General features: G+C 56.2%; 20 protein-coding genes and 17 non-coding genes across 111 annotated transcripts in view; 29 read left to right on the top strand and 8 right to left on the bottom strand.

Annotated features, from left to right (window-relative positions):
* Positions 5,123-15,573, top strand: FLYWCH2 (FLYWCH family member 2). 5 transcript variants are annotated; one of them, XM_021085762.1, is made up of 4 exons: positions 5,124-5,297; positions 5,579-5,981; positions 13,699-14,129; positions 15,252-15,569. In XM_021085762.1, exons 3-4 carry the CDS (start codon positions 13,799-13,801, stop codon positions 15,368-15,370), a joined length of 450 nt encoding a protein of 149 aa, XP_020941421.1. In that variant the 5' UTR covers positions 5,124-5,297; positions 5,579-5,981; positions 13,699-13,798; the 3' UTR covers positions 15,371-15,569. The 5 variants fall into 5 exon arrangements, with proteins under 5 accessions (XP_020941422.1, XP_020941421.1, NP_001230327.1 ...); XM_021085764.1 differs by lacking the exons at positions 5,124-5,297; positions 5,579-5,981 and adding exons at positions 9,111-9,234; positions 10,558-10,662 and having other exon boundaries at positions 15,252-15,565; XM_021085763.1 differs by lacking the exon at positions 5,579-5,981 and having other exon boundaries at positions 5,123-5,498; positions 15,252-15,565.
* FLYWCH1 (FLYWCH-type zinc finger 1) lies at positions 22,317-43,175 on the top strand. Of its 6 annotated transcripts, none has more exons than XM_021086738.1 (11): positions 22,318-22,569; positions 24,385-24,497; positions 26,770-26,959; positions 28,889-29,295; positions 29,533-29,973; positions 31,445-31,903; positions 32,042-32,305; positions 34,370-34,633; positions 35,663-35,935; positions 37,930-38,002; positions 40,661-43,175. In XM_021086738.1, exons 4-11 carry the CDS (start codon positions 28,989-28,991, stop codon positions 40,698-40,700), a joined length of 2,121 nt encoding a protein of 706 aa, XP_020942397.1. In that variant the 5' UTR covers positions 22,318-22,569; positions 24,385-24,497; positions 26,770-26,959; positions 28,889-28,988; the 3' UTR covers positions 40,701-43,175. The 6 variants fall into 6 exon arrangements, with proteins under 6 accessions (XP_020942399.1, XP_020942397.1, XP_020942396.1 ...); XM_021086737.1 differs by lacking the exon at positions 26,770-26,959 and adding an exon at positions 25,220-25,330; XM_021086736.1 differs by having other exon boundaries at positions 25,220-26,959.
* KREMEN2 (kringle containing transmembrane protein 2) lies at positions 48,255-52,809 on the top strand. Of its 3 annotated transcripts, XM_021086733.1 has the most exons (9): positions 48,255-48,755; positions 49,004-49,178; positions 50,216-50,307; positions 50,433-50,557; positions 50,756-50,909; positions 51,318-51,650; positions 51,717-51,839; positions 51,923-52,001; positions 52,252-52,809. In XM_021086733.1, exons 1-9 carry the CDS (start codon positions 48,662-48,664, stop codon positions 52,460-52,462), a joined length of 1,386 nt encoding a protein of 461 aa, XP_020942392.1. In that variant the 5' UTR covers positions 48,255-48,661; the 3' UTR covers positions 52,463-52,809. The 3 variants fall into 3 exon arrangements, with proteins under 3 accessions (XP_020942392.1, XP_020942391.1, XP_020942393.1); XM_021086732.1 differs by having other exon boundaries at positions 51,318-51,839; XM_021086734.1 differs by lacking the exon at positions 51,923-52,001 and having other exon boundaries at positions 52,252-52,394.
* Positions 53,736-60,983, top strand: PAQR4 (progestin and adipoQ receptor family member 4). The gene is made up of 3 exons (XM_003354640.4): positions 53,736-54,276; positions 55,915-56,136; positions 56,568-60,983. Exons 1-3 carry the CDS (start codon positions 54,111-54,113, stop codon positions 56,999-57,001), a joined length of 822 nt encoding a protein of 273 aa, XP_003354688.1. The 5' UTR covers positions 53,736-54,110; the 3' UTR covers positions 57,002-60,983.
* Positions 57,799-65,241, bottom strand: PKMYT1 (protein kinase, membrane associated tyrosine/threonine 1). 8 transcript variants are annotated; one of them, XM_021085613.1, is made up of 9 exons: positions 65,026-65,223; positions 64,366-64,609; positions 61,275-61,642; positions 60,079-60,572; positions 59,515-59,621; positions 59,257-59,429; positions 59,012-59,169; positions 58,150-58,236; positions 57,799-58,047 (listed from the first exon to the last, which is right to left on the bottom strand). In XM_021085613.1, the coding sequence occupies exons 2-9, from the start codon at positions 64,382-64,384 to the stop codon at positions 57,936-57,938; spliced, it is 1,518 nt and encodes a 505-aa protein (XP_020941272.1). In that variant the 5' UTR covers positions 64,385-64,609; positions 65,026-65,223; the 3' UTR covers positions 57,799-57,935.
* On the top strand, positions 64,684-66,367 carry LOC110260113. The gene is made up of 3 exons (XM_021088381.1): positions 64,684-64,703; positions 65,013-65,555; positions 65,823-66,367. The coding sequence occupies exons 1-3, from the start codon at positions 64,684-64,686 to the stop codon at positions 66,091-66,093; spliced, it is 834 nt and encodes a 277-aa protein (XP_020944040.1). The 3' UTR covers positions 66,094-66,367.
* On the top strand, positions 66,764-82,668 carry LOC100737121 (elastin-like). Of its 19 annotated transcripts, XM_021086718.1 has the most exons (32): positions 66,764-67,502; positions 70,945-70,977; positions 71,680-71,709; positions 71,836-71,865; positions 72,551-72,583; positions 72,677-72,736; positions 73,121-73,186; positions 73,412-73,486; positions 74,014-74,046; positions 74,135-74,194; positions 74,452-74,487; positions 75,301-75,333; positions 75,437-75,466; positions 75,573-75,602; positions 76,102-76,131; positions 76,212-76,244; positions 76,329-76,364; positions 76,569-76,598; positions 76,813-76,842; positions 77,100-77,129; positions 77,210-77,242; positions 77,324-77,359; positions 79,476-79,508; positions 79,869-80,000; positions 80,259-80,303; positions 80,480-80,626; positions 80,764-80,796; positions 81,239-81,301; positions 81,386-81,415; positions 81,502-81,564; positions 81,687-81,830; positions 82,504-82,668. In XM_021086718.1, the coding sequence occupies exons 1-32, from the start codon at positions 67,307-67,309 to the stop codon at positions 82,527-82,529; spliced, it is 1,719 nt and encodes a 572-aa protein (XP_020942377.1). In that variant the 5' UTR covers positions 66,764-67,306; the 3' UTR covers positions 82,530-82,668. The 19 variants fall into 19 exon arrangements, with proteins under 19 accessions (XP_020942377.1, XP_020942380.1, XP_020942373.1 ...); XM_021086721.1 differs by lacking the exon at positions 70,945-70,977; XM_021086714.1 differs by having other exon boundaries at positions 67,363-70,977; positions 73,430-73,486.
* On the top strand, positions 85,233-94,329 carry CLDN9 (claudin 9). 5 transcript variants are annotated; one of them, XR_002342136.1, is made up of 5 exons: positions 85,233-86,450; positions 86,809-87,051; positions 89,147-89,764; positions 91,359-93,861; positions 93,996-94,329. XR_002342136.1 is itself a non-coding variant. In XM_021085620.1 (4 exons), the coding sequence occupies exon 4, from the start codon at positions 93,106-93,108 to the stop codon at positions 93,757-93,759; it is 654 nt and encodes a 217-aa protein (XP_020941279.1). In that variant the 5' UTR covers positions 85,233-86,450; positions 86,809-87,051; positions 89,147-89,764; positions 91,359-93,105; the 3' UTR covers positions 93,760-94,202.
* Positions 94,429-98,554, bottom strand: CLDN6 (claudin 6). Of its 2 annotated transcripts, XM_005662194.3 has the most exons (2): positions 98,026-98,554; positions 94,429-95,678 (listed from the first exon to the last, which is right to left on the bottom strand). In XM_005662194.3, the coding sequence occupies exon 2, from the start codon at positions 95,650-95,652 to the stop codon at positions 94,987-94,989; it is 666 nt and encodes a 221-aa protein (XP_005662251.1). In that variant the 5' UTR covers positions 95,653-95,678; positions 98,026-98,554; the 3' UTR covers positions 94,429-94,986. The 2 variants fall into 2 exon arrangements, with proteins under 2 accessions (XP_005662251.1, NP_001155117.1); NM_001161645.1 differs by lacking the exon at positions 98,026-98,554 and having other exon boundaries at positions 94,925-95,670.
* Positions 98,766-100,772, top strand: TNFRSF12A (TNF receptor superfamily member 12A). The gene is made up of 4 exons (NM_001142839.2): positions 98,766-98,880; positions 99,599-99,703; positions 99,943-100,077; positions 100,157-100,772. The coding sequence occupies exons 1-4, from the start codon at positions 98,787-98,789 to the stop codon at positions 100,210-100,212; spliced, it is 390 nt and encodes a 129-aa protein (NP_001136311.1). The 5' UTR covers positions 98,766-98,786; the 3' UTR covers positions 100,213-100,772.
* On the bottom strand, positions 101,009-102,685 carry HCFC1R1 (host cell factor C1 regulator 1). Of its 2 annotated transcripts, XM_003481068.4 has the most exons (4): positions 102,224-102,685; positions 101,856-101,912; positions 101,614-101,742; positions 101,013-101,372 (listed from the first exon to the last, which is right to left on the bottom strand). In XM_003481068.4, exons 1-4 carry the CDS (start codon positions 102,316-102,318, stop codon positions 101,237-101,239), a joined length of 417 nt encoding a protein of 138 aa, XP_003481116.1. In that variant the 5' UTR covers positions 102,319-102,685; the 3' UTR covers positions 101,013-101,236. The 2 variants fall into 2 exon arrangements, with proteins under 2 accessions (XP_003481115.1, XP_003481116.1); XM_003481067.3 differs by lacking the exon at positions 101,856-101,912 and having other exon boundaries at positions 101,009-101,372; positions 102,224-102,555.
* Positions 102,429-105,618, top strand: THOC6 (THO complex 6). 2 transcript variants are annotated; one of them, NM_001243684.1, is given in 13 exon segments: positions 102,429-102,762; positions 103,527-103,642; positions 103,735-103,799; positions 103,890-103,993; positions 104,073-104,110; positions 104,194-104,242; positions 104,378-104,449; positions 104,548-104,650; positions 104,734-104,783; positions 104,872-104,934; positions 105,035-105,145; positions 105,231-105,365; positions 105,446-105,618. In NM_001243684.1, coding segments are annotated over 13 exon segments (1,026 nt in total). In that variant the 5' UTR covers positions 102,429-102,723; the 3' UTR covers positions 105,527-105,618.
* BICDL2 (BICD family like cargo adaptor 2) lies at positions 105,645-113,539 on the bottom strand. 2 transcript variants are annotated; one of them, XM_013995741.2, is made up of 10 exons: positions 113,459-113,539; positions 111,747-112,042; positions 108,902-109,117; positions 108,649-108,765; positions 108,396-108,542; positions 107,350-107,577; positions 107,117-107,266; positions 106,541-106,671; positions 106,229-106,349; positions 105,645-106,140 (listed from the first exon to the last, which is right to left on the bottom strand). In XM_013995741.2, exons 2-10 carry the CDS (start codon positions 112,026-112,028, stop codon positions 105,979-105,981), a joined length of 1,554 nt encoding a protein of 517 aa, XP_013851195.1. In that variant the 5' UTR covers positions 112,029-112,042; positions 113,459-113,539; the 3' UTR covers positions 105,645-105,978. The 2 variants fall into 2 exon arrangements, with proteins under 2 accessions (XP_013851195.1, XP_020943790.1); XM_021088131.1 differs by lacking the exons at positions 111,747-112,042; positions 113,459-113,539 and adding an exon at positions 109,346-110,056.
* On the top strand, positions 123,439-137,608 carry MMP25 (matrix metallopeptidase 25). Its single transcript, XM_005662216.3, has 10 exons — positions 123,439-125,194; positions 125,604-125,736; positions 127,447-127,582; positions 127,657-127,949; positions 133,048-133,224; positions 133,304-133,388; positions 133,551-133,633; positions 133,941-134,093; positions 134,168-134,425; positions 134,556-137,608. The coding sequence occupies exons 1-10, from the start codon at positions 125,084-125,086 to the stop codon at positions 134,825-134,827; spliced, it is 1,701 nt and encodes a 566-aa protein (XP_005662273.1). The 5' UTR covers positions 123,439-125,083; the 3' UTR covers positions 134,828-137,608.
* Positions 138,944-156,433, top strand: LOC106509717. Of its 12 annotated transcripts, XM_021088129.1 has the most exons (8): positions 139,991-140,078; positions 140,197-140,251; positions 141,648-141,686; positions 141,806-141,901; positions 142,376-142,438; positions 143,615-143,641; positions 143,808-143,867; positions 144,267-145,259. In XM_021088129.1, exons 3-8 carry the CDS (start codon positions 141,684-141,686, stop codon positions 144,354-144,356), a joined length of 339 nt encoding a protein of 112 aa, XP_020943788.1. In that variant the 5' UTR covers positions 139,991-140,078; positions 140,197-140,251; positions 141,648-141,683; the 3' UTR covers positions 144,357-145,259. The 12 variants fall into 12 exon arrangements, with proteins under 12 accessions (XP_020943780.1, XP_020943779.1, XP_020943786.1 ...); XM_021088121.1 differs by lacking the exons at positions 140,197-140,251; positions 144,267-145,259 and adding an exon at positions 156,162-156,433 and having other exon boundaries at positions 138,944-140,078; XM_021088120.1 differs by lacking the exons at positions 140,197-140,251; positions 144,267-145,259 and adding an exon at positions 156,162-156,433 and having other exon boundaries at positions 138,944-140,078; positions 143,612-143,641.
* On the bottom strand, positions 148,027-153,753 carry ZSCAN10 (zinc finger and SCAN domain containing 10). Of its 2 annotated transcripts, XM_003354646.3 has the most exons (5): positions 153,263-153,753; positions 152,394-152,661; positions 152,127-152,191; positions 151,896-151,953; positions 148,027-149,848 (listed from the first exon to the last, which is right to left on the bottom strand). In XM_003354646.3, the coding sequence occupies exons 1-5, from the start codon at positions 153,656-153,658 to the stop codon at positions 148,281-148,283; spliced, it is 2,355 nt and encodes a 784-aa protein (XP_003354694.2). In that variant the 5' UTR covers positions 153,659-153,753; the 3' UTR covers positions 148,027-148,280. The 2 variants fall into 2 exon arrangements, with proteins under 2 accessions (XP_003354694.2, XP_005662274.1); XM_005662217.2 differs by lacking the exon at positions 152,394-152,661 and having other exon boundaries at positions 153,263-153,545.
* On the top strand, positions 161,427-175,621 carry ZNF205 (zinc finger protein 205). 18 transcript variants are annotated; one of them, XM_021085735.1, is made up of 9 exons: positions 161,427-163,006; positions 163,455-163,643; positions 164,361-164,471; positions 167,820-167,958; positions 171,162-171,375; positions 171,569-171,660; positions 171,996-172,116; positions 173,999-174,097; positions 174,293-175,621. In XM_021085735.1, exons 4-9 carry the CDS (start codon positions 167,902-167,904, stop codon positions 175,420-175,422), a joined length of 1,713 nt encoding a protein of 570 aa, XP_020941394.1. In that variant the 5' UTR covers positions 161,427-163,006; positions 163,455-163,643; positions 164,361-164,471; positions 167,820-167,901; the 3' UTR covers positions 175,423-175,621. The 18 variants fall into 18 exon arrangements, with proteins under 18 accessions (XP_020941394.1, XP_020941405.1, XP_020941398.1 ...); XM_021085746.1 differs by having other exon boundaries at positions 162,494-163,006; positions 174,002-174,097; positions 174,350-175,621; XM_021085739.1 differs by having other exon boundaries at positions 162,677-163,006; positions 167,888-167,958.
* ZNF213 (zinc finger protein 213) lies at positions 178,271-193,387 on the top strand. 2 transcript variants are annotated; one of them, XM_013995737.2, is made up of 6 exons: positions 178,271-179,209; positions 189,042-189,529; positions 190,263-190,386; positions 190,621-190,685; positions 190,814-190,937; positions 191,949-193,387. In XM_013995737.2, exons 2-6 carry the CDS (start codon positions 189,131-189,133, stop codon positions 192,605-192,607), a joined length of 1,371 nt encoding a protein of 456 aa, XP_013851191.2. In that variant the 5' UTR covers positions 178,271-179,209; positions 189,042-189,130; the 3' UTR covers positions 192,608-193,387. The 2 variants fall into 2 exon arrangements, with proteins under 2 accessions (XP_013851191.2, XP_013851190.2); XM_013995736.2 differs by lacking the exon at positions 178,271-179,209 and adding an exon at positions 187,042-187,804.
* Positions 193,461-200,129, top strand: LOC100627836. Its single transcript, XM_013995735.2, has 11 exons — positions 193,461-194,593; positions 194,677-194,817; positions 194,898-195,093; positions 195,207-195,295; positions 196,072-196,182; positions 196,323-196,490; positions 197,004-197,226; positions 197,565-197,681; positions 198,337-198,411; positions 198,927-199,030; positions 199,613-200,129. The coding sequence occupies exons 1-11, from the start codon at positions 194,519-194,521 to the stop codon at positions 199,724-199,726; spliced, it is 1,413 nt and encodes a 470-aa protein (XP_013851189.1). The 5' UTR covers positions 193,461-194,518; the 3' UTR covers positions 199,727-200,129.
* Positions 200,468-200,540, top strand: TRNAR-CCG. Its single transcript has one exon. It is a non-coding gene; the product is annotated as a tRNA-Arg (tRNA).
* On the top strand, positions 202,531-202,603 carry TRNAR-CCU. Its single transcript has one exon. It is a non-coding gene; the product is annotated as a tRNA-Arg (tRNA).
* On the bottom strand, positions 208,896-208,968 carry TRNAK-CUU. Its single transcript has one exon. It is a non-coding gene; the product is annotated as a tRNA-Lys (tRNA).
* TRNAP-UGG lies at positions 209,993-210,064 on the top strand. Its single transcript has one exon. It is a non-coding gene; the product is annotated as a tRNA-Pro (tRNA).
* On the bottom strand, positions 212,930-213,002 carry TRNAK-CUU. Its single transcript has one exon. It is a non-coding gene; the product is annotated as a tRNA-Lys (tRNA).
* Positions 218,405-218,477, top strand: TRNAK-CUU. Its single transcript has one exon. It is a non-coding gene; the product is annotated as a tRNA-Lys (tRNA).
* TRNAK-CUU lies at positions 220,393-220,465 on the top strand. Its single transcript has one exon. It is a non-coding gene; the product is annotated as a tRNA-Lys (tRNA).
* Positions 224,411-224,482, top strand: TRNAP-CGG. The gene has a single exon. It is a non-coding gene; the product is annotated as a tRNA-Pro (tRNA).
* Positions 226,531-226,603, bottom strand: TRNAR-CCU. The gene has a single exon. It is a non-coding gene; the product is annotated as a tRNA-Arg (tRNA).
* TRNAK-CUU lies at positions 227,679-227,751 on the top strand. The gene has a single exon. It is a non-coding gene; the product is annotated as a tRNA-Lys (tRNA).
* Positions 229,182-229,254, top strand: TRNAK-CUU. Its single transcript has one exon. It is a non-coding gene; the product is annotated as a tRNA-Lys (tRNA).
* Positions 229,974-230,045, top strand: TRNAP-UGG. Its single transcript has one exon. It is a non-coding gene; the product is annotated as a tRNA-Pro (tRNA).
* TRNAP-AGG lies at positions 231,264-231,335 on the top strand. The gene has a single exon. It is a non-coding gene; the product is annotated as a tRNA-Pro (tRNA).
* Positions 235,074-235,146, top strand: TRNAK-CUU. The gene has a single exon. It is a non-coding gene; the product is annotated as a tRNA-Lys (tRNA).
* Positions 235,697-235,768, top strand: TRNAP-AGG. Its single transcript has one exon. It is a non-coding gene; the product is annotated as a tRNA-Pro (tRNA).
* Positions 238,773-238,845, top strand: TRNAR-CCU. Its single transcript has one exon. It is a non-coding gene; the product is annotated as a tRNA-Arg (tRNA).
* On the top strand, positions 240,135-240,207 carry TRNAK-CUU. The gene has a single exon. It is a non-coding gene; the product is annotated as a tRNA-Lys (tRNA).
* LOC100516963 (olfactory receptor 1361) overlaps positions 259,904-266,691 on the top strand; it is a 7,257-nt gene continuing 469 nt past the window's right edge. Inside the window, exons 1-2 of the mRNA XM_003124659.4 lie at positions 259,904-260,003; positions 265,068-266,691. The exon at positions 265,068-266,691 is cut by the window's right edge and continues 469 nt beyond it. Of these exons, the coding sequence (XP_003124707.3) occupies positions 265,072-266,016 (945 nt within the window). The 5' untranslated portion in view covers positions 259,904-260,003; positions 265,068-265,071 and the 3' untranslated portion in view covers positions 266,017-266,691. The remainder of the gene's footprint in view (positions 260,004-265,067) is intronic.

Raw genomic sequence — 266,691 nt, 5'->3', positions numbered from 1 at the left:
CCCCTAGCCTGGGAAACTCCATATGCCACGGGAGTAGCTCCAGAAAAGGCAAAAAGACAACAATAAAATAAAAAATAAAAGAGAGACTTTTGGAAGGAGTTCCCATCCTGATGCAGAGGAAACGAATCTGACTAGGAACCATGAGGTTTTGGGTTCCATCCCTGGCCTCGCTCCATGGGTTAAGGTTCCGGCATTGCCATGAGCTGTGGTGCAGGTTGCAGACGTGGCTCGGATCTGTCCTGGCTGTGGCTATGGTGTAGGCCGGCAGCTATAGCTCACATTGGACCTCTAGCCTGGGAACCTCCATATGCTGCGAGTGTGGCCCTAAAAAAGAGAGAGAGAGAGAGACTCTTGGAATTCCCTGGTGGCTCAGTGGCTTATGGATTGGGCATTGTCACTGCTGTGGTTGGGGTTCAATCCCTGGCCCCGGAACTACCGCATGTCGGGGTACAGCAGAAAAAAAGAAAAGTAGGACTCTTTATTCCTGGTTCTCAAGGCGCACGTGTCAGGCGGACCTCAACCTCTGCAAAGGAAGGTAGGTATTTGCCGAGATGGGGGTGGAGTGGCAGATGGGAAGATGAGTGGCATTTCGTATGTGCCTCCCCCTGCAGGAGGCCTCAGGCTCCCCCCCCCCCCCCCCCCCCCCGCTAGCCATCCCCAGGATACTCCCTGGTCAATGCTCTCCCAGGCCCCAGAGTCACCTCCTTCTGGAAGTCTCCCAGGACTGAAGGCTCCCAGTTGTGAGCTCCCGGGAGCATCCCACCAAAAGTGTTGGCCCCAGGGATTCTAATGAGTGTGCGCTGGGGCTGCAGGCTGAGTGGGAAGATTGGGCATAGGGGCTGGACTGGAAGTTGTGTTTACACAGGCGCTCAGCGGCCTCTCCAAAAGGCCCAGCATTGTGGAGTCTGGCCCCATTCCCCACAGCCAGTGGCCCTGCCTCTCTGGGTTCCCCACCAGCCGCTGGCTCCTTCGCTCTCTCCCTCAGCTCAGCCGCACACGGGAGTCCTCAGTTGGCTCGAAAGTGGGTACCTTTTTTTTTTTTGGTTTTTAGGGCCATTCTGTGGCATATGGAAGTTCCTGGGCTAGGGGTCCAATCAGAACTACAGCTGTCAGCCTACACCACAGCCACAACAACACCAGATCCAAGCCACATCTGTGATCTACACCACCGCTCATGGCAACGCCGGATCCTTAACCCACTGAGCAAGACCGGGGATCAAACCTTTATCCTCATGGATGCTAGTTGCATTCATTAACCACTGAGCCACGAAGGGAACTCCCACAACCAGGTACGTTTTTTTTTCATTTGTTTGTTTTTTGGTCTTTTTAGCTATTTCTTAGGCCACTCCCGCGGCATATGGAAGTTCCCAGGCTAGGGGTCAAATCAGAGCTGTAGCCACTGGCCTATGCCAGAGCCACAGCAACTCGGGATCCGAGCAGCGTCTGCCACCTACACCACAGCTCATGGCAACGCCGGATCGTTAACCCACTGAGCAAGGGCAGGGACCGAAACCGCAACCTCATGGTTCCTAGTCGGATTTGTTAACCCCTGTGCCACGACAGGAACTCCCCACAACCAGGTATGTTTTGATGCTTTCATTTCAGAGCAGGTGAAAAAGAAATAACGTGGAATTACTCCTGATGAGGTCAGAAAAATATCACGTGGTTTCAGTGAAGCAGCTGCATTTCCAGGAAGCCAGCCAGGGCACACAGGAGGGAGGAGCAAGGCAGTAGCACCCCTAAGCTATTTCCTGGTCTGGCCCAGCCCGAGTCTCAGAGCCAGAGAGGAGTGAGCTGGACTCCCTTCAAAGGTGAGGGCACCATGATGGACCCGGGGCCTGGGAGAAAGCCGCTCCACCAAGATGCTGGGGTACAACATGGGCGTCTGTGACTAGGGATGGGCCAGCAGGCTTAGCCTTGGAGAACAAGTGGGGTCTCTGTGGGGATGGAGGGTGGGGGAGTGGGAACAGTGGCGAGCAGGCAACAGGGCTTCACTTTATTTATTTATTTATTTTGTCTTTTTGCTATTTCTTGGGCCACTCCCTCGGCATATGGAGGTTCCCAGGCTAGGGGTCTAATCGGAGCCGTAGCCACCGGCCTACGCCAGAGCCACAGCAACGTGGGATCTGAGCCGCGTCTGCAACCTACACCACAGCTCATGGCAACGCCGGATCGTTAACCCACTGAGCAAGGGCAGGGACCGAACCCGCAACCTCATGGTTCCTAGTCGGATTCGTTAACCACTGTGCCACGACGGGAACTCCCCAGGGCTTCACTTTAGAAGAAGCAACAGCAGGAGTTCCTGTTGTGGTACAGTGGTTAACAAATCCCACTAGGAACCATGAGGTTGTGGGTTCGATCCCTGCCCTTGCTCAGTGGGTTAAGGATCCGGCATTGCGGTGAGCTGTGGTGTAGGTCACAGACATGGCTCGGATCCCGAGTTGCTGTGGCTCTTTTGTAGGCTGGCAGCTACAGTTCCGATTCAACCCCTAGCCTGGGAACCTCCATATGCCGTGGGTATGGCCCTAGAAAAGGAAAAAGACAAAAAAAAAAAAAAAAAGAAAAAAAAAGGGAAGGAGAAACAGCGGACAAGAGTAACAGCCAGGGTCTGCCTTGGGAGGTGGGCCTTTGAACGGGCTGATGTTGGGGGAGGTGTTGGGCAGGGAGTGGAGAGGGAGGGGGAATCTGAGCTGCTCCTTTCTCTGCATCCAGCAATCCTGTGCCAGGATCTCCTACCAGAGGATCGTCGGCCTCAGGTCAGCTCCAGGCTTGTCTCGGTGCAGGTTCCCGGAATGAGAGGGTCCTGCTGGGAGCAGTGAGACAGGGGAGGGGGTGTCCACATCTCAGATGAACCTGCTTGGTGGACCAGAAAGGGGGCTGGTCAGGGGGCTGCTGGTAGGTGTTCCCAGGTGACCCGGAGTGCAGAGGAGGGGGCCCAGTAGCCAAGCTCAGGGCCAGAAGGGGGAGAGGGCAGCTGGGGGAGGCTGAGGAGGATGGGCAGGCGGAGGGGGCGGAGGGGGCGGAGGGGGCAGAGGGGAGGGGCTGGGCTGGGGCAGAGAGTTTCCTGAGGTGGGTCAGGGGACTGGAAACCATGAGGCCTGAGCCCCGGGGGAGTGGTCACCAGGCAAAGGCCCGACAGGCCCTGGAAAGAGGCGAGGACAGGAGCAGGACGGCCACCGGCCAAGTGGGGCGAGGCACAACAGGCCGTCCTTCCTCCTCTGAGCTCCGGCTTCCCACACTGTGAGAGGCCCAAGGCCCCTCGTGGAGCAAAGCTATGGGGGGTGAAGGTGGGAGCTGCCGTGATGGTCCTTGTGCGGCAGGGAAGTTGACTGGGGGGGTGGGAACCCCCGAAGGCAATGGGCCCTGCCTAGAGTCCTGAGATGTGAGCGTCCCCAGGCCTGCAGACCAGGTTCTGGGACCTCCGCAGACGGCACAGAGGCTGGGACCTGACCTTGGCCTCTATGGAGGGGGTCCCGGGGGTCGTGGGTGGAATCAGAGTGTGTGGGAAGGAAGGTGACTGCGCTGTCCCCCCAACCGCCCTGCAGGGGTGAGCTCTGAGACCTTCCTTGAGAAGATGGTGGCAGGAGAGGTGCCCTCAATTGCCATCAGCCTGGTGAGAGACTAGTCCCCCCCCTCGCAATCAGCCAGGGCCAACCAGGCCCAGCCACCAGCTAACAGGATGGCAGCAGGACCCTGCGTGTTTCCATGACAAATAAGGGCTCCATGGGCCTAAGTGGTTGGGGCGGGGGGGGGGGGGGGGGGGCACTGGTTCCCCTTGACTGAGATTCTGGGACACTGGGGATGGGGCACCCCCAGCTACAGGCCAGGAGCTTCGGGGGACCCTGTGGGACCTCTCACCTCCATCCCTGCTGGGGCTCCAGGCCTGGCTAGAGCTGTGCTTGAGGAGCCAGAGGGACTCCGGCGCCCAGACCCTGGAGCCCACACGTGGCTCACCTGGAAGTGTTGCCAGCAGCCATCCTGCTGTGGGTGCCATCACCTGTCCACTTACTGCCTCCTCAAGGCGCCATCGCCATGACCAGTGGGGAGGCAGGGCTCAGAGCAGCCAAGTCACTGCCACCAGACTGTCACTGCAGATGGTGGAGCAAAGCCACACCTGTCCTGGGGCCCATTCTTTCTACTGAGCTTGGGAGACGGGGCCATCTCGAGTGTCCCTGTCTTTTCTCTGGTGCCTTCCCCCTGGTCAGCCTGGGACCCTGAACCCCACAATCCTCTCACTCTCTCCATCCTGTGGGGCCACTCTGGTCACCCTGCCCCATTTTCCCCCGTATAGAAGGTGGCTTATCCATGTCTAAAAATAGTGGCTACGGGCTCTGCAGTGTGGCCTGCTGCGATAATAGCAGTTGTCGGGATCGCTGGGGTCGCCGGGGTCATCTTATATCAAAAAAAGGTCAGAGCAGAGGTGTGATGGCACCTGAGCTGGTCCCGGGTTGGCGGGGGGTGGGGTGGGGGTGCCTGAGTAAGAGGGAGGCCTGAGCATGGTTTGGAGGGCACAGGTAAGGTTGGGAGAAGGTGGCAGGAGCCCACCCTCAGCCTGGAGGCCTGATGGCCCCAACTAGTGGGCCGCCCTTGTTCCCCCCCATGGTCAGTGCTGGGCCTGCCTGACTCTACCCAATTCTCTTGCAGATGAAAACGCACAATAAAATGGAATAGAAAATCCATTGACAAGAATCATCTCCAAGCCCTGGACAGACAGGAGAGCCAGATGTGGGGACAGATGTGCTGTGAGGACATGTGTGACAATTTGGGTATGACCAAAGTAAAAAAAGTCCTGGAATACACATGTATCGAGTGCTTATTCTGAGCCTGAGTCTTTTCCAGAACTGGGCTCTGAGTCTCGGGTTTCCAGATCCTTCGAGGCCCAGCTGCGACCCTACCAGCCCCCACCTGGCCCGTCCGTGAGACTTGGACCAGCACCTGCGGGAGTCCAGGGGTACTTGCGGCAGCAGCTTTAGAGCAAGAGGAGGGAGGCCAAGGAGAGGGCTGTCAGGGGAGTGGCCATCACGAGAGGACGTTGTCTGCAAACAGGCGGACGAGCAGCCAGAAAATAGGGGCGGCCGGAGGGAGGGGTCCGCGCGGCGGGGGAGGGTCGCGGGGGGCGAGGGCCGGGGGCGCCCTGCGGGAGGGGCGTCAGCTCCGAGGATGCTGGGTCCCTCCGACCGCCACCGGCCAAAGGTCCAGGAACGCAGCCCAGGCCCCGCAGCTCCCCGCTCCGGAGCCACCCCGGTCCCCAGCGCCCAGGGTGGTGGGAGAAGGACAAGTGGCCGTGGCCGTGCTCTGTGAGTGGGGGCTGGACCCACGGGCAAGGGCTGGACAGATGGACTGGGGCAGGACCTGTGGGCGTGGGCGGGACCAAGAGCGGAGGAGGGACCAATGGCGAGGGCTGGACCGAGGGGCGGGGGCGGGGGGCGGTGCCGGGGACCAACGGCGAGGATGCTGCGTGCTCGGGAATGCAGCGCGGAGCGGGGTCAGTGGCTCCGGTGAGCGTAAAGGCAGTTGTTCCCTCGGCTCCCTCGGGAGATCGACGGGGACGAAGCAGGCCTTTGAACAACTCTTCCAGCTTCCTCTGCGGGGAGCCGAGGTCAAGCCCGGGGGAGGTCAGGCGGTATCCGTTGAACCCACCTTGTCCCGGGAGAGCCCCGATCAAAACGCAAAGCTGGGCCAGCGGACAGCGGACCCTCGGCCCCCACCACGCCAAAGCCGAATCCCGGCAAGGTCCCGCCCCCTCGCGGGCCGATTGGTCGGGCCTCCGCTTCGGCTCCACGCCGGGAAGACCCGGAGAAACGGAGTTGGTCCAAGGAATGCCCCCCCAGCCCTGTTGCGCATGCTCGCGCCGTGACCCCAGCTTGAGGTGACGGCCCGAACAGAGGCGGGGGCCCCTGGCACAGAGGCTGAGGGACCTGTCGCCGCTCGGTCTCCGGAAACGGAGGGCCCCGCTGCTGTCGCCGCCCGGCCGGTTCCCGGTGAGGACGCGCCCTGGCGGGTCAGGGAGGGTCTCGGGTCCCTGCCGGCCTCTCCTGGGGGTCCCCAAGGGCTGCTGATGCGGGAGGGGTGTCCCCCGGCTCCGCATCCCAGCGGTCAGGCCGCCTCCTTGTCCTTCACCCGCAGTTCAGCTCCTTTCTCCTCGCTCCTTCTCCCCCCAACTCACCCAGCCCTGGGACTGAGCCCTGACACCCCAAATCAGGGAACCCCGCCTTGGTTTGTCTTGCCTTGACCGTGTCCTCCCCACCCCAGGACCGCCCCCGCCCTGCACCCATCCCAGCCTCGTCCCGTCCCTGTGGCTCTTGAGATCCTGGCACGGATGGCAGTCGGAGGTCTGAGATACTGGGACAGGGAGACTTGGGCGGGAGGTAGATGGTGGGAGAGCAGAGAAGCCGGGAGAAGGGGCCATTGGGGCGCAGCATAGACACGTCTAATGACAAGTTACAATGGGTAAGTAGAAGTAACTGATTCCAAGCCAGGTGATTCGGGGAAAGGAGATGCCATTACATGAAACTCCCTCTCTGGGGATGCTCTTCTCTGCACACGATAGGGCAGCAGTTCATCTGGGTCTTAGTGCTGCTTTGAAAAATCTCCCTGTAGGGATGTGTACCCGCAGACCTATCCGGGCCCAGCAGCCCCCCGCAAGGACCACATGGGACAGTGATAATGGAAGAGGCAGCTGTCGGTATCCCTGGTAACTTTTGAAAATAAGGACTTCACCGTTGCCCGCTTGCTATTGAGAACACCTGCTCCATTCGCTGTCACAACCGTTATCCAGGCGAACCAGTCCAGAGAGGGTTTAGGGTAGCTGGTAGTCGAGGATGCAGGTGTGGGTGGCCATTGATGGTATTTTTCTCCCATGTGTAGGACGGTAAGTCCACTGCCAGGCAGTGATCAAGGGATTGGACCTCATGTCAGCTACCTATGGCTGTCTTAAAGTACCACAAATTCAGTGGATTAAGACAACATGGCTTGGTAGTAATCGGACAGTTCTGAAGGTCAGAGGTCTGATCTGGGCCTCCCTGGGTTGAAATGCAGATGTGGGCAGCGCTGTATTTCTGGGGACTCCAGGGCCCCCTGGCTCGCAGCTCCTCCCTCTTTTTTTGGGCCAGCCATATGGGGTCTCTCCTCTCTCCAACTCTGCTCCCATCATCACACCGCTTTTTCTGACCCTCCTGCCTGCCTCTTCTTCTTTTTAGAACCATTGTGATTCGACCCACCTGGATAATCCAAACTACCCTCCTAGTTTAGTAGCCTTCATGCCATCTGCCACCTGAACGCCCCCTTTACCATGTAAGGTACATATTCACAGGTTCCAGGGATCAGGACCCAGACATCTTGGGGCGGGGGGGGATCAGTTGGCCTCCCAAGGTGTTCAGAAGCTCCTGGGAATTTTTTTTTTTTTAGGGCCACACCCATGGCATCTGGAGGTTTCCAGGCTAGGGGTCCATTTGGAGCTATAGCTTCTGGTCTACACCACAGCCACAGCCTTGTGGGATCTGAGCTGTGTCTGCGACCTACACCACAGCTCCCGGCGATGCTGGATCCTTAACCCACGGAGTGAGGCCAGGGATCAAACTGGCAACCTCCTGGTTCCTAGTTGGATTCGTTTCCCCTAAGCCACAAGGGGAACTCCTGGCAATTCTTGACATTGTGTGGCTTGGGGTTTGCCCTGAGCCATCTGACACTCCTGGGTCTCCTTTGTGTAGACCAATAAATATCATGGCAGCTGGTTAGGATAAATAGGTGACTGCGACCCACGGCAACACCAAACCACCAGATGGAGGATTTAGGTGGAGGATGAAAAGCGAGAAAAAGAATGTAAACTTTTAAGCGTTTTGGTCTTTTTCATTCATTCCTGCTTCACTTCTAAAAATTCTCTTAATTCACTGCACTTTTATTGAGTAAAAATTTAATTTCCCAAATATATGTTGTCGACTCAAAATAGCTGCCTCTCAATTGTACCAGTCACATGTCAAAAATCAACTGCTAAGGAGTTCCCATGGTGACTCAGGGGTCAATGAACCCGAGTAGTATCCATGAGGATGTGGGTTCCACCTCATGGTTAAGGATCCAGCATTGCCGTGAGCTGTGGTGTAGGTCACAGACGGGGCTCAGATCCCGAGTTGCTGTGGCTGTGGTGTAGGCCAGCGACTACAGCTCAAATTCAACCTCTGGCCTGGGAACCTCCATATGCCATGGGCGCGGCCCTAGAAAGACAAAAACAAACAAAATGCTTATAGTTCCTTCTCTGGTGCAACGGGATTGACGGAGTCTTGGGAGCGCTGGGACGCAGGTTCGATCCCCCACCTGGGCCAGTGTGTTAAGGATCTGGCTTTGCTGCAGCTGTGGCATAGGTCACAACTACAGCTCAGATCTGACCCCTGCCTGGGAACCTTGTCTCGTGGCCGCCAAGAAAGAAAATAAATAAATAAATAAATCGCTGGAAGGTCAGGGGTGAATCCAGAAAAGAGACCGATCCAGCCCGAAGGACTCTCCACCCCTGTTTGTGGAGTGGCTGAAGAACAGTTCACCTATGAAGTAGAAATTAGAAACTTCTTGGGAGTTCCCGTCGTGGCGCACTGGTTAACGAATCCGACTAGGAACCATGAGGTTGCCGGTTCAATCCCTGGCCTCGCTCAGTGGGTTAAGGATCCAGCATTGCCATGATCGATGATGTAGGTCACAGACGCGGCTCAGGTCTGGCATTGCTGTGACTGTGGTGTAGACCAGCGGCTACAGCTCCGATTGGACCCCTAGCCTGGGAACCTCCATATGCCACGGGTGTGGCTCTAAAAGGACAAAAAGACAAAAAAATAAAATAAAAATAAAAAACTAGAAACTTCTCAAGCAGAGAGACCCTGGCATCATCACAACGTATTAGAAGCAAATAGTGTTCTGGTGAAAAAAATGTAGATTCTCGGGTGCCTCTCCAAACCCCCCGAGTAAGAAGTCTGGGGGTGGAGCAGTCCCCGAGTGTGCTTTTTTTTTTTTTTTTTTATAACAGCCGCACCCACAGCACATGGAAGTTCCCAGGCCAGGAACTGAATCCGAGCTGCAGCTGCAGCTGCCGGCCTCCACCACAGCTGCAGCAACGCTGGATCCTTGAATGCATTGTGCTGGCCAGGTATTGAACCCAAGCCTCGGAAGCCACCTGAGCTGCTGCAGTCGGATTCTTAACCCATGGTGCCACAGCAGGACCTCCCAGGACTGTGTTTTTTGCAAGAATTTCAGGTGATTCTTAGGGACCATGAAGCTGGGAAACCACTGGTTATAGACTTAGTTGCCCTTTTCTTTTTCCTTTTTTTAAATTACTCAGTGACTTTTATTACATGTATCGATGTACAAGAGTCGCCCCAACCCAATTTTATAGCATTTCCATCCCAAACCCCCAGCGCAGCTCCCCACCCCCCAAAGCTGTCTCCTTTGGAAATCGTAAGTTTTTTGAAGTCTGTGCATCCATATCTGTTCTGCAAAGAAGTTCATTGTGTCCTGTTTTCAGAGTCCACCTGTCAGTGATAGCGTATGACATTGGTGTCTCACTGTCTGACTGACTTCACTTAGCGTGATAATTTCTGGGTCCATCCGCATTACTGCAAATGCCGTTCTTTCTTTCCTGTTAATGGCTGAGTAATATTCCACTGTGTATATGTACCGCCTCGTCTTGATCCACTCCTCTGTCGATGGGCATGTAGGTTGTTTCCATGTCCCTTTTCTCAACACATCAGTTCTACTGAGATAATTTATGTACCACTCAAGTCACCCTTCACAGCATACAATTCAATGGCATCTAGTAAGTTTGCAAAGCTGTGCAGCCATCACCACGGTCGGTTTTAGAACATTTTTATCCCCCAGAAACCCCACACGAACGAGTCACTCCCCACTCTTCTGGTCCCCAGCCCTCCCACCTCCAGCCCTAGACAACCACGGATCTACATATTTTTCTACTCAATAGATTTTCTATAGATTCCAGCTCATTTTATTTTATGTATCTTTTTTTGCTTTTTAGGCCCGCATGTGTGGCATGTGGAAGTTCCCAGGCTAGGGATCGCATCTGCCAGCCTACACCACAACTATAGCAATGTGGGATCCGAGCCACATCTGGGACTCACACCACAGCTCGAGGCAATGCCAGATCCCTAAGCCACCGAGGAGGCCAGGGATCGAACCTGCATCCTCATGGATGCTAGTCAGGTTGGTTACCACTGAACCACAATGGGAGCTCCTCCAGGTCATTTTGGTGCAAATGGAACTGTAATATGTGGTCTTTCCTGACTGGCTTCTTTCACTTAGTTAATCTTTGCAAGATTCATCCATGCCATAGTATGAATTTTTTAAACTCTCAAATAATCTCATATGAATATACCACATTTTATTTATTCATTTATCTGTGGATGGATATTTGGGCTGTTTTCCATTTTTTCGCATCTATGAATAATACTGCAAAGAATATTCATGTGCAAGCTTTTATGTGACATCAATTTCCATTCCTCTTGGGGACACAGCTAGGAGTGGAATTGCTGGGTCATGTAGTAATTCTGTATTTCACCTTTTAAGGAATCACCAGATTGTTTTCCAAAGTGGCTGCATTATTTACATCCCTCCCAGCAGCGTATGAGGGTTCCAGCTTCTCCTCATCCTCACCAGCATTGTTATTGCCAGGTTTGGGGTTTTTTTAGGGTGTTTTTTGGGTTTTGGTCGTTTGTTTTAGTATGTCCCTCCTAGGCGTGTGAATTACTATGTCACAGTTCTGCATTTCCCTCATGGCTAGTGATGTGATTACTGGCCATTTGCATCTTTTCTTTGAAAAGAGACCTATTCAGATCTTTTGCCCATTTTAAAATTGAGTCGTTTGTCTTCATACTACTGAGTTGTAAGAGTTCTTTGTAAATTCCAGACACAAGTCCCTTATCAGATATGTGATCTGCAAAAATGTTCTCCATTTGATAGGTTGCCTTTCACCTCTCTTTTTTATTTATTTTTATTGTATTTAAAAAAAATTTTTTTGTCTTTTTAGGGCCATACCAGTGGCATATGAAGGTTCCTGGGCCAGGGGTCGAATTGGAGCTGTAGTTGCTGGGCTACACCACAGCTCACGGCAACACCGGATCTTACTCTTAACCCACTGAGTAAGGCCAAGACTCGAACCTGTGTCCTTATGGATATTAGTCAGATTCGTTTCCTCTGAGCCACAACTTGAACTCCACCTTTCAACTCTCTTTTTTTTTTTTTTTTTTTGTCTTTTTTTTTGTTGTTGTTGTTGTTGTTGCTATTTCTTGGGCCGCTCTCTCGGCATATGGAGGTTCCCAGGCTAGGGGTTGAATCGGAGCTGTAGCCACCGGCCTACACCAGAGCCACAGCAACGCAGGATCCGAGCCGCATCTGCAACCTACACCACAGCTCACGGCAACGCCGGATCGTTAACCCACTGAGCAAGGGCAGGGACTGAACCCGCAACCTCATGGTTCCTAGTCGGATTCGTTAACCACTGCGCTACGACGGGAACTCCTCAACTCTCTTGATGGTGTCCTTTGACTCCGAAAAGTCTGACATTTTGATGAATCCAGTTTATGTGTTTCCTCTTTGGTTGCTTGTAGTTTTATTGCATTAAAGAAAGCTTTACCTAATCAAGGGTCAGGAAAATATGCCCTTTTTTTTTTTAAGAGTTTTATCACCAGCTCTAACAACTGAGTCTACAGTCCATTTTTATATTTTTGTATGTGGTGTGAGGAAAGGGCCCAACCACCTGGAGTTTTGTTTTTTGTTTTTTGTTTTTTCTTTATTTTTTTCTTTTTTTGCTTTTTAGGGCCACACCTGAGGCATATGGATGTTCCTAGGCTAGAGGTCCAACTGGAGATACAGCTGCCAGCCTCGCCACAACCACGGCAAGGCCAGATCCCAGCCGCATCTGGGACCTACACCGCAGCTCACAGCAACACCAGATCCTTAACCCACGGAGCGAGGCCAGGGATCGAACCCGCAACCTCATGGTTCCTAGTTGAATTGGCTTCTGCTGAGCCAGGACGGGAACTCCATCACCTGGAGTTTTTCCCCAGACCAGGGACCTGTGGGCTGGGGACCAGGGATGTGCATCAGGGCCAATCAGAGTGTGGGGGGAGGGGCCTGTGGGTGGGGCTTCCCATCATAACCCTTTCCTGCCCAGAGTGGCTCTGCCAGGGGAGGCCCTAGGCATGTCTTTTCTGTGGGACCCCGGGTCCCCCCCAGGTCCCCAGGACCAGAGGTCACCCCTGTGAGGCAGGGCCAGAAAGGACCACATGGGAGGCACAGAGGTTGGCTTGTCCAGGGGCTGGACCAAGCCTGGGAGAGATAAGAAAGCATCAGTTCCAGGGGCGCCTGTGGCCAGGGGACTGGTTGCTAGGAGGCATTTACCTGAGGCCACACCCTCTGGAGGAGGAGGTCATTCTGTCGCAGTTGAGGGGGCTCTGCTTTTATGTCTCGTGGTCAGGGGAGTGAGAAGGGGCGCTTGCAGGGGAAAAGACACCCCAGCCACCCGCTGGGATTGCACCGCAGGCGCCTCTCCCGGATGACAGGGTCTTGAAAATCCACGGGGTGCTGGGCGTGGACACCTCAAGTCACAGGCACTGGAGGGCCTCAAAGAAACCGACCTGAAAGGCAGCTGGGGAAACGCGTCCAGGGGGCAGAGTCTATGGGCGTTGCTGCTGCCCGGGTCCTAGACACATCGGGTGAGGTATCTGCCGAGGCCTCCGTCTCCTTTCTCGGCTAAACTGTAAACGGAAAAAGATCCCGCCACCTGCCCCCCACCCCCAAGAGACAAAACAGCCACCCCACACGGACACCCCCAGGCCGGGGACCAGGCCAGACCTGCCCCTGTCACCCACCCTTTCCGCTTCTGCAGACCTGCAGCCAGGAAGCCCTCAGGGACCACAGCTTCTCTGGACACCCCCACGGCCCTGGCCGCACTGAGCTCAGACACGAGGTCGCTGTCCTCCTGGGGCCCCCTCATCCCTGCACTGGGTGGCCCGTGGCCTCTGGCCTGGGATGGGGGCTGGGTCTAGCTGTGAACCCAGAGGCCTGCCCGAAAACCCCTCAGCCAGGCTCCCCCTCGGGGGTCTGCAGCGTGACAGAGAGTGCCCAGCCCATGCTGCCTGTGACAGTGTCCGGTTGAAGGGCACCAGGCATTCTGGGAGGGTCAGTGACCTGAGCTCACGTCCCCAAAGGGCGTTTCCCCCACTCTCGGTGCTCAGGGAGACTGGTTCCTGCTATCCTGGACAAGGCACACGAGGGGCTGAGCGGGGCCGGCTCTGGATCCCCCCCGCCCCTGCGGCCTCTGTGTTCGCATCTTTAAACTGGGTTGGTCAGAATGAGCTATGTCCCCAACGTGCGGCTGAAGGTTACGTGGGAAACCCTGAGAACAGACCAGCCATGCTCAGCACCTTTGGGCCTGGATTCCTAGTAACGCACAGCCTCCGGCCCCTGGGTCACTGCAACCTCCCCCCAGAGCATTTTATGACAGGGGAAGCAGGTTTGGCTGGACCGAAGGATGCCAGGAGAGTAGAAGCCCTGGCCAGGGCTCTGTGGCTCCATTCAGGTCCCTCCCTGGTGTGTGTGTGTTGCGGGGGGAGCAGCCCCTTGTGCCCCGACCCCCACCCCAGACTCCTCTTCCTGAGGCCAGGCCCGAGGGCACCACCACTGATGGGCCTCTGTCTCTTCCCCTAGGACGGAGCCCTGGACGGCCAGCTTCCTGCCGCGGAGGGGGCACAGAAATCCTTCTGCCCGGGCCTGAGCCTGGCCTGGGCGACAGGCCCTCCATCCCGGAATGCCCCTGCCCGAGCCCAGCGAGCAGGAGGGCGAGAGCGTGAAGGCCGGCCAGGAACCCTGCCCCAAGTCCCCTGAGCCGGGCACAGATGTGGTCCCCGCAGCACCCATGAAGCCCAGGAAGTTCTCCAAACTGGTCCTGCTGACGGCCTCCAAAGACAGTGCCAAAGTGGCTGGGGCCAAGCGCAAAGGCGTGCACTGCATCATGTCCCTGGGGGTGCCCGGCCCTGCCACCCTGGCCAAAGCCCTGCTCAAGACCCACCCCGAGGCTCAGCGGGCCATCGAGGCCACCCCCCAGGAGCCTGAGCAGAAACGCAGCAAGGTGGACACAGGTGAGGCCCGGGTCCTAGCGAGCAGGGCGTGAACAAGACCTTCTCGGGGCCAGAGGTCCCCTGACGCAGGGGCAGCCAGGGCACAGACAGGCTCGGCTGGCTCCGGAGAGTGTGTGCTGTGGACGTTTTGCGTGTGTGCGGGCCTCCGTGCACGTGTGTGCTTGTCTGAGGTTCCGTCTGTCTACGTGTGTGTTTGCCTCGGAGGGTAAGTTCGTGTGGGTTCTCGTGTGCCTGTGTCCTGGCTCTGGTTCTCTCCGTGCTGCTTTTATGTGTTGAGGTGTTATGTTTTCTCATGAGATGGTGTCCTAGAGTGCTCTGGGGCGCCCCAAGGCACCCCTCAGGCTCTGTCACCTGCTGGATGGAGCTGTGCTCAGGGAATCAGGGACCCGGAGCCTGGAGGCCCCTCTGCAGCGAGCCTGGCCCCCCTTGAGCACTTGCTGTCCTGCTCCCGGCACCTCCTACTGTCCACCTGCCTCTGCCCAGGCGCAGAGCATCCTGTCCTCATGCCCTTGAAGAGGCAGGGCTCAGGGGAACCAGGTCACCGCCCTGAGGCTACCAGCTAGGTCACTACAAAGGGGGGGGGCACCCAGGCCAGAGCCCATCACCCACTGAGCTGGGTGGGACAGGCCATCTCTCGGGTCCCTTCCACCCCGAAAGAGACCTCTGCTCGCTTCTCAGGTCTGCCTGGGCTCTGGAATGTGTGGGCCCCACCCCCTCTGGCACCTTTGGGAGAATGAGGACAAAGCCACCCTTCCTCACATGGAAAGATGGGGAGCAGAACAAGGGCCGTGTCCCTGCCCCACGGGCTCCCCTGGGTGGGTGCTCTCATGCTGCCAACGTCCCCTCCACCTGCCACGCCGTCTTAACTTCTGGACCCTGTCCCCGGCCTCCCCGCCCCCTGTCCCATCTGGGCGGGGCAGCGGCAGCAGCAGGAGCAGCGGGGGACAGTGGCTTCCTGATGCTCAGATTTGGCCCAAAGTTTCCTGGAAGGAGCCTCTGCGCCCCTGGGAGTGTGTCTCTGGGGTCTGCAGTTAGTCTTCCAAGCCAGCCAGCAGCTCCCCAGCCTTGGCAGTTGGACCGTGTTCCTTCGATGACAGCCTAACCCACGCCCTTCTCTTCCAGATGGAAAAGAAGACGGAAGCATGGCAGGGGAGCCTGTCCCCAGCTCTTCCTCGGGGGGCCGGGAGGAGTCTGCTGTGGGCCCCTTGATTGTGCCTGCCATGCCGGGGGAGGCCCCGTAGCGCTGACAGCAGAGGGTGTGTCCTTGCCGGGTCACTGGACGGGGCTGCCAATTCCACACGTTCCACTGGGTTTCTGCCTGGGGCCCAACCACTGACTGGTTTTTATGTTCAACACTGTAATTTTTTTCAGATCAAGCATAATTTACTTTTATAAGCAGGACAAAAATTAAAAAGAGAATAAAAGAAGCTGTATACTAGAGCCTATCCTGGATAGGTTTTTTTGGGGGTTTTTTTTTTTCTGTTTTATTTTAATGGCCACTCATGCATCCTATGGAACTTCCCAGGCTAAGGGTCAAATCAGAGCTGCAGCCACCAGCTTACACCACAGCCACAGCCACGCCAGATCCAAGGCACATCTGTGACCTACGCTGCAGCTTGTGACAATGCCAGATCCTTAACCCACTGAGGTTCAGCCAGAGATTAAACCTGCATCCTCATGGACTAGTCGGGTTCTTAAGCCACTGAGCCACAACGGGAACTCCAGGGACAGGTTTTTTTTAAAAATCCATGATTCTGGGTCCTTTGAGGCCCCAGCTCCAGCCTCAGTACCCCTCGGGCTTCCCCCCCCCCATCAGCCCTGATCTGGCCCTTGCCGGGGTGTCCTGGCCCCGGCCATCTCTCAGACCTGGGAGGGCTCTCCAGGGCCTCCATCTCCCAGGACTTCACATGCCTGGAAAACCAGCTTCTGATTCAGAGGTTAAGCCGGGTCTCTGAGGTCTCCAGGGTCTACTGCCTCTGGTTTCCAGTTGTGAGCCGCTGGGAAGCTGGTTCCCCCCTGCCCCCCACCCTGGCTTTCCCTTCAGGCCTGTTCCTGAGAGGCCTTAGCCTCTTCCTCCCTGCTGGCCCCTCAGAAAGCTCGCCTCGGAGTTCCCATCTTGGCTCAGTGGTTAACAAACCCAGTTAATATCCATGAGGACACGGGTTCGATCCCTGGCCTTGCTCAATGGGTTAAGGACCTGGCATTGCCGTGAGCTGTGGTGTAGGCTGGCAGCTGTAGCTCCGATTCAACCCCTAGCCTGAGAATCTCCATATTCTGAGAGTGTGGCCCTAAAAAGACAAAAAAGAAAAAAAAAAAGAAAAAAGAAAAAAAGAAAGAAATTCTCGTGTTCCCCCTGCCCCCAGAAAAGGCATGGGCCTCAAGTTCTTCAGCCCATGTGATCGTCATTCTTGGAACATTGCCATTGGGCAAAAGGAAGTGGATTATTTTTTATTTATTTGGTTTGTTCATTTGTTTGTTTGGCCATGCCCAGGGCCTGCAGAAATTCCTAGGCCAGGGATTGAACTGGCATCACAGCAGTGACAGTGACAGATCCTTAACCCACGGAGCCATCCGGGAACTCTGGAAGGGTATGAATTTTTAAATGCAACATTTAGAGGACTTATGTTTTTAAACATTTTCCAGGAGTTCCCACTGTGGCACAGTGGGATCAGCGGTGTCTCTGGAGCACGGGTTCAGATACCCAGCCCAGCACAGTGGGTTAAGGATCTGGCATGGATGCAGCTGCAGCTCAGATCTGATGCCTGGCCCTGGAACGCCACATGGCATGGGGCAGCCAAAAAAGAAAAACAAAACAAAACACGTTTTCCAAAGGTAATCAGTGTCCATCAACTCCCTCTTAGGTGATGTGACTAATTTCCTGGTGCAGCTCTCCATGTTTCTGGTTTGTTGTTGTTGCTTTTTGGGGGCTGCACGTGCAACATATGGAGGTTCCCAGGCTAGGGGTTGAATCAGACCTGCAGCTGCCGGCCTACACCACAGCCACAGCAACCCTGAATCCTTAACCCACGGAGCGAGGCCAGGGATGGAACCTGTGACCTCATGGTTCCTAGTTGGATTTCTTTCTGCTGCCCCAGGACGGGAACTCCTGAATTCTACCTTTAAATTAGACCCCGATCTCTGCCATTTTTTTCCTTTCCTGAGGTTCTGAGCCACTTTGTGTGCTAGTTCTGTCAATTGGCACGAATGCCCGAGGGCTCGCTCGGGGTTGACTGTGTGCTGGTGCGGTGCCACCCCGGGAAGCAGGCGTGGAGAAGATGAGGTGAGGAGAGGGTGGACCCCCTCTGGCCTGGGTGGGTCAGAGAGGGTGGACCCCTGCCCACCCGCACACTGGGCAGGGTCACCAGTGAGAGTCCACTCCCCTGCACGTCGGTGTGTCGCCTGTTGGGGGGTCCCCATCGAGGGAGCCTGGTTGGCTTTGTGGCCCATGGAGGCCGCATGGGGGCTCACCTCCCTCTGAGGCCCTGAGGGGCCAGTGCTGCTGGTCATCTGCCTGAAGAGTGGCCAGTCCTGCAGAGCCAGGAGCCTGGGAGCTCGCACACTGGATGGAGAGGGTTTTATGGTTTTCTTACTTTTTAAATGTTGAAACATTTCTTTTAATTTTTCCATCATAGCTGGTTTACAGTGTTGTGACCCAGTTACACGTACATATATACCTTCTTTTTCTCACATGATCAGGCTCCATCATAAGTGACTAGATCTCATCCCCAGTGTATACAGCCGGCTCTCATTGCTCATCCATTCCAAAGGCAATCCTTTGCGTCTATTAACCCCAGATTCCCAGTCCATCCCGCTCCCTCCCCCTCCCCCTAAATTTTGAAACTTTTCAAACTCACCTGGATTCACCCTCCCTCTCCCTCCCCTCTTCCTCCTGCCACTTCCCCCGCCTTCACTGCTTCCTGAGGCCCTTACTGTCCCCCCAGCAGGGTCCTCAGGCTCTTGTGGTCAACAGGGCACAGCCCCGGCTTCCCAGAGCTGGACAGGAGACCTGGAACTTCCTGAGAAAACTGGGGCCAAGTGCTGTCCAGGAGAGGGCCAGGTGCATGTGACAGGGACTGGAGGAAGCCCCGAGGAGGGAGCTGGAGGGTGAGGAGGGGCCCAGAGGGAGAAGCACAGAAAGGCCAAGAGGCAGGAATGGTGGGCACAGACCAGTGGCCCAGAGCCAAGAGGCCTGGAGGCCAGGGATGGTTCCAGGTTGGTCAGGGGTAGTGGGAGGTGGGGAAAGATTTAAACAGAGAAGGAACACAGTCAGCAGCACTTTTCAAAACTCGCCTAGGAGTTCCGACTAGGAACCATTAGGTTGCAGGTTTGATCCCTGGCCTCACTCAGTGGGTTAAGGATCCGGCGTTGCCCTGAGCTGTGGTGGAGGTTGCAGATGCAGCTCGGATCTGGCGTGGCTGTGGCTCTGGTGTAGGCTGGCAGCTACAGTTCCGATTCAACCCCTAGCCTGGGAACCTCCATATGCAGGTTCGGCCCTAAAAAGACAAAAAACAAAAAACTCGCCTGGCACCCACTGGGAGAACAACTGGGGGTCCAAAGTGGGAGCTGAGCAGCACCCACAGCCTCAGGGAGAGGAAAGGGCGGGGAGGGGGAGATGCCAGAGGGAGGCTGAGAAAGGCTCAGCCAAGGGTTGTCTCTTTCTGGGGACAGGCTTTGAGGAGAGATGCCTGGCCTGCCCTGCAGGGGGTGACAGTGCCACCCGCCAGGACAGGAGAAGGGAACCTGGATACTTAACCACCTGAGACCTGTACAACCTCTCATAGATCACGTGGCTCGTTGCTCATTCGCTCAATCGCGTCTCCCCCACCCCCACCCAATATCGTGAGCTCCAAGACACCTGACACCAGGGCAGGCGTCTTTGTCGATTTGGGCCCCTGAGGTGCCCAGGGTGGAGAACTGGAAGGGGAGCGGCGCGGGGGTGCGGAGGGGCACGGGACACGGAGGCCAGGTAAACGCAGAGATGCGGGGACACCCAGCGCCGAGCGGGAGACGGGGCGGAGCGTAGGTGCGAGAGGAAGATGCCGCCGACCTTACGATGGTGGGACTGAAAACCAGGACGGAAAAGGGTGCGGGAGACCGCGGGGAGGAGGCGGAGAAAATGCAGATGCGGGGCAGGCGGGAGGCCCAGGAGCCCAGCGTGGGGCCGAGGGTGGACCTTCCAGCAGCAGCTTTGGAGCGAGAGAGGGAGGCGGAGGGGGGCGGCGTCGGAGGAGTGGCCTTTTCACTCTGCAATTGTGAGGATCCGCAGCCAGAAAATTGGGGCTCCCGCCTGGCGGAGGCGAGAGGACGGAGGGAGGGGCCCGCGGAGCGGGCGAGGGTCGCGGTGAGCGGCGAGGGTGGGGTGGGGGCTGCGGGAGGGGAGGCGGGGCGTCTCCGCGCCGGGGGCGGTGAGAGGCAAGGCGGGCGCCAGCTCGGAGGATGCTGGGGTCTCTCCGGCCGCCAATGGCCAAGGGTCCAGGAAAGCAGCCCAGGCCCCGCAGCTCCCCGCTCCGGAGCCATCCCGGTCCCCAGCGCCCAGGGTGGTGGGAGAAGGACAAGCGTGCTGCAGCGGTGCCCTGCAAGTGGGGGTTGGACCCACGGGCGAGGGCAGGATAGATGCGAAAAGGCTAAACCAGTGTGGAAAAAGATGCTTTCCGCTCACCGAATCCCAAAAAGGCGGATTTTTGTCTGTTTGATGGTATAACATAATTTCACATCTACAGAAAAGTTACAAGAAGTGTACACAGCATATTCCCATTTACTTTTCACCCCGCTTCCCCCCAAATTAGGAATGAAACCAGCCACAGCAGCAATAGTGACACTTAGTAACACGTGCCTAATAGAAAAAATATGTAGTCAATTATATATAAAATAATATGGGGGGGGGCTACGATACAGAGCCACGTGGAAAAAATAATTGCTAGGGAGTGTTTCTCTTAACGGGGGCAGGAAAGTGCAAAGACAACGCACAGAATCGGGGAAGGTTTTGTAAATCGTATATCTGATAACAGACATATATATCCAGAATATATAAAGAATTTTTGTGCTTAAAAATAAAGTGACAACTCAGTTTTTAAGTGGGCAAAGGATCTGAATAGCTATGTTTCTAACAAATATATGCAAATGGCCAATAAGAACTTGAGAAGAAGCTCAACATCTTTAGCCTTTAGGGAAACGCAAATCAAAACAATGAAGTGACACTTCCTATCCACTGGCATGGCTATCTATCATCAGAAAGACAGAGAGTAGCAAGTGTTGGCAAAGATGTGGAGAAATTGGAACCCTTACACACTGCTGGTGGGAATGGAAAATGAGTAGCTCTGGGGAAAACAATCTAGCAATTCCTCAAATGGTTAAACACTGAGCCAGCAAATCCACTCCTAGGTGTATACCCAAAGGACCTGAAAACATCTGTCCATACACATCTGCACATGAAGGTACATAGCAGCATTATTCACAGTAACCAAAAAGTGGAAACAAGCCACATGTCAGTCAATAGATGAATGAGTAATCAAATTGGAGGATAGCCACACAATGCAGTATTGTTGGGTCAGTACTGCTGGCATGCCACAACATACAGTACTGGAGTTCCTGTCGTGGCTCAGCGGTTAATGAATCCGACTAGGAACCCTGAAGTTGCCAGTTCGATCCCTGGCCTTGCTCAGTGGGTTAAGGATCTGGCATTGCCGTGAGCTCAGTGCAGGTCACAGATGTGGCTTGGATCTGGCTTTGCTGTGGCTCTGGCGTAGGCCAGCGGCTACAGCTCCGATTTGACCCCTAGCCTGGGAATCTCCATATGCTGCAGGAGCGGCCCTAGAAAAGGTAAAAAGATAAAAAACAAAAAACATGCAGTACTGCTGGCATGCTACTATATGGATAGGCTTTGAAAACACTATGCTAAGTGAAAGAAAGCAGATGCAAAAGACCACATGGTGTATGATTCCGTTTAAACGAAATGTCCAGGAGCTCCCTCGAACCTGCAAATCTATAGAGACAGAAAGTAGATTAACAGTTGCTTAGGGTGGGACGCTGGGGGACTTGGGGGTGATGAGTAAAGGTTTCTTTTTGGAGTGATGAAATTATTCTAACACTGATTGTGGTGATGTTGGCATCGCTGTGAATATACTAAAAACCATTCAGTTGTACAATTTAAGTGGGTGAATTGTATGGTATGTGAATTATACCCAATAAATCGGTTACCGAAAGATACAGTCATAAACGTTTTATGTGTTAACATATTTTTATGAAAATTGCTATATTTTCCAAAACAAAGACATTTAATGAGACTAGCATTGTTTTACATTTTTGCAAATATCCTTAATGTAGGCTTAAGAGAAGATTACAGGTTCTCATATGTGCTTCAGCATTCACCTTGATACACATCATCAATGGAATATTCCATGGGGACTTCCAGGAATCCCAGACTACACTTTGAGAAGTTTCTGTACTGTAAAATTCATATTTCCCTCTTTGTAATGAATAAATATCTTGTCGGGCGATCTGTACTCTTGAACTATGTAAATACTAGTTCCTTACCAAACTTTCACCCTTCGGTTTTAGCGTCCATTGTTGATGTTTGCCTATTAACGACGGTCGCCAAACGGTGAGTTTCTGCATCATTCCGTCTGCATTTTTTAGTTGACATTCTACCCTAAGAAAGAGCTTTCTCTTCTCCCCATTTACTTCTTTGCATCACTATCGATCCCGGATTCTTATTTTATTCTAAGTTACAATCTGCTGTTACCATTCTTTATTTTGAATCTCCAATTGGCCCAGCTTCGGGGTGGGTCATTGGAGGATTTCGAGGAGGTGCGTAAGAAATTTCCTTCGGCTGGCTAAGGAAAGTAACGGGCATTGAATGCATTTAAATAAGGGCTTTCGCTCACTGAGCTGAGTCAAATCCTGGGACAGGTCTGGGGGCTCAATTAAGCCCCCCAGCTCTCTTCTCCAAGCACCGCCCACGACCCCCGGCCAAGCCAAAGGTCCGAGCAACGCTCGGTTCCCTGCCGCCTCTGCCGCCCAATCCTGGGCTTGCCCCGCCTCTTTCGCCAGCCCCGGCCCCGCCTCCCGCGGCCGATTGGCCGGGACTCCAGCAGGCGCCGCTCAGGGAAGACCCGGAGAAGCGGACGTTACCGGAGGAAGGGGTCCCCCACGGCTTTGCTGCGCATGCTCACTAGGAACCCGCTTTTGCGCTCCGAGAGGCAGGCGCCCCCGCCGGGCGGCGCGCGCTCCCTACTGCCAGCCGGGTGGCGCGCGCGGCACGGGGCTCGCTCCCGAGGGGCAGGTGGGGGCGGGGCGTGGGCACCCGGGTTGCGGTGGCCGGAGGGGTCTGGGCCGTGAGATCGACTCCGGTGGCTGCAGCGGCCCGAGGCCAAAGGACCCGGCACAGCTCGGTCTCCGGAGAGGGAGGGCCCCGCTGCCGTCGCCGCCTGGCCAGTGCCCGGTGAGGACGGGCCCCAGCGGGTCGGGGAGGGTCTCGGGTCCCTCCGTCTGGTCGGCCCCGGGCCAGGCTTTCCCGGGGGGCCCCCAGGACCACTGATACTCGGGAGGGGCGGGTGTCCCCGTACTCTGCGTCGCGGCGCTCAGGCCGCTCCTTGTCCTTCACCTGCGATTCGCTGCCTCCTTTCTCCTCGATCTTCCGACCCCACGACCCACCCGACCCCGGGACTGAGCCCAGACATCCCAAATCAGGGAGCCCCACATTCGCCTGCCTTTCCTGGAACATGTCTGTCCCAACCAGTACTGCCCTCCGGCCTGGCATCCATCCCAGCCCCATCCCATCTTTGCGGCTCTGGAGGTCCCCGTGACCTTGCACTTTTTGCTGTCGTTACACCTTCCACGCCGAATATGTAGATTGCCTGTTGGCGCTTTCAAACTTTTTTGACCCAACCTACTCTAAGAAATATGTTTTACATGCCTGTAGATGCGGATTACTGAAAGAGAAGTTTAAAGGGAGACAGTTACCCGGACCTCACGTGATGCAGCCAGATCTACTCTGCCTGGCTTCTGATTCTATCCTCTTCTATTCCTTTCTATTCTATTCTGGTCTGTTCTTTCCATTCCAAAAGACTATTATCACCACATTGAACCGATTTCAGGACCAAGTGAGTCTGACCCAGTGTAAAGCGCTTGCTTTAAGTGGCAGTCTTGCACCCCCCCACGCCTTGCCTCCAGAGGATGCTGAGCTCCAGTGACATAATCACGCGTAAACATCACCGATTCCAAAGAAAGGGCATATTTTTATTATTTTGACATTAATGCTTTCAGGGCCAAAATCATTTCCAGGACTTGGTTTGATTCGGTCTGGTTTATTATTTTGTTCCTCTCCCAAAAGCTCCTGGTCAGACTTGGGGCAGAGAGAGTATGTGGAGGCTAGACTGTGGAGCATTTATAACAGAGACTGAGACAGGCTTTTTTTTTTTGGCCATACCCACAGCGGGTGGATGTTTCTGGGCCAGGGATCAAACCCATACCACAGCAGTAAGTAAGTCTCAGCAGTGACAATGCCAGATCCTTAACCACTAGGCCACCAGGGAACTCCTGGAGACAACTTTCACCGGAGAGGGAAGCTGTTAGAGTTGAGGTTTGGGAAGTCAGAACTGCATAGGGAGCATGGGGGCCAGCCGATGCTGGGCAGGAAGACCGTTAGGGAGGTGGTGTGATCAGGTCTGGAGTGATCAGGGCACGCGTTAGGCCTGATACAGGAGGGGTGGAAACAGCTAAGATTGTGATCTGGGGGAGTTGGGGGGTTGGGGGCTGGAAGTACCATTAGCTGGAAACGCCTCGTGCCCTCTGCTCTAAGATGCTTTGGCGCAGTGGTTCTCAGGGACGTCCAGTAGTTGGGTTGTCAGCAGTTGATGGGCGCTCCTGGCCTCTGTCAGGGTTGCTGCTAAAGCTTCACTCACAGGACAACCCCCCATGCCAAAGAATTAGCTGGTGCAGAATGCCAGCGGTGCAGAGTCCCGCGTTGGAATGGAATTCTTCGTCTGTGGGGGGATCACTGCCACCTTCAGCCTCTCCCGGGAATAACACCTGTCTGCGGCTGGGAGGCTGCACCCAGGGTCCTGAGCCAGTCAGCGCCCACTGCTGACCTTCAGAGCTCCTTGGGGGGGGGGCTGCGTTTGGAACCATCAGGACCTTTGCTCCTTCCCTTTCCCTCCCGGCCTTGGGCAAATGCTCCTTGTTTTTATGAGACGATTCACAGCGGAGAGAAGGATTTCGCATACATCTCTCACTTGCCACGTTCCCCGTTTCACAGGTGAAATCAGCCCGGAGAAGTGACAGGATTGGCCCCCCGGCCTCCACCCTGCAAGCCAGCCCTAAGGATGGGTGCTGGAGGATGGTGATGGTGGTTCTCACCCTTGTGTAAAGGTAATTCTGTTCATCTGCCATCCGCTGCTGAGCGAGGCTCTGCCCTTCCGAACCTCAGGGCTTGGACCCACTGGTATCCGAGAGGCATCTAACAGTTCACAGTAGTGTGTGTATCTTGGGTGTTGGGTTTATCAGAGCGGGCAGTCTGAGTATTGCACTTACATTTCTCTGTACCTTTGATTTGGGGGGTGTGGGGAGAGCCCAAGACAGTGAGGAACTTTCCAGGGGCACCTCCCTGCTGTGAAAAGACTCTAGACACTCGATAAAACTTCACTGAGCAAAAGCTGAATATGATAAAACAAATACGCAAGGGCCCAAGTACCCACCCCAAAACAATGATCATCCAAAAATTAAAAATAGGAGTTCATGCCGTGGCGCAGTGGAAACGAATCCCGCTAGGAGCCATGAGGTTGCTGGTTTGATCCCTGGCCTCGCTCAGTGGGTTGCGGACCGGCGTTGCCATTGAGCTGTGGTGTGGGTCGTAGACGTGGCTCGGATCCTGTGTTGCTGTGGCTCTGGTGTAGACTGGCAGCTGCAGCTCCGATTGGACCCCTAGCCTGGGAACCTCCATATGCTGCAGGTGCCGCCCTAAAAAAGACTAAAATAAAATAAAATAAAAATACATTCATACACCCCTAGAATAAATATACAAATGCATAGCAAATAGAAGTTCCATAAAATAGTGCCTTTTTTTTTTTTTTCCTTTGCCTTGGCTGTGGCAGGTGGAAGTTTCTGAGCCAGGGATCGAACCTGCACTGCATCAGCGACCTGAGCCAAGGCAGCAACCATACCAGGTCCTTAACCAGATGAGCCACAGGAGAACTCCCCAGAAGGTTCGTTTTTATTACATGCAATGCAGACGGGTTATTTCCTATGTAACTTTACAAATCGCTGACTGGAATCCCAGGATGATAAAACCAATGACCAGAGAGATGTGAAAATCCGAGGCTTAGACCAAAACAAAGGAAATAAAACTCTTTCATATAGATGGAAATTGAACACATGTGAAAGCTTTTCCTTAATCGTCAATCAAGGCACCAGTAAGATCTTACAACTAGTTTGCAAGAGAATCCAAAGAAGATTCTAGATGCCTGTCGGTCTGGAATATTGACATTCCTGTCTATGCTGATTGATGTGGCGAGAAAGAGAAACTGTGTGTACAGACTTGAATTCTTTTTGCCTTGTCCTGTCATCTGCACAGAGTTGTAAAAATAGCTCAAAGACAAAAACACGCTTGAATCATATAATGGGAAAGGCTCCGTTCAAGACAAAGCACAGTTTTTCACTAAGACAAATTTTCCCCGTGGTCTCATAACTGCAATGAAATTTATTGTGTCATCATGAAATAAGGCTTGCCCCATGAGATTTGGCCTGATTATTTGAACAGGTGTGGCAAACATGTCAATTCACCTCATAGCTCTTCCTGAGTTTGCTTTGCTGGAAGTCTCTGTGAGGGATCTCAGATGGGACTTTTAAAAGTCTGGGATTTGTTACCCCGAGGTACTAAAGCCATGCCCAACGAGCTCCCTCCCTCGGATCTCACCTGTACCGCTTTAAAATTTGCAATAGGGTATGATTTTTAAAGGAGTTCCCTGGTGGCTCAGCAGGTTAAGGACCCAGCATTCTCACAGCTGTGGCTCAGGTTACTGCTGTGGGGTATGTTCGATTACTAGCCCAAGAACCTCCACTGGCCAAAAAAATAAGCATTAAAAACAAATACTTGGGAGTTGCCATTGTCTCAGCGGGATAAGAACCCAGCTAGTATCCATGAGGCTTCGCTCAGTGGGTTAGGGACGCGGTGTTGGCTCCGGCTGCAGTGTAGCTCACAGGTGTGGCCCTCAAAAGCAAAAAAACAACCTCTAGCTTGGGAACCTAGGCTACAGGTGCAGCTATAAAGAGGGAAAAAAGGTGTTTCGTATTTTCCCATGGTAAAGAGTTCCTGCACGTTGTAAACAATTTTAAGAAAACACAAGAAATTTCAGGGGAAAAAATAAATCTTTTCTTACTACTTTTAACACTTTGGGATGTCTCCTCCGAGTTGTTTAAGGTTTTTTTAAGTTACAAGTACATTAAAACAGTTGATATATAATAAATGTGACCGGAGTTGAGATGAGACAGGTGAAGTGAACTGAGATCTAGTATGAGTGTCCAAGTTCTGTTTTGATCTTTAAAAAAAAAAAGACCCTTAGCTTAGACGACGTGATGTGCTGGATTTGTTAACTGGATTTTGTTTTCTACCAAATATATGTTGTAAATACAAACACTTGGGAAGAACTCCCAAATTCTCCTTTTGAAAACCTCGGGTTCGGCAAGGACGCGGTTGTGTGCATTTCAAGGAGCAACATCGCCATCCTGTGGCCCTGTCGAGTATTGCTGCTGACCGAGCTGTAGGCTCGGGGTCCTGATGGGGCCTGCATCCCACAAAGCCTTGGTCCTTCCCAGAGGCTCCATCCTGTCTGCAGGTGAGGGCGTCCCCCCAGCTTAAGGACGAATTAAAGAGCAAACAAGTTGAACTCATGGGTGGGCCACAGCAACTTAAGTCCTTGTTAAAGGCACTGATACAAGATTGGGAATAGCTGTGCGTTTGAGGGCAGGATGGTGGCTGATGTATGCGTGTTCCATCCTCAGCAGTTCAAATCTATTTTCTGTATGGTTTGAACGATATGATATTTGCAACTGACAAAATATCTCAGTATATAGTCCACGCCTCCCCTCTCCTTTGGCGAGGAAGCCAAGCCCAGGAGTGTAGATGCCTGTTGTTGATGGTGTAGAAAACTGTTTTTTAGGGAGTTCCTGTTGTGGCTCGGTGGGTTAACCCAGCTAGTATCCGTGAGGATGAGGATTCAATCCCTGGCCTGGCTCAGTGGGTTATATGACCTGGCGCTGCCACAAGCTGTGGCGTGGGTCATGGATGTGGTTCGGATCTGGCGTTGCTGTTCGGATCAGCCCCTAACCTGAGAACTTGTATGTGCTGCCGGTGGGGCCCTAAGAAGAAGAAAAAGACCCTGCTTTTTATTCAACTGACCCTGGGGACGTGAGTCACACCTATAGGATTTTTTTTTTTTTTTGAACTTCAATGAGATATGATTCCACATACCATGCAATTCCCCCACCTAAAATCTCTGTGTTTTTAGTGTATTCACAGAGGTGTTTTTGTGTGTCTTTTTAGGGTCACACCCATGGCATATGGAGGTTCCTTCCCCAGGCTAGGGGTCTGATCAGAGCTGCAGCCGCTGGTCTACACCACAGCCACAGCAACACGGGATCCAAGCCCCGTCTGCAACCTACACCACAGTTCACGGCAACGCTGGATCCTTACCCCACTGAGTGAGGCCAGGGATCGAACCTGCATCCTCATGGATGCCAGTCAGATTCGTTAGCCACGGAGCCACCATGGGAACTCCGTTGTTTGTTTTTTTGTTTGTTTTGTGTTTTATTCACAGAGTTGTGTAACTATGACCACAACTAATTTTGTAACATTGTCATGACCCCCAAAGCATAGTCCACCCATTAGCATAATCCCCTCCTCCCTCCCCTCCAGCCCCTCCCAACTACTGAGCCTGCTGTCTTCAAGATTCTGTCCACATGGTAAAACATATCAGAACTTCATTCTTGGGAGTTCCCTGGTGGCTCAGCAGGTTAAGGACCCAGCACTGTCACTGTTGCGGTACAGGTTGGATCTCTGGCCTTGGAACTTCTATAGATACCACGGGCATAGCCAAAAAAAGAAAAAGAGAAAAAGAATGTCATTCCTTTTAATAGCTGAATGGATAATTTCCATTGCACTGGTAGATCACACACAGGCCAGAGCAGGTGTTTTGTAGGGAAACAGATTCTAGATGCACCCAGCCCGTGCTGATCCTGCATGGCGGCCAAGGAGGAGAGTGATGTCTGCACAGTTGTGAGGCCGCTGCCAGAAGGCCTGGCGGAGAAGGAAGGGGTGTGGACTCTTCTTCTCGAAATGTCTAACTGTTGCGGGAAGGAGGGGTTTCCGGGAGGTTTTGTTTTAGGAAGAACTAAGAGGCTCCTGTCCTGAAAACTCTAAATGCGAAGAACCAGAGGAGGAAGCAAGATTGAGAGACGAGAGAAAGCAGGATATAAATGTTGGAGAAAGGGCCGCCCAAGGCGGGGATGCAGCGAGGGAACAGGTTAGAGACACTAAGTTTCCAAATTAGGGAAAAAGTTGTACGTTGTCTTCATCTACTAGAACCCAGGATGCCAGGAGAGCAGAAGCCCTGGCCAGGGCTCTGTGGCTCCATTCAGGTCCCTCCCTGGTGTGTGTGTGTTGCGGGGGGAGCAGCCCCTTGTGCCCCGACCCCCACCCCAGACTCCTCTTCCTGAGGCCAGGCCTGAGGGCACCTTCCCTGATGGGTCTCTGTCTCCTCCCCTAGGACGGAGCCCTGGATGGCCAGCTTCCTGCCGCGGAGGGGGCACAGAAATCCTTCTGCCGGGGCATGAGCCTGGCCTGGGCGACAGGCCCTCCATCCCGGAATGCCCCTGCCCGAGCCCAGCGAGCAGGAGGGCGAGAGTGTAAAGGCCGGCCAGGAGCCCTGCCCCGAGTCCCCTGAGCCGGGCACAGATGTGGTCCCCGAAGCGCCCACCAAGCCCAAGTTCTCCAAACTCATCCTGCTGGTGGCCTCTGACAGCGGGGATGGAGAGGACTGCGTCATGTCGCTGGAGATGTCTGACCCCGACGCCCTGGCCGGGACCCCCCAGATCCTGCCGGCAGAGAAACAAGGCGAGGCAGTCCAGCCAAGCCCCCAGGCCCCCGAGCAGAACCACAGCAAGCCAGACCCAGGTCAGTTCCGGGCCTGCTGCCCCTGCCCAGCCCCCGCTGTGGCCCTGTGTGCTCAGACTTGGGCCCTGGGCACCCCCTTCCCTGCAGGGTGACCTTGCCCCCCTTCCCTGCTCTGGGGGAGCCTCCTTGACCCTGGCCCAGGCTGGCATGAGGATGCAGGACGTCATCCCTCTGTTCCCACCTCGGCCTTGGCCTTGGCCTTTTGCCCTGCTGACCCCGCCTTTCCCTTGCCTGCAGCAGCCCCCAAGCCCCTGGAGTTCCTGAGGACCCCTTTCGGGGGCCGCCTGCTGGTGCTGGAGTCCTTTCTGTACAAGCAGGAGAAAGCCGTGGGGGACAAGGTGTACTGGAAATGCCGCGAGCACTCGGAGCTGGGCTGCCGGGGCCGGGCCATCACCCGCGGCCCGAGGGCCACCGTCATGCGGGGCCACTGCCACCCGCCCGACGAGGAGGGCCTGGAGGCCCGGCGCCAGAGACAGAAGAAGCTGCCCAGCCCGGCCCTGCAGGAAGACCCCCAGGTGGAGGAGCCGAGGGAGGGGGTGGGCCCAGGGCTGGACGCCAAGGAGCCGGAGCCCACCCCGGGGCCGCCACTCAGCAAGCCGGCCCCCGAGGAGGATAAGGGGCTCCGGGCCCTGTCCCTGCTGCGCCTGCCTCCCAAGAAACGCCCGACGCTGGGCGCCGGTGAGTGGCAGGTGGGCCCCACGGCCCTTTCCTCTGCCCAAAGAAAAATGTGGCCTCGTGTGGCTTTTTTTTTTTTTTTTCAGTCTTTTTTTAGGGCTGTACCTGCAGCATATAGAGGTTCCCAGGCTAGGGGTTGAATCGGAGCTGCAGCTGCTGGTCTACACCACATCTCACAGCAACGCTGGATCCTTAACCCACTGAGCGAGGCTGGGGATCGAACCCCCCTCCTCATGGTTCCTAGTCGGATTCGCTTCCACTGAGCCATGCCAGGAACTCCCCCCACGTGGCTTTTTAATGTGCTCAAAGTCAAAGCTACTTTAAAAACTATAAATGTGTCCCCGTAACCATTAAGCCCATGGGTTAGAACAAGGGCTCTGGAACTTTCTGAGGCAGAAACCTGAGTTTTACGGGCCCATGTGATTCTGGTAACCCTCGAACTTTGGGAAGGTCTGCCTAGAGGGAGAAGAGCTTTGTACCCCAGGTTCAAGCTCCAGCCCCACCTGGCATAACTGCACAGCCTCAGAACATTCACTGAGGTTCTGCCGTTCTGGGAGGTTGCCATCGGGGAGACCTGACACAGACCTGAAGGAACTGCAGCCCTGGTCCAGCGTGTGTTGTCACCAAATAAATGGTAGACAGAGTGTTTGCAGCAGGGTTTTGTTTTGTTTTGTTTTTTGGGGTTTTTTTTTTTTTTTTTTTTTTTTTTTTGGTTTTTAGGGCCACACCTGCAGCATATGGGAGTTCCCAAGCTAGGGGTCGAATCAGAGCCACAGCAGCTGACCTATTCCACAGCCACACCAGATCCAAGCCAGAAACATGTCTGTGACCTATGCAGCAGTTCATGGCAACGCTGGATCCTTAACCCTCTGAGCAAGGCCAGGGATCGAACTCGCATCCTCATGGATCCTAGTCAGATTCTTAACCTGCTGAGCCACAAGGGGAACCCCTGCAGTGGTTTTTATTCTGTTTTATTTGTATGTTTGTGCTTGCCTTTTTGCTTTTGCAGAGGTTTTGATTGCCCCTAACTGGGAGATGGGCTTGGTCCCAAAGGCTGGCTGCTTCTGACCTGGAGAGGATTCAAGGGCTTTGGGTGTAAGGGAGCTGGGGCGGCGGCAGGAAGCGAGAGACTTGCCTTTCACTATGTGTCTTTTGGCTCCACTTCATTTTCTGGCGCGTGCATGTGTTATTCAAAAATTAGATAACATTTTCAAACCAACCCTACGAAAAAGTATGGCCAGGAGTGACCGAGCACACAGGCTGTGGGGTCAGAGCCAGCTTGGCCCTTCCCGGTGGGTGACCTTGGACGTGGTGCTTCACCAGTGAGAGAGCTGTGGCCACCAGGAGAGGGACCGCACCTTCTCCCTGGGTCACGGGGTGGGCGGGCCGCGGGGATGCACCAGCCTTGCACGCGCCTGGCTTGGGAGGGAGCCTCGGCTGCACCTCCCCAGCCCCCTCCCCGTTCCTCCTCCAGGAGGGCCCCCGCCGCTGGAATTCCTGCGGACCTGCTACGGTGGCAGCTTCCTGGTGCACCAGTCCTTCCTCTACAAGCGCGAGAAGGCCGTGGGGGACAAGGTGTACTGGACGTGCCGGGACCACGCGCTGCACGGCTGCCGCAGCCGGGCCATCACCCAGGGCCAGCGGGTGACCGTGATGCGCGGCCACTGCCACCCGCCCGACGTGGAGGGCCTGGAGGCCCGGCGGCAGCAGGAGAAGGCCATAGAGTCGCTGCAGGCCAGGCCAGGCGGCCCCGGGGGCTCAGGGGACAAGCTGCTGCAGGGCGTGGACAGCCTGTTCTACCGCAGGGGGGCCGGCACCCTGACCCTCACTAGGCCCCGGCCCAGAAAACGCTTGAAGGTCAAAGACGAGGGCCTCCCGGACCAGCCCCAAGCCCTGCAAGGATCCCCTGCCGAGGACCAGGACGAGGATCCGGGTAAGTGCGCCACAGCCTCTGGCCCAGCGCAGGCGCCCTCCGGACTTGCTCCCCGAGGTCCCAGGAGGCAGGAGGGGCGACGCCAGGCCTGGGCAGGCCCCAGGCCCTGCTCCCACTCAGGCCCGCGTTTCTCCCCAGGAGGCCCCGAGTTCCTGAGGACGCCCCTGGGGGGCAGCTTCCTGGTGTACGAGTCCTTCCTCTACCGGCGGGAGAAGGCGGCTGGGGACAAGGTGTACTGGACGTGCCGGGACCAGGCACGCATGGGCTGCCGCAGCCGGGCCATCACCCAGGGCCGCCGGGTGACTGTGATGCGTGGCCACTGCCACCCGCCCGACCTGGGGGGCCTGGAGGCCCTGAGGCAGCGGGAGAAATGCCCCGGCTCGGCCCATCGGGAGAGCTCAGGTAGGTGGGATGGGGGAGCGGCCTGGGGGGGGGGGCATCCTCCCCGTCCTTACTGGAAACCCTCTGGAAGGGGTTAGAGCCCCCTCTTCTCCCCCCCAACCCCCTCCTGGCTGGGGTAGCTGCTTTATTTGCTGACCTGGTTTTCTGTGAGCTCCCGGCTTCCCTTCCTCACCCACAAGCAGCCTCCTGGCCCTGCCCCCACCCCCTGGGGGTCCACTGGGCTGACCCCCACCTCTGGGCCTCTTTCTCTCATCTGGTTTGCACCCTTGGCTTTGAAAGTCCACCCTCCGGAGGTCATGCCATGGAGACGGTGGCTCCGAAGCCTGGGTGGAGGTATGGCTGTTTGTGGCTCCAGGTTACCCGTTCTCTCACGTGGTTGTCTGGTCTCTGCTTGAGTGACTGCTTTCCGGGGACTGACCCCGCGCGTGCAGGGGTGTCTTTGCTCGAAGGTGCAGGGTTGTGCCCCGAGGGGACACACCTGGGGTACGTGGCTCTGCTGGGAACGCTTGGGGCCTTTTCAGGCCGGAAACTCGTGTTCTTCGCTCCTGGAAATTTTCTCTTGTTCTTTGATGATTTTCCAGGCCCCGTTTTTTTGTTTTCTCCCATGGGTCAGAGGTCCCTCGTCCCAGGAGGCCTGTCTGACGTGTCCTCCGTTTTGCCTGCCAGCCCTTCACCTTAATTTTAACTTCTGCTCTGATGTTTGCACTCCTCTGCCTTCCATCCTCCCGGGAGCACAGCCCCCACACCCCACCTCTGGCAGAGGCCCTGCTTTCTCTGTGGGCTTCTTTGGTCTCCGCCTTTCAGGGTGAAGCTTCGATCTTTGGTGTTTTTGGTAAACAGGGGCAATTTTCCAGCCAGGCACATGCCACTCGGTTTTCTGCGGGTGACACAGTTGTATGACAGAGCAGGGGAAGGGGGGAGGGTTGCGGTGTGCGTTTTGAATTGCTGCGCGTGGTCTCCCCCGAGATCGCAGGTGTAAGAATCTTGGCTTTTTGACCATGTAAGAGGGGGAGCATCTTTGATCTTTGTCTGGTGATCCTTGGCCGCCTGCCAGCTGTAAGGCAAGACGGACACGCTCTGTATGTGATGCTGACCCAGCTTGCCCCACGAACCTGTCGTCGCAGGGGGAGCTCCTTAGCTTGGCTGCCGGCCTCCAGAGACTTGGGTGTGGAAACAGAGCGGGAAGGGTCATGTTCCAGATGCTGACGTCCCCCCCACACACCGCCCCAAACTCTTCCTCCGCCAGGCGGCCACTTGTGTCCTGGCTCTGTTTGGGGCCTTCGCTGGACCCTCTGGAGGGACCTCGGGCCTCCCTGGCCTTGCCCGCTGTACGCTGCTCGCTCCCAGGAGCTCCCCTTCCAGGCTGGGCGAGCTCTTGTTGTACCCGGCCTGTGACCATGCGCCCCCGTCTTCCTAGCCTCTAGCCTCGGTCAGAATCTCTGCCCTCTCCTCTCTGAATCCCCAGCTTCGTGCCCTGTGCCTCCGTGAACTCTTTCGTCGGGTGGGAGGGAAGCAGAAACATGCCCCACTGACACGTACCGCCACGCGACAAGCTCCTTCTCCACGACGTTCTCACCCCCCACGGCTCTCGCGCTGCCAGACCCCCCACACCCCCAGTCTGCCTCCATCCACCCTGCCTGGTCCCTGCGTCCGGGCGGAAAGGCACCGCTACCTCCCGGGTCCCCGCTCTCAACACTTCAGGGCCGCAGCCCAGGCCCCGCCCCTTGGCCACCCTCGGGTCAAAGCCCCGCCCAGCCCCGCTCTCGGGGGGCGGAGACCCGCCCCCAGCCCCAGCGCCTGCGCACAGGGGTGGCACGCAACCCCCGCTCTCCCTCCAGGTGGCCGGTCGGTTCCCTCCTCCGACTTAGCAGGGACACGGCGCTCTGGAAAGGGGCCCCCGGGAGCTCAGCGTAGGCGGGGTTTGGTGGGGGCGCTGTGTCCCGGCTGCGAGGAGGTGGGTGTAGCGTGGGTGGGGTCTTGGCTGCTCTTGGCTCTGAGAACAGCCCCCCGTGCCCCCCCCGCCCCGTCCCTCCTCGCTGGCTCCCCTCCCCCATTTGTCCCCAGGAGGCACCGAGTTCCTGAAGACGCCCCTGGGGGGCAGCTTCCTGGTGTACGAGTCCTTCCTCTACCGGCGGGAGAAGGCGGCCGGGGACAAGGTGTACTGGACGTGTCGGGACCAGGCGCGCATGGGCTGCCGCAGCCGGGCCATCACCCAGGGCCAGCGGGTCATGGTGATGCGCAGACACTGCCACCCGCCCGACCTGGCGGGTCTGGAGGCTCTGAGGCAGCGGGAGCAGCTCCCCTGCCTGGCTCAGAGGGACGGCTCAGGTGCGTGGAGTTTGGGGAGGACAGGCGCCGGGGGGGTCTCCCTGCTGATCCAGCAGCCCTTGGGGACGGCTCCAGAACAGACTGGAGGCTGCCTGCTGGGACAGCCTGTCTGCAGCCCATGTCCAGTGGGGCCCAGCCATGAATATGGGTCTGTTCCCCCTGGGCTGTGAGCTCCCTGAGGGCAGAAGCCACCTCTGGCCTCCCCGCTCACGGTGCTGGTTCTAGTCTGGGAAGGGCTGTTGATGGGAGAGACCCAACCAGACGCCTAGAGCAGAGGGGGCTGGGGGCTGCAGTGGCACGGTTGGTAGCGCCGGTAGTGCCTGGCACCTGTTCATGGGGCAGTGCACCTGCACCTGGGGAGTCCTCTGTCACCTCTCTCTCCCCACCCTGCCCCTCTCTCTCCACGCCGCCCCAACTTCAACCCTGACATTTCATGATGCGTCAGTTCAGATTCTTAAACGTTTCAAAAGGGAGAATTTGGAGTTCTTTCATGGCTCAGTGGTTAACAAAACTGACTAGGATCCATGAGGATGAGGGTTCGATCCCTGGCCTCGCTCAGTGGGTTAAGTATCCAGCATTGCCGTGAGCTGTGGTGTAGGTTGCAGATGCGGCTCAGATCTGATGTAGGCTGGCAGCTGTAGTTCTGAGTTGACCTCCAGCCTGGGAACCTCCAGATGCCACGGGTGCGGCCCTAAAAAGAAAAAAAAAAAAAAAAGAAGAAGATTGGTTGCCATCTGGCTGAGGAGCAGGGAACAGGGGCTGCAGAGCCCTCAGAAAGACTGCCAGCCTGCACTCCAGGGTGTCAGGGCCTTGGTGGCTGAGCTTCATTCCCCAGGGTCCTGTGGCTCAGGCTGGGGTGGAGGGCAGTGACCAGAGTGGGACATGGGGTGGGGTAGGGGGGTCAGTCTGCAGTTTCCTGGCTGGGGCTGGCTGGTGGGGCAAAGGGAACAGTTCCCATCCCTGGCACCCACTCTGTCCCCTGCTCAGGCCTGGCCCAGGCCCCCGACTCACGTGTCCTGTTCCTTCCAGAACCCCTGCAGCCCCTGGAGTTCCTGCGCACTTCCCTCGGGGGCAGGTTCCTGGTGTACGAGTCCTTCCTTTATAGGAAGGAGAAGGCGGCCGGGGACAAGATCTACTGGATGTGCCGGGACCAGGCGCGCATGGGCTGCCGCAGCCGGGCCATCACCCAGGGCCAGCAGGTGACCGTGATGCGTGGCCACTGCCATTCGCCCGACCTGGCGGGCCTGGAGGCCCTGAGGCAGCGGGAGAGGCTCCCCAGCCCACCCCAGCAGGAGGACCCAGGTACAGACAGGGGAAGGGGTGGAGGGGGGGACATGAGAGCTGTGGGTGTCCTGGTGTCTACTGGCCCAAGATTCAGACACCACAGGGGAGCTTTGTTCCCTGGCTCTTCTGCCTTTTTCTCTCTCCTAGCTCCTCCTATCTCTCTGAGTCTTCTGTCTCTTCTCTCTACTAGCTTCATCTCCTGAACCCAAAACACGCCTAAATCTGTCCCACCCTTAAAAATATCTCTCATTCTAACTGCCACCTTCTCTCCTCTCTTTTATACTAAGAGGTCTTAACTCTTAGGTAGTATTTTGTTAGGATGCATCTTTTTTTTTTTTTTTTTTTTTTTTTTTGTCTTTTTGCCGTTTCTTGGGCCACTCTCACAGCATATGGAGGTTCCCGGGCTAGGAGTCTAATCGGAGCTGCAGCTGCTGGCCTATGCCAGAGCCACAGCAACTTGAGATCCAAGCCACATCTGTGACCTACACCACAGCTTACGGCACCACCGGATCCCCAACCCACTGAGCGAGGCCAGGGATTGAGCCCGCGCAACCTCATGGTTCCTAGTTGGATTTGTTAACCACTGCGCCATGATGGGAACTCCTAGGATGTATCTTTTAGTTAGCATCCTTAGTTAGGATGGTAATATCTTTTGAAATATCCCATGAAAAAAATATATGGAATTCCTATTGGGGCTCAGTGGATTAAGAACCCGACATAGTGGAGTTCCCCTCATGGCTCAATGGTTAATGAACCTGACTAATATCCATGAGGACTCGGGTTTGATCCCTGGCGTCGCTCAGTAGGTTAAGCATCCAGTATTGCCATGAGCTGTGGTGCAGGTGGCAGACGCGGCTCAGATCCCAGGTTGCTGTGGCTGTGGTGCAGCCCAGCAGCTACAGCTCTGGTTTGCCCCTATCCTGTGGCCTGGGAACCTCCAAATGCTGTCGTGCAGGTGCGGCCCTAAAAAGACAAAAAAAAAACACCAAAAACCCAACCTAGTGTTCATGAGGATTCAGGTTCAATCCCTGGCCTCAGTCACTGGGTTGGGTTAAGGGTTTGGCATTGCTGTGGCTATGGCATAGGCCAGCAGCTACAGCTCCAATTTGACCCCGAACCTGGGAACTTCCATATGCCGCGGGTGCGGCTGTAAACAGAAAAAAGATATGTGTAGAGAGAGAAAGAGAAACCCCTAGAAGAATGTGGTAGCGTGTGTGTGCATGCACGCGTATACACACACATAAAGTTTTGCAAATAACTGTTGAATTGAAAAGGGGTTCCCTTCAGATAAACTGAATGTAAAACCCATCTTTAGAAGGTGTTATGTGCCTCACGTTAGTTCCTGTAAATAAGGACCATGTCTTATAAAACACAGAAATGCATCCAACTTGCATAAAACGAGTCAAAGAAACTTGATTGCTTTTTTTTTTTCTTTTTCTTTTTTTTGGCCCTGCCTATGGCGTGTGGAACTTCCCGGGCCAGGGATCAAACCCGCCGCAGTGACGATGCCAAATCCTTAACCCATTGTGCCACAGAAATTTCTGCTTTTAAAAGTTAGGTGGGGGCGGTGGGTGTTCCCCTAGTGGCCTAGCAGTGATGGACTCAGCGTTGTTCCTGCTATGGCCCGGGAACTTCTGCATGCAGCAGGCATGCCCCCCCCAAATGTTTTTTTCAGGAGGAAGCCACTGTTGGGCTTAACCCGGGAGGATATGCCGTGGCTTGCCTTTGGCAGGGTGAAGGGCATGTCATCTTTGGGATCTAGTTGCCTCCCAGTCTTTTTGGTGACAAGGCGGAGGCTGGCTCTGGATCTCCAGGAGTGTACTCACCAGGCGCAGGTAGCGCTGGGCATCCCCAAACCAGAATTCCCAGGGATGCCCCAGGCAGAGTCCTCGTGCCAGGTCTCCGTCATCCCCAAGGCCTTGAAGTTGTCGCCACAAGGAGGGTGCCTTTGCCTTTGCAGCCTCCACAAGAAAGGAGTGATTAACCCATGTTCGTAATTTTTTTGTTCTCAGAAAAGATACAACTTCTGCCTGAAGCTCAGCTGTGCTTTGAGACTTGTTCTCCTGAAAACCAAGAGAGTTACGGGTAAGTGTCTTTGTCGCCTAACACAGCAGCACACATGACGCCAAAACGTAGTGACTGTGGATTTCCTATCGTGGCTCAGTGGCTAACGAACCCGACTAGTATCCACAAGGATGAGGATTCGATTCCAGGCCTCGCTCAGTGGGTTAAGGATCTGGTGTGGCTGTGGCTGTGGCTGCGGCTGACACAGGCCAGCAGCTGCCGCTCCCATTCCACCCTTACCCTGGGAGCCTCCATATGCCGTGGGTGTGGCTCTAAAAAAAACAAAAACAAAAGCAAAACACGTAGTGACTGAAAGCAGGAAATATTCACTGTCTCTCACTTTTGTCTGTGGGTCAAGATTTCGCGAGTGGCTGGGCCGTGTGCTCCTGGCTCAGGGTTGGTCCTGAGGCTGCGGGAAAGATGGGGGTCCAGCCCTCTGACACGGGAGCGGGACTGGAGGAGGCGCTTCCAAGATGGTCCATTCGCTCCCACGGCTGTGGTCTGGACGCCTCCGTCCTCCCCGTGTAGACCCTCCCTCGGGGCTGTGGGGTGTCCTCAAACACCAGAGCTATTGTTCCCCAAAATGAGTGTTCCGAGGGAGTGCAGAGCAAGGGGGCCCCCACCCCCGGCAGAGATCATACTCTACTCAGGCACGCGTGGGACATGCCCCAGGACCCCATCTGGGCCATAAAAGAAGACCCCACGACCTTGAAAGGGCTGAAATCACGCACAGCGCCTTGTCTGACCACAGCGGAACGAGATGAGACGTCAGTAACGGGAAGACATTTGAGACACTCACAAATGCATGGATGTTAGACGGCACGCTTCCAGATAGTCCCCACGTCTCAGAGAAGTCGTGAGGGTAATTAGAGAACGCCTTGAGGAGTTCCCGTCGTGGCACAGTGGTTCACGAATCCGACTAGGAACCACGAGGTTGCGGGTTCCAGCCCTGGCCTCGCTCAGCGGGTTAAGGATCCGGCGTTGCTGTGAGCTGTGGTGCAGGTTGGAGACACGGCTGGGATCTGGCGTGGCTGTGGCTGTGGCATAGGCCAGGGGCTACATCTCCGATTCGATCCCTAGCCTGGGACCCTCCATGTGCCGCAAGAGCAGCCCAAGAAATGGCAAAAAAAAAAAAAAAAAAAAAAAAAAAAAAGACACAAGAAGAAAATACTTCGAAATGAACGTAGCGGAGATACAGCCTACCAGCACTGGTGGGACGCAGCAGAGCCGGGCTTAGAGGGAAACTTACAGCTGTGAAGACTTACCTTTAAAAAGAAGAAAGCGGGAGATCCCATCATGGTGCAGCAGAAACGAATCCAACTAGGAACCATGAGGTTGTGGGTTCGATCCCTGGCCTCACTCAGTGGGTTAAGGATCCAGTGTTGCCATGAGCTGTGGTGTAGGTCAGCTCGGATCCTGCATTGCTGTGGCTCTGACATAGGCTGGCAGCTGTAACTCTGATTAGACCCCTCGCAGAGTTCCTTGTGGTGCAGTGGGTTAAGCATCTAACTGCACGGAGTTCCCATTGTGGCTCAGTGGGTTAAGAACCTGATTAGTAACCATGAAATGATGGTTCAATCCCTGGCCTTGCTCAGTGGGTCAAGGGCCCAGCGTTGTGACAAGCTGTTGTGGCTATGACTGTGGTGTAGGCTGGCAGCTGCAGCACCAATTCGACCCCTAGCCTGGGAACTTCCATATGTCGTGGTTGCATCCTTAAAAAAGATAAAAAAGAAAAAAAAAGTGACCTTTTTTTTTTGACCTGCCACACACTCAGCATGTGGAAGTACCTGGTCCAGGGATCGAATCCAGGTCACAGCAGCAATGAAAACATCAGATCCTTAACCTACTTCACCACAAGGGAGCTCCAAGAAAGCCACAGTGACCTTTAGGGCCAGTGTCATCCCTGTCACTCATTCTTTTACTTTATCTAGTAGAAGCCAGTCAACCACATCCAGCCCACTTGCAGTGAGGAGTATTAAAAAATTTGCTAACTTTTTTTTTTTTTGGTCTTTTTAGGGCTGCCACTGAGACATATGGAGGTTCCCAGGCTAGGGGTCAAATCAGAACTGCATCAGCCCGCCTACACCACAGCTCACGGCAATGCTGGATCCTTAAGCCACTAAGTGCGGCCAGGGATTGAACCTGCGTCCTCATGGATGCTGGTCAGATTTGTTTCCACTGAGCCATGAGGGGAACTCCAGAATTTGCTAACATTTTGCTAACCTATCAGAGAAGAACTTTGTGTGTTTCTTTCTTTTTTTTTTTTTTGACCCTGCCGGTACCATGTGGAAGTTCCTGGGCCAGGGATCAAACCCAAGCCACAGCAGTGACAACACTGACTCCTTAACCACTAGGCCACCAGGGAACTCCAGCTTTGTGTTTTTTGACAAAGGTCAGTGTGTATCCCGGCGACTTCAGGGCTGGAGGTGGGGCTGCTCAGGTGTCTTGGGTGTTTCCTCCCAAGATGGGCCGGCGCAGAGAGCCAGGGGTTGCCAAGTGATATGTTACGGAGCAGTCTTACATTGTAATGGAACCGATGTGACGTGTATGTGTGTGTGTGTGTGTGTCTCCTGGTTGATGGTGATTTTTGGGGAGAAGGATCACAGGAATCCTTAACTTTATTATCTGCTTCGGCCTGGTGTGGATTTGCCTAACGACTGTCTGTTTCTTGGTGATCAGGAAGGTGGAAGACACCCGACTGGACAGCCAGGCCCAGTGAGGCCAGTCCCCTCACCGACGCAGCAGAGGGGAAGCTCTTGTGTCGCCAGTGTCAAGAATGCGCCAGGTCCACGCAGGACCCCGGCACGTCCCACCCGGTTAGATTTTGCTTGACCACAGCTCTCACTCTTCCAAAGCATCCATGGCACTTCCGCAGAGGTCTCCCAGGAGGGACACTTTGATGGTGTCTCTGCGCCGCTGGCAAAGAAGAGCCCCGGGAGCTGGTGGCCCCCAGCTGTGCGTGGTGCGGGGGCACCACAGCCAAGGCCACGACCTTGGGAAGGTCTGAGGAGGCTCAGAGGCACCTCCCCGCCTCTGTCACTCTAGCTACAAGCACCCATCTGCTTTCAGCGCCTGCCTGCAGCTTGGCCAAGGATTTTCCTGTTGGGTGTGGTCCTGCTTCCGCTCTTCGGAGCTGCTGGTCTTGGCAGAGGCCACCTGAAGACAGAGGCGGGCAGGTTTGGGGAAGTTCCTGCCTCTTCAGGCCCAGCTGCCCTTCGCGGTGCTGGGCAGGGGCCAAGCGAGCCTTCAGGTCCTCGGCCACCTGCCGCTGGGGCGTGGCCGTCCCACAGAGCCCAAACCAGAGTCCCGGCCACACCCTCTGTCGGGGTTTCCTTTGCTGCTTTCCAGAGTAAATGAGACCCAGTGTCCACGATGCCCACCGCCAGTGTGGTTCCTGGCTGAGCCTGGGTCGCCCACGATTGCCTGAGGCAGGAGGAGAGGCAGATGCAGGCGGCCATGGAGGCTCATCCCCTTCTGTCTGCTGGGACGGTGGGGAGCAGCGGGCTGGCGTCCTCGCACCCCAGAGGCTGCTGCTTACTAATGAGGGTTCCGTGCCCCCACCCCATAATGGCAAAGGGGGCACAGGGCGCAGGCTCTGTCCCCTGCCGTGCTGGCCACACAGTCTGCCCTCTGGCAATGGGACAGTGACAGCTCAGTGCCCCCTCCACAGTCGCTCTGCCTATGCATTTCCCGCAATAAACCCTATTTCCTATCTCAGCGTGTAGAGCTGTGTGTCCACCACGAAGCAGGCGGCCACCACGAAGCCACACGCTCCACGCATCTCAGAGACATGTGGGTGGACGTGATGGAGTTTGGTTGGGCAAGGGGAGATCTCCACACCCGGGGCAGTGCCTGGTCACCGGGCCCAGGTGTCAGCTGGACTGAGGGCGGATGGGAGTCCACCAGGGACAGTGCAGCTTCTGCTGGCCATTCCCCAGCCCTCTCGTAGCTGAAAGAGAGGCCTTGCTTCTCTGCTGACTCATCCCAAGTCCTCCCTGACTTGCTTCCGGAAGCTGCGGTGCGCGTAATGTGGAGCCGGCACCGTCAGGCCAAGGGCGGCCTTGACCCCCAAGACCCTGGCCACCTTCCCAGGCAGGTAACGGGCCTATCTCTTGACCCGACCACCAGCTCCACGGGGCCCTTGCCCAGCAGCCTGGCCAGCAGTCAGGAAGATGGTCCAGCACTGTGACGTCCCACCTCTCTGGTAGCAGGTGGGCTTATCGGCCAGGAGACCCTGTCCTGCTGGGGACATTCGACCCAGGGGCTACTTTCTGGGCAGCCCTCATGGCCATGACGCATGCTGCCTGAGACAGTGAACTGCCCCCGGCCAAGGGCAAAGACATAGCCCTGTGGGAATAGATCCTCCTCCATCCCAGACCCACAGGGGTGTATGGCCACGAGAGGCGGCCACACCTGGGGGAAGGCACCCAGGCTCAAAAGGACTCAAAGTTGAGTCTGGGCCACCAACAGCTGGGTCTCTGCTTAGTCCCACATGAACCAGACTCACAGAGGCCTGAGGTGCCAGGCGAGACGCTCAGAGTCCCAGGAGCCCCTGTCGCCCACCAGCAGGGACACTGGTTATGCAGTCTCCGTGGGGTGCAGAGCAGGTGCCTCCCGGTCCAGAGTCCCACGCCAGTCACCTTGGCTGGGCACCAGCCACCCAGAAGTCGGGGTGCGGCATGAGGAGGGTCAGAGGAGGAATGCAGGCTTGTCCCCCCAGCCCCCGACACTCGGGTCCACCAGGGCCTATACCCTCGTCCTCTCCTCTGCACCTGCTTTGACCTTAGAGGCCAAGAGGATGGTCCATGCTGCTTGGAGTAAGGACTCCCCTATGGACATGAATTTTTTGATGCTGCTACTGCTTCGGGGGGCCAGATGCCTGCTCACCATGAGCTGCAGACACTCCCCCTTACAGGCCACCTCCTTCATGGTTCCAGAGCCAGAGAGATGCCCTTGCCTCGTCCCTGTCGCAGAGCAAAGCACACAGGAGCAGGTTCCTGGTGGATGGTGACAGCTTGGGGGGGGGTGCCAGCCTCCTTCCCCATTTCCACTCCACTGCTAGTCACCCCCTATAAACCCCATTCATCATGCCTGCGCCACGTGGAGCTGGTTGTCTATCTCTGTGTCCCTCTGAGTAACTGTGCCACATCTCACTCGTGAAATGTGAAATAAAAAGTTCACAAGGAGCAGCAAACCTACCTACAAGGACCTTGTTCTTTTTTGGCCAAGCCTGCCACATACAGAATTTCCAGGGCCAGGGATTGAACCAGCAGCACAGTCACTACCCATGCCACTGCAGAAACAATGCCAGGTCCTTAACCCCCTGAGCCACAGGGGAACTCAACATTTTAAAATGGGGAGTCCCAGTCCCCAGCGCTGTCCCCAGGGTTGTGAAGGAACACTGAACCACTTCTGACCCAGCTCCCACTGCCAGCCCAGCCAGCCTCCTGTCGCCACATCCTCCTTTGAGAGCCCCTCCTTGACTCCTGTGGGGTGGCGCCGAAGACCTCCTAACATCAGAGCTCACCCTCGGCCCCGACACCCCTCCTTGATCCCTGCAGACCCAAAACTGGCTCCTGCCTTCTCCAGCTGTCTCCCTCGAGGGCTCCTCGGTGGCCACCCAACCTGTAAGCACAGTGGTTGGTGTTCTGGGTTCCGGACCCCTGTCCTTTTCTTCAAAATCCCTTTCAGGGTCTGTCGGTCTACACCGCAGCTCCCTCCTGCAATCCTGTGTGTCCAGCAGCCTCCAGGACCTTGGCCCTGGGTCTCCCGTGGTCACTGGCTGTGCAGGTGGCAAAGGGGGGTGTCCTCCTCACCCCCCTCCCATCGAACGGCTCCACTGCACAAGTAGAAACCCAGAGCCATCTTCAGTGCCACCCTCCCTGTTCCTATGTCCCATCAGCTGTCAGGGCCACCAGTGCCACACTGCCTAGTTGGTTCTTTTTTCAGGAACAGCTTTATTGAGACATAGTCCACATCCCATACAATCCAGCCACTCAAAGTATATGATTCAATGGCTCTTAGTGGATTCACATAGTAGGGCATCCATCTCCACTAATTCCAGAACATTCCTTTACCCTGAAAAGACACCCTAGACCCATTAGCAGGCACTGCCTCTGCCCGTTTCTATCCATATGTGTCAAGGCTGATGGGGTTTCTTCCTCTGGAGCTGGGAGAATTGGGGGGACTCCAGGGCTCTTGGTTGGCTTGTGCTGCCCTGATATACCATGGATGGGGGAAGGGAGGCTTGAACAACAGGTATTTATTTCTTGGGTCTAGAGGCTGCAAGTCTGAGATCAGGGTGTGGCCATGGTTGAGTTCTGGTGAGGATCTCTTCCCAGCTAACTTTCTGGCTGCTGCTGCTGCTTCTCCTCTTCCTCCCCCTTCTTCTTTTTAAATTTTTTTGGCTGTCTTATAGCATATGGAGTTCCCAGGGCCAGCGATTTTTTTTTTTTTTTTTTTTTTTTTTTTTTTTGCTTTTTAGGGCCACAGGTGCGGCATATGGAAGTTCCCAGGCTAGGGGTTGAATCAGAGCTACAGCTGCCGGCCACAGCCACAGCCCCTTGGGATCTGAGCCGGGTCTGTGACCTACACCACAGGTCCCGGCAATGCCAGATCCTTAACCCACTGTGCTGGGCCTGGGATGGAACCTGCGTCCTAGCGCTCCCGAGATGCCAACAATCCCATTGCACCTCAGCGGGAACTCCTGGCCTCTTTTCATAAGGCACTATCCATCATGAGGGCTCCAGCCTAACCAAATTCCCTCCCAAAGGCCCCCACTCTTTTTGGGCCACGCCCACAGCATGTGGAAATTCCTGGGCCAGGTATTGAAGCTGGGCCACCGCTGTGACTCAGGCTGCTGCAGTGACAACACTGGATCCTTAACTCACTGAGCCACCAGGGGACTCCTCACCACTTCTCAATACCATCATATTGGAATTAGGATTTCAACATGTGACTCTGGGGGACTCAAACATTTTGGTGGTGGCATGGACTAGGAAGGTGACAGCAAGGATAGAAAAGGGACTAGAAATAAGTAAGAGATGTTATGAATTGAATTGTGTCCCCCTTCAAATTCATGTGTGGAAGTCCTAACCCCTAGTGACCCTATTTGGACAGAGGTCTTCGCGTGATTGTTTAGATGGGGTCACGCTGGAGTAGGTGGCCCTCATCCAACATGACTGGTGTCCATAGAAAGAGGGGCACGTCGGACACAGACCCACAGGGAGGACACCACGTGAAGATGAAGGCAGAGATGGGGTGACTGGTGGCTTCTACAAGCCCAGGAATGCCACTGATGGACACGAGGTGTCGGAAGCTAAATGAGAGGCATGGAGCATGCTCCCTCCCAGCTCTCAGAAGGAACCAGCCCTGGAGACAAGAACTGAATGAGGGTGGGAAGACGATCCAGGTAAGATGTGCCCGCCACTGTTGGCAAGCAGACCCCTCCCCCCATCTCAGTGGCTTGACACATAGACGTTCACCTCCGCTCGTGCAGAGTCCAGCGTGGATGCTTCTGGTGGGTGGGCACCTTCTACTGGGTCCCTGGGGAATCTGGCTCCTTCCACCCTCCCCTGGGTCCTAGGCATCCATCCTCTCCATCCAGGAAACAGAAACTGAGGCTGGGGACTTCCTGTCGTGGCTCAGTGGTTAACGAATCTGACTAGGAACCATGAGGTTGCGGGTTCAATCCCTGCCCTTGCTCAGTAGGTTAAGGATCTGGCGGTGCCATGGGCTGTGGTGTAAGTCGCAGACATGGCTTGGATCCGGCGTTGCTGGGCCTGTAGTGTAGGCTGGCAGCTGTAGCTCTGATTTTGACCCCTAGCCTGGGAACCTCCACATGCCACAGGTGCAGCTCTAAAAAAGAAAAAAAAAAAAAAAAAAAAAAAAAAAGCAGTTTGTGATGAAGCCCTCTGGGGGTGGGGCATGAGAATCTGCTTTTAACAAGCTGCCCCGTGGTGCTAATGCTGTTGATCACTGCCCTTGCTTAGATTACTGAGGAGTGAGAGCCATGACTCCCGCCTGTGCCCCTTTGGGCCCTGTGGCTACGCCAAAGCCCAGGGCAGCAGGGAAATGAAGTCCAGCTGTTTATGCAGGCGCTGGAGGAACCAGTCAGCAAAGAGGCAGGAGTAGACAGGGGCCAGGCAGTAGAAAGGCAGCCCTTGGAGTTCTCGTTGTGGCTCAGCGGAAGCGCACCCCACCAGTATCCATGAGGATGCAGGTTCAATCGCTGGCCCCACTCAGTGGGTCGAGGACCCGGCATTGCTGTGAGCTGTGGTATAGGTCACTGTCGGTGCTCAGATCTGGGGGTGCTGTGGCTGTGGTGTAGGCTGGCAGCTGCAGCTCTGATTCAAACCCCTAGCCTGGGAACTTCCATATGCCACACCTGCGGCCCTAAAACGCAAGACAAAAAGAAACCAGCCTTCCCACAACAGCAGTACCATCGCAGTGAGACCAGACTGGGACTGTGGGCCGCCGAGCAGGCAGCCTTTCTGCCTCCCCGGAAGTGGTGGGGGCCAGAGCCCAGGCCTTCTGTAGCCTGAGGCTCCCTGAGCCACTGAGGACTGGACGTTGCCCCTCATCTTGGTGCCTGCGTCCTGAAACTGAGCACCCCGTCCCTCTCACCCCCTTTTGCAGGAGGCCAGGCTGGCCATGGGCACCCACATGCATGGGACCAGACGGGCAGTCCTTTTTGGTCCACCCTCCTGCCAGGGAAGGAGTTGGTTCTTCCTCCACTCCCTGCTGCTGACAGCAGTTCTGCATGAGGGGTCCTGGTTGTCCTTGTCCCCCACCTTGCCCTCTCCTCAGGTGATCCCTGGAAGGGAGGCTCCCCATCACCCCCGTCTCCCCCGCCATGGCCCACACCTACCGCTTCAGGATGCTCTCCCTGGGCCCAAGCCCAGGACGAGGCCATGGAGCCAGGCAGCCCCTGAGCTCCCTCACAGTGGAAGGGGAAGGGGGCCTGGTGATGGGTTGAACTGTCCCTCCTGAGGCGGTCCCTGGCTGGGCTAGCCTGTACAGGTGAGCGAGACCCCCATCTGGTGCTCAGCAGGGCCAGGGAGCTGCCAGCCCAATCCCGCCCAGCCTGGCAGCTGAGAGGGCTCCCCCAGGAGGTGACCCTGCACTGACCCTTAGAATGCTGCCCCTGCCAGACACACGGGCCCTCCCCGGGCTTGTGTCTGAGGCACCAACTTGGATTCGAAGTCTTCGCGGGTTCCATCACCACCAATGACACCTTGGCCTTTCTAGAATCTTCTCTGTGCCACCCATTTGGGGCGGGGGTGGGCAGGCGGCGGAGTGCGGGTAGTGTCAGCGGGTGAGCAGATCCAGGCTGGACGGCCTGGTGGGGGGCCTGGCAAGGGATGGGGAGGCTGGACTGAGGGGCAGGACATCTGGGAGAGGCGGGGCCGCTCTGCCCCCCCGCCCCCGTCATCACCCAGCTCCTTCCCGGTCCCCGCCCTCCCACGCACCTGCGCTGGCCTCCCCCCAAGCCCTGGGGGCAGCCGGCGGCGGGCGCTGCTGGGAGATCAGAGGACTCGGAGGAGTCGGGCCCCGGGGAGGGGGCGGGGAATTTCCCCCCACGCCTGCCCGGGCCTGCTCCCCCACCCCGTCGGGTTTGAGGGGGGGCCGCTGGGGGAATTCCACCGCGCTTGGATGGCTCTGGCGAGCCTGGGCTGGGGGTCCCAGGGAGAGAGGGAGAGGAGGGGACAGGCCGGGACCAGGGGCGCAGCTGCCTTCCTCCCCAGACACCAGCTGCCCCTGCCTGTCCGAGACGGAGCGTCCACCTTCCCAGCCTGTCGGGCGGGGCGGGGGCAGGGAGGGGCACGTCCTCAGGCCGGAGGCTTCGGGACCTGGGGAGGGAGGGGCGTGAAGCTCCGAAAGAGGGTGTGCGTGAGAGCGTCTCGCCATGAACGGGTGACTGAGTGGCAATGCGTGCATGCGTGCCCTTCATCCAAGGGTGTCTGTGACCTGGAGGTCCCGGGCTGTCCCAGGCGTGTGGCCGCGGGAGAGGGTCCTGCATCTCTCGGCTTGGGGTCCTTGTGTCCATCAGCCTGGCCCGTCCTCCTCCACCGGCTTCCACTAGAAGCGTCACCGACCCTGAGAGGGGGAGGGGCGGGGAGGCGCGCGCGGGGACTTGGAGGGTCCCGGAGATGGGGGGCGGGCGTGGGAGGCGTCTGGACCTGCTGCCTACGCTCCAGTCTCGGGCGGGGCTTCCCGGCCTCGGGGGGTGGAGTGGGGAGGGAGGGAGGGAGGGACACAAGGGGGAGGGACGCGCGGAAGGACGCGAGGGGGGCAGGAGCCAGCGCGTTAGAGACCTGGGCGAGGGAGACTCAGAGAGCGAGGCGCAGCGGGAGGGGGCGGGCGAGGAAGCCGAGGCAAGACCCGCAGCCCTGAGAGGCAGAGAAGTCGACCGCCCCTGGCCAGAGACCGCCCCCCGCGACGCCCCAGGGAGACCCCCTGCAGGGGCCGGGGCAGAGAGACGTCTTCAGGCCAGACACCTTGGAGACCAATACCCCGGGGAGCTCTCTCCACCCCGACGGAGAGCGCCTCCCAGGGCGGGACGAGGACAGACCGTCAGAAGACAACGCCCCCCAGGCCGCCTGGGAGAGCCCAGAGCGACCCCGGGGGCAACAGAGGCCGTTTGCGGGCCTGGGCGACCTCTCTCGCTGTTTGGGGGTGATGGGGACACAGGCTCCTCAGGGCCTCCTCCTCCTTTTTTTGTTTCCACTGCTGCCGCCAGGCGGAGCCTCAGCGGGAAGCCTGCACAGCCCAGGTGAGTCCCCGCCAGCCGTCTGGGCCGAGGTCACCACTCCCTTCTCGGCCACCGCGCACAGAACCTGAGTCCTTCGGCTGGCGGGGGGTGGGGCGCAGAGCAGGTGGTGGGAACAGCTGAGCAGCCCGAGGGCCCCGTGGGCGCCGGGGGCACTGGCTGGGAATCCCGGCGGGAGTTACCGTGGGAGGGTGAGGTGAGGATGCCGGGCAAGGGTCCAAACCTCCCCAGACCCCGCCGTCGCCATGCAGGCCTGTCCGAGTGCTTCCAGGTGAATGGTGCCGACTACCGCGGCCACCAGAACCGCACCGGCCCCCGTGGGGCCGGCCGCCCGTGCCTCTACTGGGACCAGACGCAGCAGCACAGCTACAGCAGCGCCAGCGACCCCCAAGGCCGCTGGGGGCTGGGCGCGCACAACTTCTGTCGGTGAGGGGCGGGGCGAGGGGCGGGGCCTTCACTGGGACGGGGCGGGGTGCGCTGTGGCCGGTTTGGGCCTGGGGCAGGGACTCGGCATGGGCGGAGCCGAGGTCCCCGCTGGGCGGGCCCAGGGGCCACCTCGAGGGCCTGGGGACCGTGCCTCAGTGAGGCGATGCAGGAGGCTTCTCAGAGCTTTTTTTGACTTGAGTGGGGCCTTAGGCGCTTAACTTCTGCAGAGCCTCAGGGCAGGCCTGGTCACTCCAGGCGTCCGTGAGAGCCAGGAGCCTAGTCAGAGGGCACCCCCTGGAGTCAGGGGCCTGGCCGTGAACATACAGCTTCTCTGAGAGGCATCTACTAGCGGGGACCGAGGGATTGGGATTTCAGGGCCCCAGTTGCGTTTGAAGCGTCAGGGTCCAAGCTGAGCAGGAGGACACTTCCTTGATGAACAGCAAAGCTTAGGGCTCATCACTTCTTTAAAGCAGTGTTCTGTAGTTCCCGTCATGGCTCAGTGGTTAACGAATCTGACTAGGAACCATGAGGTTGCAGGTTCGATCCCTGGCTTCGCTCAGTGGGTTAAGAATCCAGCGTTGCTGTGAGCTCTGCCTGGTCACAGACGCTGCTCGGATCCAGTGTTGCTGTGGCTGTGGCGTAGGCTGCTGGCTACAGCTCTGATTAGACCCCTAGCCTGGGAACCTCCATATGCCACAGGAGCGGCCCTAGAAAAGGCAAAAAAAAAAAAAAAAAAGGCAGTGTTCTAAGGCAAGGGGCATGGTCAAGGCCCATGCTGGGTAGGCACAAATACTACAAATGGCCTCAAAGTCCTTCGTATATGAGATCACCTCCTACCAACAGCTGAAGACCTAAAATCAGCCCCCAGGGCCCCTTTTATGACTTCCCACCATCCACTGGACAATCCATCTGGTGGGACAAACCAGAATTTGCTCTAACACATGCAGCGGCCATTTTGCAAATAAACTGTGGATCAGGGCCTGGAATTTGCTGGTTTGGGGAGGGGAGGATCCCAGCCACGTCTCCCTTACCCGCAGTAACCCAGACGGTGACGTGCAGCCATGGTGTTATGTGGCAGAGACGGAGGAGGGCATCTACTGGCGCTACTGTGATATCCCCACGTGTCATAGTGAGTGGGCCGGGCTGGACACGGGTGAGAGCTGGACACCTTGGACAAGGGAGGGGCCAGGCTGCCTGGGCAGAGTTTGCATTTTGGAGGCACCACCTGGAGCCTGACTGTGCTGCCCCCCTCAGTGCCTGGGTACCTGGGCTGCTTCATGGACTCAGGGGCACCCCCGGCCCTCAGCGGCCCCAGCGGCACCTCAACAAAGCTCACGGTCCAGGTGTGCCTTCGCTTCTGCCGCATGAAGGGCTACCAGGTACTGCCTGCCTGCCCAGATCAGCGACCCCTGACCTTGACCTCAGAACCCAAATCAACGTCCAACTCTCACGCCAAACCTTGAAACTGATTTCTGAACCTCCAGTCCAGTTCCCACATCCAACCCCGACCCCTGGCTCCCACCACCCCAGCCCCACCCCAGCCCCTGTCTCGGGGGTCACCCAGTCTGTGCTCCCAGTTGGCGGGCGTGGAGGCTGGCTATGCCTGTTTCTGTGGCTCCGAAAGTGACCTGGCCCGGGGACGCCCAGCTCCGGCCACCGACTGTGACCAGATCTGCTTCGGCCACCCAGGCCAGCTGTGTGGTGGCGATGGGCGTCTGGGCATCTATGAAGGTGAAGAATGGGCGGGGATGAAGGGCCTGGGCGAGACTCATGCAATGCCATGGTAGAGGGCAGAATCTGGGAAGGGATGGCAGTAGGTTGATTAATTGATTGGGTTGAGAATGGGGCCTGAAGAGAGGACTGGGCTGAACCTGGGGCATCAGGGGCCCTGGGACCTGAGGAAGGAATTAACTGAGGATGAGACCTGACAGGGGGGGATTAATGGTTTAACAGTGGGGCCTATGGAAGGCGTTGGACCAGGCCGCAGTGGAGGACTAGATGGCACCTGGGGTGGAGGGCGGGGCCCGAAGATGGGGCAGGGGCGGGCCTAGCTCGGAAGGGGAGGGGCTTCTACACAGAGCCCCGCCCCGTGGAGGAGCCCGCGGATCTGCTGGTTCTGACCACGCGTATCACCCGCAGTGTCGGTGGGCTCCTGCCAGGGGAACTGGACGGCACCTCAGGGCGTCGTCTATTCCCCGGACTTCCCGGACGAGTACGGACCAGACCGGAACTGCAGCTGGGCGCTGGGCCCGCCGGGCGCCGCGCTGGAGCTCACCTTCCGCCTCTTCGAGCTGGCCGACCCGCGAGACCGGCTGGAGCTGCGCGACGCCGCCTCCGGGAACTTGCTCCGCGCTTTCGACGGCGCCCGCCCACCGCCGCCCGGGCCGTTGCGCCTGCGCGCCGCCGCGCTGCTGCTCACCTTCCACAGCGATGCGCGCGGCCACGCGCAGGGCTTCGCGCTCACCTACCGCGGTGAGGCCCGCCCCGTTCCCCCTCGGCCCACTCCCCCGCCTACCTGCCTCACACCCCTCTCCGCAGGGCTGCAGGATGCTGCGGACGACCCGGAGCCCCCCAAGGGCTCGGCCCAGACCCCCGCAGTGCCCCTCGAGGCCAACGTGAGCTGCAGCCCCCGGCCTAGGGCTCCAGAGGCCGCGATGGGGGGTGAGACGGGCGTGGGAGGTAGGAGGGACTGTGGGAAGCAGCTCCTTTCAAGCCCTGTCTTCACCGCACTCGTGTGCCCGCAGCCCGGGTCTTCTCGTCGGTGACGGCTGTCTCAGTGCTGCTGCTGCTGCTGCTGTGGCTGTTGCGCCTGCTGCGCGGCCGGTGCGCGCTCTAGGGCAGGGCTTGAGGGCGGACCCGGCCGGGTGCCTGACGCTCCGCTCTAGTGCCTCCGGGCGCGGGGCCCCTGGTGGGAAGCTGGGGCCCACGAGGGGAACGGGGCTGGAAGGCAGTCCTGGGTTCTTGAGGGACTAGTACTTGGGTCCACACAGGGAACCGTGCGTGATCACTGGTGAAGCAAGGTTCTAGAGGTGAGATTGGTTCAGGGTTCAGCTGATGTCTGCTCCCTCTCTAGGACCTGCCTGCTGGCTCCCGGTAAAGAGCCCCCAGCGTTGGGGCCCTCCGGGGGCCCCGCCAGAAGCTGGGCCGTTTGGTACCGCCGGCCTCAAGGGGTGGCCCTGCCCTCTCCTCCTGGGGACCCCCAGGTTGAGAGTCTGACGGCGAGTTACCGGCCCCTGAGTGCCTCCAGCCAGAGTTCCCTGCGCTCTCTCATCTCTGCTCTCTGACTCAGGACTCTCAGGGTCCCCTGGACCCTCCTCCAGCGGGATGGACTCCTGCCACACTCTGTCTACCTTGGCCTTTTGCTCCATTGAGGGCAGCTCGGCCTCTAGTCCTTTCTGAGAGACCGGGATGTCGGACAGGAAGCATTTGGTGCTGTTACTGGGAATTGGGCCTGACTCTCGGGGGGTCCAGATGGTCAAGGCCAAAGGGCAAGAGGAGTATGGCTGTTTTCCTCATAAACCTCAAAGACCCCCTCTTGGGGAGGTCTGGACTGCTGCCCCAAGTGAACTCTGAAAGGTCAACAAAAGTGGTCAAAAGCCATTGACTTTGAATAAAGAACCTATTTGGGTACAGAGCTCTGCAAGTTCTTGTGTGTGGGAGGAGGTATGTCAGTGAGGGTGCTGTGCCAATGTTGGTTGTGTGCATGCAAATTAAGGGCGTTCCACGCATGGAGCCGCCTGGAATGCGAAGGACCGAAGATGCTTGGAGACTGAAGGGTGAGCAGGAGGGGTCCTGGAGCCCTGGAGGAAGTGGGCACCGGTTATTAGCAGGGTCGAGCAGAAGGTGTGTTTTCCTGACCTGATTTAGGGTGAACCCTGGTGGGGAACGACCTTTCTCTCCTGGCCTCCTGCCATCGCTCTTCCCCGTTTCCTGCCTATCCTAAGGCGGGGCGGAAGGTGCGCCTTGGCTTTAACAGGAGGAAGTGAGTGTGGCCTAGCCCACGATCGAAGAAGCCCGGCTGGAAGAACAGGGCTTCTCTGGAGGGCTCCGAGCTCGTCAGGCACACCCGTGGCGGCCCGGTCATCTCGGCGGGCCTTGCTGCGCTCCGGGGAAGTCAGACGGGTGGAGAGATCACTCGCGGAGTGGAGACGAGCCGGCTCTAGACCTGACCGGTCCGAACATCCCGGGCCGGCAGCACCTTGGACAGAGCCCGGGCTATGGGATGGGGCTGGGTGACGGGGCCGTACCCGGGAGGGTGAATGCCCAAGGGTGAGTCGACCTGGGGATCCGGCAGAAAGCCCAGGCCCGCACTGAGAGGGGACGCGAGGCGCCAGGGTCACTGCGGCGGAGCCACCGGGACCCAGAACGTCGAGTCCCAGTACAACAGGGAGCCCATGCAAATGAGACTGGGATCGCATATATTATGCCAAGAAGGTGAAGGAAGGCCTGGGAGGCCGAGAAGAAGGAACTCCCCGCCGGCCGCGCCCATTGGCCCTCGCAGCCGCGACGTCAGGAGCCCAGAGCGCGAAACGCTGGCGGGACGGCGGGGGCGAGCAGCTGGGGCGGAGCCTGCCGTCCCCTCCCGCGTCCCGCCGCGCCCTTCCTCCGGGCAGCGGAGGGACGATTGGCCGCTGCCGCCGCCGCGAGCTGTCCTTGCAGAGCTCTTGTCCCGGCCGAGCGGGCCGCACTGCGCTCGGACGCCCGGCGCGTCCCGGGCCCCCAGCTGGCGTGGGACTGCCGGGCTCGCGCTTGCGCAACGCACGAGGGGCGCGGGCCGGGACCACCCCTCCCCGCGCTGGCGCTTGCGCGGACCGAGCCCTGAGCGGTGGGCGGGCGCCGTGATGAGCCTCCCGCTGCTGCTGCTGCTTCTGCCCTACTGAGGAGGAGACCCGGCGGCCAGAGGAGCGCAGACCGACTGCGCCGGGCCGGGCCATGGCGTTCCTGGCCGGGCCGCGCCTGCTGGACTGGGCCAGCTCGCCGCCGCACCTGCAGTTCAACAAGTTCGTGCTCACCGGCTACCGGCCGGCCAGCAGCGGCTCGGGATGCCTGCGTAGCCTCTTCTACATGCACAACGAGCTGGGCAACATCTACACGCACGGTGAGCCTCGCCCCACATCCCCAATCCGCGGCAGCTCCGCCCGGGGGCCTGAAGGCCGAGGAGAGGCCCAGTGCCCAGGTCCTGGGCTGCCTGGGCCCTGGCACGGCCAGGAGCCGCGATGATAAAGCTGCCATTGTCCCAAATGGCACTGCCCGCCTCTGCTCCCCTAGTGGGGCCCCCAGGGCAGGCGAGGGAAGCAGAGTGGGGGACCTAGTCCGCTTAATCCCTCTGAACCCTGGGCAGAAGGATCTTGGAGACCCGCCCCTCCGTAATCCCTGCGCCCTGGGCACCCTCCCCCGGCAGCACCTGTCCAGGAGATGGGTGTTGACTTTGGCGAGCAGGGGCCCAGGAGAAGCTAGGCCCCAGCCGCCTTACCGCCCCCACCTGCCCGCAGCAGCAGCCCAGCGGCGGGGCTCCGCCTGGTGGTGGCTCCTTCCTCCCCCAGCAGGCGCCAGGCCCCTCCTCCACTGCCCCGCTGGGCTGTGCTGACACAGCCCTGCCCGTCCTTGGCCTGCCCCCGCGCAGAGAGGGGCCCCGAGTGCCCCGGGCTCAGCCTTGGTACCTGCCCCCTGGGGCACTGTGGCCTGGCTAGACCCTGCCAAGAATGGGCAGCCAGGGCCCCCGGCCTGCCTTGCTGACCTTTGACCCCTGGGACAGCAACGCCAAAGTGCCTGTTGGAAGCAGTAGGGATGGTCCTGGAGGCCTGGGTTGGGACGAGTGGAGCTCTCCCTGTAGGTGCTTTGATAGGAGACGGAACAGGGTTTGCCCTGCCCCCTCCCTCGCCTGGCCTCACCCCTTTCTAGAAGACAAAAAGGCCCACAGCCTCCGTTTGTCTGGTCACTTGTGGAGAGGAGAGGACACAGGGGTTGGGAGGAGCAAGCCAAGCAGCCCTGGGATCTGTTATCAATGCCCACATGTCCTTCTCAGAACTTAGCCTGAGGTCGTGCTTCCTTCTGGCTTCTGCTGATACCCCGAGGCAGGTTGGGGGGAGCGGTTGGGGTCCCCCTGCTTTGTGAAGGTGGTGTGGCTTCAGGGGTGGGAGCAGCTTGAGCGCTCTGGGCTCTGTCCTGCTTCTCTTGCTTACTTGCTCAAGTCACCTGGGGCAGGTTACTCCACTTCTTCACCTGTCAAGTGGGGATACTGGTCTTCCCTTCCCAGCACTATTGTGAACTCTGCTAAATAAAGTTACTCAGGAGTGCCTGCCGTGGTGCAGCGGAAACGAATCCGATTAGGAACCCTGAGGTTGCGGGTTCAAGCCCTGGCCTCGATCAGCGGGTTAAGGATCTGGCGTTGTTGGGAGCTGTGGTGTAGGTCGCAGACACAGCTCGGATCTAGTGTGGCTGTGGCTGTGGTGTAGGCCGGCAGCTGTAGCTCCAACTGGACCCCTAGCCTGGGAACCTCCATATGCTGCGGGTGCAGCCCTGAAAAGCAAAAAATAAAAATAGAAATAAATAAAGTTGCTGAAAGCCCAGGGCCTGCCCAGCACTGGCCCCCAGACCTGTCGGGACCTGCCTGCACTCATCCCCCTCGGGACCTGCCTGCCCTCATCCCCCTCGTATCACCTCTAGGCTGTGGGCTGAGGACGTGCCTTGTCCTCAGCGCTGAAGGTGTCTCACGGAAACCTGTCTCCCTCCCCAGGGCTGGCCCTGCTGGGCTTCCTGGTGCTGCTGCCCATGACCCTGCCCTGGGGTCATCTGGGCAAGGATGGCTGGCTGTGGGGCACACACTGTGTGGCCTGCCTGGCACCCCCTGCAGGCTCTGTGCTCTATCACCTCTTCATGTGCCACAAAGGGGGCAGCCCTGTGTACACCCGGCTCCTTGCCCTGGATATGTGTGGGGTCTGCCTCGTCAACACTCTCGGTGAGCCAAGGGATGGGGGGGAGGGAGGGGGGCTCGAAGGATGGGAGCTGGGGGTCGGGTCCACTCACAGGAGCCCTAGATAAAAACGGCAAGAAGCAATAAGACTGAAAGATGAGTTCCCGTTGTGGCTCGGCGGAAACAAATCCGACTAGGAACTGTGAGGTTGTGGGTTCGATCCCTGGCCTCACTCAGTGGGTTAAGGATCCAGCGTTGCCATGAGCTGTCGTGTAGGTTGCAGACGAGGCTCCAATCTGGCGTGGCTGTGGCTGTGGCGTAGGCCGGCAGCTGTAGCTCCGATTCGACCCCGAGCCTGGGAACCTCCATATGCCATGGCAAGGCCCTAAAAAGCAAAAAAAAGACTGAAAGATACAAAAGAGCAGGTGGACCCCCCCAGACTGACGTGCCCTCTCCCACCTCTCTCCTCTGTGCAGGGGCCCTGCCCATCATCCATTGCACCCTGGCCTGCAGGCCCTGGCTGCGCCCAGCTGCCCTGGTGGGCTACACCGTGTTGTCGGGTGTGGCTGGCTGGCGGGCCCTCACCGCCCCCTCCACCAGTGCCCGGCTCCGCGCCTTTGGTTGGCAGGCTGGTGCCCGCCTCCTGGTGTTTGGGGCCCGGGGAGTGGGGCTGGGCTCTGGGGCTCCAGGCTCCCTCCCTTGCTACCTGCGCATGGATGCGCTGGCCCTGCTTGGGGGACTCGTAAACGTGGCCCGCCTGCCAGAGCGCTGGGGACCAGGCCGCTTCGACTACTGGGGTAACTCACACCAGATCATGCACCTGCTCAGCGTGGGCTCCATCCTCCAGCTGCACGCTGGTGTCGTGCCCGACCTGCTCTGGGCCGCCCACCACACCTGCCCCCCGGACTGAGCCATCTCCCACCTGCCATGCTGGTCTGCCCGGTCTTCTAGGGCCAGCGGCTCCATGCTTCCCTCCTCTGCTGGTTTGCAAGGGGCTGGGATGCTTCCAGCAAACAGAACTTCCTAGTGGGAGCCCTCGTCCGTTCATCCATTCTTCCCCATGGATTGACCTCTTCTGCCCACACCTTGGAGCTCCAGCTCCCCCCTCCTGCCTTCTCCCAGGGTCCCGTCTTACTGTGTGGGTTGAAAGGAAACCTCTCCTTCTCTGAGCCTCAGTTGTGACCTGTGAGGCCTGGGCCAAAGGGGCTCTGGGGTCATGCCTTGCTCTGACGTTTGGGATCCTTGCTTAAGGCCCCTCCTGGATATGGCCCGGCCTCCAGCCCATCCTTCCTGACCTGTCTTTCCGTCCGGCACGCCAGCCCTCCCAGCAGCCAGAGGCTCGCCTGTCCAGCCTCTCTTCTGTCTGGACTATGGAGCAAGGGGTCCGGGTGGCCGGACTAGCCTCTTATCCCAGGACTGAGGGACAGGAGGGCGGCTGCTCTTTCTAGGCCACGGGCACAGAGACATAAACAGTGGGATGGCCCTGGCCCCGGGGACCCCTGGGCTGAGGGCCCACGCTCCTCCTTGAGTGCTCTGACAGCTTGACCTGCCTGCCAGGGACGTGCCCACTCAGGAAATCTCTGCTCCACACACCGTGTGGTTCCCGGCTCTAGCCTGGGGCAGAGCTCAGCTTCCGCCCGGCCCGGGCGCCTTGGACCCTAGGCGACATCAGGCAGCGCCGTGTTGCCATGCAAGCGGGCTTGGGTGCTCCCGAGATTCAGATACATTTTATTAGATGTGGCCAGATAGAAGGGACCCCTGGAGTTCCCAGAGGGACCCCAGGCTCCAGGAGGATGGAGGGGAGGGGCTAAAAGGTTAAAAGTGCCCAGCCTGGGCCTCTGGGCTCAGCTGGGGCCCAGTGAGTCCTCAAACAGGCTGAGGAGGTTCCGAGGCTCAAAGGCGGGGAAGGTGCCCCGAGGTGGCTCTGAGTCAATGTCACTTAGGTCCAGAGCATCCCTGGGTGGGGGGGGGGGGAAGAAAAGAGCGAAGTGACTCTTGGGATCCGAGAGCGCCCCCGCCCTCTCCCCAGGACCCCGCCCTGCTCACCTCAGCACGTACCTGCTCCGGGGGGCAGGAGAGCCACCGTGGGGGGTGGACGTGCTTCCAGTGGCCCGGGCCAGGATGGCCTCCGGCGAGAGCGAGGGCCTGCATGGGGCGGGCAAGACAGGCAGGGTGTCGGGTGGGGAGGGCCTGGGAGGTGGGAGCAGCTGGCAGGGGCCTCGGAGCCCGACAGGGAAAGGGTGGTGCCCACTGAAAGAAGCACTTAATCTAGCTGACCGCACTCGAAGGCCACCTCTGCCCCTTTTCAGTGCACGTGGGCTCTGACGGGGCTGGCTGTGAAGTGACCTGATGGTAAATGCAGCTCATCTGTCCATTTGAGTCCTCTATAATGTGTCCCCAGGGCCATGGGGTGACTTTTGTCAGGAAGGGGTTAATGACCTGATTCCCCCTGCGAGCTGTCTGCGGGCCGGGCCGGGCCGGGCCGCGTGCTTTTCCTCTGCAGGAGGTTCTTAATTACAGCCTCTCACTTGGCCACCGGGCACCAGGACTAAGGGATTCCTCCCAGAGGAAGGATGATGCCTGTCCTTGGGGACAGGCAGCCTCTGCGGGGGTGGGGGCTGCACCATCTTGCCTTTCCCAGCAGGCACCGCGGCCCGGGCACTGCTCCCTGGCATGGCAGCACCCTGAGCAAGAGGTGGCCAGTCCCACTCTGCTCTGTGCAGCCTAGCTGCAGGCACCCAGCTTAGAAGAAACAGCTGCATTCAGACCGAGCCAGGCCTCACCCCCACCAGCCCTGATTCCCTGTTTGCGGGGGTGGGGGCCAGGTTGGCGGGAGGGGTCCCAGCTCACCACTGATGCCCATGGGCTGGGGCCTGGGCCTCGGGTGTGGGGTTGGCTGCCTGCCCGAGCCATCACCCACCCTATGCTGTCGTCATCCCAGTTGCTGGAGAGGCTGCTGTCCAGGAGGAGGCTGCAGGGCGGCGAGCCAGGCGGGGTGGCCGGCGGACCTAGAGGCTGCAGCCAGCTGGCGGGGTGAGCCAGCCCGTGCCAGAGCCAGCAGAGCAGGGCGAGCAGGGCCTGTGGGGAACAGGGGGCCGAGGGAGGCTGGGCAGGCCCTGGGGCCAGGGAACAGAGCAGGACAGGCTGCCACCTCTGCCAGCTTACCTGCCACAGGGCCCACCCTCGGCTGAGGGCTTCAGCGGCCATGTACCACAGGACGCTCCAAGGCCGTGGCTGCCGGAGCATGGGCAGGGCCAGCAGGGCCTCGGCTGTGGCCCGCAGCTTGGGGTCAGGTTCCAGCATCATGACGAGGACAGACCGCAGCTCAGAAGACAGGCCTGTCCCGGGGCAGGGCCACATCTCGAGGGACTGGGCCTTGAGCCCCTGGGTCCCTCCCACCCAAGAGCCTCGCCCGCGACTCACCAGCAGTGAATTCGGGGGGCAGGTAGCCCTGGCGCAGCTGCTGCCAGCCCTCCCCACCATGGGGCAGCTCCATGTTGCACGCCACTTCCAAGATGGTGAGGCCCAGACTGGGACAGGGACAGAGGAGGGGCTGGGCTGACCTCAGGACACAGAAGGCAGAGCCCCAGACTGCCCCCAAGAAGGTGGGAAAGGAACCGGGACTGGCCCTCTGTTGACGCGGCTGGAACTGCTCTCAGAGGCAGAGACGTGGTTACCAGCGGGGACCGTGGGACCCAGTGCCGGGCCCAGTCCTAGCTTCACTGCTGCTGCCCTTGGACTTGGGGACAGTCCCTTAATCGGCTGGGCTCCTTCCCATCCCTCCCATGGAGGTGCGCTGAGATGGGTGAAGCTCACGAGGGTGCGCTGCTTTGGTGGCCTAACTCTCCAGACTCCCCTCCACTAAAGGGTAAGACCTCCATTTGTCGGGGGCAGTGTCTCCCGGCCCAAAGCCAAGTCTGCCTGACCTTGGACCAAGACGGCATCCCTCTGCTGACTCTCCCCACCCCCCCAGTCCCCAGCCCTCACCTGAATACGTCGGCCGCTGTCCCGTAAGAGCCTTGCAGCAGCTCGGGGGCCATGTAGCGCGGGTCTCCCTCCTGGGCCTCGCTGGCTCCAGATGCACCCAGCTCCACCAGCAACCCAAAGTCACCCAGCTTGCAGCGGCCCCGGGGCCCCAGGAAGATGTTGGCAGGCTTGACGTCAAGGTGGACCAGGCCTTGGCCATGCAGGTGGGCCAGGGCCAGCAGGGCATCCCTCAGGTAGCCCCAGACCTGGGCCTCGGGCAGGCTGGCACCCCAGGCCTCGCAGTGCTGCTGCAGGCTGGGCCCACACAGCTCCGTCTGCAGGTACAGGATGCCGCCCTCCTCCCAGGCCTGTTCCAGCCGCACGCAGCGCGGGTGCTGCCCCACCTTCTCGTGGCCGCAGACCTCGGCCAGCTTGCGGGCCCGGTCCTTGGGGCCCCGGAATGGGGACATGGAGCGCTTCACCGCGTAGAGCCGGCCATCTTCCTTGGAGCGCACCTGCGAGGGAGGGGCCCAGAGCACTCAGATTCTGTCACGATGTCACACGTGCGGCCTGGCACCCGCCTCGGAGAGCCCTGCACGTGTAAGAGCAGACCTGGACAATGCTCCCCGGCAAGGGAAGAGGCAGGGCAGGGCTCTAGGTACCGACCCAGCGGGATGCCCTGGATGCACTAAGTGAGAAAAGCGGGCTACAGGCCACTGCAGGCGGTGTGAGCTGCTGTGCCGCGTGTAGATGGGGTCGTCTCTGTACCTGAGAAGCAACCCGGTTTCCTCCAGGAAGGAGAGCTGACCTAGGCGCCTATGTTTGTACTTTTTAACAAAACTGTCTTCAGGTGGTACTTGTGTAAGGAAAACTACCATTTTAAAGGAAATATATGTGATGGGAAAATATATTTTAAGAAACAAAAAGGGGGCATGTGTGCGTGGCCTGCGTGCTTGCTGGGGGCCTCCAGGGGGCCGGGCAGAGCTGCCAAGCCCCCCAGCATGGCTGGCACCGGCTGGGAGGAGAGGGTAGCCGGGAGGCACCGGGAGGTGTGCCAGGCTCTGGACAAGGGGGAGTGCGGACTGAGGGGGCCCCGGAGGGGCCTATGTGAAGGCAGCCAAATGCAGCACTGAGGGGAGGCTGGCAGGGGAGACAAGGGCAACAGGCTCCCCAAGACACTGTCCTGTCGCGGCCAGGGGAGGGACCCCCCAACTCACCTTGAAGACTTCTCCATAGGAGCCGTGGCCTAGGCGGCCAAGCCTGTGGAAACTCTGCTGGAAGAAGGACTCCGGCCGATTCGGGTCGTACCCAGGGCTCTGCAGGAGCTCAGAGGCTTTGCCTCGGAACGACACTCGCCGGGGCTGAGGCTGGTGCCAGCCCGGGGTCCGAAGAGGGAAGAGGCGGCTGATGGGGATGCTGCCCTTGGCAGGGGGCCGGGGTGGGAGGCTCCGACTGAGCCCCCCGGGCTTCTTGAGGGAGAAGCCAGGTTCTGCGTGCCGGAAGTAGGCTGGGACCGGGACCGGGGTGCCACTCAGGGGCGGCGGGGTGCCCTCTGCAGGCACAGGCATGTCCAGCACAGGAGCCTCTGAGGGCAGAGGATAGAAAGCACGTCATTCAAAAGTGCCTGGTCCTGTGGCCCCAAAGAGGCTGCAGAAGAGAGCTGCGTCTGCCCCCTCCACCCCCACGTGCTCTGCTTTAGACCTGGTGGCCGCGGGCACAAGAAGCTCCCGCCGGGAAAAGGTGTTCATGTCTACACCTCTGCACAGCCGTCTGCACCTTGGGAGTTAGATACAAAACCTGAAAACTATGGGGACAGGTCTTGGAGGCTCCCATGGTCCAGACAGGTGAAACCAAGCAAGTTCTGGAGCCAGAGCACCGGCGTGCACACCCCTGCCTTGTTTGGCCCTAAAATAATCCAACCTCCTCCAGGAGCAGACGGTAGGAATTCCTAGGACAAGCCTATTATCCCTTCTCTCTGATGCCAGAGTAAAAAAGAACGTCTGAATTCCAAGGTTCTTTCTCGCTTCCTTTGTCAGAGCTGAGGTGCTGAGGCTCGTTTAGTGGAGATTCACTTCCAGCTCCATGTGGCAGAGGCTGAGCTCCCCCCCCCGCCCCCCGCCCCGTTCACAGCCCATGTTCAGAAGCTCTAACGCAGCTCCAGTGGGCTGGCAATCCTGAAGCCCCACGGCTCAAGTCTCAGCTCATTCCTAGGGAGAAGGTTCCACCCTGGGCGAGGCAAGCCAGGCAGGCCAGGGGCTACTGCCTCCACTCCGAGGCACCACTGTCCCTGCCCCCCGCTCCAGAACTCTGGCTTGGGGATCCTGCCCAGGGAAGAGGTCATAAAACAGAGAGCTCCAAAGTTCTCCCTGCAAAACACTGACTTGATGAGAAGCAGAGTGTGAAAAGTTCAAGCCTGAAGGCACTCTCAGGAGTTCCCATCGTGGCGCAATGGTTGACAAATCTGACTGGGAGCCATGAGGTTGCAAGTTCGATCCCTGGCCTTGTTCAGTGGGTTAAGGATCCGGCATTGCTGGGAGCTGTGGTGTAGGTCACAGATGTGGGTGGCTCGGATCCCACATGTCTGTGGCTGTGGTGTAGGCCGGCGGCTGTATCTCCGACTTGACCCCTAGTCTGGGAACTTCCATAAGCTGCGGGTGCTGCCCTAAAAAAAAGATTAGGAGTTCCCGTCGTGGTGCAGTGGTTAACGAATCCGACTAGGAACCATGAGGTTGCTGGTTCGATCCCTGCCCTTGCTCAGTGGGTTAACGATCCGGCGTTGCTGTGAGCTGTGGTGTAGGTTGCAGACTTGGCTTGGATCCCACGTTGCTGTGGCTCTGGCGTAGGCCGGTGGCTACAGCTCCGATTCAACCCCTAGCCTGGGAACCTCCATATGCCGCGGGAGCGGCCCAAGAAATAGCAACAACAACAACAACAACAACAACAAAAAAAAGACAAAAGACAAAAAAGACAAAAAAAAAAAAAAAAAGATTAAAAAAAAGGTAAAAAAAGAGAACAGATATCCGCAGATAAACAAAAACAGAAAAAATTCATTGCTAGCAGACCTGTTTTATAAGGAACACTAAAGGAAGCCCTTCAGACTGAAAGCCTGTGATCCCAAAGAGTAAGTCAAATCTACGTGAAAAAGAAAGAGCACCAGTAAAGTTAATCATGTAATATAGAAGACAGTATAGGAGTTCCCGACGTGGCGCAGAGGAAACGAACCCGCCTAGGAATGATGAAGTTGCATGTTCGATCCCTGGCCTTGCTCAGTGGGTTAAGAATCTGGCGTTGCTGTGAGCTGTGGTGTAGGTTGCAGACACGGCTCGGATTTGGCAGTGCTGTGGCGTGGTGTAGGCCTGGGGCTACCTCTCCGATTCGACCCCTAGCCTGGAAACATCTATATGCCGCGGGTGCAGCCCTAAAAAGACATAAAATATAAAATAAAATCAGAGACACTTTGAATTCCAAAACACACCTGGCCTCAGGGATTTGTGGACTTATAATGCCGACTTCATGGAAGGCTTAGTGTAGCGCCTGGCATGCAGACCCCTCAATAACTGTTACATAAAGCTCTGAGCAGTAATTGAAAGAACACACAAAATACAGTGGTCCATGGGTATAAGCAACTCTGTGTTGGGGCAGAGCGGGCTACTGTGTTTCTATAATGTCATAATTGAAAGAAAAACAAGAGGGGGAAAAAATGCGAGAGGAGTCCAATTTTGAGAGGAAGCCACAGTGTATCAAAAGATTCCATACCCTGGAGTTCCAGCCCTGACTCAGTGGTTAATGAATCTGACTAGGAACCATGAGGTTGCAGGTTCGATCCCTGCCCTTGCTCAGTGGGTTAAGAATCCGGTGTTGCTGTGAGCTGTGGTGTAGGTTGCAGACACGGCTCGGATCCTGCGTTGCTGTGGCTCTGGCGTAGGCCGGCGGCTATGGCTCCAATTCCACCCCTAGCCTGGGAACCTCCATATGCCGCGGGAGCAGCCCAAGAAATGGCAATAAAGACAAAAAAAAAAAAAAAAAAAAGATTCCATAACCAGCAGGGGGGTAAGTGCTGGGGAGAGTGAGAGGGGGAGGCAGGGGACCCCCCCCCCATAGAGGTCTGCATTTAAGACTCACCCTACAGCCTGTGGGGACCCTTGCTCTGCCATCCCAGAGTTTCTCAAAGTGAAGGATCAGGGTGTCAGGATCTCCTAGGGTGCTGGTTAGGCGTAGACTCCAGGCCCAGACGTAGGACATTTGGGGACCTTGGGCACCCGCATCTTAAACCAATTCTCAAAACATCGCAATGTCACTGTCACTTACGTTCTAGCACCCCTGGCATGGCCAAACAGCTTTGGGGGTGGGACAGGGGAGGTAGAAGGAGCAGGGGCTCCGGGTGAATCCAGGGTGGTCCTGAGCGGAGGCCAGGCCGCGACGACCTCTGCAGCTTTCAGGGGCCTCACCCTCTCACTGGGCTGGACACATCTGCTGAGCACGGTCCACTGCACTAGACTGTGAGTTCCTCCTGGGCAGGGCCACAGCTGAGTCACCTCCGTGGGCGCAAACCCTGGCCAACAGAGTGGAGCAGACCAGCTGTCAGGGGACAGGTCTGTGGGGGTTTTCCTGGAGAGGGACGACTCAATGGGGAGCAGTCGCTGGGGGCAAGGGGTCCCAAAAGAAAGGGGTCAGGGAAGCTGCAGAAGGAGTAGGACAAGAGCAGTCTGGGGGCAGGAGCCTCGAGAGAGGAAGTGGGTGGAGCCGCCCGGGGCAGGGTTGGGCCAGGGAGAGGTTAGCAGAGGGGCAGGGCAAGAAAGGGGAGGGGTGGGGCTGTCGGAGGGGGATGTGCAAGGGGGCGAGAGGGGGTTGAGACTGAGGCAGATCCGGGGAAGGGCTGTCAGGGGACAAGGGGATGCTGGCGAGGGAAGCAGAAGAGTGGGGAGAGCTGTTCCGCCCTGGAAATGTCAGGGCAGGGTATGGGCTCACCTGGGGCGGGTGGGCGGGGCGCAGCTCAGCGAGGTCCCGGATTCCGGTCTGCTGAGGGTGCGGGGATCCCCTGAGCGATCAGGCTGGCCGGGGTCTTCGGTGGACCGCTCCCCACACTGGCGGGGAGGACTCTCTGGACGGGGAACGGCCCGTGAACGCGCGCGGAGCCAGCTCGCGCCAAAAATTCCAAACCGGCCTCGAGGCCCCGCCCAGGAACGCCTCTTACCCCGCCGCCTCTCCGAGACAGCCTATCAGAGGAGCCCAATCTGCCGGGGCTCCGCCCCCAACGTCCGGGCGTGCGCGTCGCCGATCCCGCCCCGCCTGCTTCGCGGGGCTCTTGCGCAAGCGCGGAGCCACCTGGGCGCTGACTCCGAGCGGGGTTGGCTGCGCCGTGTGCCTGAGGGGCTGAGGCACCACGCGGAATCGGAACCTGCTCCTGGGGCCCTCCCGCCTGGTTCCCAGGACACCGAGGGACCTTCGGACACCGACAGAGCTCCACACCCCAGTCCCGGCACCCACGGCCCTCGCTGGTCTGCCTTAGTTTTCGCCTCTATAAAAGGAAGGGTCACTGCCTTTCGCCCGGGAGGGAGGTGTAGCCCCAAGAGGCGGTCACTAGGGGCCTGACAGGAAGTCCCCGCGGCCTCCGGGGCTCTTGCAGGTGGAGTCCCCTGGGCTCGCCGCTCCCTCCTCACGCCTGCAGTGCATGGCTCTGGGGATGCGGTGAGGGGTTGTCCCCCTGACATCCCCCCACCCGCGGAACGCTCAGCTTGGTGAACTAGAAAATTCTGCCTCTGCAGGAAGCCTCCCGGTTTCCAGGTCTCGGCCACCTCTGAGGGGGCCTTTTCGCATTCTTTGGATTTGAGACGTAAGCTCAGCGCAAACTCCCCTCAGCTCCTTCCTGGCCGAACGACCTTGGGGATGCACCGGGCCTTTCCGAGCTTCGGATTAACCTCCTCTCCGGTAAAAATGGAGCTGATGACGCTTACCTCAGGGAGCTGGAGGTTCAAGTGGGATGATCCGCTTAAAGTTCTTAGCAAGGGGCCTGCCAGAGCAAACGCTAATTCCTAACAGCTTCTTCCTTCACCAGAGAGAACCTTTTTATCCACATAACAGGATCAAGGGGGGGTCAGGCCACCCTCCCTAGAAAGCTCCCCATTTCATCACATTGCCTTTCCTGCTTTACTCTCACATTGCATTTATCTCTCTCTGGAATTCTATCCTCTTATCAGCTTTTGTTTTGTTTTGCTTTGTTTTTTAGGGCCGCGCCTGCAGCACATGGAAGTTCCCAGGCTAGGGATCAGCTAGGAGGGGCAGCTGCTGGCCTCCACCACAGCCAGGCAGGATCTGAGCCGTGGCTGCCACGTACACCACAGTTCACGGCAGTGCGCCGGATCCCCGACCCACTGAGCAAGGCCAGGGATCGAACCCAAATCCATGGATACTAGTTGGATTCGTTTCCGCTGCTCCATGATGGAAACTCCATTTATCCGTTTATTTGTTGATCACCTCTCCCCCGAGTCTCTGAAAGGTCCTGGGATGGCTGGGCTCCCAGCTCACTGTGGTGCTTTAAACCTCTGGTGAGGAGTTCCCATCGTGGCGCAGCAGAAACGAATCTGACTAGGAACTATGAGGTTGCGGGTTTGATCCCTGGCCTCGATCAGTGGGTTGAGGATCTGGCGTTGCCATGAGCTGTGGTGTAGGTCACAGACGCGGCTCAGATCTGGCGTAGGCTGGCAGCAACAGCTCTGATTAGACCCCTCGCTTGGGAACCTCCATATGCTGCAGGTGCGGCCCTCAAAAAGACAAAAAACAAAAACAAAAAACCTTTGGTAAACATTCTCCACTGCATGGACCCAGCAGTGGAGGGCCTGGCAGCCTGGGTTAGGTCCAAGACCCAGAGCTTCCCTGGGGGCCACAGGCCCCTCCATGTGCCCTTCCTTTGCATTAGCATATCTGGCAGCCACAGCCCCTCTCTCTCAGGCTGAATCCTTGTTAAGGACCCCAGGATTGTCCCCAGGAGGCTCAGGGAGTAGCCGGCAGGCCCCTCTCCAGCTGCCGAAGTCCTCTGCCAGCCCCACCTCTGGGAGTCCTGGACTCAGGTCCTCTTCCAACAGCCCATTCTTGAAAGCCCGATTCACAAAGACTTTAAAAATATATTTTTTTTTAAATTCAAGAACGTGCCTTCAATGGACACTTCACTTTGTCGAAGGGCTAGAATAAAAAGAGCACACAGTAGGAATTATTCATTATTTAATGATAATAACACTCCCTTGCGTGTATAATGTTTTCCAGTTTCCAGAGCAGCTGCCTGGGGCAAAAAGAGGCCCCCGGGGGGAGCCTTGGAGCCGGGACCCCTGCTCCCACCTGGAGGTCACAAGGTCTGAGGCCGAAGCCGTTGGCTGGGGGTCTGTCTGGGAGGAAGCCCCCCCAACCCTGTATAAGCACGGGAGTCCCCAGGGTCCAGCTCACACGTCCAGGTGAGAGCCAGCTGGGGCCACGAGCCCCCTTGTGACCTGTCGCGGAAACAGCACCATGGGCCCGCGGAAACTCACCAAAGGACTGTTACCACTCACTGGGGAGTTCCTCCAGGGATGGGGCCACCAGGTTGGAATGTCATGACTTCTGACAGGCAGGGGAAAGACAGCCATGGCTACCTAATAGGCAGGAGGAGATGGCAATGGACCTTTGAGGAGCCGATCACGTTCTGTTTCTTGACCTCTGTGCCAACAATAGGAGATGCCTTATAGGTGTTTGCTATATTGCACGTTTCTGTCTTAGGCCTGCTATAGTTCATAAAGATTCTGGCATAAGTTTCTTTTTAAAAAAAAAATCTGATAGGTAGGGAGAGGGAGTTAATGGAAGTCGGCTTTGCACAGTGCAAATGCCTGGGGGTGACCGAGGTGTCCAATGCAGGAATCAGGGCTGCAGAACTGCTGGATGGAGAGCTGTGGGGGCGACTTGAGGGGCCTTTAGCCCAGCTGTGTGTGCATAAGCTGTCTGGCCTGCAGGCGCCCGGCCTCCCCTTCAACTGGCCTCCCCGCACACCCACCCCGGCAGGTGATGCCGCTGTGAGCAACTGGTGGGGAGCCTGTTGACACAGGCTGTGCCATTTTAGGACATGCTCTTCTCAGGCCTGCCTTCATCTTGCACTTCCGAGACCCCAGCTGTCGCCTTGCGCTGGACTCCCATCTCTGGGAGTTGCTCCTCTATTCAGAGGCTGGGCTGTGTTCCCTCACACCTGGGAGCAAAGTCTCTCTGGACCCCTAAGCGGTCCTTGTGCTCTCAGGCTGCCCTGCCAGGGCAGGGCTGCAGGTGAGCTGAGGGGCCGGCCAAGCCCTGGTCCTGAGTGGCGTCAGCTGGCCCAAGGCCCCAGGCTGGTTGGCATTTTCCACAGGCCCCTGCCAGCACCCAGGCAGCCTGGCAGTGGCGGTGGGCACTGGCTTTCCCTCTGGCACTGGCCGAGCAGGCGCCAGGCCCGTACCTCCTGCGTGGCCCCTCCTGGCCTCCCCGCCTGCCATTTCCTGCAGGGTGAGCCGTGTGTGTGTGTGTGTGTGTGTGTGTGTGTGTGAGAGAGAGAGAGAGAGAAAGAGAGAAACTGTGAGTCTGGGTCTGTACAGGGGGTCCTCAGCTCTGCCAGGGCTGATGTAGACACGTTGGGCCCAGACTGGTGTGGGGCAGAGGGCAATGTGTCTGGGCATCTGGGGTCTGATGCTGCCTGGAGCGTGTGGATGAGTGGAGAGTGAGGGCTGTGGGCTCAGGTCCGAGGACCACTTGGCTTCAAATCCAGCCCCGTTGCTTAGTTGTCCAATCTAGGCCAAGTCCCTTCTCTCTGCCTCAGTTGCCCCATCTGTAAATGGGGTGAGAAGCAGTTCCCCCATTTTAGAGGAGAGCGAACATGCTCAGGGAAGTGGGACTCCTTCCTGCTCCCCAGCCGGAGAGCTGGTATTTGAACCCAGTCTGAATCCAGAGCCCAGGCCACTCAGCTGCCTCCATGAGGAGGCAAAGGAGCCAGTGCCTGTCACCTTGGGGTGGAGCAGGTGGCCTGGCTGGACCATCCCTGCTGACCCTGGGCTCTCATGAGTGGCAGCGGTCAGGCGCCACCTCTGAGCCCCGCCCAGCAGCCAGGAAAAGTCCAGCCTCCAGCCATGGGCAGGAGGTGGGCTCGTGGGGTGCTGTCCCAGAGCCCCGGGCTGAGGGGACCCAGCACCAACAGAGGGGCTTTGTGCAAAGGTGGGTGTGGGGGGAGGCAGGTGCCAGGGGCGTCATCGTATCGCGTGTGGGTGTGGGCTCTGGGTGCAGGCCCTTGTGTGTGGGGGGAGAGCAGAAGGGTGCAGTGTGTGGGTGGGAGGGGAGCAGGGCAGTGGGTGAGTGCAGGGGACACGCCGAGTGAGGGGGACCCAGTAAAACCCCTGCAGCCCACTGGTGGCCCACTAGGCCCTTCTAGGTGTGGGGGCTCAGAGGCCTCTCCTGGAAAGCCCCCCTCCCTGCTGTTGCGCTCTCCCCACTCTCGCCCCTCTGCACCCCGCCATGCTGCCTGTGCAGCAGGCCCAACTCCTCAGCCAGAGGTACTGGGAGGGGCTGGCCGGGTATGGGGCCTTCTGGACTAGGTTCCAGGCGTCCTGAGTCACTGCTGTCCCCAGCCAGCCCAGTGTGGTCCACAGACTCACAGGAGGAGCTGAGGGCTGGGGCCCGGACCCGCCCCCATCCCGGGGTTTCCCAGGCCTACCTCTCCTGGCCCCCAGTACTCGGCCTCTCACCAAGCCCCCTGCGCCGGGCCCAGTCCCGAGCTCATCTGCCCACGCTGAGGAGTGGAGAGGCCACCAAGCCCCGGGCACCCTCTTGCAATCTTTCCCCCTCTACACCCTGACCAGTGCCCCCCCAATTCTGTCCCCTAAGGGTAGAGTCAGTGCAGCTGGGGCAGAGCAGGAGATGGAGATGCAGCTGGGAGGCCCTTGGGCAGCAGGAGGGCCCCGGCTGAGCCTTCAGGAAACGGCGTGGACTCTCGGACAGGCTGAGCAGCGGTGACCCATCCCTGTGTGTCACCATCCCTCACGGAGGGAGGCTCAGGCCTGCACCTGCGAGCCCTGCAAAGGGCCTATGGTGTGGTCCCTGTGCTCTCTGGGGTCAGCGTCATTGTCACCTGTCTCATGTCTCCTCTGGGGGCCCCACCCCCGTGGGACACAGTGATACTGTCCGCTACACTGTTCCCTTGCCACTTGCCTCTGTAACATTCTGCCTCCTTCCAGTAACACAGTAACTCATAGTCGCCCCTGCCAGCTACGCCCACATTTCTGGGCCTGGCTCCCCCTACCCAGCTGTGTTTAGGCTAGGCCTGGGGTGCCCCCTGCCCCTCACCAGCTGCCGGGGGGAGCAGCTGAGCCCTCCAGGCCTGGCGCCAGGGCCTCGGTCCCTGACAGGGGTGGAGGAGCCTTGGGGGGCTAGGTGGGGGCCTGTCCCAGCTGTCAGCACCCATGATGGATGAGGGGTGGGACAGGGAAGAGGCCAGGGGCTGGACTCCTCCCGAGGAGGGAGGTAGGGGCTGGCCCCCTGGGGTCTGCAGCCGAGCCTCTGCGACTCACAGCAGGGGGCAGGGGGCTGGATGAGGGCCCCCACCCACCAGGAGTGTTTAAAAGCCCAAAGGGTGCATACCCTCCCACCCTGCCAGCATCATGGGCACCAGGTCCTTCCCCGTGGCCCTTTTTCTGCTCTGCCTGACTTCTGAAAGCCTGCAAGGGGGTGAGAGCCGGCGGCAGGGCTGCTGGCGGGTCTGGGCAGCTGAGGTTGGGCCAGGTGCTGGGGCTCCGGAGACAGGGAGGGGAGGGTCTGTGAGGTCTGGGCCGGGCAGGGTTTGGGGGAGGCTGGGGTTTAGATGCCTGGGTCCGGCCTCTGCCCTGAGTCAGCACCCCCTACCATCCCTAGGGCTGCCTCCACCATCTGCCGGCCTAGGGAAGGGTGAGTAGAATCTCCCGGCTCAGTAGTCAAGGAGGGCCTGGTCTCTCCTTCACAGGGGTCTGGGAGACCTCTGGGGGTGGGCCCCCCCATGTTCCCTGCTCTGCGATCCACATGAGGGGCCCAGGAGAACGCAGGTCTTCCTGGCAGGCCCGCTTGTTCACGGTCAGCTCAAGTGTGAGGCGTGCAGACACCCTGCGCCCTGGAACAGAGCTGGGGCAGAATCACAACTCTGGATGTAGGAAGGGGCCTGGAGCCTGGCCTCGAATGGGGGGCAGGTTGTGACAGGAAAGGCGAAGGACATCACTGGCAGTGAGATGGGCAAGACCTGGGGTGGGACAGCAACGCGAGGAGGCCCGCTGGGACTGGGTGTCCCAGAGGGTCTTCCCTGGGGGAAGCGGAGACCTGACACCTAAGCTGCCCCAGCACTTTCCAGGAAGGGAGAGCTTCAAAGACCCTGCAAAGCGGAAGTAAGAATGGAGGCGAGGGGTGCATCCGCCCCCGGAATGGGGTGCAGGGGGAGCCACCCCCAGGGGAACAGCCCAGACACCACCCTCCACACCAGGGTTGCTTCGGCTTCTGCAGCCCCTGCCACCAGCCTGCTCGCCCGGCCCTGCCCTGCCCAAGAAAAGCTGAGGCCCAGGGAGGGGAGCATCCAGACTGGTGCTGCCGCTGGATAAGTGCCCCCCCTTCCTGACCCCACAGGTTTAGGAGGCTCCATTGGCTACCGATCAGGTAAAGTGGGCTGAGGGGTGCGCAGGCGGGGCAGCTGTGTCCTCAGAATGGGAGCCGGGCACCCCAGCTCCTGGCCCCTCCTGCCCCCCATGTTCAACTTTGTTCAACTTCCCATTTCCCCCACAGGCTACGGCCCCCCCAGTGGTCTAGGAGCAGGTAAGGGGCCCTTCCTGCAGGCCTCGTCCCTTCCCTTCTGCACACCCCTGTCCCCAGGAGCCCAGCCCACCCATGTGTCCCGCCTGGGGATACAGCCCTTTGCCATCCCTGCTTATTCCCCACCCTGCCCACCAAGCTCAGCTCACTTCCAGCAGAGCACCTGGGGGCAGAAGGGGGGAAGGCGGGGGCGGGGGTGCCCAGGACCCAAGTGGAGTTCGCAGAGGGCCCCTCGGCTCAGAAGGGCTGTGGGGTGGAGGTGTCCTGTGTCTCTCACCTGATCACTGGGTCCCCCCAGGCTTCCAGGAGGAGGTTAAACCTCAGCAGGTGGACCCTAGCTCTCTGTCTCCCCATCTTTTCTCATGCACCCTCACCTCAGGGTTCAGGAATGGGTGCTGGCTGGGCTCCCAGCCCGGTGAGGGGGGGGTCTGGGCATTGCTCCTCCCCCTCCCCCCCAGGCCTCCAAAGTAGGGGCAGGGTTGGTGAATGAATCTGGGGACGGAGACAGAGAGGGAGCCTTCACGTTTGCCATTTCTGGTGGAGTCCTGCACCCCCACCCCAAACCTACTCTCCCCCCAGGCCCTCCAGCCCAAAATGGCTACAGCACAGGTAGAGGTGGGGCCGGGATTCTGGGGGCCCCTGGAAGGGGTCTCCTGAGACCTGCACCTGACCCCCTTCTCCTTCGCAGGCCTTGGAGGGAGTGTGAAGCCCCAGAGGCCAGGTGAGCTCTCCCCACCTGCCTCCCCAGCTCTGTGCCCCTCCCCTCCCCCATCTCTCCATCACCCCGCCCTGAGCCTCTGCCCTGTCTCCCCAGGGTTTAGGCCTGGCATTGGGCTGGGAGTCAGGGCCTTTCCAGGAGCTGCAGCCCAGCCAGGTGAGGCGGGAGGAAAGGGAAGGCTGTGCCCATGGGGGAGGGTCTTCTCCCAGGCTCCCCCAGGGCAGACCTGGTCACTCGTTGGGTAAGGGCTCCTGTTGTCTGGTTTGGGGAGCAGAGAACAAGGGTGCCCCTGCCTCACCCCCAGCCCAGCTAGGAGCCCCAGTACCTCCCACCCAAGCCTTTAGCTCAGCGCAGCTCTGGTGCCCCAGGAAGAGGCATGGCCCCTGTCTCGTGCATGGCTCTCCCCAGGTTTGGGAGGGGGGCTGAAACCCCAGGGGCCAAGTGAGACCGGCTTTGCGACCACCCCTCTGTCCACCGGCCATCTACCTGTCCTTGGAGCCCCACCCCACCCCCAGCTTCCTCCTGGCTCTCTCTCCCCAGGATACGGAAATGGGCTGGGAGCTGCCACCTTCCCGCAGCTGGGAGCCCAGCCGGGAGCCCAGCCAGGTGAGGGCATTGGCTCCTCCCTGTGGTCCAGGAAGGGGAGGGAGTGAGCGGGCTGGAACCCGGAACCCGTGGCAATGGTGGTGGGGAAGGTGTGTTCTGGGGGGAGGGCAGGGTCTCAGGCTCTCAGTGTCAACCCAGGCCTGGGAGGGGGCATGAACCCTCCAAAGCCAGGTGAGCCCGGCACTGGCTGCATCTTGGCACTGTCCCCTCCCATTTCTATCCCAGCCCCACCTGTGTCCCCAGGGTTTGGGAGCAGAAATGGTTTCGGTGTTGCCTTTCCTGGGGCAGGAGCACTGCCAGGTGAGGGGGGCAGGGGCAGGGGCTGCAGGGAGGGGCGGGCAGCGAGGACTCAGGGTCACATTCTTAGAGGAGAGGCTGGTGGGGTCACTGACCTACCTCTAGGGCTGGGAGGGGCGTGGAACCCTGGAAGCCACGTGCAGGGAGTGAGGCCCTCTCTCCATGTCCCCAGCCCTGCCACTGTGCTGCCTTCTCAGGGACCACTCCCTTCATTCAGCTGCGCTGCCTTGCCTCTGGCTTGAGCTGTGGTCTCTGGTCTCGGGGAGGGTCTTGCACATTCCAGGCCTTTCCCAGGGCGTGCTCCCTGAGAACTGCTGGGGGGAACCAAAGGTTGTGGGGTGAGGACACCACAGGGGGTGTGAGCTCAGCCAGCACAGCCCAGACCCCACGCTGGCCCGGCCACTGGCCACACTGCTCAGAATGGCCTGGGGCCAAGGAGGGGTGGGGCAGTGAGCGCTGGGGCTGCGAGCTTGGGTCTGGGGCTCAAAGGAGCTCCAGGCGCCTTCACCTGGTCCCTGTCTCTTGCTCAGGAATTGCCGGGAGTGTGAAACCTCCAAAGCCGGGTGAGCCCTTTCTCGTCCCAGGTCCCTGTCCTCCTCCTCCATCGCCCCCCCTCCCCTGTCCCCTGACTGCCCCCTGCTCTGTGCCCAGGATTCAGCAACAGGAATGGGATGGGAGCTGGGGCCCTCCCAGGAGCTGGAGCCCAGCAAGGTGAGGGCCGCCAGGCCAGGCTGGCTTCCAGGAAGGAGGGAGTGGGAAGAGGGCAGGAAATCGGTCTCTTGGGGAAGGATGGGGGCTGGGAGGGGTCTGCCTGCCTGTGGCTTGGTTCTCAGCCTCTCCCAGGCTTGGGAGGGGCCATGACACCTGAAACCCTGTCTGTCTGTCCCATCTGTCTTGACTGTCCCTGCCCATCCCTGTCGTTGTCGCTACCCCAAGTCCACTGCTCACAGACGGCCTTTCCTCCCCAGGACCCAGCATTGGCGATGGCCTGGGGGCCCAGCCAGGTGAGGGTGGCTGCACGCGCGCAGGCTGGGGGGAGGGGTGGTCCAGCCAGCCACGCTCTGGGGGGGCCTCTGAGGGCCTCTTTCATTCCATCCACTTTCCCCGGTGCCTACCCCAAGCCAGAACTTGGCTGGGCACTGCAGAGCCTGTGCTGGTCATCCCCAACCAGGCCCAGTCCACCAGCCAGGAACCACGGGTGCCACTGCAGGCTGTGGGCAGGACTGGCAGGGGTCCACCAGAGGTGGAAGGCCAGAGGGCATAGCCTGAGGCTCAAGGCCTGGGGAGGGCTTTAACCTGGTAGTGGGACACACTTTGGGATTTTAAGCAGAGAGCGACAGGCCTTGTTGGCAGGAGAGAAACCCTTGGCTCCCAGAGCAGGTGGGGGTTGGAGAACCTGGGGAGAAGCTGGATGGCACTCCCAGGACTGGCAGCCAGGGTGGGGGCAGGAGAAGCGCAGCTGTTAAGACCCCAGGGAGTCTTCTGGGTGGGCCCAAAGGACCGAAGCCAGAGGAAGGCTGGATCTGAGGGTGCAGTCTCTCAGCTGCCTGGGTCTCCCCAGCCCTTCCCCCGTCACAGGCCCCCACAGGGACCACCGCCCCTTTGGCGAGTCGGGCCAGGCTGCATGGAGGGATGCGAGAGGGCCAGGAGAGGCCGGGGCACATCCCGTTTCAGTGCCATCCCCCTTCCCTGTTACCCTCCAAACAGATGTCACAGCTCAGAATAGCCTTGGACCAGGTAGAGGGCGTGGGGCCAAGTTTGCGGGGGAGGCCCAGAGATGGGGGCTCCTGGGTCCCTTACCTGCTGTCTCTCTGCAGGCTTTGGAGCCGGAGGAAGACTCCAGGCGCCAGGTGCGCACGCTCTGCTCTGTCTGTCTGTCCATCCGTCATCCCTGTGTCTGTGCCCTTCTCGGGTCCCAGCTCTCTCCTCAGGCCTCTCACTCTGTCTCCCCAGGGTTCGGGACCGAGAACGGAGCCCAGCCAGGTGAGGCCCGGCTCTGGGGCGGCGCACGGAGGGGTGCTGATGCGGGGCCGAACCCAGCTCTGAGGGTCCAGGTGCCCTGGCTGGACCGTCCCCTTCTCTTCCGCAGGCCTTGGAGGACCCAAAGCTGGGAAGCCAGGTGAGACCCGCTCTCCCACCTGATCGCACAACAAACAGTCGTTCAACAAACATGCCCAGGCCAGCCAGGTGCTGGAGGCAGGCCCTTCCAGAGCCTGGCCAGCAGGGGGAGGCAGATAGGAGAGGAGTGTGAACGCAACAGGGCACATTTTGGGGAGGAGACAGGGGCGAGGGACCACTGGGCATGGCCCACTGAAAAATCCTGAGCCAGGGCATCGAGAGGCCCAGAAAGAGTGCAGCTCTGGGAACGACAGCCCGGGCCAAGGTGGCAGGAGCCCATGAGGAGGCTGCCTTCCCGGTGAGCTAGCATGGGGAGTGGTGGCGACAAGACCCAGGCGCTGGGTGTGGCATTCAGGCCTCAGGGAGGCTGGGCCCCAGGAGGAGGTCTAGGCCCTAGGCCCCGGCTCGGTGTGGTGTGGGGTGTGGTGGGCGTGGAGCTAAAGGGCCACACTTTGGGGCCTCAGAGAGGCCCCAGCCAGAGCCCCCTCTCCTTCCCTCAGGTTCTGCAACTGAAAATGGCTACGGACCAGGTAGGGGCAGGCCTGCCCGGAGATTCTGGGGGGGCCCAGAGACAGGGCCTGGGGCCCTCACCTGCTTGCTGTCTCTCCAGACTTTGGAGCAGACGTGAAACCCCAGACACCAGGTGAGCCTGTCCCCGCCCCTGCTGGCCTTTCTCCACCGCCCTGATGCTAAGCCTCCCCCCCAACTCACACATCCTGCCCCCCAGGATTTGGGAATGGCAACGGGCAGGGAGCCCAGCCAGGTGAGATGTGGGCTCTGGGCAGGGGCTCACCCCCCACCCCTGGGCGTCCTCTCCCTTCGCCCTCCAGGCCTTTGAGGTGCAGGCCTGGCGAGGGATTAAGGGGGCTGCAAGAGCTCAAGGACCCCTGGGTTGGACCCGCTCTGTAGGCCCCGAGGCTAGCCCCTCCCCCACCTTAACGCCAGCTCACCCCTCCCTCCCCCACAGGCCCCCCAGCTCAGAACAGCTATGGAGCAGGTACCCAGGGCTCGGGAGACACTGGAGTCAGGATGCTGGGGTTCTGGGGAGGCTCCGAGATGGGGGTTCTGGGTCCCCCACCTGTGGCTCATTCTGTCCAGGCTCTGGAGGAGGTGTCGAAACCCCGGGTGTGCATCTCACTCCTGCCCAAGTCTCTGTCCCCCCCAGTCTGCAGTCCCTTCCTCTGTCACCTCCATCTCCATCTCTCCCCCAGGATTTGGGAACGGGCTGGGAGCCCAGTCAGGTGAGAAGGGTGAGGTCTGGAGGGCCCTCTGCTTCCCCGGACCTAGAAAGGGCCAGAAACCCCAACGGCCAGATGAGAAGAGGCCTGTCTGTGTCCTCGCCCCCAACACCTGACTCTGAGAGGCACCGCCTGCTTCATGAGAGAGGAGTGTCTGGGGGGCCCGAGGGGCCCTAGGGAGAGGCATAGAGGGGAACAACCGACCCGGTGGTGGCCTCCTCCCGCCCCACAGCCAGCCTTCTCCCCGCTTCTCCCCTCAGGCTCTGCAGCTGAAAATGGCTACGGACCAGGTAGGGGCAGGCCTGCCTGGAGATTCTGGGGGTGCCCAGAGATGGGGCCCAGGCCCTCACTGCTCTCTGTCCTTCACCAGGCTTTGCAGCAGGCCTGAAACCCCAGAAGCCAGGTGAGCCCTGCCCTAGCTGCCTCCCCCAAACCCTGAGCTGCCCCTCCCCCCTTCATGCCCCACCTCCATCTGTCCCCCCAGGATTCGGGACCAGCAACGGACTGGGAGCCCAGCCAGGTGAGGCGTGGGCTCTGGGCAGGGGTCCGCCCCTGGGCGTCCTCTACCTTCGCCCTCCAGGCCTTCGAGGGGCAGGCAGGGTGAAGGATTAAGAGGGGCTGGGGGCGGCTCCAGGAGCCGTGGGTTCTGACTTGGCTGTGTGGGGGGACTGCAAATCCTTCCCCCACCTAAGCCAGGGCCCCCCTCCCTCCTCACAGGCCCCCCAGCTCAGAGGGGCTCGGAAGCTGGTACCCAGGGGAGCTGGTACGCAGGGCGGGAGAGCTAGAGGCTGGGAGGGGAGAGGGGAGGGGGCGACCCGCCGGGAGCCTCTCTCTCCCACCCCCGCAGGCCCTGAGGTTCCCACTGGCTCCGGACCAGGGGGGGGCCGTGTGGGGGGCGGGCGGAGGCCGGAGGAGACGCCCAGGGGTGGGGCATGGGTCCCTCACCCGCTCTCACCGCCTCTCCAGGCTTTGGTGAGGCCGCGAAGCCTCAGAGGCCAGGTAAACCCCTTCTCCCCACCCGGCCCGTGGGAGTTGTAAGAAAGGCACGTTTCACCCGCCTCAGCGTCCCGGCACAGCGCTCCGGAAAGCCTTGGAATTTCCAAAGCGTGTCTTTTGTTATGTTGATGAGGCGGCTCCTGGGGAACCCGCTGGCCGGCGGGGGCCGGTTGCCGGGGGAAACGGCCACGTGATCAGAGGGCTGGGGCTTCCAGGGAGCGGAGAGGGGCTGGAGGTCCCGCGCCCGAGGCCGAGGGTTTAGTCAATTTTGCCCGCGTAGTGAAGCCAACCAGTGGGGTTTGGGGAGCCGCCGGGCTGGTGCGGGACGGTGGCGCCGTCGGTGCGGGAAGCTCCCTGTGCCTTCCCACGTGCGCTGCCCCTTGCATCTCTGCCCTCCGGCTGCTCCCCAGGTCCCCCCTTTTATAATTAACCTATAATCTAGTAAGTAAAATGCCTCCCGATTTCCATGAGCCGCTCTAGCAAATTAACGGACCCCAAAGAGGGGGTTGTGGGAATCTCTGATATGTAGCCCGTTGGGCGGAAGCACAGGTGACAACGTAGACTGGAAATTGGTGCCTGAAGTGGGGGCGGGGGAGGGGAGCAGCCTTGTGGGGCTAAGCCCCTAACCTGCGGGATCGGATGCTGTCTCCAGGCAGAGAGTCAGGCTTGAGTTAAATGAGACACCCAGACGGGTCTGCCAATAGGGGTGGCAGAAGGAAACCACCCCCTACATCGCAATGAGAGCTTCCTGGTGGCCTAGTGGTTAAAGATCTGGCATTGTTGCTGCTGTGGCTCAGGTCGCTGCTGTGGTGTAGGTTTCAGTCCCTGGCCCGGGAATTTTTATTTATTTATTTAATTTAAAATTTGTTTGTTTGTTTGTTTTAAGGCCCCACCCACGGCATACAGAAGTTCCCAGGCTAGGGGTCGAGTCAGAGCTGTAGCCCCCAGCCTAGGCCACAGCCACAGCAACTCGGGAACCGAGCTGCATCTGAGACCTACGCCACAGTTCACGGCAATACTGGATCCTTAACCCACTGAGCAAGGCCAGGGATCAAACCCACATCTTCATGGATACTAGTCGTGTTCGTTAAACACAGAGCCACGACGGGAGCTCTGCGGCCCCAGAATTTTTATATGTACGGGTGCAGCCCAAAAAACCCCAAAGAGTTGGAGCCCCCACTTCTCTCTACCCTTAGAAACTCCCCCAACCTGTTCCTCCTCCTAACCCCCACCCACTGGCTCCCCAGTTTAAGGAATGGGCTGGGAACCGGAACCGGAATCTGGTAAGGGAGGCGGGGTCAGGCCCTGGAGTACCGGGAGGCCTGGCGGGGGAGAGGGCCCGGGGCTCAATTGTCCTGGGAAGAGAAGCGGCAGGGTGGGGTCCACTGGTCAGCCTCTGTCACCCCTCAGGCCTGGCAGGGATCTTGAGCCCTCAGAAGTCAGGGGAGTCCATCCCTGCCCCTCTCTGCCCACCCCCAAGCCTCCCTCACACCCCAGTCCCTGCCCTCATGCCTGCATACCCTTCCTCCCAGGCAGGGAGTGGGCTGCAGGGGGCAGCAGGTGGATTGAGGAGGGAGAGCGGACTCAGTCCAGGGAAGGGGCTGCTCGGGTCTGAAGCGGTCTCTCTGCCTCCCCTGCAGGTCTGGGAGGGGGTTTGAAGCCGCAGAAGCCAGGTGAGCCAGGCGCACAGCCCTGCTTTGCCCTCCAGGATAAGGCAGTGGACATGGGCGGCGGGGGTGGGTGGGGCGGCCCGGCGAGGGGCGGGAGGACAGAGGGAAAGGTGAGGGGTGTTGCTGGAAGGTTGGGGGACCAGGTGGGCCACAGCAGGTGGCAGGGTCACCTCGTCCCGGAGCAGACTGTGGCCTGTGGGAGCTGGGCTTTCTGGGGCCCTGCCAGCATCCTTCCTTGGAAGCTGTATCTGCCCTAGAAGCTTCCATGGCTGGTGCCAGGGCTTGGCCAGGTGGAGGCCGGGAGGGCAGCCTGGGGTGGGCACTGGCCTGGGCTCACTGCCCCCTGCCTTCCTCCCCATATAGGTCCCTGCAGTGGTAGGGTCCCTCCACTGCTTCTTGCCAGGCCTCCCACTCCGGGGGTCCCTTCTGAGAAAGAGGGTGGCTGGGGCCTGAAATCCCAGCCCCCTCCCCCAGTGCAGGACGGCAATTTCCCAGGTCAGTGCGCACTGGGGGGCCTGAGGGGCCCAGGAGGGGCTGGGCCGGGCCGGGCTTCTCAGAAGTCCCCATGCCTGCTCTCCAGCTGAAGTGGAGGCTTGTCACACAGCAAGTCAGCCGAGGAATAGCCTGAACTCTGGCCCTGAGACCCCATGTGGCCCCCCAGTATGACAACTCCCTCAGCCCCTTCCCCGGTGGCCGTCTGCAGTGCTCCCAGCCCCCACCCTGGACTCACTCCTGTCCTGGCTTTCCTTCTAGTACCTTCTCCAGCCATCCAGTGGGGACCGAAGCCTCCGAAAGCGGGTATGAGTTAGTCTGCCTGACCCCCCACCACATCAGGGTCACTCCTCCATCTCCCTTGTCCCCCAGGCTGTCTCAGGTGTTCAGGCACCTTAAGACCAGGAAGTCCCTCTCGGAGTCTACCCTTGTTCTCTCTTGCTTCTTTCTTGCCTCCTTTATTCTGGTTCCATTCCCTGCAGACAGGGAGAGTTCCTTCCTCCTTAGAGAACCTAAGGTCCAGACTGGGCCTGCAAGGAGCTGGGGAGAGTCTGGGTCCTCCCCAGGGATCTGCATTTTCCTCACAGGGTACCAGCCTGCGCTCGGCTACAGACCAGGAGTGGAACTGGGTGAGGAGGCCCTCTGCCTGCGTCCTCCCTTTCCCCTCCTCCCCTCCCCTCTTCCTCCCCTCCCCTCCCTGTCCTCCCCCAGCCCAGGAAGCACAGAGGCAAACCGAGCTCTCCGACCCCTGTGTCTTCTCCCCCAGGCTTCAGCGGTGGCTTTAAGCCCCAGAAAGTCGGTGAGCCCCCCGGACCCCCACCTTGGGCACGAGCTGCAGCTCCCTCAGGACGAGCCCTCTGTGTGTGTCTGTCTGTCCTCTGTGTGTGTGTGTGTGTGTGTGTGTGTGTGTGTGTGTCTGTCTGTCTGTCCGTATTCCCCCAGCACTTATGTACTGTGCCCTCGGCCACCGTGGTGGCCAGAGTCGGTGGGATCCTGCCCCAGGCGAGGGTAGTGACAGACTGAGGCAGGTGGAAAGGGACATGCCCAGCGGGAGTCCAGGACGGCTTCCGGAAGGTGGGGCACCGGGTGAGCTGGCCGATGGTAGGGAATGAGGGGCTCCTCTCCAGGTTGCCTCTGAGTCTGTCTGTCTGGTCCTCCCCGTTTCGTGCCCTGTCTGTGAGCAGGTTACCCTGGCCCCACCCTCAGTGCTGCCCCCACCCCGACCAGCCCCTCTCCCGCAGGTTTTGGTTACAGGAATGGTGCTCTGGGAGCTGGGCTCTTCCTGGAAGCCCGCCCACAGCCAGGTGCCTGGGGTGCTGGGTGGGCCGGGCTGGGGGCCCTGGGCTCATGGGCTGCTCTTGCCTCTGACTTTCTCTTTCCTCCTCCAGGGTTCCCTGGGGCTGATGGCTTTAGGAATGGTGAGTTGGACCCAGGGGACAGGGTGCAGGGGGCGAGGGGAAGGGATATGCAGGGGCTGGGCAGGCGTCACCTGGGTCTCTTACAGGGTTCAGGGGGGAGGAAGCACTGGTGCACCCCGAAGTGGCAGCTCCAGCCCCTGAAGGAAATGGTAAGAAACGTTTAGGGAGCAGAGTGGACCTGAGCCAGGGTGGTGGGGCCAGGCCCTGTGGGTGAGGGGCTCTGAGACCCCAGAAAGATGGGGCTTCCTGAACCTCCTGCTGCTGTCAGCAGGGGTTTCCCAAGCCAGCTCTGCTCCTTCAGGTCAGGCCAGGGCCCTGAGGGGCTCTCCCTGGCCCTCCCTGCACTCCTGGGGGGCTGCCCTGAAGGCCAGATATGGAGCTGGAAATGCACTTCCAGAGGTCCAGAGCCAGCCAGGTAATGGGGTGTGTGGGAGAGTGTTGTTGGGCGTTGGGTGGCCGTGGGAAATGGGTCCTGGGCCCTGGGTGCAGCCGAACCGCCCCCCTTCCAGCCCTGCAGAGCTGGAGAGAGTAGGATGGGTCCGGGGCATAGGCGGGAAGGACAGGGCTGGCAAACAGGCGGCAGAGCAGGGGCCCCTGAGTGAGAGCCCAAGTGCTGGACGAGCCGGGGATGCCCCGGAAGGAGGGCTGCGGGGACACAGTGCTCTCACCTGTCCTCCCACCAGGGCCCTATGGGCAGCCAAGGCCACAGGTGGGCCCTGGGCCCTTCGGTGAGTGGGGGTCTCCCAGGGCCTAGAGTAAAGCTGGGGTGGGCAGGACTCCAAAGTCCTGGGGTGCCCTGGGTGCCCTGGCTTGTCTGGGTGCCTTAGGGGGCCCTGGGGTGAAGAGAGGCAGCTGTGGCCCACTGGGAGGTGGCTGTGGAGGTGAGAGGGAACACGGGGCTCCTGTCCCCCACTCACCCTGGGCCACCTTGTCACCCCAGCTCCTGGGAGGGGTATCAGGCCCTCAGGCCCCCTGTAGGTGTCTGCTGGGCGACTGGCCTCAGAGACCAGAGGCGGGAGAGGGTTCACGGCCCTCAGGAAGTGAGGAGGGGCCGGAGCTCACCAGGGCTCTGCTCTGCCTCTTCCCAGGACGCTGCCCTCTCGGGAAGTGCTGAGCTCCGCTGAGATCCACGGCCTGTCCTGAAGGCCTGTGTTGGAGCCTGGTCAGCTAGGCAAGACTGGCCGTACCCTGGGGCTCAGTCTCTGGCCTGGGGGCTCCCGTGGCTGGAAGTGTCAATAAAGGCAGTGAGCTTCCCTGTCTGTCCCTGTGTGCTGCGTGGGGGGACCCCTTGGCGGAGCCCCCTGTTCATTCATTCAATAAACATCAGTACAGCCCTGTGCCCGGCAGGTGGGAGACATGTGAGAACAGAACGAACTCAGGCCTGCCCTTCGGGGAGGGGGTGTCATGTCACAGTCGAGTGATGGGTTCGTGTCCAAGTTGGTGGATTTGTGCACTCTTCACATTTTAGTTCCTAATTAACTTACGAAAGGTGTCCAACTAATATCTTTTTTTTTTTTTTTTTTCAATTTTTGGCCACCCTCCAGCATATGGAGGTCCTGGGCTGGGGATCAGATCCAAGCCACAGTCGTGACCTGTGCCACAACTGTGGCAAAACACTAGGATCCTTAACCCACTGTGCCAGGCTGGGGATGGAACCTGTGACCCAATGCTCCCAAGAAGCTGCTGATCCTGATCCCAGTGGTGACACAGCAGGAACTCCTAAAATCGCGTTTTCCTTAAGCCTTTATGCTTGTTTCTGGACATCACTGTATTGATACATCTTATAATTTGGATGTAAAACTCACTTTCACATTCTTTGATTAATACTCAATTAGATTATAAATTTGACAGATCAGCTTCTCCCTAAATATTTAGCATGCTTTACAAGTGTGATTAACTCAATTCCCTTAGACATTTCAAATAATTACACACATAATCTACTTGATCTCTTAACAGGTAGGGGTGTGCGGGGGTGCAAATCCTACCAGCAACTTCTTAAGCACTTAAGGGATTCTTGGAAACGAATAAATCAGACATTTAATGTCTCAGATTACTGAATACTTTCAAACATCTTAGAAAGCCAGATAGTACCCCCAGTATCAGTAATCAGTGCTACTGGATTGCTTCGTTTTGTCATCCTATGATTACAAATTTACTCATCCAAGAGTTCCTGTCGTGGCATAGCAGAAACAAATCCGACTAGGAACCATGAGGTTGCGGGTTCAATCCCTGGCCTCTCTCAGTGGGTTAAGGATCTGGCATTGCCGTGAGCTGTGGTGTAGGTGGCAGATGGGGCTGGGATCTCGCGTTGCTGTAGCTCTGGCGTAGGCTGATGGCCACAGCTCCGGTTAGACCCCTAGCCTGGGAACCTCCATATGCCACAGGTGCGGCCCTTTAAAAAAAAAAACAAAAAAACCCCAAAACAAATTTATTCATCCAAAAATATTGAAGCAAACTATTCTCCTAGCCTGGGTCCAGAATGGAGGTTGCATAATTAGGGATTGACCTGCTATTCTGAACTTTGACCCAGGACATGGCTAGTCCAAGTCTTTGAACCTCTGTTCTGAGCCTTGCCTTCCCAGGCCCACACCTCTTGCCGTCTGATGAAGTTTTGACTTGACTGGAGAATTTGAGCAGAATAGGGTTGACAAGATTTGGCACCCTACAAGGAACTCAGCTTGTCTTTCTGTGGTCTGATTTAAGATAACTTATGTGTAGACCAAACCTTACTGCAGTACCCCCCACAAGGTTTTGGGTTGATCAACTTCTAGGAGATTGTATAAACATTATTGGAATTTCAGCCTGATTTAGCCTACCTCATTACATTTGCTCAATTTGAGAATCTTGATAGACTTGCTGTGCTGATTCTTTTAAAATATCCAATTTTTTTTTTTTTTTGTCTTTTTAGGGCCACACTTTTGGCATATGGACGTTCCCAGGCTGGGGGTCAAATCCGAGCTACAGCTGCCGGTCTACACCATAGCCACAGCAACGCCAGATCCGTGCCACATCTGTGATCTTACACTACAGTTCATGGCAAGAGGTGTGGAATAAACCACGTCTCTTACCTGGGCACAGGCGCCATCGAGCAGACTGTCTCAGGACAGTTGGAGTGATATCCTTTCTAAGCTACCTAGAAATGTTCTCATATTGTTGGTTTGTTTTTTTGTTTGTTCATTTTTTTTTTTTTTTTTTTTTTTTTTTTTTTTTGGTCTTTTTAGGGCCGCATCCGCTGCATGTGAAGGTTCCCAGGCTAGGGGTCGAATTGGATCTAGAGCTGCTAGCCTATGCCACAGGCACAGCAATGTGGGATCTGAGCTGTGTCTGCCACCTACACCACAGCTCAAGACAAGGCAGGATTCTTAACCCACTGAGGGAGGCCAGGGATGGAACCTGAATCCTCATGGTTCCTAGTCGGGTTTGTTAACCACTGAGCCACGAAGGGAGCTCCCTCATATTGTTTTAATAAAGGTTTCCATATTCTGATTTTAAATAAACTGACTCGGGAGTTCCCGTCGTGGCGCAGTGGTTAATGAATCTGACTAGGAACCATGAGGTTGCGGGTTCAATCCCTGGCCTTGCCCAGTGGGTTAATGATCCAGCGTTGCAGTGAGCTGTGGTGTAGGTTGCAGACGCGGTTCGGATCCCACGTTGCTGTGGCTCTGGCGTAGGCTGGCGGCTACAGCTGCGATTAGACCCCTAGCCTGGGAACCTCCATATGCCGCGGGAGCGGCCCAAGAATGGCAAAAAGGCAAAAAATAAATAAATAAATAAATAAATAAACTGACTCTTCTTTTTTTCTGATGGTCACCCATCTGTCATTACAATTGTTCTTCACGTTAATGCAAGTGCTACATGCCACACTTTACTTTGGAATTGATATCGTTTCATCTTTTCCATAAGATCACTGAATGGAAATTTGCAAAGCTCTTGACCCACACCAGGAGCATCATTCCGGAATCTCTAAGGGCAAACTCGAAAAATGAACTCTCTCCTCATTGGCTGTCCAGCGGAGCGGGGCGAGGCGGGGCGGTCTGGAGGCTGGTAGCCCCTCAGTGGACCCTCAGGCCAGTTGGGGGCGCCCCCACACAGCGCCTGGCCTCAGAAGTGGTGGGGGTGGAGTCTGTGGCACCTCGGGGCACTGTGATTGGCTGGGGCCGGGTGAGGGCGGGAAGACCTTGACAGCGCTGATGCCTCCGATTGGCGGCCAGCCGCTAGGCCGCTGGCGCACTGGCCTTTGATTGGCTGGAGTGCGGGGCGCTCGGCTCCGATTGGCTGTCTCCTCTGCCCCCCGCAGCGCGGCGCGTGGCAGCCTGCTGTAGGGATCTGGCATCAGCTGGTTGCGAGCGTTCGGTCCTGGCGCAGCGGCAGCGGCCAAACTGGCGGCCCGACTACCCCGCTCTCACTCGCACCCGCGCCTGGCCCGCTCCGGCGTCCACCCGCGGTTGGGCCGGGCCCGCGCGTCGCTGTTGCGGACGCCACCGCCCGCTCCGTCCCTGCCGCACCCGCCGCTGCCCGGACTGCCGCCCGGCCTGAGCACCGCGCCGCCGCCGCCTTCGGCGCTCGCCCTGGCCGAGCTGCCACCGCTGCCCCCGCTCCCGCGGCGGCCAGATCCGCTGGCGCCCTGGGGCCCCGGCGCCCACTTGGCGCTTCCTGAGCTGCCGCCCGAAGCCTGCGCACCCGCGCCGCCTGCTGCCGCTCTTGCCCTTCAGGATCTGCCGCGCCTCCCCGCGCCCGCGCCGCCGCCCGCGCACCTGCCCCTGCCGCCGCTACCCGAAGCCGCGGTCGCCGCCACGCCGGGGCCCGTGAGCGCGCGCGGCCGCCCGCCCCTCATAGCCGAGCCCCCCCTGCAGCCGCTGCCGCCGCTGCCCGCGCGACCCTCACCCTTCAACCTGCTGGCGCCGCCCGCGCCCCGCGACGCCTGGCCGCGGCCTGTCTTCCCGCCGCCGCCGCCGCCGCCGCAGTTCTTCCTGTCGCCTCCGTGCTGATCGCCGGGTCCTGCCCTAGGTCGCCGCCCGGGAGGATCTGCGGGCGGGTGAGTAGGCAGCCCTGCCTGCACACGGGGTTGTGACCTTCGCCGCCTTCCGTGCGGGCAGATACAGAAGGCAGGTCTGGGCCCGGCGAGTCGGGAGCAGCCCAGGTTTGAGGGAGGAAGGGGCAAGTCTGAAAATAAGCTCATTTGCAGGTTGGGGCCATTTCTTTTTCCCTACTGCTCTACAGCAAGCCTCCTACCTGCTCCTTTGAGAGTGTAACTAATTCCTCGTACTGATAAATTTACTGGTGATCCTCGCGTGTGGGGCCGGGGAGCCCACAGCCCGGGGCTTGGGGAAATGAAAACAAGGTTTAAAATGCTTTAGAGCGCTAACGTCTCATTTTCCCTTATACAACCAAAGGTTTGGTGATGCCATCGCCAAGGCCCTCCTCTGCTTAAGTTTGTGTGGTTTCCTGGAAACTCAGAAGCTGCCTTCCAAGTCACGAAGTCAAGCTTTCAGGTGAAATCGATCTTGGGGTCCCCTGGGCCTGGGTGCACCCGGAAAGCAGTGGTGTTGATGGACAATCGATACTGGGCCCCTGACCAGGAGTGTCACATGCAAGGGCTGGGAAGTCCTCCCCCAGCGGACAGGAAAGCTCCCAGGGTGAGTCATGAGAGGAAGCCCCTGTTCCGTCCCCATGTTTACCCCACCCCCATTTCTCCCCAGCATGTTTAACAAAGAATAAAGTTCTCTTTGTTACTCAGGTGGTTTGGGCTCAGGTAACCAGGCAGGCGTCCTGTCTCAATGGGCTCTTCTACAGCAGCTCAGGAGGCATCAGGAAGCCAGCCTGACCTTGGGGGACCCCTGAGAGCCTGAGACCTACCAGCAAGCAAAGCAGTTATGCATTTTCTGAGACTGTGGTAGTGAATCATTGCAAACTGGGTGGCTTAAAATAATAGACGGCTATTCTCTTTCGGTTTTGGAAGCCAGAAGTTCCAAATCAAGGTGTCCCAGGGCCACACCTCCCCCCAGGTCTCTAGGGGAGGAGTCTTCCTTGCCTCTTGCAGCTCCTGGTGGCTCCAGGCCTTCCTTGGTTTGTGGCTCCAGCACCGAAGTCTTAACATGATTTTCTCCCTTGTATTTGTGTCTCAGAGCTCCCTCTTGTTTTTTGCTTAGGACACTTGTCACTGAATGTAAGGCCCCCTCTAAATCCAAAAGGATATCATATTGAGATCCTTAACTATATCTGCAAAGACCCCTTTTTTTTTTTTCCTCTTGTGTTTTTAGGGCCTCACCCCCAGCATATGGAAGTTCCCAGGCTAGGGTCGAATCAGAGTGGCAGCTGCCAGCGTACGCCACAGCCACAGCAACGCCAGATCTGAGCCACATTTATGACATACACCGCAGCTCAAGGCAATGCCAGATCCTGAGTGAGGCCAGGAATCAACCCTGAATCCTTGTGGCTACTGGTGAGATTCTTTTTTTTTTTTTTTTTTTTTTTGTCTTTTTGCCATTTCTTGGGCCGCTCTCGCGGCATATGGAGATTCCCAGGGTAGGGGTCTAATCGGAACTGCAGCTGCCAGCCTACCCCAGAGCCACAGCAACGCGGGATCCAAGCTGCGTCTGCAACCTACACCACAGCTCACGGCAACGCCGGATCATTAAGCCACTGAGCAAGGGCAGGGACCGAACCCGCAACCTCATGGTTCCTAGTCAGATTCGTTAACTACTGCGCCACGATGGGAACTCCCTGGTGAGATTCTTAACCTGATGAACCACAGCAGGAACTCTGACCCTTTTTTCCGAATAAGGCTGTGCTCCCAGTTTCCAGGGCTTAGTGTCGACGGCCACCATCCAGTCCATGGAAGCAGTGTCCCCTCCCCGTGGGGCTCTTCCTCTTCCCAAGCTGTCTTTCCTCTTCCCTTGCTGAACCTGAGCCTCGAGTGCCCTCGGAGCCCTGGGGCAGAATCCAAAGGCACTAGCGCCTGGGTAAAGCTCTCACTGGCACAGGAAAAAAAAGAGACTTTCACCGAATTGTGGCCAGTTCCCACTCCTGCTGGCTTGCTGCTTCCCCTGCCCTCTTTGTCCTATTGTCAGTGTCCTTGCCCACAGGCAACAAGGATTTGGAGGTGCTGCAGGTGGGGGAGTGTTGTCCTGCTGGGAAGGGCTGCAGTTGCGCTGGGATAGACCCAGGGCTGGTGCGGGGATCGGGGATCCAGAGAGGCCATTTCTCCAGGCAGGAGCAGAAGCAGTTGGTTCAGGACAGGAGCAGTTCGATTTGAAAGGAATTCTCCCAGACTGATAATGCCTCATCAGGTCAAAGGGCACAGCTCTTTAGGGCGCTCGAAATGGCTGTTCCTGGTCGGTCTCCCCAGTGACAAACCGCCTCTGCCAGTCCCCATCTTGATCCGAAGTCAGGAGTCAAGTCTGTGGCAGGGAACAGCATGTTTACCCCCTTAGGGGGCAGGCCGTCCTGGGGTAGGGACTGCCCCTGGCTGCAACTGAGTCTTTTCTTATGTTCTCATATCTTGGAACAGTTTGGGGACCCCGATTTTCCTGCCCCAGGCCCCCCTGTGCCAAGTGTAAGGGCTGAGGGTTGTTTGGTGTCTGTCCGGGTGAGTCTCGATCCTCTGATTGGTTCTGGGCCAGGACACCTTCTTTGCACGCGACTAGGCTGTCCCGGTGTCCAGCGTGCCTCTCTGGTGTCTGTCCTCACTGTTGGATCCTGATCGCCGGCCTCCTGTTTTTTGTTAAGCAGCCTGTTTGGAATCACCCAGGTCTGAGTCCCTCTCCTGTCCTACCTAACGCTCTGGCTGCTTCCCCTCTGAGCTAAGAATCAGTAAACGAGCCCAACGTGCCGGGCTGGACGGGCTGGACGGAACGTGTTCCTGGGAAGACGGCCCCCTCGGAAGGTGGGATGGATGGCTAACTGCCGCTGGTTGAAGGCTGATAGTTGCCACTGATAATAAAGTTAATTGTTACCCTGTCCCTGGAGTCTCCCGGGCTTACAGATGGAACTGCCATTATGTTCTTGACAAGATCGGCTTGTCCCAAATCAGTACCCACGATAAGCCCCAGGGCGGGCAGGGCACATGTGGCCTGGCAGATGCCTTCGGCCACCCTGGAGATAGGCAGGTCGGAGGTGGGCAGTTGTGACCGGCCCAGCCAGGCCCTGGGGTGACATTGACACCAGGTCTGACCAGAGCCCAGGGATCTGCAAGCAGACATGGTGCCGGGACACAGGCGGCGTCCGCCACGGTGAAAGGGAGGCCCTGGTGGGCCAGGCTTCCCGTGTAATCAGATCCAGATGCCCTTCTCCGCCTAGACGAGCCTTCCCGGAGGAGGAGGGCCTCTGGAGGAAGGGGGCGCGATGCAGGTGGGAAGGCTGGGGGAGGCTCAGCCTGGGGGACCTGGGCCTCGGGCTGTGCTGCTTTCAGGGGAAGAGGGAGCAGGAGGCGCAGCCCACCCTCCGGAACTCAGCCAGCAGTGCTGGGCAGGGAGCTGCCGGGGCTTTGAAGTCGGTCTGGGGCTGCATCCGGCCTGTCCAGCTTCCTGCCCGTTTTCTTGGCCAGGGTCCCTCTGAGCTTGCTTCCTGGTCTGTGAAACGGGGCTGCGAGCCCGGAAGAGTGATTCGCGGACGGCACGGTTCTCGGCTCCTTTTGGGTTCCTTTTGGTTCTGGAGCCAGAAGTTTTCAACCTGCAGCCTCCTCCCCAGGGAACCCAGTGATGCAGCCTTGAGGGGTGGTGATCTGTAGCCCCATAGCCACCTCCAGACCCTCTAGGCCCCGTACTGGCTGCAGTCAGTTCCCCACTTTTGTCCTTGGGGACAGCTCACCTCTAAGGGAAGCAAGACAGACAATAGGATTGGAGTAACCCCCCCCCACCTCACCTCCACCTCCACCTAAGCTGAGCTCCGGCTTCCGCCCACCTGAGCCTCCCGCCCCTCTGCGCTCCCAGAGAACAAAGGTTAGAAGAGGGGAGGCCCCGCCCCCGCCCCTTCGGGAGGCTGCAGCGGCGGCTGGGGTGGGGATTCTCGAACTCCGGAGGGTGTCATTGAGATGCTAAGCACACCGTGGGGGTCCCGGCCGCTCCCGTCCCTGCCTAGCCCCCAACTTTAACCCTTCGGTTCCCAGATCCTGCTGCATCCAGGTTGACCTGTGGGCCCAAGAGCGGGTCTGGGGCCTCCTAGCTGTGGGCCGAGAGGGCCGAGGGAGGGCAGTACACTCCTGCCCGGGTGCCCTGGGCATCTGCCCTCTGCCGCACACCCTCCCCAGCGGGTCTCCTAGTTCTAAGAAACTTAGGATCCCCTCAGGACTGTGTCTGGGCAACGGTGACCTGGTGGGTGTTGTGCCCCCACCAGGTCCTGTCATAATGTTAGGGGTTAGAGCTGCCCGTGGAACAGGTGCCCTTAGAGCAAGGCCTGACTGCAGGCGCACCGGCTGCCCGCGTTATCTGTGCTGTCCCTGGAGCAGCACTCAGCACTCAAACTAGGAATGTCCTGGGCAGATCAGGTGAGTTGGTCACCCAAGGCCAGAGGCGGACTGTCTCTGGGCCTGGAGAGAACAGGCCCCGGGCTGGGGCTGCCCAGGATGGGAGGCCTTTTGTGAGAGAGTCTGTGGGCCATGCAGAGATCTGGGCTGCCTGCCTGACACCTGCCCAAACCTGTGTGTCTGGATTCCTGGGGCCCCAGAGGGAGCCCACTGAGGCTTGCCTCTGCCCTTCTCCCCAGCATCCCCTACCCCCATGGAACCTGAGGCCTCAGGGGCTGTATGAGCTGCCCCCCCCGCAGGCTTCCCCCTGCCCATCACCACCAGTGGGGAGCGCTTTCCAGCTACCTTCACCCTCCCGTCCTCAACCTCAGGCATCCCAGTGCTGACCGGGATGGCCACTGGCCTCTCTGTGGAGAGGCACTGGCCGTGCAGGAAGCCCCTGACCTACTGATTGACCCTGGCCTCTGCTCTCTATTTTAGGGTCTCTTCTGGGGCACGCCCCCTTTTACAAATCTGATGAAAAGATAAACCTGTCTTCCAAAAAAGATGCTGAACCCCATTCCCGGAAACAGCGCACCCACTTGCAGCTAGAATCCTTTATAAATCAAGCCCCCTGGACAGGTGAGGAGGCACCTGGCACCCCCACCCCTGGGCTGGAGAGACTGCAGGGACCAGGTGTGCACCCCCCTACACTGGCCGGGTGAGCTCGGGCTTCCTCGGAGGGCCAGGCCAGGTGGAGGTGAGGGGCTCTCCCCATGAGGCCTCCCACACACCCTGGAGGGTGGAGCCCCCACTCCTATTCACACGGTAATGCTCAGTTCTTAGCACCTAGGAAGGGGCTTGAAGGAGCTTGTGACCCTCCCCCTCCCCAAAATGAGGGGCTTCCTTGGTTGGGCCCCATGATGTTTCTCAAAGGAATCTTTGACCCAAGGAGGCCAAGGAGCTTGACCTTCCATGATCTGGCCCTGGGGAAAGGGCAGAAGTTGAGCCAGGGTCTGTGACTCCCAGGCTGCGCCCCCACGAGGGGAGTCTTCACGCGGGCCTCATCCCCTGTCCCCTGTGGTGTCTCACTCCTCGAGGGGTCCTGGGGCTGTGCGCCCACCTAGGGCTGGTGCCTCTGTTACTCTCCCCTTGCACCCCCGCACCCCCCAGGCTCCTGTGCTCTGCTCCCCTCCCCCACCTCCGCAGCATCCCTGGGCCCCCAGACGCCTGCAGCAGCTCCGCTCAGCCCCCGGTTTCAGCAGTGGGGCTGGGGAAGGCACACCTGAGCTGAAGTAGAAGGGGGGGGTGGCTTTCTAGGCCGTTGCCTGGGCGATGCCACCTGAGCTGGGCGCCAGGCACCTGTCGCCAGGGAACAGTGCGGTTGGGGCCCCTCCCTCGGGAGCCACCAGGGCCACTGAACTGAGACGGGAGACAGATCGGATTCCGGGGAGAGTCCTGGGCTGGAGGGCCGGGGGATGGGGTGGGGTGTGCAGTACTGGGGGCAATGGGTGCATTTGCATCATGAAACAAAATGGGGTGGGGAGAGTAAAGTGGGGGTGGCTGGAGTTTGGGGGCAGGGGCAGGCGCCCTCCTGCTTCTCCATCCTGCGCCGTCACTTTATCACCCCTCCATTCCTCACCCCCAGCCCGTCCTCGGTCCCTGCGTCCCCACAGGCGTGGATGTCCTCTTCTGGCCACTATCCCCCCTTCCCCCTCACATTGACCCTGTGCCCCCCCACCCCCGTCCCACCCCCGGGCCCGCCTCCTCCCGTAACTGGCTTCCCCATCGTGGCCTCGCAGCTCCTCCCCCGCCTCGGCCTTAAAACCCCGCCTGCAGCCCCGAGCCGGCAGCGTCCCCAGGGGGCACCCACCCGGCGAGCCGCTCCGCCGTTGCTGCGCCAGCTGTGTCTCCTCAGCCTGAAAGTGGGTCGGGAGGGTCTGGGCCCGCGTGGTCAGATCGGCAGTGGCAGCGGCGGCTGGGACCTGACTGAGGCAGCAGCGGTGGCCACGGGGATCTGGCCTCGAGGGGACACCAGCCATTCAGCGGAGCAGGACTCGAGATTGATTTTCTTGCCGAGGGTCGAGACACATCTGCGAGGGGTGCGGAGCGAGGCGTGAGGACTCTTGGTCAGAGGACGCTGGCTCCCGCTCCTGCTGGGCACCGAGACCCCCGCCCAGCACATCTGACCCGCTTCTCAGGATCCACCAGGCCTCCCAGAGCTGGGAGGATCTAGCCGAGGCGGCCCATGGCTTCAGCTGGCCTTGAGCTCCTGGGCATGAGCCTGGCTGTGCTGGGCTGGCTGGGGACCCTGGTGTGCTGCGCCCTGCCCCTGTGGAAGGTGACCGCCTTCATCGGCAACAGCATCGTGGTGGCCCAGGTGGTCTGGGAGGGGCTGTGGATGTCCTGCGTGGTGCAGAGCACAGGCCAGATGCAGTGCAAGGTGTACGACTCGCTGCTGGCACTGCCCCAGGACCTGCAGGCGGCCCGCGCCCTCTGCGTCGTCGCCCTCCTGCTGGCCCTGCTCGGCCTGCTGGTGGCCATCACGGGCGCCCAGTGCACCACCTGCGTGGAGGACGAAGGCGCCAAGGCCCGCATTGTGCTCACGGCGGGGGTGGTCCTCCTCCTGTCGGGCATCTTGGTGCTGATCCCCGTGTGCTGGACGGCGCACGCCATCATCCAGGACTTCTACAACCCCCTGGTGGCCGAGGCCCTCAAGCGGGAGCTGGGAGCCTCCCTCTACCTCGGCTGGGCGGCGTCTGCCCTGCTCATGCTGGGCGGGGGCCTCCTCTGCTGCACATGCCCCCCGCCCCAGATCGACCGGCCCCGGGGACCGAGGCTGGGCTACTCTATCCCCTCCCGCTCGGGCGCGTCTGGGCTGGACAAGAGGGACTATGTGTGAGGTGCGTGTCCCCGGAAGCCTGCTGCTCAGAACCTCGACCTTGTGCCCGATGCCCTCCTCTCACCCGTGCCTTCTCCGGTCAGCCCCCTGCCCCCATCCCAGGTGAGACCCACTTTCCAGATGCTTGAGCCGGGCCTGGTTGCATCGAAACCCTCCTCAGCGGGGTCCCCACCTCCCCCCAGGCAGGGTACCCGGGCCTGCCCAGCTCCCCCAGGTTGCTTTTTTCTAATGTCCAGGATTCAGGATGGCTTCATCCAGACGGCAGTGGCTTCTCATGCCCTCCCCAACCTGGAGTTCTGTATTCGTCCCCTCTGGCATGGCCACTGCCAGCATCCAGAGGCCCAGGACAGGTCCTCTGGGAGCTGCCCATTCCCTTCAGGCCGGGAGGCGCAGGCGCACCTCACCCCCACCCCACCTTCCAGGAGGGAATAAATAGAGCATTTGTAACTCCTTTGTAGCTCCTTTGATCTGTCATTGGGCAGGGAAGACCTGATGGCCTCCCCAGGGGCCATCAGGACAAGGCCTACTCCAGGTCCTGTCTGTCCAGTGGGTAACCTCACTTAGGCCATGCCAGGCTTGAGGGTAACGCGGAGGGAGGGAGCCACTTGTGCCCACCTCCTCCTGCCAGGCTGGCACCGAGCAGCCTCCCAGCAGCACCAAAGGCAAGTATCAAAATGAAACGTGCTTTATTTAGAAAAAACTGGTGAGTGTGGACAGGACCTGGCAGACGTGCACAGGGGTTGGAGCTGAGGGGGGTCAAGCGCCGAGGGGGCAGGACTCATGAGGGAGGAGCCGGAGGTCTGAAGATTGGGTGGTTCTTTGGTAACTTAGCGCCTACTGTCCTAGTGGCTTCATGAGGCTCAAGAGCCCCTGGGAGTTCCAGAAGCCTGACCATCAAGGGAAGGCTTGTCCCTGCAAGCCTGGGGAACCCTTGCCCCCAGCGACTGCAGGAACTCCTGAGGACAGGGTGAAGGCACCTGGCCAGCAAAGAGCTTCACACAGGACCCTCAGCTCCAGGTGGGTCTCTAAGACGGGGGTGTCCAGGGTGGAGAAAGATGCACAAACTCAGAAGCATCGCTTCTCTGGCTCCGTCTTACAGGGGTGAGGATCAACCAGGGGCCCCCATCTGAAGCAAAAGCAAACCCGAAGCTGTCACGGATCACCGTCTCCGTGGTTCCAGCTCAGGGTTAGGCGCCAGTGTCATGGGAGCCCCCACCCCCACCCGAATTAGACATAATTCTTAGTGGGGTACTCAGAGGGACCCCGAGAGGCAGTGTGTGGGGCTGATGCCGAGTATCGGGCCATATAATGGCTGGAGCCCTGGGATCTCCCCGAGGGACAGGTGCAGCACAGGAGCCCACCACCCAGCAACAAAAGGCCAGAGGCCGCCCAGCCCAAGTAGAGGGAGGCTCCCAGCTCCCGCTTCTGGGCCTCAGCCACTAGGGGGTTGTAGAAGTCCTGGATGATGGCGTGTGCCGTCCAGCACACGGGGATCAGGGTCAGCACCCCTGAGAGGACGAAGATGATCCCAGAGGTGAGCACCAGACGGGCCTTGGTGTCCTTGTCCTCCACGCAGGTGGTGCACTTGGCTCCCGAGAGGTAGACCAGCAGGCCGAGCAGGACCACGAGGAGAGTGATGACACAGAGGGCACGGGCTGCCTGCAGGTCCTGGGGCAGTGCCAGCAGCGAGTCATACACCTTGCACTGCATCTGGCCTGTGCTCTGCACCACGCAGGACATCCACAGCCCCTCCCAGACCACCTGGGCCACCACGATGCTGTTGCCGATGAAGGCGGTCACCTTCCACAGGGGCAGGGCGCAGCACACCAGGGCATTCACCCAGCCAAACAGCGTCAGGACGATCCCCAGGATTTGCAGGCCAGCGGAGGCCATGGTGAGGCTGAGGTGGAGGAGCTGCCCTGGGGGGCAAAGCAGAGTAACGTTAAGACCCAGCCCCCTCATTCCTAGTAAGTGCTAACCCCCATGCCACATGGCGCAGCCGCCACACAGGTCACCAAGAGAATGAATTCTGGGCATTGGGTACCATATCCTTTAATGTGGGCAAGGCATGGTCCCCTGAGCTTCATTTTCTCAGGGGCAAAAGAAGCCTTTAATACTGGTATTTTTTCCCCACTAGTTATGTGACAGGCACCAGCTTCTAAGAGGAAAAAAGCAAGCAACCCAGTCCTGGCTGTTTTAAGTGCAAATGAAATAGGCTAGTCCAGGGCTTCAGCCACTTTGGGTACCTTTTCTCAAACAGCAAAGGGGCTAAGGGGATCAATCACCAGCGTGCAATTTTTAGGTGCTTTCCACAGGGCAAATGGATGGTGGGTTGGCTTGAGCCATGTGTTCAGGCTTTAAACTTAGTTTTAGTAGTTAGTTCCCTGGTGGCTCAGCCGGTTAAAGATTCAGCATTATCACTACTGAGGCTTGGGTCACAGCTGTGGTGCAGGCTGATCCCTGACTCTGAAACTTCTGCACGCCATGGAACCAGTTTCAAAAAAATAATTTTTTGGGAGTTCCCGTCGTGGCGCAGTGGTTAACAAATCCGACTAGGAACCATGAGGTTGAGGGTTCGGTCCCTGCCCTTGCCCAGTGGGTTAGCGATCCGGCGTTGCTGTGAGCTGTGGTGTAGGTTGCAGACGCGGCTCAGATCCCGCGTTGCTGTGGCTGTGGTGTAGGCCAGCAGCTACAGCTCCGATTTGACCCCTAGCCTGGGAACCTCCATATGCCGCGGGAGCGGCCCTAGAAATGGCAAAAAGACAAAATAATAATAATAATAATATTTTTTTTGTAGTTCCCGCTGTGGCACAATGGGTTCAGAATCCGATGGCAGTGGGTGGACTCCCTGGCCAGATGCAGTGGGTTAAAGGATCCAGCGTGGCTGCAGGTGCGGCTCAGATTCAGTTCCTGGCCCTGAGACTTCCATAGGCTGTGGGTGTGGCCATTTAAAAAAGAAAAAGGTTTTAAATTATTTATTTATTTATTTATTTATTTACTTATTTATTGCCACACCTGTGGCATGAGAAAGTTCTGGGGCCAGGAATCAAACCCGTGCCAGCTGTGCCCCAAGCCTCAGCAGTGACAACACTGGATCCTTAACTTGCTGCACCGTAAGAGAACTCAAAAAAGCAGAAACAAAACTTAGTTTTAACATCAAGAGTAGAGACCCAAGTTTCCACCCACCACCCAACATAAACGTCCAAACCCTCACCCCAACTTGGTTCAATACCCCCAACAGGCGGTTACCAGTTTGGTCTTAAGATCTTGGGTCCCCCACGGTTGGCCCTGGCTTGCCTGCTCCTGCCTGGTCCAAACCAGCCCCACACAGCCACACCCTGGATGGGGCAGGAGAGATGGAGGGGGGGAAAGCGTACCCCGCCAAGGTGTGTATTCTTGCCTCAAATGCTATCCTGTCAGGATAGAATTTCCCCGAGAGAAGCGAAAACCTTTGGAGTCTGTCCGGGGAACCAGCTGCTCTGGGCAGCCCTGGCCCCTCACTTCTCACTCGGTGTTGGAGGCCGCCGCACAGGATCGGTTCGGGTCAGGGTCCTGCTGTGGCGCTTCCGCTGCCTAAAGTTATGCCCGCGGCTCGGGCCTCAGTGTAGCACCAGTCCTAGCAGGGTGCCCAGAGGGCAGGCTTTCCACCCCTGTGCACCCCGTCCACAGCCAGGCTGAACTCATGACCTCGGGGAAAATTGGGCCAGGCGGGCCATGCAGCGCTAATCCCAAACCTCCCGCCCGGGCCCTGCCAGCCATGGCACCAGGCACCACTCCCTTGCAAGCGCGTCCCGGCCCTCGACCCTTCCCTTCACTAGCGGCTCCCACACTCAATCCGTATTTCCTTTCCGAGTTTGGCCCGACAGAGGGTGTCCTCAGACCTCCGGCCAGGAAGCCGCGAGCCGGGGAGGGGTCTAAAGACTGGCCCGCGGCGGGGTCCGCTCCCGCAGGGGAGGGGGAGGGGCGCCCCGCCCCAGAGAGCCGCGCCGGCGGGGGAGGGGCGCCCGAGTTTCGGTGCCTTTGTCCCCGGGAGGGGGGGAGGGGCGTTTAACCCTTCCGCCGAAGGACCCTGTCGGGGCCGCGGCTTTGGAGCAGCCCCCAGCCCAGGGGCTCGCCGCCCTAGGTGGCCGCTGCCGCCGGGAGATCAGTCCAGGATCCTCCCATGCACCCCAAGTCAACGCCGCCACGCCCCCTGCACCCCTCTCTTGGAGGCATCTGCCCCTCCCCGCCACCCCCCGCTCCCATGCACCCTTTTCCCAGCCTCACCTGCAAAGGGGCCCTCAGGGACTCGGAGTAGCCGGCGGAGTGTGCGGATGGGGCGGAGGCGGGGGTCTTAAAGGGGCAGTGACGTCACCGCACCACCGCCCCGAGGAGGGGCAGAGACCCCAGTCCAGACCGCAGGGCAGGCGCGAATCCCAACCTGGTCAGTGGGGGGCGCTCGAGCCCGGAGCCTCTGTTTCCACATCTGAGCCGGGTGCCCGCCCTCAACTGGCCCTCCGTCGGGGTGGCCGTGGGGCACCGCTCAGGGTGCCGAGCCGAACACAGATTGGATCTCAATTCTTACACTCACCTAACCTTCTCGAGCCTTGGTTTACCCTGCAAAGTGGAGACAACAAGCCCACATTTTACCATCTAACTACCTTAGGACAGTAGCAATTGAAGGACGCAGTATTATTATTTTTGTTCGGTTTTTATTATCACACCCTCGGGGCCCATAAGAAAGCAGCAGTATCGTTGTTTCGTGCTAGATTACCCCCCTGGCCCAACACACACGTCCCGGCCTTTAGCACCGAGAAGGCATGGCCAGAACTGCGTCTTTCCGGCGTTCTGGACGCTCCCGTCCGGAGACAGTGTCAGTTGAGCGACTGACTGAACTTAAGGAGCTGGGCGGGACCGGGTGTCCAGGGTTGGATCGTGGGGCGGGTAGAGGCGAGGGATCCGCCCCGGAAGGCGGGGGCGGGGCCGGGGCCGTCTCTCCCGGTCCCCCCGCGGCGGGCGCAAACGGCGGCGGTCGCGGGACAGGCACCATGATTCTCACCCCGCTGCGCCCGCTGCTGCGGCTCCTCGTGCTGGGGCTCGGGCTGGTGCTGCTGCGCGCCACGGCCGGAGAGCGAGTGCCAGGTATGCCCGGCCGGGACTGGGCGGGAGCGCCGTGGGGGCCGGGGGAATCCGGGGTACGGGATTGGAGAGCCGGCACTGGGGGCCCAGAGGAGGGGACCGAACAGGAGGGACGAGGCGGACAACACGCTCCCGGTCCGGACAGGGCCCATCTCGTTCATCCGTAGTCCGAGCCTTTTTCCCGCCTGTCCAACCAACTCAGTGGGGTGGTGGGGAGGGCTTCTGTCCTCCGAGTCCGGCCTCGGAAGTGGAGAAAAAAAGTTGGAGGGAGAGATGTTTCGTCCGGTCAGGCGGCACACCCCCAGCCTGATCAATACCGGGTCTGCCCAGGCCCAGCGACCGAAGGGGGGGAGGGTGTTGAGAGGCACGGAGGTCTGTGCCCCCTATACCATGTGGGGTGCCCCCTTCCATCCGGTGACTTCAGTGCCCAGCTATGCGGGGGGGAGGGACCGGGGTCGGGCCGGGTGCCCAGGAATGAGTCACCCGCCAGCGGCGAGGGGGGGCGTTATGGGGATCTGACCTCCCCCCCCCGACTGCGTTTCGTGCTGCGCCCCTCTCTCCCCCGCGCTGCCGTGACCCGGTCGGGCCGTGCGGTCACCTGTGAGGAATGAGGGGGGGAGGGCGCCGGTGACTCACGTTATTCGAGCTGGCGGACCCTGACCTCAGCCCCCAAAATAGCCGCGCCCCGCCCCCAGCCTCTGACCCGCGGCCCCCTCCCCAGGCACCACCCCCTGCTCTCGCGGCAGCTCCTGGAGCGCGGACCTAGACAAGTGCATGGACTGTGCGTCGTGCCCCGCGCGACCGCACAGCGACTTCTGCCTGGGCTGTGAGTGGGGGCGGGGCCGGAGGCGCGCGAACCGCAGGCGGGGGGAGAGGGGTGCTGCGGTCAGGAGGGGAGCTGGGGGGCTTCGGATCTGGGGAGTTAACAGAGGCGGGGACTGCAGTGAGGAAGGGGCTCTGACCCGGGTAGGGGCCACGGTGGGACAAAGGCTTGAGCCACGCGTCTGGGGGGCGGGGCTCGGTGGGAGAGGGCCGAGGTCTCTGACTTTGGATCCCCCTCCCCAGGCGCCGCGGCCCCTCCGGCCTCTTTCAGGCTGCTGTGGCCCATTCTGGGGGGCGCCCTGAGCCTGGTCCTCGTGCTGGGGCTGCTTTCTGGCTTCCTGGTCTGGAGACGGTGCCGCAGGAGAGAGAAGTTTACCAGTAAGTGGGATCGGGCCGCGCGCCCCCCGTAATTCCTAAATATCACTCCCGCTTTTGACACCTCCTTCTTGTCTTGCAGCTCCCATCGAGGAGACCGGCGGGGAGGGCTGCCCTGGCGTGGCGCTGATCCAGTGACAGTGAGCGGCCCCTTGCCAGCAGGATGCTGCGTCCGCCCACTCATCATTCATTCATTCATTCATTCTGGAGCCAGCCCTAGCCTCCCAGACACAGCCAGAGCCCCAGGCTGCTCCAGCCACAGGGGTGTGGAGGGAAGGGGGACGAGTGAATCACCTCCTGATGCCTAGGCCCAGGCTTCGGAAGAGGCTTCCAAGGTGTCTGCCCAGTCTCTGGCTCCAGAAAAGGAGACCCTGGCTCACTCACACCAGACGGCTGACACTAAGGAATGGCAGTATTTGCACAAGGTTCCCCCACCCCCACCACGGCCTGGGAGCCAGGCTGACCTGAGGGACAGACACCACACCAGGCCCCACCCACTCAGATATACTGAATTTCCTCCACAGGGGATCTCAGCCCTGGGGGTTTAGGGACCTGTTCCTAACACTAGGGGGCTGGCCCTCTAGTGGGGCTGGCCCTAACACACTGCCCCTCCAACCTCCAAAGGGGGGGGATATTTATTTGGGGGAGAAAGTTTTTTTGGGGGGGAGTTTATTAAAAAAAATCTTTTAACTTTAAAAGGTTCGGAGTGGCATGATCCCCAGCCCAACTTTCCAGAGCTGGAGGGAGGAGTGAGTCAGCCGCGGGGGTGGGGGTGAGGCTGTGACTCACACATTCTCAATGCCTGAGCCCAGCCTGCCAGGACCTGGCCGGGCCTTGACCGTTTTCCAGGGAAGATCTTGAGGAGAAACTCCAGCATCCAGGACCCCAGCCCTGCCCCTCCTTTTCCAAAGGCCCTGGGTTCCAGCCTGAAGCCTTCATTTGCTCATCAATCTTTATTCGGTTCTTGGGGGGGGGTCTCCCTTCCCATGCTCCTGCCCCTCCCACCCCAGGACTCTGGGGGGCTCAATGTCCTGTTGAGAGAAGGTCCTGGTGCCCAGAGGCCTGGTCTGGAGGAAAAGCAGGGTAGCTGGTCCCTCTGTGGGCATGCTGGTCTTCCCTGTTGTGAGGAAGGAAGGAGGGCAGGGGCACTGTCCGCCAGCACTCAGAGCTCCATTATGTCCACGGCTGAGGTTGCAGGGGAGTGGGGGGTGGGGGTGTCCCCCCGCCTCAGCAGCCGGAGTGCCTCGGGGATCAGGTTCCCAGGGTAGCGCCAGAGAAGCAGCTCGGGGCAAGAGGTTCTGGAAGAGGAAATGACAATCAGAAGAGAGCTGAGGCTGGCCTGGCAGAGCCACACCCCACCTGGTCCAGGTTCCCAGGGGCTCCTAGGCTGCTGGCACCTTCTTAGGAGCCAAGATGGGAAACAGCAGAGGTTGGCTAGAAGCTAAAAATAGCAGGATGAGGCAGAGCCTGGAGACTGGCTCTGAGGATTGGGTATGATCCTCCAGAAGGCCCCGCTGGTGGACTGTGGATAGTGCCTACCTGAGTGGGGGCAGAGCTGGGGAGAGAGCCATGGGGGGGCTGCAGTACGGGTGGTCATTGTGCAAGCTCAGCTGAGAAAAATGGGTGGCCATGTTCTCCTCAGACAGGAACTGCTTGCGCAGGGGCTCCCTGGGGAGAGACGGGGAGGCAGGCAAGCTGGGATATTCAGAGGAGAAGTAGTATGATGGGGACCTGAGGTGACAGAGGTCTTGCTGGGAGTTCCTCCCTGCCCCCAAACTCACTGCTCCGCCTCCAGGCGCCGCTTGGTGCTCATGGGCACAGCTCCTCGGAGAGGGGAGCTGGGAAGAAAAGAGAGCCAGGAGCATCCCACCCTCTTGGCCCCATCCCAAGGATCTGCCCGCCTAAGCCAGCGCGTCAGCCAGGAGCGCCCAGCCCATCTCCGTCTCAGCTGACGCCCAAGTCACCCCCTCTCTCAAACCATCCAGAAGCCTGCCTGGGAGGTCTCAGTCCCCAGTCTCCGACCGTGGCTCAGCTCACGCCCAAGCCCTGCGGACAATCCCCACCGTGTGTCAGCCTGCAGACCAGCCTGAGGCCACAGCCAAAGCTCCTGGGCCCCCGAGCCAGGCCCGCCTAGGGCTCCCATACACACCTCGCGTCCAGGCCTCGGGGCACTCCCGAGGTGGCCCGCGGGTCGCGCTGGGCCCGACCCTGGGGGCCTCGCTCCAGGGGCTGCTGCAGGATCATTGGGGTTCGAGGTCCTGCGGTCTGAAGGGGTGGGATCCAGGCGCCGGGGAGGAGTCTCCGAGGGCGTGGCCCAACGCGTAGGGCGTGGCTTTAGGCGTACGCAGCGGCCAGAGTCTGCGCAGGCGCGGAAGGCTGACGGCACGCGGCTGGAAGGCGGGTCTGCTCTGCGGGGTGGGGGCGGGGGCCCGCCGTAGCGGGGTTGCGGTGGGTACCACTTAGTCTTGGGATCTTCTTGGCGGTCACCTGCGCTGCTGGGACTCGGGTTACGCAGAGGCCGTCTTCACGCCGGGCTGGCCAGCGGTGTTGGGGAGGTAGGGCGCCGCGAAGGGGAGCTGCTCCGGAGGCACTTCCGGACTCGTGAGGCTACGTGGAGCGCGGAGCTCTCTGGGACTTTTAGTTCTCGAGATGGACCGAGCGGTGCCGCCGGCGGTGCCTCTGGGTCAGGTGAGGCGTGCGTGGTGCGCGGTGCCTTCTGGGGTTTGTAGTCCACGCCCGGCTTCGAAGCGGCTGGCAAGCAGTCGTGCCCTGATCTCTGTTTCGCGTGGGCTCTTGGTGGGACTCGGATTCTGACCCGTGGGCGGGAGAATAACCCAGAAATACCTCAGGGGCCTTACATGAAAGTCAAAAGGTAGGGATTAAAAGGGCGGGAGTTCCCGCTGTGGCGCAGCAGGATCGGCGGCGTCTTGGGATTGCTGGGATCCCCTGCACAGTGGGTTAAGGACCCGGCGTTGCCGCATCTGTGGCTTAAGTCTCGACTCCGTCTGGGATCTGATCTCTGGCCCGGGAACTCCATATGCTGCCGCAGGACGGTCAAAAAAAAAAAAAAAGTACATTTTTCTGTTTGGGAGTAAGGCCACTTTTTAAAGCGGTTTCTCCTTGTGCGAAGTTCTTTGTTTACAGTAGCTTATCCATTCGGGACAAAAATCTCCCAGGAGCTCCATTCCGTAGTTGAGGAAACCTGCAGGAGAGTCTGGATGCTTGCTAAAAGTTCCACTAAGCATCAAGCCGCACCGCTCTCCTTTCTCGCCTCCTTCTCAGAGCCGTTCCTGGGACTGTATGGGCAGGTGCCCCCTGGTGGGCTGTTTCACAGGAGGACTGAGAGGTCTCGGGGGTGCGAGGCTGGGCTGGCAGCAGGGAAAGCGGGCAGGAGTCTGTGGATCCGAGGTCTTGGAAGCCCCAGACAGCCTTCATCCAGTCTCTCTCCACAGATGGAAGTATTTCAGGCCCTGCAGCGGCTGCACATGACCATCTTCTCCCAGAGTGTCTCACCTTGTGGGAAGTTCCTGGCGGCTGGCAACAATTATGGGCAGATAGCCATCTTTAGGTACACTTGCCCCCGCTCCCCACCACCCGTTAGCTCCTGGGGCTGACGCCTCCTGCTTCTGACTCTCAGGCCCCTCTTCCCTCTCCCTTCAGCTTGTCTGCTGCTCTGAGCTCCGAGGCCAAAGAGGAAAGTAAGAAGCCCATTGTGACTTTCCAAGGTGGGTGCCGCCATCGAGTCTGTCTTGGGGAACCCCAGGGTGGATGAGAGGAGCAGGATGGGGTCACTCAGGTTCTGCCCTTGCATTTAGCCCATGATGGGCCTGTCTACAGCATGGTGTCCACTGATCGACATCTGCTCAGTGCCGGGGATGGGGAGGTGAAGGCCTGGCTTTGGGCGGAGATCCTTAAGAAGGTGAGTGTGGAGCTGGGGGAAGGGTGAGCTGCCCAGACCCAGAGAGAGTCTTTGTCACCCAATGTTTCCTTCCCCGAAGGGCTGTAAGGAGCTGTGGCGTCGTCAGCCCCCATACAGGTGAGCCAGGGCCATGTGGGCAGAGGGCACATGGAGGTGAAGGTATGGCCTCATCAGAGCTGACGTGGTTTTTCCTCCCCCAGGACCAGCCTAGAAGTACCTGAGATCAATGCTTTACTTCTCGTCCCCAAGGTTCGAGCCCTTTATAATCAGGGCCCTCCCCTGCCCTGTTCTTGGGCCAGATTTGATCCTTACCCTCCCCTGCCCTGACGTGACACTGACCTCTGACCCCACTCGCCCATGCCCTGCCCGCGCCTTCTTCTGCAGGAGAATTCCCTCATCCTGGCGGGTGGAGACTGTCAGCTGCACACGATGGACCTTGAGACGGGGGCCTTCACCGTGAGCTGTGGAGCTGGAGTGGCTGGGGGGGAGGCAGCAGGCGGGGAGGGGGGTGGCCTCTTCCTGGATCTTGTCCTGACACTGCCCTCTCCCTGCAGCGGGCCCTCCGCGGCCACACAGACTACATCCACTGCCTGGCGCTGAGGGAGAGGAGCCCCGAGGTGCTCTCTGGTGGCGAGGATGGGGCCGTACGGCTCTGGGGTAAGAGTGTCTGGAGGGAGAGGTGGTGGTGAGGGAGGCTGGGGCAAGTGGGGTGCCTGCCTCTCACGGCTCTTCCCACACAGACCTCCGCACGGCCAGGGAGGTCCAGACGATCGAAGTCTACAAGCATGAGGTGAGGGCACACCCCACGCCCCGTCCTCCCTTCCTCCTTTCTGGGCATCCCACGTCTCCACCTCCGCCTCGCCTCTCCTCCCTCCCAGGAGTGCTCGAGGCCCCACAATGGGCGCTGGATCGGATGTTTGGCAACTGACTCAGACTGGATGGTGAGCCGGGCCAAGTGCAGGATGGGGTGGCAGCGCTGGGCTCTGTCCAGCTGAGGCTCTGTGGCTCACAGAGGCTGGGGGCCCCCACCTTTCTGCCCAGGTCTGTGGAGGTGGCCCGGCACTCACCCTCTGGCACCTTCGATCTTCCACACCCACCACCATCTTCCCCATGCGGGCACCGCAGAAGCACGTTACCTTCTACCAGGACCTGGTGAGGCCTTCTATCTCCCTTCTGCTAAAGCCCTGCCTGCTCCCCTCCAGCTCTGAACCCCGAGCCCCATCCCTGTCTCCCACAGATTCTGTCAGCTGGCCAGGGTCGCTGCGTCAACCAGTGGCAGCTGAGTGGGGAGCTCAAGGCTCAGGTGCCTGGCTCCTCCCCTGGGCTGCTGAGCCTCAGCCTCAACCAGCAACCAGCAGCCCCTGAGTGCAAGGTGGGTCCTGGGAAGGCCGGTGGGAATCATGGGAGGCCAGGGTGTGGAGGGCAGGTCAGCCACTCCCCTCTTGCCTCTAGGTTCTGACAGCTGCAGGCAACAGCTGCAGGGTGGACGTTTTCACCAATCTGGGCTACCGAGCTTTCTCCCTGTCCTTCTGAGCTGCAGCAGCGCCTCCACATCCATCTCCGGAGTCTGGAGTGTTTCTTCTTTTTTTTATACAAATAAAGTTTTAGGCTTTTTTTTTCATGCACTTTCCTCCCAAGAATGGAGGCCAGGTTGGTGTAATGATTTATATATTACTCTGATCTTGATACATAAATACCCACCCCCACCCCTGCCCTGGAGCGTGCCAGGGTCGGGGGCCTAGTGCCTAGAAAGGACAGACCTATACAGATTCCAAAAATAGCTCTGCCACACCTGCCCCTGCCACCCACCATGAGGTCCCTGGCTCCCAAAGCTGACCCCTGCTCCCATTGAGCCCCTGCCCAGCGAGACTGGGCAGGGAGGCCACCAGCCCCCACTGGCAGACCATCTGGGCTCGTTGCTCCTTTGGCCAGACGAGGAAAGTGAGCCAGGGAGGGCAAAGGCGGCCCCCGCAGCAGCGCGGTGCTCAGGTCCTTCTGAAGAGGTTGCTGAGAAAGCTGCCGGCGGGCCCAGGGCCCAGGCGCAGTGAGAAGCGCGGCCGCGAGGGGCGCGGGACGGACCCGGCCGCCGTCAGCTCTTTCTGGCGTTGCGAGCGCAGCTGATGTCCGATAACCACCTGCATGTCGTCCTGCGGGCGGGGCAGCCGGAGCGGAGGGGGCGGGTGAGCGCTGGCCCCGCCCCTTCCGCCCTCCGCGCGTGCCGGCCCCGCCCCTCACCTGCCAGGCCTCCAGCTCTTGCGTCAGCGCCACCTTCTGGCGGATGGTGCGAAGCAGCTCCCGGGAGAGGGAGTCCCGCTCCAGAGAAACGCGGCTGAGTTCCAGGGACAGTTCCAGGGCCCTGTGGCAAGAGGGGCAGAGAGCCGGTGACCTGGGTGAGAGTGCGACCGCTTATAGACGAGGGAGACCAGAAGGCCCCTGGGTCGGAGTGGGGGTAATTCTAGCCCATTTCCCGCAGGTGGGAATCAGGCCCAGAGTGTCCTGGGGGCCTGTGGTTCCCTCGGGGCCACGTGAATGGTGGCCGGTACTTACTTGTTCACAGCCTCCTCCCGGTCCGAGAGAGCGCCGCTTAAGGCCTCCTGGGGGTCCTCTTGCGCCCACAGTTCCTTCTGCCTTTGCAGCTCATCCCGCAGGGACTGTAGCTCTGTCCGCTGCAGCTCAATCTGCTGGCAGGGGAGAGAGGATGCAGAAAGGCAGGGAGGCCCCTGGGTGAACAGGGCAGGTAGTCCTTGCTCCTCCAGGCAGCCCAGGCTCCAGCTTGATCCTCCCCCCATCTCTCCCTGCTCCACAAACTACTCTGACAGCTAAGGTCCTGTGCTGGGGATGAACCTTCTGATCCCCTAGACTGGGGTGGGGTGGGGTAGGGAAGGTATGAGGCTGTAGGAAGGATATATGGAAGCATTGGGAGGTGGGGCTAAGGGGGGAAAGTAGTCCAGGAAGTCTCCCTGGAGGAGGTAACATACAGGCTGCCTCTTGAGAGACGATTGCGAGTTTGTTGGGATGAAGGGCTGTCTAGGTAGAGGGGGATTAATAGCGAAGACTCGGAGGTATAGATGGAAAAGAGAAATCGATAGGGGCTCTGCATGCAGTATTATGGTCCCCCCCCACCTCATCCTGCAACCGGACTACTTCCGCCTCCTTCTCTTCCAGCATCTCCCCTCGGCTCAGGGATGCTTGCTTCCTGGGAGGCTCTAAATTCTCTTTCTGGGGCGAAGGCTGGTGGCTGGATGCTTCTTGGGTCTCCAGGGACAGGGTGGTCTGTTCACCAAAGGAATCACTCAGTAAAGTGACCTCCCGCGAAAAGGAGGAGGGGAGGGGTCTGCAGCTCTCCTGCACGGTACCTGTTGTGAGCTGGTGGACAGAGAGCTCGCTAGAGTATCTCTGCATCTGTCCGTGTTCTGGTCTTGGTCGTGGTCGCTGTCAAGGCTGTGGGCAAGCTCCAGCTGCAGCGAGGCTCCCGAGATGTCTGCATCCTGGAGGCGCGACTCCTCCTCCAGTTCTGAGACGCGCCGCTGCAGCCTCCGCAGCGCGCTCAGTGCCTCCCCGGCCTCGGAGCGCGCGCGTTCCAGCTGCGAAACAGGGGCGGTCAGCCGGCTTCTCCCGCGGCCGGCCCACAGGGGGCGCTAGCACGCCGCGGAGAGTCAGCACCCCGCGTCCGGGAACTCTGAAGTCGCCTCCCGCTCCCGGATGGCCCGGCAGCCTTGGGTCGCGCAGTTCCCCTCGGCAGGTACCAATTTCCTTACCTATAAAGCAGGGCGCCAGTGGGAACCCCGGCTTTAAAGTTGCCCATCGTCCTCCCTCCAGTCCCACCCCATCAGGTCACCTCGAAAAGCCCCGCCCCTTCCCCTTCCCCCTTCCCCCTTCCCCCCAACCTGCCCGGGTCCACCTCTTTCATCCAGCGTTTATTGACCTTTCTAAGCTGGTGATGTGCTGAGTGTCTCAGCCCCTCACCACAGCCATGTACTATTACCCTCCCATCTCACAGACAGGGACACTGAGGCTGGTGTCCCGCAGTAAAAAGGGACGTGGGGCTAAGAACTCAGGTAATTTGACCCCCAAGTGCAAACTTCTGACATCTCAAGCATCAAGCCGTGCTGCCCACTATCATTCCCCTTTCCCCGTTTTCAAGCCCAGACCTGGCCCAGGTCCCCATCATCCCTGACCTGAGCTCTGGCCTCAGCCCCATCCCAGCCTCTCCAGCTGCCAGACTCTGATGGGTTCCGAGAGTGAACCAGCCCCACTCAGTATCCTCCCATGGCTCTCACTTGGCCTTAGGCTGATGCCCACATGCTTGTGGGCTCCCAGCGACCCAGCTCTGGTCTCTTCTCCCAGGAAGCCGTGAGGCAGTGGCCAAGGCCCCGGGGAGAGCCTCCCCATCCCAACCCACCTCCAGACTGTGCTCCCGCCTCTCGCGCCGTAACAGCAGCAGCTCCTCGTGGGTTGCCTGTAGTCTGCCCTGGCCCTTCTCCACCTCCTCACGCAGGCCTCGAATCTGGCTCTCCAGGTCCTGTCGGCGGCCCTGCAGCATCTGATTCTGGGGAGAGGCCTCCGAGCTGGAGTGGAAATGCTAGGCCAGCTCCTCATAGCCCCCATTGCAGCCTTGCTGGTTCAATAGACCCCCAGCCCCAGCTGGCACTCACCTCCCCCTGCAGACTCTCCAGCCGCGTCCTCAGCTCTGCCCCAGCCAGGGCCTGAGCCTGGCACTGCCCCCGAAGGCCATCCAGTTCCCTCTGAAGCTCCTGCTCGGTCTGGGAGGCCTGGGGATGGGGGGGTGGGGCGGTGGAGCCCTCAACTGGCCTGAGCCTCAACGCCAGGCCCAGTGCACCCACCTCCACCGGGACCCAGGCACCTGCCCCCTCCTTGCCCAGGGCCCTGGGGTCAGGGCTGTCCCACCTGGGCCAGCTGCTGGCTGAGCCGGAGGTTCTGTTCGCTGAGTTCAGTGAGAGCCCGCACCCGCTCACGGCCGCTGTCCTGCTGCTCTGATCGCTGCTCTCCCAGCTGGGCCCGGAGGGCCTCCACGTCCCCCTCCAGCTCCACGGCCCTGGCCTCCCACTCAGCTCCCTGTGCAGCCAGGCCCCGGCGGAGCTCATGGTTCTCCTGCTGCAGCCGCTGGCAGAACAGAGGGTCAGAGGCAGAGAGGCAGAGGTGAGCGTGCAGGGGTCTGAGACTGATGGTGGAGCCAGCAATGGGGAGGGCACCGGGGAGGAGGTGGGCAGGGAGGCAACACATGGTCCAGGCAGTAGGACAGGAGGGGGAGAAGTAGAAGCTTCCAGGAGGGGCTGACCATGGGCCGGAGTTGGGGTGGTGGCAGGGGGCGTCTTCCTGAGGCCCACTCACCTCTGGCTGCTGCCTGGGCTTCTGGACCCGAGGTCGCAGGCGCCGTTTGTGGCGCCTGAGTCTGGCAGAGTTGAAGCCCCGGCCCATGGCCTCCCTCACCTGTGATCCAGGGACTCCGGACGTTTAGCTTCTGCCCAGCCTCTGCTCAGCCCCTCTCCCAGAGCTGCTCCCAGCCAGCTCCCTCTAATTAACCCTGGTCAGCTCCACCCTGGCCCCACGCCTCTGCCTTCCCTCCCCAAAACCTGTCTAACCAGCAGGGGGACGCTCCTGGCACACCCAGATGCCCAGCTTGGGAAGGCAGGCAAGCCAGGGGGCCAGAGGCTCCCCAGACTCTCCCAGCAGGAAGATGATGCTCCCCCAGCTGCCACGGGGCCTGGCAGGCACTTCACCTGTGCTATTGTGTTAACTCCCTAGAGTTAGACTCCCTAACGTCCTCATTGTATAGATGAGGACACGGGGCCTCAGAGAGGGTAAATGCCTTGCCCGGGGACACACAGCTGGGTCCTAGAGCAGGGAATCTAACCCAGGCCGCCAAGCCCTTAACCAGGTACTGAGGGGGCCACAAAGCTTAGGATTAAACCCATGGGTTTGGGGTCCGATTGTCCTGGCTGATACCCAGGTCAGGCAAGACCCACCCATCCAGAGTTCCCATTGTGGCTCAGCAGAAGCAAATCTGCCTAGGATCCATGAGGACGCAGGTTCAATCCCTGGCCTTGCTCAGTGAGTTAAGGATCCAGTGCTGCCGTGAGCTGTGGTGTAGATTGCAGATGTGGCTTGGATCTGGCATTGCTGTGGCTGTGGTGTAGATGGGCAGCTGTAGCTTGGGATTCAACCCCTAGCCTGGAACCCTCCATACGCCATGGGTGTGGCCACACACAAAAAGAAACCCCCGGAAGCAATCCATGAAGAGGAGCAGGGATAAGTGGGGGCTCTTTCAGGGGGAAGAGGTGTCTAAATTGACTCCCGTGGGGCAGGAAGAACCAGGGTTACAGGGAAGGACCTTAAATGCACATGACCCAAGGCTACAAGCACAGGTCACCTGAGGAACTGAAAAAAGGCCCCGTCAGAGAAGGGGAGGTATGGCTGGGACTTTTTAGTTTCACTGTAAGTATGACGGGGAGCTGCTGGGAGATTCTGAGCAAGGACTGAAGTGGTGCGATTTGTAATTTTTGAAGATCTCTCTGGCTGCCCCGTGGAAAAGGCACTCCAGCGGGCAAGGGTGGAAACAGGACCAGCGAGCAGGGGCAGAGATGATGGGACAGGAGAAGTGGGCAGACTCGGAATCTAGTTTCAAAGAAGAAGCAACAGGGCTTGGAGTTCCTATCGTGGCTGAGCAGAAATGAACGCAGCTAGGATCCATGAGGACGTTGGTTTGATCCCTGGCCTCACTCAGTGGGTTAAGGATCCGGCGTAGCCTCGAGCTGTAGTGCAGGTGGTAGAGGTGGCTTGGATCTGGTGTGGCTGTGGCTGTGGCTGTGGCCTAGGCCAGGGGCAGCAGCTCCAATTCAACCCCGAATCTGGAAACTTCATATGCCAGAGGTGTGGCCCTAAAAAGCAAAAGAAGAGAGAAAGAAAGAAAGAAGGCCCAGGGCTTGCCGACGTGGGAGGAGAGCGGTCTACCAGCTGCGCAGGGTCTGGTCCCGCAGTGTGAACCCAGGGTAGCACGTGATGGGGGCATGGAATCCAGGGCCACTTATGTTGAGATGCCCCTTAGGGGGCCAGGTGGAGAGGGTGTGGGGGGTGAGGATGTGGATACAGGAGTCAGTGGGGTCCAGGGGACCAGATGTGACCCTCAGGGAATGTGGCTGACCAGAATCTGGGAAAACTGTCCCTGTCTCACAGAGCTGGTGAGAACTGACCTGGACGATCCAGGGAAAGTGCTTAGCTCGGAGCCGGGCAGGGAGGGAGCACCCGGGAGCTGCTGCCTGGGGTTGTGCAATCCTGCAGAGGGCCGCACGGCCAGGAAGGGATCTGCACCCAGGTCTCGACTTGTCCTCAGAGCCCACGTTCTTTTTTTTTTTCCCTCTTTTTTCTTTAAGGCTGCACCTGCCCCTGCAGCATAAGGAATTTCCTGGGCCAGGGGCCCTAGCCCACACCACAGCCACGCAGGATCCAAGCCGCATCTGCAACCTACACTGCCAGATCCCCAACCCACTGAGTGAGGCCAGGGATCGAACCCACACCCTCACGGACACTATGTAGGATTCTCAACACTCTGAACCACAGCAGGAACTCCATCAGAGCCCCTGTTCTTAACCACTGCCAGGGGCACTGGTCCCAGAGGCATCCATCCCCTGTGCCTGGCGTGCCTCTCCCTGCACACCTGGCTCCCACCTCCCCACAGCCTGGTCCCTGCCACCTCTCCTCCATGTGTCCAGCCCACCCTCTGCTGCCAGCTCACTTCCTCACGCTCAGAGTGCTGGGCGCTCAGCATCTCCATCTGCCGCTGCAGCTCCTCGTTCTGCTCCAGAAGCATCTTCCCAAGTTCTGCGGCCAACAGCAGGTCTTTCTCCTTCTCCTGCAGCTGCAGGGCCAGGTCCTCAGGCTCCTCAGGCCCTGGGCCACCTCCTAGGAATGAGTCCCGCCGCTCCAGCACGAAGGGGAAGAAGCCCTCATCACCGCTGGGGGAGGCGCCCCCTGAGAGCAGCCCCGACGGGAAGCTCGGCCCTTCTGGGGAGCTCATGGTGCCTGCAGCATCTGTGGGGACAGGTAGGTAGGTCTGTGGGAAGAGGTCTCTGCAGCCCACAGGGGTTCACCCTCCACCCGCTGGCCAAGACGTGGCCCTCCTGAAATTCTTTTTTTTTTTTTCCTTTTCTTTTTTGGCTACCCCGAGTTCCCTGGCCAGGGCTCAGATCCAAGCTGCAGGAGCAACCTCTGGCAGCTGTAACACGAGCAGATATTTTTCACCTGCCCGCTCGCCCTCTCGACCCTGCAACCAGGGCTCCCTGAGCCATGAAGGGTTAATGATCTGTGTCTTGGTCACCCAACTCCGTTAATGTCCCCAGGGTAAACTGAGGCAGGGAGAAGCAGGAAAGAACAGCCCTGCCCAGCCTCCTGTCTCTGGCAAGACATTTTCTGCCCTCCAGCAAACCTCGTCCCAGTGCCATCCCACTGACAGTCCCCGCCCCCCTCTTCCCAGAACCCAGCCATTCTGGCTCCCAGCCCCTCACCAGCTGGGAAGCTCTTCCCAGAAGCCAGGTTCCTGGGACTCTGGACTCCAGGGTGAGTCCAGGCCCTTCTCCCAAGAATCTAGGGCCTTGTGGACTGAGGTGTCCTGAGCCCTGAGCCCCGAGCCCCCAGAAATCCAGCCCCTTGCACTTCCCAGAGCCCAGGCCCAGGCTCCCAGCTGCTCAGGACTGGGATGCTCTGTCCCAGCCCCCAGGCTCCCGGCCATGGTTCTCCTGTTATCTGGCCTCCCCATCCCTCAGAACTCAGGCGCCCAGACTTTTGGCCCCCAGATGCCCAGGCCCAGCGCGGGGAGGGAACAGGTTGTGTCAGCACTGCCGCCCGCTGCTCCAGGTTTCTGTTTACTTCCTGCTCGGCCGGCCCTGGGGATGGGAGCCTGGCGATGCTCCCCGAGGGCGGCCTGGGCCGGGCAGTTCAGGGGTTCTCCAATCGGCCGTGGGGGGCGGGGCCGGGACGACGACGACGACGACACGGGGGTCTTGCCTGGCTTGTTCCCCATCTTCCCCTCCTCCGGCACTCCTGAGCCCCCCCCCCACCTGTCCCCTCTCCCCGCCCCTCGCCAGGTGCGACGCCCAGCCTGCCCGCAGGACGCAGGTGTCAGGGGCAGGCCCAGCCTCGCTGTCCCCGGACCGGGCTAGGCTCTCCATGCGTGGTCCCCGTGGGCCCAACCCGGCCCTGGGCCTCAGACGCCCCCTCGCCGCCCCGAGCCGCCGTCTATCAGCCCCTCAACCCGGGCGGCAGGACCTCCTGCCCCTCGACCCCCAACCCAAGACGTCGGAAGCCCAGCCGCCGCCCTCCTTCCTGCCCGCGGCCCGCGGCCCGCGGTCCCCGGAGCCGGGCCGGCCGCCCTTGCCCGCGCCCACGCGGCCCGGCCGCTCTGCCCGAAGCTCCAAGGGCCCCCGTCCTCGGCGCCCCCTAGGCTCTCACCGGACGACGCCGGGCTCCCTCCGAAGTCCCTGCAGTCCCCGGTCCCCTCTTCCGGGGGCGGCGCCCGGTGCCCGGCCCGCACAGGTGAGGGGGCGGTGCCACGGGCAGGGCTGGGGCGCCCCCTGGTGACCGGAATGGCCAGGTGGGGCCTGAAGAAGGCAGCCTCCACCCAGGTGAGAGCCGCTGACCCACTGGCTGCCCCTGGAAAGTGACAGGGCCCATTAACTGAGCACCTACTGTGCGCAGACCCCACACTGAGCATGGGTGTCGACTCCTTTCCCCTCAATAACAGCAAATCTAAGACCGTAGCTTTTTTTTTTTGCTTTCTCAGGCCAGGGGTTGCATTGGAGCTACAGCTGCTGGCCTACACCACAGCTCCCAGCCACACCGGATCCTTAACCCGCTGAGCAAGGCCAGGGATCGAACCGGCAACCTCATGGTTCCTAGTCGGAGTCGTTTCCACTGCGCTGGGAAAGGAACTCCCTAAGGGCGCTCGCTCCTTTGAAGCCCAACTTGTTTATTTTCATGACATCCTAACGAAGCAGGAGCTACTGTCATCCTCGTTTTACAGGTGAGGACACTGAGGACCCAGTTGGCCCTCACTTGCGTGGAGCCACAGAGACCGAACTTGCAGGTGAGCGGCAGGTGGCTTTAGCGTGTGTGCTCCTTTGCTGCGCTTCCTGTGCTGCCGGTGAGGACAGCTAAAGCGACTTAGTCGGAGCCACACCATAGCCTATGGGCCCCCCAACCCAAGGCTCTCGGGTCCCAGACTGCGTGCAGAGGCAGGGGCTGGGGCCGAGGTGTGGAGAGTGGGGAGACCCAGGCCTGGGTTCCGGGCTCCAGCCCCGGGCAGCCTGGGCATGCAGGCAACGCCCCAGCCATGGCCTGGTGGCTTGTCAGATGTCTCCTCAGCCTTCCAGGGTTCTCTGCGTGCCCAGGAAAGGGGCTCCTGGCCTGGTGAGTAGGGACAGGCATAGGGCTGGGCGCGGCGGTGTGCTCATATCTATTTTATGGCAGCTTCTCTGGGGAAGAAGAAAGCCCTGATTTCTTGCTCCTGCCAATTTCTGGGGTGTAAATACTCCCTCCGAGGCTGATTTCAAGTGACCCACATGACGTCCTTGAATGCGGAGATGGGCAGAGATGTGCAGAAGCAGCTTTTGCCAGCCAGGACCCGCTGGGTCCCCTGCCCTTCTGGCCGGGGGTCCGGGCTTCTGAGTCTTGGAGAACTGACCTGTCTGGCCGAGTCCTGGAAAGATGGGATGAAGATGGGAGCTGGGACAGCCAATTTGTGAGGAAATTAATGCAGGGACTTCTTGGAGGGGTGCTGGGACTCCTGGGCCCTAGGCCCAGGCAAGGTTTCCTGCCAGCACAGAGCAGGGGCGCCAGTTCTGTTGCAAACGGGTCTGGGGCTGCATTGCCTGGCAGGGCCACTGTGTTCTCCCACAGCGGTGTGGGAGCAGCCTGGGGCGATGGGGAGACCCCGCTGCCTGCAAATGCCAGGCAGGGGCTGGGCTCACGTGGAGACAGGGTGGTCAAAGCCCTCCTCTCAGGAGGTTCACAGCCCACCCAGTGGGTCGGAGGAGGTGTAGACCTATAAACCAGCAAGGAGCCAATAACGTAATACAACAGTGGAGCTTGGTTCCTGGCTTCTGGCATCACATGGCTTGAGTCCAAATGACAGTTCGGCCGCGTGTCGGCTGTGGTGCCTGTGCCATTCAGCTGGCAGAGCTGTGGCCCTCAGTGTCCCGCCCACGAGATGGAGACATGGCTGGTGCCTCCGAGCTTGTGGGGCTGTGAGGGTTAAGTGTGGGTGGGTCCGTCACCTAGACCGAGCTGGTGATCTCGGCAGGGCCTGAGAAGTCACTTGCCCCACGTGTTGTTACAGGGTCTTTCATCCTCAGGGCAACCCGATGGGGTCATTATGCTTCATACACTGGTTACTGGCTTTGTCATTGCGACACAACGTGAATTGTCTGCGTCTGCATGGCCGACCCCTCATCCCGGCTGGTCTGGCCCCTGGCCCTAGTCATTCTTTGAATTTTTTTTTTTGTATAAGGGCCACATCTGTGGAATGTGGAGGTTCCCAGGCTATGGGTCAAATCAGAGCTATAGCTGCCAGTCTACACCATAGCCACAGCCATGCGAGCTCCGAGCTGGATCTGTGACCTACACCACAGTTCACAGCAATTCAGATCCTTAACCCACTGAGCGAGGCCAGGGATTGAACCCGCAACCTCATGATTCCTAGTCAGATTTGTTTCCACTGCGCCACAACAGAAACTCCTTCTTTGGACTTTGAATCGGCTCCCCAGCCTCTTCTGGCCCCAGGAGTTCTGGCCTCCAGCCTCCCTGCTGGACTGGAGTACTGGCTTCCCAGCCCCTGCCCTGTCCCGAGGCCTCCCTCTCCCAGCCTCCCAGCTGATCCCAGGGAGAGATGGCAGGAGGGACACAGTGGCCCCAGGGAAGCCCTAGGGGTGCTGGGCTAGGTCCAGATAAGAGAAGGGAGGCCGGGACCTCTCCCGGCAGCCAGCCCTCAAGCCAGCCAGCTTCCTGGCGCCTCCAAGCCTGCTGCGCTCAGCCCTGAGTGCTCTCCCCTGCCTTCCCGACCCCCTGCTGGGCCCTCCTGTTCCTGGGGGAGCTGGGCAGACCCCACAAGGCCCTGAGCAGAGTCTGCTGGGCCTCAGAGCAGCAGAACACCCCACGCCTCCATAGAGGCGGCAGGGAGGCACAGCGCCAGACCTAGCCGCCTGCAGGCTTTAACCACAGAATCAAAGTCTCTGAACAATAAGAAGTATTGTTGGGGGCACTTCAAGCCTTGTATAAAATATTTTACACTGAATACATTGTTTGGTAACTTGCTCTTGTCATTTAACCTGATATTTTCAGGGTTTTCTCCGACTTAAAAAAGAACTGGCTTTATCGAGGTAGGTAGTCATTTCCCAAGGCTGCCTCACACATGTATTGCTTCAGAGTCCTGGGGCCAGACGTCCGAAAACAGCTGTGTGCAGGGCTGGGTGCTTCCAGAACCTCTGACAGTGGCATCTGTGCCACGCTGCTCTCCTGGCTCCCGGGTCCATCACCCAGAACGTGCCTCAGGCTCCTTCCCCATATCTTATGACTTGGCAACCACTGATCTGCTTTCTGTCAGTATTTGTATTTGCCTCTTCCAGAATGTTCTCTAAATGGAATTAGGTAAAATCTTTGGTGCCTGGCTGCCCTGACTCAGCATAACGCTGCCCAGAGTCAGAGAGTCAACCAGGCTGTACTTAGCAGTGAAATCAGCCAGCAGGGCAGAGAATTTTCAAATCTGAAGGCAAGTTGCCAGAAAAACGACACGAATACCTTCCATGAACTGAGGCTCACGATGCCGGATGTTTGGCCACGATTGCTTTCTCTCTCTCAGGACCACACGTGCACAGATTTTGCTAAACCCTTGACGGCTTCCGTTTGCATCTCCTGAGGACACAGTCACTTCCTCACATAGTCATGTACCATTATCACATGTGACCAACCGAACATCCTCTCTAGTGTCGTTTAATCAAAAACCCTCCGCTTGGAGTTCCCTGGTGGCCTAGCGGTTAAGGATCTGGCATTGTTGCTGCTGCAGTGGTGTGGGTTCCATCTCTGGCCCAGAAACTTCCACATGCCTCGGATGCAAAACCCTCCCTTGCTTTCGTTTTGTTTTTCTGCATGTTTTAAAAAGCTTTATTGCCCTATAGTTCATTTACAAGGCTGTTTTAATTTCTGTACAACAAAATGATGCGTGAAAGTTCCCTTGTGGCACAGTGGGTTAAGTGTCGGAGGTTGCCGCAGCTGGGGTGCAGGTGGCAACTTCGGTGTAGGTTCAATCCCTGGCCTGGGAACTTCCACACGTGCTGCAGGTACCGTAAAAAACAAAAACCAAAACATCCAGTGATTCGGCTATAGATATGTATAGATTGGTTTTCTTTTTGTCTTTATGTCTTTCGGGACATTGACTTTGGGGGGAAGAATCCATGCAGCTGTTTTCCGAAATGTTTCCGAGACTCACCCAGGATGATGTATTTAGATTTCTTTGCTCCTGACAGCTGTAAGGTATTTCAGCCGGTGTTTATGGCCAGGTCCTTTCTCCCCTCGCCTGTCAGTGAACGCTTAGTCTCTTGGCACTTCTTCAATGTGATAAACACTTTTCTAATGCGCATCTTGTACACACATCTCCATGGACACTTGGGTGGAAATTCTATGCTATCATAGAAGTGGAATCAGGGTGTGTGTGTGTGTGTGTCGGGGCAGATGTTCCAGCAATCTCTAGCTGGGTAGTACCTATCCCTCCACGTAGGGCTTAAAACAACAATTAGAGTCCGGGGGCTTGGCTGGATTCGGCCGGGATCTCATGCAGCCGCAGGTACACAGTGCCCGGGGCTGGAGGGCTGCATCGGCGGGGCCAGATAACATTTCCTGCCTATGCAGCCTCTGCATGTGGCTGCCTGCATTTCCTCACAGGCTCTCCCGGACTTCTCACGTGGCAGGTTCCAAGAAGCCTGGGCAGAAGCTGCCTTAAGACTCAGCCTTAGGAGTTCCCGGCGTGGCTCAGTGGTTAACGAATCCGACTAGGAACCATGAGGTTGAGGGTTCAATCTCTGGCCTTGCTCAGTAGGTTAAGGAGCCCGTGTTGCCGTGAGCTGTGGTCTAGGTCGTAGATGTGGCTCGGATCCCGCGTTTCTGTGGCTCTGGCGTAGGCCGGTGGCTACAGCTCTGATTCAACCCCTAGCCTGGGAACCTCCATATGCCACGCAAGCAGCCCCAGAAATGGCAAAAAGACAAAAAAAAAAAAAAAAAAAAAGACTCAGCCTTAGAGTTCCTGTCGTGGCTCAGTGGAAACAAACCTGATTAGTATCCATGAGGACACAGGTTCGATCCCTGGCCCCACTCAGTGGGCTGAGGATCCTTTGCTGCTGTGGCTGTGGTGTAGGCCTACAGCTGCAGCTCCAATTCGACCCCTAGCCTGGACACCTCCATATGCCATGGGCGCAGCCCTAAAACGACCAAAAAAAAAAAAAAAAAAAAAAGACTCAGCTTTGAAGTTCCCAGAAGCCTCACTGAGGTCAGCATAGGTTCAGGGGGAAAGAAGCAGATTCCACTTCTCCACAGGAGGAGAAAAGAATTTGCAGCTATCTTTTATCTCTCTCAGGGGTTAGGCTCTTTGGATTTACTAAATATCACCAAACTGGTTTCCAAAGGGGTGGTTTCAATGTACACTCTGTAATAAAAATCTCAGCTCCATTTTTTTTTTTTGCCACACCCATGGCAAGTGGAAGTTCCCAGGCCAGCGATCAAACCCACGCCACAGCCTCGATCCAGCCGCAGCAGTGACAACACCCAATCCTTAACCCATTGAGCCACCAGGGAACTCCCTAACTCAGTTTTTTTTTTTTTTCTCCTTTTTTTGTCTTTTCAGGGCTGTACCTGAGGCATATGAAAGCTCCCAGACTAGGAGTCAAATCGGAGCTGCAGCTGCTAGCCTTCGCCACAGCCACAGCAAATCGGGATCTGAGCCTCATCTGTGACCTACACTGCAGCTCATGGCAACACCAGATCCTTAACCCACTGAGCGAGGCCAGGGATCAAACCCGCATTCTCATGGATACTAGTTGGGTTCATTTCTGCTGAGCAGGAAGGGGAAGTCCCCCCCACCCCCACTCCATATTTAATGTTTGCTGACAGCCTGAAGGCCCCAGGGGTCTCTCTTCCCTCTTGTGTCCCAGGCCTGGGCAAGCTGATTAGATAACCCTGCTGCTCTCTTCCTGGCATAGGAGGGAATTTTTTTTTTTTTTTTTTTTGTCTTTTGAAGGCTGCACCCAAAGCATATGGAAGTTCCCAGGCTAGGGGTCAAATTGAAGCTGTACCTGCTTGCCTACACCATAGCCACAGCAACGCAGGATCCGAGCCACGACTGCAACCTACACCACAACTCACAGCAGCACCAGATCCTTAACCCACTGAGCGAGGCCAGGGATCGAACCTGCATCCTCATGGATGCTGGTCAGATTTGTTTCCCCTGAGCCACGACGGGCACTCCTAGGCGGGAAATTTAATTCAGGAAAGGCCTGGCCAGGGTGGAGCGGCTCTCAGTCCAGCCTCCCCACCCTGGCCACAGTGAAAGGCCCTCCATGCTCTCTCAAGCCACTTCAGATCTGCTTGGGAACCTGCCAGGCTCCCTGCAGGAAGCGTTATTATGCGTGTCATTCATCTCAGTATATCCTCTTGGTATGTGTGGCCCCCTCACTCTTCGAACCTGAAACAGATTTTGTGTGGGTTGAACCCATCATGGAGCAACTCTGAAACGCTCCATTCCGCAGAGCATGAGTTTCATCTGGTCCATAACTGGTCGATACTTAGCAGTGTCAGCATTCCTAATTTTGCCAATCGGATGAGACATGGTGTGAAATAATAGGGGAAAAAAAGTATTAGTCTCTGCCCTCAGTTCCTGGTACAAAACTCCTAAAATCCCCGCATAGGCAGGCCAGGAGACGTGAGCTTTACATGAAGTTGGTGTCAGTGAGGTGGGATTTGCTAGAATGGCCCTGGCTCCTGGAAATCTTGAGCTGGTTACTGAAAAATTGGATGAATAAGGAGTTCTTGCTGTGGCTCAGGTAACCGCCATGGCCTGGATCGATCCCTGGTCTGGGAACTTGCGCATGCCGTGGACGAGGCCAAAAAACAAAGTACATGACTTGATGATTTTTTTCCTTCTTTTTTCCTTTTGGCTTTTTAGGGCTGCACCTATGGCATATGGAAGTTCTCAGGCTAGGGGTCGAATCGGAGCCACAGCTGCTGGCCTACACCACAGCCTCAGCAACACGGGATCCTAGCTGCATCTGCAACTTACACCACAGTCACGGCAATGCCAGATCCCTGACCCACTGAGCGAGGTCAGGGATCAGTCCCACACCTTCGTGCATCCTCATCAGATTTGTTTCCGCTGGACCAAAACAGGAACTCCCTTGATGTTTTTTTTGGTTTTTTTGGTTTTTTTTGTTTTTTTTTTTTACCCCGCCTGTGGCATGTGGAAGTTCCCAGGTCAGGGTTCGAACCCACACCACAGCAGTGAGCTGAGCTGCCGCAGCGACAATGCTGAATCCTTAACCCGCTGCACCACAAGGGAACTCCGGGGGGCAGTTATGGTGTCTGTGAGACAATTTGGGAACGTGCATCAGACGCTGAAAGGCTGTGGCTCTCCTGTCCTAATCATTAACTGCTTGAGCCCGATCTTTTGTGACCCCAGGGGGACTTTGGAGACTTCAGCTTTTCTATAAACAAGAGGCAGGTGACCTGGAGGGGACTTCATGCTTGGGGGGGGCCCAGGGTTCGCCTTGGGGACAGTTCCTCCTGCCTCCCCCATGGTTCAGGCAACCATGAATCCACGTCTGTCACTGTATCTTGCAAATTTTGCATTTGCTAAATATAAATGGAGGAGCTCCTGCTGTGGCTCAGCAGTTAACGAATGGGATGAGCATCCATGAGGACGAAGGTTTGATCCCCGGCCTCGCTCAGTGGATTAAGGATCTGGTGTTGAGGTGAGCTGTGGTATAGGTCACAGATATGGCTTGGATCCTGTGTTGTGGCTGTGGTGTAGGCTCACAGCTGCAGCTCCGTTTGGACCCTTAGCCTGGGAACCTGCCTATGCCGCAGGTGCAGCCCTCAATAGCAAAAAAAAAAAAGTAAATCACATAGTGTGATCTACTTTTTTTTTTTCCTGGATGGGCTTCTTTTTTGCTTCCCACATTACTTTTTGTCTTATTGTGGTAAAATAGACATATATAAAATTTACCATCTCACTTCTCTTTCAGGGTGCAGGTGGGTAGTGTTACATACATTCATAATGCTGGGCGGAAACCACCTCCACCACCATTCCCTTAACTCTTCTGAGCTGTAAAATGGAAACTTTGTTCCCTTTAAACCCAAACCACCCCTTCTCTCCACCCTGCTCCCAGCGGTCCCCACTTCACTTGCTGTGAGTTTGGCTAAGTACCTCCCGCAAGCGCCATCATACTGTGTTTGTCCACCTGCAAGTCTTTTTCAGGGCAGTTTCTGTCGATGTGTTTTTTTGCTTTGAACTGGCCATGTTTCCTGTTTCTTTGTGTGCTTCTGATCTTTTGTTGAACACGGGACCTTTGAATCTAATAATGAGGCAACTCTGGAAATCAGGTTCTCCCCTTCCCCCGGGTTTGCTGGTTGTTTTTGAATATTGTTTTTGTTTATTTATTTTTTTGTCTTTTTAGGGCCACACCCACGGCCTATGGAGGTTCCCAGGCTAGGGGATCTAATCGGAGCTACAGCTGCCGGTCTACATCCCAGCTCACAGCAACGCCGGATCCTGAACCCACTGAGGGAGGCCAGGGATGGAACCTGCAACCTCATGGTTCCTAGCCAGGTTCGTTTCTGCTGCGCCACGACAGGAACTCTTTTCTTTTTTTTTTCTTTTTTTGCAGTTGTTATCCGGGTGGGGAAACAGATCCCTCATGCTTGTTACGTCACCATCTTCCCAGAATCTTCTCCGATCCAAGGCCTTTTGCACAGGAGTCAGTGAAACAGGGTCAAGACAGGAAGTTCCTGGGACTCCTTGGGAAAGGAGCCCACGCGGCATGGTACCAGGACCCATGGGGGAAGCCCTGACTTGGCTGCCACTGGATTGATAGAGCAGAATGTAAAGGTGCCAGACTTCATGAGAGTGTGGAAGCTGGAGTGTTTGTTTAAAAGGCTTTATGTCAAGCGGTCGTGCCTCTTGCCCGCCTGCCATCCTGGGGACTGACTCTGACTGGGGACTGTTTCTCTAACCAGTGCTGCAAGCCAGGCTTGCAAAACCGCCGTTCAGACAGTGTTCCTGGGAGGTGCTAACCGGGAACCAGTAAGATTGCTGGAGCCTGCACAGGCTGCGATAGAAATGTGGGGTGCTGGGGGGCAAATTCTGTGTGCCGTAGTCCTGCATGGAGTGTGGACGTAGGCTTAGGGCAAGAGCCCGTGAGCGCCCCCTAGCGATGACTGCTGGGACTTTGAACTAGAGCGTTTCCAGGTTCATCCGCTGGTTACCAGCAGTCAGGTGAAGCTCCCCCAAGGACTGAAGGGCGTAAAGTGATCTTAAAACCTGAAATACCCATGGTGTCTAGGGTGATGTCAGAGAATGACTCTACTGGGATGGCCGAGCCCAGCGGAGTTCCATAATCAAATGGGAATGGTTTTTAGAGGACGGTGCTGCCTGGGAGATCCTCACGACGAGTAAGGAGTCTCTCTCTGAGCCCTGTGTGAGCAGCTGCTGGATTCCACCACTTGGGCAGTGAGCGCCCTAGAAACAGCTCTTAACTGGCCAAGAAAGGGCTGCTCGATTTGTAGACAGCAGTTCCGAGGTGAGCGGAAGGCCACCACTCTGATGGAAGAGGGTAAAACGGATCATTCTGGTGGGCTAAACTGCATGCTCTTTTCCTAGCCATGATGGAAGGATTGACGGCTGGTGTCTCAGAGGACAGCCTGCTACGGGGAAAGACAAAAACACATGTCTGGTGTCAGAAATGTCCAGTGGTTGGAGTTCCCTAGTGGCACAGAGGGTCAAGGACCCCAGCACTGTCACTGCTGTGGTTCTGATTACTGCTGTGGCCGCGGGTTCAATCCCTGCCTGGCCCATGGGACTTCCCATGGGGGAAGGGGTGTAACCAAAAAAAAAAAAAGAAAAAAATGATGAGTGTGGTCGTGGTGTGAAAGTAAAGGAAAAACAGGAGTTCCCCTCGTGGCTCAGTGGTTAATGAATCCGACTAGGAACCATGAGGCGGCGGGTTCGATCCCTGGTCTTGCTCAGTGGGTTTAGGATCTGGCATTGCCATGAGCTGTGGTGTAGGTCGCAGACACAGCTTGGATTAGACCCCTAGCCTGGGAACCTCTATATGCCGCGGGAGCAGCCCTAGAAAAGACAAAAAGCCAAAAAAAAAAAAAAAAAAAAAAAAAAAAAAGGAAAGGAAAAACACCAGGAGGAGGAGGAGTGGACATTTTTATTGCAAACGGGATTCTTAGGGACGGAACTGTGTTCCTAAATCCCTTTGTTGACGCGCTGGCCTCCAGCGCCTCGGAAGTGGCTGTATTTGGAGACGGGACCTTTCAAGAAGTGATCCAGGTAAAATGAGGCCCTTAGTGCGGGCCCTCAGCCAGTCGTAAAAGGGCACAGAGGAAAGCCCATGCGAGGACACAGGGACAAAACAGCCACCTGCGTGGCGAGGAGCGAGGCCTTGAAAAGGCTCCTTGATTTTGGACTTGCCGCCTCCAGAGCTGTGAGGAGGAAGTGCCTTTCTGTTGTTCACGTCCCCGGTCGGTCCGTGGGGGTTTGTTGTGGCGGCGCCAGCAAACTAGCACAGGATCTCCGTGGTTTAGTTTGCGTCTCTAGCTTGCTCATCCTGCTCACTGTTTGTTTTGCTTGAAACACACAGGGGGTCCCGTCGCTGCCCCCCGCCCCTCGCCAGGAAGTCCACCCCCATCTTCCTCCTCCTCCTCCAGCTGCCGGGCCTCCCAGCCCCCGGCTCCCCCCGGGGTGTGAGGGGCGGCTCTGCGCGTCTCCGAGTCTCTGCCTCCCGGATCTCGTGCCGCTCCCCCGCCTCCCCCACCCTGCCCTCCTGGCGGCGGGTAGGCGCCCTTGCTTCGGCGAGGACGTCAGTGGGTTTTAAGTGCCTAGTACCTGCCGAGAGGGGGCGCGGTCCCGGAGAAGCCTCCGGGCCTGGGATCTAGAGAAGCCAGGACCACCTTGCAGGAGGCAGAGACCGCGCTGCCCGCGTGGTGGGGGGAATGAATTCGGGGACCACAGGGAGCCACCCTCGCGCACACGCGGGGGAGATGCGCGAGGGGCTCGTCGCGGCTCCACCGCGAGGGAAGCGCCCCAACCTCCCGCTGTCCAGAAACCCCTCCGCGCTTCGCCGGCCGCGCGGCCTGGGGTCTCCGCCCAGGGCGGCTGGGGGAAGGGGAGGACCCGTTGCAGCTCCTCCCCCGGACCTGGCCGCCGGGATCCGCGAAAAGCAGAAGCTAGCGGCGATCCGGGGAGTCCCGCCGGGATTTAGGAAGAGAAACTTGCAGCCGTAACCCGGAGCCGTGCCCCGCGTTCTCTCAAGGGCTCGGAAGAGAGTCCCTGGGTTCGGGCGGGGAACTGAGCCACCTCCCGGTCCGCCCCGTCTCACTGGATGACCGAAGATCGGGCCCTTCCCCATCCCCAACCCCGCCCCCCGCTGCCCCGTGGCTGCTTTGCCGGGTGTACCTGCCCCGCCCAGCCCCGCCCCGCCCGGTCTGCTGGTCCGGGGCAGGGAAGGGGCTGCCTGCGAGGACGGGACGGGCCCGCGCCCCCGAAAGGCCGCCGCCGCCGCCGGGGCCCCGGAACGCACACCTCCTCCCCCTTCCCACGCCTTCTCAAGTCTCCCGGCCCTCCGCTGGACGCCCCGGGTCCCCCGCACCGTGCCTTCCAGGGCCTCGGACTCCCGCGCGACCCCGCATCCTCTTGTCCACCCCTTCATACCCCGCACCGGGTTCCCTGAGCCTCTCCGGGCCTCCCCTAGATCCCCAGGGCGGTGCGGGTCGGGTCTCCTCAATCCCCGCCGGCTGCCCAGGCAGGAGCTCGCCATGCTCCGGCTCCAGGCGCTGCTGCTCCTGCTGCTGCTGCTGCTGCTGCTGCCGCCACCGCCGGCCGCGCGAGCCCGGGAGCCCTCTGCGCAGGACGTGAGCCTGGGCGTGGTGAGTCCCGGGGTCCGTGGGCTCCTGGGATCTGCAGGGGGGCCCGGGAGAGGGAAGCTGGGGCCTGGACTCCTGGGTTCAGAGGATGCTGGGGGCAGTTTTAGAGATCCAGAGGGAACAGGGATGGGGACCGTGAGTGAGCCCCAATTCTTGGATCCGTCCGGAGATTTGGCACCCGAGTTTGGAGATCTGGAAAGGGGCTGGAGTGGGGAGGCGGGGACTCTTGGGTCCAAATGAAGAACGGTAAACTCAGGCCTGGAGGGCCTTGACCTTCAGATGGGGAACTAGCAGGGCTGGAGACCCTGGGTTTTCCGTGCCTGGCGAGAGGTGGGGCTTCCAGGCTGGTGGTGGGAAGGGAGTCCCATCTCTCTGACCCTCCTTGCTTCCTCTGTTCCCTCCCGGGGTCTAGGACTGGCTCACCCGCTATGGGTACCTGCCGCCTCCTCACCCTGCCCAGGCCCAGCTGCAGAGCCCCGCAAAGCTGAGGACGGCGATCAAGGTCATGCAGAGGTTTGCGGGACTGCCTGAGACAGGCCTCCTGGGTATGTGGCCCCCAATCCCACCCTCCCCCCCCAGCCCTGCCGCTACAACCCAGCCTGACCATTATTTCCTGCACTTTCTAAACCTCCAAATGTATCCCTAGTGCTAGGAAAATGCTGACCTCAGGCCCCCACTCAGAAGGTTCGAAGACATTCCTTTTTAAATAAATCCTTATTAGGAATCTCTTCTTTGCGAAATGGCATATGCAAGGGCGTTTCAGGCTCCAGTGGTGTAGCGGTGAGCGAGGTCGGTGGGGTCCTTGCTCTCATGGAGCGAACATTCTAGAGACACACACAGATCAAGAATAGAAATATGCAGACCGACCTCATATAGTGGTATTTTGAAGCAAATGAAATGCCAATGCCACTCAATTAGCTGGTCTGGTCAGGGCTGGCCCCTGAAAGATGTCCCATGAGTTGGGAGAAGCTCATATAACTTGAAGAATTCGTAGGACCCAGAGAGGAGAAACCAGACATAGGAGATGGGGGAGAAGAGCATCCCAGGCAAGTGCAAAGGCCCTGTGGTAGACATAGGCTTGCATGCCTGTAATGAGAGTAGGACTGAAGAGCTAAGCAAGAGCCTGATCAGAGGGCCTTAAAAGGTATTTGGGTCTGATTTCAAGTGCGATAAGAAACCAGAGAGGGTGTGAAGGAGGGCAGCAATGCGATCTGACTTGCAATTTTTAGCTTCCTCTGCTTGCTGGTGGGGAATGGAGGGTGGGGAGCCCAGAGACCAGGAAGGAGGCAGGTAGCGTCCAGGTGAGGATGTGATGAGAAGCAGCTGAATCCAGGGTGTATATTTGGAGGTGGAGCTGAGGGGCTCGTCCACTGGGTTAAGTGAGAGGAAGAGAGAAATGGAGGCTCCTGGAGGCCAGGCAGGGCCCTTTCTTCCTGTCCACCACCTCAGCCAGGGAGGTGACATGTGACCTTCATTTAAAGACCAGACATGGGTGGGGGGGAGTGGATTCCAGGAGCTCTGACCTGGAAGGGGCCTGCCACAGGGACTGGACCCCCGGCTGGTCTGGGGGCTTGGAGCTTCATCCAGATGTGATGGGGACTCAGGAGCTAGGGTGAGGGGTCCATGGGCAACCCCCCAGGGGGTTCCAGCCTCAAAGAGAGGTCTTCTCCCAGCATCCCCAGGGTTCCTCTGCCAGGGCTCAGGGAAGCAGGATGTCCAAATCTTGGCCTGTGACCCTGAGCAGCTCCTAGAGGGAGCCGGTCCGTCCAAGGCCAGGTGCAGAGAGGGTGATACCAACCAGAAGGACAGAAGCCTGGCCTGGTCTGAGCTGGCTTCCAGAACCCAACTGCCAGAGTTCCCGTCATGGCCCAGCAGAAAGGAATCTGAGTAGGAACCATGAGGTGGCAGGTTTGATCCCTGGCCTCGCTCAGTGGGTTAAGGAGCCAGCGTTACCGTGAGCTGGGGTGTAGATGGCAGAAGCGGCTCGGATCCTGCGTTGCTGTGGCTGTGGTGGAGGCCAGCAGCTGTAGCTCCGATTCGACCCCCAGCCTGGGAACCTCCATATGCCGTGGGTGTGGCCCTAAAAAAAAAGACAACCCCCCCCCCCCCCGAAACAGAATCCAACTGCCTGTGTTTGAATCCAAGCTGTGGGGTCTTGGGCAAGTTTTTGAAGCTCTCAGAGACCTGGTCTCCCCCCTGCAGAAAGGTCGCTGGTCCCTCCTGCTGACTCGCCTCTGCCACACCCTCTCCCACAGACCCCCTGACAGTGGCCACCATGCATAAGCCCCGCTGCTCCCTGCCCGACGTGCTGGGGGTGGCGGGGCTGGTCAGGCGGCGGCGCCGGTACGCGCTGAGCGGGAGCGTGTGGAAGAAGCGAACCCTGACGTGGAGGTAGGTCCTGGCGCCCTCTCTCGCCCCAGGCCAGCCTGCTGGACCCCCGCTCACTGCCCACTCCTCTCCCCCAGGGTGCTCTCCTTCCCGAGGGGCTCAGCACTGAGCCCGGACACGGTGCGGAGCCTCCTGCACCACGCCCTGGCTGCCTGGGGCCTCGAGTCGGGCCTCACATTCCGGGAGGTGGGTTCTGAGAGCCCTGCGGAGCCTGACATCATCGTTGACTTCGCCCGGGCCTACCACCAGGACAGCTACCCCTTCGACGGGCAGGGTGGCACCCTGGCCCACGCCTTCTTCCCTGGGGAGCACCCCATCTCTGGGGACACTCACTTTGACGATGAGGAGACCTGGACTTTTGGGGCTCAAGGTATAACCCCCCAATGTCCCCTCTTCGGAGAGGTCCTCTCCCCAGATCTGTCTGCCCTGAAGAAGTCAGTTTAGGAGCTCCCACTGAGGCTTTGCAGAAACGAATCTGACTAGCATCCTTGAGGACACAAGTTCAAATCCTGGCCTCACTTCGTGGGTTAAGGATCTGGCATTGCCGTGAGCTATGGTGGAGGTTGCAGAGGTGGCTTGGATCTGGCGTCGCTGTGGCTGTGGTGTCGGCCGGTGGCTACAGCTCTGATTTGACCCCTGGCCTGGGAACCTCCATATGCCACGGGTGCAGCCCTAAAATGACAAAAAAAAAGTTGGGGGGGAATTCAGTTTAAATTGCACTCATTGGTGGAAGGATCTGTTGGCTTTCTCCAGAGAAAGAGAACCAGTGTGTCTGGGGGGGGGGGGTGTAAAGTGGCTTATTTTAAGGAACTGGCTCACAGGATTGCAGAGGCTTCCAAGCCCCAAATCTGGAGCGCTGGCCTGCAGGCTGGAAATTCAGGGGAGACTGGACGGTGTGATTTTGAGTCTGAGATCTGCAGAGCAAGGCAGGATTTCTATGTTGTGGTATTGAGGCAGCATTTCTTCACCAGGAAACCTCAGTTTTTGTTCAACTGATTAGATGAGGCCCACCACAGTATGGAGGGTAATGTGCTCTACTTACGGGCAACTGAATATAGATGTTAATCACATCTGCAAAAACACCTCCTTAACAACATCTAGACTGGTGTTTGATGAAGCAATGTGGCACCATAGTCTGGCCAAGTTGACACAGAGAATTGCCCACGACAGAGCCTGTCAGGAGCTCAGCTCCAAGCTGGAGCTGAGGACTTAAAGGGGCCAAAAAAAAAGAAGCTCCACAGCTCTGCCAGCAACTGAGTCAGATGAGTAACTGGGAGCTCCCTGGTGGCTCAGTGGGTTAAGGATCCAGCATTATCACTGTTGTGGCGAGGATTCCATCCCTGGCCCAGAACTTCCGCATGCTGTGGGCTTGGGAAAAAAAAAAAAAAAAAAAAAAAAAAAGAAGAAGGAAAACTGGCAATTGCCACACACGGTGACACAACTACAAAGAATCACAGCAGAGGAAGTCCTCGAGCCTGGGGGTGCTGAAAGGAAGGCTGACCCAAAGCTCTTGACTGACGGGGACTTCCTGGAAGCAGTGACTTTATTGGCTCCACACGTATACACTGCGTGCCCATCAGTGCCCAAGGTCCACTCTCCCAGAGGTGGGGACACATAGAAAGCACAAGCCCGTGAGCTAACTGAGCCCAGGGGAGTCAGGGGTGGGCTGTTAGGAGTTCCCATGGTGGCTTAGCAGTAATGAACCTAGTTATCCTTGAGAATACGGGTTTGATCCCTGGCCCTGCTCAGTGCGTCAAGGATCTGGCATTGCCATGAGCTGTGGTGTAGGTTGCAGATGTGGCTTGGTTCTGGCATTGCTGTGGTTGTGACGCAGGTGGGTGTAGTTCAACCCCTCGCCTGGGAACCTCCATATGCCGTGGGTGGGGCCCTAAAAAGACCCTAAAAACAAAATGGTCTTGGGAGGGGGAGGATAGAGGTTGGAGGGTAGGTCTCATATCATGAGGGCCCTTGGAGAGCAGAGGGAGGGGTCTGGACAACAGGATTCTGAGGCAACGGGAGCCTGGAAGCTTCTGCATTCTAGAAATACCACTGGCTGCCATGGAGGTGGGGGGGCAAGACCGCGACAGGGAGGCAGGAAGCTGCCTGAGAAGGGTCCAGATGAGAGATGGGGGGGGGGGTGGGCAGCTTGGAGGGAAGTCTCATCAGGATGGGCAAAGATTGGCATCTGACTAGATTCTGGGGCAGAGGAGCAGGGGGGCCTGGGTACTGGGCAGGCCCTTGGAGGACGATGTCCCTTTGTGCCAGTGGGGAGTGGGGCGGGGGAGCCGCCGGCTCGGAGGGAAGGCAGGGGCGGGTCCAGGACGGAACCGTGTCTGCAGTGCTAGTTGCCTGGTCAGAGCAGGTGGCATGTTAGGGGTCCAGGATCTTGCTCTAGAATTGGGATTCCTCCTACGGAGGGCAGCTTCTCCAGAAGTGGAGCTTGAGAGGGAAATTCTTGTGCAGTGGTTTCTCAGGGCACATTCTCAGGGGAACGGGAAGCGGGAGAGCGCTGGGGAAAGAAGCTGAGCAAGGATGTGGTCTCGGCTGGAGAGGAGCCTGACCCCGCCGGGAACTCTGGAGCATAAATAGTGCCACGGGGTCTGTTCTGCCCGAAGGCAAGGGGCCCAGCTCTTCCAGAAGCCCCTGATGCATCAGCTCTTGGCTGCCAGCCACTGGGAGGCTGGGCGGGGAGGGGGCGGCAGGAGGGTGGCGCGCCGGCTCAGTAGAGGATTTGGGTGAGGTGCAGATACGCGCATACGCATCAGGGAGCCTGTGGAGTGCTGCATTTAAGGACTCGAATTGGAGTTCTCATCGTGGCTCAGTGGTTAACGAATCCGACTAGGAACCATGAGGTTGAGGGCTCGATCCCTGGCCTTGCTCAGTGGGTTAAAGATCTGGTGTTGCCGTGAGCTGTGGTGTAGGTAGCAGACGCGGCTTGGATCCCTTGTTGCTGTGGCCCTGGTGTAGGCTGCTGGCTACAGCTCCGATTAGACCCCTAGCCTGGGAACCTCCATATGCCACTGGAGCAGCCCCAGAAAAGGCAAAAAGACCAAAAAAAAAAAAAAAAAAAAAAAAAAAAGGACTCGAGTTGCAGAACTCGAGCCAGGGTTCCTCCACCTGCTACATGTAGATATGCCTGGACCTCAAGGTGCTCAGTTTCCTCATCTGAGAAATGGGGCTAAGAAGAGTCCTTTGCAGATTAAATGAGTAATTCATCCACAGCTTTCAGCACAGGGCCTAGGGGCAGATTTGAGGGTCGTAGCACCTGGGGATTGGAAAGGTTCCAGAAGAATGTAAGTGTGCAGATGGTGGACAGAGCTGTGGTGTGGCCAGCTGTTAAGGCGAGGACAGAAGGAATGAAAGGAAATGGAGAAAAAGCCAAAAGATGAGCAAGAACAAGAGTGGAGGAGGAAGCGGGCCGTAGTGAACATCAGTCCAGTAAGTCACTTATGCCTGGATCTGGTCATCCGGGGACAAAATGGCCCACAGGCTTGATGGGTGGGGGAGGAACCCAGACCACAGCGGCATGAGAGGAGCTGAGAAACAGGAGACTGAGCATAGCCCACTGGCCCGAGACCTTGCTGGGGAGGGAGCGGGGTGCGGCTGGGGGGGCAGACAGGTTGGGGGGGGGTCTTAGGATGAAGGCTTCTTGAGCACTCTGGGCAGTGGATGAGCCAATGGAAAGAAAAGGATGGGGGCTGCCTGGATGCAGAAGTGGATGGACACACAGGATGCAGCCACCCACGTGGATGGACAGATGGACGAATAGATCCTTGCATGCATGAATGCGAGGATATCCTTGGAGGAGGTGAGTGAGGAAAGGACCGCAGGGCAGGGGTGAGAGGCGAGGGTAAACGTGGTGATGAAGCGCTGGGCCTTTGTGCTCAGGAAGTTGCAGGTTACATCAACAACGTGTCTTGATGAAATCGGAAATGCATTTATCAGCATTTGCCATTGCGGAGCTGGGGGCTGGGGCTGGGGTGAGGTAGTGACTTGAGGGGCTGTGAGTCTGGAATGGGGGCTGAACGAGAGCGCACAGGAGTGGCCTGCGTGGCCAAGGATGAGAGGAAGGGGCCGAGGGCACCCGGAATCTCAGGCGCTGTATCCGCCACGCAGTGGTGTCATTTCCCCAACTGGTAGCGTGAGAAGGGTGCAAGGAAGGGGCGGGGCCAAAGGCAGCCAGGCGGGGAAGTGGGGGGAGATATGAAAAAGCTCTACCTGATGAAGGCACCAGACATCCTCCAGTTTCTTAGAAAAAGCGCTCAGAGCAACGGGGAAACCCACAGTACTTACGAGGTTGACCCTGACATCTGAGATCCCTGCCGGAAGGCAGGACCGCGCAGCCAGGTCCAAGCTCCATCCCAGCTATGCTGTTAACTTGACCTCTTGGTGCCTCAGTCTCCCCATCTGCGTGATGTGGGGGGCGGCAAATGTGTGTGGCAAAGAAATGATGGCAAACATTTGCTGCTCTGCTTCTGACTCATTTCATTCTTAGATTCCCATCTATTTTTTCTTTTTTTGGTGTTTTTAGGGCCACACCCATGGCCTATGGAGGTTTCCAGGCTAGGGGTTGAATGGGAGCTGGAGCTGCCGGCCTCCACTTCAGCCACAGCCACGCGGGATCCAAGCTGAGTCTGCAGCCTACACCACAGCTCACGGCAGCACCGGATCCTTGGCGAGGCCAGGGATTGAGCCTGTGTCCTCTTGGATGCTAGCCGCAACAGGGACTCCTACATTCTCATTTAGCGGCTTTTAGGGGCTGCAAGAAATTTGCTCTTCAGTTCACCAGGTTATTTCTGATAAATGCCCTTTTGACATTGCTCACTCTAGAGATTTCCATAAAGTACATCATCAACCAACATCCCAGGAAATCCGTGCCTCCCCGGGGGCTGCTGGCCTCTCTTGCTGCCTCTATCCCTTCTCGGCCTCTCACTGGCCCATGAATTGTTGAGGAGCTGGTGTTCGGCCAGCAGCTTGAAGTGTGGAGAGGCTCGGTCCTGGCGCCTGGGCTGGGTCCCCAAGGAAGAGGCTTCCGTGGTCAGAGAGGCTGGGCTGGGCGTGGGTGCCAGCGGGCTGTGGTTGCAGAGTGCCTGCTGGAGCTTCTGAGATGAAGGCTGCAGGGGTGAGGAGAGGCCAGGAGCCAGGGGGGACAGACTGGAGCTGTGAGAAGGGGGTACTCCAAGGGCTGGGGCTCCCTGAAGAGAACGGCACACACCCCAAGGCTCCCCCAGAATGCTTCCTGGGGGAGAGGCCGTGTGAGTGTGAAGCTGCTTCTTCTCTGTCCACACGGTCACCTCTGGCTCGTTCCCTCCCCTGATCCTCGGCTCCTTCCAGCCTGGCACCCCACCCCGGCATCTTGCGCCACCAAACAAGGCTACTGGAATACATTTACCTGATAAGTGCACCCACATAGGAGGGGACAAATGGCTCAGGGAGACCGCCCCAGCCCGTTCTCCCTCCCTCCCCAGACGGCGAAGGGACGGACCTGTTTGCAGTGGCTGTTCACGAGTTTGGCCATGCCCTCGGCCTGGGCCACTCCTCGGCACCCGGCTCCATCATGAGGCCCTTTTACCAGGGCCCCGTCGGCAACCCCTCCGAGTACCGCCTGTCCCAGGACGACCGCGAAGGCCTACAGCAGCTCTACGGTACAGGGAGTGGGGGTGCCTGCCTGGGGGCTCCGCAGCAGGTCAGGGGACCCACACCCCACCAACGCTCTCTCCACAGGGAAAGCACCCCAGACCCCGTATGACAAGCCCACAAGGAAACCCCTGGCTACTCCGCCCCCACCCCCTGCCCTGCCCCCTGATAGGTGAGTCCCCTCCAGCTGTGTGGTCCTGGGCCAGCTCCCCAACCTCAGTGTCGGCGGGGAGAAGGGCATGGTAAGAGCCCCCGCCTTGCAGGGCATCGACAGGGTTGAGTAAAGGGAGGAGGAGCCCCTGCCTTCTCTGCTCACCCCTCTTTTCCTCCCCAGCCCCTCGCAACCCGTTCCTGACCGCTGCGAAGGCAATTTTGACGCCATCGCCAACATCCGCGGAGAAACTTTCTTCTTCAAAGGTGAGTGACTTCGGGTCTCCCTGACCCCATAAAGCAGGCTTCCTACTCACTCAGGGTGACCACCCCCGCCCCGCGGGGCTGTGGGAGCCCCAGGGATGCGGGACTTTAAGGGCTAAAAAGGGGAACGTCTTGGACCAGCTGGTCGCCCTAGAGCCACCGGACCCTTGACGTCCACATGGACCTGCCCACCCAGAGTGGAAGGGGAGACGTAGCCCCGTGTCCCACACACAGACTGGGGGTGAGGACGAGGGAGAGAGGACCTCCTGCCTCTTCCCATGCCCTCCCGCCCACCCGTTCTGCCCCGCAGGCCCCTGGTTCTGGCGCCTGCAGCCCTCGGGCCAGCTGGTGTCTCCCCGGCCCGCCCGACTCCACCGCTTCTGGGAGGGGCTGCCCGCCCAGGTGCAGGTCATCCAGGCCGCCTACGCCCGGCACCCGGACGGCCGGATCCTCCTCTTTAGCGGTGAGCGGGTGCCCGGTTGGGGGCGCTGGGGCCTGGCGCGAGCCGCGCAGCTCACGGGGTCGCGCTCCCCGCAGGCCCGCAGTTCTGGGTGTTCCAGGACCGGCGGCTAGAGGGCGCCCCGCGGCCGCTCACCGAGCTGGGGCTGCCCCCGCAAGAGCAGGTGGACGCCGTGTTCTCCTGGCCGCTCAACGGGAAGACCTACCTGGTCCGGGGCCAGCGCTACTGGCGCTACGACGAGGCGGCGGCGAGCCCCGACCCCGGCTACCCGCGCGACCTGAGCCTCTGGGAGGGGGCGCCGCACGCCCCCGACGATGTCACCGTCAGCAACACAGGTGCGAGCGCGCGCGCGTGCGCGGGGCCGGGTCGGTCGGGGCTGCGGGGAGCAGGGGCGAGAGGCGGCGCGCGGGCGGGGGGCTGGCAGGCCTGGACCCGCCCCCGGCAGCGTCTGCTCCCTCCCCGCAGGCGACACCTACTTCTTCAAGGGCGCCCACTACTGGCGCTTCCCCAAGGGCAGCGTCAAGGCGGAGCCGGACTCGCCGCAGCCCATGGGTCCCAAGTGGCTGGACTGCCCCGCCCCCAGCGCCGGGCCCCGCGCCCCCAGGCCCCCCAAAGCCACCCTTCAGCCTGGGGCCTGCGATTGTCAGTGCGAGATCAATCAGGGGCCGGGGCGGCTGTCCGCGCCCCTCCTGCTGCCCCTTCTCCCCCTGCTGGTGGGGGGCACCGCCTTAGGCTGACTGGGGACCCGGCGCTGCGCGGGAGGGGCGGGATCGCCCCCCGCGGGCCCTGGCGGCCTGCGGCTGTGGGAACCTCGGGCCCTGGGGCAGAGCTCCACCAGACGGAGCTGGGTGCAGGCATGGCGCTAAGGCCCGAGGCGCCCGAGGGTGTTGACCAAGGGCTGGCCCTTGGACTGAATGCTCCCTGTGAGCCGGCTCCTTCCCTGTCCCCAGGTTCCCAACCTGGACTCTGTCCCGGCTGGGACGCCGCAGGACTCCTTTTCCGGGAATACCCAGCCCTGCCCAGAGTTCAGCCCTCTGACTCCCTGTAGCCCTCCCTAGTCCTGCCTGGCAGCAGCAGCTGTTCCGGGGTGTTTGGGTCTTTCCAGCACAGGCCTGATCTGGAAGCTGAACCCCAGCCCCGCCATCCACCCGCTGTTCTGACCTATCACGCTCGCGCCGAGGCCACGTTGGTGGGGACCCCAGACCCCGCCCTGAGCCTGCCCCTGAGCGCCAGTGTCCCAGGTCCTGGGTGACACCAGTGGCCACGTGGATGATACGCCCCCATCCTGCCCCCAGGGACCTCCTTTCTTTCTGGTCACCACCCTGGTCCAGAGCTGCCCGAATCCCACAGGACACCCTCCTGTCCCTAACACACCGGTCCCCGCCTGCACACCTGAGCCCCTGCCGCCTCCCTCCTGAACTCCCTGGCTCCAGGGTCACTGCCTGCTCATCAGTCCTGGCTGCAGAGTGGGTGGAAGCCGGGCCACCTCACTGCCCCCCACTGCCCCCGGAATTCTGTGTCTTCAGCTCAGCTTTTGGACTTTTCCGCATCAGAATGCGCCAGGGACCTTGAGAGTGAAGACCCCTTGGCCTCAGCCTGAATCCTCCCTCTGGGGATGGGAGCAGGAATCTGCCTTTGAAGCCCTGGAAGGGGTGGCCCTGACCGGCCAGGTTGTTGGCTCCGTGACTCCTTGTCCTGGCGTTTCTGTGTCTCTGCCATGTTCGCTGTCCCAGGTACCACCTTCACAAACTCTATGAGCCAAGCTGATGGCCTTGGTAAAGAGCGGTCCCCCCATGGGTGGAGTCACGTATTGGCCACTTCTTGGGTTGTCACCCAACCTCAGCCGAGACGAGTGGGGACGTGTCCCACCTTGGTCACAGGCAGCATGACCAGTAGGAGGGCGACAGCCAGGGGTCTTCACCCAGCTGGGACCTGAGATTTCTAAGCCACCAGAAAGCCATCAGGGCCTCTGCCAGGGTCCTTTCCAAGTATGAGGAGGAGGAAAGTTGTATTTTGAAGGCTTGTCTGGAGTTCCCGGGTGGCTCAGTGGATTAGGCATCCATAACTGTCACTGCTGTGGTGCTGGTTGGCTCCCTGGCCTGGGAACTTCCATATGCTGTGGTTTGGGCCAAAAAAAATTTCAACTCAAATAAAAATAAAGACTTATGTAACCCAGCAGGAGAACAATGAAAATGATGGAAGAGAAAGCCCTTTGTTTCTTCTGAGCGCTCATGAATTTGGGGTCACATTTGGTGGCAGGAACTTGACAGAGCTGAATCCCTCTGTTTTTGCAGAAGAGGTTGGCTCCAGCTTTGACGGGCACCAGCTGGGGGGGGAGGGGAATGAGAGGGAAGAGGAACCCAAGAGCTGGGTGGAGGGAGCCCGGAGTGGGGGCATCCTGTGTGACATTTGACATTTGACATTCCAGGGCCTCAAGGGAAACCTCTGCTTCTCCCGCCTATAAGACTTTCTTAAGTCTGCTACTCAAAATGTCACAGCAAGTTCAATGACACTATTATTATTATTGTTGTTGTTGTTATTGTCTTTTTAGGGCCATACCTGCAGCATATGGAGGTTCCCAGGCTTGGGTCAAAGTGGAGCTACAGCCGCTGGCCTACACCATAGCCACAGCCACACAGGATCTGAGCCACACCTGCAGCCTACACCACAGCTCAGGCAATGCAGGATCCTTAACCCACACAGCAAGGCCAGGGATCAAACCCGCAACCTCATGGTTCCCGGTGGGGTTCGTTAACCACTGAGCCATGAAGGGAATGCCTACATTCTTTTTTCAATAAGTACATTCTCATAATCAAAATGTGAAGCTTTTGGTGTTTCAAAAGATACTATCAAAAAAGTGAAAAGAGAGATTCCTTGGTGGCTCAGTGGGTTAGGGAACTGCCATGATCACTGCTGTGACGCGGGTTCGATCCTTGACCCGGAACATATGCATACCTTGGCCAGCCAAATAATAATAATAAGTGAAATAAAATCTTTAAAAGTGAAAAGATACAAAATGAGACAAATGTTTATAAATGATATATCTAATAAGACACTCCTTGACAAAATATACAGCCTTCTTTTAGAACTTAATAAAAAGACAAGTAAACCAATTGAAAATAGGGAAAGGGAGTTCCCGTCATGGCTCAGTGGTTAAGGAATCCGACTAGGAACCATGAGGTTGCGGGTTCGATCCCTGGCCTCGCTCAGTGGGTTAAGGATCCGGCATTGCCGTGAGCTGTGGTGTAGGTCGCAGATCTGGCTCAGATCTGGTGTTGCTGTGGCTGTGGTAGGTCGCAGATGTGGCTCGGATTCCCCGTTGCCATGAGCTGTGGTGTAGGCCAGCAGCTGTAGCTCCGATTAGGCCCCTAGCCTGGTAACCTCCATATGCCATGGGTGCAGCCCTAAAAAGAAAAAAAAAAAAAAATTCCAAAAACCAAACAAACAGAAAAACATAGTTCCCATGTGACTGAGCCAGTCCACTCCTAGGTGGCATTCAAGAGAAAAAAAAAAAAAAAGCCAGCCCCACAGAACTGTGTACATGTATGTTAATATCAGCATTATTTATTAGAGCCAGAAGGGGGATGGATTTCCCAGTGCCTCAGTGGGTTAAGGATCTGAGGTTGCTACTGCTGGGGCACTGGTTCGGTCCCTGGCCCCAGAAATTCTGCATGCCTTGGGCAAAACCAAAGAAAAAAGAAAAGTGGAAAAAAACAAATGTCCATCAGCAGATGAATGGATAAATAAAATGCGCCCCATCCGTGGCATGGGACGTCGTGCAGCCATAACAGAAGGAATGAAGGCCTTGTACACGGATCCACAGGTACCCGGACACACTGCTGAGAGCAAGACACCAGACGCACAAGGTCAGATACTGCGTGATCCATTTATATGAAACGTCCAGGATAGACAAATTGGGCAGTTCCTATTGTGGTGCAGCAGAAACGAATCTGACTAGCATCCGTGAGGACATGGGTTCGATCCCTGGCCTCACTCAGTGGGTTGAGGATCCAGCATTGCTGTGAGCTTCTGGCCGCTGCAGTTCCGGTTTGACCCCTAGCCTGGGAACCTCCACATGCTACACCTAAAAAAGCAAAAAAAAAAAAAGAAAGAAAAAGAAAATGGTTTTGTTTGCAAGGCAACTCAAAATGGTGTGTTTCACCTCCTGATGGTGGCCCTCGTGAGACAGACCTGGAAAGCCGGGTGCCACGTGTCAGGGGGCCAGACTTCCCTAGACGAACCCTGGAAAGCGGACTGGCAGCTGAGACAGGAGCAGCTCACTCCCTTCCCTCCCACCTGGGCCTCCTGGGTGTGGAAAGGGGGCTTCAGACCCTAAGTGGGCTCCTGAGGGGGAGGGGACATTGGTGGGGGTGGGGTGGGGGGAGGTTGCGTGACCCCAAGTCAGGCTTTCTCCCAGGAAGCGGGTCTCAGAAGCCTGTCCCTCTGGGGCCCACGATGGTGGCACCTAAGGAGCTGGTTCCTGTGAGAGGACATCGTGGTTGAATTGTGTTCCCTGGATTCAGAGGCTGAAGCCTAACCCCTAGGACATCCGAATGCGACCTGATCTGGGGAGAGGGTCTCTACAGAGGCAATCAGGTTAAGATGGGGTCCATATGGTGGGTCTGCCCCCACAGCGCTGGTATCCTCAAAACATGGAGCGTTCGAGGAGTTCCCGTCGTGGCGCAGTGGTTAACGAATCCGACTAGGAACCATGAGGTTGCAGGTTCGGTCCCTGCCCTTGCTCAGTGGGTTAACGATCCGGTGTTGCCGTGACCTGTGGTGTAGGTTGCAGACGCTGCTCGGATCCCGCGTTGCTGTGGCTCTGGCGTAGGCCGGTGGCTACAGCTCCGATTCAACCCATAGCCTGGGAACCTCCATATGCCGCAGGAGCGGCCCAAGAAATAGCAACAACAACAAAAGACAAAAAACAAAAACACGGAGCGTTTGGAGCAGGTTTGATGTCTAGGGAGCCGGCCCTGTAGACGAGGAGGTGGCGTCTCCAAGCCTGGGGGAGGCCTGGACCATGTCCTTCCCTCGCCCTATCGAAGGAACCAAACCTGCCCCACAGGGACTGCCCCTTCCAGGCTCCACGTGGGAGAGGAAATCTGCTCCGGGCACTGGTCTGTGGCGCTCGGCTGCCCTGGGAGCCCAGGGCAGGGGCAGGGCCGGGGCTGAGCTGAGCTGGGAGGGGAGGCGGGCCAGGCTGTGCGGAACAAACCCTGGGAGGCTGTGGGGCCCAGGGGGGGTTGGGACAGCAGGGCCCTGGTGGCCAGCAAGGCTTCCTTCAGCCCCACCCAAGGCCACTTCCTGTGCCCTAGCCGCAGGGCCCATGTGGCGGTGACACTGCAGGGTGCTATGTGACCCTCATAGCACGGGCCCTGCTTGGGGGGTGGGGGGCATCACTGCAGGGGCCTTGAGGGTCTTGCCAGGTCCCGAGGGAGGAGCAGCTCCAGAACCTTCTCTGACTTTGGAGGTGGGGTGCCCTGGGTCAAGGGCCCTGGTCCCCATCCCCCTGCTCCTTGAGCCCACGTGGATGACTTCCTTGTCCAGAGTGCCTCAGACTGCTCACCTGGCTGTCCCAGCTTGGCCTTTCCCTCTGCCCCCCCCCTCTGAGCCTCAGAGGGGCCTGTCCCAGGTCAGTGTGGAGGCCCAGGGCCAGGGACCATGAGTGGACGGGACTCAGCCTCGCTGTCCCGAGGCCTCAGACCCCAGACGCCTCGAGGTTCTGTCTTGCGTCCTCCCATCTCCCCGCCGCCCCGCTCCCCCTGCATTTCCCACACTAACCCACAGGCCCAGCCCTGCATCCTGCCCAAGAGCGGCTCCACCCCTACCCCCACCCCCCCTTTCCCTCACAAACACAAACACCCTGCATCCCCACCCTGGGGTGGCTCCCCCTCCCCCGTCTCCCCACCCCGCTCTTCAGTCGCTGCTCTCTGGGGCCAGCAGAAACCTCTGCGGAGCTCTGGCTGTAGGATCTCAAGCTGCTGGGTCAGGGGAGGCTGGGGGGCGCGGGGGCGGGGGAAGCTCAGCAGCCAGAGGACCTGCGGGGGGTGATGGGGGAGGCTGCTTCTGACGGGCTGTTCCTCACCCCTGTTCCTCCCGGCAGGTGACAGCTGGGGACCCTGAGCCATCATGCGCGTTGGCAAGGGGACTGAGAGCGGGTGAGGGGGGCTCAGTCCCATCACCCCTGTGTCCCTGCTCTGTCTGGGCCCTGCCCCCACCCCTGCGGAGGGTCCCCCTGCGCCTGGTCTGGCCCATTATCCCTGGGCTGCAGGGGGCACTGAGAGGGAGCAGGGGGTTGGAGGCCTGGGATGCAGGCAGTCAGGGGGCCCTTCTCAGTGAGCCGGGTCCGCGTCCTGCTGTCACCATCCTGAAATTCTGAAGAATGGTGACAAAGGACCCCACAGGGTTGCCTCTGGCTCTGAGCCCTTCAGGGAGCAGCCCTGGTGGTGCTGCCCAGATTGCTGTCTGGGAGGTCACTTCTGGGAGCAGTTCTGTGTGTGTGTGTGTGTGTGTGTGTGTGTGTGTGTGTGTGTGTGTGTGTGTGTGCTTGCCTGCATTCCTTTGTGTGTGTGTGTGTAGGAGTGTGTGTGCTTTTGTGTGTGACTGCATGTGTGAATGTGTGCTACTGTGTGTGTGTGTATTGCGTGTGCCTTTGTGCGAGTGTGTGCTTTTGTCTGTGTGACTGCTTGTGCATGCGAGTGTGTGATTGTGTGGCTCTGTGAGTGTGTGTTTCTGTGCCTTCAGGTGTGCATGTGGGTGCAGCAGCGTGAGGAGCAGAGGGTTGGGGGTCAGGGGTGCTGGACTAGCAATCAGCTTGCACATGCCTGGAGCAGCTGGAAGTGGGGGGCGGCGTGGAGGAGGAGGCAGACACCCAAGCGGACCCTTCCTGCACCAGGGAACATGGGCGGTGCTTTCCTGGAACCTGAAAACGTGCCCCCAGGGGCCCGGCTCAGCCCGGAAGCCTGCCACGCTTCAGTGACTGTTACTCCAAGCTCCCCCCGTGCCAGTGCCCACCTGGGGTGTGAGGGGGACCAGATGCTCCAGGGCAGGCACTCTGGGCCATGGGACGAAGGGACCGGGGAATGGTCACTGCGGGATGACCCAGGGCTGAGCGGCCAGGAGGGCAACTTGGTCAGCTGATGGTTCCCACGGGCTGGCATGGTTTTAGCCCTGTTGCATGTGGCACTGGGCTGACAAGACAGGACCATGGTGATTCAGTGTGATTCTGGTGCAGCATCTCTGGCACCAGAGGGGCCTAAGGCGGAGCCTCCTGGGGCGTCCACAGGGCCCTGCCTGCCTCTCTGGGTGAGACCTGGCTGGGGGAGGCCCTGGCTGAGGAGCACTGTCTCTGGCACCGCCTCGGAGAGGAAAGGACAGTGCCTGTTTCTCTCCTGGCAGCTGTCACCGGCCCCTCGGAAGGTTAGGGGTGCATGTGTGTAGGAGTGTGTGTGCCTTGGTGCATGTGTGTGTGTGTGTGTGTGTGTGTGTGTGTGTGTAACAGGTCTGGGTGGTTGACAAGGCACATAAGCCTGAGTGTCACTGTTGCCTCCACAGATATCCCAATGCGGTTTTGCTCAAATATGGGTCGAGATGGTAAGAAGCTCTTTGCCCCGTGTGGCTTCTGCTGGGTGAAGGGGAGAAAGTTCTGGCCCGCCTGGGACCCAGGAGGGAGAGGGACCAGGCCTCTTTGTCCCAACTCTGTCTCTTCACAGCACCAGCGTGTGGACACCTTCCTGCAAAATCTCTTTGAGGACAACATGCAGGTGGCTGGGCATCACCCACTCCTGTCCCCTCCTGGCTGGGGCAAGGTAGGGAGGTTTGCCGGTTTGGGGATGAGGAGGTGCCCACTCAGTGCCCCCTCCTCACACAGACAATAGTCACACCTGTGTGCCAGGTGGGTGCACAGGTGAGGGATGCTGAGGGAGATGTCCCAGACACAGGACGCCTGGAGGGCAGGGCAGGAATGCCAGCGGGCCAGACTCCAACCTGGGGGCGACAGGACGCAGAGGAGACCAGGCTGGGGCTTGGGGATAAGGTGGGAAGTGGAGCCGGTTGGGGTTTTGAATCAGGTCATGTTTTCCCAGCAGGTCTAGGAGTCAGGCCTGGGAGAGCTGGGGGTGACTTCAGGCCTTGTGGCTCCCCCACATCTGGTGCCCAGGGTTAGGTTCAGCCAGCTCCCTTTGGCCTCAGCTGGATGTGTCTGGTCGGGGTGCGGGGCAGAGTGGGGGCCGCAGAGCTCAGTGACAGGGGCAGGAGAGCAGCCTCCACGCTCCTCTCCCCAGGACGGACTCAGTGAGGAGCTGCTTGGAGCTTTCGATACTCAGCTGGAGAACGACGACGACTCGGTGAGTTTGAGCTGCTGTCTCAGCCCCTTGTCCCCCGCACACTCTTTCTCACTGTCGGTGCTGCCATGTGTGGACAGGGCTCCCCTGAGCAAGGATGCAGTGATGGCCCCAGAGACCTTGGGAGGTGCAGCTTTGCTGGCACTGGGCTGTGCACACATGTGGGGAGAACGAGTGTGTGTGTGTGTGTGTGTAAAGTGTGCACCATGTCTGGGGAACTGGCTGGATCACCGAAGCTTAAGTGTCACTGGAGTTCTTGTTGCGGCCCAATAATAACGAACCCAACTAGGACCCATGAGGACGTGGGTTCGATCCCTGGCCTCAATCAGTGGCTTAAGGATCTGGGGTTGCCATGAGCTGAAGTGGAGGTCTCAGACACAGCTCGGATCTGAGGTTGCTGTGGCTGTGGTGTAGGCCAGCACTTGCAGCTCCAGTTGGAGCCCTAGCCTGGGAACCTCCACCCATATGCCCTAGGTGTGGCCCTAAGAAGATTTTTAAAAAGTGGAGTTCCCGTCGTGGCGCAGTGGAAATGAATCTGACTAGGAACCGTGAGGTTGCGGGTTTGCTCCCTGGCCTTGCTCAGTGTGTTAAGAATCCCACGCTGCTGTGAGCTGTGGTGTAGGTTTCAGATGTGGCTCAGATACAGCCACCGTGTTACTGTGGCTGTGGTGTAGGCTGGCAGCTACACCACAGGGAAAAAAAAAGGCTTTGGTATCACCGCTTTTTTTATTGTCTTTTTGTCTTTTTAGGGCCGCACCTGCAGCATATAAAGGTTCCCAGGCTAGGGGTCTAATCGGAGCTACAGCCTTGGGCCTACACCACAGGCAAGGCAACGCCAGGTCCTTAAACCACTAAGCGAGGCCAGGAATCAAACCCACATCCTCATGGATGTAACCGCCGAGCCACAACGGGAATTCCTTGTGTCATTGTTATCTGCACACACGGTCCCATGTAACCTGGATGCTCTGAGGACCAAAATATGAAGCAGCGCCTCCCCGTGTATTGGGTTGCGGGGCAGGGGGTAGTGTCAAGAGAGGCCCGGATTCTGCTGGTGAAGCTGAGTGAGTTCTGGTTCACCTGGGACCCAGGAGGGAGGGGACCAGGCCTCTCTGTCTCTTGGGAATCAGACTGAAGGGGAGAGAGGGCAGGGCTTTTTAACCACGTCCTGTTTCCCAGCAGGTGGAGTTAGCCCTGATGAAGCTGGAGGTGAGTCTGGGCCTCGCCCCTTCCCCAAAGGTTGGCGCCCAGGGTTAGCATCAGCCAGGGTATTGGGTCTGGGCTCCTGGCGCCCTTTGGCCTCACCTGGACCCCTGGGGGGCCACAGAGCTCAGTGACAGGGGCAGGAGAGCAGCCTCCATGCTCCTCTCCCCAGGACGGACTCAGTGAGGACCTGCTTGGAGCTTTCGATGCTCAGCTGGAGAACGACGACTCGGTGAGTTTGAGCTGCTGTCTCAGACCCTCCCCCCTCCCCATTGTGTTGGTGCTGCCACGTGCGGACAGAGCTCCCCTGCGTCCTGGAGCCCTGCCCTCAATTCCATGACGCTGCACCCAGGCGGGCCTGCTGCTGGGCTCGGAGGTCAGGTGGGCGACAGGCAGGTATACCCCACCTTCGTGGTTTATGACTTGGAGGGGAACTGAGCGGCCAGGCCCAGCCCCTGGGAAAAGTCCTGGGGTCTGTGGGGCTGTTGGCAGGAAAGCAGCCTGTGTCCAAGGCGGGGCATGAGGGGGGTGTCTGCCACCAGGACTCTCCCAAAGGCAGGGCCTCAGCCAAGGTCAGGACTGGGGCTGCCTCTCCCCAGGCGGGTCCCTGAACCACCCCCCATCCCTGCAGAATCCAGTCCTCTGCTCAACGAAGTCCGGCAGGGAGTCCGTTCTAGAGTCCGAAGGCCTCCTGGCCACAACCAGCCACATTATGCGCTAGCGGTCCGGGAGCCCAGGCAGAGCACTTTCAGACGCATCCTTGAGCTGTTTGAGGAAATGCTGAAGCGCCTGCAGCAGAGGTGGAGGGGTGCCCTGGCTTGGGTGCAGGAAAGGGCTGCTGCCTGCTTCCGGGGCTTGTGCAGGGCCCTTGAAGCTTTCTGGAGCCTGGTGCAGAGTTTTTGCTCCTCCATGGGGCACGCCTTCGGGAGTGTCATCCAGGTCTAAGGTGCTCCAGGTGAAATAAGAGTTTCTAGAGCACAACCTCCCCCTGCCTTGGCTAAAAAGGCAGCTGTAAGCCTTTCCAGCTGTGCTCACCTCATACCACCCTTCTTGTAATAATGTAGCAGCTGGGGAGTTCCCGTCGTGGCGCAGTGGTTAACGAATCCGACTAGGAACCGTGAGGTTGCAGGTTCGGTCCCTGCCCTTGCTCAGTGGGTTAACGATCCGGCGTTGCTGTGAGCTGTGGTGTAAGTTGCAGACGTGGCTCGGATCCCGCGTTGCTGTGTCTCTGGAGTAGGCCGGTGGCTACAGCTCCGATTCAACCCCTAGCCTGGGAACCTCCACATGCCGCGGGAGAGGCCCAAGAAATAGCAACAACAACAACAAAGACAAAAGACAAAAAAAAAAAAAAAAAAAAAAGTAGCAGCTGGGTGCCCTCTGCCCAAGCCAGCAGCCCTGCTAATGGTGTACCCAGCATTTCTTATCCGTTCCGCTTCTGTCACCTCACTTGCTCAGACAGGGAGGAATACTGTGCTGGGGGAAGGGGGAAGGTCCGGGATGCTTACCTGGAAAGATAAGACCTTGACATGTGTAAAAGCTGCCGAGAACAAAGACCTGGTACTCAGACTCTGGAGGTGGCTCCTCCGAGCCTGCACCGGTGCTGAATAAAGCTTGCCTTTCCATATCTCCGAGTGCCGTTTGTCTCCTTTCACTGCCAAGGTTTTTGCGGTTTCCGCAACACAAGGGGCCCGGGAAGCAGCTTGGCGTCTCCTACAAGGCCTCAGGTGTCCTGCTTCTCAGACGGAAGCTTCTGAAGGGACCTTTATCTGCTGCTCCCCCTCGACCGAGCCTCACGGCTCCCCTTCCCTCCTCCCTCTCCGGAAGGACTCTGCCAGCCAGCGCTTCTGTCCCACCCAGCTTCCTGCTCCAGCTGGGACCCGCCTGTCGCTCTAGAGCTAATATCCTAATGAAAGTTGTTTGAGGAGTTCCCACTGTGGCTCAGTGGTTAATGAATCCCACTAGGGACCATGAGGTTTCAGGTTCGATCCCTGGCTTTGCTCAGTGGGTTAAGGATCTGGTGTTGCCGTGAGCTGTGATGTAGGTCGCAGATGCTGCTCGGATCCCATGTTGCTGTGACTGTGGTGTAGGCTGGTGGCCACAGGCCCAAGTGGACCCCTAGCCTGGGAACCTCCCTATGCCTTGGGTGCAGCCCTAGAAGAGGCAAAAAAAAAAAGTTGTTTGAAACCAGCAGGTGCCTGTGGGGTTGGGAGGCAGAGGGCCCGGTGCTTATCAGTGGAAGTTGTGAGTCAGATGCCCACCCCTGTGGGGGGGGGCGGGGGGCTTCCTGGCTCTGGGGGAGCAAGGACAAGCCAGGCTGGCCCTCGAATTAGTTCCTGGGGACCCTGGGCACTCACATGGGTCGTGGATTCATGGTGATGACGGCGACATCTCAGGCCAGGGCCCCCATTATCCCGGAGCCTGATGCAGAGCAGGGGCTCAGTAAATGCCACCCCTGGGGCGCAGGGAGCTGGGGCCAGGGCCTTCGTCCCTATTTGCTTCCCCGGGCCTCTCTCTTTGGGCCTCACTGCTCTAGCCTCTAGCTGGGGCCTCGGAAGCTCCTTGGTCTTTCTCACAATATCAGAGGCCCAGGGGCGGGGGTGAGGGCACCCACACCTGGGCAGGAAGGAAGGGAGAGCCGGTGGGGCGGTGGCGGGGGGGGGGGGTTGGCTCTGGACCTGTGGCCTCTCACTGGGGCCTGAGGATGTCACCATTTCTGAGGCCACATTCCCCTCCCACCAAGCTCTCTGCACCCCCTTCCCCAAGCCCCGACTTCCTGCTCAGGCTGGTGCAGACAGTTTGCTTTTGGGGCTTCTCTGTAACCCCATTTGCCTCCAAACCCCTCAGGGGCTGGGCCTGCCTCAGAGCTTCCTCATCCAGCTGTGCCCAGAACCCGCTCTCCTTTCCCCAGACCTGGGGTTGGAGCTCCTGGGCCTTGAGCTCAATTGATGAGTTCACTTCCCTTGACAAGCAGTTCGGAAAGAGCAGTTATGTGTCAATTTGGGGGAGAAGTAAGAATAATTAAAACATTATTGGAGTTCCCGTCGTGGCGCAGTGGTTAACGAATCCGACTAGGACCCATGAGGTTGCGGGTTGGATCCCTGGCCTTGCTCAGTGGGTTAAGGATCTGGCATTGCCGTGAGCTGTGGTGTAAGTTGCAGACGCAGCTGGGATTCCACGTTGCTGTGGCTGTGGTGTAGGCCAGCGGCTACAGCTCTGATTCGATCCCTAGCCTGGGAACTTCCATATGCCGCAGGCGCGGGCCTGCAACATATGGAAGACAAAAACAAACAAACAAAACCCCATTATTTTGGGGAGTTCCCATTGTGGCACATCAGAAACGAATCTGCCTGTTATCCTTGGCCTTGCTTAGTAGGTCGGGGACCTGGCCTTTCTGTGAGTTGTGGTGTAGGTTGCAGATGCAGCTCAGATCCTGAGCTGTGGCTGTGGCATAGGCTGGCAGCTCTAGCTCTGGTTCACCCCTCACCTGGGAACTTCCATAAGCCTTGGTTGGGGCCCTAAAAAGAAGAAGAAGAAGAATAAAAGCATTATTTCTTGGGGATTTCCCCGTGACTCAGCAGGTTAAGGATCTGGTGTTGTGGCAGCTGTGCTGGGGGTCGCTGCTGTGGGAGAAGTTTGATCCCTGGCCCTGGAAGTGTCACATCCCCAGGATGGAGCCAAAATCAAAAGCAAAGAAAACAAAACACCACCAGAACATTTGTGTGCGTGAACAACCACAGAGTGAAGCAGGAAGTGCACCTGCACTGGAGTTGGGGGCAGGGAGGTGGCTGTTCTGCCCTATATTTTAGCAGAAGTAACGTGAATTTAAATCTGCAAACCTAGAAAAGAGCTTTGGGTTGAGAGGATTATGGGTGGTGAGGGGGCCCCCCTGCCCGGCCATCCCACTGGGTGCAGGCAGGTTGTTTTGGCTGCTGGCATTTTCAGTTTGAATTAGTTAGCAATGCTTCACAACACATTTCCCATCACAAGCCCCAGTCTGGGAGTTTCAATTTTATTCAGCGTTAATTCATTTAAACAGCCACCAATGGCTAGAGGATAATGTATTGTACAGTGAGGGTTACTGGTAGATTCCAGAGCGAAGAAACAATTCTAGGGTGAGGCTGGGTTGCATGGCTGTACCCATAGCTGGTCGGGACAGGTGGCCCTGCTCCCACCTCCCTCAATCTGGGCCTTTGGGGTTTTTGTGTGTTTTGTCTTGTAGGGCCACACCCCCGGCCCATGGAGGGTCCTAGGCTAGAGGACTAATCGGCCTGCACCACAGCCACGGCAACGCCAGATCGGAGCCGCGTCTGCGACCTACACCACAGCTCACGGCCGCACCGGATCCTTAACCCACGGAGCGAGGCCAGGGATCGAACCCGTGCCCTCATGGATGCTCATCGGGTTCGTTAACAACTGAGCCATAAGGGGAACTCCCAATCTGGGCCTTTTGGGGTGGGAAGGAAGGCTCCCTGGACCTGCTCCCATCCAGCCTGCTAGAGAAGGTGTTGGGGGAAGGACAAAAGGAGAAGCCACTGCGCGGTGGCTCGGGTGTGCGGGCAGGGCCTTCCACTGCAGCCTTGGCAGCCAGTGATGGGGGTAAGGGGGGGATATGTGCGTGGGGCAGACCCGGCAGAAGGGGGCACAGCTAATACAGCGTCTCCCGGGCGTGGGTTCTCAGGTGGCGCAGCAGGTGGGAGTTGCGGCTGAAGCTGCGGCCACACTGTGTGCACGAGTAGGGCCTGGCCCCTGTGTGCACGAGCATGTGCCGCAGAAGGTTGCAGCTGCGGCTGAAGGTCTTACCGCACTCCGGGCACTCCTGCGGGGGTTCGGCCTGCCCAGACCCCGCCTCCTCCCCGGGCCCTGCGTGGGTGGCCAGGTGCCGCTGCAGGTGGGCGTTGCGCCGGAAGCTCCGGCCGCACTTCTGGCAGCCGTAGGGCCGCTCGCCCGTGTGGCTGCGGCGGTGGCGGGCCAGGTTGGAGCTGTTGCGGAAGCGGTGGCCGCAGGTGTCACAGACGTGGGGCTTCTCCCCCGTGTGGATGCGCTGGTGTCGCGCCAGGTGGGCGCTCTGGCTGAAGCCCTCGCCGCACTCGCTGCAGCGGCAAGGCTTCTCGCCTGTGTGGCTGCGCCTGTGGCGGGCGAGGTCCTGAGTCTGGCTGAAGCTCTTGCCGCACTGGGCGCAGTGGTGCGGCCTCGGGCCGCCGTGGGTCAGCAGGTGGCGGGCCAGGCCGGCCCGCCGCATGAAGCACTTCCCGCAGTGCGGGCAGCTGTAGGGCTTCTCGCCCGTGTGCACCCGCTGGTGGCTGACCAGCTGGGAGCTCTGGCTGAAGCTGCGGCTGCAGACCTGGCAGGAGAAGGGCCGCTCGCCGGTGTGCACGCGCCGGTGGGCGCCCAGGTGCTCGCTGCGCCGGAACGCCTTGCCGCAGTCGCCGCACACGTAGGGCCTGCGCTCGGGCGCCGGGCGCAGGCTGCCGGAGCACTCAGAGCATTGGTGGCCCTTGTCCTTGGCGTGGATCCGCAGGTGGCGCTTGAGGCTGGAGCGGCGCTGGAACGTCTGGCCGCAGTGGGAGCACAGGACGACGCTCAGCTCTGGGGGCGCTTGGGTCTTGGGGTCCGAAGCGCACGGCGGCTTCTGGTCCTGGGCGTGCGCCAGCAGGTGCTGCATGAGGCTGGCCCGGCGCTGGAAGCCCTGGCCGCACTCGGCGCACAGGAAGGCCGGCTCGGAGGAGTGCGTCTGCAGGTGTTTGCTCAGGTGCGAGCTCTGGCGGAAGCCGTGGCCGCACAGGTGGCAGGTGTGCGGCCGCTCGTCGGTGTGCGTGCGCATGTGCAGCTTGAGGATGGAGCTGCGGCCGAAGCTCTTCCCGCAGCACAGGCACAGGAAGGACCGCGAGCCTGGGTGAGAGCGCAGCTGGTGCGCCTCCAGGCGGGCCAGCTGCGGGAAGCTCACCCCGCACTCGGTGCAGATGAACTTGATCTCTGGCTCCGATTTGGGGGCCCCCCCGGCCACTTTGACCTCGAGAATGTCACTTCTGCCTGGAGGGGACAGGTCTCCATCGCTGCCGCCCACCTCGGGGCCTGGCCCGAGCGACTGGGCACGGGGCTCTTCCGCTACCCTCGGACTCTCAGCCCCAGACTTCGCTGGGACGGCGGCAGGCCAGGAAACCCGTGGCGGCTCTTCTTCCTTAAACGCCTCGTCCGGGGTTCTGCCTCCAAATCCTGGGAAAGAAACAGAAAACGGACACGGTCAGGCCTTTTCGGAAGGGCTTCTAGACATCGTCAGAGCATCAGTGCCTGGAAGGGGAAAAAAATCCAAAATCGTGCAAAGATGGTAGGTGGGCAGTGGGGGAGGGGGTAAAAATCAAATATAATAATGCAATTTACCGGAGTTCCCATCGTGGCTCGGTGGAAAGGAATCTGACCAGTATCCATGAGAATGCAGGTTCCACCCTGGACCCCGAGGGTTAAGGATCCGGCCTTGCTGTGAGCTGTGACGTAGGTCGCAGGCTCTGCTCGGATCTGGCGTGGCTGTGGCTGTGGCGTAGGCCACCAGCTACAGCTCCAATTCAACCCCTAGCCCGGGAACCTCCATATGCCTCGGGTGTGGCAGTAAAGAATGAAAAGATGAAAAGAGGGAGTTCCCGTTGTGGCGCAGTGGTTAACGAATCCGACTAGGAACCATGAGGTTGCGGGTTCGGTCCCTGCCCTTGCTCAGTGGGTTAACGATCCGGTGTTGCCGTGAGCTGTGGTGTAGGTTGCAGACGCGTCTCGGATCCCGAGTTGCTGTGGCTCTGGCGTAAGCCAGTGGCTACAGCTCCGATTCAACCCCTAGCCTGGGACCCTCCATATGCCGCGGGAGCGGCCCAAAGAAATAGCAAAAAGACAAAAAAAAAAAAAAAAAAAAAAAAAAGAGAGAGAATGAAAAGAGCAATACAGTTGACCGTTTTCAGATATATAATTCCAGTTCATTAGGTACATTCATAATGTGGTATAACCACCACCACTATTTAGTGTCATTCTCCCAAATAGAAACCCATTCCCCTTCGCAAGCCCTCCCATGACCACCTATTTTATTTTATTTTATTGTAGCTGTTTTTATTTATTCATTTTTTTGGCCACACCTTGTGCCACAACTGCGGCAATGCCGGATCTTTAACCAGCTGTGCCACAAGGGAACTTTCTATTTTAGCTCTTTTAATTAATTTTATTGACGTATAGTTGATTCAAAATGTGTCATTTCTGCTGTATTGCGAAGTGACTCAGTTAAATATATATTCTTTTGCATTATGGTTTATCACAGACTATTGAATATAGTTCCCTGTTTGGAACCTTACTGTTTATCCATTCCATGTATAATAGTTTTCATCTTCTAACCCCAAATGCCCACCTACCACTCCCCCCACTTCTGTTCCGTAGGTAAATGCATTTGTGTCATAGTTTAGATTCCGTATATAAGTGATATCATATGGCATTTGCCATGCTCACCTATGTTAAAAGCTCACAAGTTCCCGTTGTGGCTCAGCAGTTAACAAACCCAACTGGCATCCTTGAGGATGCAGGTTCGATCCCTGGCCTTGCTCAGTGGGTTAAGGATCTGGCGTTGCTGTGAGCTCTGACATAGGTCGCAGACATGACTCAGATCCCACGTTGATGTGGCTCTGGTGGAGGCTGGCAGCTATAGCTCCAGTTGAACCCCTAGCCTGGGAACCTCCATATGCTGCAGGTTGGGCTCTAAAAAGCCAAAAAAATAAAAATAGATAATAAAAGCTCAAAGTTATTGGGGTTGTTGATTCAATCCAATGAGCCTTAAAATTATATTTCTATATAGATAGATAGATGTATCAATATATACCTCTGTAGAAATCTATCTCTATATATTACCTCATCAAAATAGCCTATTTTGTAGTTCCCGTTGTGGCACAGTGGTTAACGAATCCAACTAGGAACCATAAGGTTGTGGGTTCGGTCCCTGCCCTTGCTCAGTGGGTTAACCATCGGGCATTGCCGTGAGCTGTGGTGTAGGTTGCAGACGTGGCTCGGATCCCGTGTTGCTGTGGCCCTGGTGTAGGCCGGTGGCTACAGCTCCAATTAGACTCCTAGCCTGGGAACCTCCACATGCCAAGGGAGCGGCCCAAGAAATAGCAAAAAGACAGAAAAAAAAAAAAAAGCCTATTTTTAGCCAAAGAGGTTGAAAAATTAGGGCTCACTCCCATGAGGAAGAGAAAAAGCCTTCTGTGGTCATAAGCCTGGGAAGAGAGTCTCTTACCTAAAGGATGCACAGGCCATGCCTTTTTTGCTGGGACATCATCAAAGGTCAGGGACTCCTGTGACAAAGGAGGGGCAGAGATTCTCAGTGAGGGAGGAACAGGGGACTCGAGGGGCCTGAAGGCCCTTCAAGGTTTAAATGAAAGAAGGCATGGATTCGCTGAAACTGCAGAGGCAGAGAACATTCTGGAGCATGAGATCGACCTGCAGTGAGAGGGCCAGTCCAGCTCACCAGCACAGCTGCCAGCTCCTGATCTCCAGAGCTCTCCTCTGGCCATGGCTCCGGGCCCTGGGGGGCTAACAGCATCAGGGGAGAAAGAGAGAGCTGTCAGAAGCCAGCCTCACCCACCTGGGGCTACGAGGAGGACATGCACGCATCGCCAGGGTCCCAGGACAGGCCTCTCGGTGCACCCGCATTCCTGCAGCTAGCGAGGCCGCCCACTTCCCTCCCTGCCCGCACACAGCAGGCCTCCACCTTCGTTAGGCACCAGCTCCTCACCGCTCTCTTGCAGGGCCTGCAACGTTCTCTTGGGACCGGGGCTCAATGGCAATTTTGAACGTGAAGGGTGCCTCCAGGCCCCCATATCAGCAAACATGGAGGGGCCTGGCTGGCATGGCGGATGTTCCTTTGGTGGCTCCAGGGCTGGAGGCCCTTCTGAGTGCACTTCCTTTTTGGGGCTGTGGCTGGAGACATGGGAAGAGCCCCCCTGTTCCTCCAAGGTGATGTCTGCACGGGGACAGTTCTTGCCAGCATTAAAACTAAAATCCTACGCAGGACACATCCATGTTAGGTAGCGGACAGGACAGTGATGCCCATTAATTCCCGAGGGAAATGGGATGGAGGCGAGGTGAGCGTTAGGACGGGAAGAAAGAATTGGGGGAGTTCCCTGGTGACCTAGTGGGTTAAGGACATGTTCACTGCTGTGGCTCGGGTTCGATCTCTGGCCTAAGACCTTTTGCGTGCCTCGGGCTCAGCCAAAACAAAAAATCATTAAGGAGTTGGAGGGAGTTCCCATCATGGCGCGGTGGTTAAAGAATCTGATGAGGAATATGAGGTTGCGGGTTCGGTCCCTGCCCTTGCTCAGTGGGTTAACGATCCGGCGTTGCCATGAGCTGTGGTGTAGGTTGCAGACGCTGCTCGGATCCCGAGTTGCTGTGGCTCTGGCGTAGGCCGGTGGCTACAGGTCTGATTAGACCCCTAGCCTAGGAACCTCCATATGCTGCAGGTGCAGCCCTGGAAAAGACAAAAAAAAAAAAAAAAAGAATTGGAGGAGGAGGGCAAGCAGAGGGTTCAGTGATGTATTAATGGGCGATAAAGTCCCTGTCTTTCCACCTGCTGTCCAGCCTGCTTGGCTGCCACCCTCTTACCAGCGGCCCCACGTTGCCGGACTCCCTGTGGACACCCTCCAGCAGCAGCACCACCTCTTCGCCATCCCGGAGCGGCTGGCCCTGTAGCCGGGCCAGGAGGTGTGGGGGCAGCACACTCAGGAACTGCTCCAGCACCAGCAGCTCCAGGATCTGCTTCTTGGTGTGCAGAGCCGGCCGCAGCCAGTGGTTGCAGAGCTCCCGGAGCCGGCTTAGGGATGCCCTTGGCCCCATGTCCTCCTGATACTGGAAGCATCTGAAGAGCTGGTGAGCCACCTCGGGCCGGGGCCTGGCCTCAGGCTGCCTGGGGTCCTCCAGGCCTGCAGCCTCCTCCTCCTCCAGTTTGACTGCTCCGAGCTGCTCTGGCTCCCGAGCGGCCGGGCCAGGTTCTGCAAGCATCCTTCACCGCGGGGACACCTCAGGGCGACGGCTCCCACTCTCACGTCTGTCTCCCTCTTGGCGGCCACTCGTGTGGGGTTGAGGCGTGTCTAAAAGATGCGGAACAGTTTCTCCAGAGGAACAGTTTTTTGAACTGGTCACCTGTAGCGGCTCGGCCTGACCAACACAGCAAAAGACAGAGAAACAGGATGGTTCCATATGATCGTCCTCAGAGTTCCCACCGCGACTCAGCGGAAACGAAGCTGACTAGCATCCATGAGGACACAGGTTCCATCCCTGGCCTGGCTCCGGGGCTTAAGGATCCAGCATTGTCATGAACTGTGGTGTGGGTCACAGATGCGGCTTGGATCTTGAGTTGCTGTGGCTGTGATGTAGGCCAGCAGCTTGCAGCGCCGATGTGACCCCTAGCCTGGGAACCTCCATGTGCCGAGGGTGTGGCCCTAAAAAAGACAAAAAAAAAAAAAAAAAAAAAAAAAAAAGACTGTCCTCTCCTGCAGCAGGGAGAGCTTTGCATCGCTTTTTCCGGCATCCCTGAGAGAGGAGTGTCTGGCTTTCCTTGCCTCTTGGTATGGAGCTGTGGGGAATGCCTAGCACCACTGAAGCATCCATCCTTTGCCAAAAATGTTGCATTGCAATCGCAATCCCATCCAGCCTTTAGACCCAACTTCCAGCTTAAAGGACATCACAGGGAAGAAAAACAAGTTGGGGGGAAGATAAGAGTGATAGTGTTTAAGGTATAAATTTATAGCAAGTAGTAAACAAATAAACCATAAAAATCTAATGCTCGGTATGCTAAATATGACAAAAATCTTACTATAATTATGGAATATGATCAGTATCACTGCATCACAATCATAACATATAAATGCTGTATATACCATAAATGTATTCAGTGTTATCTGTAATATTAAAAAAAAAATGGTGGCATTGCCTTTATGGCTCAGCGGTTAATGAACCCAACCAGGATCCCTGAGGATGCCGGTTCGATCCCTGGCCTCGCTCAGTGGGTTAACGATCCTGGCCTTGCTGTGTGAGCTGTGGTGCAGGCCGGCGGCTACAGTTCTGATTTGACCGCTAGCCTGGGAACTTCCATATGCCGCAAGTGCAGCCCTAAAAAGAAAGAAAGAAAAAAAAGTCAATGATCCCTCCAGGAACAAAACAAACCCAAACCCCAAAGACAGGACCTTCCAGGAAACAACGGACCCAGGGTCTTCTCTTGCAAAAACTAAGTGCCTCTAGGGGGTGAATGGCTCTGGGGGAGACTAAAATGCACGGACTTTGATTTGGATGCTTTTTTTTTTAGGCTCTAAAAGCGATTCTGGGTTGTCTGGGGGAATTTGAATATGCGTGGGGCACTGGACGGTCATAGAGATGACGGATAGCTTTTGAGATGGGATGTAGGAAATTTGAGTATGTGTAAAATTCATAGAAAATGCTGAAGGCTTTGGAAGTGAAGCGGCACAAGGATTCAGCCACATTCCTGGATGGACACGGCAAATGCGGCGAAATCATGGCACCTGTTGGCTCGGGGAGGTGGGTATGTGGATGTTCGTTGCGTTCGCTCTTTCAACATCTCTGGAAGTTTGAGAATTTTAAAAATAAAATGTGGGAGTTCCCATCGTGGCGCAGTGGTTAACGAATCTGACGAGGAACCATGAGGTTGCGTGTTCGATCCCTGCCCTTGCTCAGTGGGTTAAGGATCCGGCGTTGCCATGAGCTGTGGTGTAGGTCGCAGACACAGCCCAGATCCCATGTTGCTGTGGCTGTGGCGTAGGCCAGTGGCTACAGCTCCGATTCAACCCCTAGCCTGGGAACCTCCATATGCTGCGGGAGCAGCCCAAGAAATAGCAAAAAGACAAAAAATAAATAAATAAATAAATAAATAAAATAAAATAAGATAATAAAAATAAAATGTGGGCATCCTGCTGTATAGCACAGGGAACTATTTCCAATCACTTGGGATGGAACATGCTGGAACATATTATGAGAAAAGGAATGTTTATATACATATATATAGAGGCATAACAGCGTCCCTTTGCTGTACAGCAGAAATTAAGAGAACATTGTAAATAAACTATAATAGAAAAGAAAAAAAATCAAAGGTTGGTGGGAAAAGTTCATGCATGTGATTTCTCCTTGACCAGACCTCCTGACCCCACTTTCTGGCTCTGGAGGTGGCTCTCAGCCGTCAAGACAAAGGCCAGGCAGCTGACCAGGGCTGGGTGAGCTCCCATTCGGGTCTAATCTCCTTCCCTCCCTAGAGAGAGGCCAGGCTGAGCCAGGGAGCCCTGCTCTTCAGCCCCAGGGCTGCACCTGAGCTTCCCGCACACCTGCCTTCCCACCCCCACCCCCATCCCCAGCACATCCCAGGAAGAGGGGCGGGCCTTCCGCCTCGCCTGCCTTGCCTCCCTCCACATAAAGACAAGGCAAACGTGCTAGTTATTGCTGTTCCCACAGAGGTGATCACAGCGAACAGCCGACCCAATCACTGACTTATTTTTAGGGGGAGACACCCAGCCTCAGGGTCCAGACCTTCGCTCAAGAAGATAACCCAGCCTTGTCGATGGAGCCAGGGAGGCGTCCTGGCCAAGAGCTCTGGAGAGGATTGGATAGCTTGAGCCCCCTTCCTTTGGGGTGGAGGGATCTTTGCACCTCCTGTTCAGGTGAGTGGGGTGTACTGTAGACAAAGAACAGAGGAAATCTGTGGGGTTTTTTTTCTTTTTAGGGCCACACCCACGGCATATGGAGGATCCCAGGCTAGGGGTCGAATTGGAGCTGCAGCTGCCAGCTTCCACCACAGCCACAGCACCACCAAATCCAAGGTGCATCTGCGACCTACGCCACACAGCTCTGGGCAATGCCCGATGCTTAACCCACGGAGTGAGACCAGGGATTGAACCCACCCCCTCATGGATGCTACTCAGGTTCTGTTACTGCGGAGCCACGATGGCATCTCCCAGGAAATCTGTATTTCCATCTGGGCCTAGCACGTCCCACCTCAGAGGAGAGGCTCTTGCTGACTCAGCAAAGACCCAGGCCCACATCCTGGCCACCTGACCAGCCGGCTCCTTCCCACCTCCTTCCCACCGCTCTCCTTTCACCACCTCCCCCACCTCAGGATTGCCCCAGCCCCCCACCTCCTCTCCCTCACAGCCCTGTCCAGCTTCCCGGGTTCCTTCCACCCTCCTGGCCCCCCTCCCAGGGCCCCTCACACCTCCCAGCTGACTCTCCCCACCCTCGAGTCACTGCACCTACCTCACTGCAGGCTGAGGGTATTTCTCCCTGGGACCTGCAAGTAGGAACTGAGTCTTGTTCCATAACCATTCACCCAGCACTTGAAGTGACTTCAGTGTTTGTCAGCAGAAGTAAATGCTAATTATTAAAGAATGCATGCAAAACATCTGGGAGTTCCCTTCATGGCTCAGTGGTTAAGGAATCCAACCAGGACTTGGATCCATGAAAACAGGGGTTCAATCCCTGGCCTCGCTCACTGGGTTAAGGATCCAGCATTGCTGTGAGCTGCGGTGTAGGTCGCAGACGCGGCTCGGATCCTGCCTGGCTGTGGCTGTGGCTGTGACCTAGGCCGCTGGCTGCAGCTCCTCGTCAACCCACCCCTAGCCTGGAAGCCTCCATATGGCGCCAGCGCGGCCATAAAGCAGCAAAAACATAAAAATAAAAAATAAAAATCTGAGGCAGAAAAGGTCTTTACTAAATGTTCAAGAAAGTGGGGCTTTGTTTCACTGTGTTTTTGAGGCGTGAGCAAAGTAATGAGAGAACCACGCACGGGGCTCGGGAAGCCTGTGTTAAGAGCTGGCGGGTACCGAGCGCTCATCTGCTCGGGCTCTCTGCCTGGGGCTCCCTAACCCCGCTCCAGCGCTCGTGCTAAGTTACAATTTCTCCATCTGACAAGTGCAAAGACCAAGCTCTGAGGGGATGAAGGGCTTGCTGAGGTCACTCCAGGGGGAGCCCCGGTTTGCTTTAAGGTGAGAACTCTGATTGTGACACTGAGCCAAAGCTCTGAAACAGGAAAGGACCCGGTTTCCCTCCTGCCCCATGCGATTTGCCCAGTCTTCGAATATTACAGCACGAATCAGCACAAAATAAGGGGATTCGAAATTCCAGCCCTCGACCCCTGGGGCGCCGGAACCTTCAAGGGAATCTCACCAAAAGGTTGGAAAGAGGTGGAATTCAAGGGATGCTGGCCTGGGAGTCTCTCCCTCCCCCAAGTCTCCAGGACAAAAGCTCTCTGAATATGCGCAGCTGTGGGGGGTGAGCTGGGTTGCAGGGTGGGGGGCTCCGCCACCATCCAGAGATATTTGACCAGCTTAATTTGGAGCCTAGGGAGGCAGAGAGGCTTAGGCTAGACCAGCCCAGAGGTGGAGGCTCGGCCCCAAGACCCAGCCAGACGACAAGAGTGCCCATAGCCACGGTCCGAGGCCAGGAACGCCCCGTCGCTCCCTGGGCACAGCTGGCGGGCGCCTGATCGCTGGGCTTTGTTGGCCGGGTTCGCCTCCTGTGCGGGGTTGAGCCGATGGGTCTGGCCAGTGCCCCTGGGGGAACGTGGAGCCTGCCTTCCGCTCCCCAGTGGGTCCAGCAAGCCCACGTCACAGGAAGTCCTGCGACCCTTCCTCACACCCCATTTGCCACAGGCAGACCCCTGCTCCCTCGCACGGCTCCCCGCACAGACCAACCGCATCTGCCCAAGACTCTGCCAGCGCCCTAGTCCCCCACCCAGGCCCCTTTGTCTCCCCAAGCTGCCACCAACCCCTTCAGTCTGTCCGGGCAGCCTGCACCCCAGGCCTCCCTGCAACTCACCACTCGGGGTCCCCACTATAGAAGTGGAGGTGCTGGGGGGCTTTCTGAGGTCCCCAGGGCCAGGCAGCCTCAGCCAACCTGGGGAAGGACTCCGAGAAAGTGGAACAGGAAGTTCCCTTCCCCATCCCATCCAGGTGGTGAGGGGGCTTCCCAGAGTTAACCCTTCCCCTCCCAGTCTGGGAGCCGGGTGGGGGAGAGGGCGGGGCCGGAGGAATAAAGACAAAGCCGGGGATCCGGATTCCAACCCCGGCCTGCTTTTGAAAGGCTAACTACGCTAAGTAAGAGCTGCCCCCTCCTAACAAGGACTGGCCCTGTTCCCCCTGTACCTTTTCTGGGGACAAGGGCTGCCATTTTAAAAGGCCTGCCGGGTGCGCTGCTCTTTGCCGGGCATTCCATGCATGCGGCCTATCTCTGCCAAGGGTCTGCTGTGTGCCAGGCATGGTTGTAGGTCCGAGGAGGCTGAGGGGAATGTGAGGAGATGCTCAGGGGGCTCACACACTGGGGGAATGATGGGTGCGAAGAAGAAACTAGACCAGGGCCATGTCATGGGGGAAGGGCACCTAAAATCCCCCCAGGCATCCTTCGAGGTGGCTTTTGTCCCCGCTTTAAATGCCCAAGCAGGGCCTCGCAGGAGGGGAAGTGACCTTAGCAGCAGCCTTGAGCCCAACTCCAGCTCCCTTTGCTTTAAAGGGCCTCTTTGGGCCATGTCCTTGGCCCCTGCCAGATGGGCGCTTCCCTCTGGGGAGTCCGGGGTACCCTGCCGAGCATTCCATTGGGGGTCTGGGGGGAAGGGGGCCTGGGCAGCCGCCTCTGCACCACCTGCTTGGTGACTGCCTCTAACCCTGTTGCGTAGGTCCTTTGTGCCAGACCTCTCAGTGGCTCTGGCTCCTCGGCCAGGTTTTGACTTCCCGCAGTTAACAGCGCCGAGGTTTATCTCATTGCTTTATCTTCATTGTCGGGTGTGGATCTCACTGAACCAAAACTCCCTATGGACAGTGGACCGTTTCCCTTGTCTGCTCTGCATCCTCCAAACCTAGCCGAGTGCCTGGCACAAGTCGGGACACAACGGGGCAGAGTGCTTTGCCATCTGAGATTTGCACTCTGCCACACAACTCCCTCCAACTGGGTCACCATGCGCAGTTCCCAGGGCCAGGGATCAAACCCGTGCCACAGCAGCAACCCTGGGTGCTGCAGTGACAACACCAAATCCTTAACCTACTATGCCACAAGGGAATTCCTTGACCACAACACCTGACCTTGAACTAGAAGCACCCAGCTAAGTCTGTTGGGTGCAGAAACTGTGAGATATTTAGTATTTGTTTTAAGCTGCACAGCTTGGGATTACTCGTTATGCAGCAATAACTCATATACTTCCCTCAGTGGTTTCATAGTCTCTGTGGTCTATGCTGCAGCTTGCAGCAATGCAGGATCCTTAACTCAGGGAGCGAGGCAGGGATCGAACCCTCATCTGCAAGGTAGGTCGCAGCTGCAGCAGCATTGCTGTGGCTGGAACTGTGGAACTGTGGAAGTCCCTAGCCTGGGAACTTCCATGTGCCGCACCTGCAGCCCTAAAAAAGAAAAAAGTGGAAGAATTTACTGGCGTTCTCCGGTCTACTCTGGCGCCCCCTTCTGGTCAATTCCCCTCCCCATAACCTCTATCCCGTCTTGCCATCACAGCTCATGATTTCTTTGGTCTGTTTTTGAACTTCTTGTAAATGAAGTCCTCCTGGTGTTGCGGAAACCGCAAAAACTGTGGCAACGGAAGGAGACCAACAGCACTCGGAGATATGGAAAAGCAAGGTTTATTCAGCACCAGTGCGGGCTCAGAGGAGTCACCTCCAGAGTCTAAGCACCAGGTCTTTATTCTCAGTAACTTTTATACACTACAAGGTCTTGATTTTTCCATGTAAGCATCCCGGACCTCCCCCATCCCCAAGCAGACAGTGTTCCTCCCTAAGAAACTGAGCAAGCAAGGTTACAGAAGCAGAACTGATAAGCAATGCTAGGTACCTAATTAGCAGGGCTGTTGGCTTGGACAGAGAGCACACAGTTGTTACACTATTACAAGAAGTATGGCATAGTGATTAGCGCAGCTGGAAAGGCTTGAAGCTGCCTTCTTAGCCAAGGGGGGGTTGTTCTTTAGTTAAAACTCCATTTCACTGGAGCCTGCCCAGGGCAGGAGAAGACCATTTCTGCCGACGGTGCTGGGCAGGCTTCTGGACCAGCGTCACAGCTGAAATCCAGGGGCTGATTGGGGTTGGCAGCCTCTCTGCCTGCCCTGTTTGCAAAATCAGATGTTAGTATTGTTCACTCATTGGAAAGGAGCAAAAGCTCCAGGATGATAGCTGCTGGGAGTTCCAGCTGCCCCAAGGCAAGGCCATCACAAATCAGGTGATGAGGGGTTCCCGTTGTGGCTCAGTAGGTTATGAACCCAACTAGTATCCATGAGGATGCGGGGTCAATCCCTGGCCTTGCTCAGCGGGTGAAGGATCTGGCTGTCAACTGTGGTGTAGGTCTCAGACACAGCTTGTGTCTGGTGTTGCTGTGGCTGTGGTGTAGGCCGGCAGCTGCAGCTGCAATTTGACCCCTGGCCTGGGATCTTCCATATGCTGCGGGTGCGGCCATAAAAAGAAGGAAAGAAAACAAAAAAGGATGGGGTGGTGCGTAGGTTCCTGGTTAAAGAGACTGTGATATAGCTATACAACAGAATATGCTGTAGTTTAAAAAACAGCTTTAGAATTCTTGGCACATAACCGTCAGGCCAAACCTGCACTGAGACTTGACCAAACTCTAGCATGGCTTCAGCAATATAAATCTAGTTTGATCTCAGCAGGCCCCCATTCAAATGCCTGCCTGAGGGAGTTCTGGTGGTGGCACAGAGGAAATGAATCTGACTAGGACCCATGAGGATGAGGGTTTTATCCCTGGCCTCACTCCAGTGGTTCAGGATCTGGCCTTGCCATGAGCTGTGGTGTAGGTCGCAGATGCTACTCGGATCCAGAGCTGGAGCAACCTATAGCGCAGGCCTGCAGCTGTAGCTCTCATTTGACCCCCTAGCCTGGGAACTTCCATATGCCGCAGGTGCAGCCCCAAAAAGAAGAAGGAAAAAAGCCTGCCTGAGAAAAGCCGCCAGGAGAATTTACTATCTGTTTAGCCAACACGTTTTGAGAAGCCCCTGACTTCCGTTTCTTAGACCATTTACTAAAAATGTATGTATGTGCCTCTTGCAACCCAGAAGCGTCTCTCAAGGACCTGAGAAATGCTTTGACCGTGGGCTCATCGGGAAGGGTGGGGCCTCTGCCTCCCTTCTCCTACTTCCACACCCGCCAGCGAGCAGACACACCTGACCTAACCTCTTGGCTGAGCCGCTTGTGATTTTTCACTTTTCTGACTCTGCTGAGCCCCCCTCGCCCCCTCCCTCACTCTCCCTTTGAAACACCCTGTCCACCTCTGCACATCTGATGCAGCTCAGCTCTGCCCTGCTGTGTGGTAGTTACTGAGTAAAAGCTGATTCCCCTGCTTCCTAATGTTTGGCTATATGTGTCTCAGGCTTGATTTTTCTCTGTGTGTTTTTATTTTTTTATTTTATTTTTTAAATTAATTTTTGTCTTGGCTTTTCTAAGGCCGCTCCCAGGCTAGGAGTCTAATCCTAGCTGCAGCTGGCAGCCTACGCCAGAGCCACAGCAACTCGGTATCTAAGCTGCATCTGGGAACTACACCACAGCTCATGGCAACGCTGGATCCTTAACCCACTGAGCAAGGTCAGGGATGGAACCCGCAACCTCAAGGTTCCTGAGCAAGGCCAGGGTGGAACCCACAACCTCAAGGTTCCTAGTTGGATTCGTTAACCACTGAGCCACGACGGGAACTCCTTTTTTTATGAACATCTCTAAGATATGTGGCACACATGCAGAAGGAGCAGGTCAGCGGCATATGGTATACTACCTTTTTTTTTTTTTTTTTTTTTTTGTCTTTTTGCTATTTCTTTGGGCCGCTTCCGCGGCATATGGAGGTTCCCAGGCTAGGGGTCGAATCGGAGCTGTAGCCACTGGCCTACCCCAGAGCCACAGCAACGCGGGATCCAAGCTGCATCTGCAACCTACACCACAGGTCATGGCAACGCTGGATTGTTAACCCGCTGAGCAAGGGCAGGGACCGAACCCGCAACCTCATGGTTTCTAGTCGGATTCGTTAACCACTGCGCCACGAAGGGAACTCCGGTATACTACCACTTTTGAAACAACAAAACAAAACACAAAAGAGATCGGTAGGAGGACAAATGGCAGCCCAGTGAGCTGGACGAACGCATCGGGATCCCTGTGTTGCAAGATGGATTCCCCGGCAGGGCAGGCGTAAGGCCTGGACTCTTTCCTCCTGGAGCGCATTTCTTCAGCCGTGGCCTTGAAAAAGAAACATGCTGAACGAGGACCGTGGATCTTTGATCGAGGATCCTGGCCTAGAGTTTTTATTTCCGAATGCCAACCAGGGCATCCATTTTCGACACAGCAGAAAAGGCGTCCACACAAGGGACAGGTGAGCGACTACGGGGAATGCAGTATAACCCCACCCTCCTTTAAAGGGTACAATTTAAAATAATCATGTTGCGCTGTGGCGGTGGTGTCTAAGCAGCACCAGGACTCAGATCCGATTCCCAGCCTGGCACATTGCGTTAAAAGGATCCAGAGTTGCCACAGCTGTGACTCGGACCTGATCCCTGGCTCCGGAACTCCATATGACCTGGGGCCGGCCAATGCATACTTCCATACCGACCTAAGTACATGATTAATTGATTGAAAAAAAGCAACGTTGTCACCGCCAGGGCGGCGGGGCGGGCGGAGCCGGCAAAATAAAATGATATGCATTAAAAAAAAAAAAAAGATATGTAGGGAGATGCTTGACCAGAAATCGCGCTCCCGGGTACCCGGGCGCCAGCGCTCTCGGGCGGAGGGCCCTCGAGGAGACAGCCTAAGTTTCCCCGCAGGGCTCCCAGGTGTCCGCCCCGCGGTCCTCGCCGCCAGTCGCCCCAGTGCCGACGGGCGCCACGAGAAAACCGGAAATTGAAATGTAGCAGCCGGACGGGAAACTCAGGCACACCAGGGTCAGGTAGCACCGGGGTGACCCTCCCGACTCTTTGGGGCTGCCACTCGCGGGCGCGGACGGGAGCGCGCAGGTAAGGGCGACTGGGCGGTACCCTGGAGGGGCGGAACCATCGGGGCCACAGCCAATCACCGGCGTCTCTCGTGGCGGGAGGCGGGGTAGATTCGTTGCCTGGGCGACATGCTCCCTGCGTCTGCTTTCCGCCTGCTGCGGAGCTGGGCCGCGCCGAATTGTGTGCCCGGGGTTCCTGGGCCTCCGGTGGCTCCGAACCGAACGCATCTCTCTGCAGCCGCGTGGCATCAGGGAACAGGGCCTCAGGGTTGTTTCCACGGCTCCAGGTGTGGGCGGGCCGGTGGCCATGTGCTCTCACGACCTGGTCCCCAGCTGCCCTGGGAGTTCTTAGTTATTTCTCTTGAAAATTTTTGTATTTCTAGGGCCCCGTCTATCTAACACTTATTCTGGCTTCCTTTCTCTGTTTTCAGTGGTTAGCATTGTTCTGCTGTTTACTCGATTATTCCTATTTTTCCTGGCTTCTCTCCCTTTATTTGCCCTTACACTCTCTTCTTGCTAAGGCTAAATCTCTGCATTGCCCTGTCTCCGGGCTGGCTTCACCGTCTTAATTAGTACACGTTTGTTTTCATTTTCCTTGCTTCCTATGATGCTTTTTTTTTCGTTTTTATTATTCTGAGTATTTTTTTGTAAAGTCCTTTTTAAGGCCTGAGTCAACTCGCAGGCCAATCTAAGGGTAGATTGCAATTTACTTACTAAAAATGGTGTGTTCTTACTCAAGCTCCCTGAAGCTGCAGGATACCGGTGCTGGCATTTGTTGAGTGTTTCCTGTGCCTGAAGCCCCAATAAGTGACTTAATCCATGACAGCTGTCTTGTGAACAGGCTCCTGAGGTAAGTACATTCCTAATCTGGTGGCCTGTGAGCTGGACGGCAGAGGTTTTCTGCTGGAGTTGTTTGGAATTCTTTTGTTTCTTGTAATTATCGACGTTCAAAAGTTAGCTATTTCACATAGAGATCAAATTCTTTTTTGGCTTCTCTTGAAACATCCTCAAGCTTTGGTAATACGGAGTCTGCAACTACCACCTTGAAACAAAACATAATTTCTTGAGGACCTGGAAGTCCCTCCTCATTCTGGTCTTATGGTACCACCTGGGCACTGAAGGAGTTTAGCGGGGTTTTTTTGTCTTTTTTTTTTTTAGGGCTGTACCTGGGGCATATGGAGGTTCCCAGACTAGGGGTCTAATTGGAGCTGTAGCTGCCAGCCCACACCACAGCCACGCCAGATCCAAGCTGCATCTGTGACCTACACCACAGGTCACGGCACTGCCAGATCCTTAATCCACTGCGCAAGGCCAGGGATCGAACCTGCGACCTCATGGTTCCTAGTCAGATTTGTTTCTGCTGCACCATGATGGGAACTCCAGAGTTTAGGTTTTTGATCTCTGCTTACTTATGAACTCATCTTGCCCTGATGCCTTGCTGGTCTTACCGGGACTGCAATTGCCACATGGAAAATATTGTTTGATAATCCTTCCTCCTAGGCTTGCTCAGTCCTACATCAGCCCTAGATGGCTTTCCTCTCATTTCCAAGAAGGAGCAAATGTCTGTCACACAGTATGTGCTCAATCAATATTTTCTGGGAGTTCTGTTGTGGCTCAGTGGGTTAAGAACCTGACTAGTATTCATGAGGATGTGGGTTCCATCCCTGGCCTTGCTCAGTGGGTTAAGGATCCAGTGTTGCTGCAAGCCATGAACATCGAAGATGCAGCTCAGATTCTGTGTTGTGCTTGGCTGTGGTGTAGGCCAGCAGCCACAGCTCTGATTTGACCCCTGGCCTGGTAACTTCCATATGCTGTGGGTTCAGCCCTGTAATTTTTTTTTTTTTTTTTTTTTGTCTTTTTGCCATTTTCTTGGGCCGCTCCTGTGGCATATGGAGGTTCCCAGGCTAGGGGTTGAATTGGAGCTATAGCCGCTGGCCTACACCAGAGCCACAGCAACGTGGGATCCAAGCCGCGTCTGCAACCTACACCACAGCTCATGGCAATGCCAGGTCGTTAACCCACTGAGCAAGGGCAAGGACCGAACCCGCAACCTCGTGGTTCCTAGTCGGGTATGTTAACCGCTGAGCCACGACGGGAACTCCCTAAAATTTTTTTAAAATAAATAAATAAATATTTCCTGAACAATTAAATAAATGTTGGGACTTCATTTGATCTAGTTTAGGTGATCCCATGGTGGGATCCAAACCTCTGGGCTTTCCCAGTATCCCTGAAATAGCCCCTTTGTCTGGTAGAGAAACTTTTGCCCAAGAGTCAGGACACACCCACTCTTTTTGGACTGTGCACTTCTGGGACAGCTATAGGGTAAGATGATCCATCTCTGGAGTGAGTTTCTTTACTCTGAACACTGGCTTGCTGGAGGAATGCTCCCAGGAGTTCCCTGGTGGTTCAGTGGGTTAAGGAGCCAGTGTTGTCGTTGCTGTGGTATGGGTTTGAAATGCTCTCAAACTACACAGTTCATTTTTTCCAGGACTCCCTGTGGTTTTTTTCTTGGTTTATAACTCTCTCTGGCTTGAAAATAGTTTTGACTTTTCATACAACTTTGTTCATCTCTCTTTACCTTGAGGATTAAAACACCTGGACATACTGACCAGAGACAAATCCCAGGGGTAATTCTTCTTTCATCAAAGGGATAGTAGAATCAATCAGAGTCCTGGGACTCCAAAAACAAGTTTAGCTCCAAAAGCACAGTTGCGAACTGAAAATGCTGCAAGAGCCAAGTGGGAGAACCAGATATGGCAACCTGAGATCTCGCCTTGCATGTGTGGAATGTGGGTCCAAGGTTGCTAGATGTTCTGGTCTCTCAAGAAAATCAATTTCATGGGAAGTCTCCTAATTTTTAAGCGTTGCAAACGAATTTTTTTTTTTTTAAATTGGTAGTTCCCTGGGGGCCCAGCAGTTATGGATCGGGTGTGGTCCCTGTTGTGGTTCAGGTCACTGTGGTAGGGGGTTCAATCCCTGACAGCTGGGGAACTTCTGCCAGTCTTGAGGGGAACCCAGAGCACCTGCTGACTGGCCTGGGAGGTGCCAGTCAGCAGATGTCTCCATGGAGACCCCCATTGCCCCTGCAGAAGTTCTCTGTGCTGAAAGGGACCATCATGTCCCTCTACTCAGCAACGTGTGATTTGCCCTGTGATGACAGCTTCAGTGCTCTCTTGGAAACTTCAAGTATCAAACTCCTTCCACGAAATCCATTTTTCCTTTTTGGTGCCCTTGCTCGGCTGGAATCACGAGTTCATGAGGGGTAAGGCGATCTTGAGCCGGCAGTGTGGATCTGGGAGTCACCTGCCGACCAAGGGCTGTGCAGCTGGGCTCCAGACCCCAGACCCGGAACCCTTCCAGCTGGGAACCCGGTAGGGCCGCGGCTGCGCGGGGAGCGGGATCTTGGACGGACTTCCTGTTGTCCCTAATCCCAGTATCCACTGGCTCCCGGTGCAGGCTGCGGAGACTCCCTTCCCCAGGGAAGGGGGCCCCGCCGCCCGAGGTGCCCCCTCCGCCGCCACCTCGGTGAGAGGGGGGCTGGGAGGGCGCCTGGATCCCGAGACCCGCGCGGGTGGCCAGAAAGGGACGGGGTCAGAGGTGGAAGGCTGTGGGCTGGCGGGGAGAGAAGGAGGCCTGGACCCGGGGTTCGGGAAGAGGAAGGACATCCTGCGTCCGGGACCGTGAGCAGCATGGACGCCCGGTCCGGGCGGGTGGTTGCAGCCGCAGGGAGGGCTGCTGAGAGTGGGCAGCCCAATTTCTGGATCCCAGGCAGGACCGAGTCAGGTCGAGCGCAGGGTGTGTGTGTGTGTCCTGGGCCCGGGAGACGGCGGGGCCTGGATTCCACCGCGGAGCGGGCTGTGGTGGGCGGGGCGCCACTCAGCACCTGTTTGGTGGGACCTCTGCAGTCCTTTCGGCTCCTGGCGACAGGAGATACAGATTCCAATCACCCTGGCTTTCCCTAACCCAGTTTATCTGAGATTCCAAGTTCTTGCTTCAGCGACAAAGGGGATACTGCAACAGAGCATTCATTCTGTCAAAGCAAGGGACCACAACAACAGCATAGAGATGGAGGCAGTCGGAGGGCGTCTGGGAGGCTTTCTTCTGATCGGAACCAGGGATGGGTCTGGCCCCACGTGGGGATTTTGGGGGCTTTCGAGATGTCCAGGAGACACTGGCTGATTTCGTTCTGCTCTTGCAGGCTCCTGGCCAGAAGCTGGAGGGGGCTTGATCAACAAGAGTGAGAAACGACTCCGTTGTGCTTTCTAGCTCTGAGATAGAAAATGTCTGCAGACGGCGGAGGCATCCGGGCTGCCCAGGACAAGGAGAGAGCCGGAGAGGTATGGACCGGGTGCTGGATGAGAGAGGCATTTCCTGGAAGGGACTGGCGTGGGAGTGGATTTTCAAGTCAGGACATTTGGACCAATGCAAGGGTTAGATTCATGGGGGAGCAGGGCTGGTAGGTGGTGGGGGGTGTTGCAAAGCAGGTGGTGTGGTGGGAAATACCTTCCACCTGGGAATCAATGTCTATGAGACTGCTTTGCTTTGCCCGGGGAATGTGGTAGCCGGCAGACCAAAGACGACACGAAATAGTAAGGGGGCTGCCTGGGGCTCCTACTGGTGAGGTTTGCTCTCTGGACAGCACTCCGCACGTAGGCGAGCTGGTCTCCCGTCTATGCCCCTCTGCCTGGGACCCCATCTCTCTCTCTGACCACATGGTCCCTCCTGCACCTGTTGCCTGTGTGTAATTATAACTGGAAGGTGTGCATGGGGGACCAGGGTCATCAAGCTTGGGACCAGGGGAACATGAGTGGCCTGCAACCACATGTGAGAACTTGGGCAAGTCCCCTGGCCTCTTGGAACCAGGCGTGTCCTCTCTAAAACAGGGATCACAGAGTGCCAGTCGAGGCTCAGCGGTTAACAAATCTGACTCACATCCATGAGGACGCAGGTTCGATCCCAGGCCTTGCTCAGTGGGTTAAGGATCCGGCGTTGCTGTGAGCTGTGGTGTAGGTCGCAGAGACAGCTCCAATGATGTGTTGCGTGGCTGTGGTGTAGGCCATTGGATACAGCTCTGATTCAACCCCGAGCCTGGGAACCTCCATATGCCGCAGGTGTGGCCCTAAAAAGCAAATAAAATAAAAATGGGGATCACGTGCCTGCCATTCCCGCCTGTCTCGCCAGGTGGTTGGGAGGCTCAGAGAAGGTACCAGGCTTGAGAGTCCTCTGGGAGCAGCTCATCAGCCGGTAGGACAGCATCATTATAACACATAAAACAAGAGCCCCCGCAGCAGGCGGAACCTAGGTCAGAGAAACCTGTGTGCCCTCAGCCGGGGTGGCCCGTGGTTGTAGGTACAACAAATCAAGTGTTAGTTGTGTTTTCATACCACAGAATACAAAGAATTGTTCCCTCTGTTTCCTTCGTAATGCCTTTGAAAGGCCCGTGGGCCTCACACGTCCACTGTGTCCTCTGCTGATGTTGGATTCTGTCAGCTCACACGGTAGAGTAATAATAGTCATTACCACACTGCTCTTTGTTTATCCAGAACTTTCTGGAGCAGTTCGCTCTTTCTCACGTGTTATCCGTGTGGGAGGTAGAGCAGCTAAGTCTCAGCGGCCGCCTGGTCCGCGCTGCTCCCAGGCACACGGACTCCTGGCCTGAGGGTCTATCTCTTCCAGACCCTAAGGTGGACCAAACTGGATAGGGAAGAGGAGGGAGAGGCTTGTGCTCTCAGCAGAAGGCGGGCAGGTGCCCAGTGTGCCCAGTCCTGTGGCTGATGATGAGGCTTCTCTGGGGCCTCCAGGGTGCCGCTGTGCCAGGGGTGAAAAGGCTGGTGAGCGGCGGGTTTGGATTCGAGCCCTGGTAGCCCGACTCCAGAGCCTGGTCCTCCCCGTCCCAGAGGCCTGGGGCTGAGGCTGGTGTGAAGAGGGGAGGGGGGACCCGAGAAGTCCCATGGGGGACAGCGTGAAGGGGGTGAGCCTGAGAGAGTTTTTCCATGGACCTAGTGGGCCAGGCCTCCACAGAGAGAGCTACCCTTAGGCTTTCTTTCCCAAGTCAGAAAACTCCAGCTGCTCTGACCAATTGAGTCGGGCCCGAAATGCCCAAGGCCACATGCCTTCCTGTCACTTTCAAGAAGTGGTTGGAGTTCCCGTCGTGGCGCAGTGGTTAACGAATCCGACTAGGAACCATGAGGTTGCGGGTTCGATCCCTGCCCTTGCTCAGTGGGGTAACGATCTGGCGTTGCCGTGAGCTGTGGTGTAGGTTGCAGACGCGGCTCGGATCCAGCGTTGCTGTGGCTGTGGTATAGGCCGGCGGCTATAGCTCCGATTAGACCCCTAGGCTGGAAACCTCCATATGTTGCAGGAGTGGCCCAAGAAATGTCAAAAAAGAAAAAAAGAACTTTTACCCAAATAAATTCACATTCTGAGGTTCTGAGTAGACATGCTTTTTTTTTTTTTTTTTTTGCTATTTCTTTGGGCCGCTCCCACGGCATATGGAGGTTCCCCGACTAGGGGTTGAGTCGGAGCTGTAGCCACTGGCCTAGCCAGAGCCACAGCAATGCAGGATCCGAGCTGCGTCTGCAACCTACACCACAGCTCATGGCAACGCCAGATCGTTAACCCACTGAGCAAGGGCAGGGATCGAACCCGCAACCTCATGGTTCCTAGTTGGATTCGTTAACCACTGCGCCACAACGGGAACTCCCAGACATGTATTTTTTTTTTTTTTTTTTTTTTTTTTTTTGTCTTTTTGTTTTTTTTTTTTTTTTTTTGTTGTTGTTGTTGTTGTTGTTGTTGTTGCTATTTCTTGGGCCGCTCCCGCGGCATATGGAGGTTCCCAGGCTAGGGGCAGATTCGGAGCTGTAGCCACCGGCCTACGCCAGAGCCACAGCAACGTGGGATCCGAGCCGCGTCTGCAACCTACACCACAGCTCACGGCAACGCCGGATCGTTAACCCACTGAGCAGGGGCAGGGACCGAACCCGCAACCTCATGGTTCCTAGTCGGATTCGTTAACCACTGCGCCACGACGGGAACTCCTCAGACATGTATTTTGAGGAGACACTGTTCCACCCACTCAGCTACACATGGTTTCCTTATATGTTAAGACAATGCAGGAGTTCCCTGGCGGCGCAGTGGGTTAAGGATCCAGTATTGTCACTGCTCTGGTGTAGGTTTGATCCCTGGCCGCAGAACTTCCACTAGTGGCAGGTGTGGGCCCCCCGCCCCCCCGCTGCCCCCGCCAAGAAGAACTATCCACTCTGCTGAGGGAGGGGTGGGCCTGGAACTGGAAGGAGGCATCTGCCCCCGGGGCACCTGGCAGGGCCCAGGGTGCCTGCCTTCCCTCTGTCCGGCCTTGGGGGCGGGGGGCGGCTGGGGCGGTGACCAGGGACGAGCCCTCTCGGGTGGAGACGGAAGCGAGGCCTGCCTTGCACTTGGGTGTGCCTTCTGCCACCCCAGGTGTCTGCCTGTCAGGGACCCCAAGCGTGGAGTTCCCGTGTCTCCTTCCTCCATCCCAGGGCTGATGGGCTGTGATTCCTAGACTCCAGGTCGTGGGCATTCTGGTCAAGAAATGCTTTCCGAGTTGGAGCAGACGGCGCCATCAGGAGCCGCTCAGGAGTCACCCCACATCAAGATGGAGCCGGAGGAGCCGCAGCCCGCGGGGGTGTCGCAGGAGGCCAGAGCTCAGGGAGCACGGGGCTGGGAGCCCCCAAGCCGGGGCTCTAAGGAGAAAGCATGTGTCCTGCCTGGCGGAGGTGAGGGGCGCTCTCCCCGCGGAGCCGCCCGGCTCACGCTCAGAGGCTGCTGGCCCCCTTCTTGGGGCAGCTCGCGGGTAGGGTTGGCGGCAGCCGTGGCTGCCCCTGGTCACCCTGGCATGAGCTTGCTCGGGGGAGCAGGAGGGCCCAGCAGGGCGAGGGGGCCGCCCTGAGGACCTCTCTCCCCTCTCAGCCCTCCCGTCCCCCCAGGCCCTTGTGCTTTCCCGCGAGGGGAGGACCAGAGACCCGCGGATGGCTGCGGCGCTCCTCACCGCCTGGTCCCAGGTGAGCGTCCCCATCCAGGGCTGGAGGGAAGCCGAGGGCCGCGGAGGGACAGGGCCCGGACTGGATCGTCCCGGGAGCCGAGCGCCTGAGCTTGGCGGTGGTCTGAGCAGAGGGCCCCGTCTGGTTCTGGCTCTTGTCCTCTGCTGGCCCCAGTCCTTTCTCTCGCCCCCACAAAGCCCTTCCTGGGCAGCTGTCCTGCTTCACCGGCAGACCTGACGGCAGACCTCACTCAAGTCGGCAGGGTGGGAGGCTGGGTCTCGCCCGTCCTGGCACCACTGTGCCCCTGCTCCACGTCCTGGTGGGTGCTGGAGCGCAGGCGTTCCATGTTCCTTCAGATGCCAGTGACCTTTGAGGACGTGGCTCTGTACCTCTCCCGGGAGGAGTGGGGGCGGCTGGACCACACACAGCAGAGCTTCTATAGGGACGTCCTGCAGCAGAGGAACGGGCTGTCCTTGGGTAAGGCTTGCTCCCGCTCGCCACCGGCACCGACTCCTCCCGCGCCAGACCTTGAACCCGCTTATTCACCCTGACCTCGCTGGGCTATGACGCCTCCCAGCGATGGACGCGTTCTGTGTCTGCTGACATGGCAGCCACAAGCCAGATGTGGCTTTTGAGCCCTAGAAATGCAGCTAGAGCAACCGAGTCTTTTGTTTCATCTCGTTTTGGTTTTTTATGGCTGCACCAGAGGCATATAGAAGTTCCCAGGCTGGGGACTGAATCGTAGTCTCAGCTGTGGCAATGCCAGAGCTTTTAATCCACTGCTCCCAGCCACACCTCCAAAACTCAAGCCGCTGCAGTTGGATTCTTAACCTACCGTGCCATGGTGAGACCTCCAAAAACTGAGTTGTTTCCTCTCATTTTAACCAGTTCAAACAGAAATAGGCACATGTGGCCAGCAGTTGCCTTGGCAGGCGGTGCCGCCCTGCAGAGGCTGCTGCTCGTCCTTTCTCCCCAAGCTCATTCCAGTAGTTCCCCTGCCCCCTCCTCCTGGCCCAGCCTCAGCCAGGCTGCTGACCCGGGGGATAGGGATGGTGCCAGCTAATCCTCCAGGCCTTTGACTGAGATGTCACCCCCGCTCCAGGGCCGTGTCCTCTTCTCAGAGGGGCCTTGGCTCCCTTGGTTTTTCTCATGGTGGGTAGCCAAGCCGCAGGGCTTTGACTTCTCAAAGAGTCTAGTTTTAGGGCCTAGTTTTCCTGGAAGGATTGCATGAGGGCTTGCAGAAAAATCAGAGCGTTCACTCATTCATTGTTCATTTGGTCAGTCCGTCTGTCAACACGTGGCTGTCGCACACCTGCTAGTTCAGGTGGAGTCAGGGGCTTGGTAATGCCACCCTTTGCTTTTGATGGTGGCCGAGACCCCCACTGTCCCTAGTGGGCCCAGGGTCACAGCAGCTGCCCTGCTTATGTCTTTAATTATCTCAGGTTTGCTCAGTCTCCAGGGCCCAGAACAGCAGTCGACAAACTGGGGGATCAGAAGGAACTAGCATCCCTTCACAGGCCCATGGCAGGTTTTGTGAATGCCCTAAACCACCCCATTGGTCCAAACATTCTTTCTCTCTCGTGGGGCTTGGATCAGGGCATGGAGGCCAGGGCCCCTCTGTTCTCTTACTGACCTGACCAGAATTCCCAGGCAAACGGGCCTTTGGTCCCTGACTTCCGGCTGGTCCATGGCCCTGGCCCTCTCATCCTCGGCCCTCCTACCTGGAGCCTTTTCGCCTGTGGTCCTGGGCAGGTGTGGGTACAGGAGAGGAGGACTGCCTGGCTCCTGACATGGCTGCCCACTGCTGGGGGCTGTGTGACATAAGGGAGTGGCCAGCGGTTCCCATCATGGCTCAGTGGGTTAAGAACCTGACTAGGATCTGTGAGGGTACAGGTTCCATCCCTGGCCTCACTCAGTGGGTTAAGAATCTGGTTTGCTGTGAGCTGTGGTGTAGGTCACAGATGTGGCTTGGATCCCATGTTGCTGTGGTTGTGACTGTGGTGTAGGCCAGCAGCTGCACCTCCTATTCGACCCCTAGCCTGGGAACTTCGATGTGTGGCCCAAAAGAGAGGGGAGGGGTTGGCCAGCAGCTGACCTGGCCCAGCCCCGCTGCCTTTACTTCTGTGGTTTGTTTGGGGACCAGACAGAGTCCAGATTCAGCCCCGAGAAGAGAGTGTCTGGAGGTCCCCGGAATGTGCATCCTAGAGGGAGGCCCATCAGGCCCCAGTACTTCTGAGCTCACGTGGCGTTGCCTGTGCTTGCAGAGCTGCACCCCACTTTGTTCCTCTGGGGCGGGGGGCAGGGCTGTTTCACTGTGCGGCCTGGAAGGGCCCTGCCGGAGCTCGGCCTCTCTCTCAAGCAGGGTGTCCCTTCAGCAGACCTGTCTGGGCCTCTCCAGCACAGGGCAAGGGCGAGGCCCCGAGCTCCAGCCGGCTGATGGGAGAAGAGGAGAAGAGAGGTGTGTGCAGAGGGGCAGGTGGGTGGGTGCGAGGGCACGGTGCGGGGGGGGGGTGGGGGGGGCACGGCTGTCACTCTCAGGTGCCCGCCTCAGTGCAGGCACACTGTCTCTGTGGGGGCAGGGCTGCCAGCCTCCCCGCGTCTGGCTCTGGCTTCAGAGTTCCTGGCTAGTCCGTGCCCTTCTGTCCATCTCCAGAATCCCCCTGGGTCCCTCGTGCAAGCCTCTCTCTTGCTGGAAACCCTCTTTGTTCAGGAGCCGCGCAGCTGGGAAAGGAGGAGCTGGCTCCGTCCCTGACAGCCCTTGGGGATGTGAAGTCCTTCAAAAACAGGGTGGGGAGAACCCAGGGGGACCCCCTGCAGTGCGGGCAGTCGGCAGCCAGCGGCCAGAGCTCAGGGCCCACCAAAGACCATGTGCGGCCCAGGCCCCCCGAGCAGGGACAGCTGGAAGCAGCCCCGCCTGACGGCGGCCTCCCCAAGGCCCAGGAGGGCCGCGTCCCAGGGCAGCCCAGCGAGGCGGAGTCAGCCGCCCCCGAGAGCGAAAGCGGCGACGAGGGCCTGGCCCCCGACGCGGACGCGGGCAAGAAGACCTACCGGTGCGAGCAGTGTGGCAAGGCCTTCAGCTGGCACTCGCACCTGGTGACGCACCGGCGCACGCACACGGGCGAGAAACCCTACGCCTGCACGGACTGCGGCAAGCGCTTCGGCCGCAGCTCGCACCTCATCCAGCACCAGATCATCCACACCGGCGAGAAGCCCTACACCTGCCCGTCCTGCTGGAAGAGCTTCAGCCACCACTCGACGCTCATCCAGCACCAGCGCATCCACACGGGCGAGAAGCCCTACGTGTGCGACCGCTGCGCCAAGCGCTTCACCCGCCGCTCGGACCTGGTCACCCACCAGGGCACCCACACGGGCGCCAAGCCGCACAAGTGCCCCATCTGCGGCAAGTGCTTCACGCAGAGCTCGGCGCTGGTCACCCACCAGCGCACCCACACTGGGGTCAAGCCCTACCCGTGCCCCGAGTGCGGCAAGTGCTTCAGCCAGCGCTCCAACCTCATCGCGCACAACCGCACGCACACGGGCGAGAAGCCCTACCACTGTCTCGACTGCGGCAAGAGCTTCAGCCACAGCTCGCACCTCACCGCCCACCAGCGCACCCACCGCGGCGTCCGGCCCTACTCGTGCCCCCTGTGTGGCAAGAGCTTCAGCCGGCGCTCCAACCTGCACCGGCACGAGAAGATCCACACGGCGGGGCCCAAGGCCCTGGCCATGCTGATGCTGGGGGCGGCCGGGGCCCTGGCGGCACCCCCGTCAGCCCCCACCTAGGAGGCCAAGCAGGAGGGGCCAGGCGGGGGGAGCGGGGGTGGCAGGAGGAGCCGGCAGCTGCTGAGGGGGTGTGACCTGGCGCGGCCAGGGAGGGACTTGCTGGGGAAGTGCTGGCATGGGGTTTGGGGCGCGGCGGCGCAGGAGGAGCTAGGGTGAGGAGCGGGCATGCTGGCCGAAAATTAAAGGCCTTGGAATTCAAGTGCGAGCCGTAGCTCTGTCTCCTGGGGCCCTGAAGGCTGGAGGCTGGCGGGGAGGGCAGGGGCTCCTGGGGGGACTCAGCGTCTTCACTCAGCCGTCCCTAAGTCATCCCTCTGGGGCTTGGGCACCGTCCACCCCAGCCTTTCCCTGGCCTGGGGCCCAGTCCACCATGCCGACGGCAGGATCCTGAGTCTCTGGGCAGAGGGCTCTAAGCACGGGCGTTTCCACACCCCAGATACTTCTGAAATGGAGGACCTGGGTGAGGTGATCTGCTGCTGTTGTCACTCATGCCCGTAGCATTGCCCCTGAGCTCTGGGCACTCCCTTGGCTCTTCTCTCCAGGAGCCAGGGCAGGGCAGAGCCAGCCTAAGAATTCACGTTCAGTGTCTCCTGTCTACCCTGCTTCCCTCACACTGGGGCCTGCTGCTTGTGACCGGGCATTTTCACCTGCATCCGCGGGGGCCCAGCTCTAATCCAGGGGGGATTTCTTGTTCCCCAGGGACCACTGCCCCTTCTGATCCTTTCTGAGCCACTGCCAGCTCACTCCCTCCACTACTTCTCACCTCTGTGGCCTCTTTGCACCTGTCCTCTGTAATTTGCCCTACCTGCCCCCATCTGGTGGTTTCCTGGCCTCCTGGGGTTTTACCTCTGAATTTTCCCATTCTCTCTCTCTCTTTTTTTCTCCTGGCCAAGGGTGGGCTCAGCCTGCCCATATTCTAGATGTGCAGTTCAGCTCTCAAGATTACACTCATTTTTGACATCACCTGACCTTGACGTCTGCCTCTCTTGGGACCCCTCCTGTCTCTGTGCTCACAGAGCCAACAGAGCAGTCGCAGCTCTGTTGGCTCCCAGCCCCTGAGGGATGGAATGTCTTGAACAGGACATTGGACTGAAAATAGTTATGATAGTTGGCAGTTGAGCAGCTGCCCTGTCAGGCATGGGACCAAGCATCACGTATATGTCCCCAACTGCAACTCGGAGTTTTATAGATGAGGAAGCAGGCTGAGAAGGCCAGTAACTTGCCCAAAGTCATTCAACCTGGAAGCTGGAGCTCAGGTCCAGGGCTTTTATCCTGTAAAGAATACCTCTATTTCCATGTACCCCCAATAGCTATTAATTTATTTATTTTAGGGCCACACTTGCAGCATGTGGAAGTTCGCAGGCTAGGGGTCAAATCGGAGCTACAGCTGCCAGCCTATGCCACAGCCACAGCAACACAGGATCGGAGAAGTGTCTGTGACCTACGCCACAGCTCACAGCAACGCCAGTTCCCAGACCCACTGAGGTCAGGGATCGAACCCATGTCCTCACGGATACTAGTCAGGTTTGTAACCTGCTGGGCCACAAGGGGAACTCCTCCCCCTTCAGCTTTTGATTGTCTAATTAGTGCATGACAATATGAGGCTGTCTAAAGAGTAGACAGTTCTCCTGTGGTGCAGCAGGTTAAGGATCCACTGTAGTCACTGCAGCAGCTTGGGTCACTGCTGCGGCAAAGGTTCGATCCCTGGCCCCGGAACTTCTGCATGCCACCGGCCTGGCCAAAACAGAACTAAAAAATTAGAACTGACAGACAGTAGACTTGACCTTCAGGGGTGTTGCACTCAGCTGGAGTTTGAGAGGGAAATCAGCTGGACGCCAGGGAGGTGCTGACTAGTGGGGGCCCAGGCAGGACTCAGTGGTGTCTAGGGTTGGGCTGCTGGCAGGAGTGGATTGACTGGATGGTTCTTTCTCGAAGAGGTGAGAAAAAGCAGTTTCCTCCCTTCAGCGTGTCGTCACGGCACTGGTCACTGGTCACTCAGCCAGAAATAGTGTTTCTCTGCTGGGTTCAGTGTGAGGGACTGAGGGGCTCTCGTCACATAAGGATTGCTCCCAGGAGCTTGTTATCTGATGGAGGGAAACAGGTGGGAAGGTGCTACCATGACTTGGTGGGGCTTAGCACAGAGTATTCATTTGCACAGTGGGTATTGCCTTAATTTCAGCTCCTTGGGCCATGGGCCACATCAGCTGGATGCCAGGAATCACTCAGGCCTTGAATCCCGCAGAGGGCTGTCTAGTGAGCTCCGGGGGGCCGGGGTCGTTAAAGACTTCGCTCTGAGGAGCTCAGCACAGTATCCAGTGGGAAACGGCATCCCCTTTTCATAGCACAGTGCAAAGGGATTCCAAGGGCCCCATGCATCTTCCATTTCTTAGAGATCCATCCAGAGGATGGAATAGACCCTGTCTAGAGCCTTTTTTTGTTTGTTTGTTTTTTGTCTTTTTAGGGCTGCCTGCGGCAGGTGGAAGTTCCCAGGCTAGGAGCTGAATCAGAGCTACAGCTGCTGGCTTACGCCATAGGCGCAGCAACTCTGGATCCAAGTCACATTTGCGACTTACATCACAGCCCGCATCAACTCCAGATCCTTAACCCAATGAGTGAGGTCAGGGATTGAACCTGCGTCCTCATGGATACTAGTCGTGCTCGTTATCCGCTGAGGCATGATGGGAATTCCAGGCCAGAGCGTTTTAAGAGTGGACAACAGCAGCTAAGACTGAGGAGGCAGCTCCAGCATCTTGGAAGGGCCTGGGCTGTCAGGCTGAATGGTGTTCATGATTCGGTGGGTGATGAAGCATCACTGACGGGTAGCAGGCTGGGCGGGGGTAGGGTGGGGAGGCAGAGAAGGGTTTTGGCCGTCTCTGGGGAGCTGGCGAAGAGGCTCAGAGGTGGCCTACTCCTTCCTGGCTCCTGCTCACACCTTATAGCTTCTGAAGAACACGCGCGACCTGATTCCTTGCGATTGACCTGCGCACCTGCGCCTTCTGGACTAGTAGAGGGAGGGGAAGGGGGCGGTGGTGGAAATAGTCCCTTGGGACTGCCGACCGCATCCCTGTGTGGTCGGCCCAGGTCCTGGCTGAAGGCGCGCTGCCTTCCCCGGGCCGGAGACGTGGACTGATTCAGCTCTGCTCTAGCCTGGGAAGCTCCTCCCGAGCTCGTGTGACCCCGCAGGGTGGCGAGGTCTGCAGACTCGCCGAGGCTCGCCTCACAGCCAGGATGACAGATTCCGGACGATCTCACCCCTCCCACTATGCCACCTGCCAGTCAGTGCCCTGGGAGGAGCAAGAGGGTGGGCGCCCCCAAAACGGGCCAATCATAACTGGCGTTTGTCCTCGGCTCCGTTCCCCCCCACCCCCGCCACGGTTGCCTGGCAACTCCTCGACGCTCTGGGCTTCCAAACTTTGCCTTTTCCCTTCCTTTTCCGGGCGCTGCGGAAAGAACCAACAACGCGGGCCGGCCTACCTGCTGAGTCGTCAGCCCCCGAGTCTTCAGAGCGGGCCCCGGGCCCACCACCGAGACAGCGACCCTCCTGCCTTCCTAGAGAGGCAGCGGGGAGAAGGCGAGCGCCGAGGCCAGAGCCACTTCCGGCCTCGCGCGCGGCGGAAGACCTGTTGCGCCCGGAAGAAACCCGCGGCGCTCGAACGCGAGGGCCGCGTCTGGGCTTGGTCGTGACGCCCAGGGTCCGCCGCGCCGGAGTCCTGGCCCCTGCACCTCCTGCTGGCGCTCCGGCACCTTGCGGGCCCGCCCGGTGCTGCCTGCGAGAGCCCACGCGGAGGCGGTAACGGCCTGGAAGGAGACCTGGGATCTTTTGCGGGGAGCGGGAGGAACTGAGGCAGTCAGTGCGGGGCGGGCCGGGTAGTAAAGGCGAGGAAACGTTAAATAGACGCTTCACCGCCTTCACTCATTCATTTTTCAATATAAATGCCTGCGTTCCAGGTCTTTTGCTAGATATTGAGGGATAAGCGATGAAAAATCTGACAAGATCCATGCCCTCATGGGTTGAGCTCCAGTGAGGGAGGCGGACGTAAATGACACATTAATTTAAAGTGGTGACAGACGGGGGAAGCAGTGGAGAATGTTAGGAATTGATTGTCCAAGGACGGAACGCTGAGACTTGAATGACGGGAAGGATTTCAGGGTAGAACCTTCCCAGCAAGGGGAACAGAATGAATAAAGTCCCTGTCATGACGAAGAGGTTGGCGGTCCAGGAGCTGAAATGACCCCGGTGGTGGGATGGAGGGGCAGGCGGGAGGGTAGGCTAGAGGCCTGAGACTTGTGAGGGGCTCTGGCCTGAGTTTTCTCCCTGGTGTCCTGTGGAGGGTGGAGAACCGGAGGTTTTGAAGGTGGTCCAGCCTGCCCCCTGTCCCTGCTCCTTGGCCATCCTGTGACCTGTGGTCGGGCAGTCTTCCTGCCTGGGTTGCAGAGGCAGCATTCTCAACTCCTAGGGCAAACTCTGGTTTTTCTCTGTTCTCAACTAACAAAGCTCCAGGCTATCCATGAAGATTCATACAATCCAACAGGCCACTGACTAGAACAAGCTGGGCTCCTTGAGAGGAAAATGGCAAGGATTCCTGGGGGTCTTAACTCTTGCAGCCTCTCCTGTATCTCTGCTCCCGTGGGCATGCCCATCTGACAGGTTCCTGGCGAGGCATGATTCCCTGGGACTAACAGTTCCTGACTGAGCATTTACTTGCATTAAGAGTTGGTACTGGCGTTCCTGTCATAGTGCAGTGGAAAGGAATCTGACTAAGAACCATGAGATTTCGGGCTTGATCCTTGGCCTCGCTCAGTGGGTTAAGGATCTGACATTGTGGTGAGCTGTGGTGTAGGTCAGGGATGAGGCTCGGATCTGATGCTGTGGCTGTGGTGCAGGCCAGCAGCCTGGGAACCTCCATATGCCTCAGGTGCAGCCCTAAAAAGCAAGGAAAAAAAAAAAAAAGAGTTGATACTGGGCGAAGTGATCTACTTTCATTCTCTCATTTATTTAATCATTATAACAATCCTATGAGGTATGAATCTATGAATGGAATCAGTTCAGTTACAAATAACAGAGACCCAAGATAACAAGATCTTAAGACAGCAGTGTATTTCTCCAGATAACATCTGGAGGTGGGCTGGAGGTAGCCTGTGGCAGGACTAGCGTGGCAGGACTAGTATGGCAGTCCTAATCCACAAATTCAGCAGGGATCCAGCCTCCTAGCCTGTGGTTCCACTGCCATTAAAGTGCCATCTCACCACCTCAAAACAAGGAGTAGGATTTAACCATTTGTGCTGATTTTGTTGTGGTTGTTTGTTTGTTTTGCCCTCAGCATATGGAATTTCCCAGGCCAGGGATTCAGCCTGCACTACAGCAGCAACCCATGCCACTGCAGTGACAACGCTGGACTCTTAACCTGCTGCACCACAAGAGAAGTCCCCTTTGTGCTGATTTTCAGATTTTCATCAAATGGGATATTATGTACAAATTTATGTTAATCTGAAATTATTGATGAAAGGGATGATTTCCTAGAAAAATAAAACTTTTCCAAATTTAGTCAAGGAGACATAGCAATTCTGAATGTCCACTATCCCATAGGAAAAATTATAAAAATAATTTTGTATTTTTTTCTACTTTTTTTTTTTTTTTTTTTTTTTTGTCTTTTGTCTTTTTAGAGCTGCACCAGCATCATATGGAGGTTCCCAGACTAGGGGTCCAATCAGAGCTACAGCTGCTGGCCTACGCCAGAGCCACAGCAACACCAGATCCTTACACCACAGCTCATGGTAATGCCAGATCCTACACCACGGCGTCTACAACCTACACCACAGCTCATGGCAATGCCAGATCCTTAACCCACTGAGAGAGGCCAGGGATCGAACCTGCAACCTCATGGTTTCTAGTCAGATTCCTTTCTGCTGTACCACAATGGGAACCTCCTCTACTTTTATTTTATTTTATTTTTTTTTCAGTATTTATTTTATATATATTTTTTATTTTCCCACTGTACAGCAAGGGGATCAAGTTATCCTTACATGTATACATTACAATTACATTTTTTTCCCCACCCTTTGTTCTGTTGCAACATGAGTATCTAGACAAAGTTCTCAGTGCTACTCAGCAGGATCTCCTTGTAAATCTATTCTAAGTTGTGTCTGATAAGCCCAAGCTCCTGATCCCTCCCACTCCCTCCCCCTCCCATCAGGCAGCCACACGTCTCTTCTCCAAGTCCATGATTTTCTCTTCTGAGGAGATGTTCATTTGTGCTGGATGTTAGATTCCAGTTATAAGTGATATCATATGATGGTATTTGTCTTTGTCTTTCTGGCTCATTTCACTCAGTATGAGAGTCTCTGGTTCCATCCATGTTGCTGCAAATGGCATTATGTCATCCTTTTTTATGGCTGAGTAGTATTCCATTGTGTATTATATATATACCACATCTTCCTAATCCAATCATCTGTCGATGGACATTTGGGTTGTTTCCATGTCCTGTCTATTGTGAATAGTGCTGCAACAAACATGCGGGTGCATGTGTCTCTTTTAAGTAGAGTTTTGTCCGGATAGATGCCCAAGAGTGGGATTGCGGGGTCATATGGAAGTTCTATGTATAGATTTCTAAGGTATCTCCAAACTGTTCTCCATAGTGGCTATACCAGCTTACATTCTCACCAACAGTGCATGAGGGTTCCCTTTTCTCCACAGCCCCTCCAGCACTTGTTATTTGTGGATTTATTAATGATGGCCATTCTGACTGGTGTGAGGTGGTATCTCATGGTAGTTTTGATTTGCATTTCTCTTATAATCAACGATGTTGAGCATTTTTTCATGTGTTTGCTGGCCATCTGTATATCTTCTTTGGAGAAATGTCTATTCAGGTCTTTTGCCCATTTTTCCATTGATTGATTGGCTTTTTTGCTGTTGAGTTGTATAAATTGTTTATATATTCTAGAGATTAAGCCCTTGTTGGTTGCATCATTTGAAACTATTTGCTCCCCTTCTGAAAGTTGTCTTTTTGTTTTCTTTTTGGTTTCCTTTGCTGTGCAAAAGCTTTTCTCTACTTTTATTTTTAATGAATAAACTTAGTAGGCAGTGGTGCTAGTTAAAGTATATATTCTGGTTGAAAAAGAGTCCCAAACTAACAGCAGCTTAAACAGGGTATCTATTGCTCTCTTATGTCACCATAAGAGGACTAGTTTGGTGGCTCCACAATCATCAAGAATCCAGGCACCTTCCATTTTGTTGCTTTGACACCTCTGGGTCCGTGACAGCCAGGTGTTTCTGTCATCTGCATGGCCCAGGCCGCTATGTCCAAATTGCTGCTGGCAGTTGGGGAAAAGAGAATAGGAAGGCATGACCCATCGCTTCCAGTAAGATGTGTATAGCGTGTCTGCTCCCATCTCGCCTTCAATTGAATTACCTGGCCATACTTAAATGCAGGAGAGGCTGGGAAATATATATGCCCAATAGAATATATGGTTGATGTGCCAGTTAATAATTTATTCTCTCTCAGCCCCCAGTACATCCTTTTGGTTCTGCTTTGGGATGATGGAGCCAGACCCCCGACTTTTCTCCTTTGCAGATGTTAGTCTCTGTCAGTAGAGGGCGCTGGAAGGCTACACTGGTAAATAAGAAGGTTCAAGTTCCTTCTTCCTTGTGCAGTTTTCGGCTGGGGCCAGTAGCGGGAGGAGAGGGAGCCCAGAAGCATCTACTTCCGCCGTCTTGATAGAACAGTCTGAGCTCATCCCTCCCAGCAAGTTGTTCAAGCAAATGCAGGAAGGTGTATATTCAAGGTTTGCACACGGGAGCTCCTCCTGTGGCGCCAAGGGGTAAGAATCCGACTGTAGTAGTTCAGGTCGCTGTGGAGGTGTGAGTTCAATCTCCAGCCTGGCCCAGTGGGTTAAGGATCCTGTAATAGCTCAGCTGTGGCTTGGATTCAGCTCCTGGCCCAGGAACTTCCATATGCAGCAGGAAGGAAAAAAAGGAAAAAAAGAAAGAAAGACAGGAAAAAGAAAAGAAAGACAGAAAAAAGAACAGATCTGCAAACATCTAAATGTCCAAGAGGAAGGGACTTTAAACGTCTATGCTGTGGACCACTATGAAGCGTGTAAAACAATGGATTTCATTTATGAATGATGATTTGGAAACCTACATTCGATAGACTTTTGAACCAACAACACATCGCTTATGTAGAATGATTCCAGATTTCTCTTTGAAATATTCATATATGTAGAACTGTAAGAACAGACAAAAATGTTAACAGTGCTTATTTCTGAAGGAATGGACTTAGAAGGAATATTTTAACCTTTCGGTTATTCAATGAATATTGTGACAGGCAGTATATGTGTGTATACATATATTTACCAACTTAAAATAATACATTTTTAGGAGTTCCCGTTGTGGCTCAGTGGTTAACAAATCCGACTAGGAACCTTGAGATTGTATTCCATCCCTGGCCTCGCTCAGTGGGTTAAGGATCCGATGTTGCCGTGAGTTGTGGCGTAGGCCACAGATGCGGCTCGGATCCCGAGTTGTTGTGTCTCTGGCATAGGCTGGTGGCTACAGCTCCAATTCGACCCCTAGCCTGGGAACCTCCATATGCCGCTGGCGAGGCCCTAAAAGGACAAAAAAAACCCACTTTTTTTTGAGGTATAGTTGAGTTCCAATGTTATGTTACTTTTAGGTGTACAACACAGTTGATTCAGTTATATTATATAAAACTGATCCTTTTCCCTTATAGGTTATTACAAATTATTGATTATCAATTCCTATTCTTACAGTAGGTCCTTATTAATGATCTAATTTTTTCTTGTTTGCTTTTTAGGGCCACACCCGTGGCATGTGGAAGTTCCCAGGCTAGGAGTCTAATTGGAGCTGTAGCCGCCAGCCTACACCACAGCCACAGCAACTCAGGATCCAAGCCATGTCTGCAACCTACCCCACGGCAATGCCAGATCCTTAACCCACAGAGCAAGGCCAGGGATCAAACCCCCATCCTCATGGATACTAGTTGGATTCGTTTCTGCTGAGCCACAACTGGAACTCTCTAGTAATCTATTTTATATAGAGGAGTGTGTATATATTAATTCCAATCTCCTAATTTATCCCTCTCCCACCTTTCCCCTTTGGTAACCATAAGTTTGTGTTCTTGTCTGTGAGTCTATGTCTGTGTTGTAAATAAATTCATTTGGATTTTTTTAAGATTCCGCTAAGTAATATATTTGTCTTTGTCTGGCTTACTTCACTTCGTATGATAATCTCTAGGTCCACCTATGTTTCTGCAAATGGCAGCATTTCATTCTTTTCTTATGGCTGAGTAATATTCCTGTGTGTGTGTGTGTGTGTGTGTGTATCACATCTTTATCCATTCATCTGTCAGTGCACACTTATGTTGCTTCTATGTCTTGGCTGTTGTAAGAAGTGCTTCAATGAACATAGGGTGGCATGTATCTTTTCAAATTACGGTTTTCTCCAGGTATGTGCCCAGGAGTGGGATTGCAGGTTCACATGGTAGTTCTATTTTTATTTTTTAAGGAACCTCCCTACTGGTTTAGCCGACTTACATTCCCACCAACAGTGTAGAAGGATTCCTTTTTCTTCACACCCTCTTGAGCATTTATTTTTCTAGACTTTTTGCTGATGGCCATTCTGACTGGTCTAAGGTGATACTTCATTGGTAGTTTTGATTTGCATTTCTCTCATAATTAGCAGTGGAAAATAATTCACATTTTTTCATGTGTCTTTTGGCCATCCGTATGTTTTCTTTGGAGAAATGTCTATTTAGTTATTCTGCCCGTTTTTTGGTTGGGTTTCTCAGGGTTTTTTTTTTTATATTGAGCTGTATGAGTTGTTCATACATATATTTCTTTTTAACTTTTTTTTTTTTTGTCTTTTTGCCTCTTCTAGGGCCGCTCCCATGGCATATGGAGGTTCCCAGGCTAGGAGCCAGGCCTACGCCAGAGCCACAGCAACACAGGATCCAAGCCGCGTCTGCGACTTACACCACAGCTCACAGCAACGCCGGATCCTTAACCCACTGAGCAAGGCCAGGGATCGAACCCGCAACCTCGTTTCCCAGTCGCATTCATTAACCACTGCGCCATGACGGGAACTCCTGTTTGTATATTTTGGAAACTAATTCCTTTGCAAATATTTTCTCCCATTCTGTAGATTGTCTTTTTGTTTAATGGGCTTTTTTTTTTTTTTTTTTTTCTGTACAAAAGCTTTTATGTTTAACTAGGTTCCATTTGTTAATTTTTATTTCCATTATGCTAAGAGACAGATCCAGAAAGACATTGCTGTGATTTATGTCAGAGTGTTCTGCCTATGTTTTCCTCTAGAAGTTTTATAGTATCTGGTCTTACATTTCGGTCTTTTTTTTGGGGGGGTGCCCAAGGCATGTGGAAGTTCCTGGGTTAAGGATCAAATTCACACCACAGCAGCAACCTGAGCCACTGCAGTTAAAATGCCAGATCCTTAGCTCACTGAGCCACAAAGAAACTCCTTACATTTAGGTCTTTAATCCATTTTGAGTTGTTGTTGGTTTGTTTATTTATTTATTTATTTATTTGGCCACTTTTTGCAGAAGTTTCCAAGCCAGGCAAGTTTTTTGCAGAAACTTTTTGCAGAGGTTTCCAGGCCAGGGATCAAATCTGTACCACAGCAGTGACCCAAGCCACAGCAGTGACAATGCGAGGCCACCAGGGAACTCCTTTTTTGAGTTTATTTTTGTGCATGGTGTTAAAGAATGTCCTAATTTCATTAACAAATAGCTGTCCAATTTTCCCACCACCCCTTGTTGAAGAGACTGTCTTTTCTTCATTGTGTATCCTTTCCTCCTTACTCAGAGATTGACCTTAGGTGGCGTGGGTTTATTTCTGGGCCTTCTGTCTTATTCTGTTGATATATATGTCTTGTTTCGGGAGGCCTAAAAATTTTAGGTACTGGAAGTAGGGCAGTGAAAACAGTCTGATCTCATGGAAATTATACTTGAGTAGTGGGAGGCAAATACTATACAAATATGTCGGGTAGTGATAAAAGGAAGAAAAATAACGTAGGGGAGAGGCATGGCTGCGCGCGCCCGTGTGTGTGTGTGTGTGTGTGTGTGTGTGTGTGTGTGCGCTGTTAAGGATAAACCACTTTGAGTGCCATGTGAGCAGAGTCAACCTTACGGATATGGCTACCTATAATCTTCCATGCTTTCTTAATTTTCTTCCCTCCACTGAGAATGCAATACTTGCATCATCAAACCGCCACCACGAGAAAAGGTTTTCTATTTCAGAAACAGATCTGGAGCCGCAAACCTCCAAGAGGAGTAAGAAAACGTTGGTAGTAGATCCAAATGTATTCGAAGGAGAACCCAGAGCTTTCCCGACGTGGCCCCTCCTGCTTTAGGTTCTCTCCAGCCCGGAGGCCCGCGCCGTCCTTCAGTCAAAGCTGCTGGTAGGAGAGCTTGGGGCTCCTCGAGGTCACCGTCCTGGACTGCTGCGTCCGCTCTGAAACCCTGGCCGACCTCGGAGACCGAGAACACCGCGCCCCTCACGGGACTGCACTTCCCAGAGAGCCCCACTCCCCTATAGGCTTGACCAAAGACTGGGGCGGGGGGTGGGTGGCGGACTGCAAAGGCTATAAATAAGTCTCCCACTGCGGAAGAGCACGGCTGCCTCAGCCTTCGACCCACTCTGGAGAGGAAGGAGCCGGAGGCGGAAGGAAGAGTCCGCGCCAAAGCATCCCTTCCGGCGGAGCGGGCGCTCCAATCGTAGCTGGGCCATGGGACTTCTTCGCCCACCAGGCCAGCCTCGGCTTCCCCTTTTCGCCCTTCACGGGCAAAAGAAACACCGAAACGCGAAAAGCCCAAAGGGCAGAAGACAGGGCGAGTCTAGACGCAAACCCCAGCCTGGGAACGTGGGCGTTGCGCACGGAGTCGCTGCCTTCTGATTGGTCACCCCGGGGATTCTCCGCATTCATTGGTCAGACCGAAGGCCGGTATAATTGGCGAACAGCCTTCTGGAGACTGTAGTTCGTATTGCTTGCCTCAATGCAAGCGCCGTGTCGTTTCCCGGCGAGCCACGCGCGAACTTCCGGCGCCGAAAGCTAGCGGCGGAACCGGGAACGCCTGGGCGGGTGTGGGCGGTGTGTGTCCTGGGGGCGGGACCCGAGACGCGGGCCGCGGGGCTCCGCTGTCTACAGCGGCTCTGGGTAGCTGGGGCCAGCGTCCGGAGGCCGAGGCCGAAGGGGGCGTGCACTATTGGGAAGTGGGGTGGCGGAACCTGGGGCGCCGCGCTCGCTGCCCGCCCCGCCGCTTCTCATCTCCGCACAGGCAGGGCTGCCTGGACTGAGCGCGGGGGTCCGGCTGAGTCCGCGCTCCCGCTTGCTGCGTCCGGCCGAGCGACCCTGGTGAGTCCCTGGCTCTCTCCGAGCGGAGTCTCCTCCTCGGTCACGGAAGGATGAGAATGGAGAGCGTACCTTTCAGAGGTGTTGTGAAGAGAAGGACAATAAAGTGAAGTGCTTAGTGTAGTAGGAAAGAATTGGAAACAACCCGCATGCCTCACTCGGGTATTGATTAAGAAACAAGTACCGCGCAATCTCTCAGAGCGGCTAATGAAGAAGCATTGTTAGATTGAAAAGCAAATTACAAAATAGTATTTCCGTAAGACCTCATTTATGTAAAAACAAGCACAGAGCACTCCCCCCCCCACGCCCCCGTTTCTATGGATACGTTTCCAGTAAATCCACAGAGGAAAGTTTGGGACGTTGGAAGTTAATGGGGATACAGCTGCAGTGTGGAAGGGAGAGGTTTTTTGTTTGTTTTTTTAATGTATGTCTGTATTGTTTAAGTCTACTCCCCTTTTTTTATTAGAATGATTTTTTTGAAACAAAAAAACAGTTTAGAAAAACTCAAGGGAAAGTTCTCTTGTGATGCAGCAGGTTAAAGATCTGGTGTTGTCACTGCAATGTTTTGGGTCACTGCTGTGGCACAGGTTAGATCCCTGGCCTGGGAACTTCTGCATGCCGCGGTGCAGCCAAAAATAAAGAAAAAAAAAATCCAAAATACACACCTTTTAGCTGTAACGTTCATGTGTCCCTGATAAATGACTCCGGATATTGTCTGTGGGCCCTTTACTAACACCTTAGGGGCCAGATATCTTTTGGAATTAAGAGGTTTTGAGATCTGAGAAAGATAATACAGTGTGTATATTGTATAATGCCACCAGCAGAATCTGGGACAACCCTCCATAACCAAACACATTAATTTTTTTTTTAATTGAAGAATAATGCCCACAGAAATATACATTGGAAGTTCGGCATGAGGAATTGTTACTAACTAAACAAATACATTAGTATTCTTGCTGTAAAACACAAACATTAAGTGAGACAAATGAATATTATATGCTCATCTCTTGTCAGCAGGCCAGGTGGTGAAAGCCTGGGCATTTTGGATTTTGGAGCTGAGGACAGGGCGCCCTGGCCCTATGTTGGTAGGAGAGAGAGTCACGTGAGCAGAGAGGGCATTCCAAGAGAGCATGGAAAAGGGGTCAGGGCCAGGAGGGATGGACCTGGAGTCCTTGGATGTCCTCTAGGCTCGGGTTTGCTCAGGTACCGCCCCCTGTCTTCTGTTTTGCTCTTTCCCCAGGAATGCGTGTCCAGATGCCACCCCAGCTGCCACTGGGGATCCCTCTGGGAGACTGAAGGGCAGGCGCCCAGGTTGAGGCGGCCAGTAGAATGGCAACCCCCCCAGAGCCTCAAGACCAGGCCCCTGGGGAGGGAGAAGGGCTTCTGATTGTGAAGGTGGAAGATTCCTCCTGGGAGCAGGACTCTGGCCAGCAAGAGGACAGCAGGGATTCGGAGGCCTGCCGCCAGCGCTTCCGGCAGTTCTGCTACGGGGATGCCGGTGGGCCCCACGAGGCCTTCAGCCAGCTCTGGGAGCTCTGCTGCCGCTGGCTGCGGCCCGAGCTGCGTACTAAGGAGCAGATCCTGGAGCTGCTGGTGCTGGAGCAGTTCCTGAGTGTGCTGCCTGTGGGCATCCAGGATTGGGTATGTGAACAGCACCCGGGGAGTGGCGAGGAAGCCGTTGCCTTAGTGGAGAACCTGCAGAAGCAGCCTGTGAAAGCCTGGGCACAGGTGAGGGGCCTCCCTTCTGCATCCGGGGCACCGGGATGGCACCTGGACTGAGGAGAAGTGGCCGTTTCCAGAGTGCTGAGTCCTCCAGGGGTTGGGGAGCGGGGGCATAGGCAGAGCCAGAGGAGCATCCACAGCAGCATAGCACAACTCGTGTGGCCCTTCTGAAGGACATCGTCCTGGTGACTCTGGTTTCTCTGGGGGTGGGCTTGGAGGGCAGCAACAGAACCAAAGCAGACGTGTTCCGGGAAGGCAGCTCCCCACAGGTTCTGCAAACGTCTGTTTGTGTTCTGTTCTAGGCTGGGCTCCCTGCGCATAGTGGGAGCACCAGAGGGGGTGTGAGAAGGGAGCGCTGTCCGCGTGAACCCTGCTGTCTTGTGGGGTGTGGGGCCTTTAGCATCTGGGGAGATGCGCATGTGTGGGAAGGCGGGGGATTCTGCCTTTGACAGCAAGTCCCCCCACCCCCACCCCCCGCAACACTGCCTCTTGCTAAGCGGCTCTTTGATTCTGGCCCTCGCGGGCTGGTTCTAGGCTCACACTTTGTTGGAGAGTCTCCCTGGGCACACAGCACCGCCTGGTGCCACATTCTCATCCGGTCTTTCCTGGGGCCCCGTCTTGACCTTCCTCCCCACACCCCAGCATCCTGAGGCGTGTCCTGTGTCTCCTTCCCAGGGACTAGACTCTGTCTGCCCCATCTGGGCTCCGTGCTGATGAGCATGTTGTGGTTCCTGCGCAGGATGTGCCCTCAGAGGAGGCGGAACGCGAGGCTGCAGTCCAGGGATCCCGGGCCAAGGCGCCTCCCCAGAAGGCAGGGGCACAGAGCCGGCCACCTTTGCCCTGGGAGCTGCACGGCCGCGGTGGTGAGTAAGCTTGTAGGTGGCAGAGTTGCTGGGCAGGGGCGTGGCTCCTTCCCACGTGTTGCCCTAAGGGTAGCAGGTCGGGAACCTCTGTGAAGGCGAGGTGTGACTGCGCACGCGTGCGTGCGTGTGTGTGTGTGTGTGTGCGCCCGCGAGCACGTGTGCGTGAAGGAGGGCGTGTGAGATCTCACTCCTGGACTGGGCTGGCCTCTTTGAGGCTCCATTCTTCTCCTTCAGCCCAGCAACCTGCTCTTAAAGAGGCGAGGCCCAGAGAGACGACGGACACCCGCTTTTCCTCTGGGGTGAGTCCCATCCTTTTCCTGCCCGACCCATCCCGTTCCCACTGCTGCCCGCTTCTGGTCTCTGCCCCCGACTGCCCGGGAGCCCTGCGCCCGGCAGCCCTGAGCCGGGTTTTCTCACCTCATTCCAGGGACCGGTGACTTTTGGAGACATTCCCTTCTATTTCTCCCGGGAGGAGTGGGGGTCCCTCGACCCTTCTCAGAGGGATCTCTTCTGGGACATAAAGAGGGAGAACTCCCGGAACGTTGCCCCGGGTAAGCAGCGGGCCCAGCTGGGCTCCTCGGGCACCTTGGCTCCTCTGAGCTGAAGGCTGTCGCCTCTTTGGAGTCCCAGCAGCCGAGGGTGGGTCTGGGCAGGCCACAGCTCTGCTGTTCCTGCTGGTGTGGGTTTTCCTTCCTGCTCCTTCCTTGGCCGACTCCCAAGAGAGCTTTCCCTGTGGCCCCTGGAGAGTCCCTTCCTGCTGGTGTCCCTTGTTCCCTGCCTGTGACCTTGTCTTATCATGGAGGCGGGGGAGCCGCATGCCACTGTGCTGAGCACGGAGGGGGCATCTTCTCCTGTGATGCTCACACCCTGCGCGTGCAAGGGTGTGCACGTGTATAGATGAGGGGCCTGCACTCACAGAGCTCAAAGGACACCGAAGGGACAGAGCTGAGACTTTGTGCAAAAGGTGCTTGTGAGCCCTCTTGAGCCTGCCCGGCAAAGGGGTGCTGACTCCCACCTGCCGTGTGCCAGGGCTGGGGCCCTGCTCACTAGAGGCCACGCTCCTAGGTCCTTGTCCAGGCCAGGACCTTCCTAAGCAGGTTTGGGGATCCTCTCATTTAATCCCCACAGTGCAGCGCCAGCCGAGGATCTGGGGCGGCCACATCTGTTTTTGAGTTGAGGCCGAGGTAGGGCTTATGTGGCGAGAGGCGGCCTGGTGGCGGAGCCCGTGTGTCTCCTGTTTCTGATCATGAATGGTGGCCGTTTGGGTCGCTTACAGGCGGCCTGAATCCCTTGCGTTTGGGAGAGGAAATAGCCAGGGTTGGCAGTGGAGCCCGGCCTGGCAGAGGCATGGGTTGGTTAGGCCTGTGGACGGCAAGCACACCCCCAGCCGCTGGCTATGAGTGCTGTCCCTGTGGTCATGTCCCCATTTGCTGGCGGAGGAGGCCGGGGCCGGGGTCTCTTGCAGCCCAGGGTCGTCTGAACCCGAGCGTCCAGGCGCCTGCCCAGAGCTCTGGCCCCAGGACCGAGTGGGGCTCAGGAGGCTGCCTCCTCTCCGTTTGTAGGTTTGGGGTTCAAGAGCCCCAGCGAGAGACCCCAGCTGGAGGAGGTGGTGACCGCGATCCCGGGCCAGGCCGTTGGCGACGTGGCTGCGTCCTGGAGGCCGGAGGCAGCGGAGGCCTGGGAGCGGGAGGCCCGGCCAGGGGCGCCCCGGGGGCGGGCGGCGGGGGCGCGGCGGGGGCGGCCGCCCACGCGCCGGCGGCAGTTGCGGGACCTGGTGGCCGAGAAGCCGCACAGCTGCGGCCAGTGCGGCAAGCGCTTCCGCTGGGGCTCCGACCTGGCGCGCCACCAGCGCACGCACACGGGCGAGAAGCCGCACAAGTGCCAGGAGTGCGACAAGAGCTTCCGCAGCTCCTCGGACCTGGTGCGCCACCAGGGCGTGCACACAGGCCAGAAGCCCTTCTCCTGCTCCGAGTGCGGCAAGAGCTTCAGCCGCAGCGCCTACCTGGCCGACCACCAGCGCATCCACACCGGCGAGAAGCCCTTCGGCTGCAGTGACTGTGGCAAGAGCTTCTCACTGCGCTCCTACCTGCTGGACCACCGGCGGGTGCACACGGGCGAGCGGCCCTTTGGCTGTGGCGAGTGTGACAAGAGCTTCAAGCAGCGGGCCCACCTCATCGCCCACCAGAGCCTGCACGCCAAGATGGCCCAACCGGTGGGGTGAGGCCGGAGGGGCGGCCAAGCTGGGGCCGCACCGGGCAGAGTCCTCCATCCTGGCCGCGCAGACAGGACTGCAGAGCCCCCCACTGCCCGGAACCCACCTCCCCCCGGGCCCAGCCAACGCCTCCAGGCGTGGAATCCCCTGTGACCTCCCGGCCATGCCCCCTGCTCCAGGTCTTTCTTGCCTCCCTCTGGTTTCCTGGAGCCCTGGTCCGTTTGGCTGGTGCTCTTAGAGCAGACGGTAGGTGGCTGGGGCACACGAGAGCTCAGCCTTGCTGGACCCTGTGGGGTCGGGCTTTCCGTCCTGCCATGCTGTGCCTTCCCTCGGTGGTGGAGGCTAAGCCTCAGGGTGCTGCTGGGCTCTGCGAGGATCTGGGTCCTGGGCCCCACCACAGGGGCCACCGGGTCCCCACCACTTCTCATCTCCAGGCGCTGGCTGCTGGGCGCCATCTGCCTCTGCTCTCAGCCAGCTGGCCCCCGGGAGTTCCTGAGCATCACCCCGCCAGGCCGGGGAGAGTTGGGGGGGGGGCTCCAGGGATGGAAGGCCAACAGTGCAGACCAAGAACAAGGCCGCAGGAGGCCCCCCCACCCCGCTGCTCCCCCCTCTGCAGGAGGCGTGGGGGTCATGGTATTTAACGCTAGCACTGTGTCACGACTCCTGAGAAGCCACATTCCATGCCGATGGGCATTCAAAGGGACAGACCCCAGGCCCTCCAAAGGAGGTGGCCCAGCTGGCCTCAAAAGGGCAGCAAAAAGGGTTTAATAAACATGAGAACTTCCCCCAGGCTGTTCTTGTTCTTTAGGTGGCTGCTCTGGGGACGGGTTGGGACACTTGGAGTTCATACCCCTGGGCCCCCTAGCCCTGTGATCCTGGTGGCACTGGATGCTGGATGGCCGTCAGGTGGAGCCATATTCTTGGCTTCAGATCGCCTGGGCCCTGAGTGTGGCCATGACCTTTGTCCTGTCAGCCAGTGGCTGTCTGGTCCGAGGACAGCTCAGGGGGGACAGCTGGTGGCACCCCTCTCCACACCAGCAGGACAGTAGGGGAGCTGATTGGGACTTGGCATCTTCACTCCTTCCCCCCGCCCCCTTTGGCGACATGAGGAAACAGGCTTGGGGACAGTGACTGCTCAGGGCAGTGGTACGCTCTTGCTGCCTAGGGGCTCAGAACTCCAGGCAGGACCCTGTGTCACATCCCTTAGGGAGAGTGTCTAAACGGGCCAAGCATTGTCCCTATCCAGCCCTTGTCCCTCCCCTGCTGGGCCCCTACTGGGCCCCTGCTGAGCCCCTGTGGAACTGGTGGGCACCAGTCCTTGTCAGTTCACCAGCTGGTGGCCTCAGAGGGCCACCTGAGAGGCGGCGGAGGCCGGCGGAGACGAGGCGTTTTTGTCCCTCAGTGTGTGTGCCCGCCTCTCTGACCCCGCCCCCCCCATTTAACGCTGGCTTTATCCTGAGTTCTCTGGATGGGCCCCATTTCCCAGATGAAGCAGCCAGGGTCTCACTGGCCAGCCGAGTCCGGCCAGGGCTCTCCCCTCTGGGGTGGCACCCTTCAAGGCTCCTGAGTTAGTGAGGAGGGCCAGGGATGGCGGGAGCAGCATGTGGGCTTTTCTGGAGCTGATCGCTGGCCCAGGAGACCCTCGAGTGTAATGAGATCAGATAGCAGGTGGGCCAGGAGCTAAGAATAGGACTGGGCACAGGTTCCTGGCATGGGTGGGGGTGTGTCAACACCAGCCAGGAGACAGAGCAGGGCCTGGGGGACTACCCAGGACCCAGGGTTCTGAGGCAGGGGGCAGAGTCCAGCTTGGCTCATAAACAGAGCTGATAGGGCAGGACTTGGGGAGAGGGCAAGGGTTGGGACCCAGAGCATTGGCACTGGGTGAACTCTGCGCTCAGAGGAAGCCCCCACCTCACCCCCATGGCCTTCCTTGTCGCTGGGACCCTGCGGGCGGCCTCGCAGATGGCAGATGCTCGGGAGAGCCTGGGCAGAAAGGTGGTCAGAGCCCCGCCTGACCTGCCCCTCCCTGGCTCCCGGCTGAGCCCCAGCCCAGCCCGACTCTCATGTTGCCTCCCCAGGGCAAGTACCGCGTGCAGGGTCCGAGGGTGGCCCTGACCCTCAGCAGCCCTGAGGTGTCAGCCTCTACAGTCGCCATCCTGGAGGGTGTGTTCCGGACCCTGGGCTTCACCAGCTGCCAGAGGAGGGAGGCCTCAGCCCAGGTGAGCCCCTGCCTGCCCCCTGTGCCCCCAGCCCCACGGGGGCCTCCCTGCCTCAGGCCCAGCATTGATTCTGGCCCTAGGGCTTCCGTGGGGAGCTGGCCAGGTTCCGGGAGCAGCTGGATGCCCACAGGGGCCCTGTGGGCTGTGTTCTCGTGGCCCTGGTGGCCCCCAGGGAGCAGCTGAGACAGGCACAGCAGCTGGTCTGGGAGCTGAGCCGCTGTGAGGCGCTGTGGGGCCGCCCCAAAGTCTTCCTGCTGCTCTCGGGGGCTCCTGCGGGTGAGTGGGCCGGGCAGGGACCCCTGGGGGGGGGGGCTGCAAAGCGGGCGGTGGGCGCCGGCAAGAGGGCTGAGATCAGCTGGTCCAGGTCTCCGTGCTGCTTCTCCACCCAGCTGCCCCCGAGCCTGGTACCTTCCTCACTGAACTGGGCGAGCTCTGTGGCCGCTGTCCTCGCCAGCCTCTGCTGCAGCTGCTGGCAGAGGTGAGGGCCCAGGAGGGGGGCCTGGGGAGGAGGCTGTGACAGTCGCTCCCCCCCGCCCCCGCTCTGCTGTCTTCCCCTGAACCCATTGTCCCCACCCATTCATTCCACAATAGAAACCTTTGTTGTCTACACTCGGTGTCAGCTTCTAAGCCTCTCCTCCCACCCTGACCCGTGCCCTGCCCACAACCCCCCAGGGACCCCCAGATATTCCAGTGCCATCGTAACTCCCGCCTTGGCCCAGGCTGCCCTCCTCGGCCTCCCTTCCGGGTGGTCGGCCATGCCCTCCCTCGCCTCCCTGAGTCGGGGCTTGTCTTCCTGTCCACCCCTGTCACGCTCACCCAGCAGGGACAGTCCGTCCAACTGTGGGTCCCTGGGGGCCAGGGTCGGGGATGATTCATGCTTGTCCCAAGGCCCAAAGGTCTCTCTGGGCCGTTAGGTGGCCCCTGGGTGACACCGGAGGTGGGACATGGTCCCCTCCCTGGGCAGTGCCCGCCCTGGGGTGACCATTCCCAGACGGGCCCTGACCCACCTCCCTGGAACAGGGAGCTGTGTGGCTCGTGGCGCGACCGCCTTTTGCTTGAAGCCATTCATGTCCCGGGAATCCCAGGGCCCCCCTCAGGCCTTTGTTTCCTTCGTCCCTCCTCCCTCCCTCCCTCCTGGCAGGGGACCCCAAAGAGAATGTGGCATAGCCCTGAGCCTGGCCGAGCTGTTCCCTGGGGCTGGAGCCCTGTCCCCCCCCAGCAGCCTGAGGAGCCCTCTGGCCCCGCCTTCCCCAGGTCTTCTGCAGGACAGCCGAAGAGTCCCCAGGGGCCACCTACTGCCCGGTCCTTCGGAGCTCCTTGCGGGGGGCACTGTGCCTAGGGGACGAGGAGCTCTGGGGGCCCGAGGTGAGGGGCGACAGGGCAGGGGGCCTCCCATGTGGCAGCAGGTTCGAGTGGGACGGAGGCTCGGAGACCTGACGGGGGAGGGGGCGGGGAGGCCAGCAGTTGGGAGGTCCTCAGACCGCTGTGACCACCCCCATCTGTAGCCAGAAGCCAGCCCCTGCGCACAGTATGACCTGTCTGGGGCCAGGGCTGCTCTTCTCCTGGCCGTGATCCAGGACCGGCCTGGGGCCCTGCGTGATGTGGAGGCCCTGGGAGACCTGTGCCAGGCCTTGGGCTTCGAGACCACCCTGAAGATGGACCCCACAGCCCAGGTGAGAGGAAGCCCAAGCTATGCTCTGAAGGAAGGGCACCCCTGCCAGGACCCTGGGGACTCTCACCTGGGCCTCTCTTACCAGTCGTGGGCAGGAAGTGCACCCCACGTCTAGTTGCATTGGGAACCCACTCCCCTGCCTCCGGAAGCTCAGCCTCCATGGCCCACGCTGGCCATGTCTCTGCTCGCTGCTCAAGGTCCTAGCTGGACCCTCTGGCTTTCCCTGGGAGGGTCTCAGGTTCCATCCGAGACACCTGTCAGCTCACTGCCCTCCCCTCCCAACTCTTAGCTTTTTGGTGCGGCTTCTCCCCTGGGGCTGGAGAACCAGCTACAGGAGGCTGGACCTGCTTCGCCTTCAGTAAGGCCATGCAGGGAGGTTTGGAAAGGGACTTGCTCCTGGGCCTGAGGCCGGCAGGAGGTGGCAGGAGGCTAGAGAAACTACCCGGACAGAGGGCCACCTGGTTCTTGCGACACAGTGACTCTGGCCCAGTCCTCGATCTCATCCCCACCCTAGGTTTTCCAGGAGGAGGTGGCCCGGTTCCGGGAGCAGCTGGACACCCGCAGGGGCCCAGTGAGCTGTGCCCTTGTGGCCCTTATGGCCCACGGGGGGCCTAAGGGGCAGCTGCTGGGGGCTGATGGGCAAGAGGTGCAGCCAGAGGTGCTGGTGCAGGAGCTGAGCTGCTGTGGGGCCCTGGGGGGCCGCCCCAAGATCTTCCTGGTTCAGGCTTGCCGTGGGGGTGAGCAGGGTCTGGGGCCTACCCTGGGGGCCTGGTCGCATCCCGGGCTCCAGCCTGCCTCCTGCTGCCCTCGCTGTCCTCACCCAGCCCTCAGCCTCCTAGAATTCGCTCACCTCCTCCTCCAGGAAGCCTGAGCACCCCTCTTTCCCCGCCCCCTCTCCCAGGCTCTCCTGGAGGTCAAATCCATGAACATGTCACCCTCAGCACTTGCCCTTCCATGCTCTGAATGTTTCCAGCCTGGCTGACCTGCCCAGGAGCTCCGGGGGCTGGGGGCCAGAGCCTTGGAAACACCCCCGAATGTCTCCGAATGAAAAGATGACGGCCCCCTCCTTCCGCAGGGCACAGGGACGCTGGTGTGGGGCCCACAGCTCTCCCCTGGTTCTGGCGCTGGCTGCGGGCACCACCAGCCATCCACTCCCGTGCCGATGTCCTCCAGATCTATGCCGATGTGCAAGGTGGGTCTGCCCCCCTCCTGGAGCCTGAACTTGGACGGGGCTGTCAGCAGGGCGGTGTCTGGAGAGCATTTCCAGGGTTCTGAGCTGGAGTTCTGCTGCCACCTCCTTCCACTCTTCGCCAAGAAGATGGGAAGGAAAATCTTAAATAGCAAAGCCTTTGAAAATTGAGGGCGTTGGAGTTCCCATCATGGCGCAGTGGAAACGAACCTGACTAGGAACCATGAGGTTTCAGGTTCAATCCCTGGCCTTGCTCAGTGGGTTAAGGATCCAGCGTTGCCATGAGCTGTGGTGTAGGTTGAAGACGCAGCTGGGATCCTGCGTAGCTGTGGCTGTGGTGTAGGCCGGCAGCTGCAGCTCCAATTGGACCCCTAGCCTGGGAACCTCCATATGCCGGCCCTAAAAAGCAAAAGAAAAAAAAAAAGAAAATTGAAAATTGAGGGTCTTTTCCCCTCCCTGAGCCCAGGACAGCCCTGGAGACAGGAAGGCAAAATAGCTTTTCTGAGGTCACATAGCAGGTGAGGTGTGAAACTTGACCTGTCTTTCCTGCCCTGCATGGGTTCTGCTGCCCTGTGTGCCCTTGAGCCAGACTTGAGGAGACCCTTGGGGCTCGTGGGGTCCCAGGAGGCTGGGTAAGTGGAGTCCGCCCCTCTTGCAGGCAGCCTGTCCAGGGACCCCACTGCAGGGCGCTCTAACCCAGCGGACCTCCTGACCGTCTATGCAGCCGCTGAAGGTAAGGCGGCGGGTCATCAAGAAGCCCCACGACACAGGGCCTGGCCTCCCAGCCACAGATCTGAAGTGACTTTAAGGGCACCTGGAGCCTGACTGTTAGCACGCAGAGCCACCAGCCTAGTTGCGGTGAAGCTGTCTTCCCTCTGTGTCTGTTGCTGATGATAATACAGCACGTGTTGGGGGCTGACTCACGCTGCTGAGCCCTGTACCCGCATCCCTTCCTCCAGGCTGTGAGCTCCCGAGGGCAGGACAGGTCTGTTTGCCTCAGGGCCCTGTCCAGCGTCTGGCACGTAGAAGGTTCACATTCAGCGTTTCTTTGATATTGGATCCATCCTATATTCACTCAGCAAATACTGAGCAACATTTTGTTCTAGAAGCAAGAAGTTCCTGTTCCTGCCTGATTCCTGGGGTCTTGTGTGCATGCCCCCACTTCCACCAACAGTAGGTCCCCCGGGGCATTGGAAGGCAGCTGGGAGGGCCCGAGTCTGACCCTCTGGCCCTGGTCCTCTGGCCTAGGCTGTGTTGCCTATCGGGACGAGAGAGGCTCCGACTTTATCCAGACACTGGTGGAGGTTCTCCGAGCTGACCCCGGGAGGGACCTCCTGGAGCTGATGACTGAGGTGACTTGGGGGTTGGGGGTGGTGGCCTGGGGAGGGGAGCTGGATTCATCCTTCTTCCCAGCCCTGGGGTTCTGATCACCTCCTATGGACCCCATTTCTGGGGGAGGGATGCCCCGCCCTCAACAGTCTGACCTGGTTGAACACACAACACCCGGCACTGGCCAGGTGAGATCTCACGTATGGTCACGGCTGGGGGAGGAGGACCCCTCAGGCTGGGCAGGCCACGCTGGGTTGCCCTGGGGCCAGCGGGAACAGCAGGGGCTTTGTAGATGCAGGCTTTGTAGTAACAAGGGCTGGAGTGCCCCTCCTTCCTACAGGAGGCTGTGATGGGCTTGTTTGCGGAATCTCACAGACTGGCAGGGAACTGGAGCCCCTCAGGCTGAGGATGGCCGGCGAGGGAACTAGCGGGATGGGGGTCCCCCCTTGCAGGGTGGTCGCACATCCCCAGGAAGCCACAGGGGCCTGTGAGACCCAAAGATGTCAGGGCAGCACTTGAAATTTTCGGTCTTACAATACACCGGGTGCCAGGCTGGGCACGGGAAGACCAGGCAGCCCTGGGCACTGGCTGTGTGGTCCGCACAGGTCAACCGACAGGTGTGTGAGCTGGATGTGCTGGGTCCCGACTGCGAGGAGCGCCGCAAGGCCTGCCTGGAGATCTGCAGTTCCCTGAGGCGCCGGCTCTGCCTCCAGGCCTGACTGTGCCCATGGCCCCCCCCCCCGAAGTGCTGCCTGGGCGGCCAGGCACCAACCCAGCGCCACCACTGACCCCGTCCACTCCTTGCAATAAAAGGCGCCATAGCACGGGTGGCTCAGCGGGCATAAAAGAAACCTGAGGATGTCTGTACGTGTGAATAGCGCCTGCTCTCAGGGAGCTGCGACAATCAGTGAGATAACATATGCAGAGCGCCTGGGGCTTCAGAGCCTGGGCCCGCCGGCGGACAGAGGAGGGCAGGCGCGGGGGCAGCCACGTCCCGGGAAGGGGCAGCCTGCGGTCCACGGCGTCCTCCCAGCGCACGCTGGGGCCGTGGACAGGACCTCGGCCCACACCGCAGTCAGAGCCCAATCTGGGGCCACAAGACTGGAACAGAGCAAGGCGGGATTAGCGGTGCTGTGATGGGGGAGGCAAGGGGGCAGGGGGAGCCGTGGGCAACTCCGGGCCCAGCGCTGTGGGGACGCGTGGGGAAGAGATCAGGAATCTCTTGGAACAGGAGGGGCTTTGACGGCCTCACCCAGGCTCGAACTCTCAACGCACAGGCCCACGTGGGCTGCGCTCTACAGGCTTCGGGTGCTCGGCAGGGTTCAGTGGCCCAGCTCGGAGCCCCGTCCACACGGAGCCTAAGGGGCGGGGCGCCTGGCCACCGAGCATGAGTGTTAGGGCACACTGAGCAGGCGCCTGAGAAAGCTTTATGAGAAAGGCTGTAGCGCTGTTTGCTGCATGGCCGCGTGGCCTAATGGATAAGGCGTCTGATTCCGGATCAGAAGATTGAGGGTTCGAGTCCCTTCGTGGTCGCTGTGCTTTTTCTGTTCTATTTTTTTTTCTTCTTTTTTCATTTATGGATTTCTCTCTCTCCAAACTTCTCCCTCCTATGCGGGCCTAGGACACTCCGGCTGTCAGCCACCCACCCTCCAGCCCCTAGGACGCAGCCCTGCAGCTGCAGCCGCGGAGCTCGGGACCCTGGGGAGACCCCGAGGTCACTGTGGCGACCAAGGTTGGGCATATCCGGGCCGATTGCGGACCTCAAGCAACTGAGTCCCCGGAGCCCAGAGGGGACTGGCTGCATGAATACACTTCGGACGGGAACTGTGACAAACGAGGGGTTGAACTTTTGCGGAGTTGGGTTGCTCCCAAAGTGTCAGTGGACAGGTGCATTTTAAAATGTAATAAATTATTGTGATGAAAAAGTTTTGCAGATAGGTGGTGATGATTGCACAAAATTGTAAATGTAACTGATGTCACTAAATTGCACACGTAAAAATAGCTAAAATGGCAAATTCGACGTTATATATATTTTATCAAAATAAAAATGTTTTTTAAAATCTAAAAGATAAAAAGCTAACAGATTATTTCAGATTATTTTGATTTTGGCAATGAGAGTATACCCTTAAATGATTAGTGTGAATGTATATTTTAATTTTTCTCTTTTTTTAATTTTAATTTTTTTATTTTTGGCAGCTCCAGCGTCATGCGGAGGTTCCCGGAGCAGGGATCGAACCCGCGCCTAAAATTTAAAGTCTAAGAATGTGCCCAGGATTGAGTTAACATTTTACCTCGAAAAAAGAACGACTCTACCTTCGGAACCGAGTTATCTGCGAGGGATTCTGGCTAAGCCGAATGACCAAGGTGATGGGACCTCCTCGCACCAGGGTAAAGGCTGGGGGGATGGCCGCTGAGCGCGTACCCCTACTGTGGGCGCAGGTGGCCTTGGTATCCTACGGAGTGTTATTTTCTCCTTTATCTTTTTTGAGATGTTTCAGTGGTTTACAGAGGGCTCATACATATAAAGAAACGTCATTAAGATAAACATTTTTATTATTGTCCCCACTTTGCTTGAGATATAATCGACATACAGCACTGTATAGGTTTAAAGTTTACCGCATAAGGATTCGACGTACACACGCGATGAAGTGATTGCCATGACAGGTTAGTGACCATGCATCATCCTGGTGATGAGAATTCCTAGGATTTACTCTCTTAACTCGCAGGATTCACTCTTAGAACGTCCATCAGCGTTAATTATCTGTATCATGTTGTACATTACATCTCTGTTACTTACTTTTAACCGAAAGTTTGTACTTTTTGACTTCCTTCGTCTAAGTCCCCCGCGCTTCCCCTCCCGCACCTCTGGTAGCCACAATAAGACAAATTTTTCAAAGATGGGAGAGAATACCCATCTTCTTGGAGGCAAGTCAACGCTGGGTTCTCTGTTATACGGTTTCATGCTCTACCAGCTGAGCTAGCCCACCGGATACGGAGCCATCGCCGAGGGCCCTTAGGACAAAGAACGGAGGCCACTGGCCTCTGCTTAAAAATCATGTGGGCTTGGAGCCAGGAGACACTTGCTGAGGGGCCGCGTAGGGAGGAGGATGAGGATAGGAATGGACTCTTCTCAGGCGCCTGTTCCCTCTCTCCCCTCCGCCCCCACTTTTTGCGTAGTGAACGCCTCGTTGATGCTAATTATCCTAGGACCCGAATTCTCCTAAAACGGAAAGCTTTCGTCCGGATCCCCAGACCCTCTAAGCCCTGAGCAAAGATCATATCCCGCCCCCCAGAGAGCCAAGCTAATAATTGCGAGCCCAGGTCTTTGAGCTCCATTCGCGCGTGCGCCGTCCCTCCCGGGTTCGCGGATGCTCCGGAGCCGGCGAGATTCCAGCGGAAGCGCCGACCGGATGCGGACGTCAAGAGGCCTGGCAGGGAATATAAGCTGCTTGCGTAGCCTGTGGAAACCGCAGGGAGGTGACAGAGAGATTGGTCTAAGACTGCTGCAACGTCGCTTTCGGCAGCCCCGGTGGCCTAATGGATAAGGCATTGGCCTCCTAAGCCAGGGATTGTGGGTTCGAGTCCCACCCGGGGTAGAAAAGAGTTGTATTTTAAAACCTCTGGGGGAAACATGGGCGAGGACAAACCCGATTAAACCAACTTGAGTGTAGGGAGTAAAAACGTAGAGATGAATTCAAACATCGACTTGACGCTACTGAAAGAGCTTCTGAAGGTCTCCTGAAGGTTATCTGCCGCCCGCAAATAAAACCGAAGTGGCTTAATTTTCTGTGCCCGTTTTCAATTTTCAAGAGTCCTCGCATCCTTTATGTTTTCTTAATAACCATCCGTTCTATTAATAACCATCCGTTCTACTTGATATAAAAAATTGCACATTTTTTGTGTCCATTGTAATGTGGCAACTTATATTTTTAAAAGCATTGTTATAAGCACACCCAATTATTTAGAGATTGAATTATATGACAGCTGGTGTGCTTTACAATAACGGGCTGGGTCATGAGGACAGTTGATAATACCGTATTGTGTGTTTGGAATTTGCTAAGAGAGTAGGCCTTTAGAGCATTCTTGCCACACACACAAAAGGTACCTGAGTGAGCTGATGGATGTGTCAATTCACTGGACTGTGGCAAATATTTTAGAGTGGAAATACATATCAAATCATCATGTCATGCACCTTCAATATATACCGTTTTTATTTGTCTGTTATACCTCAATAAAGCTGGGGGGAAAGCTCAGGGGCCGAATGGCGGTATAGACAAAACAAGCTTTCCCACGAGCCGATAATGGCTTTACTGGACACATTATGCTATTTTCTCTGCTTTAGCTCATTTTTTACATAGTCCATAATGAAGCTTTTTCTCTCTCTCCCTCTCAGCCTTGCTGAGGCCTGTGCAAATTGCCCGGCTGAACCTGCAACACAGCAGCCCCCCAAAACCACAGCAGGGACAGTGCTGTATCCTTAACTTGCTGACCCACGAGGAACTCCAGTTTTCTCTTTTAATCCATGCAATCCACGTCTTCATGCTCACGGTGGAGAGTTCTATCACAAGCCTTCCCCGCCACACAGAGAAAGCTGACCGCTGCAGCTTTGTCATACAGACATATAAACACATAGTTCACTTTTTCTTTTAAAGACCATGAAATGAGACTCTTCTGTTTCTCCAGCTCTGGCCTTACTTCCCGTATTTCCTGGGGTTCCATCATCCCTTCTCAAATCAAGGACCTAATCTCATTGCAGCCTCTCTCACCACCGTACGTGGCCAGCAGCAGGTTCAAGATTCTCAGCTTCCTCCAAGCTGAGACATCTCCAGGCTTTGCCTCCATTCTTTCCTGGTCAATGCCACTCTTTCCACCTGAAAGATTTCCCTAGGCTGTGAACGCAACCTCCATGGTCATTCAGCAAGATGCATAATTCAGTTATGCGTTTGAGTGTTCAGCAATGTCAGCCCTGAAGCTATAAGATGATTTTATGGCTGCCATAAAATGTCCCTGGATCTCTGAGCATGACATAGGCTGAAAGTTTAAAGGTGTGATCTTGATTTTGTCATTTTCTTTCTTTAACCAACCAGGTGCACCCAAGGAGAAATCTTCCCACGCCGCCATCCTTGCAGTCACCTTTACTGCCGTGACAGTCACGTGCAAGAGACACGTCGTCCTCAGGACACTTGCTTCAGTCAGCACCTCGTCGTGATCACCAGGCGGTGAGTGGCTTGATCATGATGCTGCTGCGGGCTGTGAATTACCAGGATCCCACTTCTGATTGGCAAGGAGCTCGGGACTGCGTTTAAGCTCAAAGTCATTATCAATCCATGGCCCACACAGCAGGGCAAAAAAAAAAAAAAAAAGCATCCAGGAATTCTCGTTGTGGCTCGGTGATTAACGAACCCACTAAAATCCATGAGGAGGCGGGTTTGATCCCTGACCTGGCTCAACCAGTTAATGATCCAGCACTGCCGTGAGCTGTGGTGTAGGTCGCACATGCAGCTCGGATCTTGTGTGGCTGTGGCTGTGGCTGTGGCTGTGGCAGGCACCTACAGCTCTGATTCGACCGCCAGCCTGGGAACCTCCATATGAGGCCCTAAAAAGAAAAAAACAAAAACAAACAAAAAAAAAACTTGGGTCCGTTTTCTTGCCCCCTCCCTCCCCACCACCTGCAGTAAAACCAGTTTACTGGCGCTGGGTTGTGTGCAAGAAAGTGCAGTGTTCATTGCAGGTGCCAAGCAAGACCCCAACTCTCTGATGGCTTTCAGGGAAAGGTTTTTAGAGACGGGGTTGGGGGTAGCTGGGGGTGCTGTTTAGCTCGTGCACATTCTTCTGATTGGTTGGTGATGAGTAATCTGGAGTCAATATCATCCACCTGGTTCCTGATGTCTGGGGGCTTCGTGCTGCCAGAAGCCTACAGTTAACTTCTTCCACCTGGAGGGGGGGCTTCCAGTATCTGCAAAACAAACCCAAGGTCCTGGCTCAAAATGTTCTCTGCAGACCTGGAGGAGGAACGAAAGGTTTTGTTTAGCCTTTTTTTAATGGCTGAGCTATTTTGTCTTGCTTGACTATTTTCCTTTCTTTCTGTATTTTCTCCTTTCTCTGATTAAATTTATTCTGCAGAGAAAGGCAGGGCAGGTGGAAGACATGAGGGGACTCGGTCCTGGAAAAGCCCCTTGAGCTCTTGCTTGGTTACAAGATTCCAAGGGCTGCCTGGCACCAAGGACCACGTCACTGGTGGGAGGTAGAGTTTTGAGACACCTGGGGATGTGGGAGCCGTGCAGTTAATAAGATTTTTGCCCACGTTGAGCTGGGATGGCCGGACGAGGGAAGTGAGTTGTGCTTGGCATTTCTGAGCTACAGGGGTGGTGATTGTTCTAAGGGTTGTGAAATTACATGGCTGCTGTTGATGCTTGGACACAAAAGTGTTTCAATGTCTTTAATGCATTGAAACCAAAGAATGACTGGCTCGGGAGGACTAATCACCAATTCAAAGCAGCGTCAACATCAGAGGCTGCTGGGCGGTGAGTTTCCTACAGCTGAAGGGCCAGGGAAGAGTCTGGGCTCAGTGCGAAACCGGTGAAAGTCGCCGGACCTGAGGCCGAGGTGAATTCTCAGTCTCCGCACGTTTCCTATGCCAATGTCGGGGTGCTGATAGGGAAGAAGGGGGGCCCCGAAACTTGGAATGGGGATATCTGGGTCGATGCATTGAGCACCTGGAACCCTCTGTGCCTGCTGAGGGGGCCCAGGCCTCCACCCTCTGCCTGGAGAGGAAGAGGAACCCCAGGTGAGCTGCCTTACAAGACAACGTCTGGTCCCCGCAAAACCTGCTCCTTCTTCCCCTCGGGCCACCCTACCAAATACTGGGGTCACATCTCAGCAGGGCTCAACTAGGAAAGTACCTGGACTGCTTCAGGGAAGAAAGGAATTCCTAAGCAAAGGAGCCGTGGGGTCTGGATACCATTCGTCCGCAGAATCCACCTGGAGTGGATCCTGATGGCCGTGCGTCTGCATGAGGAGAGGAAGAAACTGGAAAAGGGAGAGATTATCAGTATGGGACACTCTTCCGTGACACAGGACCTCACACCCTTCCATGGTCCCTCAATCTGGTTATAACACACTGCTGGCACAGCTATGGAAGGATGGAAAAAGCAATGGCCTACAGTAGACGAAGCGGAGGTGCCTGAAATGCCATGGCACGCTGTGAAGGAAGGAATCAGAAGGGCATAGAATGGCGTGCCTGTGTGGTTCCATGATCTCACAGAGCCAGCTGTACTTCCTGTGGTGGCTCAGTGGTAACGAACCCGACTCATATCCATGAGTACACAGGTTCGATCTCTGATCTGGGAACTTCCAAATGCCACAGGTATGAACCTAAAAAAAAACAACCCCCCCACCAGCTGACCAAGGATCTTGGGGCGCCTGGAGGAAATGCCATTCACCGAGGCAATAAGACATGCACAGTTGAGGGGACACAGCAGCATCTTCGAGAAGCTTCGGAGTGACTGTTTTCTGGTCCGTTGCGTTCTGGGACACACCCAAAGGAGAAGGTAAGCTCTTGTACTTTGTGTCTTGTTAAAAAGGTAGCCTAGGAGAGTTCCCTGGTGGCCAAGTGGCCTGGGAACTTTCACAGGCTGCAGGTGCGGCTAATAGAAAAAAAAGAAGGAAGGACTTTTTTTTTTTTTTTTAATTGAACTGTAGTTGATTTACAATGTTGTGTTAATTTCCGCTGTACAGCAAAGGGATTCAGTTATACATTTTTTGTTTTCTTTGTATGGCTACCTGTGGAACATGGAAGCCCCCTGGCCCGGGTCTGAATCTGAGCTGCAGCTGCAGCAGTGCCGGAGCAGGGATCACACCTGTGCCTCCACAGTGACCCAAGCCGCTATAGTCTGATTCTTAACTCACTGGGCCACAGGGGAAACTCCTATATATACCATCCTTTTAAAGATTATTTTCTATCATAGTTTATCACAGGATATTGAATAGAGTTCCCTGTGCTCTACAGTAAGACCTTGTTGTTTATGTATCTGTAAGTAATAGTTTGTACCTGCACACCTCAAACTCCCAATCCATCCCTCCCCCACCTCCTCTTTCCCTTGGCAAGTATGGAAGGAAGCCCAGCACTTGATAGGACCCTGTGAAGGTAAATTTTATGAGTCAGTTTGGCCAGGCTCTGGTGCCCAGATGTTTGGAAAAAACCAGTAGGTGTTGGAGTTCCCGTGTCGTGGCGCAGTGGTTAACGAATCCGACTAGGAGCCATGAGGTTGCGGGTTTGGTCCCTGCCCTTGCTCAGTGGGTTAACAATCCGGCGTTGCCATGACCTGTGGTGTAGGTTGCAGACGCTGCTCGGATCCCGCGTTGCTGTGGCTCTGGGGTAGGCCAGTGGCTACAGCTCCGATTCGACCCCTAGCCTGGGACCTTCCATATGCCGCGGGAACGGCCCAAAGAAATAGCAAAAAGACAAAAAAACAAAAACAAAACCCAGTAGGTGTTGCTGGGAAGTTATTTTCTGGATGTGATGTTTAAGTCAGCAGAGTTGAGTAAAGCAAATTATCTTGCAATAAGGCAGGTGGACTGCATCTAATCAGTTGAAAGTCTTAAGAGAAAAGACGAAGGTTACCCCCAAGAGAAAGAATTCTGCCTTTGACTGTCTTCTGTGTCCCGTCCATGATGAAACTCGGGCTCTTGCTGAAATTCCCAGCCTGCTGACCTACCCTGCATATTTCACTCTGGGATCCCCACAGTTGTGTGAGCCGGTCCTTAAAATCACTCCAAATCTCTCCCTCACTTTCCCCTCCCTCTCTCTGAGTTCTCCGGAGACACAGAATATAGCAGGGCCCTGGTGAATACCCTCTCTATTTTGGATGAGCCATGTGCCCCCATCCAGGCACCTCCCGGGTCCCAAGCCCTGTCCTGCTCCTCCCTCGTTCCCCCCCAAACTCGGATACCCAGACGACCCAACATGGAGCCTCAGCGCCAGCCTCACTAACCCTTCTGGTGGCTCTGCTCCGCCACCCCCAAAGGAACCCATATTCCCTTCACTGCAGAACACCTGACCTCTCCTTGGACTCTCCCACGATGTCCAGCGTTCTTTCTGCCTTAGAAGGGGGAGAGGGTTTGGAATGGGAGTGGACGGTCAGAGGAGAGGCTCCCTTCCCCGAAGTGTCTCTAACCCAGGACAGAGGAAGACTACAGAGGATGCATAAAGGGACACAAAGTTGGAGGAGGCAAAGGTTCTGGGTGGGAGAGCCCCCACTCCAGATGGCGCTCCGCATGGGTTCCCCCAGGGCCAGAGTAGCTGGAAATCCATTGCCAAGTCTTCAGTTGCTCTCCTTTAGCCTGTGGAACTGAGACGCAATCTCCTAAGACGTGGGTTCGAGTCCTACTTTGGGTGATAATACTTGGCCTGATGAGCACTCGCCCCGATCCCCGGAAATTCAAGAAATTTCACCAAAGTCCCTGAAAAGGAATCTCTCAGAGGGGCTTGCAACCGCTCCGTGTGCTGAACTTGAAACTTTCGTGTAAATTTCAAGTTTGGCCACACTTGCAGCAAGCTCATGAATCCGAGCTACAGCTGAGACCTACATCACAGCTGTGGCAAGACTGGATCCTTTGCTCCCTGACCCAGACGGGGAGGAACCCGAGCCTCCGCAGCGACCAGCCCCACTGCACTCGGGTTCTTAACCCACTGCTCCGCAGCGGGAACGGCCAACTCCTCACTTTTAAGATCCAAAATGGTAATGAGAGAAAAGCGAGTCGCTCTGATGAGGGTGAGCCTGCGTGCTGTTCTCCTAGTACCAGGAATAGTTTATACGAACCAATACGGTCTTTGGAGGATCACTTCTGCAGAGTCGTGAAGCCACAACTTTTGTTAGATAAAAGTTACGCCCAGCGTGGGGCTCGAACCCACGACCCTGAGATTAAGAGTCTCATGCTCTACCGACTGAGCTAGCCGGGCAGTCAGGAAGTGCACTTCGGTACAAATTAGTTGGAGATCTTCAGAACTTGACTGTCCTTAAACTAGTAGGGGTTCTCTCTGGATCCTGAGCGCACTGCATCGCGTGCACTGGAGCTGAATCCACGGGTCCTTTCGACTGGGAAGAAGGTTGCTCCAGGCCCCTGTCTGGCGGTGGGTCTGTGTGGCCCCCTAGTTCGAGGGAGCTGGAAAGTTGGGGGCCAGGGCACAGTGGTAGGTGTCACTAGAGAGTAATTGAGGAACGCGGTGTGATCCTTGCTTCGGGAGTGGGAGTTGTCAGATTCCAATCACAGGCCATTTCTCATTATCAATACGCTCTCAGCCCTTCGGAGGGCGAGTGGTCTAAAGCAAATTAGGAAGACTCCGTGGCCGGCCGCGGGGACAAGACAGGGAGACGGTCCTCACCAGGTGGATGCCTGATCTTTTGCAAGCGCAAGAGAGAAGAAAAGTTTGGAGCAGCTGCCATTTGGCAAGATGTGAGCGCCAACCCCAGTCCGGACCCCTGCAACAGGGTTCCAGAAGTGTGAGGATCTTCTGAGGCCGAGCCCAGGCCAAGAGGGACCCCGAGATATTCGAGGCTCACCTAGGGGGCCAGTTGGGAAGAGGCGGGGCCTCATTCTCAAGGTCCTGGACTTGCGTCTCGCGTTGGGTGAAATTTCTAGCTTGGGGTCCAGCGTAAGAGACCTCCACGCTCACCTGGGCCACACGGACTCCCTCCTCCTCCTCGTCACCTGTCCCTTTCTGTAGCTGCTTGGGGCTGGGTGGCCCTACTGGTCTGGGAGAGTCTGGCTCTGCGACCCTGCGGACCGGGTGCGCCGGAGCCCCCTCTTCCGGAGGGGGCGGCGGCGCTGCACCTGCGCGTCTCCTTCTGCAGTGCAAACCGACACCTTCCCCGCCACCCCGCGCACCTCCCAGCGGGACAGGCAGCTCGGACTCTGCCGGGACGGGAGGGCCAGTCGCAGTCTCAGGCCTCCAAAAGCCAACATCGGCGACATTTCTTCCCGTTGGCTCGTTGGTCTAGGGGTATGATTCTCGCTTTGGGTGCGAGAGGTCCCGGGTTCAAATCCCGGACGAGCCCAGCTTTTTCAGACACCCCCGTATTTCCGGGTTGAGGGCGTCAGAGCTCCTATTGCGCAATAGGATCACTCACCCTGGGTCGGGAGCTGGAGTGGCGGCCGGGAGGCCTGACTGAGGGGGAAGGAACCCGGAAGGAGGGTGAGCCCGGCGGCGGAACAGGTCTGTGAACCAGTCCCTGGGTCTGGGCCACAATGCGACGCCTGTTTTTGCTCATAAATTCAAATCCCGAATAGCCCGGGTTTCAACATCTTTTTTCCTGCTTTTGAAGGGCTTCCACAACCAACCGCAGCTGAGACTGAGCCTTGGGGCAGAGGGCATGGGGTTTCCACAGGCATCCAGAGGGCTGTGCTCCCCACACGGGTGGGAGGACAGGGTTTTCGAAGGCTTTACTATTATTCTCCGAGGCCGTCAGATCTGGCCATTGAAAGATCGCTTGTTACTCAGTTTCCAAGACGAAAGGGCTGAGGGGACGCCCCAAGAGGCTGAAGGCAGGAGAGTGAGAAGAACACAGGGCAACTGACTTTGCTGTGGTTTCACAGAAGGTAAAACAGGTGAGGCGGGGGAAGCAGGTTGAAATGGGTTAGTTCAAATAATTTCAGCAGGTTCTGAGGCATAGATGCTACCCCCAGTTGTCGGTTTCCCAGCCTTGGGGTGATTCTGGCAGGTGGACTGTGGCCCAGAGTGTGAGAGCCTGAAAAGACAGGTGGCTGTGGGCTCTGGGCTGGGGGCTGGGGACTGGTTGGTTTGCACTGGAAGTGCCTGCTGGCAGAGGAATTGCTTAGTATTTCTAAGAACCGGCCAGCCCTGGGGGATCGGGGGCATTCCCTCCAGAATCACTAAAGCTCTGGACATCAAAGCTTCAGAATACAGAAAATAAAAGGCATGCTTGATAGAGGTGAGACCCAGGCTTTGGTTTTAATTCCGGGCGCCCCAATCTGCAAAGAGCTGCCTGACTCCTCATCGCAGAGGAGTGACTGGAGCAGGGGCTTGTGGCAGAGAGGCTCTGCCAGGCCAGCTGCCACAGGGCCAGAGCTTCAGCACATGCAGAGGGAGCACGGGGCTGGTGGGCCTCTTCTCTGACCTAAATGCCCAGGTTTCTTCCGTTAAGCCCAGGATGGTGCCTGCTGGGTGCCCCTTTCATGCCTTCTGATCTCAAGTCCCAGATCAAGGAGATTCCCTGCCCAGAATCCAGGAGCCCACCGGGATACCCAGGGAGGCCTCTCCAGCCTCAAGCCCTGCTAGAAGTCAGCCAGCAGAACCAGGCTCTCTGGCCAACACTTTCTTCTACAGCCAGAACCTATTAGGACTCCTGAGCTTCCACCAGCAGGCTGGTTCCTCTGCAAACTCCTGCATCGGTGGTATGCCTCTGTCAGGCCTTCTTTAACCCAATCCCCACTTTGGCACTGGGGGTCTGCCCCCTCTATACCAAGCTAGGGCCCTGCTCTCATTTGCCCAGTGAATGGGTGGTCAGGACAGTGACGTGGGAACTGCAGAGGAAGGGAGGTCTTAACCTCATTTTGGCTTCAAAACACAGAGGAGCCCCATTTGCTTTTTTTGGTCTTTTTCGGGCAGGGTGGGCATCCTTGGCAGAGCTGGTGTGGGATCTGAGCCGTGAGGCCGGCCCAGGGGTGGGTGGACCCAGATCTGATCTGGACACAAATGGGACCGGGTCTAGGCGTGCTCAGTGGACAGGGAGGCCCCTGTGACCCAGGTCTTGGGCAGTGGCAAGAGAGGAGTCTCCCCGAGAGTTTCCTCAACGTCCTCTCTCGTCCTTTTGCTTCCTGCTTAAACTCCCGCCGCCGCCAGGGCCCTTTCTCGGCTGCAGTCTGTGCTTGACGCTAGCCTGGGACTCAGGAAGGCTGCTCCCTGGGCTGGACGGGGTGTGAGACCCGGGACGCGCCTCACGTCTTTCCTCCTGGTGCTCCCAGGAGGCATCCGCGAGCCTTAGTCACCGCCGTCGGAGTCCAAACCCTGCTCCCAGCTTCACTCTGCAGCCCAGCCCTTAGTGTGATGACCGCAGGGGACCCGAGGACGCTCTGCTGAGCTGATGCCTCAGTTTCCCCCCCCAGCAGAGAGCAGGGCGACGGATCAGGACTTGGCAACTTGGACTCTCGGCGTCTGAAAACGCGGAACCTCCCCCGTGCCGCTCCTGCCCGAGGAATCAAATCTGTTCCCAACACTCACCAGGAAAGCGAACAAAAATTCATGGACAAGAAAACCGAGACAGTCCAAAGAGGACAGAGCCAGCTTAAACGCCACTGGACAGCAAAGGACACTCCCCTCCCAAAACCAAACAGGAGATTGCCCGTTAGTCTAGGGGTATGATTCTCGCTTAGGGTGCGAGAGGGCCCGGGTTCAAGTCCTGGACGAACCCAACTTTTAAAGAGAGGCTGGCTGGGATAGGTCGGGGACACACAGCCGTTGCATTCATCACATGCTCAGTCGACTTGTCACCCTCACCCTTCCAGTGGTCTAGGCCTCTCTGACCTGCGGGGCCACCCCTGCTTGGGACTGATCGTCACTCCCAAAGGGACTTGCCACTGTGAAAGTTGGATTTTTAATGAATGCTGTCCTGCGGCGGCGGAGATGAGTAGCTGCTCGCTCCATAGACTAATAACCCAAAGGAAAAACTGCGTAGTTTTTCCAGGTTCGAATCTCTGATGGACCCCTTTCTAAGGTTGCTTTCATTAAAAGAAGATGAAGTAAGAATGAGCTCACGACCCCCTGTCAGGAGAGTGTCCACGTGCGAAGTGACGGTGGCTGGACCCGTCTGTAGGACAAGGCCTTTGATGCGTTTCAGGGATTGGACCGAAACCAAGGGCAGGGAAATGCTCAGGGATCTTTGCGGTTTCCAAGTTTAAAAGGACACCCAGCGTGGGGCTCGAACCCACGACCCTGAGATTAAGAGTCTCATGCTCTACCAACTGAGCTAGCCGGGCGACAGTGAATAGTCTTCTGTCGTCAAGTTTGGAAACCTGACCGGCTGTGGATAATCGCAAATGACCCGGCTGGGCAGGTCCTGGGGCATTAGGCTTGTGGAGTCCCCTCAAAGCATCCACTCCCTGGGCCAGGCGCTGCGTGGGGTACTGCGGGACCGGGCTGGGTGCGGGGTGGGTGGGTGGGGACAGGCGAGATGCTACACTGACGGACAGAGTGACAAAGAGTGGCTCAGCGGCCACAGGAAGCCAGGCGGTGGCATTAACAGAACTCAGGGCAGACCCAACCCCCAGCTGACCCCGTAACGAGCAGACACACAGCCCGAAATGGGGTGACAACAAGAAGCCCACCCCTGCCTGTGAGCAAACAAACCTATGAACTTAAAATAATTGTTACACTTACTGGTCTCCACTTGTGTGCATAACTGTACCTGTGCCTTCTTTGAATCATCAAAAATAGATGTATTTTTCTTTAAAAATTTGTTTTTGGATGTTCCCGTGCGGCGCAGCAGGATAAGGATCCCGAGTTGCCACAACCGTGGCTCAGGTTGCAAGTGTGGCTGGATTCTACCCCTGGTCGGGAACTTCCACATGCCACGGGTTCGGCCAAAATAATACAAATACAAATACAAGTTTATTTGGCCCAACCCTTCTTGGTCTGCCCCTTGGACGATCTATCTTTTTTTAATTAAAAAAATTAAAGTATACAATGTCAATTTCTGCTGTATAGCAAATTGACCCAGTTTACATATATATATATCATATAGGTATTCATATATATACATTTATATATATATATATACACACACACACATTCTATCGTGTTCTATCACAGCTAACTGGATATGGTTCCCTGCGCTATACAGCAGGGCTTTATTGCTTATCCATTCTAAATGTCATAGTTTACATCCACTAACTCCAAGCTTTCTTTGGATGATGTTGAGCTGCTGGAACCAGCGCCCTAGGGGTCGATTGCTGGAGGAGGGTACAGACCTCGTGGCGCCCACCTCAACACCTGCCTCATGCCTCTGCTTCGGGATCCAGTCTCCTGGGACTCAGGGTCCAGATCAAAGACATCCTGGAAGGAGCAGGCTGATCTTTGCACCCAGGAGAGAGACTCGAGCGGGTTGAGGCCCCGGCCACAACGTCCTTCCAGCCGGGCTCTCCAGAGCAGAAAGAGACTCCAGATATACAACTGACTGGGAGGGGGTCACCTCGGGGTTGTCCACTCCTTCCCGACCCCAAAGTCTGAAGACGGGGAGCCTTGGAGAATCTGCCCAGGTTCCACTGAGACTTCTGCCTCCACCAACTGTGACATGCAGACCTGTCCTGCATCCCAAATCCAGCCAACCAAGTGCAGAGGGGAGGTTAGGAGGCAGCAGGAACCTCTACACAGTGGGCTTAAGAAGACAATCACCCTTAATGTTGTTGGGTGTGTGCATGGCGTTGTTTTAAAACAAAGGACTTTATTTGTAGAGATGTTTGCAAAAAAAAAAAAGGCAAAAAGCTTTTATGGGTGAAGTGATACTATATAGGCTTTAAAATATATCAGAAAAAAAGGTAGTGGGGAGCTAGGTTTCCAAATACACGGGGATGGAGAAGGCTATGGTGTGTGGGGGCAGGGGGGTATGTATTTATGCTCAATTTTCTTTTTTTAATAAAAAAAGGCTAAAAATAAGGGGTTCTGGGGGGTAAAACCTTTATTCTTTGATCAAAGAATGGAGAAGCGCAAGTACACCCTCTCCTAAAGTTTATTTTTTAAAAAATACACCAGAAATTTTCAGCGACTATTTCTTCTAATACTATTTAGCCCCATCTTTCTCCTCTCTTGGGTCTTCAGTGAGTCCAATATTGTATATTTTGTTAAAGTTCCACACATCCCTGAGGCTTTATTTTATTTTATTTGTTTTTAGTCTATTTTCTGTGTTTTTCAGATCAGGTAACTTGTATTGTTTTATTTTCAAGTTCAATGATTCTTCTGTCCTGTTCACTCTGCTGTTGCCCATCAATTAAGAATTTTATTCCAGTTATTGTATTTTTCGGTTCTAAGTTTTCCATTTGGTTATTCTTTCTATCTTCTCTTTGTTTGAGACTTCCAATTTTTCTGAAGGTTGCTGGCTTTTTACTGGGGGTGCAATGAAGCGAGAAATACAATTACTTATACAGGGTCTCAATAAAGGAATCAAGATCACAATGCTGACTATGGTGAGCAAATTTCCTCCAGGAAGAAGAGGGCAGCCAGCTCCTGAGGGCAGCGCCAAAAGCTGGAGCTGGATCAGAATCTTACGAATCGGCTGCCGGAGGTCTCGCAGGGAATCAGACACACTCTTGTGAGTGCTGGTATATTGGATCGGATCCTGGTCGAGCCCCCAAAAGATGATGCCAGAAAGATGTTACCAGAACCCAGGTTCTTCAATGAGCCCAAGAATGAACTACGAGAACGCAAACGCAGCAAGAAAGCAAAGTCTTTATTACAGGAAAACAAAGAGCTTCCCGGACAGGCTGAGAGGGGGAAGAAGAGTCCCCTTAGACTTTCAATTTTTAAATTCGTTACAGTCGGTTGCTCCTCGAAGCATTTTGACAACGGCTGCGTCACCGCATTTACCCTCCTTGGCAGGTAGTTGCAACACCTGAGTTGGCATTGCCATTTCTCCTTCAGGTTGAAATTTTCCTGGTTCTTAGTTTAACCAATGATTTTCCATCACGTCTTGGGCATGTTTGGTATGATGAGACTCTGGATCTCATTGAAATCTAATTTAGCAGCCTCTCTGACAAGGCGCCCTTCTGGTGGAGAAAAACGGGGCCGCCCTGTGGCTCTCTGGTGGGCAGTTCACACAGGGTGGGACCCCCTCACTGCTGGGCTGGAGTGGGAGTTCATGCTCTCCTCTAGGCTCCGCTGATGCCCCCTGGTTCGGGGGAGAAGAGGCGACTCTTACTGCCCCCCACGTGGACAAAGAGAAGGCTGGGGTAACTCGATGTCCATCCTTAGAGGCTGGAGGGAGTAACGCGGAGCGTTGGGAGGCTGCTGCCAGGTGCTGGGCCACCCACCGAAGTGGTTCTGACATGCTGTTCACATCTCAGGAAGGGAAGGGGAAGCTGAGGAGACACTGTTGCTGAAGTAGAGGTCCCTTTCGGGCAGTGCACGCTCAGGGCGGTCCTACCCAGCCGCCCTACTGCCTCTCCGTCTGCCCCGTGGGAAGGGCGGTCCTGAGAGGCTCCCAGATCCCGCGCTGGTCGTTAATGAAAGAAGTAGCATAGCTACAGCACAGTTGGGGGGTCTTCCCGCACCCGGGTGGGAGTGGCATTCCTGGGCTTCCCAGCCCTGCAGCGGCGGCCTCCCGGCGCCCCCTAGCGGCAGGGAGGGGAAACTGTCCTGGGGGAGTAGAGCCGCAGAGGCGTGGATGGAAGGCGAGGTGTCCTGACACTAGGCTCTCGGGAGCAGAAAGGTACAGGGACCGTCCGGGATTATGAACCCGGGACCCCTCCCACCCTAAGCGAGAATCATACCCCTAGACCAACGAGCCAACTCCGTGCAAGTTCTGGATCTACCCATGGCTGGTTCTCTTCACACCGTTTCCCTGTCCTGCCAGTTTCCCCATTTTGGGCGGCCCAGCAAGGCGCTCGGGTATGTTCTGCTCTCAGCCCCGGAGAAGAGGAGAGCTCAGCGTCGCCGCCCCGGTGGTCACCAGGTCCCGGAAGCTGATGCTCTGCGGACCTCGCACCCCGCTCTGCCTCCTGCAGTCCTAGGCTCGACTGGCGTCTCCACGACCCAGAACACGGCGGGCCCTTTCCCGTCTCTATTGCCCAAGGCTCGGGCAGAGCTGGGGCCGCGGTTTCTGGATTCCTCCGTCTCCACGAGCCCACAGGCGATGCAGCTGTCACTCTGTTCCACCTGGAAGCGAATCTGGATCCAGAGAAAAGTGGGTCTCGTGAGGCTTAGAGTCCTGGTGCCCCGATCACCCCAGAGGGCCGACTCATGTGGCCTGGGCCCTTCCCGGGGCCCTCCCTTAGGAGCCTCTACACCTGAGCTGGTGTCCTTGTCCCCAGCCCCCACCTCTTCCAGCCCGGAGGGCTCTGATCTCTCCAGAGCTCTTCCCTCTACATCTCAGCCCATCCCCTAAAGTGTTCCGAAGAGTTCTTGTCTAAATTCCACTGGGTCTTCTCAAGCCCGAGATAACACCCTCTCATGTCTCTCTTGCCCCTGCTACCTCGGTGACCTTCCTCACCTCCGTAGACTCTGGCTCCACTCCCCATTCAGCCCACAAACTCTCTGCCCTGGGTACTTAGCCAGGCCCTGTGCTGAGAACTCTGCAGGGGCCAGATCTGTGGGGACCAGCCTCACCGGGAGAGGTGGTGGGCTCTGACCTTGGAGAGGCACAGACCTGGAAGGCAGGGCTCACTGGTGGGGCGGGTTGTTCAGGTCCTTCATGGGGCAGAGCAAAGATGAGGAGATGAGGGAGAGAGAGGACTGGTGTTCACAGAGGTGGAGGGGTGGCCAGATGGGCCGCCGGTGGAAGGAGGGGAAACGCACGGCCTTGGTGGAGGAGGCCCGGTGGCCTAGTGGGGGCTCGCTGGCCTTTTAAGCCAGGAATTATGGGCCCTGGCCTGGAGCAAGGATTGTGTTTTGGGTCTTGGAAGTTTCCATTGGCAGGGTTGGGGCACATGGAACTTCAGCTTTAGGCATCAGCAGGTCTTAGGTCCTCCTACAGAGTTCCAAGGCCGGCGCGTGGGTCGGGGGTTCTGGTTATTTTGCTAAGGCTTGGGCTGTCATCCCTGATATTGTGGGGGGACCGGCAGGGTGTCCCTGGCCTGTCCCAGGCTTTCCATTCAGTGTAGCCCTTCTGGCTTTTTCAGCAGTGGTAGCAGGCTGATTCTCTGGGTCATTTTAAATAAGGAGCCATCAACAGGCAGGGATCAGTAATAAGTCAGGATTTGGGTTTATACAAGCAGAGGGAGGGTAGACTCTTCTGAGCCATACTTGGACCCTGGAGAGAGGCTGTTTGGCCTCCATCCCCAGCCCCCAGGGACCACCCTGAGAAACCCTGACCCGTGGCTGTAGTTAGTAGCCCCACACCAAAAATTCAACGTTAACAGCCAGATTAAAGATTTCCTGTCTGCTGACAGCTGGCTGAGAATGGGGGGATGGTGCTGGCTTTGGAGGCCCAGAGTCCCGGGCAGGGACCGAGCCTGGAGGCCTGGATGCCCAGAGGACCAGCTCAGGGGCGGCCATGCCTGTTCTGTCTCTCCAGAGGTTGACCACACCTTGGCCCTTCTTCTTCTTCCTCTTCCTCCTCCTCTTCCTCTTCTTGCTTTCTTTCCTTCCTCCTCCTTCCTTCCTTCCCAATGCCTGCCTTTAAGGCTCTGAACAGCAGGGTATCAAACATCACTGTGAAAACACTGCATCCGCCCGGCTACCTCAGTCGGCAGAGCATGAGACTCTTAATTTCAGCGTCGTGGGTTCGAGCCCCACGTTGGGCGTGCAGTTTTGAACGCTAAAACTAACCGATCTGAGAGACTTTTAGAGATTCAGGCAGCTGGTCTTAGATGCTGCCTGCTGTCGTCTCAAACCATTTCTGGGGACTTCGCTCTCCACTTGGAGTGAAGCCTTTCGGATATTTGCTCCCGCTGCCGGCACCGTGCGTGTCGAGGTGAGGGGAGACCGGTCCCGGCCGGCGACTCGTGCTCGTGCTCGTGCAAAGACGTGTCAGAATTCTCCCTCCCCCAGAAGGCAATGGCCTCTTATTTGGGGGCGGGGGTGGGGGAGAAGGGAGACAGAGCCGAGGTGCTCCCCCTCCCAATTTAGGGGAGGGGGAGGACCAGATTTTCTGCCTTGTTGGTGGGAACCGAGGTTTCTTTTGGAGTGGCCGTCCCTGGACCCTTGGAACTCCGGGTCTCAGGACTGTGGCTGGTACTTGGTCCACATTTCTCCCTTGGAGGCACCCTTAGTCATTTTTTCCTGCTCTTCTTCGGGTAAATGAAAAAAGAGCTCATGAGTTTCCTGGTGGCCTAGCGACTAGGAACTTGGTGTTGTCCCTACTGTGGCTCAGGATTGCTCGCCCTTCCCTGCGGGGAGAAGACAGGCCTAAGAATACAGGCCTAAAACACGGAGGGGTGTCTGAAATGCCAGCTCCTGGTCATGTTAGAGGACCATTCAATCCCTGTACAGTAGGCTCTTCCGGGACTTGAATCTGGAACCTCTAGCATCCAAAACGGAGACTCGTTTCCTTAGACCAAGGAGCCAACCTACTGCTGGGATCTGTCCACTTTGTCCCCTCTTCCACGCTCAGCTGGGGTGGTGTCCCAGATGCCCCCACGGAAGGGGGATTTCTGGCCGAAGGATTTGGCTCACCCACCAGAGAGGAATGGGGTTCGACATTGTGGGTCTCAGAGTCCCGGGGTCGCTTCCCCGCAGCACCTCTGCCGCCAGGACCTCCCTCTGGCCCGGGCGAAGGTGGCTGGCGAAGCTCCTGAACCGCGGTGGGGTTTCCTGTGGGACTCAAACTCGAGACCAAGGCGTTCCTGCGCTCCCAGCCGGCCAGCCCCGCCACTGAGCTTGGGTCAAAGCCAAGTCTCATCCTACAGGAAGGGGGACTGGGGTCCGAGGCAGACCCAGGGGCTCCTGGGCTCGGCTCCCAAAGCCCTTGTGTGGCTTTGGGTCTCTGGCAGTTCCCTTCCTTGTTCCAGAAACCGGCTGGGAAGGAGAGGTGGCCCTGGTTCTACACTGCGTCACACCCGCTGGGTACCGGCTTCCCCCTCCAGCCGTGCAGCGGGTCCCCTGGGTCTTCTCCATTCGGGGCCACGCTGCCTGCCCTAAAGCAGGGTGTGGGCTGGAGTAAGGTGGGGTAGAAAGTGTTCAAGGCGGGCCAGGCGGCAGAGGGAACCAGGATTTGGACCCAGGAGCTCTCGTAGGCCCTGGGGACTCATTCAGAAAAGGACGCCTGCAGAAAAGGACGCCTTGTGCCACCTCTCTTTAGTGACTTTGAGCCCCGAGACCTTGTCCTCTCGTCGGTAAGAGGCTCCCAAACTTCCCGTCCACGGAGGGAAGGATGCTTTGGGGAAGCTTCGGGTCCGATCCCAGAGCCGAGCGCCAAGAAGGTGGTTTGGGGCTGCCGCCAACCGCAGGGTGTGCGAGATTCTGGGAGCCGTGCGTGGGCTTCGGGGACTCGGCGCCCCCCGGGCGCCGACCGCGTAGGGCTCCCGGGGTTCTGTTGGTCTCAGTCACCGTCAGCCCCGCCGCCTGCCCAGGTCCCGGAACTTTGATCAAGGCCGTCCCGTCCGCTCGTAGCTTTCGAACTTGAGGCTCCAGGGCAATTTTACCGTGAACAGAGTTGGTCGCCAAGGTCCTCCTGTTTCAGAGGTTGTTCCCTCAAAAAAGAGAAGTTGTGTAAGAGTCGCCCGGCTAGCTCAGTCGGTAGAGCATGAGACTCTTAATCTCAGGGTCGTGGGTTCGAGCCCCACGTTGGGCGAAGCAGAGCTTTTGCCCAAAATGTTAAATGAGACCAAATACAGGACACGGCCCCCGGGCCCAAACTCCACCCCTCCCAGGTCCAGGTTTAGGGCCCCCCTAGGAGCTCCGCAGAGGCGTTGAAGAGGGTGAGGATTCAAAGACGCAGTCCTGGGCCTGGGCCTCAACTGCCACTTGCATTTTGGGGTTTTGGGAGTTTCCTACTGTCCAAGGAGGCCCGGGCCGGAAGAGTGGAGCTTGGGGAATCCTGCCACTGAGTAATGTCACAGCGCCCTGAGATGCCCTCTCCACTGCCATCACGAGTGTTTAACTTCTTGAGGAGACGAGGGCTGCCCAGTTTGGGGCCCCTTAGGGTGAAAATGGTCCTTGAATGCAATTCCTTGGGCCCTCCCCGGGGGCATGCAGAGGTGAATGCAATAAAGAGTGACCTCCTCTGCCTCCTGATCTTGGGCTTCTGAGGTCATTTGAGACCCAAGGGCTTCCGTGCTGCCCTTCCCCCAATCCCCTCACAGGAGCAGGGAATTTGATCCCGTGACGATTACCTTGATTGACCGTCTTAGACTGAGGAGAGCCTGCCAGCAGGACCTTCCTCTCAGCACAGTCCTTCCCCACTGGGACCCAGGACAAGTCTCTGGTTTTCCCCAAGCCACCAGGTGTCAGGAAGGTGGTAGCCGGGTGGGGAGGGGCAAAGGCTAAGAGGGCTTGGCAGGTGTATGCGCCCTCCTGCTTGGCGTCCACGGGGACAGGGACCAGGAATTTTTGAACCCAAGAGGCTCTATCTGCTCATCCCTAGACTGAGAGAATGAGCCTGACCGCTTTCCTCTGGCACAAGTTGCAGAACTTAATGTGCAGCCCCAGGACACCCAGTCCCAGGGTGACAGGTGTTCAAGGTGGCTGGGCAACTTCAGAGAAGGGAGAAGGGCTAGTTCAGCTGAGCCTGTGCATCAATGCGGAGAGAAGAGCTCCGACCTGCCCCCCTGTCGCCGGCTCATTCGGGGGACAGAGCCCTAAGTCCTTGACACTCTGCCCTTGAAAGAAAGATCAGGGCTCTAAAGCCAAAGCAGGGCTCAGAGATTACCTCCTCATGGACTGACTCTGGCCCTTGCCGCAGGTCCCGGGCTGCGGAGAGCCCAGCTGTTTCCATGTCCATGAGTGCAGCCACCCAGATGGCACCCCTGGTACCTCCAAGATGCCTGATGGAGCCATAACCAGCCAAGGTATGTCCTTGGAGCAAGATTCAAAACTAGCTCTCAGGGCTTTAGGGTGGCTTGGGTACACTTCCAGGACTGGCAGAGCTGCCGGTGCTGAGATCAGAGGCTGGAACTGTTGACTACAGGTCCTGCACCAGGTCCAGGTCCTCATGGAAAGGCTCTGGTCAGGATGTGTCCTCCACCTGGACGATGGTGGCTCCTTTCAATCACGACCTTGTGTCACAGGAGTACATGAAGTACGGAACTGAGGATCATTTGTGTTCCTGTCCTCCTGAGGGTTTCAGAGCCAGAGCTGAGCTGGGGACTGGTGTCTTCTGTCTTTAATTAGTCAGCCTGGCCATTTCCCAAAGAGAAAAAGGGCCATCACGGCCCTTGTGTGAGTGTCTTGGAGGAGTTCCCTTGTAGCTTAGCAGGTTAAGGATCCATTGTCACTGCAGCAGCTCAGGTTGTTGCTGTGGCACGGGTTGAATCCCTGGCTCAGGAACTTCCACATGCTGCATGTGGGTGCAGCCAAAAATAAATAAATAAATAAATAAATAATAAATAAATAAATGCACTCATGGACATGGAAACAGCTGGGCTCTCCGCAGCCTGGGACCCATTTCCCATTGTGGTACAGTGGAAACGAATGTGACCAGCACCCATGAGGATGCCGGTTCGATCCCTGGCCTTGCTCAGTGGGTCAAGAATCCCGAGTTGCTGTGGCTGTGGTATAGGCCAGCAACTGCAGCTCCAATTCCACCCCTGGTCTGGGAACTTCCATATGCCACACCTGCGGCCCTAAACACAAGCAAAATAAAGAAACAAACAGCTGAATAGCATTGAGAACTTTGTCTAGATACTCATGTTGCAACAGAAGAAAGGGTGGGGGAAAAATGTAATTGTAATGTATACATGTAAGGATAACCTGATCCCCTTGCTGTACAGTGGGAAAATAAAAAAATATATAAAAAAAAATAAAATAAATTAAAAAAAATAAAAATTTCAAAAAAAATGAAATTAAAAAAAAAAAAGAAACAAACAAAATAAACAAGCAAAATAAAGGGCGTTCCCGTCATGGCACATGGTTAGTGAATCTGACTAGGAACCATGAGGTTGTGGGTTCAATCCCTGGCCTTGTTCAGTGGGTTGGGGACCCGGCGTTGCCATGATCCTGCGTTGAACGGCTCGGATCCTGCGTGGCTGTGGCATAGGCCGGCAGCTGTAGCTCCGATTAGACCCCAGCCTGGGAACCTCCATATGCCGCGGGCCTTAAAAAAGACAAAAAAATAAATAAATAAATAAAATAAAATAAAATAAAAAAAATTGGAAGTGCAAAATAAGGGCTGAGCTGGATTTATTCCAGGAATGCAAGGTTGGTTTTACATTTAAGAAAATCTATTTTCTCAAATCATTTCTGTTTCTAGAGTTGCCGTGAGCTGTGGTGTAGGTCACAGATGTGGCTCGGATCCCGCGTTGCTGTGGCTCTGGCGTAGGCCGGCGGCTACAGCTCCGATTAGACCCCTAGCCTGGGAACCTCCGTATGCCATGGGAGTGGCTCTAGAAAAGACCAAACCAAACCAAACCAAACCAAACCAAACTTCTGTTTCTATTTTCTTAAAAGTAATTCATTCTATTAGTGGAATAAAAATGAAAAGTCATATGATCTTCACAAATGTTTGGAAAAACACTTGAAGCAGTTTACACCTGTATTAGTCATGGTTTTTATTTTCTGTATTTTATAATTTTTTTTTTGGTGGTGCCCAAGGCATGCAAAACTTCCCAGACCAGGGATGGAACCCAAACCCGTGCCACAGCTGTAACCAAGCCACAGCAGTGACAATGCCAGATTCTGAACCTGATGAGCCACCAGGGAACTCTCAATGATGGTTTTACCTCTTGAAGGGCCCTGCTGGCTCCAGGGGGAGACGGCCAATTCCAAGGGCCAGCTAATTCCTAGAGCTAGTAAACAATTTGCAAACCCACCAATTCCCAATCGACACCCCCACCTGTCTCCTTATCTAATTTGCACACACCAGGCCACTATTTCCCCTGCCCCAATCCACCCAGGACCCGATCCTAGATCACAAGGACAGCACCTAGGCCCTAACACCCACTGGATCATTCCAACTGGCCAGTCCTATGCTGTTTACCCATCCTGCCTTGCTCTTCCATGGAAACGGCTTGCTTGGAACTGCAGGCACAGCCCTCCCTGCGGCGCTTTTGGAGTCAACAGGGAACCCTGGAATCCTCTACTGGAGCTTCTTTCTCTGGCACCCAGGCTGGCCGCCTTGGGGCCACGTGCATAAAGTGGAACCGTCACCTCCTTCTCCCCCTTCTCCTCCTCTACAGAATCCAGGGCACAGGCCCCGTCTTAGGGGACCAGGGTCTGCTTGATGTCCCTCCCTCCTGCCTGTTCCGCACCCACTATCCACACCCCATGGCTGTCACCGCCTGAGGTTCAGGTTCCCCTGGAGAGCAGGTGCTCTTCCTGTAAGGTGCCCTCTGGCTCATCGGAGCCCCTCATCTTCCCCCTCTCCTTCCCTGCACTTCTGCTCTTCACTCCCCTGGGGCAGGAATCCATTCCCCTGGTCCGGGTTTAGTGAACCCCTTTTTCTGTCTCTATTGGCCTGGGTTCCCTGGGTCTCCCGGCTGTGACTCCAGCGCCTTGCCCTGCCTGCTGTGGAATAAACCTGAGTTACACAGGGATAGGAACAGTTGTGAAGTACGTAGTTGAGACCCTTTTTTGCCATGGAGGCTCGTTGGTCTAGGGGTATGATTCTCGCTTCGGGTGCGAGAGGTCCCGGGTTCAAATCCCGGACGAGCCCATGCTGATCGTGTTTTCCGATGTTTTAGGAAACCGGCTGTTGACGCGCCCCGGGGTAGGTAGCATAGGAGAAGCAGTCTGCGTTGGGGTTCACCGGCCTGGGTACACCCAGCAGTGTCCACCTCCGCTTGGCTCTGCAACCCCGGCAGCCCTTTTCTGTTGGGAGACGTGCTGGTATACATACACGTCGGGGTTTTGAGGACTTGGTACAAAAAAGCAAGGCCTATCGGTATGTGTTGAAATGATATTTTCTATATATTGCATTAATTAGAACATATTGCACTTAGTTTACACTTAATTTTACCTGTTTCTTTTTACTTATTTTTTATTTTGAAGTTTTATTGATGTATAGTTAATTTACAAGATCGTGACAATTTCTGCTGTACAACAAAATGACCCAGTCATACATATATGCATATCCACATTCTCTCGGATTCTTTTCCCACATAGATTATCACAGAACATGGGGTGGTTTCTCTGTGCTGCACAGCAGGTCCCCGTTGACCAATCACTCCATACACCTCAGTGTGCATATGTCAATCCCAACCCCCCCAGTCCATCCCTCCCACCCCCCCTTTTTAGTTATTTTAAAAATAGATACATTTAAATGGCTGATGTGGCTCATTTTTTGTAGCTGGCGAAAGCGGACTGCCCTAGGCTGGAGCCATGACTATCACTGGGGGGAGACAGTTCGGGGTCCAAACGCTGACTCAGTCTTTAACTGTAAAAACTTTCCCTTCCTGTACTGTGTGTTTTGCTGCACCCAGGCCACAGCAGTGATCCAAGCCGCGGCAGTGACAATAACCCGCTGCTCCACAAGGGAGCTCCCCTCTTCCGGCTTAGAGCTCACAGCACTGTCCTCACTCCTGCCAACGCAAGCGCTGGGCTCTGCACAAGAGAGTTAGCCCTGTAGGCCTTCATTTAACCACCTACTAGATGGTATCACACGTCGATTACACCTCAGTTTTTAAAAACTTCGATATACAATAGATTGCACACAGAGAGCACAGTGTGATAGGTTTTGACACGTGCTTGCATCCAAACCATCACCACAGTCAAGACAGTGAACATATCTCTCATCCTCAGAAGTTTTCCCCTGGCTCTTTGTTATCTCTCCCTCCTAGCCCTCAATACCAGTTTGCTAAGTTTTTATCAGAAGTCGAGATTGGACTTATTTTTTAAAAAACGCCCTTACTGGAATTCCCGCTGTGGCCGTGTGGGTTTAGAATCCGACTGCAGCAGTTCATCCAGGTTTGATCCCTGGGGGATCCGGTGTTGCCAAAGCTGAGGTGTAGGTCACAGCTGCGGCTGAGATTCAATCCCTAGGCCGGGAATTAAAAGGAAAAAAAAAAAAAAAAAAAAGAGGAAGAAGTGCAGAGGTCGTGGCGCAGTGGAAACGAATCCGACTAGGAACCATGAGTTGCGGGTTCGATTGCAGACGCGGCTCGGATCTGGTGTTGCTGTGGCTCTGGCGTAGGCCGGCAGCTGTAGCTCTGATTAGACCCCTAGCCTGGGAACTTCCATATGCTGCGGGCATGGCCCTAAAAAAGACCGAAAAAAAAAAAAAAAAAAAAAAAGGCTTTACTGTATGTATTGAGATGATCATGTGGTCCCTCTCTTTTTAGTCTATAAAATCTACATGGATTTTAAAATGTAAACACTCTAGATTGATAGTTTGAAACCATTTATCCGATCTTGAAAGATGCTGCTGCTCTGTGAGACGTCCTTTATCGCCTGTTCGCCTCAGTAGGTTCAGCGCCACGTGGCCCCAATTCCCTTCTTTCCTCACTTTTACAGGGTTAAAGAAACACTCATCTTCCCACCTCGAGGGTCCTAGGAGGTGCAGCTCTCAAACGTGGCTGATAATAATCTTTGGCGACAGAATCTATTCCAGTATAGGAACGCCAACACTTCTTAAGATTTGCATTGGAGTACGGTGGACTTAACAATGTTTTATTCGTTTTAGGTGGGCAACAAAGTCTTTTTTTTTTTTCTCCGAATTTTACTGGAATATAGTTGACTTTAATGGATGCCAAAAGGCTAACTAATTACCCCGGGTGGGACTCGAACCCACAATCCCTGGCTTAGGAGGCCAGTGCCTTCTCCATTAGGCCACCGGGGCGCGCTACCTGGTCTCCGGCTTCCAGTGCAGGACCCGCCCCCTTCCACACTTCCGGCGCGCGATGTCTCTTCCAGCGTTTTGCGGGGGCTAGTTCCTTTGCTTAGGGCCCAGTGCAGGCATAGAACACAGGCACCCCCATATCTACCCCAGTCGGGTCCCGGGGCCGCCCCAGCTCCGAGTCAGCCAAAGTCCTCACAGCGCCTGGTGGGGACCGAGGAGGGAGCCAAGCGGCTGGTGGAAGCCGCCCTGCGTGTGCATCTTCGGGACTGGACCCCGGACTCCAGAACACCGAGCCTAACCTCAACCTCTTTTTCGGGGTATCAAAACCGAACCGTCCCATCCTCCGGGGCGGGGAATCCCGCCTCTGCCCCAGATGGGGGAGTGACAGGGGACCAGGATCCATCATCTCCATTCTGGCTCTTTGCTTTAGGGGTATGGTGCTAACTTTGGGGGCCGCAGGTCCTTTGCCCGCGTCTTGGGCATCCCCCGGCTTTCAGACCCTGTCGGTTTCAAGGGGGTCAAGCCGGGGGTCCGAGGCCCCCTCCAGGAGGAGGAGTTCCAGCGTGTCTCCCTTCTTTAGTGCCCAGCATAGCGGAGGCGGTCGCTGAGGAATTTTCCTTCTCGTCCCTCCTGGAGGCGTGGGGGGCACAGCGGGACCTGCGGACCTGGAACCTCTGCGCTCGTCCTCGGACCCGCGCGGCACCCTGACCCAAGACAGTGCCCTTAGGGCTTGGACCCACGCCCCGGGCACCGGGCCCAGGCTAAGGAAGAGCAGGGAGCTCGCAGCTCCTCGGATTCTGGGCGTTCGGGCTGTGGACTCAACGCCGGAGACCCCTAAACCGCCCGCCGGAGCCCGCGGCAAAGGGCGCGGTTCGTCTGCTGTGGAGGCTCCGGTGAGGGGGCCACTGTCAGGGACTGGGGCCCGGACATTTCTCTGCGGCACTGGAGCTTGGGCCGGAATGGGAGACTCATCTCCAGGTTTCGGGGCGTGTACCCGCCGCAGGACTTAAAGAAAGGGACGAAAAGGCGAGGTATGAGCTGCTGGTCCCTTGGGCCCCATCTATCCTTTCATCCCGCCCGGCTAGCTCAGTCGGTAGAGCATGAGACTCTTAATCTCAGGGTCGTGGGTTCGAGCCCCACGTTGGGCGGATTTCCTCTTTTGAGATCCCTTGTCGCCTTCCAAGACTTTTCAGCAATCCTGTTTGGAGCGATCTTCCTGGGAAAACGAACACAAATTCTATGGCTCCTCACTCATGAAGAAGGGGGAACCCCATTTTTGGGGTGTGATTTTTCTCTGGGAGGAAGCACTGAGGGCTTGGGGGACGTGGCTTAAACGTGGAAAGGTAGAGCAGGCCCTGGAGGGTCCTGACCCTATGGGTATGGTCTGGGTCCTATCCCCTACTGTGGGGTCTCCGCCTCACTCTACCTTTGAGGTGGCTTTGGAGGCTGGGTAGGGTCCCCTACGCTCTTGCACTAAGCCTACCCCTCTCTATGGGCCGGTGGCAGGGTTGTCAGACCGCGGGGAAGGCCCAAATGGGGGTGCTGGAGCGGAAAGCGCCCAAACCTGGGGATCGGGAAGGAGAGAGGATGTTTCTAGAGGAGGGGGCTGGGCAAAGAAGGGGACAGCCACCCCAGGGGAGTGTGCTAACATCCCACTGCCCTTTGGCTGAGGATCTCTGGTCACATGGCTGCTCCTAGCAGAAGAACAGGCTTGGCTTTCAAACCTCCCTCAGCCTCCTCCACTTCTGCCTCCCTTTCTGCAAGCAAGGAGCCTCAGGGCAGCCTCTGACTCCAGAGCCCCTGCAGAAGTAGCTCCATCCATCTGCTCCACTCGACTGCCTTGGTCCCTAAGTGATTATCTGCCAGAGCCTGAAGCCTGGACCCCGGAAGCCCCCAAAGCATGGGAATCAGGTGGAGGGAGCTGAGGACCCTCCCTGGTCAACCGGCTTCCGGGGTGCCATGCTCTGCTAGCTATTGAGACTCCCCCTTCCCCCTACTAAGGCTGCTGCCATGTGAATGCAGGGGAGGTTGCCGAGCTGAGGCTTTTGTCTCAGGGACATTTCACTGCAGACCTGCCTTTTATTGGCTGTAGACTTGTGGGTTTAACTGAGGCCTCCACCCAGACATTTTGGGCAAAGTGAGCAACTCTTACCATCTTGCTGTGGGGCTCAGACTAACCTGGAATTCACAAAATAACCCAGAGGACACCCCAGGGTATGGCCTTCTGGCCTTTTCCAGACACGTTCTCTTCAGACCCACAGGAGAGAACTAAGCCCCCCTTAGAGCCCTTTGCAACACCCTGGCCTTGCAGGGATGCACAGAGGAGCCTGGGAGCCCAGGCGACAGAGAGGCTAGTATAGGGAACAGGAAGAGACGTGTGTAAAAGTAAACCTGATCCCAGCATCAGGGGTCAATTTCTTTTTTCTTTTTTTTTCTTTTCTTTTTTCCTTTTCTTTTTTAAGGGGCTAAGTTCTGGGGCCTTCTGCCCTCCCTTCCCCACATACTTTGCCCCATCCAATTGTTTCCGGTTAACCACAGCCGGTCACGTTCTGAAAGTCCCTGTAGTACAACTGCAGCCGCCCGGCTAGCTCAGTCGGTAGAGCATGAGACTCTTAATCTCAGGGTCGTGGGTTCAAGCCCCACGTTGGGCGAGTCTTTTTTACCACCTACTGTTCTTGCGGATTCTGGTCCCACATGGATTGGTTTTCTGTTCCTAGCTCTCTACTCCCGTCTAAAAAGTGCCCTATTGTGGGGTACAGTGAATTGGTACAAGTTCCTGCTCATCATGGGAAAACATGCTGGGCCTGACCCTTGGAGTTGTCTGCTCCTTGTATCGAATGGTGGCTTCTGGACTCTCCTTCCTGGTGTCTCGGACAAGTCAGGAGCCAATGACCTTTAAGACCAACAAAGGTTTCTCCCTTTCCACTGTCCGTAATTAAAAATACAAGACAGTGGGAAAAATCTGGGCTCCTCTGGGAACTGGATTGTTCAGTAATTCCTGTGCCTATTCTGCTTCCCTCCCTAGGCGCCCCCCCAAGTCGCGGGCGAACTGTTCACCCGGGACACCGCCGCGTTTCTCCCGCCTCCTCTAGAGCCAGGGTGGGTGGGAGGCCGTGGACTTGGGAAGGCGTGGTTTTGAGCCCGAGTGGGTGGGAGGCCCTGGACTTGGGAAGGCGTGGTTTCAAGGGGCCTCGCGAGAGTTTAGTTGCGCTGCGCCGCCCTACTTGGAGCCTCAGGCTGAAATCCGACGGGGGCTACGAACCCGTGAGCCCGTAGAAACGAATTCACAGGTACACACGGTAACAACTGAGCTATCAGGACGAGCTTCCGTCTATGTCATCTGTAGAGGTCGCAGCTGTCACAGCTGCGCGGCTCGTTGGTCTAGGGGTATGATTCTCGCTTTGGGTGCGAGAGGTCCCGGGTTCAAATCCCGGACGAGCCCGTCTGCGTTTTTTTCCGTCCGCGTTCTCAGCGACTAGGCGAAGGCTTCAATTGGGGACCTGGGGCAGCTTCCTCTGAGAGCGGATCCTGCGGCAAAGGAGACGGCACAGTCAAAGTGCACAGTTGTGTGCCCCAGGGAGCCAGATAATCTTGCGGTTCGAAATAATCACTGTTCAAGCCCCAAGTGAGTTGTATTCTTACTTAAAGTTGTGTTTTGTGGCGGGGAGAGGGACGTTTCTTCCCTGGGCTGAACTTCCGTGCATGATGCCTGCGGGTCGGGCCCCTGGCCTTTTCCAGATGGGCGAGCAAAGAAATCAGTCCCGCCGAGGATCCGGGGGGGTTGGGGAATGGTCGAACTTCTGGGAAGGCAGACCGACTGCAGAGACTGCTCCGGAACCCGACCTGCCACCCCCGCCCCCGCGCGCTCCCCTCCGGGAAGCAGAAGCAGCTCTCGCTGTTCTGAGCGCGGCGTCTTCGTCTTCCCCAACCTGGGGAACGGAGGACCGGAGGACCGGCCTCCTCCCCTCAGTGGGCTGGGAGGGGGTCGTTGCCCTGCCCTGCTGCGGGGTCTGGTTGGTAGGCTGACACACCTCCCTCCACCCCCTACCCCCGACACCAGGCCATCCCCGGGCATCTAAGGCCAGGACCATTGCTGGCCGGCTGGTTCAGGCAGTAGAACAAAGTGACTCTCAAAATCAGCTTCTCAGGTTGGAGGTCCCAAGTCCGAAGCTCGATTTATTGGTTTTGATCTCGCCGGGGCGGGAGAAGGGAGCGGAACCGGGAGAAGTGGGAGCAGCCAGGAGAGGCAGAGGCAGTGGCGGCTGTTTTCCCCGTGCACTCTGCAGGCCTTTGGTGAGCAACCGCTGGATGCCGCCCCTTGGGAGTTCGACGTTTTGCAAAGCGAATGTCCCAGAGATCGCGGCTCTAGAACCTTCCGCGCGCCCCCGCCGTCTCTTGAGAGGTCCGTCTACCCCATGCGGCTGGGAGCTCCTCGCAGTCTTTTCCGGTTCGGCGGTGGCCACCGGACTGGGGGGAACGCAGGGGCTGCTGTCTACTTTGTTCCCGAGGTTTTTCTCAGCGTCCACCGGTCCCTGAACTCGATACTTCCTGGCGGGTCTGAAATTGGAGTCTCCTCCCGGTGCCACCTCACTGACCTCGCCTGTCCCAACTTCCTGGACGCCACGAAGCCACAGTGAGAGCGAAAGGCTGGTGTTCCTGTGGCTCGTTGGTCTAGGGGTATGATTCTCGCTTAGGGTGCGAGAGGTCCCGGGTTCAAATCCCGGACGAGCCCCATCTTTTTCACCCCACATGGTGATCTCAGCGCCACCGGTGTCATTTAAAAAATTTCATTGGGTTCCAGTCGCTAAGAGTCTCTAGTTATCTCACAACAGTTTACTTTGCCGGTTCAAGTTCGAGGCACCTAAGAAGGGAGAGGGCTTTCCTTCTGTGCCTTCAGAGTCTGTCCTTGCCGCTTGGATGCCTCTGTTGTGGGCCACACATCCCCAGGACAAACCTCCACCTGGGGAGAGGTGGTGGGCTGCTGGGATTTGCAGCCGGTGTCCTGAGCCGCCTGCCCTCCCCACCCCAGGTCCAGTCACTCGATCTGGCGTGGTCTGTGGCCCTTGCCTCCTTCCTTGCCTGAGGTCGGCAGGAATCCCAGGAGCTCCGCTGAGCTGAGGACCGAGGTCCTGGGCCCCAGCGCCGGCCAGGAAACGTTCCCCGCCTCTGCCCTATTCTGTGGCTTAGAGGGCCACCCTCAAAGCCTGAGAAGTGGACACTGGAAGCCCAGACACGGAGCACAGAGACCTGCTATCACCAGAAAGTTCAAAATCCAATTATTTGAAGAGCAATAATAAATGTGTCATGGTCTGAGGCTATTGTCCCACGTGGTTACACCCATTTCCCCCCCCCCCCCAGTACAGCTTATGACTTTCTGAGAATAGCTCGGACCGGTGACTAAGCCTAACAAACCGTGTTCAAGAACTCTGCAAGGGTGGACATCTATAGTGCAGAACCCTGAGCTGGGGATGGCTGTGATTGCCAAATTCCTACCAAACAGCCCCTCAGTGGGAAGGGACCTTCCGCCCAGTTCCCTGGAGTGAGAGGAAAACGGGAGGGGGATTAACTGCCCCAGCCCTTCCTACTCTCCGGCACAGGGGCCCAGGGGAAGTCCCCATGTGGGTTCCCAAGTGCTTGTCTGCCAGGTCTTCAGCTTGTGCTGGAAAGAAGAGCATCACAGGGTGCCAAGAGCATCTGCCTCCCACAGGATCTGCAGGAAGTAGAAAAATGGGTGGTGGAGGGTCTTCTTTTTTGTTTGGATGGTGAGTTTATGTGCCATGAACCAAGGATGGGGAATAATCCAGTGGGCACCTCAAGACCAGCTGGAGAAAAAAAACAAAAACAAAAACAAACAACGGCCTCAAAGTAGAAGAAAAAAGATGAAGAGAGAAATAGTAAACTAAAAACAGGTCAAAATAAATAATACAAAAATTAAAAAATTAAACATTTCGGAGTTCCCGTCGTGGCACAGTGGTTAACGAATCCGACTAGGAACCATGAGGTTGCGGGTTCGATCCCTGCCCTTGCTCAGTGGGTTAACGATCCCACGTTGCTGTGGCTCTGGCGTAGGCTGGCAGCTACAGCTCCGATTGGACCCCTAGCCTGGGAACCTCCATATGCCGTGGGCGCGGCCCAAGAAATAGCAAAAAAGACAAAAAAAAAAAATTAAACATTTCAATCTGACTACAAATTAAGCAACACACTTCTAAAAATTCCATGGAAGGAAGAAATTACAATGAGATTTAGAAAATACTTTGAAATAAACGATGATGAAAATACTACATACCAAAACCTGTAGGATGTGGCCAACACAGTAGTTTGAGGGAAATTGATAGCCTTAGATGTGTATAATAGAGAAGATGGGTTGAAAACTAATGGCAAGAAGTTAGAAAAAGCACAGCAAAAATAAACCCAAGTAAGTTAGAACAAGGGAGAAATGATGAAAAAAAGCAATGAGGTTGAAAACAAGCATACTGTTGAGATTAATGACAAATCCTGAAGCTAGGCCTCGGAAAAAGCTAATGTTATTGCCCAAAATATTGGTTAAGAAATAATGACAGAGGACCGACATAACACACAGCAGGGAATGACTTTACAATTATCGAATACCTTAAGAAGATGATAAAAGCATATTGGAAACAACTTTGTGAAGATTTAGAAAACATAATTTTTGGAATCGAAGCAGAATAAAAATGTAAATAATCTTAAGACTAATAAAGTTGATCCATAATCAAATATTATCTTCCACAGACAATTCTTGAGCCAGATGGCATCATTGGAGCACTCCACCAAACATTCAAGAAATAAAGTTTTAACCTTACACAAAATCTTGTGGAGAAGAAGGAATTTCCCAACACATTTTCTGAGGCTAGCACAAGTCTGATAGCAAAACTAACCACAGACAGCATGAAAAAGAAATTTAAAAACCATCTTGCTCATGAAAATAGGTGGAAAAATCTTGAAATATTAGCCAACCAAATCGCATGACATGAAAAGAATAATATGCCATGGCCAAGTTGAGTTTATACTAGGGAATGCAAGATTGATTTGACGTTAGAAAAATCGGTACATGGGGAGTTCCCGTTTTGCCTCAGCGGGTCATGAGCCCGACTAGAATCCATGAGGTTTCAGGATAGATCCCTGGCCTTGCTCAGTGGGTTGAGGATCCAGCGTTGCGGTGAGCGGGGGTGTAGGTCGCACACACCGCTGGCATTCTGCGTTGCTGTGCCTGTGGCGAAGGCCAGCAGCTGCAGCTCAGATTCAGATTCAAACCCTAGTCTGGGAACTTCCATATGCCATGGGTGCGGCCCTAAAAAAAGCAAAAAGAAAGTCGGCAAATGTAGTCAATGAATTTAGGGGCCAGTGCCTAGTACAATCCAACTTTCATGCATGATTTTTAAGATTCTTAGTAAACTAACAAAAAAAAGTAATGCCAAAATTATCTGTAAAATACTACGGCGAATTTCGTACCTGATGGTGAAACTTTGAAAACGTTCCCTTTGAGGGAGTACCCCTTGTGGCGCAGCGGAACTGAATCCGACCGGTATCCCTGAGAATGCGGATTTGCTCCCTGGCCTCGCTCAGTGGGTTAAGGCTCAGAGGTCAGTGGTTTAACGCCAGACGCGTTGCGGTGAGCTGAGGTGTACGTCGCAGGTGCGGCTTGGATTTCGAGATGCTGTGGCTGTGGCAGGGGCCAGCATTTGTGGCTCCAATTCCACCCCTAGGCTGGAAACTTCCATGAGCCGAAGTTGCGGCACCCCCCGCCCCCCAAAAAAGGAAAGAAAACGCTCCCTTCGAGGTTAGAAATGCAAGAAGGTCGACACTATTTCCATTGAATTATTTCTACTGAACATTTTCATCAGAGACTGGGGGTCGCCCCCACATCGCTGGTGGCAACGTACGATGGTACAGTCACTCTGGAAAACTCTGTGGCGTTTTCTTTAAAAACGAAACCTGTAACTACCATATGACCCAGCAATCGGAACTTTGGACATTTATCTCAGAAAAAAATGAAGGCTCATCTTCACCCACAAAGCAGCACACGAATGTTTATAGCTATTATATTTGTAACAGCCTAAAACCTGGAAATCATCCGGATGTCCCTTAAGAGGTCGGTCACTCCTTAAACTAACTGGTACATCCCTCTCTGCTCGCTCCTTCCCCCTTCACTCTGCTGCGGCTGCGGGGGCGGCTCCTCTGGACGGACGCCCGATGTCCAAGTGGGGCAGGCGGGCACAGGGTCGGGCCGAGTTTCCAGGCTAGAGGCGGGGAGGGTAGTTCCGGGCTATGAGCACCCTTGTTGGGGCGCGTCTGTGAAGAGGGAGCCTGCAGCGGGGAAGTCCCTGCGAAGCCCAGGAAGCTTTGGCTGCAGATCTACCCTGGTGGCCCAGGTCTGTGTCGTCACCTAACCTAGGTCTGCTCACCTTCGCCTCCGCCTCCAACACGTGAGCCACAAAACTGCGGTTCAGTCGCCCGGCTAGCTCAGTCGGTAGAGCATGAGACTCTTAATCTCAGGGTCGTGGGTTCGAGCCCCACGCTGGGCGAGGTTGCTTCTTTTGGATTTGGAACTTCTAGGGTCCCGAGAGACCCTCCAGGCAGCCATCAGTGAGTATCTTGTGGCTACTGTGATGCACTGCACCCACCCCCACCCCCGTTCTGGGGAGCGGCTTTTCTAGGCAAGGCGTTCCAGGGGTTTACCCTCAAAAGGCATTCGACGCTGCCCTGCCGGTCTCAGAGCGCTTTTGTGGCTTTTACTCCATGCACGTCCGCAAGCACGCTCTGGAGTGTGCAGAGTGACCTCCCGGCCCAGCAGGGACACACGATCACCATCCCTTCCTCGTGGTGGGCTTGTTTTTGTCTCAGCGCTGGGGCCACCAAAATGGAGGGGGAGGGGGTTCGGGTGCAGGGCTTGCTCCTACTTCGTGGGCACCGGGGGCTCCGTAGTCCTTCCCTCGCCCACTGGTCCTTGAGCTCAGTCCTTGCCAGCGGTTCTCAAACTGGAGTTGTTTCTTCAGGCCACTTCTCTGACCTCACTCATCCCACATCCGGGTCGCCACAAAGTCTTAGAAGGGAGCCAAAGAACATAGTTGGTGTGGCTCGTTGGTCTAGGGGTATGATTCTCGCTTAGGGTGCGAGAGGTCCCGGGTTCAAATCCCGGACGAGCCCTTTTGGGGGGAAGGAATATTTGGAAATGTCCCCAGGGACCCAGACCCTGGGCGTGGAAATCTGAAGCGGCTGCACTGCCGGTGGGGATTAGAGAAACTATTTAAAATGCTCAAGCTGGTTTCTGGTTTTTTAAAATTTTTAGTAGAAAGGAGTTCCCCTTGTGGCTCAGCGGAAACGATTCTGACTAGGAATCATGAGGTTTCAGGTTCCGTTCCTGACCTCGCTCAGTGCGTTGAGTATCCGGCATTGCGGTGAGCTGTGGTGTAGGTCGCGGATGCGGCTCGGATCTGGTGTTACTGTAGCTGTGGTGTAGGCCAGAGGCTACAGCTCCTAATTAACCCCTAGCCTGAGAACCTCCATATGCTCCGAATGCGGCCCTAAAAAAATAAAACATAAATTTTTAGTAGGAGACTTGGGGGTCTAGGGGTGTGAGTAATGAGACTCAGCAGTGAGACTGCACACTCCCTGCCAGGTGTCCAGTATCGTATCCGCTGTGACTACCGAGCCAGGATGGGGGAGGCGCTTAGAGATGGTGCCCGAGGCCCCCCTTTCTTCCTCCTTCTCCTTCCATTTCCTTGTCACCCGTCACCTGGGCGCCCCCAGGTCTGCCCGCCTCCCGCTGCCCCAGATCGGGAAATTGTTTCCGGAGCCTGGGCTGGGGAACCGAGTCCTGGAGTCCACGCTGTCCAGACAGGGTCCTGTGCCCAGCTCTGAACGTCAGGCTGTGATGGGCTCATTTTTTGGCAGCTGGTGGATTTGACTTTGAAACTTAAGGAGTTCCATTCCTGGAGGGCTGCTTTCCTAAAGGGTGAAGGTTCGCCTATTTCCAGGCAACCATGGACCAGGGTCGCTCAGGCAGAATCTCCTCTTTCTTCCTGAGTCCATCCCAGAACCCCAAAGCTGACTGTCGAATTAAACTTCCCGCGGGGGATCTCTCGCCTAAAGTTTTTTTTTTTTTTTAACTTTATTGATTAAAAAGGTTTTTTTGTTTGTTTTTTTGTTTTCCTTTTTGTTTGTTTGTTTTTGTTTTTGTTTTGGAGTTCCTGTTGTGGCTCAGCCGGTAACGAACCCAACTAGTATCCATGAGGTTACCAGTTCGATCTCTGACCTCCCCCAGGGATTAAGGATCTAACGTTGCCTGGAGCTGTGGTGTAGGTCGCAGGCGCAGCTCGGATTTGGCTGTGGCTGTGGCCGGCAGCTGCAGCTCCGATTTGACACCGCAGGTGCGTCCCTTAAAAAAACTTTTTTTTTTTTTTTTTTGAAACTTCTTTAAGGAAGTTACAAGGAAAACACTCCAGCAGAGACTCGGGGTTTGCAGTAATACGAATGAGTGGGGTTTGGGGGACTAACTTTTGCTAAAAACAACTGAAAATGTTGGCGATTAAAACAAACAGACTTCAAAGCAGTGAAGAGTTTGCTTTCAGGGGTGTAAAGAAATCCCGGGCCCAATTTAAATGGATGGGAAAAACCATAAGGGTGCCGGCTCTCCAAAGCTGCGGTCGCACCAAGGGTCCTTGTCAATCCGGGCAAACGTTACCGTCTCCGGCTCTGGGAGACCAAGGCAGAACCTCGAACCTGCGCCTGGATTCCTCCTTGAATCCGTGATCCCCAAATCTGAGTGTGTGCAGAAACACACCCATCTCGCCCGGCGGCCAGCTGCTTCTGGAAAGCGTATTGCCTGGAGGGGTCTCCTCTTTCTCCCGCCTTACGCTAAAGTGCAATCGACTTAAGAATGGGGAGCGCATGTGCCAAGACCTCGCGCACCCGAAGGCCAAAGCCACCCTAGGAGCGAGGGGCCGGCGTCTAGAGCGTCCCAGTTCCTCGCAGTGACGCCGCGTTCCTCCGGGGCTGGTTCCTCTGCCGCCTCAGGGAGGGCAGCCCAGCCCCTCGCCCTCCGCTTCGTCCGGGCCTGTGGCCAGATTGCCAGGACAAGAGGACTAAAGGAGATTAGAAGATCGGACCACGGAATCCGAGGCTGCCCTGGATTTTTTTTTTTTTTTCTTTAAACCATACGGAATGTTATTGGAGGAAATTCGAATGCGGATTGTGCGTTAGATAATGTTGTTGCCGGAAGGACGAAGGATAGATTGGGAGTGGGGAGGTGGCGAGGGGGAATCTCCGAGCTCCTGGGGGTCTCCTGGGGGGGATGGGGAGTCTTGAGCGGCTCCGGATCTGCTGAATTTTTACCTTTGCGTAAATGACAAGCCTCAGGGACTAAAGAAGGGTGGGGTGCGAGGAAAATTGCAGGGGCCGTGTCCAGATACCAGGGCTTCGGCTTTGGGAAGCTTCAAGGGGACAGGTTTGGTTTGGCGCTCCTCCTGGAGAAGCGAGGTCCGGGGTAGAACTTTCTGGGCGCCTCTGTCTGTCTCCTTGACCTTGTCCAACCCCCGAGTTACCGGCGCTACGCAGGAGGCTGCGGAGCCGGCGCTGACGTGTGCCTGCGGGTGAGGCGCGGAGGTTGCGGAGGGGTGCCTTCCCCTCGCCCGCGCTGTTAGTGCGGCCGCACCACCTTCCTCCAGCCCCCGCCCTGCCCCGCCTTCGGTCAAGCGGGGTCCGGGAAGGACCAAACGTTTATCACACACACACAGCGGGGATCCGGGAGGGAGGGAGGCAGACGCGCCGCCGCCTGAACCAGCCGGAGTCCCTCACGGTCGCGGAATCCGTCACCCGAAGGGAAATCCAGGGCCTCCCCGAGCTTGGAGCTCCCACTGGAGGAAGCCAACGAGCCAGACGCGGCCGAGCTCCGCTGGAGGAGCCAACGGGACGCAGGGAGGCGAGAGCGCGGCCGGCGGCGAGGGCGCGGTCAGCACTGCAGCCCTTTCGGGAGGGGCACTTTGTTTTGCTCACGACTTTGTTCCCGGAAACTTGAATAGAGGCTGGGCCAGGGGGTAAGGGTCCGCGAGTCCCACAGCAGCCACGTTTCGAGTAAATAGTGGGTCACTTTCTAACCGCTGGTGAGGAGTTATTCCTTCTTCCCATATTCACAGGAACCCCTTAGACAGCTGCCCCAGTGGCCTAATGGATAAGGCACTGGCCTCCTAAGCCAGGGATTGTGGGTTCGAGTCCCACCTGGGGTAGTCAGGGATGTGTGGCTTTGAGTCCCACCTTCTTAGTTGCGGAATGACGTTTTTAGACTGTACAAAGCAAAGTGAAAGGTGCTTCTTCACCACCCTCAGTGCAACTCGAAGTAATAAATAAGTGCTTACTTATATTCCAACACGAGAACACCTCTGTAACTGTGGGAGAACAACACCTCTGTGACTGTCTCACTGTCCTCTGATGCATGCACAGGAGTGGTTCTACTGCAGCAGTTTTTGGTAAATAACACGAGGTGGAGGGAAGAGAAATAGAGTACCTTTTTTTCGCCCGCATTAATAGTGTTCGACCTCAGAAAAGAACGTTCATTCTATCTCGGTTGACGTGGAAGATCCCTCTAGGAAAGCGGTGTATGATCCACTTCTTAAAAAACAAACACGAATTATTCCCAAACCGTAGCCGTCTGTGCATGACTGCTCGAGAACGACTCTGTCGTGGAAGGTTTTGAACACTCAGAGCCAGGAGGAAAGGGGAGAGAAAAAAGACACGTTAGCAACATACAAAAATTTGCAGGTCAAAAGGCTACAGGCAAAACTTTGAGAGCCGACAAGTTGCACCTTCGATCTCTGAATGGGTGAGAATTGAAAGAGCGCTTCTGGGAGAATAGAGAGTAAGCAGAGCCAGTGATGATGCTGATTTGATCTGGGTTACAGTTGTGGGTGATTTTCTGCCTGGATTTCTGTTATTTCACTATAGTTAATTGTGTGACTTCTTATAGTTCCTTCAGGATAAGAAAGTGGGGGGGGGGTAAGTAGGGCTCGTAACAGTGAGCGGGGGTTGGGGACCAAAGCTCAGACCAGCCGCCTCCTTCCTTCTCTCCCTCCCTCCCTCCCTCCTTTTCAAAACTAAAGAGGGCAGGGCGGGCAAGTATCTGACCTGGGGAGAGAATTGCCCCTAAAAAGACTCGGCACCGCAGTTGGTGTGCGTGTTAAGTGTTTGTCTGCTCGGTTAAACTGCAAACGTCGAGCCTGGTGAGGAAGGAAACAAAAATGAAAACCAGCAACATCCTCTGGTCCAGAATCCGACCCCCTTTCTTCCTCTGTCTTAAGAATCCACCTTGCCAACTTCTGCATCCCCAGTGCCTGGCATGTGTTAGGCGCTCAACAGACAACTTGAGTGAATGAAGGGCTATGTTGGGGCGCCGGTGGAGCCTAGACCTTATGGGAAAGAGGCACACTCCCTGGCTGATCAGGAAGCCTGGGTCAGATCTCATGTGGGCAAGCGAAGTAATTTGTGTGTCCTCTGCTGATGACATTTACTATTGTCCTGCGCCCAGCTAGCTCAGTCTGTAGAGCCTGAGACTCTTAATCTCAGGGTTGTGGGTTCAAGCCCTACGTTGGGCGCATGTATTTTGTTTTGCACCAGCGGCTACAGGGAAGGGTGAAAAAGCCAGGACTGCCTTCAAATACATGCCTAGTAAGTGTCTTTGAATGAAAGTCTTTAAGTTTAGCAAGACTCAGAAAAATGGTATCTATAGTACTATATTTTTAAAAAAATGGATAACCAAGAAAACAACAATAAAAGCAACAACGACAAAGGACAAACAGAAATAATGTGCCTCCTGAGGGGATCTTAGAGGCAACAAATGTCACATTTACAATTAAACATTTTCTGGTATCCCCGTTACATTTTGGGGTGGGGTGGGGGATTTGTCATCATGGCTCAGCGGTAACGAACCCATCTGGTGGCCATGAGGATGCCGGTTCTGATGCCTGGCCCCGCTCAGTGGCTTGAGGATCTGGCATAGTGGTTTAAGGAGCTGGCCTTGCGGTGAGCTGTGCTATAGGTCCCAAACACAGCTTGGATCCTTTGTGGCTGTGGCTGTGGTGTAGGCCGGTGGCTGAAGCTCCAATTCAACCCCCATCCTGGGAACCTCCATATGCTGCGGGCGTGGCCCTAAAAGAGCACAATAAATAAATACATTTTTTGGGTAAACCCGTGCCATTCAAAATTTCCCAGGTCAGGGGTAAAACACGCACCAGAGCTGTAAGCAGAGCCACAGCAGCAACAACGCTGGATCCTTAACCCTCTGAGCTGGGAGGGAACTCCCCCATTACATTTAAAAAAATGGAATTAATTAAAAAATATATATATATTTGTCTTTTTTGCCTTTTCTAGGGCCACTCCTGCGGCATGGAGTTTCCCAGCCTAGGGGTCTAATTGGAGCTGTAGCCGCCGGCCTACACCAGAGCCACAGCAACGCAGGATCTGAGCTGCGTCTGCTACCTACACCACAGCTCACGGCAATGCCGGATCGTTAACCCACTGAGCAAGGCCAGGGATCGAACCCGCAACCTCATGGTTCCTAGTCGGATTTGTTAACCACTGCACCACGAAGGAAACTCCAGTATAATAATATATTTATTTTAATCACTTTATTATAATGTCACATGAAATTATCAATGAGATGTATCATATTCTTAACTTTAGAACTTTTGATTTTTTTTTTTTCAAGGGCCACACCTGTGGAATATGGAGGTTCCCAGGCTAGGAGTTGAATCCTAGCTGTAGCTGTTGGCCTATACCTCAGTCACAGCCACGCCGGATCCCAGCCATGTCTGCAACCTGCACCATGGCTCGCGGCAATGCCAGATCCCCACCCACTGCGTGAGGCGGGGAATTGAACCCTAACCCTCACAGATACAAGTCGCATTCGTTTCCGCTGCTCCACGTCAAGAGCTCCTCCTTCTGTATCCATAACTGGCCTTATTCTGTAAAGAACTTTTCCCCATGAACATGGGTTAGACTTCAGATTTTTGTGGCTTGTAAAAGCTCCCAGGCCAGGAATTGAACCCATGCTCCTGCCGCAGCTGTAACCAGAGCCACAGCAGTGACAATGCTGGATCCTTAACCACTGGGCCATCGGGGAACTCCTCTTTGCTCTTTTTAAAAGATCTCTGTTTATTCACAAATCTTTTTTTTTAATTACTCGAATGAGTTGATCACATCTGTAGTTGTATAATGATCATCATAATCTGATTTCACCGGATTTCAATCCCACAGCCCAGGCACATCCCCCCACCCCCCAAATTGTCTCTTTGGGAGACCGTAAGTTTTTCAATGTCTGTGAGTCAGCATCTGCTCTGCAAAGAAGTTCCATCTGTCCTTTTTTCAGATTCCACATGCCAGTGAAAGCATTGGATGTTGGTGTCTCATTGTCTGGCTGACTTCACTTCGCATGATAATTTCTAGGTCCATCCATGTTGCTAAAAATGCTGGCATTTCGTTCCTTTTAATGGCTGAGTAATATTCCATTGTGTATATGGACCACATCTTCTGGATCCACTCCTCCGTCGATGGGCATTGAGGTTGTTTCCATGTCTTGGCTATTGTAAATAGTGCTGCAATGAACACTGGAGTATATGTGTCTTTGCGAGTCGTGGTTTTCTCTGGATAGATGCCCAGGAGTGGGATGGCTGGATCAAGTTTATTCACAAATCTTTACTGTGAAAAATTTCAGAAAAGTTCCAGGAATAGCACGTTAAACACTGTCTGTGGATCCTTTTGAAGGTCATTTGCCGTTTGTATATTGTCCACATTGGACTTTGAACATTTCCTCACTTTCTTTTTTTCAAAATGATTAGTCTTTTTCCTCTTTATTTTTCTTATACACTGATTTTTGATTCTAGGGTATGTTTTTTTTTTGTTTTTTTGTTTTTTTGTTTTACATTTTTAAAATTAAAGTATAGTTGATTTACAGTGCTGTGCCAACTTCTGCTGTATGGTAAAGTGACCCAGTTTTATATATATAAAAATAGACATTCCTTTTCTTATATTACCTTCCATCACGGTGTATCCCAAGAGATTAGACAGGTTGCCTGTGCTACCCAGTAGGGCTTCATTGCGTATCCATTCTAAATGTCAGAGTTTGCTTCTATTAAACCCAAACTCCCTTTCCCAGCTGGATGAGCAGACTCTCCCACTTTCCCGTCGGGAGTGGTTTGCTTCTGATTGGGGCACATCATCCAGGAAGAGGCCATCACCATCTTGCCTCATAACAGTGCTAGGAAACCCGGGGAGAGAGCAGTTCCACGAGGCATGTGACCGTTTTTCTGGGACAGGGCGAGCATGGAGCTGCCGCTGGCCGCCTCGCCTGCCGGATGGAGAGAGATGGTGTGTGGAGTGAAGTACCGCAGAAACACAGGGAATCAAGAGACAGAGGAATCCTGGTTCTGACGTCATTGTCTGGGTCCCTGGAACACGCAGCCTTTGGTAGGAGGAATTTTGGCCTTTGCGGTTCTATCAAGCCATAGATTCTGTCTCTGCTTAGGCTGATGTGAGTTGGTTTTCTGACACTTGGAAACCATGGCTTTCCTGATGCAGTCGCTGTTCTTCATCTCCTCCCCCAGATCTTTGAAAATTAATTTTCTGGGGTTGGGGAGGTTGTCGTATTTTTGGAAATGGAATGAAGAGTGCTTGGTGTCACAACACGTGTCTGATGGAGACGCACAGGCTCCTTACAGCCCTGGATTTTTTATTTTGAGTTAACTGAGAGCAGGTTAATGATATTTATTAAGATTCCCTGGGCAGCATAAGGAATATATTATTTGTAAATAACCCCAAATGGAAGATTAATTGGAAGACCACTTCGATTTCCAGAGGAGATTTTTTTTAGGAATTCAACGGCCACTTCTGACCCAGGCGTATGGCTTTTATGAGTGACTTTTTAACATTATCAACTTGGGAAATCAAACTTCACAGTGCATAAGATCAAAGCCTCAACTAGAGAATCTCATACTGAGTGAAATGAGCCAGAAAGACAAAGACAAATACCATATGATATCACTTATAACTGGAATCTAATATCCAGCACAAATGAACATCTCCTCAGAAAAGAAAATCATGGACTTGGAGAAGAGACTTGTGGCTGCCTGATGGGAGGGGGAGGGAGTGGGAGGAATCGGGAGTTTGGGCTTATCAGACACAACTTAGAATAGATTTACAAGGAGATCCTGCTGAATAGCATTGAGAACTTTGTCTAGATACTCATGTTGCAACAGAAGAAAGGGTGGGGGAAAAATGTAATTGTAATGTATACGTGTAAGGATAATCTGACCCCCTTGCTGTACAGTGGGAAAATAAAAAAAATTAATAATAATAATAATAAAAAAGCCTCTATGGCACCTTAAAGCCAGATTTTGCCTTCAGAGCAACGAGTGTGATGCATACTTGACATGGGAATTTTCTGTTCCTCATTGGCATCCACGTCCTACCATTTATAACTGAACTCAGCAAAGTTTCCCATTTCTACCTCATTTACCCCCAAGTTAGAACATATGATGAGGAGCTCCTGCCGTGGTGCAGTGGATTGAGAATCTGACTGCAGTGGCTTGGGTCTCTTCAGAGGTGAGGGTTTGATCCCCCGCCTGGCGCAGTGGGTTAAAGGATACAGCATTGCTCCCGCTGCAGCTCGGATACTGTCTCTGGCCAGGGAACTTCCACATGCTGTACATTTATGCTGCAGCCATAAATTTTAAAAAAAATGAATTGTGGAGCTCCCCATCATGGCTCAGCCGCAATGAACCTGAGTAGTATCCGTAGGTTTGATCCCTGGCCCCGCTCAGTGGGTTAAGTATCCGGTGTCACCGTGAGCTGTGGTGTAGGTCACAGACACAGCTTGGATCTGGCATTGCTGTGGCTGTGGTGTAGGCTGGCAGCTGTCGCTCCAATTCGACCCCTGGCCTGGGAACCTCCATTTGCCATGGGTGTGGCCTTAAAAAATGATTAAAAATGTCTTATGACATATGAAGATAAACATGTGACCCTATTTCTAAATAACATTTATGTGGAACACAGATGGTTGAGGAGAGAGCAAAAGGAGGGAAATTTCACGTGATACCTTGAGCCTCCACTGAGTGGACATGATCCCTCAGGCCCTGATGAAGTTAGGAGTCACGAGGTCGTTAGCATAATTCACCCCATTTCGTCTGCACAATGCTACGAGGTGATTCTTATTTCTCTTCTCTACAGAGGGTGAAATTGTGCAATTTCGTGAACCTTGGCAGCTTACTTATGATGCCTGACTGATGATGTGGGTCTGGGAAGTCAGTAATGATCTGTGTGAATCCAAAGTTTAGGAGTTCCCACCATGGCACAGTGGTAATGAACCTGACTAGTATACATGAGGACGTGGGTTCGATCCCGGGTTGAGGATCTGGCATTGCCCTGAACTGTGGTGTCGGTTGCAGATGTGTTCAGGATCCTGCAGCCTAAGGCTCCAATTTGACCCCTAGCCTGGTAAATTCCATGTGCTAAGGGTGCAGCCCTAGAAAGCAAAAAACAAAGCAAAAGTTGAATCCCTCTCCAGCATCCTGTGTGCTTCCCAGCAACGCGGGGTGAGTTATAGAGGGCATTGCTGCTAATGAGTGCCCCTGAAATTGCATCATTCCCAACCTTGCCAAGTCCCGCACCAGCAATTACATAGCTCTGTTGACAGGTCTTTATTATGCTATCAGTGTGGGATCCAAAAAAGCCACGGAGGAGAAGCGGCAATTACTCTCTGCTTGTCTCTAATGACGCTCTCAGGGAACATGGCCCTAGTGGCCACTGAGGCCCCATCTTTCCTGTATTGAACGCTGAGTCCAGGCCTCCAGCTCCTTGTTGGTGCAGAACCTGAAAACCCCAGTGACGGCTCCTTTTCCCTCTCTGGCCGGGTCTGGAAATGTGAGCAAGCCTGGGAGTTCCGGTGAATGTGAAGACAGCCATTCTTCCCGGGTAAGAGTCGGATCATTGGGACTGCATCCCTAAGTGCTTGCTAGGGTGTAAAGGCTTAAGGGGCATTCTTACTCCATCTTACTTTTTTTTTTTTTTTTTTTTTTTTTTTTTTTTAAGAATTGGAGCTGTAGGAATTCCCATCGTGGCTCAGTGGTTAGCGAATCCGACTAGGAACCATGAGGTTGCGGGTTCGGTCCCTGCCCTTGCTCAGTGGGTTAACGATCCGGCGTTGCTGTGAGCTGTGGTGTAGGTTGCAGACGCGGCTCGGATCCCGCGTTGCTGTGGCTCTGGCATAGGCCGGTGGCTACAGCTCCGATTTGACCCCTGGCCTGGGAACCTCCATATGCCGTGGGAGCGGCCCAAGAAATAGCAACAACAACAACAAAAGACAAAAAGACAAAAAAAAAAAAAAAAAAAGAAAGAAAAGTAGTTAAAAAATTTCCCCCACTTAAAAAAAAAAAAAAAAAAAAGGCTTGTTATTTGACAGGTAAACCCGACATATTACGGAACATAAAAAAATCATAAGGAAGGGTGTTCCCTTGGGGTTGCAGGGGGTTAAGGGTCTGGCAGTTATCGCTGTTGTGGTGTGGGTTTTGGTGTCAATGCATCCCAGAAGCTCATTCAAAGGAGTCAGCCGGTCTCATTTTCAGCGGCCGGTGGAGAAAGAGAACCGGAAGTTAGACCCGCCCACTGGCACAATCGTGTGAGTTGCCAGCACCGGCGTCGCTCCTGGATCTTGATCTTGTTTGGTCTCCTGGAGGACTGTGTGCTGCTCCAGGGATCCTCAGGGTCACAACCCTTTGTGGGGCACCCTGGGGCCCACCTACGACTTGATCCTCCGTTAAAGTCTGACTGCATCATGGGGGCTCCTGCCACAGGGGCTTCCACTCCACTCTGTCAAACCAGCTCTGTCCCTGAGCACCCAGCTCAGGCTTAGCCTTGTACTTTCTTGGTTGCTGCTGAATCCTTGGGGACTTTTTTATATGGAATGTACTTCTATACATTTTTTTTCTATGTCATAGCTGTGTCTGTGAAATAGACTTCGAAAAAGTAGATATGAAGATTGTAATATTCAGATATCTAATGTTTTAATGTGCTTTTCCTTTATTGATATGGTTACATTAACTTAAATTTTTTTTTTTCCCTTTTTTGCCATTTCTTGGGCCACTCCCGCGGCATATGGAGGTTCCCAGGCTAGGGGTTGAATCAGAGCTAGAGCCACCGGCCTACACCACACCCACAGCCATGCCAGATCTGAGCCTTGTCTGCAACCTACACCACAGCTCACAGCAACACCTGATCCTTAACCCACTGAGAATGAGGCCAGGGATCGAACCTGCAGCCTCATGGTTCCTAGTCGGATTCGTTTCCATGGTGCCCCAGAGAGACTCCCATGTAGAGTAATAGTTTTTACCTTTTGAGTTCATGTGGGGTGATGGAGCACATGGAGGTTCATGAATGTTATACATTCAGTATGGAGTGTATCTTTTAGTAACAGAAAGATCTGTACCCTCTTTAATCCTTTATTTTCTCTTAAAGCATACTTTTCTTAATATCATGATCCTTCCTTTTGGCTTGTATTGACTCATTTTTCTCAGACTGTCTGAAATAGTTGACTAGGATAAAGGGTTCTTTCTCTTTGTGTTAATATCCCTTTTTTTTAGCTTCTGGTACATGAGAAGAAAAAAAAAAGAGTATAATTCTATACCTGGACAGAAGAGTCAACAATAAATGCCTCCATCTTCTGTTCACTGTTAATAACAAATAAAACAGCATGAGTATAAAATTACTGCATGCTTTGTAAGAGCAAAGTTTCCATGTGTCTCTTGCACATTTTGTGCCTTTCTGAACATTTTGTGAGCAGAGCCATTCACTGTTTTTGTTCTAGACCATTCCTTCCAGGAGGTTTTGTATAATGAACATCACTGGAGGAGAGAAATGGTGTGTCTTTCCGGAGCAAAGGACAGGTTTTTCTGCTGTCTGGTATACTATCCTATGTATCCTTCTGCGACCAAGTCAGGAAGGCTTATCCTCACCAATGAAAGATTTGATTTCCTGAGCTTGGGGATCCTCTCCTCTCACAACCCAGGTAAACAGGTGCTGCTTGGCCTTACTCAGGTCAATCTGTGAGACTCGGGGCTCCGGGAACTGGTGTAAATGCTGATACTCTGGCTCCTGCTACTGCTGTGGGTCGTGCAGGCATGCTTCACTTTGTTGCACCTTGAAGATAAGGTGTTTTTCCCAAATTGAAGGTTTGTGGCTGCTCTGTAATTCTTACAATATTTCAAACATTTCCATTATGATTATATATTTTTATAGTGATCTATGATCAGTCATTTTTTTTTTTTTAATGTCCTGGAGAGCGGCATGTGGAACTTCCCTGACCAGGGATTGAATCTGAGCCGCAGCTCACACCACAGCTGTGGCAGCACCAGATCCTTACCCCACTGTGCCTGGCCAGGGATCAAACCTGCACCTCTGCAGCAACCCAAGCTGCTGCAGTAGAATTCTTAACCCATTACACCACAGCGGGAACTCCCCAATCAGTAAACTTTGACATTATTATTGCAAAAACTTTATGACTTTCTGAAGGCACAGATAACAGCAAATTTCTGCAATAAAATTTTTTCTTTTACTTTTTTATGTAGTGATTTTTATTTTTTCCATTATAGCTGATTTACAGTGTTCTGTCAGTTTTCTACTGTACAGCATGGTGACCCAGTCACACGTACATGTATGCATTCTTTTTTCTCCCACTATCAGGCTCCATCATAAGTGACTAGACATAGTTCCCAGGGCTACACAGAAGGATCTCATTGCTTATTCATTCCAAAGGCAATGGTCTGCATCTATTAACCCCAAGTTCCCAGTCTCTCCCACTCCCTCCCCATCCCCCTTGGCAACCATGAGTCTATTTTCCAAGTCCGTGATTTTCTCTTCTGTGGAAAGGTTCATTTGTGCCATGTTTTAGATTCCAGATATAATTGAAATCACATGGTATTTGTCTTTTTCTTTCTGACTTACTTCACTTATCATGAGAGTCTCTGGTTCCATTCATGTTGCTGCAGATGGCATTATTTTGTTCTTTTTGATGGCTGAGTAGTATTCCATTGTGTGTATATACCACATCTTTCTAATCCAATCCTCTGTTGATGGACGTTTAGGTTGTTTCCATGTCTTGGCTATTGTGAATAGGGCTGCAATGAACCTGCGGGTGCATGTGTCTTGTTCAAGGAGAGTTTTGTCTGGATATATGCCCAAGAGTGGGATTGCTGGGTCATATGGTAGTTCTATGTATAGTTTTCTAAGGTACCTCCATACTGTTCTCCATAGCGTTTGTACCAGCTTACATTCCCACCGACAGTGTATGAGGTTCCCTTTTCTCCACACCCCCTTCAGCACTTGCTATTTGTGGACTTATTAATGATGGCCATTCTGACTGGTGTGAGGTGGTATCTCATGGTAGTTTTGATTTGCATTTCTCTAATAATCAGGGATGTTGAGGAGCAATAAAATATTTTTATTTTATTTTATTTTTTTATTTGTTTTTTTTTATTTTTTTTTATTATTTTTTTTAATTGTTATCTTTTTAGGGCTCGCACGCTGGCATATGGAGGTTCCCAGGCTAGGGGCTGAATCAGAGCTACACTCCCCAGGTGCAGCAACTTGGCATCCGAGCCTACACCACAACTCATGGCATCCTACACCACAGTGGCACCCACTGAGCAGTGCCAGGGTTCGAACCTATGTCCTCATGAATACTAGTCAGGTTCGTTAACCGCTAAGCCACAACGGGAACTGCCAATAAAATATTTTTAAAGTAAGGTGTATACATTTTTAAAAAGACATAATGCTACTGACACTTATATGCAGTATAGTGTAAACATAACGTTTATTTGTACTGGGAAACCAAAATATTCAAGTGACTCGCTTTGGCTTTATTTTGGTATTTTCTTTATTTCGGTGGCCCGGAATGGAACCGACACTATCTAAGTTATAGGTTAAACCCTTTGTCTTTGACCTGAGAGTCTTGTGCTACCGTCCATGAAACTGGAAGACTAGTTTGTTAACTTGCCAGTGGGCTAAAATCTCAGACCCTTCACAGTTTTCAACACTGCTTATTGAAGAAATTTTTGGAAAAACCCTGCATTTGGAATATTTTTCTCTCCTACTTTTTCATGTAGCATTTCCACTGTTGTGATGTTCTGGCAACAACAAAAACAGCTGAGCCCTGGCAGCTGACCAAAGCACACGTGCTTAAATACTAGGCTGGATTGCACTTATCACATTATAACACACACTTTGAAAAATAAGTGTTTTCTTTATCTTTTCTTAATTTTGACTTAATATTGGAATAGAGTTGCTTTATAATACCGTGTTTCAAGTGTACTATAAAGTAATTCAGTTATACATATGCATATATCTTTCTTTTTCAGATTCTTTTCCCATAGAAGTTATTACAGAATATTGAGTAGAGGTCCCCATGCTAGACAGTAGGTCCTTATTGATTATATATTTTGTTTTATTTTATTTTTGTCTTTTTAGGGCCACACCTGCGGCATATGGAGGTTCCCACTCTAGGGGTCGAATCGGAACTGTAGCTGCCTGCCAGCCTGTGCCACAGGCACAGCAGCGTCGGATCTGAGCTGCGTCTACCATCTACACCGCAGCTTATGGCAACGCCGGATCCTTGACCCACTGAACAAGGACAGGGATCCAACCGGCATCCTCACGGATAATACTTGGGTTCGTTAGCTGCTGAGCCACAACAGGAACTCCTGATGATATATTTTATGTATAGTCGTGTGTATATGTTGATCCCATAGTTCTAACTTATCCCCCCCGTCCTCTTTGGTAACCATAAGTTTGTTTTCTAAGGCTGAATCTGTTCTTGTTCTGTAAATAAGTGCACTTGTATCCGTTTTTGGAGCGTCCACATATGGGTGATATTTGTCTATGATATTTGTCTTTCTCTGACTTACTTCATTTAGTGTGATCATTCCTAAGTCCATCCACGTTGCTACAGGTGGCATCACTTCATTCTTTTTTATGGATAAGTAATATTCTGTCGTATGTATACACACCACATCTTCTTTATCCAATGCACTGTCAATTCAGTGAACATTTAGGTGACTTTCATGTCTTGGCTGTTGTAACTAGAGCTTTGGTGAACACGGCAGTGCGTGTATCTTTTCAGTTTTATGGTTTTCTCCAGATGGATGCCCAAGAGTGGGAGTGCTGTATCAGAGAGAAATTCTGTTTTTAGTTTTTTAAAGGAATCTCCGTACTGTTCTCCATGGCTGTACCAATTTATGGTCCCACAGACAGTGGAGGAGGTTGCCTTTTCTCCACACTCTCTCCAGGCTCTATTATTTGCCGACACTTTTTTTTCCTCTTTTTTTAGGGCCACGCCTGTGGCATATGGCCGTTCCCAGGCTAAGGGCTGAATCTGAGCTGCGGCTGCAGGTCTACACCACAACCACCGCAACACCAGATCCGAGTTGTAGCTGTGGCCTTAACCCACTGAGTGAGTCCAGGGATTGAACCCGCATCCTCATGGATACTATGTTGGGTTCTTAACCGGCTGAGCCACAATGGGAACTCCCTATTACTTGCAAACTTTTTTTTTTTTTGCCTTTTCTAGGGCCACACCCGCAGCATATGGAGGTTCCCAGGCTAGGGGTTTAATCAGAGCTGTAGCCACCGACCTATGCCAGAGCCACAGTAACTTGGGATCCGAGCCTTGTCTGCAACCTACACCACAGCTCACGGCAACGCGGGATCCTTAACCCACTGAGAAAGGCCAGGGATCGAACCCACAACCTCGTGGTTCCTAGTTGGATTCATTAACCACTTCGCCATGAAGGGAACTCCTACTTGCAGACTTTTTGATGACTGCCATTCTGACCAGTGTGAGGGGATAGCTTATTGTAGTTTTGATGTGCATTTCTCTAATAATTAGTGATGTTGAGCATCTTTTCACGGGCTTTTGTCATCTGTATGTCTCGTTTGTTTGGAGAAATACCTACTTAGATCTTCTGCCCATTTTTTAATTGGATTTTTTAATATGAGCTGCATGAGTTGATTGTATATTTTGGAAGTTTATCTCTTGCCGGTTGCATCATTTGCAAATATTTTCTTCCATTCTGTGGGTTGTCTTTTTGTTTTGTTTATGTTGCCAGTGCTGTGCAAAAGCTTTTAAGTTTCATTAGGCCCCATTTGTTATTTTTGTTCTTATTTTTATTACTCTAAGAGGTGGATCCAAAACAGTCTTGCTGCGATTTATGTTATGAAGAAATCACACATTTTTCCTCTGAGAGTTTTAGAGTGTTCAGTCTTACATTTACATCTTTAATCCATTTTGAGTTTATTTTTGTGACTTCACATTTTCTTTAAAAATAATTTTACACAATGTAATCCACGCCATCTAGCTCTTTACGAAATTTCTCTGTTGTTAGGTGGTAACTGCCCAAAATGAAACACAAACCTGCAAGACAGGAATAGCTGGAGAAACTATTATATTGTAACAACATAACTTGTATCTTCCCTGTTTTTTCTTTTCTCTTCTTTTTTCTTTTTCTTTTTTTTTTTTTTTTTGTATATTAAGGGCCACATCCTCCTATGGAGGTTCCCAGGTTAGGGGTCGAATTTGAGCTGCAGCTGGCGGCCTACACCACAGCCACAGCAGCACAAGAGCCATGTCTGTGACCTACACCACAGCTCATAGCAATGCCAGATCCTTAACCCACTGAGTGAGGCCAGGGATGGAACCTGCGTCCTCATGGATGCCAGTCAGGTTCGTGACCGCTGAGCCACGAAGGGACCTCCTCTTCCCTGTTTCTTATGCCATCCCCAACCTGTGCTAAAAACAGAAACTCCCGCTTTCCCTGTAGGACCAGCTGCTCCCTAGACTGCGGGGTGAGCCTGCTTTCTCTCGGCTCAGTGCTCCCGGACACTCTGTTGGCCGACAAGCCTGCTTGAGATCTCATTGCTCCTGTCTCTGCCTCCTTCTCCCCCCACCATTGCTAACATCTGTCTCGTTGGCGTGGTTTACCAGGAAGTTCCTGTGCGGCATGAATTATGGCTCTCAGTCTTTCCCTCCTCTGTAATCCAGTTACAGGTCCATAACCATTCCATGGCCTCCGGGCCGATGGAGGGCCCTTCCCTGACCCTTGACTAGGGTTTCGGCCACAGGAATTGCTTTGGCTGGTGGGATGTCAGTGCAGGCCACCCAGGGAGAGGCTTAAAAGGACTTGGGTAGGGAGTTCCGGTGGCAGCGCAGCAGAAATGAATCCGACTAGAAATCATGAGGTTGCGGGTTCGATACCTGGCCTTGCTCAGTGGGTTAAGGATCTGGCGTTGCTCTGAACTGTGGTATAGGTCAGAGACATGGCTTGGATCCTGCGTTGCTATGGCTGTGGTGTAGGCCGGCAGCTGTAGCACCAATTGGACCCCTAGCCTGGGAACCTCCATATGCCACAGGTGCAGCCCTAAAAAGCAGAAAAAAAAAAAAAAGAAAGAAAAAGGACTTGGGTAGGAGTTCCCGCTGTGGGGCAGTGGGTTGAGAACCTGACTGTGGCAGGCTCAGGTCCCTGTGGAAGCGTGGATTCTATCCCCTGCCCTGCCCAGTGGGCTGGGGGATCCTGCACAGGTGGCTTGAGGGTCAAAGCTGCAGCTCGGATCTGATCCCTGGCCAGGGAACTTCCATATGCTACGCCATGAAAAAACAAAAATTTGGGGGGCGGGGCTTGGAGTTCCTGCTATGGCACAACAAGGCGGCCCTGTCTTGGGAGCACTGGTTTGATCGCTGGCCTGGCACAGTGGGTTAAGGATCCAGTGTAGGTTGATACTGTGCCTTGGATCTGAGCCCTGGCCGGGGAACACCCTATGCCTCGGGGTGTCCAAAGAAAGAGAAAAAGTGGTCTTGAGTCTTTGGGTTTGCTCTTCTGGAGACATCTTCCTTTAGAATCAGGCTCTCCTGTAACCCAAGTGCGATCATGGGTTAAGCTCAGCTCTGTCATGGGCTCTGAACGCCCCCATCCGCAAAGTGGTGATGATCAGGCGTCACCAATCACCTCGGCAGATAAGCCAACCTAGGAAAGCCAGACGTACACAGCAAACACAGGAACAGCCCTGAATCTGAACCAAGGAATCGAGGAGAGCAAGGATTTAGGAACTGAATTTCCACATCTACAGGCACAGCCCTGGATTAGCCAGGTCCCAAGGTTGAGGGCCCAGGGGATTCTGTCTGGGGTTTACATCCGTAGAGCTGCGTTCATTTCTAATGTCTTCAAGTTCTGACCCAAGAGTTACATCCAAACCTTAGACAATCTTCTTTATCATCATTATTTGGTACAAAGCAGGCAGGGCCATGATTCTTTCTCGTCTCTAATGAGACCCCCAGGGAATCTGGTCTCAATGGCTGCGAAGCTCTTGTAAACAGCCGCTCTATGTTTCCTACACAGAAGACTAAGGCTATGAACTTGTGGTCCTCAGTCACCCACACCTGCCTGCTTCCCCGATTTTCCAGTTCCTACAGGGCATTGACTGGTTATGCAGACACGGGAACGCTTGACAGCAATAATCCCCCCCGCACACACACCCAGGTAAGGTTACGGCAGTGGAAACGTTGATGTTTACTAAGATAGGAAATTCTTGGGAGTTTCCTTGTGGCTCAGTGGGTTAAGGATGCAGCGTTGTCACTGCTGTGGCTCAGGTTGCTGCTGTGGCACGGCGTCAGTGCCTGGCCTGGGAACTTTCACAGGCTGCAGGCATGGCCAAAAAAACAAAAAAAAAAGAATAAATAAAAAAAGAGAAGAGATTCTTCCTGGAACCTCCTCGGCTATGCTTTCCAGATACAGGAAGTTAGTAGGCAGGACGGAGTCTGTCAGAGGTTTCTCAAGACGAGCCCAGTAACAATCAACTCTTCCTCTTTTCTCTTTAAGAGGACACATAAAAGTTAGGTGTGTGGGGGAAGAGCTGGGGAAAAGTGGAGACACATATAACCATGGAGTCAGGCTGAGTAGATGCCTGCCTGCTTCTTAGTGTTAACATGTATTTTTCAATAAAATAAGAATCAGTGAGCTCGGTAGGTAGACGATCAAAACTGAGTTTTGGAAGTTGGGAGTTGAGATCGGCGGGCACTCACAGAAACTGTATAAACTGATTTGCAATGTGCTACTGCCTAGCGCCTGATTTGATGCAGATCAAGCAGCCTTGTCTGGGTTTCTGATTTTGCTGTTGGCTGGTCACCTGGGTCCAGGCCCATGAGAGGGGCAAACCAGTCGAGTGTGTGCGAGTTCCTCCTCCTGGGGCTCTCCCGGCAGCCCCGGCGGCAGCAGCAGCTCCTCTTCCTGCTCTTCCTGGGCATGTACCTGGCCACGGTCCTGGGAAACCTGCTCGTCCTCCTGGCCATCAGCCTGGATGCCCGCCTGCACCGCCCCATGTACTTCTTCCTCAGCAAACTGTCCTTCGTGGACGTCTGCTTCTCCTCCACCACGGTCCCCAAGATGCTGGCCAACCACGTCCTCGGACGTCAGACCATCTCCTTCTCCGGGTGTCTCACCCAGATGTATTTTGTCTTCACGTTCATGGACATGGACAATTTCCTCCTAGCTGTGATGGCCTATGACCGCTTTGTGGCTGTGTGTCACCCCCTGCACTACTCCACCAAGATGGCGGAGCGTAGCTCCGATTTCACCCCCAGCCTGGGAACCTCCATATGCCACGGGTGTGGCCCTAAAAAGCAAAAGCAAAAGCAAAAAGCAAAAAAAAAAAGAATGCGTATGTAACAGAAATCCACACCCTGAGGGTTTAGTTTTTTTCTCTTCACGCCTCCTACCCCAACTTGTTTCCATGAGTCCAGGGACCCAGTTTTTTCAGTGGTGCTTTGGATATAGCAGTTCTGCGATAATTATGATTTACCTGAATACATGGTTCTATGACTGAATCAATATGGGGAAGTCACTGGAGACGAAGATGAGAAGGTTTCTTGAAGGAGTTGATGAGTTTGCTCAGCTTTCTGCCACCTGCTAAGCTAACCTGAAGCCTATGCATATGTTTTCATGTATTTTTTTTGGTCTTTTTTTAAGGCTACACCCAATAGCACATGGAAGTTCCCAGGCTAGTGGTCGAATCAGCGCTGTAGCTGCCGGGCTACACCACAGCTGATGGCAACGCCGGATCCTTGACCCACTTAGCGAGGCCAGGGATTGGAGCCACAACTTCATGGTTCCTGGTCAGATTCGTTAACCACTGCGCCACAACGGGAACTCCCCCTCATGTGTTTTTTAATGGTTATTTTTTTCTCAAACATTTTCACAGGGACCAACCCTCTTGTGCTGCTTTTTGTAATTTTTCACTTCCCTGACTCTGCCTACGCCCCTGCCATTCTGCCTCCTAATTCTCCCCTTCTCCCTTTATTGTTTGTTTGGTTTTTATTTTTGGCCAAGGCATGCAGCAGCTTGATGGGAATCTCAGTTCCTAGACCAGGGATTGAACCCAGGGTATAGCAGTGAAAGCTCTGCGTCTTAACCACTAGACCACCAGGGAACTCCTCATTCTCCCTTTAAAATGCCCAATCAGGGGTCCCCATTGTGGCACTGCGGAAACCAATCGGATTAGGAACCATGAGGCTGTAGTTTGATCCCTGGCCTCGATCAGTGGGTTAAGGATCTGGCATTGCTCTGAGCTGTGGTGTAGGTCGCAGACGCGGCTCGGGTCCCATGTTGTTGTGGCTGTGGTGTGGGCCGGCACTGTAGCTCCAGTTTGACCCCTAGCCCGGGAACCTCCATATGCCACGGGTGAGGCCCTAAAAATGAATAAATAAATAAAATAAAACATCCAGTCACCTCTGTGGGAATTGGAATGGTGCTCAGCTCCTTTCCCTGCTGTCAGTGTAGTAGTCCTCTTACCCACAGTCTCACTTTCTGCAGTTATAGTTGCCCCTGGTCAACGGTGGTCAGAAAATAGTAAATGAGAAATTCCAGTAACAAACCACTAACTCACTAGTTTTAAATTTCACACCATTTTGGAGTTCCCTTTGTGGTGCTGTGGAAACACATCTGACTAGTATCCGTGAGGGTGAAGGTTCGATCCCTGGCCTCACTCAGTGGGTTTAGGATCTTGTGTTGCCATGAGCGGTGGGTGGTGTAGGTCGCAGATGTGGCTTGGATCCTGAGTGGCTGTGGCTGTGGTGGAGGCCAGGTGCTGTCACTCTGATTCAACCCCTAGCCTGGGAACTTCCATATGCTGCGTTGTGGCCCTAAAAAGAAAAAAAACAAACAAACCAAACTGTAAGCCATTCTGGGTACTGTGATGAAATCTCATGCCAGCCTGCTCCGTCTGGGCCAGGATGTGAGTCATCTCTTTGTCCAGTGTGTCCTCATCATTAGTCATTAGCATCTCCCTGTGTTTTCAGATCAGCTGTGGCATCAGAGTACTTGTGTTCAAGGAGCCCTCATTTTACTTACTAATGGTCCCCACGCAGAGAGAGTGCTGGAAATTCAGCATCACTGAACCTGACTTGCCAGCATCACGCCTGTGGGATGCTGGCAATTCAGATTCTCTAAAGAAGTGCTTCTTTTAAGAGAAAAGGTGAAACATTTTCAACTTAATAAGGATAGAATAAAAAATTGTTGGCTGAGGTTGCGAAGATCTATGGCAACAACGAGTCTTATGTGATATTGGAAAGGAAAAAAAAAATTTGTGCTAGTTTTTGAAAAATTTTAATGGACTATAGTTGACCTAAGAAAGTTGAGTTAGTTTCAAGTGCACAGCCGGGTAAATCAGTTATACAGAGATCCTTCCTCTTCAGATTCTTCTCCCACATAGCTTATTACACAGTATTGAGATTTCTCTGTGCTACACAGTAGGTCCTTGTTACCGACCTGTTTTATGGATAGCAGTCCCCATATAACAATCCCAACCCCCTAACTTATCTCTCCCCCACCACACGTCTCCCCACGTCTCCCCTTTGGTAACCATAAGTTTGTTTGTTTGCTTGTTTGGGCTGCACCCACAGCATGTGGAAGCTTCTGAGCCAGGGACTGAGCATCAACCAAGCCAGAGCTGCAGCCTAACGCCCTACCTGTGACAACACTGGATCCTTCACCTACTGTGCCACAAAGGAACTTCCTTGTTTTGTTTTGTTTTGTTTTGTCTCTTTAGGGCTGCACCTGAGGCATATGGAGGTTCCCAGGGTAGGGGGTCCAATCAGAGCTGTGGCCACTGGCCTATGCCAGACCCGCAGGAACGTGGGATCCGAGCTGCATCTGCGACCTACACCACAGCTCACGGCAACGCTGGATCCTCAACCCACTGAGCAAGGCCAGGGATTGAACCTGAGTCCTCATGGATGCTAGTTGGGTTCGTTAACTGCTGAGCCATGACGGGAAATCCCAGAACTTGCTCTTTTTGACCATAAGTTTGGTTTTGACATCTTTGAGTCTATTTTTGTTTTGTAAGTTCTTTCGTGTCATTTTAAAAATTAGATTCCACATATTAGTGACCCTCATATATATTTGTCTTTCTCTGACTTACTTCGCTTAGTATGAAAATTTCTAGGCCCATCCATGTTGCTTGTGCTAGTTTTGCTGTTGTACCCCATACTGCAAAAGTAACAGCCACAGTGTGTAATGAGTGCTTTGTTAAGACAGAACGGCATTACATTTGTATGATGAGATATTTTGAGGAGTTCCCCTGTGTCAAAGCAGGGTAAGAATTTGGCCTTGTCACTGCAGCAACTCCCAGTGGTACCAAGTGTTGCTACCATGGTGTGGCTTCGATCCCTGGCCTGGAATTTCTACATGCTGCAGGTGCAGCAAAAAAAAATTTTTTTTTTCAAGACAGAAACTTTCACAGAACTGCTGTTACAGTATATCATTGTAATTGTTCTATTTTATTGTTATTATTGTTAATCTCTCTTTTTTCTTTTAGGGCTGCACCTGAAGCTTATGGAAGTTCCCAGGCTGTGGGGAGAATTGGAGCTGCAGCTGCCAGCCTACACCACATCCGCAGCAACGTGGGATCCAAGCCACACCTTTGACCTACACCACAGCTCACCAATGCCAGATCCTTTAACCCACTGAGCAAAGCCAGGGATCAAATCTGAGTCCTCATGGATACTAGTCAGTTTCCTTTCCCCTGTGCCACAACAGGAACTCCTATTGTTAATGTCTTATTGGGCCTAATTTATAAATTAAACTTTATCATAGGTATGTATGTATAGGAGAAAAACATATCGAGTTCAGTAGATCTGTAGATTCAGGTGTCCACTGGGGGTCTTGGACTGCATCCCCTAAGGTCCAAGGTGGGGGGGGGAAACCCACTGTACTTACTGAATAAAATTGGTTTCATTGCTTTAACTAATGTGTGACTGGTGTGTACATTTGATACTAGTGGTAGTGGAATGAAACATCAATATTTTTAAAGCCTACTTTAATTATTTCAATTTCAATAGAGGGTCTTTTTTTTTTCTTTTTTAGGGTGGCACCTATGGCATATGGAAGTTCCCAGGCTAGGTGCCCAATGGAGCTGCAGCTGCCAGCCTACACCACAGCTCACTGCAACGCAGGACTCCTAACCCACTGAGGAGGGATCCAGCCCATATCCTCATGGATACTAGTCAGGTTCATTTCAGAGGAGCCACAACGGGAACTCCTTAAATTCCATTAACTTAGCCTACTAAACTTGTTCTTAAAATTTTGGTATTTCATTAGATTTTTTGCACTAATCTTGCTTTTGAAAAACATTGCATTGAATTATGATTTATCTTGGGAATTCCTGTCGTGGTGCAGTGGAAACGAACCTGACTAATATCCGTGAGGAGGACATGGGATGGACCCCCGGCCCCTCTCAGTGGGTTAAGGATCCTGCCTTGCCGTGAGCTGTTGTGTAGGTCGCAGATGCGGATTGGATCTGGAGTTGCTGTGACTGTGGCATAGGCTCTGATTCAACCCCTAGCCTGGAAACTTCCAAATGTCGCACGTGCGGCCCTAAACAAAACAAAACAAAAACCCGACTTATTTTGATTTTTAAGCTTATGAGGCCTCCTGTAACTGCTGCACCTCCAACGCCCTTCTGGGATCCAGGCTCCCTCTGTGAGCCGATCGGGCGCAGATGCAGCAAGAGATGCGCAGACTCGGCGAACCTCCTTCCGAGGAAGCGCTGCGCACGCCCTCGACTAGACCAATCAGAGGCTGCGTTGTTTGGCTCTCCTTGCTCCGCCCCTTGTAGATTTTTCTTTAATTATCCAATAAGAGCGGACCAGCTCCCCTCTTCCCATCCCACGTGCTCCCGTCCAATTAGAAGGGAGGGGGTGGGGCCTCAGCCCTGCGCAGTCTCCTGGGGAAGTGCGACCGCGTGTCTCTTGCCCGAAGGACGGCCGACCGGGAGCTCCAGTTTGGAGCGGTTGTTCTTCATTGCTGTAGGTGGGTCTGCTTCTTTACCCAGAAATTGTATACAGAGACACTCTGGGGTCGCTGCCCCCCAAACCTGGCAACTAGCAGATACCATGAGCTTTTCAAACTTCACCTGGTCCCAGTCCTTGAGGTCTCTGCCCTTCCTGATTAGAATGGGTCACCTGGTTTCAGAATTCCTGTCTCTTGATTCCCCAGGCTGGGACCGGTGGAAGTCAAGGTCTGACTTCCAATCTGGGTATCCTTTCAAAAGGCGAGGTTGTGGGAAACCAGCAGTGCAAGGACTGGTGTAGGTGACCTGGAGCCTTCTCGGAGCAAGGACTCCTTTTACTCCAGTGCTGAGCCCTTGCTGCGACTCACTGTGATCCGAGGACCAGGCATTGTTGCCTGGTTGATTGTTAGAAACGCCTAATCTCAGCCTGAAACAGAATCTTCACAGGTGATTTTTGTGCAGGTGACAGTTTGAGCATTGCTGCTTTGGAGTTCCTGTGGTGGTTTAGCAGATTAAGAACCTGACATACTTTCCCTGCGAATGCCAGCTGGATCCCTGGCTTCGTCTCCCTCATGGCGGGGTGTGTGTTGTCGGGGCGGGGGGGTTGTCATTGCAGAAAGCTGCAGAGTAGGTCACAGATGCGGCTGGGGATCCCCCGTTGCTGCGGTTGTGGCGTAGGCCAGCAGCTGCAGCTCTGATTTGACCCCTAGCCCGAGAACTTGCATATGCCACAGGTGCAGCTGTAAAAAGAAAAAAAAGAGAGCATTGCTGCTTTAAGCTTCCTGATATTTATAGTGTGGAAGGCAATGTTGATATATGTCATTGGTTCTGCAGACGACAGGCTACACTGCAGACCTAAAGGAGTTGTTCAGCTTCGAGCCTTGTGATTCAGACTTGGGATCGTTATGATGTCCCAGGTGTCGCTGCTTAATAAAGATGACATAACTAAAGCGATGATGTGGGGTAGCTATATCGATAGAAAAACCCGTGGTGAACATGGATATCTGGGCATGTGCAGAAGCGGTCAGGAAAGAAAACTCATGTAGGAGTTCCTGTGGTGGCTCAGCGGAAATGAATCTGACTATTACCCATGAGGAAGAAGGTTCGATCCCTGGCCTTGCTCAGTGGGTTAAGGATCTGGCATTGCCATGAGCTGTGGTGTAGGTCCCAGATTCGGTTTGGATCCCGCGTGGCTGTGGTGGCTGTAGCTGTGGCCAGCAGGTGCAGCTCTGATTAGGCCCCTAGCCTGGGAACCTCCATATGCCATGAGTGCAGTCCTAAAAAGACAAAAAAAAAAAAAAAAAAAAAAGAGAGATGTTGTGGCTTCCATCTTGCGCTCTTGAATCGCTTGCCCAGGGGAAACCAGCTACCCTGTTGCAAGGGTATCAAGTTAGCTCTATGGAGAAGTCCTTGTGAGGAACTGAGGCTTCCTGCCAGTATCAATGCGCATGAGCCATCTTGGATGCTCGTCCTCCAGGCACGGTCAAGCTTTTGGGTGATGGAGTCCCTGCAGGCAACTTAGCTGCACCCTGATGAGAAGCCCTGATCCAGAACCATTCAGCTAAACTGTTACCAGATTCCTTGCCTGGAGGAACTGTGTGAGATGAATGTTTACTGTTTTAAGGTGCTAAGCTTTGGTAAAATGTGTTAGCTGCCAAGGAGAAGGGACAAGGCTGGTATCTGTATGATGCTTTGGTACTTTTACACAGTCAGCAGAAGCAGCTGACCTTACAGCAGAGAGAAATGGTCTTCTGAAGGCTCCGTTTTGGCACCAGTTGTGGTTACTCTGTAAGGATAGGGGGCTGTTTTGCAGGATGCGTTTTAAGTTTCATACCAGTGAACAATATGTGCTGAACTCTCTCCCACCCAGGAATGTATGGGGCAAGGAAACAAGAGGTAGCTCTCTTTGTCATACCCAGTGATCTACGTGCAAAAATTTTCTTTTTATCCCAGTAAAACTGGACTCAAAAGACTTCTTGCTGGTCCATTTGGGCTCCATTTGCAACCGGATAAACTGACCAAAAGGAGATTCTGATATTGTTGTGACTTTTGACCCTCAATAGAAAATAGCTTTTGTGCTACACAGTGGTAGCACAGAGGATTATGCGAGGAAGTAGCTCCTTAAGAGAATTCTGGAATTACCATGTCCAGCGAGGGCAGTCAGTGAAAGATTAGGACAGTCTTATGTGAGCAAAGATCATAAGGACGTCAAATCTCCCAGATTTCAAACTTTAGGCTATTCAGATTTTTTAAAATCTCAGCAGCTGAGATGCTGGCTACACATAAAGGGGAACATGAATTAGACTGTGGATCAGGAAGTCTGTTAGTATCAATTAACAGTCGTTCATGGCTGCCAGTGGACATGAAGATTACATCAGCTTTTCCACTTTTCCTCCTTCCGTTGATATGTGTATATTTGTGTATGTGTGTATTTTAGCCAAATAGCTTTCTTCTTCTTCTTTCTTTCTTGTCTTTTTAAGGCCACACCATGGTGAATGGAGGTTCCCAGGCTAGGGGTCGAATTGGAGCTGTAGCGACTGGCCTATGCCACAGAAAAAGCAATGCCAGGTCTGAGCTGAGTCTTTGACCTACACCACAGCTGAGGGCAACACCAACCCCTTAACCCACTGAGCAAGGCTAGGGATCAAACTTGCGTCCTCATGGATGCTAGTCAGATTGTTTTGTGCTGAGCCATGATGGGAACTCCTAGCTTTCTTCTTTTCTGTCTTTCTCCTTCTGTTTGACATATGTGTAGGACGTGTCGTTATGGCTTAGTTTTCATGTTTGATTCAGAAGGTATAAAAGGTCATGATGAGATCATGGTTGAAGTAGGGACAGTCCTGGTGTTGGACCTGGAGAGAGTAACTGATGGGGTTTTGAGTTGGTCCCCTGTTGTGTGAAGGAGAGTTCTGTTAAGCCAGGTACTTCCTGTTCCACTGAAGGGAAGCTGGTAAGAGGGCTGTGCATCAGTGTTGTGACGCTGGGGCGGGGGGATGGTTCTTGGCGGCATTTGTCTTGTTTTTGGGCTTCCCAAGTTTATTAACCCCTTCCAAATCTTAGAGACTAGCTTAGCCCATAGTTCTGGATGCGAAAATCCTACTCTGTCCTATATCACAGGAAACCCTGAGTAACGTATCTCCCAGCTAAGTCGTGGGCAGCCTTTGACTACCCATTAGTGATCCTGATTCTGTGTTTGACACAGAGGAAGGGAGATGAGAAGGATGTTTTCCTCGCAGTGTCAGCCGTGGCAGCAAGACGGCTTCCCTGGTGCTCCCGGTGGGACGCCATGTGCCCTGAGAGCTGTTTTAGAGCCATGAACTCTTAAACTTTGTGGCCGGAAGTAGCAGCAATATTGGCTTGCTAATCACTCCTGTTCTGTGGCATGCTTTGGGCCATTACATGTGCTGTGTAACCTCCTGGGCCTGCCTGTGCAGTTGTTCAGTGTCTTTGAAAGATGAAATGATGATGTTCCAGAAATCCTTTTGGGCTCAATCCGTAAGACCGCATGTTTATTATTTTCAAGCAAGAGCTGTGACCCCACAATGTAACCAAGCGTCAGAAAAGGACTTGAACCCTGAACTGGAAAGCTGTTAGGACTCTCTCCAGCTCATCCCCATTTCTCTGTGTGTGTGTGTATTATGTGTTTTGCCTTTCTGCATAGACTTTTGCTTCCCCATGTATGAGCCAGTCAGGAAATATTTGTAAGCCTCCAGTCCAAGTCTTGGCGAGAATGACCATGGGTCCTCAGCCTCAGTTCCAGGTTCCCAAGTCCAATCATGAATCCTGGATGATACATTGGGCAGCTAGAACTACCCACACTCCTGTGACTCTGAGGACTGGAGACCATCCTGAGGAAAGGGTGACCTATTGGAGCTGGGAGGACCCGCCCCAAGAAGTGGACTCCAGGAGCCTGGAGTTTCTCAGTCATGGTATACAATGCTCTCTCTGGTATGTCTCCGCTGCCACGTATTGCTGTACATCAAATGCTTTAAACACGACCCTTTAATGCCACCCTCATCTGACCTTGTCAGCATCCCAGTATCCCTATCTGCAATCGCATCCCTGACTCTACACACTAAATGACCAGATATTGGAGAAAAAAAGGGTTCACTCATATAACACTTCCGTGATAGCAGTTTCGGAGATACGAAGGTCAGAAGAAAACCCTTTCAATAAGGGAATTTTCACATACAGAATCATAAGCCCCGATCACCAAGGTGATGCAGTTTGAGGTCTCAAGGGATTTTCCCTGGGACTTGTCTCCATCCGGATTGCTTTATCTCCCCGTTGGACCCAGGCATTAGATCATATACGTTGTCATCATTGTTGGATCCCTGGGGACCAGGAAGGCGGTGGGACCATGACTTCTGCTTGTCTCTAACAAGGCTCTCGGGGAATCTGGCCCCAGGGACCACGGAGGCGCCTGTAAATACCTTTCTCTCATACCCGCCACCGACCTTCCTATGCAGAGGGCTAAGGCCATGAACCCCTGCTCCTCACTTGCTCGGGTCTTTCGTGTAGTTCCAAGCCCTTCCAAGTCTTCTAGTAAAGAGGAATCCTGGCCCCTTCCTCAAAGGTGGAGCCCACAGTACCCGCTCCTCCCAGGTAAGGTGGTAGCCGTGGAGATGCCAGTGTTTCTTGGCTGGTGGGTGAAGTTCTTTGCAGACCCTCCCGTGTTAAACCTTGCAGATCCAGGGAGTAGTGGTGAGGGTCCTGAATCCATGAGCTGGAGCTTGAGACCAACCCAGCAAGGATCAGCCGTTTCTCTTCTGTCCACGAGCTGCTAAGAAGGGGGAGCAAGGCTGGGAATGGCAGAGACCCAAGGGCAGAGAAGGGCTGTGTGTGTGCCCGTGTGCTGTTTCCATGGTATGTGTTGATATGGTTTACAGAGTGAGTCCAGTAGGACCGGCATCCTCTAGGAACTGGCGTTGGGAGTTGAGGGTGTGGGGAGTAGGGGCAGATCCTGAGTGAGCAACTCCTGTGTGGGTTGTTTTGACCTGACTGTGGCTGGAGCATGGACTATTGGCCCCCACGCCCTTGGTTTTGATCTCCGCTTGTCATTTCTGCCTCTTGAGTCCAGGCCCATGAGAGGGGCAAACCAGTCAAGTGTGTGCGAGTTCCTCCTCCTGGGGCTCTCCCGGCAGCCCCGGCGGCAGCAGCAGCTCCTCTTCCTGCTCTTCCTGGGCATGTACCTGGCCACAGTCCTGGGAAACCTGCTCATCCTCCTGGCCATCAGCCTGGATGCCCGCCTGCACCGCCCCATGTACTTCTTCCTCAGCAACCTGTCCTTCGTGGACGTCTGCTTCTCCTCCACCACGGTCCCCAAGATGCTGGCCAACCACGTCCTCGGACGTCAGACCATCTCCTTCTCCGGGTGTCTCACCCAGATGTATTTTGTCTTCACGTTCATGGACATGGACAATTTCCTCCTAGCTGTGATGGCCTATGACCGCTTTGTGGCTGTGTGTCACCCCCTGCACTACTCCACCAAGATGACCCACCCGCTCTGTGTCCTGCTGGTCACGGGGTCATGGGTCATTGCCAACCTAGATATGCTGTTGCATACCCTGCTGATGTCTCGGCTCTCGTTCTGTGGGGACAATGCCATCCCCCACTTCTTCTGTGATTTGACCCCACTCCTGAAACTGTCCTGCTCGGACACACACCTCAATGAGATGATGATTCTTTTTGAAGCAGGGCTAATAATGATCACTCCATTTATATTTATCCTGGTGTCGTACATCCTCATCACCCGCGCTGTGCTGAGCGTCCCCTCGGCCAAGGGCAGATGGAAAGCCTTCTCCACCTGTGGCTCCCACCTGGCTGTGGTTTCCCTCTTCTATGGCACCATCATTGCTGTGTATTTCAGCCCTTTTTCCTCCCACTCAGCTGAGACAGACATAGCCGCTGCTGTGATGTTCACAGTGGTGACCCCCATGCTGAACCCCTTCATCTACAGCCTGAGGAACCAGGACATAAAAGGGGCTCTTCGAAAAGTGGTTGCTATGACATTTTCCTCCACACAGTAATCAATGGGCTAACAAAATCATGGAGAGAATTCATTTCTAGGTACACATGTTTGCTTTTCTGATTATGCGAAAGGTTAATTAGCCTTTGTCTTTTTGTAAGAGAATCATCTGTGGTCTATCTTGGGAGAGAAACCTTGATTCGTCAGCTTCTTCAGGTTAAAGATTTCAGAAAGAGATATCCTTGTACCAAACAAGTTGATGCTTCCACTTGGCAATGCCCTCCAGCTAAACCCCACTTGGGACCAAATCTTGTTCAGTAAGTTGAGTTTATCACTCCTTGTCCCAAGGGAGAACACTTAGCATGGGGCGGGGGGAAGTGAGACAGCTTAGTAGGAACATGCTAGAAGGAACTTATTAGAAGACTTGTCTTGGCAGATCTTCCTTGCCTGCCCGCTTGTGTTTCTCACAGGCGTCCTGTCCTAATAAACCTATTTCTTGCCTCGCACTTTGTCTGTCACTGAATTCCTTCTGTGTGGAGACATGAAGAACCTGAACCTCAGTGAGTCCAGACACAGGCCTTTGCGGGTGCTGACGCTTTATTCCCAGCTTGCATCCAGACCAACTCCTATGCGTCATGGACACTGTGGGGGACACCTCCTGTCGATGATTTCTCGGGCACTAACAGCTGGTTGGGAGACTATCTTGGGAGGGATAACATCTAACATAGATCATGCC

Source organism: Sus scrofa, chromosome 3 (assembly GCF_000003025.6).
Source record: "Sus scrofa isolate TJ Tabasco breed Duroc chromosome 3, Sscrofa11.1, whole genome shotgun sequence".
NCBI lineage: Eukaryota > Metazoa > Chordata > Mammalia > Artiodactyla > Suidae > Sus > Sus scrofa.
Note: the sequence above shows the minus strand (reverse complement) of the source record. Positions and strands in the feature narration are given on the sequence as shown.

What these genes read in the sequence shown, in the direction of transcription:
- FLYWCH2 (NM_001243398.1), top strand. Translation starts at nt 13,799, where the DNA reads ATGCCCCTGCCCGAGCCCAGCGAGCAGGAGGGCGAGAGCGTGAAGGCC. An exon ending in ACGCAGCAAGGTGGACACAG is followed by an intron (nt 14,130 to 15,251) that starts GTGAGGCCCGGG and finishes CTTCTCTTCCAG; the next exon opens with ATGGAAAAGAAGACGGAAGC.
- FLYWCH1 (XM_021086735.1), top strand. Translation starts at nt 28,989, where the DNA reads ATGCCCCTGCCCGAGCCCAGCGAGCAGGAGGGCGAGAGTGTAAAGGCC. An exon ending in CCACAGCAAGCCAGACCCAG is followed by an intron (nt 29,296 to 29,532) that starts GTCAGTTCCGGG and finishes CCTTGCCTGCAG; the next exon opens with CAGCCCCCAAGCCCCTGGAG. An exon ending in ACGCCCGACGCTGGGCGCCG is followed by an intron (nt 29,974 to 31,444) that starts GTGAGTGGCAGG and finishes TTCCTCCTCCAG; the next exon opens with GAGGGCCCCCGCCGCTGGAA.
- KREMEN2 (XM_021086732.1), top strand. Translation starts at nt 48,662, where the DNA reads ATGGGGACACAGGCTCCTCAGGGCCTCCTCCTCCTTTTTTTGTTTCCA. An exon ending in GGCGCGCACAACTTCTGTCG is followed by an intron (nt 49,179 to 50,215) that starts GTGAGGGGCGGG and finishes CCTTACCCGCAG; the next exon opens with TAACCCAGACGGTGACGTGC. An exon ending in TGATATCCCCACGTGTCATA is followed by an intron (nt 50,308 to 50,432) that starts GTGAGTGGGCCG and finishes TGCCCCCCTCAG; the next exon opens with TGCCTGGGTACCTGGGCTGC.
- PAQR4 (XM_003354640.4), top strand. Translation starts at nt 54,111, where the DNA reads ATGGCGTTCCTGGCCGGGCCGCGCCTGCTGGACTGGGCCAGCTCGCCG. An exon ending in GGGCAACATCTACACGCACG is followed by an intron (nt 54,277 to 55,914) that starts GTGAGCCTCGCC and finishes CTCCCTCCCCAG; the next exon opens with GGCTGGCCCTGCTGGGCTTC. An exon ending in CTGCCTCGTCAACACTCTCG is followed by an intron (nt 56,137 to 56,567) that starts GTGAGCCAAGGG and finishes TCCTCTGTGCAG; the next exon opens with GGGCCCTGCCCATCATCCAT.
- PKMYT1 (XM_021085610.1), bottom strand. An exon ending in CCTATGGAGAAGTCTTCAAG is followed by an intron (nt 60,573 to 61,274) that starts GTGAGTTGGGGG and finishes CCTCCCTCGCAG; the next exon opens with GTGCGCTCCAAGGAAGATGG. An exon ending in ACAGCGGCCGACGTATTCAG is followed by an intron (nt 59,622 to 60,078) that starts GTGAGGGCTGGG and finishes TCCCTGTCCCAG; the next exon opens with TCTGGGCCTCACCATCTTGG.
- LOC110260113 (XM_021088381.1), top strand. Translation starts at nt 64,684, where the DNA reads ATGGGGAGCAGTCGCTGGGG. An exon ending in ATGGGGAGCAGTCGCTGGGG is followed by an intron (nt 64,704 to 65,012) that starts GCAAGGGGTCCC and finishes ATGTCAGGGCAG; the next exon opens with GGTATGGGCTCACCTGGGGC. An exon ending in GGCACCCACGGCCCTCGCTG is followed by an intron (nt 65,556 to 65,822) that starts GTCTGCCTTAGT and finishes CTGCCTCTGCAG; the next exon opens with GAAGCCTCCCGGTTTCCAGG.
- LOC100737121 (XM_021086713.1), top strand. Translation starts at nt 70,695, where the DNA reads ATGGGCACCAGGTCCTTCCCCGTGGCCCTTTTTCTGCTCTGCCTGACT. An exon ending in GCAGGACGGCAATTTCCCAG is followed by an intron (nt 80,001 to 80,258) that starts GTCAGTGCGCAC and finishes CTTTCCTTCTAG; the next exon opens with TACCTTCTCCAGCCATCCAG. An exon ending in GGAAGCCCGCCCACAGCCAG is followed by an intron (nt 81,302 to 81,385) that starts GTGCCTGGGGTG and finishes TTCCTCCTCCAG; the next exon opens with GGTTCCCTGGGGCTGATGGC.
- CLDN9 (XM_021085622.1), top strand. Translation starts at nt 93,106, where the DNA reads ATGGCTTCAGCTGGCCTTGAGCTCCTGGGCATGAGCCTGGCTGTGCTG.
- CLDN6 (XM_005662194.3), bottom strand. Translation starts at nt 95,652, where the DNA reads ATGGCCTCCGCTGGCCTGCAAATCCTGGGGATCGTCCTGACGCTGTTT.
- TNFRSF12A (NM_001142839.2), top strand. Translation starts at nt 98,787, where the DNA reads ATGATTCTCACCCCGCTGCGCCCGCTGCTGCGGCTCCTCGTGCTGGGG. An exon ending in CAGCGACTTCTGCCTGGGCT is followed by an intron (nt 99,704 to 99,942) that starts GTGAGTGGGGGC and finishes CCCCCTCCCCAG; the next exon opens with GCGCCGCGGCCCCTCCGGCC. An exon ending in CAGGAGAGAGAAGTTTACCA is followed by an intron (nt 100,078 to 100,156) that starts GTAAGTGGGATC and finishes CTTGTCTTGCAG; the next exon opens with CTCCCATCGAGGAGACCGGC.
- HCFC1R1 (XM_003481068.4), bottom strand. Translation starts at nt 102,318, where the DNA reads ATGATCCTGCAGCAGCCCCTGGAGCGAGGCCCCCAGGGTCGGGCCCAG. An exon ending in CCCCGAGGCCTGGACGCGAG is followed by an intron (nt 101,913 to 102,223) that starts GTGTGTATGGGA and finishes TTTTCTTCCCAG; the next exon opens with CTCCCCTCTCCGAGGAGCTG. An exon ending in CGGCGCCTGGAGGCGGAGCA is followed by an intron (nt 101,743 to 101,855) that starts GTGAGTTTGGGG and finishes GTCTCTCCCCAG; the next exon opens with GGAGCCCCTGCGCAAGCAGT.
- THOC6 (XM_005662202.3), top strand. Translation starts at nt 103,527, where the DNA reads ATGGAAGTATTTCAGGCCCTGCAGCGGCTGCACATGACCATCTTCTCC. An exon ending in CGTCGTCAGCCCCCATACAG is followed by an intron (nt 104,111 to 104,193) that starts GTGAGCCAGGGC and finishes TTCCTCCCCCAG; the next exon opens with GACCAGCCTAGAAGTACCTG. An exon ending in TGGGGCCGTACGGCTCTGGG is followed by an intron (nt 104,651 to 104,733) that starts GTAAGAGTGTCT and finishes CTTCCCACACAG; the next exon opens with ACCTCCGCACGGCCAGGGAG.
- BICDL2 (XM_013995741.2), bottom strand. Translation starts at nt 112,028, where the DNA reads ATGAGCTCCCCAGAAGGGCCGAGCTTCCCGTCGGGGCTGCTCTCAGGG. An exon ending in AGCACTCTGAGCGTGAGGAA is followed by an intron (nt 109,118 to 111,746) that starts GTGAGCTGGCAG and finishes CTGTTCTGCCAG; the next exon opens with CGGCTGCAGCAGGAGAACCA. An exon ending in TAGTCCGGTTGCAGGATGAG is followed by an intron (nt 106,672 to 107,116) that starts GTGGGGGGGGAC and finishes CCCTGCCAGCAG; the next exon opens with ATTGAGCTGCAGCGGACAGA.
- MMP25 (XM_005662216.3), top strand. Translation starts at nt 125,084, where the DNA reads ATGCTCCGGCTCCAGGCGCTGCTGCTCCTGCTGCTGCTGCTGCTGCTG. An exon ending in GCCTGAGACAGGCCTCCTGG is followed by an intron (nt 125,737 to 127,446) that starts GTATGTGGCCCC and finishes CCTCTCCCACAG; the next exon opens with ACCCCCTGACAGTGGCCACC. An exon ending in AAGCGAACCCTGACGTGGAG is followed by an intron (nt 127,583 to 127,656) that starts GTAGGTCCTGGC and finishes CCTCTCCCCCAG; the next exon opens with GGTGCTCTCCTTCCCGAGGG.
- LOC106509717 (XM_021088120.1), top strand. Translation starts at nt 139,755, where the DNA reads ATGAGTGGACGGGACTCAGCCTCGCTGTCCCGAGGCCTCAGACCCCAG. An exon ending in GTAGGATCTCAAGCTGCTGG is followed by an intron (nt 140,079 to 141,647) that starts GTCAGGGGAGGC and finishes TTGCCTCCACAG; the next exon opens with ATATCCCAATGCGGTTTTGC. An exon ending in TAGCCCTGATGAAGCTGGAG is followed by an intron (nt 143,642 to 143,807) that starts GTGAGTCTGGGC and finishes TCCTCTCCCCAG; the next exon opens with GACGGACTCAGTGAGGACCT.
- ZSCAN10 (XM_003354646.3), bottom strand. Translation starts at nt 153,658, where the DNA reads ATGCTTGCAGAACCTGGCCCGGCCGCTCGGGAGCCAGAGCAGCTCGGA. An exon ending in CCGGCAACGTGGGGCCGCTG is followed by an intron (nt 152,662 to 153,262) that starts GTAAGAGGGTGG and finishes TGTCCTGCGTAG; the next exon opens with GATTTTAGTTTTAATGCTGG. An exon ending in ATGGCCTGTGCATCCTTTAG is followed by an intron (nt 149,849 to 151,895) that starts GTAAGAGACTCT and finishes TTTCTTTCCCAG; the next exon opens with GATTTGGAGGCAGAACCCCG.
- ZNF205 (XM_021085735.1), top strand. Translation starts at nt 167,902, where the DNA reads ATGTCTGCAGACGGCGGAGGCATCCGGGCTGCCCAGGACAAGGAGAGA. An exon ending in GAGGAACGGGCTGTCCTTGG is followed by an intron (nt 172,117 to 173,998) that starts GTAAGGCTTGCT and finishes CTCTCTCTCAAG; the next exon opens with CAGGGTGTCCCTTCAGCAGA. An exon ending in GGGAGAAGAGGAGAAGAGAG is followed by an intron (nt 174,098 to 174,292) that starts GTGTGTGCAGAG and finishes GTCCATCTCCAG; the next exon opens with AATCCCCCTGGGTCCCTCGT.
- ZNF213 (XM_013995737.2), top strand. Translation starts at nt 189,131, where the DNA reads ATGGCAACCCCCCCAGAGCCTCAAGACCAGGCCCCTGGGGAGGGAGAA. An exon ending in CTGTGAAAGCCTGGGCACAG is followed by an intron (nt 189,530 to 190,262) that starts GTGAGGGGCCTC and finishes GTTCCTGCGCAG; the next exon opens with GATGTGCCCTCAGAGGAGGC. An exon ending in CTCCCGGAACGTTGCCCCGG is followed by an intron (nt 190,938 to 191,948) that starts GTAAGCAGCGGG and finishes CTCCGTTTGTAG; the next exon opens with GTTTGGGGTTCAAGAGCCCC.
- LOC100627836 (XM_013995735.2), top strand. Translation starts at nt 194,519, where the DNA reads ATGGCCTTCCTTGTCGCTGGGACCCTGCGGGCGGCCTCGCAGATGGCA. An exon ending in AGGAGCTCTGGGGGCCCGAG is followed by an intron (nt 196,183 to 196,322) that starts GTGAGGGGCGAC and finishes CCCCATCTGTAG; the next exon opens with CCAGAAGCCAGCCCCTGCGC. An exon ending in CGTCTATGCAGCCGCTGAAG is followed by an intron (nt 198,412 to 198,926) that starts GTAAGGCGGCGG and finishes CCTCTGGCCTAG; the next exon opens with GCTGTGTTGCCTATCGGGAC.